Here is a 288,358-nt window from a genome sequence, read left to right as displayed (position 1 = left end):
TATGAGCATCGACTGATTGTTTACAGGATGCATGTACTGGCCAACAATTAGTCCATGTACTGAATGGATTGTGAAATAGGCTGTAATGAGTCTCTTCTCTGTTGTGTATGTCTCTGGCCCCTGCTTTTTCATAGTTGTTTGAGACAGGAAGAACAATTGCCTTGTGATTAATTTGAGAAGACTGGTACGTAAGAAAGTGTCCATTAGTGTTGATTACGATCTGAAATAATGACTACGTTGTAGGACTTTGTTTTTTGTGCCTACCAGGTGTCGTAGTGGTAGCGTTGTCGCCTTGGGGATTCGAACAGGAGGTTTCGGGTTCGATACCCGGTGGAGTCACATAGTGGTTCGGATCTCACTTTATCCTCTATTTTCTCTTTATATCATTTCGCTTTCCACCTTTACCACTTTCTCTTTTCTCTTGCTTCTTCTCTTGGCCTGTGTTGGGAATCTCTGGGGTGAGAGAACGAAAGCAAGTCTATGCGCAAGTAGTGACTGGAGAGGGACTGCAGTTACCAGCCGTTTGCAGCAGCGTGCACTGCTTCTCTCCGTCCAATCGCTTTCTCCCCTTCTCTGCCGTTATGCGCAGCCTTGCTCCAGAGATTCCCGGGATAGAGTAGAACCTTATCTTAATTTAATTCTTTCTCTGTCCCTCTTTGCTTTCTCTCTCTTATTCACGTGCTGCTATTTCGATAAGTATTATAATTAGAATTTGTTTCATATTCCAATATCCCTTGCAGAGTGCTGCAGGAAGAGGATTTAGTCCCAGCGCCAAATAGTTCCCACGGACGACGCTAGACAGCGTACGGAATCGCGATCATCTTCGCTCAAGCGATTAACGCTCGAACAGCCAAAACGAGGGGTACACGCTCGAAGCCCAGTAGTACACGTATAACCGTAATTTGTATGTGGTAGTGGGGCTTCAAATATATGGATCTGAAGTGAGAGACGCAGTGAAATTGAAACTTAAGGAAACATAGTCATCATCTCTATGTTGAACTGTAGTTTAGTCTATCTCACCAATACAGTGATATATGAAAATGAACAAGATGATTGTGGGCTGAAACTGCCAGGACGGATATTTTACACATATCGTCCACTGAGAATGTAAATGTTCTATGTCCAATTTTTTAATTTATCAGAAGAGCCCATTAAAGTTTGACATGATATATTTATTGCACCTTTCTCAACATTACACCGAAAGTTTCTATCATTGTAAAGTCTGATATATTGAAGCCTCTCTAAAAGGAAGTTGTTTCGTTAGGCATTTATGCTGTCATTGATTATTGAAATTTCAGATACAACAATTGCACAGAATACTAGCTTTGATTTGAGAGTGCCAATGTTCTATCCACCAGATAGAAGACTGCATTCTGGAAAAGAGATGGATATAAAACAATTTCATTATGAATTTGTCATTCGGTAGGAAAGTAAAATAAATAATTCACATTTTGGGAAATCAATCAACTACTTGGATTCCACTATTATTCAACATTTTTGTCTGTTAACAACAAAAGTAAGAACCGAAGCAGCTCCCACAAGCGACTGAGGTTAGAATGTAAGTGGTTTATCTCATACTCTGATAGTGCTTGTGGTTGGTTGAGGAAATTGTCGTAAGGTGTCATTGGCACTTGGAGTTTGCACTCTTGTGGCTGCTTCCAAATTCTGCACCTGGACCAAAAAGACTCTTAATATATCAATATTGGTTGTAGGTAGGCATCAGACGATAGCAGAGATGAAACAATTGAATCCTAAATAGACCACAGTCAAAATATCTCGATTTATTTACAATTTGGAGATAGAACATTTGCTTTATCAATGGACATTACAATTATATTACATTGTAAACGAGTATGACCGAGCGAATGTGGTACCATGCAGTACTCTAATCACTTGTATATTAGTTTAGCAAATTATTAAGGCCATCGTCTTTCGTTGTTTTTCAGGCATCACATCATCAGCAATGACATGCCCTGCTTCTGAAAGCCAGCAGGACTTGGTGGAAGTTTCCAGTCGATCATCGAGGTTAGTTGTCGACATATAAATTCGTTATTTGCACATTACATTTGAATTATTATTTGGTATTCATATCTTGTTCAGTTTCTCTATTTCACATGCATTAATCCTCTGAATTTGTACATTTTACGCTATAGAAATTAAACGGCTCTAGAAATACGAGTGGCAATTCACAGGATGGTCATATTTCTTCAGAGGGTAGAGCAATGTAATGAAACACTTGGATTTTTAAAATCAAAACATCTACATTTCGCCAAATTTCATGAAATTAATTTCGCTTTCAAAATTTTATCGTTTATAAACTTTAGATAACCGGAAGAATATAAAAGTGCAATAACCCTTCATAAAAGACACGTTGGCCCAGTGGACTGGTTAAGATTGGCGAGTATAGGGAAATCCGGGACAGAACGGGGTAACCTACTCTGTCTAAAACGTGTGGTACATGCAGCATTTTCTTCTGTTGCATTATGGGAAGTCCTGAATCACATTGTAGAGTCGTTCGTACACTAGGATCGTGCTTTTCACATCCTTTTTGTGATTTCTTTTATAATTTTGAAAAATATCTGCTTGCAGGTAAACCGAATTGTATTAATACTACAGTGCATTTCACGGTCTAGTCGTCCGTACAAGAGCCTTGTAATCAAGGAGTCCCGGGTTCGATACCGGAGGAGGCATAGTGCTTCGGATCCCACTTTAAACTGTAGGTCCAGTCCCGATTAGCCTTACTCTGTATAAAGTGGACTTAAAACACTAAATCAATCAATCAATCGTCCGTAGAACACTTATATTGTGTTCTACAAACATAAATAAAACACGGGATGCCTTCAAATATTTATTTTATTACAATTAATGATTACTGGTTGTGGGTATAATTTGTTTGCAAGAACATTTCCAGCAGAAAGTAACTTAGATATTAACTCACAGTTACTTCTTAAGTATCGGTAAATGCAACGAAGTTACTGTTCAAACGAGGTAACTGTATCTGAAACACAGTTACTTTTTGAACCAAGTAACTAACTGTAACTCAGTTACTTCTTGAACCAAGTATCTGCAACTCAGCTACTTTTTGAAACAAGTAACTGCAACTCAGCTACTTTTCGGACCAAGTAACTTACTGTAACTCAGTTACTTTTTGAACCAAGTAACTAACTGTAACTCAGTTACTTCTTGAACCAAGTATCTGCAACTCAGCTACTTTTTGAACCAAGTAACTGCAACTCAATTACTTTTTGAAGTAAGTAACTATCACTCTGCTACTACTTTAACCAAGTAACTATAACTCAGCTACTTTTTGAACCAAGTAACTAACTGTAACTCAGCTACTTTATGAACCAAGTAACTATAACTCGGCTACTTTTTCAACCAAGTAAGTTAGTGTAACTAAGCTACTTTTTCAACCAAGTAACTATAACTCAGCTACGTTTTGAACAAAGTAACTAACTGTAACTCACGTTACTTTATGAACCAAGTAACTATAACTCAGCTACTTTTTCAACCAAGTAACTTAATGTAACTCTGTTACTTTTTTAACTAAGTAACTAACTGTAACTCAGTTACTTTTTGAACAAAGTAACAATAACTCAGCTACTTTTTCAACCAAATAACTTACTGTAACTCAGTTACTTTTTGAACCAAGTAACTAACTGTAACTCAGTTACTTTTTAACACAGTAATTATAACTCAGTCGCTTTTTGAACCAAGTAACTTACTGTAAATCAGTTACTTTTTAAACCAAATAACTAACTGTAACTCAGTTACTTTTTAACAAAGTAACTATAATTCAGCTACTTATTGAACCAAGTAACTTACTGTAACTCTGTTACTTTTTGAACCAAGTAACTAACTGTAACTCAGTTACTTTTTAACAAAGTAACTATAATTCAGCTACTTATTGAACCAAGTAACTTACTGTAACTCAGTTACTTTTTGAACAAAGTAACTAACTGTAACTCAGTTACTTTTTAACAAAGTAACTATAACTCAGCTACTTTTTGAATGAAGTAACTGCAACTAAGCTACTTTTGAACCAAGTAACTATAACTCAGCTACTTTTGAACCAAGTAACTATAACTCAGCTACTTTTTGAACCAAGTAACTAACTGTAACTCAGTTATACTTTTTTAATCAAGTAACTAACTGTAACTCAGTTACTTTTTGAATCATGTAACTAACAGTAACTCAGCTACTCATTGAACCAAATAACTAACTTTTACTCATTCACTTTTAGAATCAATAACCGTAACTCAGTTACTTTCATAAAGTAACATTCCGGTTTCCAGGGGTTTTCGTGATATTTATCCTCATTTATCTTTTTTATTTCCTCAGGTACCGAATCAAGACATCGCTAGAACGGCGTTTGTTCATATCTCTGCTTGTTGTCTTCTTCGTCTGTTTGGTTCTTATCTTCACAGTAGTCACGCTTAGCATTTTGTGTAAGTACTTATTATTATTCCCTAAACTGCGATTGCACACGTACCGATATTTTGTCGGAGTTGATCTCGGAGACGACACCGACAACGAACACGGATTTTGCACACGCACAGACAAAATCGGACTTCTCGCTTGCATGGAATGGAAGGGTTTTTTCTTTTGGGTATGACGTAAATAGAACCGCGATAGATGGTAAAAGAGGTTACTGTGTGTGAGAGAGACGAGACGAGACAGACTAAGCCCCGCGACAGGTTAAGTTTGCAGCAGGTTTTATGTATTAATCCGCGTGAGAACGACGCTCACCATCTCCCGTGCCAATCTTGCCTCAACCGTCGTGCTGTTCATGTCACAGGCAGCGAGAAAAAATGCAGTATTGCAGCTGAACTATATCCTGCGCGCACGTTGGGATCTACATGTGTGAAATGTTGCTGCAAACTTAACTTGTCGCGGGGCCTAGTCTGTCTCGCCTCGTGGACGATCAAAAAGGCCATGAACAAAAATCCACAAATGGCAAAAATAGGCAGGGAAATAATGAACGGGCTATTCCAGAAGGAACTCTTCCCGGAAAAATGGGCGAAAACAATAATCTGCCCAATTTACAAAGGGAAAGAAGATGAAGGGAATCCAAACAGCTACAGGGGAGTATCATTGTTGTCGGTGATGAGTAAAGTATACTGCCAAATTCTGTACCGGCGTCTACACAATTGGTGTGAAATTTTTGATGTTCTTTCACCCATGCAAGCAGTATTCAGAAAGAATTTTCAAACCATTGATAATATGCTTCTGTTACAAACATTAATACAGCAAAAGCTGGGGGAAAAGAGGGGGAAATTATATTGTTGTTATGTAGATTTTGAAGAGGCGTTTGACACAGTTAACAGGAAAATGTTGTGGACCAAATTATGGGGGGATGGGGGTGTCTGCCAAAATGCTAAGGGCTCTCAAGGCCGCCTATGAAAAGGTAGAGTTTTGCGTTAAATGTGGGAATGGGGAAGTGACGGGATGAAATGAATCAGTACTGGGGATGAAACAGGGCTGCGTACTCTCCCCACTTTTATTCATTATTTTTATTAATGATATGGTAGGAGAACTATCACAGAAGGACACGCAACCTCCGTCGATCGCGGACACAAAAATACCACTATTACTGTACGCGGATGACCTTAGCACAATGAAAGGGCTACAGGAAGTGTTAGATGGGTTGCATATGTACTGCGAGAAATGGGCTCTCAGAGTTAATATTACGAAAACGAAAGTCATTGTGTTTAAGAATGGGTACGTATTCGGTAGAGACGAACAATGGGAATATGTTCTAGAGAGGGTAAAACAGTACGATTACTTGGATACGGTCATGACAATGTCGGATAAGTGGACGAGACAGGCACAAATAAGCAAAGCAAAAGCTATGTACGCGCTGGGTAAAACTGAAAAATTAAAGTACAAAGTTCCTAATATACCAACCAGAACACTCGAGGGAGTATACGAAGCTACAGTCAAGGTCACATTATTCTATGGTGTCGAACGGTGGGTCTGAGGGCAACAGAAATGGTAAACTGCGAACAAGCACACTTTCTAAAACAAGTTCTGAGGTAGGAAGGGGTACGGCAACGTGCGGGGTTCTTAGGGAAATGGGAAAGTATAGGGAGGAAGTAGATGCAAAAATGAGAGGCTTCAAATATTGGGCAAGACTGCTAAGTATGGAGGATGGAAATCTAAAAAAAACTCGCGATACAAGCACAGAACATTGACCTAAAGGAATGCCACTGGGTAATAATGATAAAGAAGGAACTGTACGCCATAGGGCTGGGGTGGATTGGGGAAGAAGGAGACGAGGGGAGGGCGGCCATGCAAGAAATGGGGATCATACGGGACAGCTTGGAGGACATCAGCAAACAAAACATTTTGGCAGAATGTGCGGGGAAAGTATCTTTAATTACGGCACAAATCGTGGATGGGGATAGGCAATGGGAAGGCGAAAATACATAGACGTGTGTGAAGCGAGTGACAGGACGGGTTTGGCATGGTTCAGGCTGGGGGTGGGCACAATTCAAGCGCGTGAGAGAGGACGGGAGTGTAGAATGTCCAATGTGTGGGGAAGTTGAGACGAAATTCCACATTCTCCTCCAGTGCAAAGAAACAGCAGAGGCTAGACGGAAGGGATATGAACGAATCAAAAATGGAGCGGCTTATGAAGGCCATTACGGGGAGGGAAATGGCTGGAAGGGACGAAACTCAAATATGGGAACTGGGAACTTTCCTACAATACGTCTGGTCAAAGAGAACGAATAAGTTGAGGTACGGGAGTGAAAGTGTCGGAGAGCGGTGTGCAGAAAGCTTATTTTTGACAATATAATAACTAGTGCTATAAGTGTAAAATTATGAGAAAAATCAAACAGGTTGATAGATTGTAGTGAGAGAAGAACGTACAATTAGTATGAAAGATAAAATTGAACATGTGAGGGCATAAAGAGAGGGGTTATGGGGGGGGGGAAGAAGAAGGGGGGAAAATCTTCATTGATGTCTGGAAATGTGTGTACAGTCGCAGAGACTCATACTGAAGTAAACCAATATTCTATTCTATTCAACCTTGAAGGTATTTACTAATAGGGAATGAGAACAATGCATTAAAATATTACTTACCCCTGCATGAACTCCAAAGCCTGTAGAAAATTACTATCTGTAAATAGAGTATAGGGACTTTCCATGCGAGATATTCCTCTCAAAGACAACCTTCCTTCATATCGTTGCCAAAGAGGGGTATTCAACATCCAACAGTGAAATCTAATTGTTGTAGAAGGAATTATAATTGTTTATGTGCTTGCTCCGTGGTCGACTTTCGATCTTGTCCACTATTTATTTATTGATAAAGCCCAACAGGCGTAGCCCAATTGTAGTAATCTAACTAATTACATAATATTATAACAATAGATTTACTGCAGTTTTTCCATTAATGTCTCTTAAGCTTGTATAAACTCATTGCAAAAATATCAATGATGTTATTTACACTTGAAATTGTGTTGAAAGAGTTGCACGCTCTCCACACCGGAGAGGTAGAAAGAATTGACGTTTTTGAAAGATTTTGTGTTTGGGATATGTTTTGAAAACGGGAACATTAAATGTTACGGCTGATAACATGTTGGAATCGCCTATTTTTACCTTTATTACTTTATACAGGAAGGGTAACTTGTCGTCGGAATGCTAGTTTGCTGAAGTTGTTCTCTGAAAGTATATTCTCGTATAGACAGAATGTTGGATATTCTCCACAGGCTTGAATTTGATGTATCTAAGGAACTTTGACTGAATACGTTCTAGTCTACGAATTAAATCTTCTTGAGTGGAATTCCAGATTACTAACGTATGCTCTAGTTTTGACCGTAGGAGCTGTTCTCCGGCTCGCGTTCCGGACTGGGAATACGTGTTTTCCGCGAGTGTTCATTCCTTAATTTCATCTAATCATCACTCATTCCCTTAGTCGCAATTAGCCAAAAGTTTCAGAAAACAATACATAACATACGTCGCTTTACTACTCGCTGGAGTTAATCGCGACAATGAGGATGAATTGATGGAATGATGACAGGATACTAACATGGATATCTATTCCTGGCTAAGATTCGAACCTGGCTCCTCCGGCTTCTTAGCACGTTACGCTAACCACTTTGCCACGGTGGACGACTTGATTAGATTAGATCACCGCAGAGAGAAATGAGCGAACAAACTTCAGAAACATGTTTGTGGCATCTGCGTTTATACTGCTATTATAATACATTTTCGCAATTCATAGTAATGATTTTATCGTTCATTTCAGATCAAGATGCTGCCGAACGCGGTGAAAGGGAATGTAAGATATGTGTGTCTACGGAATGCATTGACGCCAGTAAGTTTTTCCTTAATTCGCTTTCTTGATCGAATGAAAAGCTACGGAAAAATTGTATTTACTTGGATAACATGATTCAGTGTTTAATTTTCATCTTAAAGAGTAAATTAATATCAAACTTGAAGTTATTAGAGATTATTTATTTATTTATTTATTTATTTCCTTCAACAGAGAAATTTTCTCCTTTTACAGAAGGTAGCCAATAAAAATACAAATAAAAATAGAAATACATAAACAAGAGAAACACATAATATAATACAGTGAGACATAAGACAGGTAAAACACATACACAAATATAATGTAATATAAATTACTAAACTATACTATAGAATCATATAACACTCAATAACACTCAATTAGCAATTTAGAAGCGCTTCACCCAATATAATTTATGTTATAAACACTTGTCTTAATATTTTTTTGTACTCATTGATTGAGATACTAAAATCAAGATTAGACTGCAATATAGATATTTTGTTGTATGCAAAGGACATTCTAAATAATGGCGAATTCTTGAATCTTTCTGTTTTAGGAATATCATAAGACATCAATTGCCGCAGCCTTAAGCCACATTTCTTTCCATTGAAACATATCTTTTGGAGAAAAGTAGGGTTATCTATGATGCCAGTCATTGTTTTGTACAGAAATATTTGTTGTGTTATTTCCCTTCTATTAATAAGACTTTCATAATTAAAATCATTAAGTAGGTCATTGTATGATAAGTTATTATAGTATGATGGTACATTATACTTTTTGTAATACAAATATCCCAAAAATCGTTTTTGAATTCTTTCAATTACCAACTCCTGGGATTTATAATATGTAAACCAAACATTAGAACCATATTCAAGCTTACTTCTAACTAATGCATTATACAAGAGAGAAATACTGTCTACATTAGTTAGATTCCTCGTATTTCTTATAAGAAAACCTAATGATCTAAATGCATTGTTTACCATGTATGATACATGTTTGTTAAACATCATATTACGATCCATAATAATGCCTAGGTCCTTAATAAAATTTATTCTTTCAAGCTCTTCTCCACACATAAAATAGGAGATTTTAGAGGTATTTATTTTACTTGATAACTCCATAAAAGAACACTTCTTGATATTAAAATTAAGGTCATTGTTTATACTCCACTCATACACCATATCTAAATCTCTTTGAAGTTTCCTAATGTCTCCATCATTATTAATTTGTTTATAAATCTTTATGTCATCAGCATACATGAGACATTTAGAATATTCAATTTGTAATGGTAGGTCATTTATAAACAATACAAAAAGTAGTGGACCAAGATTCGATCCTTGTGGTACACCTGACTTCACAATATATTCAAACGACTTCGATTGTCTATAGGTTACATATTGTTTTCGACCATTAAGATATGAGGCCATGAGAGCCAGAAAATCACTAGTCAACCCGAAACTTGAAAGTTTGTGTAATAAAATATTGTGATTAATTGAATCAAAAGCCTTAGCAAAATCAAGATAGATCGTATGTATAGGTAATCGATTTTGAAATGCTGTATGAACATCTTGCACAAAATTAATTAAATTTGTTGTTGTTGACCTTCCAGGAATGAAACCATGTTGATTTTCATTTATGTAACATTTACTGTGATTCCAGATTCTTGTGTACAATACTTGCTCTAATATTTTGGCGGGCGCACAGAGAATTACTACAGGTCTATAATTTTCTATTTTACAGTTGTCTCCTGACTTAAAAATTGGGCAAACCCGAGTTGTTTTCCAGATATTCGGAAAAGTTTGATGTTTTAGAACTAAATTGTATATAAAACAGAGTGGCTTCTTTAGTATCTCTGCACATGCCTTTAATAAATAGGGTGGAATTTTATCAGGACCACTAGCTCTCTTAGGTTTCAATTTCTTTACAGCATCAAAATATTCTTTATCAGTAATTATATGATTTGATATAGAATATGATACATTCATTTTAACATCATCATGAATATCATATGAGCTTATACCTTTCGCATATACAGATTTGAAAAAAGACGCAAAACTATTTGCTACACTTTGACTTGTTTCCAATTTTCTATTTTCAAAAACCATAGTCTGTTTAGTACAGTTATATCTCCCTCTTTTATTTTGTATAAAGTTCCAGAAAGATCTTGTATTATTTTTAATATTTTCTTCGGTTTCTTTAACATACCTAGAATAAGCCCTTCGTACCATTGTTTTAACTATTTTTCTTGTTTCTTTATATAACATGTTATTTTCTTCAATGCATTTCATGGATTTCCCAGTGTCTTTCATACATTTCCTATAATACTCTTTTAATTTTAATGTTTCTATAATCTCTTTTGTAAACCAACAGGGATATTTATTATTCCTGTAAAATTTTCTTTTTGGTATAGTTAAGTCAAATACAAAATTTATTCTATTATAAAATAAATTAATAGCTGTTTCCACATCCTTTAATTTATATAGAGAATTCCAATCTGTATCGCGCAGCATTTCATACAATTTTGGGAAATTAGCCTTACAAAAATTATAATCCAATACCACTTCATTTTTTGTATTATTTCCTCTTTTTCTTAGATTTAATTTCATAATTAGAGCTGGATGGTGTAGATCTTCTTTAACAAGGGGTAGATCCTCTTTACTTACTACCATAGTACTATCATCATTAGTTAGTACTAAATCTAATGTTCTATTGTTAACATTTCGAACATCATTAATAGAGTGTAAGGAGTACAAATTCAAAAAATTTTCTAATGCTCTATAACAAGGCCCCCCTTTCTGAAGTTCGTATGAAGAATCAATTATTAATGGGAGATTGAAATCCCCAGCAATTATTACATTACTACCTTGCAATTCTTCGTTATTTTCAAAGAAATCGTAAAATGCTGTGTATTGATCAATACCACTGTTTGGTGTGAAATATACGGTAACTATATAATAAACTACATTTTTTAGATTTACTTTGACACATAAAGAATCAAAATTATCGTGCAGAATAATATTCTTAGACATAATATTTTGCTTAATTGCTATAAGTACTCCACCACCTCTATTCCTATCTAACCTATCATGACGATAAATTCTATAATTATCAGTAAATAACTCATTGCTATATACACCTTTATGTAGCCAAGTTTCAGTAATAATAATTATATCATATTCATTTGCAATGTTATTTACATAGAATTGTTGTATCTTTGTGTTGAGGCCCCTTACATTTTGATAGTAAATTGTGACATTCTCAGAATTCGCCATTACATTAACTTCTCCACGTCTTCAATTGTTTTCAGTAATATTATATTTTGATCATCTTGATTTTTCTTTAGTTTAATATTCCCTGCATAATCAACCCATAAATAAGCATAGTTCTTAGCATTTCTAATTTGTCTGGCCTGACTGAATATACGCTTTCTGTAGGGAGTTAAAGATTGATTAATATATACCATGTCATTACTTGAGTAACCCAAGTGAGAAGTATTTAAATTTCTTTTTACTTTTCTCTTCTGAATAAACATATCTTTGTCAATACGACGAACAAATTTGACAACTATCCCACTTGACTTTTGATGTGGGAATTTTTTTAGCCTGTGACAAACATCTATCATGTCCTTTGTAATATTTAGATCTAAGGCTGTCCCTACATTTGCTACAACGTCAAAGGTATTTTCATTTGGTTGTTCAGGAACACCTTGAATTTCTAGGGTATTTCGCCTTCCATACTGGTCCAGTTCATCCAGATCCATCTTGGTTTCTTGAAGTTGTTTCCTTAATGTGATATTTTCTTGTGTTAATTGTTCAATTTTAGAAACACACATATTAAGTTTCTCATCTTGTTTCTTCATTAATTCTAAGTTCTCGTCTAATTTCTGATGAACATTATCTAACGATTTACCAAGTTCGCGTTCGGTATCAATATTTGTTTTCTTTAAGTTCATAACTTCTTCCTTCAAATCTCGGATCAGTTTGTAAATATCGTCGAGAGTTGGCAAGTCTGTCTGCACAGTTTCTAGGTGTTGACTTCCTCTTCTTTTTTTGCTACAAGGTTTACAACGCCATGTTTGCCCTGTAGATTTCATGTATTCGACATCAGTTTCATTTAATTGAGCGCATTTTAAGTGACATAATTTCACACAGTCAATACATTGAACTTTCACTTCCTGTCTTGACACAGCTTTGGTACATTCGACACAGGAACTCATTGCGATATCTCGAACGACTAGTGACTTCGCTCCACGTAAATCTTTTTTTTTTTTTTTTGTGACTGGCAATACTGTTTGTTTACTTTCTGCGTATCTTACCGCAAGGCAAATATTAACTGAATTGCTGGCTTAACTCATCATTATAATGAATAATTTATATTCAGTGTGCATTAGTAATACTTACTGTTCTCCGTGTCTTACTTTTGTTGCCATCACTCACTTCAAACTAGATAAATTTACACAAAATGTCGGAGCACCAAAGCCACTTCACTTCACTCGTCCATCGCCACAGACTATTATTATAGAGAGTGTGTGTATGTATGTATGCACGTATGTATGTATATAGTAGTTAGAGAAGGCAATGAGTGGATATAATGTGGGGGTGCAGGAAACAATTTATACAAGTAATACAAATGCAATGAATACGGGGATGTGAATGGAGTAGATGAATATCGAAAACAATGCTAAGAGAAAATGCATGTAGAAAAATAAACTGAGGAAAATAAAAAAAATGGGCTGTACCATTAAGATTTGGGAAGGATGGTTGTGAATTGGAGGTCAAGGTCTGCAGTGCCAGAGAGAGAGAGAGAGAGAGAGAGAGAGAGAGAGAGAAAGAGAGAGAGAGAGAGAGAATGATAGAGAAAGAGAGAGAGAGAGAGAGAGAATGATAGAGAAAGAGAGAGAGAGAAAGAGAGGGAGAGAATGATAGAGAGAATGAGAGAGAGAAAGAGAGGGAGAGAATGATAGAGAGAGAGAATGATAGAGAAAGAGAGAGAGAGAGAAAGAGAGGGAGAGAATGATAGAGAGAGAGAGAGGGAGAGAATGATAGAGAGAGAGAATGATAGAGAGGGAGAGAATGATAGAGAGAGAGAATGATAGAGAGAGAGAATGATAGAGAGAGAGAATGATAGAGAGAGAGAATGATAGAGAGAGAGAATGATAGAGAAAGAGAGAGAGAGCGAAAGAGAGAGAGAATGGTAGAGAGAGAGAGAGAGGGAGAGAATGATAGAGAAAGAGAGAGAGAGAAAGAGAGGGAGAGAATGATAGAGAGAATGAGAGAGAGAATGTGAGAGAGAGAGAGAGAGAGAGAGAGGCCGATAGAAGACACATTGGGACAAAGGGACAAATTGATAGGCTAACCGAGACTGAACATACAGTTTGAAGTGAAATCTGGACCACTGTACAACGTGCCTACGTCGGGGATCGAACCCTGAATCCTTCGATTGCAAGACGACGACTTTTGCAATACGCCATCGAGACACTGGACAGAGAGAATGGAGTGAGGGGAGAGAGACGGTGGGAGAAAACCGAGAAGAGAGATAGAAGAACTTACAGGGAGAGAAGAAAAAGCTACGAAAAGAAAGAAAGATACAGAGAGGAGGAAAGAAATAAGAAAAAGAAATAAATAAGACAATAAGGAAAATGAGAGACGGAGAGGAAGGAGAGAATGAGGGAAAGGAATAAATATAGATAGAATAACTACTATAAGACATAAAACTTTCCTGTAATGACATTTCTTCCGGAATTTTTTTACAGTTTCGAATATTATGCAGTCTGTGGACCGAAGCGTTGACCCTTGCGACGATTTCTACAAGTTCGCTTGTGGTAACTGGAAGAGGCAGCATCCCATTGCCGACACAGATCTTAGCAACGACTGGTTCAGCGAAAGGAAGGTGCACGTGGAGAGGGAAATACGAGGTGAGACTCCAACATGGTGTACCATGTATAGGGGGAACCTGGGTATTGCCGAACACTTAAGCTTTGGTGGTGAATGATGGCATTACTTGAAAAACATTTTAGACACTGCAGGAAACCTTAATACCTTGTGTTCAAAATAAAACTGTTTTGCACAAGAAACTAAGAAAAAGACACAGCTGTCATGTTCGGTATTACCCGGATTTTTGGGGGGTAATCCCGAATATCGGGTTCACCATTACCCCTTATGAAAAAAATAGTTACTATAAAGAGTTTCAAGAGTCGAAGTCTAATATAAACGCAAGACACAATGGTTCTGATTTGTTTCTTGGATTTGTACAAAACAAACCGATATTAAATGATAAGTTAACATACTAGGCTAATGGTGTTCACCATTGCCCCTTTCTACATCTTGTTGTGGTCATTATCACCACACGTGCTGTATATATTATAGGAGCATTCCCGTGTGTTTCTAAGTTGCCTAAATAAATATACAATCTACAAGAGTAAACGAAATAAAAAATATCATAATAATTTCCATTTATCTCTAAGTAAATACATGACATAAATTAGAAGCAAAATTGAAGAACACAATCTTTGTCCGCTGACTTCGATGTGTCACAGAATAATGACGTCGTTAGGAGTTTAACGCATTGTCCGCGAGGCGCGCTAGGTGGCGGATTCATTTGGATCACTCTTATCAAGGAAGGAAAGCAAGAAACATGATGTTCGCCATTACCTCTGTGCTGTATATATTCGGGATTGCCTGGTTTCCTTTATTTTACTTCGCTTTTCTGAGACTTTGGCTGATCAAGAAGATGAGGGTGAGTGATGATATGATGAAATTAATAAACGGACACTCACATAGAACACCCATGCTGGATTCGAACCCATAACCCCTGGTGTCATAGCGCGTTGTGCTAACCCCTCCGCCACGGAGGTTGGCAACATAACCATCTAACATAACTTGGCCTAAAAATTGGAAATGAAATTCTATATAATATATTCTTAACTTCGGATCAACTGTGAAAACCATATATTTACTTGCTTCTTTTCTTATTTTGCTAGAATTTCTGGAACAAAACTCAACTGGAAATGAGCCAATGCCTGTTATCGATGCCAGGACTATGTACAGGACATGCATGAACACAGGTGAGATCTTTAATATAGTTATGGCTTATATTACATAATCACTGGGAGGTGAAGAGATATACTTGAATTGAGGACTAAAATTGGTAAACGCTGTAAGTGCCACAATAATTCAAACACCGTTTCCCACGTTAAACTGTGAAATGTGCCATGATTTATAATGTGGTAAACGTGAAATGTGGCTGGTAGCCCTCTAAGTAGTTCAAAGGGCGTGTAAAGAGGTCACCAGTGTGGACGTTCTTACGGGCTGATGTGCGGAACGATGCGATTTCCCAATACTTTCGCTTTTGGCACTTACAACGTTTACCACTTTTAGTCCTCAATTGTACAGGGTGTTTCAAAATGCTTTTCGAAGATTAAACTTCATGAAGCAAAGTGGATATATAAATACAGTAAAACCTCGTTAATGCGGGCTCCGATAAGCCGGACTTCACTTAATCCGGTTGGCAAAAGGCAAAAAAAGTGACGAAGAGCCAGGTCCGTCGGGCGCATCATCACAATATGGGTATCGCTTATGTACGTACTGCATTGTATCTACAGTATTGCTTTACATTTGACTGTACTGTATAGTGTATTTAGGCCTATGCCCTTTAAATACATCATAATAAACTTCTTTTGTTGCTATAAACGGAGTTTTAATGCATTTTCTACTGTTCTTTTAGGTTATTTCAGTTAATCTTAACTTTCGTTAAACCGGTCAACTTATCCACCCATTAGTCCGGATTAACGAGGTTTTACTATAAGTATATTTATTTAAACTTGTAGAAATTGTAGCGAAAAAAGCAGGCTCAACCAGGACACTAACCTGTATCTCTGGCATACCATGATGGTCTTATACGAACTGAGCTACTGAACCAGCCCTGGCTCCGCCTGATTTTTCGTTGTTGCTCTTTTAGCTATGTGGAATTCAAAGGCGACAGATCCTGTTGCCATAGCATTGGCAGAAACAATTCCACACAGGTAATACTTTATTGATTGATTTGCTTCATTTTACTTCACCTCTTGAGCCACTTTTTGGCTAATTTGCGAAGATGGGGATGAAATTGATGAATGGACACTCACAAACATCCATGCCCAGGCCGAGATTCGAACCCGGGATACCTGGCGTCGTAGCGCGATGTGCTAACCACTACGCCACGGGGGCCGGCCCACACAGGTAAAACAGCGACAATGTTAACACATTCAGTCAAGTACTTTCTGTCATTCCAGATGCTTTGGAGTCAGCAGGACTTGCTTACGTTTATGAGACCCTGAGCTTAGTTGGACTGCCGATGGAGCCGCCACTGTCGGAAGAAGAGACGTCACCAAACTTCGACTGGATCCGCACCGTGGCGCTGGCGAAGAAGTACTTGGCCATGGACTTAATGATAGGTTTCGGAATAACCAGCGACCCTAAGAACAACACTATAAATATCATTGGCGTAAGTTCTGCTTTGCTCTCTCTCTCTTTTTATTCTCTGTCGGTGGTGTTGCCAGAGAACTTGGTATAGTTGGGCTCAACGACGGAGGAACTCTTTCAGCAGGGTACTTCTTACTGGTTGCTTTCCACTTTCGTTATCCGTTTCAATATATCATGGGCATCGACCATTGGCGGATCTGGAATTTTTCGAGGGGGGGAAGAGCACAAAACATGCTGAAGGAATAAGATAAGTAAGGGCGTCCGCAAGTGGCCCCTGAGATATTTGAGAAGACACCTTAATTAGAGTTGTGAGATTTTTTTACAAATAATACTGTTTGTGTGATTTGCAAATTGTAAGTTATACTGAAGGATCTTTGTAGCTTTAATAAGTAAATTACTGTATGCTGTCGTCAGCACGTTACACTTAGCAAGCCAAGATTAATACATTTGTAGCAGTTGTTCAAAATGGCGCTCTCCGGCATCGATGCAGGAATGACAGCTTCGCAATAAGTTCTGCCACATCGGCTCTAACATCTCTGGAGTCGTTCTGAAGATGTCACATGCAGCAAGGATTCTTACCAGGAGTTTCTCTTCATTATCCGCAGGTGATGGTAACCATACCTTTTACGTAACACCACAAAAAATCAAGTGGAATCAGATCAGGCGAACGCGCTGCAAAGGAACATGATCCCTATCCATCTTTGAGATAAAGTATGATAGAAATATTCACAAGCACCAGCTACAACAATGCTTTTGGCTTCTAACTTCTGAACGAGGCGTTTCCGGACAGGGGGTTTCTCGTATCATATTGGTGCTTTTGTCCCCCTCCATCATTCTTAAAAGTTTGATACATGCTCACGGAAACACCCTGTATATTAAGATTACGCAAACTTCTCTTTTCAGTTCGGTGGTCCATCGCAGACCCTGCCTTTACCCAGCTACAGAGAAGTGGAGGAAGTGCAAAGAAAACACAAGAGAAACTTCAACGCAAAGAACGTTATTGAGACTCGCTTGGACTACATGGCGAGTGTAATGGAAGTCATCGCAGAAGATTTGGAAATGAAGGATTTCGATAAAGAGAAGTCCACTAAAGCCTCCTATAGGGTGCTTCAACTACAGGGTAAACTATATACAGTAAGTTTCACGCCAGTACTTACAGATTTCAAGAACAAGCTTATAAAGCAGCCAACTGAGTACTGTAGGTAAAGCCAGACAAACGAAAGAACCGGGAACAATTGGAAATGCAATCCCGGGATTTCGTTACCCTAATTCCGGGATCCCGTTATTTGTCATTTATCTCAACCTCTCTCATTCCAGTTCGATCATTACACGCGGCTGCAAAATATACGAGGGGAAGTTAGAAAGTAAGATTCAAGATCTGCTTCTTGGCTGAGGTGAAATTTCGATTTTCATTGGTAGATTGCAGCGGTTTCCAATGTGAGTTGAACTTGAATCTTGAAAAATACACATTCAAAATGACTAATACACTGTGAACAGAGCATTAGATATTAATTAGGAACCTTACTTTCTGACTTCCCCTCGTAGTTTATATGTGCCGATAGCTGCAATGCATAATGGATGGGAAGAAAGAAAAGAAAGGCGAAGGTTGACAGTCTTGACGCTACTCAACGTGCTTTGTCTTATTTTACTTCGCTTTTCTGCCACTCTTGGCTGATCGGAAAGATGAGGATAAAAGGAGATACGTTGAAAGGACGGTGAAAATTTGAACTATTTTTTTTTCATCAACATTTTCTTTCTCATGGTCTCCATACCCAAGTTTCACTCACCTCAATCCGATATTTTGAACGGGCTCCAGAGGGCTCTGAGTAAGGAATCTATTTCTAAGCGCCAAATTTCCAGCTGGTGGTCAATATTTGAACTATTTTATATCTCGTCAGAATTCGCTTTCCCATTGTCTCCACAGCCTCTATACCACGTTTTACCTCAATTCGATGCTTTGAACGGGCTCCAGGCGGCTCTGAGTAAGGGAACAATTTCTAAGCGCCAAATTTCCACCTGGTGGTGAATATTTGAACTATTTTATATCTCGTCAGAATTCGCTTTCCCATGGTCTCCATAGCCTCTACACCAAGTTTCACCTCAATCCGATGCTTTTAACCGGCTCCAGAGGTTTCTCAGTGGGAGGACTTTAATTATGGCCACCTGGTAGTAATAAGTCGAGTTTAGACTAGAGAAGAGACTAACTAACTAAGTCTCTAGCCTTCCTAAACCCGAAGGTTTATGTCTGCAGCAACATGAGCCTTCCATCTGTCCCTATTCTGGGCAAGATCAATCCAATCTCTTCCATCCTTCCCGATTTCCTTTAGGTCCATCTCAACGTTATCCCTCAATCTTCGTCTTAGCCTTCCTAGGTTATTAACCATCAGGTTTTCCAACAAGAATCCTGTATACTTTTCTTTCCTCTCTCACTCGTGCCACATGGCCTACTCACCTAAGACTTCTTGATTTGATCATTCTAATAAATTATGCAGTTCTAATTTTTCTAAGGATTTCATTTTCAAATACTTTATGTTACTCTCTTAATGTAACGGACCACGTTTCACATCCATATAATACTACAGGCAAAATTTCTGTATTGAATCTATAGTTTAACTTTTACTTTCTTAGATACGAGTAAAGTATTACACGAGACCAGAGAAGAAAGTAAGATAAAATTCATATTAATGAAGAAAGTAACAGCATGCAATATTGACTGGACACGATTCATTTTCTAGTGCTTGTAACTGTACTTATTACAACAATACTTTTTGAGAGAGCACTTTATTTTTTTCGATGGTGGGGATCGAAGCTACGACAGATCTGTGCTTTTACTAGAAGGTCTAAATATGGGCGAAGGTTTAAATATGGGTTTTGGAGTATCAGCGCTCCCGGGTGCTGCATCCTGGCAGAGGCTATTGGAACTGGTTATTTGTCAAGGACAAAGGTTGCGGCGCCAATTCGCAAGAGAAAGTGGTGGTTAGTTTCGGCCTTGGACGCTGTTATAGAATTGCGATCTCCGAGAACTTTTTGATGTATGTAACTCAGCGTCTTCTGAATTTTCTTCTGCTTTGTATAGGTTATGATATTAGCGGTAGATAAAACAAATGTGGGCTTTTATAATGCCATGATTTGTTTGTGAAATATGTACCACAGAGAGCGAAAATAAATTGAAGAAGAAAAATAGCGTGATGGTCTAAATATGGGCTATGACATGAGGTCTAATGTTGAGATCACATTTTCAACAAATATTTGGATGTTTTTCTTAATTTCGATTTTTCCCATTCCGCGTGATTTTCAAAACAACAGATTATTCATAAATATGAATTTTATAATGTTTTAGCGATAAATGACTGTTTTTTAAATCTTAATTGCTTTTTGTGATATTGCCACTAGTAGCCCATATTTAGACCACAATTTTGAAATACATCACTTTACCATTTTTTGGAAATTGCTTTTCTTTTAAAAAAAATAAATAAAATGGTGACCTTCTAAACTTTAGCATGCTATTACATTTAAGTATATATTTCATAGATATGCATTTTAAAGGCAGGTGCTTGATATATTATTTTTTTTCCTCCGAAAATGACAACATAAAAAGGGGAGGGCCCATATTTAGACCTTTTCCTCTACAAATCAGGCATCCCTCGGGCTTTGCTGCAAAGAAGAAATAACAATAAGAATGTTAGGTTACTAAGTTCTTCAACATTCCTTGCATAACAACGGTCATGTCATGATTTAAAACGCGTGTGTTTCTATTTTATTCCTTCTAAGGCTTACGAGTATTACTTGTCATCCAAAGAAGAAGACCAGGAGAGTCAGTATAGCTACCTGTTTCTGGACAACTTTCAGGACTACACGGATAACGCCACGGAGTTGGGAAATACGAGGGTAAGTCGAAAACTAAGGTTTCATAAATGATGTGTATTGTGTTCGAACGTCAATAGAGGTATGACAGATAGATAGATCCAGGTTGCTCTTACGGCAAGGTTGCCTGGTGTGTGCAACTCCTCAGCACTCTAGCAAAAAATCTCTTCTGGCATCTATTGGGTATACCAGGGAGAGATACAGTATAGGCATCACAGATAGGGAACCAACTCCCCAGTATATTCCGGGATCTCCCGTATTAGAGCTTCTTTTTTATCCCTCCGACTCCCGTATTGACATTCTATTTCTCCCGTATTGTTTATTAACAATCAAGGTAGCGAAATTTTAACTCATTCCGAGTTTGGTGAGTTATGAAAAACTTCAAGTTTGCAAGATCTTGCACGTTTAATTTTTGGTGGGCGGAAGTGGCGTAATATCTTACAGTAGTTGATTCATGCCTAGTTCTTCAGCAGTAGTGAACAAATACGTACCGGTTACGACTAAGAAACATGCAAATTTGTAAAGTTTTATTCCCTATTGTGATCTGCATATTATATCAAATATAAATTAATTCTCTTGTTTAATATTATCCATTCCATAAAAAATTGCTGGAGTGATGTCGCGCCTCTAGAAATGCACTAAATTTGTCGTGACTACAGCGTGTACACAAAAACATTCCGTGATTATAAACGACCACAAAATTTTAATTATGTATATTACGAAATTTATACCATTCGAAAGAATTTTAGCGGATGTGTAATTGTTGGTGTTAACTACAACAATAGATGGCATAACAATAAAAGAATGACAAAAAGGAAAAAAAATAGCCAAAAGTACGAGAAAAACACATTTTAGGATGTAAGAGAAAATTAATGAAAATAGTCATGGACAATTTGCACGGTAATACTCATGGGTCCCACTGTACAAACCTAAACATCCAGTAAACATCAACAGTAACACAATTTGCTTATATCAACAATGCCATTTACAATAACACATTAACAATCGAAAGATCTTTTGGTGCGTTCTCTCTTGTCCACGATTACGTTTCTTCTTATTATTATCATTTGAAGTTTCTTTGCAACACTCATTTACACAGCATTGTACAGTGGGATCCATGAGTACTACCGTCCAAATTGTCCATGAGTATTTTCATTAATTATTCTCTTACATCCTAAAATGTGTTTTTCTGCTACTTTTGGCTATTTTTTTCCTTTTTGTCATTCTTTTATTGTTATGTACTTTTGGCTAATTTTCCCTTCATTCCATTCTTTTATTGTTATGCCATCTATTGTCGTAGTTAACGCCAACAATTACACATCCGCTAAAATTCTTTGAGCTATTCTTTCGAATGGTATGGGTATAAATTTCGTAATATACATAATTGAAATTTTGTGGTCGTTTATAATTAGGGAATGCTTTTGTGGACACGCTGTAAAATCTCCCGTAACTTCAATGCCGAGAGTTGAAAATCTCCCTGAAATTCATGGCAGAGAGTTGGTTCCTTATTGACAGATTTCAAAGAAAGTATTCATCCTTGTGGCAACGAATGTTCAGTATTGTATCATTAAATAGTCCTACTGCGTTTTACATCATTTTTCAAGGGCAAGAGATGCATTTAAGTATAAACATAGTTTCAAGTGAGGCGAGAAAGGTTGCACGCCGTACGACAAGCATTTCTGGAACCTTTCACGTCTTAACTGGCCCTGACATGCATCCTAGTGTCAACAATCTATGTGACTACTTCAAGCAGAGTGCAGAAAGCCGACACAGACATCCGACTAATCCCGGTTAGGTGGAATATGACTTAATGTACTATTACAAAATTAATACATAGTTATTAATTAAGTTAATAAAATGTATAAATTTGTCTTTAAATTTTCACAATAATTTTGTACATCTCGAACTTCGTTGTAGTTTGACTGGAAGAAGTACCTGGATGTTATTTTTGAGGGAGTGGACGTCACACTGGACTACGACACAGAAATAATGTTGGTTGAAAGCGGCGATTATTACTGGACATTACAGTGGTATATAGCTGATGTATCACCAGCTACAATAGGTAAGTAAAAATGTGTTATTTTAATTATTGGCATATTTAAAATCACTTGTTCAACTATGACGTTAATTGTTATGACTAGAGCCCGGAAGTTCAGGCATTTATTTTCGTTAAAATAGGCAGGCAAAAAGGCATTTATAATGTGGAAAATAGGCACTAAAAATGAAATAAAAGGCAAAATAAACCGAAAAAAGGCACATTTGGAAGTCGCTTACTTTTATCTATAATTTCTGGCAAAATGTTAAGATCTACACTGGGAAGAGCATTTCAATTTTTCCGTCTTGATTGCACATAACTAACTACAAGGTGTTTTTTTAAGTTCTCAATGATTCTCATAATAGAAAATGATCTTTCTACTTCGACAGAAGTTATTGGAGCATACATAAAACAAGCTAATGTAGCTGGACTCATTTCGGTAACACCATTTTCACCTTTTAGAATATCACAAATTGTTTTTTAATTGTTTCAAGTCCTCATTTGCACTCACTACCCGTTTGTACTTTTCCGCAACATCTGACCCCTTTTCTCCTGGCACTTCCATCATCTGCTGCATAGATTCCTCGTAGATTTTCATGGATGCTATAATTGTAATTGTCTCTGGCAATGCACCATAATGTGCAAAAATAAACTTGAATAGCACAGGAGTTTTTTCACTTCACGAATTGAAGCCGCTTCATTTTCTGGAAGAGCATCTATCACCTCACTATTTTTTTCAAGGTTGTTAGCATAATATATAGCTTCTGATATAAAGGTTCCCCATCTGGTCAAGACTGGTTGCGGAGGTAAACTAAGCTCAGATGCAACTTCCTTAAATTTTCGGGTTCGAGAGGGAGATTTCAGAAATATCTTCTTTGTGTTCGAAATCAACCTGTCCACTTCAGCAGGCAATCATGCACAAGGAAATGTTAACCGAAAGGCAATATCCTAACTGAGCATGAAATACATTTTTCTCACACTTTTCTCCTTCAGCAATGTTGAAACATGCGTGAGTTCAATATTACTTAAATAAGGCGAAAATTATTCACATAATAAACGGAAGAAAAATAAATGCCAACAACGTCTTTTGGGAGAAAAATAATTTATATACACATTTTTTTTAAAAAAAAATGGTCAAATTTAATTGAAAAAGGCAAAAAAAGGCATTATAATTAAAAATAGGCAGTGGGGTCCCAAATAGGCAAAATAGGCAAAATGAAAAGGCTTCTAAAACATTCCAAACAACATAAAAAACGTATATCCGGAAAAAAATTATCAATATATGCAGTAGATAAAAAGAGGCATTTTGCGAAACTTCCGGGCTCTAGTTATGACTATATATTTCGACACAATTGATGTGCTCAGTGGGAAAGGAATACATTACACACATATTTGTTGCTTTTGCACGTATCCGACAACTCGTACCATCTGGCATCACTTTCTTTATCTTCCAACCTTGTGCTATAGTCTACATCACTACATAAGTATTTATTTATGTCCGTCTATTACCTTTTGCAGGAAACTGCTTTAAAATGATTTTCCTGTAGCAAAATTATGTTGTGTGTGTGTGTGTGTGTGTGACAAAAGGAAACTTCCCGAGAGCCAAATTGGTTCTACTCTAGATGTACATTCTAACGCAGTTCCCCGAACCAAGCTGTCAACGCGCATTCATTTTTAGTGACGTAATTATTCTAATAAGGGTTTACTGTGAACCTTGCCCTTCATATATTAACATTTAAACATATCAGGTATGATCAGTGGTGGCGATTGCCCTCCACTTTTTGCCACCGCATTATGCTAAATTTTATCAACCAAGGCAAAGTAACTGTCTCCCCCCCCCCCCTCCGAACTTTTGGAACCCAATCCCCGCCACTTGGTATGTTATAATTTGATGAAAGTTAATGTCCATTTTTAATGGCCATCTGTAGAGAGAGAGAGAGAGAGAGAGAGAGAGAGAGAGAGAGAGAGAGAGAGAGAGAGAGAGAGAGAGAGAGAGAGAGAGATAGAGAGAGAAGAAACCCACTTGCGGTTCATGTTATGAGTTACACCTTCCCCAGAATAAAGTAAATGTAAAAGTAACTTACAGTTACTTTTGAAAGTTAAATGTAACTTATAAAAAGGAATATCATTTCAAAACAAATAACTCTAACTGTAATTGAATTACTTTTTTGAGCAAAGCAAGTTGATTACATACAAATGTTGGTGTGAGTATGTGTGTGAGAACTTCATACATTGTTTATTTACAATTGTTCATTGCTTTTATTACAGAGAGTTACTTATGGTGGCAGGTAGTCGAGATGCTCATACCCCATACCAACCGTCGAATGAGAGACTTGCGGAATCGTTATGTGGAGGCAGTCACCGGACAGGTGCCAAAAAGCAGGTAAATATCGGAGTATTCATCAACTAAAAGAGAAACAAATTGCCTACCATGCTATCTTCTGTGTGTATGTGTGTGTGTATATATATATATATATATATATATATGTATATAAATGGATGTGTGTGTGTGTGTGTGTGTGTGTGTGTGTGTGTGGGTGTATATTTGTTTGTTCCGGCATAACTCTCGAACGCCTGGAGCAATTTCAATCAAACTTGGTACACTTATCTCTCCAAATCTGGAAATATATACTGTGGGGGTAAGACACCCCTGGCATCCCTAGGGTTGGGGTGGGGTGGGAAGGGGTGACATGTAAAAATAATCGAGAACCACCGATATTAAATTCCGCACAAACAGACATCCGTGACTCTATGCAATTCGCACAACGATAGTGTTTTTCGGGTTGTCTAACATTCAGGCTGTTTTGCAAATGGTATCCATAGTTTTCGTGACACTCCCAATGCAGATCAACTCCAGGTTCATCACCTATCGGCATGTGGGGTGAGATGGGGGTGAAGAATAAAATGCCACAAATGACCTAGATCAGTGTTGAATCCATAGTTTTCGGAGTCGCTAAGCTAATTGGTGACATTCACGTTCACATTTAAAATTAGTTACATTTTACACTATAGTTAGAATTCATTATTTTCCTGTCTAATACAAGATTGGGGTAAATAAATACCCGGGCAACGCCAGGCAATCAGCTAGTCTTAGATAATAACCACTTGGCGATTTTTTTTCATGTCGTATGCTTTCTTCCCTTTCTCGATATTAAGTGGTCAACATATTTACCACATCACATGTACAGTCACCGTCAATACAAATGAGACACATAAATCCTGATAAGTGGATTTTAAAAACAAATTTTCAATGGAAAGTTCTTCCACCGCCGTAGAGTTAGGCAACACATGCAACGTCATGCAGGGAAGCGAGTATTTCAGGATTTAGGTGTCCCATTTTTTATGCAGGTGACTGTACATACGCAAACACACTCGTGAATGTGTGTCTGAAGGGCAGCGTGCTATGGCGCCAAAGGACCTGGATTCTAATCCCAGCCTGGCAATGCGAGAGCGCCCCTTCATCAATATCATTGCTCATCCTCATCGTCGCGATTAGTCAAAAACAGAAAAGGAAGCTAAATAACGCAAAACAAACCTAATCAAATCCTCACAATCCTCCCCAAACACACACCACACCCTACCACACAATTTTCAACCCTGGCGAGAGAAGCATATTTTTCCGTACAGATTAAATCTCTGTCCTGGATCTGGCAACTTTGCAGGTCGAACATTCACTTCCGTTTCCGCCAACTACAACCGACGTTTCGGCCGCTGTTGAGAAAAATTTATATATGATTTTGATACGATAGATCTGTTCAAATCAAAAAGCCATTCGAAAATTTATTCAACCGTACTTAACTTTAACTTTTGTAAAAAGTTTAATTTCTCAAGATAATTTTAAAACTTTGATTTTTTTTTAAAACAGAAGATTTTTTTATGCAGCTTGCAACGTCCCCCGGTTGTACACCAGTCGTCAGAAAGTTAGTCCGCTACTCCTTCAGTCGGGAACATGAGAATCTTTGCAAATCATCAGGGATGCTGGGTAGAAAAGAAACACAACACAGTATTCGAAGTTAAACGCAGTTTTATAATCACTTATATTTCCTATCGTATGTGGACTTACAAGCAAGGCACAGATTTGCTTACGTTTCTGCCTGAAGAGGAACAATTCTATAGCATATTAAATCGCATCACAATCACTAAACACTCTTGCATATAGAATTAACGTTGGACAAAACAAACGTAAATACACGAAAGTTTCTGTACTTAATTATTATTTCGAGTATAGCCAGAATGAAACGAAAATAATTACCAATTACACTATTCGGGCATTCCATTAACCGTTACCACATATAAAATATTATCTAACATTCTTTTAACAAGACTAACCCCATATGCTAATGAATGCTAATAGGTGATTATCAATGTGGATTTAAACGTAACAGATCAACTACAGATCAAATTTTTCACATCAGACAGACACTTGAAAAAAGTGGGTATATAATCAAAATGTCCATCAGCTATTCATTGACTTCAAAAAAGCATATGATTCGGTCAAAAGAGATAAATTATATTAGTAGAGTTTGGAATACCTAAGAAGTTTGTTAGTATGATAAAAATATGCACCAGTGAAACAGAAAGTAAAATTCGTGTTGGTATTAATATGTCTGACAAATTGACAATTCATGATGGGTTAAAACAAGGAGATGCATTATCTCCATTGCTCTTTAATTTTGCCTTAGAATATGCTGTAAGGAAGGTAAAAGAAACTAAAGAAGGACTAAAATTAAATGGTGTGACTCAGTTGTTAACATATGCAGATGATATAGACTTACTGGGGGATGATGTGAATACAATTAACAATAATGCTAAAATATTTTTCAAAACTGCTAAAGAGATAGGTTTGGAAGTTAACAAAGAGAAAACTAAATATATGCTTATAGGCCGAAACCAAGTGTTAGGTAATAATCAAAATCTAATTATTGATAACAACTCGTTTGTACCAGTTTCCAAATTCAAATACTTAGGAGTAATATTAACAAATGAAAATTATATTAAAGAGGAAATAAAAAGTAGGCTTAATTCAGGAAATGCATGTTACTTCTCTCTTCATAAACTTTTGTCTTCTCGTTAAATATCTAAGAAACTAAAAGTTAAAATATACAAAACAGTAATTTTGCCTGTAGTATTATATGGATGTGAAACTTGGTCCCTTACATTGAAAGAGGAACACAAATTGAGAGTATTTGAAAATAAGATCCTTAGGAAAATCTTTGGACCTAAAAGGGATGAGGAGACAGGTGAGTGGAGAAGGTTACGTAATTTAGAACTACATAATTTGTATTCATGTCCAGATATTATTAGAATAATTAAATCAAGAAGACTTAGGTGGGCAGGTCATGTATCACGAATGGGAGAGGAAAGAGGAGTTTACAGGATTCTTGTTGGGAAACCTGATGGTAAGAGACCTGTAGGAAGGCCAAGACGAAGATGGAGGGACAACGTTGAGATGGACCTAAGGGAAATCGGTAGGGATGGAAAAGAGTATATAGATCTTGCTCAAGATAGGGAAAGATGGAAGGCCTGTGTTGCTGCAGCCATGAACCTTCGGGTTTAAGAAGGCTAGAGAGTTAGTTAGTTACCACGTTTCTGTTGATTTCTCACCTTCACCTGTTTTCTAACTGAGTCTGTCGTCAGGTGAAAAACATTCAGGTGGGTTCACTTCCTCTGCTGAGATGAGAAAGTGACGTCAACACGAACAGATTATGACGTATTTATAAACATATATACAAGTTCCAAGCACAACTGTATCAATCTAACTATAGTTGTCTGTGACAACTTGCACATTATTTGAAGTAACAAACATTTTAAAAATCTTAGCTTACAGTTTACCATTATATGATTGCAGCAAGCTTGTTAGCTTTGGCTAGAATGTACAATATAGAGAAAGTCTCCAATTTCGTTAATTTTCGGTATACTAACTAATTTTGGCCTCCTAATCACTAATCTGTTGTAAAAAACCGGGGGTCACGTCTGGAAATTGTACATTTTGATGAAAAATTGTTCGTTAGCACCAAAAACCATCCACGGGTAGCCCCACAAACCATTGACGTTAGCCCCAAAAACCATCCACGGGTAGCCCCACAAACCATTGACATTAGCCCCAAAAGCCATCCACGGGTAGCCCCACGAACCATTCACACGAGGTTAGGTTAGGCCTGTTAGGTTAGGTTCCATTAGCACTCATTTAACCCCTAAATTCATCGAATTAATAGGGATCGTACTAGAATTGAACATCATAAATCATTTTCTTGTAAAACAACGGCGTGGTTGGACACAATGACAGGATATTACATTTTTGTTCGTAAAACTACGCATATACACCTATATATATAAAAAATTCAATCGGCTTTTTTTTCAAATTTTCAGACGTGACCCCCGGTTTCTTTCAACAGATTCGTGATTAGGAGGTCAAAATTAGTTAGTATACCGAAAATTAACAAAATTGGAGACTTTCTCTATATTGTAAATTCGCTCCTTAGCTTTACATAAAAGATTGTTTCAAGGTTGAAGCAAACTTACTGTTATATCTGGGCTAAATTATCACAAATTCATGATTGCGCACTTACGCACTCGAAATAGTTCTTGAATTATCTATTTAGAGCAGGAAGAGCAATTACTATGTGGTTGTATTATGTAAGAAAAAATTTCATCGACTAAAATCGGCCCAATTTTTGTTCCCAGGTCAATATTTTGTACCAACGTTGTTAATGAAATCATGGGAATGGCAGTGAGCTATGTTTACGTGGACGAAGAAAGACAATTTGCTCAAACGAAGGAAAAGGTGAGTAAACTGTTCTAAATTTCTTTGCCACGCTTTAACGCCAACTTCCAGAATTATGTACAGTGGGATCCATGAGTATTACCGTGCAAATTGTCCATCATCATGTTCGGGCACTTTATTTGACCCAATAAGAGTTTCAAGAATTAAAAGAAATCTCAGAACAAGCTGTTGATAACTTCTGCACCAGAATACGTAAAAATCCATCTCTTAAAAACACACAGGATGTGAAAAGAAATTAATGAAAATAGTCATGGACAATTTGCACGGTAATACTCATGGATCCCACTGTACTACAGTGGATATATAGATATAGATGCACATATTAGGCTAATGTTGATTGGTTAGTTTTATTTTACTTCGCTTTTCTGCTACTTTTGCTTATCGCGAAGATGTGGGTCAATTGTGATAAGGTGAAATGGATGAAGGAATAATAATAATAATAATAAACACATTGACAGGGTCCCACATAGGATTATACTCGCTGTGAGTCCAGAGCCTCGTTAATATGTAAGATGCAGTTCAGGGATTTGCAGTAACGAAGAAAAACAGAAATAATATGTTGTTGATAGTCTGTTGTTCACTGCACTTGCTGTTGACTTTGTGAATCTCTCTATAAATTTTATTTTATGTTCCTTCATATAATGTACTTATATGTACACTGAGGTGAACTCCCACCACTTCGAATATACAATTTTCGGAGGCTTCAATGCATTCTGATGTCTATGATTATAAGCAGCTTGTTCTCCTTATTCTCCAATTCAAGGTGGAGAGTATGTTGCGAGATATAATAGAAGCATTTGGAGATCTTGTGCACGGTCTGAACTGGATGGACCCGAAAACGAAGGCAGCGACGCTAGAGAAAGCCAACGCCATGAAAACTCACGTTGCTTATCCGGAATGGTTCCTGGAGGAAGGAAAGCTGGAAGAATATTATGAAGGGGTAGGTACAACAGTCATCATCATGATATCATCAGCCTTCTTGCAATTGCTCTGTTAATATACCACCACCTTTTCTTCACTATAGTCCAATCATTCCTCTACATTTTCTACTTTCCTTCCTCTGCTATTCCACTTTATTTCAATCTACGCTATTGTTACACTTTCCACCTTCCATTGTTATTCCATTATTCTTCCTGATTTATTCTAAACCTGAACTCTTCTTCTCACTCTGCTATTCCCCAATTACTTCCATGGGCGTCCGGAAGGGAGGGCAGGGGGGGGGGTTAACCAAAAATTATGTATTTCACACATATAATTTCATTTTAGCCACAATAATATGTGTTAATTATTGCATGATCACCATAAATTCAAATTTAAGCAATGTTTTTTTAGGGAACAGCACTATTTTTGGAGAAAATGTGCCTTGTTTGCCCCCCTGGAAAAAATACCTTTCTTGCCCCTCCCTGGAAAAAATCCTGCGGACGTCCATGATTACTTCATAAGTTCCACTTGTCTTCTCTTTCTACTACATGGTGTGATTGGAAAGTTTTAAGACAGGTGGCGCCACTGCTCAATAAGGGGGGCTAGGTTTGCCCGCGGGTTTTGAAGGGGAAGCTTGTTTTGTACTTGAAACGTCTTGAAAAGATATCTTAGTAGTATAAAAGTATATAGGATGAGGACACTTATAGCGTAGAAAAGAAGAGCTCATATGATTAAACAGCCCGATTTGCCCACACTTAAAATTATGCCAAGATGCCTATAAGCCCCAATTCTTCAAGTGTGATATGCTCTTATTCCTAAGAATTTTGAATCCTAGTGTAGAAAAGAAGAACCCTCAATAGACAGATTTGCCCACACTTAAAATTATGTCAAGTACCCATATGATTTTATTGTTTATAGTGTGTTATTCTGTCAAAATCCCAAGAATCTTGAATTCTAGTGTAGAAATGAAGAACCCCCCTCAGACAGATTTGCCCATGTGTGTAAAAGCTACATCTCTCAGTTTGTTGTCCATAAACTTGTCAAAAATATGCCCCTCTTGATATTGTTTTGACTATACTTAAAACTAAGGCAAAAATGCTTATATTCTCATCCTCTACAACTTACAGACCAATACAATTGGACAAGGGCAGGCAAGCAAATTGGTTTCATGTTTCTTCTAATCTTTGATCAGTTTCATGTCCCGGCCAGCAATAAATTATACACGCCTGGGAGATTTTATATGCTTGCATGCATGAGATAAAATCTACACTGTGCCCTTTCAGGGAAAATTCCCCATACATGCCATCATGTCATTGACTCCAAGGGAAATTCTTAGTAAAAAGAACATTGGCCTCTTGCATGTTGTCATATATGCCTGAATTGGATTCAGGTTTTGCCTTGTTCTGATAATATATACCCGAGTGAGACTTACAGAATATTTATTGCACAGTTCAAAGTCCAACTTTGAATTGTATTTAGCTGATATAGAGCTCATAACTCCTGGGTTGTGATGCTCAATAGAATATGGACATAGTCCCATGGCTTATTGCCTTGTAAACAAGAGCTCTGGGTTTGAGGCCTGATAAAATGTGAGGTCTCCTCTGATAGCAAAGTGTTAATATTGTTGCCTTGTAAACAAGAGCTCTGGGTTTGAGCCCTGGTAAAATGTGAGGTCTCCTCTGATGGCAAAGTGTTAATATTGTTGCCTTGTAAACAAGAGCTCTGGGTTTGAGCCCTGGTAAAATGTGAGGTCTCCTCTGATGGCAAAGTGTTAATATTGTTGCCTTGTAAACAAGAGCTCTCGGTTTGAGCCCTGGTAAAATGTGAGGTCTCCTCTGATGGCAAAGTGTTAATATTGTTGCCTTGTAAACAAGAGCTCTGGGTTTGAGTCCTGATAAAATATGTAAGATTGAAATACATGTGGCAAAATAATATCTCCACACGTGAGATTTTGAGAATATTTACTGCTAGCTGATATACAGCTGAGGTTTGAAACCTGGTAAAGTGTGTTGTACAACAGCATAAAAGAGCAAAACTATTTTATATTGGGGATCACCAGAGCCTAGTTATTGCTGTTGTCTGGGTATAAAAGCACCAGTTCAGCCACTAATTGCTGTTATAATTGTTTTGGCATATTATCCATACTTCTGTTTTTTTTTTGGACCAGGAAATTTTATATAAATAAACAATAAAAATGCCAAATCAAAAATATTGCAATCAGTGTAATAAAAATATATCTAGTTCTAATTGGTCTAGGCATCGCCATATTTGTGACCCTAAGAAATGCAGAAAAGCCACAAAAATGTGTCCAAGATGCCATAAAATATTAAGCAAGGCTTATTACAAATGGCATAAGTGTACTTGTTATGTACAGTCATCAATATTGCCCTCACAACCATACACATCTGGTCTGAAAAGGAAGCATGAAGCACCTGTTAATGCTAGAGCAGCAAAACAGCCACGCTATGCACCACCTATCCATAGCAGTTTTGCTGGCCAATTAAGGGATCACTGTTTTAAATCAGAGCCAAAATGTGACATTAAGAATTTTTGGAACAGTATAAATTCTGATGTGCAGGCAATTCTAAATGCACAAAATGGCTCTTATAAGCTGTCCCTCAAATTGTTTACACAATATAAGAAGCCAAATGGCACAAAATTTACACAGCCCCACATAACAGAAACTGTAGCTGTATATTCAAATGCAAATTCAGACAAAATAATAAGCAGTTTGATAGATCAATTGAATATTAAACACTCTGAATTTGCTGGAAAAGAGTCTGGATGGAGCCTATGCGGATTTCCACACAAGCTCTATGTTAATATTTCTGAATTCAGCCCATTACAAGGATCTACATATTTGCCATTACCTGCCAATATTAAAAACAAACAAGCCGTGGTTAATATAAAAAATAATGATGAGAAATGCTTTTTGTGGTGTATTTTAGCTGCTTTGTATCCAGTTTCAAGGCATCCTGAGCGAATAAGTTATTATAAACAACATGAAAATGATTTTGATGAAGCAATGGAGGGTTTAGAATATCCAATGTCTGTTCAGAATATTGATAGATTTGAAAAAAAAAGGCCAGGAATATCAATGGTAAACATTATCTATTAATGTATTTCTTTGTTCTACTGGCCGTGGCAATTGCTTGATAGCACCTCTCAGAATCAGTACATTTGATGATGATTCTGCTGTTCCGATTGATCTGCTCTTAATTGAAGGGGATGATACACACCATTATACTCTGATACGCAGTCTTGAAGCTTTAGTCAGAAAACAACTAGACAAATCCAATACAATATTCAAGTTGTGCAGAAGATGTTTATCTGTATTTGATGGTAAAAAAATAATAAATGGGGTTTGTGAAGTGAATGCAGAAATTGCTAAAAACAAGTTAATTGAGCATCTGAAATACTGTGGCAACCATAAACCTGTTCATATGGTGATGCCTAATCCAAGTGAAAATGCCAAATTCAAAAAATTTGAAGCCTTGTTGGAACACTCAGCATATATAGTCTGTGATTTTGAATCAAATCTCAAACCTCTTGCATTCTGTAGCCCAGATCCTGAGGAACCTTCAATTACACCATACCAGTTACATGAACCTTCTAGTTTTTATTATGTTGTTGTACAGGATGGTGTTGTTAGTAAAGAATATTTATACATGGGAGCAGATGCCATCAAAGAATTTGCACATAGAATAGAAAATGAGTGCCATGACATAGCATCTAATATCTTATTGAAATCAAAACCCATGTTGCCTTTAACAGAGAAACAGATTGAAGATTTCAACAATGCAGAAAAATGCCCGGTATGTGATTCTGAATTTTCAGATACAAATATCAAGGTGAAACACCATTCTCATACAGATGGTAAATTCTTAATGGCCCTGTGTAATAGCTGTAATATTAATATCCAGAGACCAAAATTTGTCCCCATATTTTGCCAAGGTGCATCCAATTATGATTTTCATCATTTGATCAGGTACGAGGGGTTTGACAAGCAGAATTTAAATATTTTAGCTGAAAATAATGAGAAATATATTGCCATTAGCAAAATAATTAAAGTTAATGGTGTTCCTATTCACTTAAAATTTCTTGATTCATACAGAATTCTGTCTGCTAGCCTGGCTACACTGGCCACTCAATTATCTGATGATCAATTCAAAATCACATGTGCTTTGTTTCCAAATCAGGACCTGAAATTAATTAAGCGGAAGGGTGTATATCCATATGATTATGTTACAGATTTTTCTAAATTTGATGAGTGTTCTCTGCCACCACAACAAGAGTTTTACAGCAAAATTAGACCATCTGGAATTACTGATGATGATTATCACCATGCCCAGTTGATGTGGAACAATTTAAAATGCCAGACATTTGGTGATTATCACAAGGCATATTTAAAACTTGATGTGACCCTCTTAGCTGATATACTTCAGGCATTTAGAAAATCTTCCATGCAAAATTATAAGCTGGATCCAATGTATTTTTACAGTGCTCCGGGCCTAGCATGGGCTGCAATGTTTTTAAATACTAAAATGCAATTGGATCTGATCCAGGATCAAGATATGTATCTGTTTATGGAACAATGTATAAGAGGAGGCATGGTGCAATGTTCTCAGAGATATGCCAGAGCAAATAACAAATATATTCCCGATTATGATCCAGCACTGCCATCAAATTATATACTGTATGTAGATGCCAATAGCCTCTATGGTTATGCTATGATGAAAAAACTGCCATATGCAGGGCTTGAGTGGGTTGAAGATTTCAATATTGAAGATCTTAAGGATTTTGATGACAGTAAATATGGCCTGTTCTTAGAGGTTGATCTGACAATTCCTGATGATTTACACAACACATTTTCTGATCTGCCCCCAATTCCTGAGGTTAAGTGTTCACCTGGCTCTAAACAGAAGAAATTGATGATGACTCTAGAGCCAAAACAGTGTTATGTCTTATATTACAAAAACCTCCAGTTCCTAATAAATCATGGTGTCCAAGTGATCAAAGTTGGAAAAGTTTTGAGGTTCAGGCACTCAAGATGGTTGAAACCATATATTGATACAAACACAAAGCTTCGAACATCTGCAATGAGCCAATTTGATAAGACCTTGTTTAAATTGATGGTCAATTCTGTGTATGGCAAAACAATAAAAAATGTCAGAAAACATATTGATGTTAAAATAATTACTGACCCCAGCCGGAGCAAAAAATTGATTGCAAAGCCCAACTTCAATTACAGAAGAATTTATGATGAGAATATGGCACTTTTCAACATGAAAAAAACAAAAATTAAGTTTGATAAGCCTATTTATGTAGGGGCTGTGATATTGGAATTGGCCAAATTACACATGTTAAAATTGTTTTATAATGTGTTGAAGCCTTTTTATAAGGATCGTGTAAAACTGATGTACATGGACACAGATAGTTTTGTTCTTGATATTCAAACAGAAGATGTTTATCAAGATATAGCACAGCCTGAATTGTATAAATATTTTGATACCACTGAACATTCAAAAATTAAACACCGCAACAAAAAGGTGCCTGGCAAGTTAAAAGATGAGACACTTGGTGATGTTATTGTGGCATTTGCTGGGTTAAGGGCCAAGATGTACAATTTTGAAACATTTTGTGGTGCTGTTGCCAAAAAATCCAAGGGCATTGGCAGAGTGACTGTAGACAAACAGCTTGAATTTGAAGATTACAAAAATTGCCTCAAATTATGTAGCACAATCAGAACATCAGAATCCAGAATTCAGAGTGTAGATCACTTGTTGACTACAAATATTGTAAGAAAAGTGGCTCTGGATCCACATGATGATAAGAGATGCATTTTATCATGTGGCATACATACTCTACCATGGGGTCATTGTGATTTGAAAAGTGGTAATCAATGCCCAATTACAGAGCATGATTTGAAATAAATAAACATAAACTTATTTGGGTTCAAAAAACAGGCTATTATGGACCTGCCAACACCACAACCCTCTTCTGATATGATATCTAAACTAAGTGCTTTGTTAATTATTCATCTGAACAGCATACTTACAGATGTTGATGATGAAACAGGTAAAACATTGTACATATTTAACAATAATTTAAATCATTACCAATTACCTGTAGGTGGTCAATTGCAATTTATTACAACCCCTGAGGGTAATGTCAAGATTTCAGTAGGGAGAAATATTTATAGAATTAAGCACTCAAACATGATTTCTGGCACTGTATATACTGTTTCTGCTGGTGACTGCTTATATATTGAGGTCCCTGGATCCTATGACAAGCTTATACCTTTTTTTATAGAATTAAGAATTAGATATTCAATAATAAATAACCACTAAAACAAAAATGCCTAATGATATATTTGGCCATACAAGGCATGAAGATCACAGTGATGAGATTCTGATGCTTGATGTCAGAGTCAAGAAATTAAGAAGTGATTTACAAGCTTTACAAACCACACTCAATGCCAGTCTTCAACTAGAAATTACAAATTTGCAATCACAATGCATGGACCCTCTTCTTAAAATTGATTCTGAACTCAAATTGCTGCTTCAAAAATATACTGACTTGGCCACATTGGATAATTTTCAAAGTTTAGAAGAAGCTGTAGCACCTCTTCAAGCCAAATTTAAGACCCAGGCCACCAACTCTGAGCAATTAAAACAGCAATTGGAAGAGCAGATAAATAATGTCCAGACACAGCTCCAAACAATTGTCAAAAGCATAAAATCACAAGAAGATTTTGATCTAGTGATTTCCACTCTAAAGGAACAGATTCAATCACACCAGATACCTAATCTGGACCCCTTGAACAATGCCATAGCCGAGGTTAAAGAAAAAATTGAGACACTTGAAAATTTTATGAACAACTTGCCATCTTCTGATGCTTTGAGTGCAATAACTCGGAGTGTTGCCAACATTAAGCTGCAACTTGAAACATATGAAGATTTTGGAAAAATTCAAAGTACCATAACCCATCTTGAGGGTACAATAGCAGCAGTGCAAAGTGATTTGACAAATGTACAAGAATCTCTAGAATCCCGCCTGCCTGGTATTGTAGACACACTTGTCAGTGTCCAGCAACAGATCACAAAGCTTGAAAACCTCAACACTGAATCTGAGCTATCTCATTTTCATCACTTGATCGATGATATCCAAACAAAACATGAAATTTTACAACAATCAACACCCACTCAGGCAGATATAGCCCTGCTCCAAAATGCTATGCAAAATGTACCTGATGCTTCTGAATTAAATAATGTGAAATTGGCACTTGAATCTTTGCAAAATACTGTAACAAATCTGCCTACATCACAGGAACTTAAAAATATTAAGAGAGCAGTGAATCGCATATTGAAATCAGAAGATATCAAGAATATCCAGACAGAGATCAAACAACTTACTCAGACAGTGGCCACTCTACCAACTAATCAACATATTAATGAACTGCATGCCCTGTTTGAGGATATCAGAAGACAGGTCCATGATCTTACTGCTCAAAATTCAAAATTGGCAGTTATTGAAAATTTGCAACAAATTGTAGCTAATATCAAGCAACAGCTAGGGACCATGGAATCCAATCAAACAAATGCTCTGTCTGTTTTTGCCACCCAGATTCAAGAGATTGTGCAACAATACAAGAAACTTGTTGTGGACATAAAAATCAAGCCAGGCCATGATGATGTTGTTAGGACCATCAATGAGCACCTTGAATCTGTAACAAGCAGATTGCTTACAGCAGAAAAAGAAATAACAGGCATAATCGAGAATCCAAAACATACAGTAATTCTTGAATTGTACAGCATCCCCAACAAAGAATATGATTCACCATTTACACCAGGTGACAAAATATATATGCTGTCCCCTGCACAATTTTATTACCAGTTTTTTGTTGGGGGCACACTGAGACCAATCAAGATCAAATATTGACTTCAACCACAGGCACACCACTACCCTACTTTATCAATAACAAATGGTGACAACAAACCAAAAATCACCAGAGTAGAGTTAGAGGATTTTACAGATCCCAATACATTAGAAACATCTTATGCTGAAGATGATGGCTCTCTGGAATTTCATATACAAATAGGAGACAAATTATATTTAGAAAATCCTGTAGTATCAGCTGCTGAACACCCCATAGTTGCAATATTCTTGTATTCATATTATGTCTAGACAAATTATTGTTGATGAATTACACAGACAAGCCAGACATAATTATAAGAGACTGCCAGTAGTCACAAAAGGCATAGATGATTTATGGCAGAGCGACTTGATTGAGATGGCAAGTGGACAGCTGAAAAACTTAGACAAAATCAACAAGGGCTACAAGTATCTACTCACTGTAATAGACACATTTTCAAAATTTGCCTGGGCTGTGCCACTCAAATCCAAGACTGGAACATGTGTTACAGAAGCCTTCAGGACAATCATCAATCAGAGTGGAAGATCACCGCGCTATTTGCAAACAGATAATGGCAAAGAATTTTATAATTCTGTGTTCCAACAATTTATTAAAAGCCAGTCAATACAACATTATTCGAGTTACAGTGATCTCAAGGCCTCAATTGTAGAGAGATTCAACAAAACCCTAAAAAATCTTATGTATAAACAATTTACACTTCAAGGTAATTATAAATGGCTTAATATTCTTCCAGAACTTCTACATAAATATAACAACTCGGTCCATTCCACAATCAACATGAAACCCTCTGAAGTAACTTCATCTGATGAGCAAAAATTGATCAGGACTGTTTATTATCCTAGATACCAGCCAACAACAAGAAAAGCCAAATACAGGGTGGGTGATCAAGTAAGAATCAGCAAATATAAGCACTTATTCAAAAGAGGCTTTACAAGAAACTGGAGCACTGAAGTAGTATGAATGCTTCGTTCTGGGCCGGTCCTTTGACCTACTTTTTCGCCTTAATGGATTTCTCTCGTAAGGCATGAGCAGTGTTGCCAACTCCTCACTCGAAAAATCACCAAGGTTTTTGTTTTACGCACTAAACTAACCTACAATGAGAGAAAAATGGACAGATGAAAAGCTCTGGCATCACTTTTTAAGCTATTTTTTATGCTAACTCGTTTTTTGACCTACATTTGAAATGACTTACGATATTTTCCTATAAGGCTACTTCTCTTTACTGTAAGGCCCCCCCCCTCAGTGTAATCTACTATAACCTGCTAATAGGCTTTTGCTCTCAGCGTAATCCGTTTTACGCACTAAACTAACCTACAATGAGAGAAAATTAGACAGAAGAAAAGCTCTGGCATCAGTTTTTAAGCTATTTTTTTACCTTCTGCAAATCTTGCTTTTATGCTAATATTGTTGTTTGACCTACATTTGAAATGACTTACGATATTTTCCTATAAGGCTGCCTCTCTTTTACTGTAAGGCTCCCCCCCCTCCCCCCTCAGTGTAATCTACTACAACCTGCTAATAGGCTTTTGCTCTCAGCGTAATCCGTTTTACGGGCTAAACTAACCTACAATGAGAGAAAATTAGACAGAAGAGAAGCTCTGGCATCAGTTTTTTAAGCTATTTTTTTTTTTACCTTCTGTAAATTTTGCTAACATCGTTCTTTGACCTATATTTGAAATGACTTACGACATTTTCCTATAAGGCTGTCTTCTCTTACTGTAAGGTCCCTCAGTGTAATCTACCACGACCTTGCACTCTCAGCGTAATCTGCCACAATGTTTTGTTATTAAAACTCTCAGGTGTGATCTTCTACAATGTGTGTGTGTGATAATCAAAATTTTTATTTTTTGTTAAGGAAATCCCTGGCCCCCAAAAAAAGAAAATATCCCGCCAGGGGTGCGTGGTGCCCAACCAAAAAAGTAAAGGTTCTCTAACGGCTGCGTTTCCGTACGGCCTTCGAACGTAAAATTGGTTCATCTGACCGTACATGCTGTTCATCATCAACTTCGCTGTGTTTTGTTTTGCGTCTATTTCGAGCAGTTTGCCCGGCGGCAAGGTCTTCTTCTCCTTGCAATTCTTGACTTTTTTTGATTTTTTTTTACGAAAGGCCATGATCTTGCGGATGCACGTGGCATTGAGCGTGCTCCGTGAGAAATATATGTGAAGATCAGCTTCCGTACAACTGGTTGGATTCGTAATGCCGCGATAAACATCAACTTCCGTGCCGGGCGGAACGTCCGCACGCGATTATACAACCGTTTTGTGTGTGTTAAATTGCTAGCAGCTTTTTGTAGGTAAGTTTTGTTTTTTTTTGTTATTTTTTTGCATGTGTGTGTGTGTTAATAATAATTGCGAGTTGTGTTAGTGAAGAGGAAGTGGTGTTTTGATTAAACATCGAAATTTACGCTAAACAAAAAAAAATATGAGCATACATAACGTGCGCTTGAAAAAAACTATTCTTCATCGCGAATAATATAAAAGCGAGGTAACAATCGGAGGAAGGGGAGGGATGATGATCATGATCATGTTAGTTTACTCATGGTGGATGGTATTGACGTGTGTACTCTGGGTTGGATTTGTTGTTTTAAGTCTATTTTATGCACAGTAATGTTAATCGAAACTGGACCTACAGTAAAATCCGCCGGGTATCGAACTTGGTGTTTTAAATTATACAAGTACATAGGGGGAAACTTTATTTTTTGAATGTGTTGATACTCTAAATTGGATTTGTTTTTTTTATGTCTACTTTATGCACAGTAAGGCTAATCGAAACTGGACCTACAGTCACCAAAAAAATCGACAAGGGGTCGATAACTCTCTCACTGTTTCCAACGTACTTAGGTTTTTTTTTGATAGACGACAACAACGGAGTCATCAATGAGTAAACATCTGTGAACTCGGTGAACAAGTCAACTTTTTTTTTCAGTACGTCAATATTTTTTTTCTTATTTCTTAGTGAATAGGTTATGGATGACTTGCAACGACGAAGGTCTTCTAGCAACACGTACTTAGCTTATGTCTCTTCCACCGAACAATCAACACAAGAGGGCTGTGTTAAATATACAGAACAGCGATAACAAGTGTTTGTTTTTTTTGGTGTATATTGGCTGCACTGCATCCTGTTTATTGCAAAAATAATCCACAGTGGGTTGGATATTACAAACAATACGAGTCCGAGTTTTGAAAGTGTAATGTCTGGCATCGAATACCCGGTGACTATTTCTGATACATCAAAATTCGAAACACGAGCACGAGATGCAGAAGGAAAACGCTTAATGATCAACGTGTATTCCTATACGTTGGATAAACATGTCGTGCATCCCGTCAGGATAAGCGATGTCGACGATGATGATGCTCGTGTGATTAATCTTCTTCTAATTTCAAACGTCAGTGTTCACTATTACTGTCTCAGGAATGTTATGCTCTTCCTTTTTTCTCTATAAAAGAAGAGATTTGTGTTGATTGTTTGGTTAAAAAGAATTTCCTAATTATTTGTTTTTTTGTCACAAGAATTGTTTGAATTTCAAACATTCCTAAGTGTTTGCTTAAAGATTGATGCATTAACCTGTTAAGAATGTCACATTAATAATACTGGCTCGGAAATGTCATGTCCTCTTCCTCTATAGAAGGTCATATAAATGTGCTAATTGGTTGGTTAGGGGGGATTTTTTGATTAGTAAATTGAGGTTATAAATACGTACGTATAAAGGTTTTGCTAATATGGAATGCTAAAGCTTAGTACTTGGCTCTCTCAGAGATTCGAATTCTATTAGGTTAAACAGCATAGAAATTTCACAGCAAGAATTCTCATATTTACTGACGATATTCTTAACAACCTGTGTTTTGATTCCACTACAAAAACTGTATACAAAATATGCAGTCCCTAGAATGAGATGGATGAGGCTTATGAACCTCGACCTATACAGTTGTACAATCTGGCAATGAATAGATGTTGTTTTTTTATTAAGCATAGCAGAGTGTTTTTGCTTATTTTAATATTAGGCAACAATGTTAGAAAGTGGCCCCAAGAATAAAATTTAAAATCACTAATGTGATATGAACTTTTTTACTTGTGTGTATTTGAATATGAAAGTAAGGTATTTTGAATAATTGAGGGGGACAATCACAAGTAAGCTTGCAATGGTATTGGGAGGTGTCACGAGTTCAAATTTTAGACGATTTCTGTTAATCTGCTAAGACGATATCAGCACGAAAAAATTTGTAAAAAAGAAGAGGCTAATGGCAACGATGAGGATGAATAATGATAATTATGATGAAATTGATGTGTGGCACTTAGAAAACAAAAACTTCAAAGTGTATTGCACCAACAGCTACAATTGCCCCCCCCCCCAAAATACAAGACAGTTAACAGAGGTGTGTATATTTGTTGGTTTACGAGTCTGAGGGCTTAAGTTAGTATATTCACTATAGCTATACATATTAAAAAAATGAAATGACCTGAGCAATAAAATATAACAATACCGATTCTGGCTTTTTGTCGGATGACGTAGTGGTAACGTTTGTTGCAATCACACCTCTGATGGTGTATAAAACTTAAATGTTTTGCATAACATGAAATATTGTTAATGGGAATGTGTTGTTTCTAATGTTAAATATAGAAAGCAGATAACAAGAAAAAAGAAGAAAAGAAATAATGTTGCAGGTAGATACGGAGCCTCAGCCCAAACACATATATGATCAGACAGGATGTCAACGATGCATTCATAACTAACATGTGATTATTCAAAAATTGAAATAGTACAGTGGGAAACAACTAACTAACTAACTCTCTATGTTTTTTTTTTAAACCGGCACGAATGAGAAAGGAATAAAGGAGATTTTTACAGGAATCTTGTTGGGAAACCTGATGGTAAAGGACCAAAACGAACGTGGAGATGAATCTAAAAGAAATCTGTAAAGATTGGAATAGAATATATATAAATTTTGCTCAGGATAAGTACAAATTGAACTGTAACTACGAATTTTCAGAATCAAGAGTGCTAGAGAATTAATTAATTAATTAATATTTAATATAATGAAGGTAGTAATATAGTATTCTTATTGAGAAGAGAATTTCTACAAAACTTATTTTTCCTCGTACGTTTACTAATAACAGTTACATTTGACATGTTTGACTAATCGCGAATCAACGTACGGAAGCCGTTGGAAGCAGTTTGAAGACTGAAATGGCTATGGAAGGACACTTATTATAATGTTAATATCTTAGTATAATGTTTTGAGAATTGCTTCTCGATAATGTTTGGTATATAATTTAATCTGTTGTTAGATAAAATACATAATTATCAGAATTTAAGGATGGAAAATATGAAGAGCGAATGAATGATACGTTTGACTAATCGTGAAGATAAGTATCACAGTACGTTTTATCGTTTCTTATATAAACGTTGAAACGTTTAAGAACGTATAAGAACGTTAACTGAAACGTTTCAACAACGTTGAAAGAAAGTAGCTAAAAATGAGTAAATAAAAAAAATATTACGTGGCAGAGTGGTTAGCACAGCGCGCTACGAGCTCTTTGAGTGTCCCTTCATCAGTTTCAGCATTCGTCGCTCTGAACCACCAGATTACCATTTCAGGTGTACAGCACGTGGCGTAGCGTATCGCGTCCGAATTCGAGGAACAGGCAGCTTACGGTTACCTGACCAAGTAGCGTTTCGTCCAAGGGCTACCATCCTAATAGTGTTTAATGAAGCAAACTCTTGCTAACACTCTTAAATGCTCCATCCAAGAATTTTTTTTGTTGTTTTAATATTTATTTCCCTCTGGAAATTGCAAATCTCACCTTCATACTTGTCAGATAGTAAGAAAGTGTTGCCATCTGCCATGACTAAATAGATCCAAGTTCACTTCCTCTCGACGATTTGTTTTTATTTGATTTGATTTGTTGTTTTAAGTCCACTTTATGCACATTAAGGCTAATCAGGAATGGACCTACAGTTTAAAGTTGGATCCGAACCACTTGTGCCTCTACCGGGTATCGAACCCGGGACCTCTCTCTCGACAATTTGTCTCAGTCTGCACTCCCTGCGCTGCACTCCGCTGTCTATGCAATGTAGTTTTAAAAGTTGTAAACAGAGGTATCCTTGTCACCAATTCCACCGCTGCCACCGGTTAGTCAAGGTGTGACTCATCATTTGACATGTTTGACTAATCGCGAATCAACGTACGGAAGCCGTTGAAAGCAGTTTGAAGGCTGAAATGGCTATGGAAGGACACTTATTATAATGTTAATATCTTAGTATAATGTTTTGAGAATTGCTTCTCGATAATGTTTGGTATATAATTTAATCTGTTGTTAGATAAAATACATAATTATCAGAATTTAAGGATGGAAAATATGAAGAGCGAATGAATGATACGTTTGACTAATCGTGAAGATAAGTATCACAGTATGTTGAGTGTCAGTTTCCAGAAAGCCCCGCACTACATTGGCTAACTGGGTGAACTCCACCCTGGCCCGAATTATCCTAAATGCGTCGGTTCCCGCACGGTGTCTGGTTAAGTAACAGACGCACAAAGACGATATATACATACATTTAATGTCTATAATACACATATTCCTAGCTTCCATTGCTGTGGAGGGGTAGATTCTTTCAACAACATCAGATCTCCTATCTGTAGATTTTCCTTCTTCTCCATCCACTTGGGCCGCTGCTGGAGTCTGGACAAGTACTCTGTTGCCCACCGTTTCCAAAAATGTTGCGTCATTTTTTGGATCAAATGCCACTTAGACAAACAATTCGACGTGGATGTTGTAAAGTCTGCTTGAGGTACAGCCAGTAACGAATCACCGGTTAAGAAGTGTTCTGGCGTGAGTGCCGTTAGGTCATTTGGATCACTACTCAACTCCGTTAATGGCCTCGAGTTAAGACACGCCTCTATTTGTGTCAATAACGTGATGAATTGCTCATAAGTGAGTAATGTTGAGCCCATAACTCTTTTCAAGTGATATTTCACTGCCTTCACTGAAATTTCCCATACACCACCCCAATGAGCAGCTCCCGGTGGATTGAAATTCCATTGTATGCCTTGCGAGGCCGTAACATCTGACATCGATTGGACGTGCTCTTTTTGTCGCATGAATTGAAGTAGCTTTTTCAATTCTCTGTTTGCCCCTACGAAGTTCGTTCTGCAATCGCTGAAGATCTGGTTAGGTTTACCACGTCTGGCCACAAACCTACGTAATGCAGCAATGAATGTAGGCGTTGATGCATCATTTACCGCTTCCAAGTGAATTGCTTTGGTTGCAAGACACACGAAAAGAGCGACGTATCCTTTGGTGATTTTTGAAGACCTGAGTTGGCAACTCTTTATTGAAAATGTGCCGCAGTAATCTACACCTGTATTTGCAAATACTCGGCCTGGATTGACGCGAGGGGCTGGCAAACTACCCATGAGTTGAGTTGCTGTCAACTGTTTTTCCTTAAAACATTCTTTGCACTTAAACACAATTTTTCGAATTAAGTCCCTCCCTCGTATAATCCAAAAACGTTGCTGTAGGACAGCGAGAAGTAATTGTGGTCACGCATGCAAATGTTTCAAATGTTCATGTTTCACGATAAGCTCTGTAAGTTTATGTTCACGAGGTAACAGAATGGGATGTTTCTTATCAATTGTTATTTGTGCATTGTGTAAACGTCCACCTACTCTCAGAATTCCCTCCTGGTCCAGGAAAGGAGTCAAATTGAGTAATGGGTTGTTTGAAGGCAAAGGATTCCCTTTTTTCAAATGCTTTATTTCTGTAGGGAATGCTGTAATTTGTGCTTGTTTCACTAACACAAGCAACGTGTGATTAAGTTCGCGTGCTGATAGGGGTCCAAACTGACGTTCATTAGCACTTCGCTTGGTGTTATGCATAAATCTGAAGCACCAAGCCGCTACTCGTTGGAGCTTTGATAAGTTTGAATACTTGTTTACTAATAACTCCTCCACCTCGACCAAAGACTGTAATACGAGAAGACCCTTTTTTCTCTCTCTCTCAACCTCAGCTGTTGCTGCTGCGTTGACCGCGCGTGTAGGATTGAAGGACTGATTACGTAACCACTGTGGGCCGAAGAACCAAATATCACGTTCGAACAGGGTTGAGGGAGAAATTCCTCTTGTCGCCAAATCAGCTGGATTCTCTTCACTGCACACGTGGAACCAATTCTCTGCAGGGAGAACGTCGTGTATTTTAGCAACTCTGTTGGCAATAAATGTACGCCAATTAGAAGGAGAAGAGTTTATCCAACACAAAACTATTGTAGAGTCAGTAAATGCACGGATCTCTGTAATGTTCAAATGAAGAGCTTTTTTTATTGTCTGCAGCAAACGTATGAGTAACACTGCAGCACAAAGTTCGAGTCTCGGGAGAGTCACTTTCTTCAGAGGCGCGACTCTCGTTTTGCTTGCTACAAGATGCACTTCAATACTGCCGTCGCTGTATGTAGAACGTAAATAGGCAGTGGCCGCATAGGCCCGCTCGGAACTGTCACAAAAGCCTATCAGTTCGCACGTTAGCGGTTTTGAAGACACGATGCGCCTAGGCATCTTAACATCCTGCAACTTATGCAACTCCGCCCCGAAAACTTCGCCATGCAATTTCTAGTTCTGGTGGAAGTACATCGTCCCAGTCAAGTTTAACTTGCCAAAGTGTTTGCATGAATATTTTTGCTTTGACAGTTACTGGAGATATCCACCCTAGGGGGTCAAATATTTTCGCGATGTCTGATAACAAAAAGCGCTTGGTCAACTGCTCACGAATTGCGGGTTGCGTCACTGATATCGCGAATTCGTCACTCGCTGGATGCCATTCGATCCCGAGTGCTTTTATACGTTCATTTATGCTCACATCCAATGCAAAGTTCGTTTCTCGCAAATGTACCGGGATTTCATTCAGTACTCGTGTATTGTTCGAGCACCATTTCCGCAATTCGAAACACCTTCCAGCGTTGGTGAAGCTGACTTGTTTTCAATCCGAGTAACTTCCCGTTTGAGGACTGTTTTTGACGCCTGTAACTGCTCCATGTTGACTCGTCGTACAAGAGACGCTAAACGCATATGGCGGACCGAGGGTGTGGCACGTTGACTCTTCTTCTGGCTCGTTGATTTCCCGACGACAAACTACCGGAATACGGCACGAACTAGTACAATGTCTACAGCCACCGTGGGCGTGAGGGATAGACATAACAACGTTCGGCATTTTCGTGCACTCTTAGATACGGGCTCCGAGTGTACATTTGTCACGGAAGACTGTAGTCAGCAATTAGGCCTTCGAAAGAAACACATCAGTGTTGCCATATCCGGGATTTCGGCAACCGGTATCGGTACTTCTCGTTCCATGGTGGACCTACAGTTTAGGTCAAAAGCGGGCAACGAAACGTACACCACCAAAGCCATCGTTGTGAAGAAGATTACAAATAATTTGCCCAAGCAGCAATTCATTTTTGATCAACAGTGGACTCACCTACATAACTTTGATCTTGCCGACCCGTCCTTCAACAAACCAGGGAAAATAGACATTTTATTTGGTGCAGATATTGTCCTCTTACTTTTAAGACCTGAGAAAGTCGCAGGTCCAGTAGGTACACCAATGGCCATAAGTACTTCACTTGGGTGGATTCTTATGGGCAGAATTAACGTTCCGCGCAATAAACGCGCAGTGTCATCACATCATGCGTCATGTAGTGATCTGGACGCTACCCTACAGCGCTTCTGGGAAATAGAGACTGTGCCATCGGTAAAACTGTACAACGATACAATAACTAAACAATATACACGAAGGACTGTCTGTTTTGCTGTAGAATGTCTCTACAGCGCACTTGTGACCGCGCGCGTGTGACACGGTTCTTCTCACGATGACTCTCTCATGTCGACTGTTCTTTTCTCGTGGCAACGCCCAAGCTAAGAGCCCGGCTCACCTCTCGGGACGTTCCCGAATTTACTTGTGGGTGTATAAGTTCCCGAAATCAAGTATGCGGGAGGTTCCGCAGTTTCTCACTCCCACACACTTCACATGAATAACTCACACATATACACAAAAATGGAAAACAAGATTAAAAACACTAATTATATGCATTGTTCACCGAACACAGTACGTTTTATCGTTTCTTATATAAACGTTGAAACGTTTAAGAACGTATAAGAACGTTTACTGAACGTCTTAATCGTTTGGGGCAATTTTGTCCCCGGCACTTGCGCCGCGGCATGTTGCAGACAGTTTCCATTTCAACAAATGCTTGGCACATGCAGCGTCGCATGCGCGCGTCATGTTGCGCGGCAAATTTGTGGTAATGGAAACGGGGCTTTACATAGTTTTTTACCGGTCAACTACAGTGCGGGGAAGGAACAATTGATGCTACTTCCTGACTACATTTGTTACCAGTAGCTGCATTGCTCCCTGGCTGAAGTACGAGAAAAATGAGTAACAAAAACAAAAATACAACATTTGACGAATGGCAGCTATTTATTTTTACCGTACCTAACCAAAGGGTGCAGGTACAGGGAAATTGAAAATGTTAAGTATATGTAAGTGTACCGTGGGTGACGCAATAAAACGTAATGAAAAGGAAAATGAGGTAGATTCCGTATCTCAGAAAATTCAACCAACAGAAATAGGAGAACGAAATGAACGAGCTTCAGTATAAAAAATCAAGACCCTTTCCTCATCCCCACCCCCTTTCCAAACCAAGGGCTCCGGAAGCAGCTGTGCAACTTGGAGTAGGCACTGGGACAGCTGTACGGTTCGGTAGCGTTTCGTCCGAGTTGTAGTTTGTCCGAAAGCGAAATTCGTAGAAACATGCTACAGTTCGTCCGCGACGGTTTAATGAGTTGCGTTTCGTCCGAGCCTGGCTGATGATGAGTCACACCTTGACTAACCGGTGGCAGCGGTGGAATTGGTGACAAGGATACCTCTGTTTACAACTTTTAAAACTACATTGCATAGACAGCGGAGTGCAGCGCAGGGAGTGCAGACTGAGACAAATTGTCGAGAGAGAGGTCCCGGGTTCGATACCCGGTAGAGGCACAAGTGGTTCGGATCCAACTTTAAACTGTAGGTCCATTCCTGATTAGCCTTAATGTGCATAAAGTGGACTTAAAACAACAAATCAAATCAAATAAAAACAAATCGTCGAGAGGAAGTGAACTTGGATCTATTTAGTCATGGCAGATGGCAACACTTTCTTACTATCTGACAAGTATGAAGGTGAGATTTGCAATTTCCAGAGGGAAATAAATATTAAAACAACAAAAAAAAATTCTTGGATGGAGCATTTAAGAGTGTTAGCAAGAGTTTGCTTCATTAAACACTATTAGGATGGTAGCCCTTGGACGAAACGCTACTTGGTCAGGTAACCGTAAGCTGCCTGTTCCTCGAATTCGGACGCGATACGCTACGCCACGTGCTGTACACCTGAAATGGTAATCTGGTGGTTCAGAGCGACGAATGCTGAAACTGATGAAGGGACACTCAAAGAGCTCGTAGCGCGCTGTGCTAACCACTCTGCCACGTAATATTTTTTTTATTTACTCATTTTTAGCTACTTTCTTTCAACGTTGTTGAAACGTTTCAGTTAACGTTCTTATACGTTCTTAAACGTTTCAACGTTTATATAAGAAACGATAAAACGTACTGTGATACTTATCTTCACGATTAGTCAAACGTATCATTCATTCGCTCTTCATATTTTCCATCCTTAAATTCTGATAATTATGTATTTTATCTAACAACAGATTAAATTATATACCAAACATTATCGAGAAGCAATTCTCAAAACATTATACTAAGATATTAACATTATAATAAGTGTCCTTCCATAGCCATTTCAGTCTTCAAACTGCTTCCAACGGCTTCCGTACGTTGATTCGCGATTAGTCAAACATGTCAAATGTAACTGTTATTAGTAAACGTACGAGGAAAAATAAGTTTTGTAGAAATTCTCTTCTCAATAAGAATACTATATTACTACCTTCATTATATTAAATATTAATTAATTAATTAATTCTCTAGCACTCTTGATTCTGAAAATTCGTAGTTACAGTTCAATTTGTACTTATCCTGAGCAAAATTTATATATATTCTATTCCAATCTTTACAGATTTCTTTTAGATTCATCTCCACGTTCGTTTTGGTCCTTTACCATCAGGTTTCCCAACAAGATTCCTGTAAAAATCTCCTTTATTCCTTTCTCATTCGTGCCGGTTTAAAAAAAAAACATAGAGAGTTAGTTAGTTAGTTGTTTCCCACTGTACTATTTCAATTTTTGAATAATCACATGTTAGTTATGAATGCATCGTTGACATCCTGTCTGATCATATATGTGTTTGGGCTGAGGCTCCGTATCTACCTGCAACATTATTTCTTTTCTTCTTTTTTCTTGTTATCTGCTTTCTATATTTAACATTAGAAACAACACATTCCCATTAACAATATTTCATGTTATGCAAAACATTTAAGTTTTATACACCATCAGAGGTGTGATTGCAACAAACGTTACCACTACGTCATCCGACAAAAAGCCAGAATCGGTATTGTTATATTTTATTGCTCAGGTCATTTCATTTTTTTAATATGTATAGCTATAGTGAATATACTAACTTAAGCCCTCAGACTCGTAAACCAACAAATATACACACCTCTGTTAACTGTCTTGTATTTTGGGGGGGGGGGCAATTGTAGCTGTTGGTGCAATACACTTTGAAGTTTTTGTTTTCTAAGTGCCACACATCAATTTCAACATAATTATCATTATTCATCCTCATCGTTGCCATTAGCCTCTTCTTTTTTACAAATTTTTTCGTACTGATATCGTCTTAGCAGATTAACAGAAATCGTCTAAAATTTGAACTCGTGACACCTCCCAATACCATTGCAAGCTTACTTGTGATTGTCCCCCTCAATTATTCAAAATACCTTACTTTCATATTCAAATACACACAAGTAAAAAAGTTCATATCACATTAGTGATTTTAAATTTTATTCTTGGGGCCACTTTCTAACATTGTTGCCTAATATTAAAATAAGCAAAAACACTCTGCTATGCTTAATAAAAAAACAACATCTATTCATTGCCAGATTGTACAACTGTATAGGTCGAGGTTCATAAGCCTCATCCATCTCATTCTAGGGACTGCATATTTTGTATACAGTTTTTGTAGTGGAATCAAAACACAGGTTGTTAAGAATATCGTCAGTAAATATGAGAATTCTTGCTGTGAAATTTCTATGCTGTTTAACCTAATAGAATTCGAATCTCTGAGAGAGCCAAGTACTAAGCTTTAGCATTCCATATTAGCAAAACCTTTATACGTACGTATTTATAACCTCAATTTACTAATCAAAAAATCCCCCCTAACCAACCAATTAGCACATTTATATGACCTTCTATAGAGGAAGAGGACATGACATTTCCGAGCCAGTATTATTAATGTGACATTCTTAACAGGTTAATGCATCAATCTTTAAGCAAACACTTAGGAATGTTTGAAATTCAAACAATTCTTGTGACAAAAAAACAAATAATTAGGAAATTCTTTTTAACCAAACAATCAACACAAATCTCTTCTTTTATAGAGAAAAAAGGAAGAGCATAACATTCCTGAGACAGTAATAGTGAACACTGACGTTTGAAATTAGAAGAAGATTAATCACACGAGCATCATCATCGTCGACATCGCTTATCCTGACGGGATGCACGACATGTTTATCCAACGTATAGGAATACACGTTGATCATTAAGCGTTTTCCTTCTGCATCTCGTGCTCGTGTTTCGAATTTTGATGTATCAGAAATAGTCACCGGGTATTCGATGCCAGACATTACACTTTCAAAACTCGGACTCGTATTGTTTGTAATATCCAACCCACTGTGGATTATTTTTGCAATAAACAGGATGCAGTGCAGCCAATATACACCAAAAAAAAAACCACTTGTTATCGCTGTTCTGTATATTTAACACAGCCCTCTTGTGTTGATTGTTCGGTGGAAGAGACATAAGCTAAGTACGTGTTGCTAGAAGACCTTCGTCGTTGCAAGTCATCCATAACCTATTCACTAAGAAATAAGAAAAAAAATATTGACGTACTGAAAAAAAAAGTTGACTTGTTCACCGAGTTCACAGATGTTTACTCATTGATGACTCCGTTGTTGTCGTCTATCAAAAAAAAACCTAAGTACGTTGGAAACAGTGAGAGAGTTATCGACCCCTTGTCGATTTTTTTGGTGACTGTAGGTCCAGTTTCGATTAGCCTTACTGTGCATAAAGTAGACATAAAAAAAAAACAAATCCAATTCAGAGTATCAACACATTCAAAAAATAAAGTTTCCCCCTATGTACTTGTATAATTTAAAACACCAAGTTCGATACCCGGCGGATTTTACTGTAGGTCCAGTTTCGATTAACATTACTGTGCATAAAATAGATTTAAAACAACAAATCCAACCCAGAGTACACACGTCAATACCATCCACCATGAGTAAACTAACATGATCATGATCATCATCCCTCCCCTTCCTCCGATTGTTACCTCGCTTTTATATTATTCGCGATGAAGAATAGTTTTTTTCAAGCGCACGTTATGTATGCTCATATTTTTTTTGTTTAGCGTAAATTTCGATGTTTAATCAAAACACCACTTCCTCTTCACTAACACAACTCGCAATTATTATTAACACACACACACATGCAAAAAAATAACAAAAAAAACAAAACTTACCTACAAAAAGCTGCTAGCAATTTAACACACACAAAACGGTTGTATAATCGCGTGCGGACGTTCCTCCCGGCACGGAAGTTGATGTTTATCGCGGCATTACGAATCCAACCAGTTGTACGGAAGCTGATCTTCACATATATTTCTCACGGGGCACGCTCAATGCCACGTGCATCCGCAAGATCATGGCCTTGCGTAAAAAAAAATCAAAAAAAGTCAAGAATTGCAAGGAGAAGAAGACCTTGCCGCCGGGCAAACTGCTCGAAATAGACGCAAAACAAAACACAGCGAAGTTGATGATGAACAGCATGTACGGTCAGATGAACCAATTTTACGTTCGAAGGCCGTACGGAAACGCAGCCGTTAGAGAACCTTTACTTTTTTGGTTGGGCACCACGCACCCCTGGCGGGATATTTTCTTTTTTTGGGGGCCAGGGATTTCCTTAACAAAAAATAAAAATTTTGATTATCACACACACACATTGTAGAAGATCACACCTGAGAGTTTTAATAACAAAACATTGTGGCAGATTACGCTGAGAGTGCAAGGTCGTGGTAGATTACACTGAGGGACCTTACAGTAAGAGGAGACAGCCTTATAGGAAAATGTCGTAAGTCATTTCAAATATAGGTCAAAGAACGATGTTAGCAAAATTTACAGAAGGTAAAAAAAAAATAGCTTAAAAAACTGATGCCAGAGCTTCTCTTCTGTCTAATTTTCTCTCATTGTAGGTTAGTTTAGCCCGTAAAACGGATTACGCTGAGAGCAAAAGCCTATTAGCAGGTTGTAGTAGATTACACTGAGGGGGGAGGGGGGGAGCCTTACAGTAAAAGAGAGGCAGCCTTATAGGAAAATATCGTAAGTCATTTCAAATGTAGGTCAAACAACAATATTAGCATAAAAGCAAGATTTGCAGAAGGTAAAAAAATAGCTTAAAAACTGATGCCAGAGCTTTTCTTCTGTCTAATTTTCTCTCATTGTAGGTTAGTTTAGTGCGTAAAACGGATTACGCTGAGAGCAAAAGCCTATTAGCAGGTTATAGTAGATTACACTGAGGGGGGGGGGGCCTTACAGTAAAGAGAAGTAGCCTTATAGGAAAATATCGTAAGTCATTTCAAATGTAGGTCAAAAAACGAGTTAGCATAAAAAATAGCTTAAAAAGTGATGCCAGAGCTTTTCATCTGTCCATTTTTCTCTCATTGTAGGTTAGTTTAGTGCGTAAAACAAAAACCTTGGTGATTTTTCGAGTGAGGAGTTGGCAACACTGCTCATGCCTTACGAGAGAAATCCATTAAGGCGAGAAAGTAGGTCAAAGGACCGGCCCAGAACGAAGCATTCATACTACTCACTGAATTATTTACAGTGTTTCAAGTTAAACCTGGGACCCTTAACACATATATAATAAAAGACCACCGAGGAGAAATTCTCAAAGGCCGGTTCTATGAAGAAGAACTCAACAAAACTAAACAGCCTGACACATATCTCATAGAAAAAATCATCCGCAGAAAAGGCAACAAGTTATTTGTCAAATGGCTAGAACTTCCAGAACACAGCTGGATCGATGCAGACAAAGTGATAATATGAGCACCTGGGATGTTATAAAAAGGCTGCCAGAACCTGAACAGCAGATTAAGAGAAATGGCAAGTTGCTGCCTGATAATATTAGATGTCTTATTCTTGGGCCATCAGCTTGTGGTAAAACTACACTAATGATTGATAATTTTTTATTGGCACCCAACTGGTTAGACTGGAAAAACAGGCACTTGTATGTTTTCTCTAAGAGCTTGGAACAATTAAAATATCAGCAGCTGATGAAGCTATATGATGGACTGGATATTGGCACTTTTGAATCAGATGTTAAGCCACTTCATGAATGTCTCGATAATTCTGTTGTTGTGTTTGATGACATTATACTGGATAATCAAAACAAGGTTAGAAATTTCTTTACACAGGGCCGACACAAAAACATTGATTGCTTCTACCTGGCACAGACTTTTTCTAAAATTCCGAAGCAGCTGATCCGAGACAACAGCAATTTTATGTGTGTTTCATCAAGATCATACCAACCTCAAACACATACATGATGAATATGTAGGTGGGGACTTGAGCTACAATGATTTTTCCAAGTTTTGCAGTAGGTGCTGGAACCAGGACAGTTATGGGTTTGTCACAATTGATATGACAAGAAAACCCAATAGTGGCAAATACAGAAATAAAATCAACAATTTTCTAGACATTGAAACATATATAAATAACCATGAAATGGCCAATTATTGATGATCTTAACTTAAGAGATTATCTTGTAAAAAGATTTAAGGGATGGAAATCAGAGAACCGAGGAATTTATGAACAACACAAAGAAACAGAACAGCCTATTATTGATGCTATTAGTGAATTAGGTAAAAATATCAAAACTGTTACAGAGCAAAATCAAAATTTGATAACAGAGCTTGTACCTGTAGCTGCAAGGAACATATTAGATTATCCAATCACCCCACTTTCCAGTATTCATACACCTAGTCCTGTTGCTCCTCGAAGAATTGAAGCTAGTCAGGATCCTATTGAATTGGGTCTTCTTGCTCAAAAATATTTAAGCACACCTAAAGACAACAAAGATGAGGTTTTTGGCCTATATGCTGACACAGAGCGTGATGGTAGCATCATACATAGAATTGGCAATTTCAGAGTAACATTTATGGGAGATGATCTAATTGTATATTCAGAATCTCATCTTGGAGAAAAAGGTGGTTTTGTTAAATATCCCGGCACACCTGGATTGTGGGAACTGATGACTAGGAAAAGGCCTGGCAGCTATACAGATCAAGATTATGAGCATTACAAAGAAATATTAATAAAATCAGATGCTCTATACCAGAACAATGATCCCACACAAAAAAGAGTCAAGTCTAGCAGTGGAGCAAAATACAACAATTTAATCAAGCCCATATGGTCACAAATTAAGACAGGCAGTGGAATCAAACAATACAACACCCTGCCTAAAGAATTTGTGTGGGTTGATGATGTCAGGAAACTTGTAGATAGGTTATTGGTGATAGCTGGGGAGGAAAATGCTGGCAACCACAATTTTTACAATGAAAAGGTTGGAATTATGGACATGATAAGCACAAAATTGTCTAATTTTATAGTGAATGACACTAAGGGGATTGGATATCTTATAAAAATTATTAATACTCTACCACCTAAATTTTGGAATATTTCTGAGGGTCGGGGGTTGGTTAATGACGTTATAAACAAGCTGCCATTTGAACTACACATTCCAGGCTATCAGTATTGTGGTCCAGGCACAAGATTTGAGCATAGATTAAACAGAGGTGATCCTGGTGTTAATCCCCTAGATGCTGCTTGTAGAGACCATGACATAGCATACAACACACATTCTGATCTTGACAAGAGACATGTTGCAGACAAAAAATTAGAAGAGGCTGCATTTGGTAGATTTGTAAGCAAAGATGCTTCTTTAAGTGAGAGAATAGCAGCATTGGGGACCACCATAGCTATGAACACCAAACAAAAACTGGGGTGGGGGCTGTGAATATATATATATAATAAACCTAGAATGAAGGCCAAGGGTGTTATGTATCAAATACCTTATGCAGGTCTTAAATCTCTTAAAACTATTGATAGTCTTTTAACCAAAAAGCAGCGCAAGAAAAAAAATTCTTGTATTGCCAAGGGCCATGGTATGAAATTGTTGCTTAGTACCCCCCAATTAAAAAAATTACAACAATCTAGAAAAAATCACATGTGGGGTGTTTCATATTTACTATCCCGGCCATCTTAGCAGCACTTGGGGCTGTTGGGAGCTTGGCTGGGGGATCAGCTGCCATAGCAAAAACAGTAATAGATGCCAAGAAGAATAAGGCAGAATTAGATGAATTGAAGCGCCATAACCTGGCCATGGAGAAACAAGGCAAAGGTGTTAAGAGAGCCATGAATAAGTTTAAAAAAACAAGAGCCGCTTACAAACCAAGATATTGAAGCTTTAATCAAGCCACTGGGCATCAAAAATTTTAGAGGTGTGTACATGTCTGATTCTTTACCAGAACAACCACTCAACAAAGAGTGTGGCATTGTTAATTTGGATAAGTACAAAAATCAGGGCACTCACTGGATCTGTTATCTTAAATATTTAAAAAATGAGGCATTTGTGTTTGATTCATTTGGAGGTGTTCCACCTGAAAATTTAGTAAAATATCTAAAATCAACTAATCTTTATTACAATAATGCCCGTGTTCAAAACTTCAAAGATGTTAATTGTGGACATTTGTGTTTATCTGTTCTTAGATATATGTCTCAAATAAATAAACCATCAATTGAAAATTTTCAAAAGGCCCTGTGGTATTTAAAACATCATGGGGGTATTCCATCTCACCAGCCAAAATTCAATATTGAAACTCAAATTACATGATGATATAGTGTATACCAAAACAATAGCTCTCAGAGCATTTTATGGCATGTACTTGATCCCTAATATTACACACCACAACAACAAAATTGCAGTTGGGGATCAAAAAATTGTCATCACTCCAGGGCAATATAATCTGTCCACTCTAAATGCTCAGTTACCCAGAGGTATAGTTTTAACTCAAAATTCTGTCACTCACAGAGTAGAGATTGTATCTGCTATAGAGACAGTGGATCTGGGTACTATAGGAGAGCTGTTAGGCTTTGAGAACAACACAAAACTTGAACCAGCCATCAAACACACTGCTATTAATATACCTAAATTCTTAGCCATAGAGACTCTGAATATTCACTGTAATGTGGCCGAGGGTATGATCACCAAATCAAATGGCATAGGCACTCACAAACAAACTGGCATCATTGCAACATTTAAACCTAATTCTGAATTTATGGAGCCAATCATCTACACTCCATCCCCAACATTATATTTTCCTGTGTTGCATAGTAGAATATATTATATTGAATTGATGGTCACTAATGAAAAAGAAGAATTAGTTGATTTTGCTGGAGCCACAACAACTGCTATCATAGAGATTAATATTTAAATAAAAATACATACAAAAAAAATGGAAAATATTGAGAGTTATGAGCTACAATCATTCCCTCCAAACAGGAGGACATTTGCAAATTTAAATCAACCCAACACAGAAATTGAGGTTGATCTTGATGTAGGGGATGGCTTTATACACCCCCACAGAGCAGATCTATACATCAAATTTGATGTTGTAAAGCTCGATGGTACAGATTATCCGGCAAATTCAAATATAAGATTGGTGGACAATTTTGTGCCACATCTGTTCTCTGAAATTGAGATCAGAAAACATGGTGTTGTTATAAACAGAGTAGATTATCCCGGCATTACCTCCACAGTTTTGGCTACACTAAAATTATCCAAAACCGAGGCTTCTTACTACAAAATAGGTGGATTTGAGGCTGGTGATAAAATATTATCCAAGAGCCACACAGTGCTGTTTCCAATGCGCCTGTTGCCAGGATTCTTCTCAGATTACAAAGATATTATGTGGAAGGGTGGTTTAAGAATCACATTTAGAAGAGCTGCCAATGATAATAATGCTTTGATGAGGTACAGCACATTAAACTCTACAGGGGAAGCTCTGCCCAATACCCTACCTGATGAAGGCAAATGCATTATTCAGACTATGGAGCTAAGAATCCCAGTTGTTGAATATGAAGCCAGTTATGCTCTTAAATACAAAGCAGATATAATAAAAAATCCACAAGTACCTTTACAATTTTATACATATCAATGTGTACAGAAGCCTGCCACTGGTACTTATTATGAGTTTGATGCTACAAATTCATTCTCCAGTATACAATATGACATGCCAGATTTGTGGTGGTATTGTTTCAGACTGGAAGACACAATAATCAGGAAAAAAATTCAAGTAAATTTGATAGCTGCAACATCAAGAACATATATCTTAAAAATGGCAGAAATGAGGTGTTTCCTAGAGAAAATTATAATTTAGACATGTCCAAGGATGATTTCCTCAAATTATATGAAGCATTTACAGCATACAAAAGAGTCACCACTGGCAATACCGACATGTATTACACACCAGATGAATTCAAAGCACAGAGACCCATGTTTGTCATCAACACTTCAAAAAGAAAACAAGTTGTGGTTAATGACAGGACAAACATTAAAATTATCTGTGAATTCCACGATACACTCCCTGATGATACCATATGTAGTGTTATTCTCATAGGTGAAAAATCATATGTTTATGATGTAAGAAATGAGAGAGTCACAGAACAATTCTAGAAGATTTTTGCATATTACCGGACCGGAAGTAAATATAAATGGGTGTGGGTGGGTGAGAGTGGCTTTTTGCCTTAATTTTAAGTGTAGCCAAAACAAAATCAAGGGGGGGCATATTTTTGACAAGTTTATGGACAACAAATTGAGAGATGTAGCTTTTACACACATGGGCAAATCTGTCTGAGGGGGGTTCTTCATTTCTACACTAGAATTCAGGATTTTTGGGATTTTGACAGAATAACACACTATAAACAATAAAATCATATGGGTACTTGACATAATTTTAAGTGTGGGCAAATCTGTCTATTGAGGGTTCTTCTTTTCTACACTAGGATTCAAAATTCTTAGGATTAAGAGCATATCACACTTGAAGAATTGGGGCTTATAGGCATCTTGGCATAATTTTAAGTGTGGGCAAATCGGGCTGTTTAATCATATGAGCTCTTCTTTTCTACGCTATAAGTGTCCTCATCCTATATACTTTTATACTACTTATCTTTGTTCAGTAGAGAGTGGAATCCTGGTGAGTGTGTTGTCGGTTCTCGACGGATTATTGATGTCGCAAAATGGATGGAAAAACGGAACAAAGCGTTTGTGTCAAATTTTGTTACAAAACCGGGAAATCAGCTTTGGAGACCTATATACTGTTAAAAACAGCTTTCGGGGATAAATATTTGAGCCAGTTAAATGTTTTTATCTGGTTTTCAAACGATTCAAAGATGGCCGCAAAGCAGTCGAAGATGACCTCCGATCCGGCAGGCTTTCCACTTCAAAAACCAATGGAAACATTGTGAAAAGTTCGCCATTTAGTGCGCTCTGACCGTAGACTTACAATTAAGGAGATGGCTGATGAACTGAATTTAAGTTTCTACGCGGTGCCGTCAACTTTAACTGAAGATTTGAACATGCGTGGAGTGTCTACGAAATTCATTCCAAAATTGTTGTCAAATCAGCAGAAACAACACCGACTTGAACTGTCCTAAGAACTGATTAATCGAGCCGAAACTGACCCAGATATGTTAAATATGGAAATTACAGGCGACAAATCATGGGTTTATGGGTATGACCCAGAAACAAAGGCACAATCATCGCAGTGGAAGGGTCCAAGTTCGCCACGACCGAAAAAGCTCGACAAAGTCAGTCGAATGTGAAGATAATGTTGGTAGTTTTACTTATTCTACGGGTATTGTGCATCACGAATTTACCCCTAGGGGACAGACAATCAACCAGGAATACGATAAAAGTGTCCTTCAGCGTTTGCGCGAAAATGTGCGTAAAAAAAGATCTGCACTCTGGCACGAGAAGAATTGGGTCCTCCACCACGACAACCCACTGGCTCATCGTGCGTTCTCGATTACGGAATTTTTGGCCAAATTCCTGTGCTTCCGCAACCCCCTCCCCTATTCTCCTGATATAGCCCCTGCCGATTTCTGCCTCTTTCCTAAATTGAAATTCTCGCTGAAAGGGAACAGATTTGACTCAATTGAAGACATCCAGGCAAATACGGAGACGGTTCTTAACACTCTTACGAAAGGAAATTTCCAGGACTGCTTCCAAAATTGGAACGTTGAAGTCGGTGTGTTCAGTCAGAAGGGGACTACTTTAAAGGAGATCCATCACAATAGCCTGTACTAGCTGCCATTCTGAAATTACACGCTCAGTCTTAAAACTTTCCAATCACACCACGTATGTTCCAAAACCTGTTATCTTTTATAGCCATAACCTTCACCTACTTCTTCACAACTTCTCTCCATCTGCTTTGTTCCACACCTACTCTCTTCTTTCTACTCTATACTCTTCTCTACCATCTTCTCAAATTCCACTTCTCCATGTATTGTGTTTCAAACCTGTACTCTTCAATTTGCCCACTGTCACATTCTCCACCTGCTTTGTCTTTTCATCACTCCTCTCATTCTGCTTTGTATCTGCACTCATCTTCTCACACTATACCCTTCTCCAGATTCTTCAGACGTTCTCTTTCTACTGTTACAAATCTTCAATCTGCCTTATGGTCACACTTTCCACCGCCCCTTGTTGTTCCATCACTCTTCTCTTCCTGCATTGTTCCAGACCTGCACTCTTCTTCTCACACTCAACTCTTTTTGAACATCTTCTAAAGTTCCACTACTCTTCTATCTCTACTATTTTCAAAATTTCCCCTCTTCAATCTGCTCTATTGTCAATCGTTGTTCCATCACTTCTCTCTTTGTTCCACACCTGCACTCTTTTTTTTTCAACTTCTGAAGTTCCACTACTCTTCCAAACCTGCTCTCTTCAGTCTGCACGCTACCATTCAACTACTTAAAAAAATTACCATGGCTGTTTTTCAAGTATCAACAGCTATTACATACCTTACGTAATTAATATAATTTGAATGATTTTATCTTTAAAAATATATGTATGGTCCCTACAACCACAATTATTAATTATAACCTATGTGCATACAAGATAAATACTCAAATTAACATTTGCTGTACTATAGGTCTACATGTGAGTGTTTATTCGTATCTAATATACCAAGCGGTTAAATCGCCATGTTTGCTTTGCATTCTAGCCACAGCACAGAGAAGTGACGTCATGAATGATCCTGAACTGTTGTGTTTTTGTAAATTAACAGCAGAAGAGTCAACAGTTTGTTGAATTATTTTCAAATGTTTCAATTCAAGTATGTACATTGTGACTTACGAGAATATACAATACAAACATTATCTCTTGTGCCTTAGCTACATAACATGTTATTTCTTGTTTCAGATGGTTATTAACGAGACTTATTACCTGGTAACAATGTTAGATTACCTGGAATTGGCCATGTTAGAAAGCTTGGAAAACTTGAGAGGTAACACCTCTGTTGACAGGTATGGTGCATCTTATTAACCCATGAAAGTTTAGAGAAATAAAATTTGACATAATACCGTCACATGTTATGGTGCTAGTAACTTTATTGCGGTAATATATGGCAATATGTCAAAAATATACAATGTGAGAAGTTTATTGAGAACTTTTTGACACAGAAAATACCCCTAAGGGGTATTGGTTGCTTCTAATTACAAATTAAAATATGTTGGCAGCGCACACTGGCGTACGCAGTGGGGCAGCTGATGAGGCTACAGCCCCTACAGACATTTTGAGGAATTTAACATTTTCAAATTAAAGCAGCAAAGAACTTGGGAAAAGGAATGCGCCAAATACAAATACAAAAAATGGCTCCCACTTACCACTTATGTCTTCGAACAACTTTTAAAAAGAAGGTAAAAATGGTATTTACGAAATATTTAAAGTGCATCCCACCTCTACCTAGAACGCAGCTACGTGATATCAACTTTGGTAATTCCAGTTCCCTTCGAAAAAAAAATCTGCGTACGCTAGTGGTAGCGTAGGGCACATAATATGCAGGAATTAGACTTTTTTGATACAGTTATATTGCAATGATATGATATAAAGCTAATGTAAAGACATGCAATTAAGGAAATAAGATAAGAACTTTCACAACTAGCTCATTTGGGAGAATAACTAAATTATGTAAATTAACAAATCATTGGAGGCGACTTTAGAAATTTTTTTACTGGATTTAAAGAAAACAGTAGTTTTATTATATAGAGGCTAATCGAAAATGAGCCTACAGCTGGGAAATGACCACCGCGGCTAAAATACAAGCACAGCACTTTCTGTATAAATATAGTGCTATTTTCTATGATTATTATTGTTATTATTTTAAATACTCTTGAGAACCATCAGGGTTCAGAAGAAAGTAAGGAGCTGAGAACAGAAGTTTCTTCCGCACCTTTCGCACCCCTGTGGCGCTTCATACTGTATCTTGATTTACCTCATCGTGTGTATGTGTCCAAAGCCATGCTGATGATCAATTTGTAGAGATGCAAGAGATGTAAATGGCGAAACCATTCGGATCTTGCGAATTTCTGATTGAAACTATTTCTATATATTCCATTATGGAGTGTTACAATTTTTATAATTATATTTTATTAGTATTCTGATAGGAGGTACTTTTGTTGTCGCCTATAAGACGCACTACCCTTTTTGGTACACATTTTTTTTTAAAGGAAAAAGCTTTATCACTGAATATTATAATTAATTCCCAGTATTTCTAAAGTAATGTGTAGGTCTACTTTCAACAAATCACTTACGTAATCTAACTAGGAAAGAAAGAGATCGTCTAACTCAGAATAGATAACATTTCCAGAAAGAAGGTAATGGAAAACTGAGTATCAGCGTACAAGACGCATCCTGTTTTTCAGACCTGTTTGTAAGAGAAAAAAGTGCGTCTAATACACCCGAAAATACGGTATTTATCTACTTTAGTATACAGCTTTGAATATTTATACTTGTTACGGAAAAACAATATGTTAAACGTTTCGTTGTTCTTTTTGCAGTTGGGCCACCGTACCTACAGATGTTAATGCATTCCACACTTTCCAAGCAAATGTAATAAGTAAGTGCATCCCACTCATTTACGTTCTTGTAAACAGGTTTCAATTGAAATGTATTAATTTGAAATATTCTAATTGCCTCACATTGACGGGAAAAAAATAATTGCCTCATTAATTTGATTCTCACTCGATTAGTCTATGTACACAAAGATATTAAAATACTTAATTGTAAGAAACACTTATTCATATGTGTTATTTATGTTCATTTCAGCTATTCCAGCAGCGATCATTCAATTTCCCTTCTACGGACTAGGATTGGAGTAAGTACAAACTGTTAGAAAATCATAAAATTTCAATGATGCATCACCATCTACCAAAAAGTATTTTCTTTGATTTTATGACATGTGTGTCTAATATCTGTATGACAAGCAACCTTTGTCTATACCCTATCTATATTAAAACTTGAATAAACCACATATTTAAAGCCTTATAAGAATTCAATTAGATTAGGTGATCATTTTTCAGAGAACAACATATTTTTTAAAATCTCTCTTTATTAGAATTGCTACAGTGCAAAATGCCACGAAACGCATTTGATAAATAAGAAGGACCACAATGTGGTTAAGTTACGTCTTAGCTCCGTAACGCTACAAATATACGTATAACGACTTTATGTATTGTACAGGTACAAACGTATCATCTGAAGTTTCAGTTGTAGAAGAAATGCATTTCTAAGAAGAGATTTATGTTCAAAGTCGAGTCTACGTGTGGAAGGGTAAGAGGGGGCAATAATTGAATCACAATTCATTAGTCACGAGTTTAAAAACCCAATAAAAGGATTGCAATTTAATAAGTTAATGAACTAACAATAGGTTACAATCGACTACACTAAATGTCTAGTATTACGTTAGATAATCACAGATTTCGATGAAAGTTTTTTTAAAATTTGTGTACATAAAGAAACATTTGAGAAAATAATTCTAACCATATTACAAGTTGAATAAACCGTAGCCTATATTTAATGGCTTTACAAGAATAGAGTTTGTGTTCTTTACAGCCTGTCCTATTCATAATAGTCTTATATTTTAACATGAACTTTTGTACGTACACAAAGTATTTTATATTTCGATGGGCCTTCCCGATGGCGTACTGGTAATGTCGTCGCCTTGTAATCAAGGAGTCCCTGGTTCAATATCCGGTGGAGGCGCATAGTGGTTCGAATTCCACTTTAAACTGTCCAGTCCTGATTAGCATCTCTGTACATAAAGTGGACTTAAAATCAATAAATCAACAACAAATATTTTATATTTCGGTCAAGTGCAATAAATTTTAGAATAAATTAACTTTAACGAAAACAAGACTTATCAAAGAAACATAAAATATTCTTGCCATATTGCATTTTAGTTACTTTACGTCGCTTCTCTGGCATTTTTGGCCAATGGCGTGTATAAAGATGAGTGTATGAAATTGTTAAAGGGACAATCGCAAAGATCGCCCATACACAGGGCGCGACTAAAACCCTGGATTTATAGTGAAATATTCTTGTATGTGTATTTATGGAGGAACTATTGAAATAAATATCACATGTGTTTTTTGTGTTTCTTTTTTCAGATCCTTAAATTATGGCGCAATAGGCACAATACTTGGACACGAACTCACTCACGGGTTTGACGATGCTGGTAAGTCCGTACTTAGTAATGATTAGTTCAGACTAAGTGCACTATTATATTTTCTGTATAAATGTGATAAATTATTCTTACTAGATTCTTCTTGGTTTTGTTTCTTTAAAGTCTGGTGCATTATTTCTAGTAGTATCAAATTAAAATAGGTTTGCGGTTTTACCCAAATAACAATATACACAAGATATGTGAACTTTGGAAAGCCAAGATTTCTACTCGACTGGTATATCTGTAGGTACGAGTTGCAGGGGCGTAACTAGGTTGGGGCAGCCGGGGCGGTGCCCCCAAGGCAAAGGGCCCCGAAAGGCCAAAAGATTGCAATGAAATTTGTGACTTATATTTTTGTTAGACTGGCACTGCAATCAGATTACAGTAACGTGTGAGGTAATTTTGTATAAGTGAACGTCTCACAATAATTACTGTGTTAAGCAAAGAATGATAGCTGGGTAAAAACATGAAAGTTTTGACACAGTTAAGCTAGGGTTGCAACGCTGTTCGAAAAATCGGTGTACGTTCAAAAAATAACCCATTATTAGCTTATTACGTACATTGCGCTAGTCATAATTTAAATTTCGTTCTTAAAAACAAGCCGGACCCAAAACATAGGCAGGAAGATAAGAAGATGTGTATGTCCTCAAAGAGAAGTTTTATGATGTTTTGAAACTTTTTTACATAATATTAACAAGCAGAAAGCTAAATTATAGAATTTAGGCTACTGGCCTTAAGGGAAAAATTGAATATTTCAGTTTAACTGTTCATCGTAAAGTCTTATAACAGATAAATATCACTTCCAAGTCGTTGGAGTTATGATCTCTTTGAAATGACTGAGCTTTGGGGACCATTTGAATCACTTGTGGAAGTGATGAAAATATGTGGTAAGTGTTAAATTTCAAGCGATTTTTATGACAAAAGAATCAAAAAGATAAAGAAGCACTTTGTCGAACTCTGGCAGAAACGAAGACCAACTGAGAGAGCTGGTTCAAAGTGTCAAAAGGTTATCCTATTGTAGACACAATTTGCTCACAACTTGATAATCGTTTTAAAACAACTGGAAGGAGTTATAGACACAGAAAGATATTTGATTTGATTTTTAGTTTTGTTATGTAGCGTCGATTTTCTTCCTGTATTGGCTAATCGTGACGATGAGGATGAGTGATGATATATGGAAGTGATGAAGGGACACTCACAAAGAACATCCATGCCCAGGCCGGCATTCGTTGTAGCGCACTGTGATAAACCACTCCTTCACGGAGGTCGTCCCATAGAATGTAATACAACCTATAGACACTGAGCTTCGCAAAGAACCTGAAATAAATTGAACAAACATTTCCAAACCTTTATTTCAGTCACAAATATTAGAAATTCCTTCAATCACAAGATAAAGGACGTGAATGAATTGAAAGAGGGTGCTGATACAACATAGTTCATTGACTTTCAGTTATTCTTATGTGTGCACGGCTTATTTCATGTTCCTTATTGTCCATGTCACAGTATCAAAGGTAGGGAGATTTTCTAAACTGAAAATTAAAATAACCTATTTACGCAGTACTAGGAACAAGTCAGGAAAACTTTAGTGGCTTGGTTTTAATTTCGATTGAAAATGACAGAACCAAAGAAATCAATTTTAACAAAGTTATCGATGCTTTTGCAAAACACAAAAAAAGAACATTTTAATCCTAAAATTACGCATTTTTTGTATTCGCAGATCGGGCCACTACCATATCAGTAACTTGGGGCCCCACTTGAGTAGACTGCCCAGGGGCCCCCATGGGTCTCTGTACGCCCCTGACGAGTTGTTTTGTATCTCTAAAATAAGTCCAGGATAAAATGCATGTACAATACATTTTGACATCAAATGTTTCTACAAAGCTACATAACACAGTATCATTCGTTCTTGTTTAGGATTTAAGTTTTCATTTTGCTAAACATTTCGATATTCACAAAAGAGATGTCTGAAGAAGTACATTTAAAGTATGCAAATCTTCTCATAATATCTAGGGGATTGAAATAAACTTTTCAAACAAATATTTTTTAATCACTACCAAACGAACATTAATGTTTGTGTTGCAAATATTGGAATTTTTCTTCTGTAGTTGAGATGTAATTTTACGAGGAAGTTCTCAATTTGTCGTTTAAGATTTCAAGTGGTGACTAAGTTTAATGCATTAGCACGAATGGCACCTAAGTGTTAAGGTCCAGTTTCGAACACGCTGATATGCACATATATAGGCTACAGGGTAATTCAAAATGAATGGTGCAACTTTTCATAGTTATTATGACGTTAGTATTTATGATAGAAAATCAGACAAGGCATCAATATAAAGAGGAACTCTGGAAGTTTTACTCACATGACTCACATTATAAAGATTCAACATTGGAACCACGTGTAACGTGAAAAAAGTCCAAACGAGACAGCAAGTAGTTGTCAATGATTTCGAAGGCACTAACAATTCACAGTTGTAACTTTGGCAAATCTTTCGGAAGGGTGAAAACATTCTACTACCGAAACGCATGCGGAAATGTCTTTGCACCATCGTGATTGAATCAGTTCTCGATAGCTCAAACGCACAATACGCCTTCAAAATCACAGATAAGTGGGAGTAATGTGAGGCAATGGGTAGCAAAAATAAAGACGGAATTATACAGTATAGGGCTGGGATGGGTGTGGGAAGAGGGAATAGAGGGGAGAATTCATATGCAGATGCTAGGGGCCATACGTGCCACACTGGAATACATTAACAAACAGAAAATTTTGGCAGAATGCGACGCAAAAATATCGTTAACATCAGCGAGAATAGTGGATACGGATCGAGAATTGGGAAAGAGGAACTACGTGGATTTGTGTGGGGCAAAAGAAAGGCCAGGATTGGCCTGGTTCAGACTGGGGGGATGGGCACAAGTTAAACTAAAACGGGAGAACGGGAGCGTAGAATGCCCGCTATGGGGGGAAGTCGAGACGAAATTTCACATTCTTCTCCAGTGCAAAGAAACAGGGGAGGCAAGACAAAAATTTATCAGGGAAACAAATGAAGCTAACATTGAGAATATAATGACAAGCGTTATTAGGAGGGAGAGACCGAGAAGGGGGAATCTGGGAACTTTCCTACACTACGCCTGGGTAAAGAGAGCAAAGAAGCTCAGTGGTGATAGCGAACATGCGTGAAAGGGAGGGGGGCTACTAAATAAATAAATAAATAAATAAATAAATGTGAGAAAATTTAGGAATTACTCAGGTATCAGTGCAAGTGTAGTCGTATCATATCCGTTCGATTAAGAAATATTGACCCTGGCAGACCTTGTCAGCTCCTGCTCAAGAAATGTGTTGGGTAAGCCTTTCACAGGAAATGGTAAGAACACTGGCCTTTGGCAAGAGGTGACGAGAGGCCAAGCGAGCGTTTAAATAGGTGCGCATGAGAGCGACACGAGGTATTTTAATCTGGAATCATCGGAGAAGCAGGAGCTACTGGTCTTATTTCTAAACCGAACAGGGTAAGCTAGTCTACACCCTTATCTGCCATTCGCATTGCTCACTTCAGTCTAAACCGAATCATGAGTTTATTTTAATGGTAAGTTAGATATTTGTACCTGCCCTTTCAGGGCTGTCTCTACCATCAATAGTACTAATCGGGAGGGGCAAGTTACATCCCTATTTAAGATCCCCGCGTTCATGTTGGAACGCTACGTAGTGAAAGAGTTGAAATGAAATACTGTTTGTGAACTCCCAAGCAGTGTGAATGTGGAAGTAGACTGAGAGGAGGAAGGGTGTAGGAAAATTATACTAAAAAAAATCATCCTTGTATGGTATGTACAGCTGTAAAGGTTCGTACTGGAAATAAATTCTATTCTATTCTACTGGTCATTAGCCATTTTGTGACACTGGCGATCCTGGTGGAGCATCGGCTAAGCAGAATAAGCCCACTAAGTGGGAATAAAACTTCCAGAGTTTTTCTTCATACTGATGCCTTGTCTGATTTTCTATCATAAATAGTAACGTCATAATAACTGCGTAAAGTTGCACCATTCATTTTGAATTATCCTGTATATGTACTGTATATACAGTCACCAACAATAAAAATGTTCAATTTTTTTCCGGTGACTGTACATGGTCTCTGTCTGCAGGTCGTCAGTACGACAAGGATGGTAACCTGCGACAGTGGTGGAGCAATAAGACGGTGGAAGAGTACAAAAATCGCACAGAGTGCTTCGTCAACCAGTACAACGGGTACATCATACCGGAGATTGACACTGCAGTAAGTTAGCGCTTCATATCACTTTTGCTCATGCTCTTTTGCACATAATTTTTTGCATTGCAGATTTTTCCTTTGTTATTTTTGCTTGTGATTATATTTACTTAATTACTGTGCTGATATCATCTCTTGACATTGTCAGGGGTCATTGTCCAAAGAGGTAGATGCCATTTTGCAACAAATAAAATGGTGTGATCCTTGATAAAAATGCCCAAATTACAACAATTACCTCTCTTCAACGTACACAGAAAACTAAATGAATCAAATCTATTTGATGCAACAGAAACGCGCCGATTGATGCACTTAGTGTGTTATTTGACCTTTGCCAAGAGTCAGGTTAATAGTTTAATGCATTTTTGTATATCATTTGTGAAGGTAACGACAAAGTTAATTAAATTTTGAGTTTTTACATGCACATTCCGATATCTTTCTCAATGATACACTTGAAGACTGGGTCTGAGCTACAGACTTTATGCATTTTTGTTTGAGCTGATGCATTTACTTTTCTGTGTAGGACACCTGGACTGCATTTTGCAGTCCCTGGCGCCTGAACTCACAGCCAGTATAATCCTCTGAGGGGATTGTAATGTGCCCTGTTCATATTTGTTTTTGATTGCCCTTTCATCAGTGTCATTTTATCACATTTCATCTTCGGAATTAGTCAACAGTTGCAGAAAAGCGAAGTAAAATAAATAAAATCAAAATTTTAAAATGAACGATTAAAATTCACCTTCCATAATTAAGAATTAAAACGCATCCTCGAAAGTTTCAGCATGTTTCCTTGAATTCTCCTCAAAATGTGAGGATTCAGAGGAGCCTTTGCAATAGTTATCCTCTTTTGGAGATGATAGAGATCCATGCTTTCCGCAGCATACACTCTATATTTCAAAAGTCCCTATGTATTAAGGTCCATGGAGTTGAGCTCAGGTGATCGTGATGGCCATTCCCTTTCTTCGCCAATACCATTATTTCCAGAAGTTCACCCTGAAGATTTCAGCACTGAAAAACGATTCGTTCAAAGGTGGTACCAGTGGCGCCAACTTTGAAACACATTGGTTGGGTTGGACTGAGAGATTTGTTGCAAACATTTGTAAACCCTGGCTTACTTTCACAATAATGAAAATAATGTAGAACACTATTAAACTGGAGGTATAACTAGCAATAAGTAAGTTGTGAGAATTCTTTAAGTGTATAATTACGGAATCGTTTGTTTTGCTAAAAGCTGGGACTTTATTTCTGAAATATAATAACAATACAACGCAAATTATTGGGTGGGCTCGAGCCCCACAAGTCCAGATACTACCTAGGTATTATTTTTATAATACAGTGTGTCTTTAGCAAGAGTTTCACCATAATTTTTTAATTCATTAATGCAATACAATCACTGCTTCTTTGAAACAGTAGCTATGTCAGGCAGTGCTTTGGTTTAACTATAGTATCTTGATTCATATCTTTAACGACAGATAAGATCATATTTTATCCAGAGTGCACAAAATTCAGAATTTTGCAGTTATTATTGCTATTTCTAGGTGGATGGGAGTTTGACTCTCGGGGAGAACATTGCCGACAACGGTGGCCTTAGGGAAGCATTCAGAGCTTACAAGAAGTTCAGGAGAAAACATGGCGACGAACCCAAACTTCCAGGCTTGGAGGAATTCACACATGAGCAGCTCTTCTTCCTAAGCTTTTCCAATGTGAGTAATGTATATATGTAAAATAGGACATTTATAATGTGCGTGCCGATGTCGACCAACAAGGCTAGAAACCATAGGCGTCATTGAGGACCTAACTTTGGAGGGAAGGCAGAATCAAATTACGCCTATGATAGAAACCTTACGAAAATTTCAATGTGTCACAATATTGCACGTTCAACTGTGTCAATTGACACAATCAAACGTGTATTTTTGGTGTCTGATCTGTTCAATTCGTGCATTTTAGTGCATCATACACGGCAGCTGATAAAAGTTCCCTTTAATGCATCGAAAGTGCATCCTTAGCAGTTTATGCGCTTTAAAGTGTTACTTGAGCCAGAATTCATACATATTGATGTCAAATGAGACATTTTGGGTTCTACGTGTATGCATTCCTCTGGGTAGTGCATGTACATTTAAATGCATATTGTCTCATTTTACTGTGCTTACATCGATATTCTGTACTAATGCTTCGATAGGTTATTGTTGTACACAAACACCTATTTTTAGTGACCACATTTCCAATTTTACTACCTACATTTCCTACATTTAATGCCTACAGTAAAATTTACGATACTCTGCAGTCAAAATTTACAGTCTGGCTGTTAATTTACACAAATTGGATGCAACCGGTTTTAATTTCAATTTGATTATGAATGGCAGATACGTACGAGCACCATAATTATGTTTTAAGAAACGGAATTATCAAAGTTATTGAATTACGTTATATAATGGCTGTAAATACTTAAAATATGTCATTTTTCGGAAGTTACATATCAATAAAAACTGACTGTTTGCAGTGTATCTACAATTTATGCATGTAGTTCTTCTAAACATACTTTTTTTTCTGTGCACATACATGCTTGTAATACCCATTCACTATTTATGGATGGTGAGGCATGATGATAATTTTTTCTATATTTCTTTCAGCTGTGGTGTGAGCACTCGACTCCCCTGGTCATGGAGAATGACCTCATGGACGAGCACAGCCCCAACATGGTCAGGGTGTGGGGTTCCCTCTCTAACTCTCCGGAATTTGCCAAAGCATGGAAGTGCCCTGTTGGAAAGTTCATGAACCCGCAAAAGAAGTGCCAAATATGGTGAAAAAATGGAGTACCAGCAGCACAATTCTCAGAATCGAACTACGTACTGTATATATTATGTAGTTCACAACTACGTAATATATAGTTCATATTTATTTCAGCTATTCACACCATATACTAGTCATTATTTCCGATTCTCACAACTGCAGTTGTGCCTTAAGCCATGTGATAATGCATGCAATGCAGTCACCCATTGGCTGTGCTAGCTTAACAATGATCTCAATTAATCGATTATAGTGACAATCAACAATCAAACATGATACATTATAATTCATGTACACTTTTCAATGTCAATTTGAAAATTTTTACTACAAACAGTAGTTGTGTGTTACTGTTGTTATTTATGTACTTTATGCCAGAGAAGTATTTATGTAATTTACCTCATATAACCACGGCAATATCATAAGAATAAGAATATTTATTTCCGTTGGGTTAAAATGTCAGTTTACTTTGGATAGTTCATTGTAAAAATTAAGGCATATCTCCAATACATACAATTATGACCACACGCGGCCGTATATGAGGGGGGTTTAACAGGTACAAACATTTTCCATTGGTTTAGTAAACATTTTGTACTAATTGTGTGATCAAATAGACAACATCTCAAAATTGGTCAAAATACCGTATTATATTGGTAGAAAAGATTTTGAAAGCTATATTAACATCACACACACGCACAAACACAAAAGTAAAGTTAAATGTAATAAGAAAATTATAATGGTTAATATAATTAATGTACGCCTATTTGTATCCAAAATTTTTAAAGAGGAAATTTTATTGGTTATAACTTCCAATAGTTTGTTCAGAATAATAAATGTTAATAATTAAATTCCTAACTATCAAAACTACTAAGTTGAACCCTTATAATTATCTCTCTCTCTGTCTCTGTGTGTGTGTGTTCGTGTGCATGTATGTATGTGTGTGTGTATATATATTCAACGATTTTCAATGAGATTATCATGCAGAAAGATACGTCAGTTGTAAAATTTAAAAAATTAACAAGGTAAAATTACAACAATACAATAAGTGAATATGTGATAGACCATATGCTCTTCCAAGATATTTAAACACAAATTAAATTTAGCAGATGCACTAAATTATCAACCAGTAAAAAATAGAATTTTTCTTGAACACAAATTCGAACCTACTGAATTGTCACTGAACGAAGACAAATGTTTAAGTAAAAGAGTGAATACCTTTGCAATAGCAAGAGAATGTAAATATTACCGTGCATTCTCTCTTTATTTATTTATTTATTTATTTATTTATTTATTACTAAACACAACAGGCGAATGCCCAATTACAGTGTTCTACATTTCTTATTTATCTTTACACTCAGTACATCAGATCTTTACCACCATGTACAATATATATAAGATACAGATATAATATATTATAAATTACATAAAATATGGAAATAAAATAAACAAGGATAAATCAAGGATAGAAGTTATTTACATTAAAGAAATATATTAATTATGTGTGTAATAAATTACCCGTAAATAATTGACACACTAGAAAGTACGTACATATATGTAATTGAGTATAAAGTACGAAAGAAATATATATTTACAAATATTGCGTTCATGTTTACATTGTTGACATTTATTCTTCCATTCCTTGAATAACATTTTTGAATGTCCCAATAGGCATGTGAAATATGTCTAATTTTGGTTCCCTTTCGGAACATCTGTTGTACAGTTCACACATTCTCCTGATAGGTGATTTATTTATAATGTTCGATCTTCTGTTACTACAGTAAAAGAGGCCCCCTTTGGATCGTGTCTTGGAGATAGGAACACGTATGTGTATTTGTTCTAGAAGATGTTGCACTTGAATATTATTGTTCATGATTTTGTATAAGAAACAGAGCAATTGCATCTTCCTTCTTATGCTGAGAGAAGGCAGGTTGTGGTGTTTACAGAGGGAAGTGTATGATTCGTATCGGGGATATATGCCTGTTTCTTTATAAGTGGCGTACCTTACGAATTTAGACTGCAGCATTTCTATTTTATGCGTGTACTTTTTGTCCTGAGGAGCCCATATTTCTGCTGCATATTCTACTTTGCTTCGGACTAAAGCGTTAAATATTATTTTCATTATTTCTTTGTTCATAAACTCTTTACTCATTCTAATTGCGTACCCTAGGTTCCTGTGTGCCTCATTTACAACCCTTTCAACATGTGTTGCAAATGTAAGTTTTGAATCAAATGTAACTCCTAGATCTCTCATCTCGTTAACCCTTTTAATTTTTGTGTTATTTATTTTGTAATCGAATTCAATTTGCTTTCTGTTGCGCGAGTATGTCATCGTGCAGCATTTTGCTATGTTCAGATTAAGATCATTTATTTCGCACCACTTTGTTACTGTATTGATTTCACTTTGTAAGGATTTGCAGTCATCAATATTACAGATAGTCTTACCGAATTTCAAGTCATCGGCGTATAAGAGTCTGAATGAGTCACACAGGTACTTTGGTAAGTCATTGATTAGAATTAAAAATAACAGAGGTCCGAGATTCGAACCCTGGGGGACTCCTGAGAAAACTGCGAACTCTTCTGTTAAAATTCCATAATAAGATACGTTCTGCTTACGGTCTTTTAGATAAGAAGCAAAGAAATTTAGTGCTGGTTTGGAGAGGTCGTAACACGAGAGTTGGGGAATACAATGTTCAATGTGAGCCAAACAATTAGAAATGGATTGAACCTTTTTTTTTTTTTTTTTAATATTTTGTATTAAGTGCATTATCCTTCATCAAAATCCACATGATTTAAACATGTAAATTTACTTTATTGTATTTAGATCAAACATTATTCCTAAAACTGTCTCTAGAGATTACTATTTACAACAACAACTTATCACTGTTGTAGAACACTGAAGATATATTTCAGTTTGAAACATCGTTTTCTATATAAGAAAATTCTCATACTTTTTCCGCGCACATATCTAGTCATTTTCAGTAGCATAACTTTCCTATGCATTGTATATGCACATGAACCTCTTGTATTGTGAAATATTGTTTCGTAACCTTAAGTCTGTTTTTGTAATATTTTATGATTTATCATTATCCAAAAATGTTTGAAGCAAACAGTAATGGTGCTAATCATTGCATAACCGCACAAATTGGAAATATATCATAATTTTTAATGTTGTACATATTATTAATCCATCCAAGTGTACGAACAGCACACGACTATTTCATACAGCGAAAGTTAATTTTATGTAGTTACAGAATGGATCAACTCTAGTCTACTGAAAGAAACAGTAATTTATGTAATGAAGAAGGGACCAAAAAAAAGATATATTTGTATTTTATCATGTTGAATATTAATATTTCATGTATATAACGAAGTCATATGTCAATAAAGATGTATATTTTAGTTTATGATTGCATTTTAATTATTTTTTATTTATTTTATTTAATCACCTGTTCAAAAATACAGATTTTTCATGCACTAACTATTCCTGTTAAGATATAAATATTTAAGAAGCAGGCATAATATGTACTCACGTTTTGAAAAACAATGCTTTAGCCATAAGTCGAATCTAGGACCTGTAGAGCGTTGTGCTAAACACTGCACCACGGAGGCTGCTGATATTTCTTAATGGAACCAGACGCATCAATATACCAGTAAGTGCCTTTCTTACGGGCGTAACTTGGGACCTAACTTTGAGGGGCAGAATCGAACTTGGGGTCTTAACTTTGGGGGAGGGAGGGGGGGCGTAATTCAAAAGGTTTTCTATCCATTAAACATAGCGTCTGAAAATAATGGGAAGGCCAAGTACCCCTTGCCCCCTCCAAGTTACGCTTTCACATCAATAACACTGAAAGCAATTAACTTTCAGTGTTATCTCAACGTTAACTGCCATTGGTATCCCGTGCGACAGTAATGCCGTTTGAAATTTTTAATGGAAGTCGCTTCTTGCGTCTTAGGTGGTTGGTAGAATTGTTCCACCCTTCTCTGCGCCCTAAAACCAAGCATACTGAAGATCATTCCAAACAGGAGGATATTATTGTAAACAAGGGGCTGTTGGAGTATTATACTCAAGTGCCAGAAATCATTGGATACCTACCTAATGTCATGTGGGACCTCCTTTAGCTCGGCGAAGTGCAGCAACTCGACGTGGCATGGACCCTACCAGTCGGCGGAAGTCGCCTGAAGAGATGTTCAGCCATGCAGTCGCTATAGTTGTGTGGTTGTTGCAGGTGCAGGATCATCTCTACGAATGGATGTTTCGAACCTATTCCAAATGTGTTCCACATGGTTCATACCGGGCGATATAGGTGGCCAAATTCGTTGGAATTGTCCAGAATGCTCCTCAAACCAATTGCAAACAATCGTGGTTCGGTGACATAGCGCATTGTCATCCTGGAAAATCTCATTGTTGTTAGGGTACATGAAGTTCATGAAGGGCTGCAAATGGTCACCAAGCATTTTCGGTCAATGACTCGTTCAATTTGACCAGAGGACCCAAACCATGCCATGTAAACACGCCCCACACCATTATGGAGGCACCACCAGCTTGCACAGTGCCTTGTTGACAACTTGGTCCATGGCCACATATGGTCTGCGCCACACCCGAACCCTACCATCAGCTCGGACCAACTAGAATCGCGACACAATCATCTAGGATAAAATTAATTTGTGCATGAGTCCAAGTAAGACGCTGCTTCCGATGGGGTGCTAATAGTAAAGGCACTCTAACTCTAGTCGGTCTTCTGCTGCTATATCCCATCAACGCCAAATTTGGCTGAACTGACCTCACAGACACTTGTCTCATACGCCTCTCATTTACTGTTGATGTGATTTCCCGCAGTGTCGCTTGTCTGTTAGCACGGACGACTCTGCTCAGACGTCGCTGGTGGGAGGTACTCTGCCTGCAATGAAGTACTCTCGGTATACCCTTGACACTGTGGATCGGAGAACGTTGAATGCACGAACAACTTTAGAAATGGAATGTTCCATGCGATTAGCCTCCACTATTATTCCGCGTTCAAACTCTGATAATTCTCGCCGTGTAGCTATAATCACGTTAGAAGACATCTCAAGACTGACAAGAGTACAACTGAAAGCACTGGTAACGCTCTACCTATATACACCTGTTACGCGATGCTAGCGCCACGTGAATATTTGCATACTGTTATCCCATGACTTTTGGCACTTGAGTGTATATGTAACCACTTATGCTACATGGTAATATTACAGCTAGAGCTAAACGCACAATTATAGAGTTGCAACATTATGATCCAAAGTAACAAAAAAAAATTAACTTACCGATACAAACCCCCGCCCCCATTCAGCCCAACAATCAGCCACATAGTCGCTTACAAACAAAGTCTGTCACATGGTGTACAGCTTAGTAATTATTGTTTACAATCAATTCTCAGAAGTATTCGAATAGTTGTGTGTTCAGTAAATTAACAATGTTTTCAAATTTCCTTTAAATATACCAGAAAAGAAAAGAAAATAATATATTTATGAATTAAATTATAAGTGTTAGCAATTATTATTATTATAATAAAGAACTCTAAATTTTAGTTAATAAAAAAAGATACATATTTGTCTGGTAGCCAGTAGCGGTGGCAATTGGGTACTTTCTCTTGGTAGACAAGGCCAATATTCTACAGAAGGTCGTTCGGGATCTCTGAGGACAATGTTGGAAGGGTGATAAGTTCATGAAAACTCATGTCGCCACCAACGATCATGCTCAATTGGAAAACCAGCATTCCGCGCTATAGGCCAACAACGTAATTTCCATTGCAACAGACTTTTCCGAAGAGTTATCATGTCCAACTTTTCCCACTCCTCCTCACAGGCTTTCCAGAGGCCATTGAGAGTGTGTGGACGTCTCTTTCCTAAGGCCCGTTTTAGGAGTCCAAATGCACAGAAGTCCATGGGTGACCCATCTGGCGCCTTGACCGGAATGTCGCTGTAAGGAATTGCACGGATGCCAGTTTCCACCTCCATTCGCTGTAAGAACAGACGAGTCGAACGGGAGGTATGGCTGGATGCTTTATCTTGGTGCACCCAGACCTGGTTTTTGCCCCCCCCCCCCATACAGTGCCGGGATATCTATGTTATAAATGGGTGTTAAAACCTCATCCTGATAGTACGTGGAGTTCACCTTCACAATATTAGCTACACGGCGAATTGCTAGCTTGCCATTATAGCAGTATCCAGCGATGATCATGAAACCCCGTGGAAAACTTTCCTGGCATTCTCGATACAATGTTTGATGATTGTTTTTGTCGCGAGGGCGGTAGTAAATCGCGCGGGGTTTGTGACAGTCACTAAGGTAGACATATGCTTCGTCTAATGTCACCACATTTTTCCATCTCTCCCCTGCAAGATAGGTCTCGTAGAGCTTTCTAGCGTTCGTGCGACGTTCCACAATGTGACGAGGCAACAGCTTGTGAACTCGCCGCTTATGCCGCATTTCTAGTTGCAGGTCCTTCTTGATTATGGTGTTCACTGTTGACACAGACATTCCCAACTTACGTGCGATACTCCTTTGGGGGGCAGGGTTACCACCCGACACAAGGGCCTTCACTTTTCTCACTATGTCCGGTGTACGACTCGTAGCTGCTCGTGGATTTGCCTGTTTCTTCCCCTGTGGAATTAGGCCCAGTCGGCCTTTGCCTTTTTTGTTCAATACCGCACCGATCCCGTTCTTCGATATCACAAAACCACGCTTCTTGCACATTCCTTTGATTGCCGAATTCCTATATATAGCATCGGAAAGGGCTGTTATGTAGCCCTCCCAGTATGGTTCAATTTTCTTCGGCATCGTTGTAGGTAAATGGCACAACACTCTGCACACGCTTTCTCGGTACTGACGTGACTCAGCATGCACCGTTTGGACGGACTGACGTTGATAACAGCGCCGCCAGCGGCTTTCAAAATCGTCACCAGAGATCCCGAACAACCTTCTGTAATTGATAAAAGAAGGCATACTAGCATAATTAACGTTCGTTCACATAGAGGTGCTGACTATGCCAATGACCATTATTTAGTCATTGCTAAATTAAGAGAAAGACTCTCAGTGGTAAATCATAAGCAACATAAACAACAAAGGATAATTTGCTGATGAAAGAATTAAGAAAGATTGCTAAATTAAACTGTAAACAGATTTGATATTTTGCAAAATATAAATGATGATGAAAACATAAATGAAAAAGACGCAAATGAGAATTGGGAGCATATACGTAATGCAATTGAATCAGTAGCTAAATAAAATATAGGATACCATTAATGCAGAAAAAGTAATCCATGGTTTGATAATGAATGTCATAATCTAACAGAAATTAGAAATCAGGCTAGACTAAAGTGATTAAATAACTCTGATGATGCGAATTTAAACAATTATAATACAATAAAGCGAGAAGTTTAGAAGCAAAACAAGAGATTACTTGAAAAGCAAAATTAACGAAATTGAAACAAACAGCAAAAACAAAAATATGAGAGATTCATATAAAGGTGTAATTGAATTTAGAAAGGGGTGGCAACCTAAAGTAAACTTGATAAAATATAAAAACTGAATTTTTGACTGACCCAAGCGATATTTTTAATAGATGAAAGAATTGTTTTAATGACCCTTTAAATGCTCATGTAGAAGATAAATCAGAAGTAAATGATCTTTAGTACCAGTACATAACTCGATTGAAATTTAAGATGCTATTAAAAGGCTAAGAATAACAAAGCACTTGGCATTGATTTCATACCAGCTGAGGAGAAGGATGAAACCTCCCCCCCTGCGCTTTCAAACCCCTACACTTCCTGTTCAGTTTGGGACTGGAAACAATAACTCGTGCTTTGTTTCAGACAAATTACCAATTCAGAGAGTCCCAAGTGGTGTCGTCCTAGTTAGGGACTCCCAAAACTGACAGATGCTGCTAGTCCTTTGGGAACTTCGTCTTCGTGGAAGTCGTCCAAGACAAATTATACTGACAGCAGGACATCCCATTCCAGGGAAGCAGAAGAAAATGGAACATATTAATCTTCGATCTTTCCAAGTTCAACGAGCCACATGTTGTGCGAGCCCTTTAACTTTTTATGCATAACACCCTGTAACACGATTTTTGTTCCTGTGTAGTGAGTTTTATTTCCTAAAGGCTTCTGACCGGAAACCATAGAAAATGCCTATTATTCCCCTCAAACTTTGTTTTTGTGACCAGGACAGTGTTATTTTTTAATTTTACCTATTTTCAATGAGAAAATATACGAATTCGTGTTTTTCAATTACATAAAGAAAAAAAAACAAACACATATACATCAAAAGTGACATATATTTGCACTCTAGTTGTGAACAAAATTATTGCAAAATATTTAAAAATGAGTAGTTTTCCGGGATTTACGATTATACTGTACATTACTTTCACGAATCAGCCCCCAAATATAGTCTCCCATCATGTTCTCGTTATACTGGCCTTGGTAGCGACGTTCGAAGTCCAATATATCTTGATGGAAACGCTCGCCTTGCTCCTCCGAGTACGCTCCCATGTTATCCTTAAATGCATGAAGGTGAGCATCGAGGACATAAATTTTCAGGGACATCCTGCAGCCCATTTTGCCGTAGTTCTTCACCAGAGTCTCAACCAGGTCCACATAGCTCTCGGATTTATGATTGCACAAAAAGCCCTTAACCACTAAGACAAAGCTGTTCCAAGCCGCTTTTTCATTCTCACTGAGCTTCTTGGGAAATTCTTCGCACGCCAAAAGCTTCTTTATCTGTGGGCCGACGAATACATCGGCTTTGATCTTTGCATCAGACAGCTTAGGAAAGAAGTCTTGAAGGTACTTGAAGGCTGCTGACTCCTTATCTAAAGCTTTGACAAATTGTTTGATCAGGCCCAATTTAATATGGAGTGGAGGCATTAGCACCTTGTGGGGGTCTACCAGTGGCTCCCACTTGACGTTGTTTTTTCCCACAGAGAACTCGGTCCTCTGTGGCCAGTACCTCTTGTTGTAGTGCTCTTTGGTGTCTCTGCTCTCCCATAGGCAAATATAACAAGGAAACTTGGTAAAACCGCCTTGGAGACCCATTAGAAATCCTATGATTTTGAAGTCTCCGATGACTTCCCATCCATACTCATCATATTTCAAGGTATCTAGCAATCGCTTTATGCTGTTGTAATCCTCTTTGAGGTGGACTGATTTTGCTAGTGGAAGAGACGGGTATGTATTTCCATTATGAAGAAGCACGGCTTTAAGACTTCTGGACGAACTGTCAATAAAGAGGCGCCACTCATTTGGACTGAAGTCAATTCCAATTGCTTCAAACAGACCGGTGACATTGTGGCAGAAGCAGAGTCCATCTTGACTTATGAAAAAGCTGGAAAAACTTTGATGACGCTTCCTCTTATCTGTTATTTGCACACTTTCATCTAATAAATTCCACTGCTTAAGCCTGGACGTCAAGGGTTCTGCATTGGACTTGGTGAGACCAAGATCTCTTATTACGTCGTTAAGATCTTTTTGATTGGGGTAGTACGGGTTTCTCTCCTCGGCTCGAAAATTGTAAGTATCAAGATAAATGTCTTCCTCGCTCTCTGACTTACTACTCTCGTCTGAAGAGGGCAGCTTTTTCTCCGGAGGAGTGGGCACGGGAAACTCAGGGCAATGTGGCACAGGGGCGATGGACAAGGTATATCCGGATATATAATAGCTTGCGCATTCTTTCCAGCCCGACGTTTGGAAGGATCCACCATGCAAAAGTAGCAATTACTTGAGTGGTCAGTGGGTTCCCGCCAAATTCTTGGGATAGCAAACTTCATGGCTCTCTTTTCTCCTCTGTACCATCCTGCAAAAGACAAAAGACAAAAATAAACTAATGTGTATTTTCACAACATAGAGATATGTAGATATATATTTAATATGCACAAAATTATATACTTTTATTAACTTTGTCAATCAGGTGCACAACTGCACCAGAACCGTGTGATTTAGGTGCATTGCTATTGATTAGGTGCACAAGCAACTTACAAAACAGGATGTACAATTCAACATTAATGTGGGTAAAAATAAAGTATATAGCAGTTTATTAAATGTTAAACATGTAAGGTGTTAGTAAAAGTAATTTTTCAAAATACATTTGAAATAAACAAAAAATTCTAGGCCTCTTCAAGAAAACCCTCAATATTTAATATATAATTGAAATTATTAAAATTTTACATTTTAATTTTCCGTCTTACCTTCCAGAGTTTTTTTGCCGTTCTCGCAGATGAAATGAGGTGCCCAGGTTTTGTCTTGTTCCCCTAGAGACATGCCGAAATATGCTCTGTATTCTTCACACATTTTAGCAGATGCTTTCAGAGAGTACTTATTTCCTCTTTTCTTTATAAAATGGCCACAGACATAACAAAATTCGTCTGCCATATACTTGCAGCCTCTTGATGCCATTGTAAACGTGTATCTAATTAGGCAGCTAGGACGACAATGAACCGCTTCAAACTGCACGATTTGCACTATTGTTGCTGGCAGAATGCCAAGACCTGTCCATTTCAGTTATAGGAGAGACCAGTATATTGCTACAGCGCGCAATATGACACGTTATTTATCTTCTTTATTCGTAATGAGAAAAAACGTGTACTGGTAAAGGGTAAATCTCAAAACATCATTGTCCTGGCTGCAAAAACAAAGTTTATGAGGAATATTAGCCATTTTCTATACTTTTGGAACACAAGGCATTAGGAAATAACAATTATTACCCAGGAACAGAAAAAATATATTTTTTTTGTTACAAATCAATAAAAGAGTTGTTGTGAGCATTGGTTCACCTGCCAAATTCTACTCCTGAATGAAAAGACGAACTCAGAGCTTTACTAGAGTGCACGTTATTATGTCAAATTCATAAATTAATTTGTTTAATATGGAATAAAGAAGAAATTCCTCAACAGTGAAAAAAATCCATCATTGTTCCTGTGTTTAAAAAAGGTGATAAAATGAACTGAAATAATTACCGTGGAATTTCTCTCCTCTCAACATCATATAAAATATTATCTAACATGCTTTTAACAAGACTAACCCCTTATGCTAATGAAATTATAGGTGATTATCAATGTGGATTTGAACGTAACAGATCAACTATAGATCACATTTTTCACATCAGACAGACACTTGAGAAAAGTGGGAATATAATGAAAATGTACATCTATTTATAGATATTAAAAAGCATATGATTCTGATAAAAAGAGATAAATTATATATTTGTCGAATTTAGAATACCTAAGAAGCTTGTTAATATGATAAAAGTATGCAAGAATGAGACAGAAAGTAAAATTCTGATGGGTACTAACACAGATAAAGATATATATAAGATATTAATTAATGTGTGTGACGGATTAAGACAGGGAGATGTATTAGATAAGATAAGATAAGATAAGATAAGATAAGATAAGATAAGATTTATTTCCATCCACTTAATCATATGAGTACAAATAGCACTATGATATGAGATAGGTCAATTACATGTATAATTTTGAGTACAAAGGAATTAACATTTACTTAAGCAGCCTTATAATATGCTGCTAAGAAGGTAAAAGAAACTAATGAAGGACTAAAATTAAATGGTCTGACTCAACTAGCTATATATAGAAACACTAGAGAGGCAACGACGCAGCCATCTTGGAAACAATATGAGCGGGGAGCAGGTAGCTCGCAAGTGGTCAGGCAGGCTGAACAGCTGACAGTGGCGCAGACGTTAACAAGCCGTAACCCACGCATTACAGCTAACTTGAAACACTTAACAAGGAACACTTACGCATTATAAAAGATTTCTACTATCGTACAGATGAGTTGTTTACCTTTTCTAGCGAAAGGTTAGAGCTGCATAACGTGCTAATACAAAATTTGCACGCATATTGCCTCGCGGAACGTTCCTCTTTTGCACAGAAAGATAGCCCTTCGAGACACAAAATAACTTGGAGAATTAAATACTTTCTTCGTTTGTGCGCCTTCATGGCGTGGTGCTAAGCACAGGGGAGCACTTTACCTTTTTTTTTTTTTTACCTTTACCTTCGTTTGTGCTTATTCCACAAGGCTCCGATAAATATGTAACTGCAGTATATTATCATAGCCGGCCCTAGGGAGAGGCAACTCCGGCCCCGTGCCAAATAAATTAACTGTTTCCATCCAGTTTTTACGAGTTTATAGGACGCTGCTGCTTCCAATTAAGCAACTAATCTCATTTTCTTGACTTCACAGATTCCTTTGACAGATTTAAATACCAGGCTGTCCCAGAAGTCCTGCACCATCAGCACACTGAGCTCCAAGAGGCATGGCCGTAGGCAGGAAAAAAATTCGGGGGGGGTTCATTCATAATTGTTCCCAAGGGCGTCGCCAGAAATTTGAATAATAGAAATAATAACAATAATTGTACAATAAATTAAAATTTCATAATAATAAAACAATTTTATTCCATAATAATAATACTAATAATTATTATTATTATATTATTGTTATATCCTTGAGGGGCTTACTCAATCCAGCAGATCAGTGAATATCCAGCACAAGTTTCTTTTTTTTTTTTTTTACGTTTCATGCAGTGTGTACTGAAATGCACAATTATTATACTTCGTCATTAAACTTTAGATACCTTCAAGAGAAAAGCTTTAAAAGTTAGATGGAAATTTTAGTCATAAAGTTTTTGTTGTTTGACTTTAAAATTAAATTTTTGGAATTTTGAAAAGTGTGGAACCAGTTATTCTTTTTGAAAACTTAGCGTGGTGCATGGATTGTAACCTCAATCGCGAATGTAATGTGCTACAAAACTGGAGATCCTAGGTTTGAACTCCTATCAAGGGGGATTTTCGACTTTATCGGACAGGGAATTTAAAAGCTTGAAAGGGAATTTTGGGACAATCATAAGGGAATCTTCAGTCTATATTCCTTGTGACGCAGGAACAACACTGGAAAGATAACAGCAGAAGTGAAAATGGAGGGGTCGCGAGTGGGCTACGATTCTGAGAATAAATCCTGTTTCAATCAAGTTTCAGAATTCCAAATGTATGAAAATTCTAGATCGATCATTTCAACATTGTCTCCTTGTATTTTTGTGATGTTTCGAAAAAAAAATTGAAAATTAGTTACAGATTTTTGTTTCTGAACTTCCATTAATCCAACATGTCAGAAGTTTCGGGGGGGGTTTGAACCCTAGAAACCCCCCCTCTAAATACGGCCATGCCAAGAGGTGAGGTTTGCGAGGGTAGGTGGTGCCACCGGTGAAAGGCTGTTGGCAGGCATAGAGGACAGGTTCGTGGGATCAAGGGAAGGCACGCACAGCATGTGTAGCGAGTGTTCCCGTGAAGTTAAAGTGGGCACGATGAGTGAGGACCAAATTGCACTTCGTGCAGTGCTACGTTTTTTTATGGAAAAAACGACTAACAGCAGAAGCGTCAGTGGAGGAAATTTGTCGTGTGGAGAACGAAGAAGTGGTGAATCGGTCGACAGCTTCCCTTTGGTTTAAAAAAATTGCTTCAGGTGATCTACGCCTCGCGGACAAGCCCCGCACGGGGTGACCTCCGATGGACATTGACGAGCCTCTGCAGGATGCTGTGAATGCTACACCACAATCCAGCACACGTGTGCTAGCAAGAGTGGTTGGGGCACCCAAATCGACAGTAAACCGTCGCTTGCATGACATGGATTACACCAATAAAGAGCCCCGACAAAGTCCGCACGAGATGACAGAGGTGCAGGCCCAGCGCAGAGTTGCAATTTGCCAGACATTGCTACAAAACCCGCATGATCTTCGTTTTTGGAGGAGAATTGTGACAGGAGACGAGAAGTGGGTGTTTCTGAAAACCCCGATACACGTAAACAGTGGGTGAAAAGAAGACAGGAGGCCATCGCCCATGTGAAACAGGACAGGTTTGGGAAAAAGCTCATGCTGAATGTGTGGTGGAATATTGACGAGATTGTCCATTACGAGTTTGTTCCAGAAGGTCATGCTGTAACAGGTGAACTGTATTCTGAACAATTACGCCGAGTGTATGCCATTCTGAACGGGAAATACCCGGCATTAACGAGGAGGAAGAGGTTACTGCTGCAAAATGACAATGCTCCCAGTCACCGGTCTCTTAGAGTTACCAACACACTACGGAGCTAGACGGATTTGAGTTGTTACCTCATCCCGCCTATAGTCTGGAAGTTGCACCATCGGATTACGGTTTGTTTCGCTCTCTCACACATTTCCTGTGTGGTCGGCACTTCAATTCATATGATGAGGTATATTCTGCCTGGCGTGAGTTTTTCAATTCTAAACCTGCCACCTGGTATCGCCATCAGATTGAACTGTTGTCGCAGAGATGGGTGAAGGTAATTGAACATGGAGGCCTGTACTTTGCCGAATAAAGTCTGTCTTTGTTTCTGATATTCTGTGTTTCGTTTTCGCCCTTGTATGGTGCAGGACGTCTGGGACAGCCTGGTATATCCAAAATTACTGAAATCATATTCCAAACAAAGAACTCCATAAGATTCGTGTTCAAATATTTTTTTTATAAAGTTGTTAATGTGTACTATTCGTTTAATTATAGAATGAAACCATGAAGTGAGATTATTATTTTACATGAAAGAGAATTTCACAACAGCGTCAAAATTCAACGCAAAGTAAACAAAAGGGAATTATGAAAAACTGTTATTGGTTATGATAAAAAAATTGCCACTTTGTAGACAATGTTACCTGCAAGAAAAGGAATGTGAAATGCTGTCTTGAACGACACCTATTCTTTTAACAATGCCAACTTCCGTGGCGGCCCTGAGATTTGCGAAGTCCCAAACCTTATAACATTTTTCTATTTCATTATTCATATTCATACTCTGCCATAAAACACCAAACCTCATGTACAGTCACGGACACTTCTGGGTTGTAACAGCCCCATATACTTTCAATAGGATTGCTACAACCCAGAAGTATCCGTGACTGTAGTTTGTTTGAAGTTCATTTTCAGTCATGGTGGAAAGAAATATATTCTACTCATTTATCAAAAATAAGTACCTATATATTATCGATTTTGCGAGGCCCCTGTAAGAGTAGGCTCTAGGCGACTCCTTGTCCGCCTATATACAGGGTCTTCTCTGACCAACCTGTATCGAGGTGAAAAGAAGTCAGAATTTTCGCGAGTATAAACTTTTGGTGAAAACGAAATTTTTAGTAAATACAGGTTGCATTCATGCGACAAACGTTGTCTGCTTTCAGTATGTGACACTTAACAAGATGTTCGTATCCCGCACGTATTCAACAAGTCAAAACCAAAGATAATTAATTTAATTCTGCTTCCAAAAAAAACCCTGTTCTTTTAGCCTTCCTTGGACGCCGAGTAGTTTACAGTATTACATAGATTACATTGTCTAAATGCATTCCATATGTATAGTCACATCAGAGCCGGCCATAGGTGGGTGTGGGGTCTGGGGCATACAATATACGCTGGACCTCTATTTTTTTTATTTTTTTTTAGAGATCTGAAAAAATCAGACTTTTGTTAATTAGTCTGAAGTACAGATGCTCTACATTATCACAAAAACAAAAAAATTATAATGAATAAACAATTAATTTATGTACTTATGTACATATTTCGTATTATTACATGAAGGAATAAGATGAACACGTTGAAGATTAAAATTAAGAATTATGGGATGCTGAGTTTCTAAATTAGTCTTTCTCTTCATTTCAATATCAAACTAATAATTTACGCATAAAAATTCCAATTTTAATCATATCCAATAACATTCTCTATGATAATAATTCTCGTTTGCTTTCTTTTCATTGAATTTTAAGTCTGAAGTGAATTTACATGGTTTCATATAAATAATATTTCAACTCCATGAATTCACGAATAGTACATATTATTTTTGATTGACATGTTTGGATCCGATTATTATGTAGTACTTTCATTATAATATGGTGTCAGTAATTTTGATATTTTAAAGAATGTAAAAAGAATCCATGATGTCAGAAAAAAATCAGAATACCGGCGTCCCACAAACTCGTAATAAACCTCCAAATAATTTTATCTGCTGTGGGCTCCCCTGAAACACGGAGCCTCGGGGTTGCCGCCCCTTCCCCTCCTCCCCCGCTCTTGGGCCGGCTCTGATCTACATTTGCTTGATTTACATTGTCTACGCGTAGACGTGAGACGCTGCTTATGATATAAGGATGGGCATAAGAAATCAGAAATTTCCCTCTCTGGTTGTGCGAATTCTGCTTGCTATACTTCAAAATATAATAAATAACAGTAATACAATAATTATTTACGAAATATATGGCGATCATTTTGTTTTATCACTTGTATTTGTGCAGTTACAAGGTGAGCACACCTTCGGTATCTTGCGCTTGCTTCGTAAACACCCAATGTTTTGATCACTCAGGATGTGGCTGCCGGTTCTTCAAATGGTCACAGCTTGGCCGCGTGAAAACCGGTTTAGGTCCTCTCTAGTGTTCGTTGGTCTCACTCAGTTGTTAGCATATGCGGATGATGTAGACTTACTAAGGGATGATATAAATACAATTTAGAATAATGCTAAAATATTTTTAGCAGCAGCTAAAGAGAGAGGTTTGGAGATGCTTACAGGCCGAAACCAAGTGTTATACAGGGTGAGTCAAAATTATGTGAACACTATTTGAGAGAAAGTATTTACTCAGAGTTTTCGTTATACAGAGTCTCAACCTGACCACCAGCACGATTAATGCATTCAAACCAACGTTCAACAGTACAATTTAGTGCCAGAACAGACATTTCGGGGGAAATATTGGATATCCCACCTTTTAATCTGTCCTTGAGTTCTTCGAGGTCTCTCACTTTTGTACTATACACACGCTCCTTTATCATACCCCATAACCAGAAGTCACAGGGTGTGAGATCCGGAGAGTGGGGAGGCCATGACAACTGTCCGCAGCGACCAATTCAACGCCTTGGGAACTTTTGATCAATATAAGCGCGAACGGTACAAGCAAAATGGGGCGGTGCACCATCTTGTTGAAAATACCCTTCTTGTCTAAGTTGTAGGGACATGTTATCAATGGCAAACTCTTTCAGCATTTGCAAGTAGTCATCTGCATTCACCGTTTGGGTTGTAAAGAAATACGGACCAAGTACAGTCAGAGAAAGAATTACCTGGGCCACGGGACCTAGCATTTTGTAACGTCTTAAAGCCTGTTGTTTATGCAACCCAAATAACAAATTATTCGCTTAAGTTTGTCTGGTGGATCTGAGTTCTCGGGAAGGATTGAGCATTGATAGCATGAATCACATGACTCATGCCCCAGCAACAACAAACAATAGCTGGGTGCTACGTGGCCTCAAGAAGAACATTTGAGCAACTGGTTTCTTAACAAGATCTACTCGTAAGAAAATATTTTTCGAGTGATACTGGTCATTGTCAAGAAGGTTCACTGAAATGATGGTTCTCATCACAGGCCACATGCCACACGCTAATGGTTTAATTCCAGTTTATGCACTGGACCTACAGATTAAAGTGGGATCCGAACCAAATGTTCCTCTATCTGGTATTGAATTTGGAAGCCTTTGATTACATGTCGAAGACCTTACCACTACGCCATCGGATAGGCAATGGAACGCCTTGAGAAAGAGACGAGTGAAACCATATTTGACGTAAATTTTAAAAATAACACAATATTTTGTGGTCACAGTTTCGAACCGTAGGAGAGGCATATATATTTTTTGTCCCATCGTCCATTTCACGAGTTTATAATTCTTCCTCACCGACACGATTAACACGCGTGGTAGAAGATAAGAGAAGTAAAATAACTGAAACAGAAATAAAAGGAAGAAGCGAAACAAATTTTATCCATAATATTCTGCAGTCACTTCAGTCGTGTTCAAGGAATCCTACCTTTAAAGAGAGCCGTGGTCTCTAACTTGTCTTTTCCCCTTCCTTTGTGCTCTCGATTCCCTCTGTCACGATTGGTCTAAAACTAATTAATGCGACGTTAATTAAACAATCCAAACAACGAAACAATGCACAATCAACTGCTCAACATTCCAATTTTTTTCGAATCGGAAAACAATTGAGATGCAGGAAAATGAAGCAAGAAGCAGTAATAAACTGGGAATTTGGTACGATATACAATTAAATCGGTGAAGATGTTCCATTTGATTGGATTATTGTTATTTAGTGTCGCTATTCTTTCACTTTTGGCAAATAGCGACGATGAAGATGACTAATGAGTGATGATATGATGACATTGATTAACGGACACTCACCAAGAACACCCATGGCCAAGCCGAGATTCGAACCAGGGGCCCATGCTGTCGTAGCGCGCTGTGCTAATCACTCCGCCACGGAGGTTGGTTAGGAGTGGACATTATACCATATTTTGTGTACGCAATTGGGATCAATCAATGGAATGACTAGGCATAGTATATTATTAATATATTCATATAATAATATCACGTCATATTATTCGGCACGAAGTAACATCATAGACATTCAATCTTTCATTATTGCTTTCACCTATTTCTTCGACTTCAGGTTAATAACATCAATAAGATAAATTATGAAACAAATGATAATGAATGTTGGATATTGACAGTTATTTCGAATTACCTGACACAAGCAACATTAAGCAGACTCGGTGGGCAAGCTCATTAAGTGGTCAACCTTCCATCTCGTCACCAAAGTTCCCGGATTTGAGTATCGTCCTTGTCACAGGTGTTTGAGAATTTCGTCAGTAATTTCATGTAATGGTCACTCGTCCGCGAGTAGGAAGAAAAGTGATGTTACGTAACAAAACTAATAAAAATAAACATGATCGAAGAGTATCTCTCACGAAATCTCCTATAAAACCGGGATATATGAAATATATGTATCTTCACATACTTTTTCGATTTCTATATTTAACTAGCCGAGACCGAGAACGGGAGAGCAATTTTCAATTCGAGAAACCGAGAGACGGAGACACTGTAAAGTCTTGTTTCTTTCTTGACATCTTCCTAATTGAGTTGTTGTTCTGTTCGTTATTGGCTTTGTATTGGCAATTATTGTCATTATTCTTCCCCTGTAGGTAAACCATAACGACGATTTATGATGAAATAGAGCAGATAAAAGGGCAAGAACAAGAAAGTCATGCCTGCCCGGGACTTCAACCCAGAACCTTACGTAACGAGATTTGAAATTCTGGAGAAGGCATCTGTGTTTCGCTTGGCTTTCTCTTTCCTCAACTTCTGTTATTTTATCATGCACGTATAATTAAAATGGATCTGAGAAAATACGTTGCGATCCATAATTGTGTTGGTTAGATGCTATAAATGTGAACTCCAACATGGAATAAATTATTCCCTTTTGTATGTGGTTGAACATGAAATTTTCTTACACTGTGACAATTTCTTTTTTAGTTTTTCTGCACAGATAAGCTAATCTGGACTGGACCTTCAGTTTAAAATAACATACAAACTACTACGTGCATCCACCGTGTATCGAACCCGAGATCCCTAGATTATAAGGTGACGACGTTATCATTACGCCATCGAGGAGGCCCCGTGAGAAAATATTATTCACTCGATCTATACAATAATTTATTTAAACATTTACATTTTCGTTTTCTTCTTTTTTTTTGTTAAGTACTCTTCTACGACTCCTATTTTGTCTTGGAATTTCTTCTTGTTTCAGGAAAAAAATAATACATGCAGGCTGTATACTCCCCCCCCCATACAAATAGATAGAAAGCTCACTCTCGAGAATTAATTTATAAATAACGTAACCATTAGGAAACAATTCGAACGTTAACTGACCTAACTGCAGATGAAACAATACTTACAGACGCTAACGAAATATCTATTCCTGTATAAGCTCACAGGCAACAGGTATCTGGTGAGTCATTCACTCTTGCTAACTACGAGCGAAGGTCACTGAACCAAAGGGTGGCAAACAGGCGTCTGCTCTACGAAACTAGGGTTAGCAGACGAGGCCCGTGTTCCTGTTATCAATGACGTACGAAATAAGGAGGAACACAGCTTTCATATCAAACTAACCTGTGTTTTGGTCCCGCCATTGCATGTAAAACACTTTCTCGTCGTGTCCTTGAAGGCCTACGTAAAGGCTTCTCTGCAAGAAAGATATCTTACCATTGAGGGGAGGAAAAGTGTGTGTGTGTGTATCGAGGTCCTTCAACTTTCGTATTCTTCTTCATTACAGAACGCGTGCTGTATCGACGATTTAATCTAATCTAGCCGTTCTAGGTTCTGTTTCTGTTCGGTAATTTCACATTGTCTTCCTGCTTATGTTATTCGCGACGAAGCTTCTGCTGGTTTCGATAATCTGGACGATAACGGGATTGTGTTGGTTGGTTGATTTGGTGTCTTAAATCCACTTTATGCACAGTAAGACTAATCGGGAATGCACCTACAGTTTAAAATGGTATCCGAACCACTATGTGCCTACACATTACTTTGCTGCTAGATATTTGCATGATAAGATGTAGGAAGTGCAACATTTTCAGTGTATGGAATTAAGATTTATTTCTGATACGAAGAATCGGAGAATGGTGTAGTGAGAAAAGTATCACCTCACATGTTTGAATTATAGCCCCCCCCCCCACACACAGGATATCGGCCGTGGTTTTTATAACGAAATATAACATGGATGAATTGTGTCAAGAAAAACTGGAGCCTATTCACATCCCTACGGAACTTGGAAGAAAGTCCACGTAGAAATTGGAAATTTCTGTTCCGACAAAATCGGGACGTATAAAAAATGAAAAAGCAAAGTGCTACCTTGTGCTTTACAGCAAGCCATGAAGGCGTGTAGGGGGTGCGGAGTTAGGGTCCCACACTTTCTTGTTACGGCCGAAGGTGGGGATAATGTGATCAGCACCACGTCCCTGGCCGCCTTTACCCCCCCCTCCCCAAGTTTCCTGGAGGTACCCACTTTATACGACGCTGGGTGGGCGCCGGAGCAACTTGAACAGGTGGACAAAAATTCCAATTCTTCCCAGTCGGAGATCGAACTCAGATCTCTCGCATGGTAATCAAACTCCCAAACGACCGAGCTACCGCGGCACATATAGTATAGTAGCCTTTGTAATTAAGGCAAGAATTATTTTAGCGTTTCGTTAAACGGTTTTAGGGGAATCATTTTCGGACATCGGCTATAACTCTTGTCGGTTCTGCGACCTGGCTTGAGAAAAGTCGATTTTATGACGAACAACATTCCACCTGATGTCACGTGACTTTCCTTCATTTCCTGTGTCTGTTTGCTATTGCATGAAAGACGAGTTGCTCCTTGAGACAGACAGAATCACCCGATCACCTAAAGGTGCAATGTGTGTTGCCTACCTTTCCGGCATTATTTACTGCCATTAAAGTCTTATGGGGAAGAACTTTTTTCCACCACTGTACACCAGTAGCGGTCACGGCACACCACGCATTGACCTTCGGGGATGCACGTTCATGCTCACGAACGATCCGTGGATTTTCAGTACCCCAGAAAAATGACGATTAACATGACCACTGGTATGAAAGGTAGCTTCATCACTGAAAATCATTTGACTAACAATGCCCGGCTGCATCCATGACATTTCTGCCAGAATCTCACAGCAGTCTACTCGTACCTTTTCCTGCCGAGCAGTCAAAGCATGAACGATTTGTAAGTGATATGGTCGCATGCCAAGGTCCTTGGATAGAATTCGGTTCACTGTCCTCTGTGGGATCCCTGTTTCTAGACTGCAACGTCTCGTCGATTTTGATGCACTCCGTAGTATGGCCTCCTGCACTGCAGCAATGTTTACTTCACTTCTGCCAGTTCTAGGTCGCCCCGCATTTCCGTGATAATTGTCTGCTACTGATCCAGTTGCTACAAACTTCTGGTAAATGCGATATATTGTTAAACGAGTTGGTGGTTGTCTATTTGGAAATCGTTCTGCAAACCTTCGACGCACTTCTGTTGCCGACTGCACAACTTCCATTAAGCTTGCAACCACCCTTCTCTCCTCCAATGTCAGTCTGTCAGCCATGGGTACTAACAACCTGGAATAGAAAAGAAAACAGATTGTTCACATAATATTGACTCACTCAAATAGTGTTCACATAATTTTGACTCACAAATAGTGTTCACATAATTTTGACTCACAAATAGTGTTCACATAATTTTGACTCACCCTGTATAATAATCGAAATTTAAATATTCATAAAAACTGTTTCAAAATTCAAATACTTACAAGTAATACTAGCAAATAAAAATGTAATTAAAGAGGAAAAAAGGCAGACTTAATTCAGGAAATACGTGTTACTTCTCTCTTCATAAACTTTTTATCTTCTCGTGTAATATCTAAGAAAGTAAAAGTTAAAATATACAAAACAGTAATTTTGCCTGTAGTTTTACATGGATATGAAACTTAGCCCCTTACATTAAAAGAGGAACATAAATTAAGAGTATTTGAAAATAAAACCCTTAGAAAAATATTTGGACATAAAAGGGATAAGGAGACAGGTGAGTGGAGAAGGTGGTTACATAATTTAGAAGTACAAAATTTGTATTCATGTCCAGATATTATTAGAATAATTAAATCATGAAGACTTAGGTGGGCAGGCCATGTGGCACGAATGGGAGAGGAAAGAAGAGTTTACAGGATTCTTGTTGGGAAACCTGATGGTAAGAAACCAGTAGGCACGCAAAGACGAAGATGGAGGGAAAACGAAACGTTGAAATAGACCTAAAGGAAATCGGCAAGGATGGAAAAAATTGGATTGATCTTGCTCAGGATAGGAACACATGGAAGGTTTGTGTTGCTGCAACCATAAACTTTCGGGTTTGAGAAGGCGAGGGAGTTAGTTAGTTGGTAGAGAAGGCTTAGCAGTTTGAGAGCACGGTGCAGAGGCAAAAGTGGTCTGGCCCTCCACACCTATTTAATCGACGTCACTGCTGGTAACCTTGCATCAATGGTTATGAAACTAAAATTACCCAATATTGCAGGCTGCAGTTATAAAGCCTCTCTAGACAAAAACATTAATTTATGCAAGGTCCCATGGGTAGGGGCCGCCTGACAAGGGGGCACAAGGAAGGGAAGGCGAGAGAAGAAAACAAAAGAATGTTCACTTTAGTTCGTGAGTTTCCATGGGGGTCTTCTCATCTTGGTAAAGCTGTATTCACGCATATGGTTAACATAAGCTTTCCTTGTGGTCGGTTTTTCAGATTGCGGCTTTCCGGCTGTTGTTCAAGGAAAATATGGAAAAACAAAGACAACAAGGAAGGAAATGGTTGGGTAAGGAAACCCTCGGAAGTCCAGCTTCTTGATGTATGGAGATTATCATGCAAGTCCGGATGTGCAAGTGACATGTGAAGGTGGATCGTTTGACTGTTGCATTCGTTCGCTGTCACACATTCGATCCACTTCCAGAGCTTGGTGAGGTAAGTTATTCATATATTGCCCTGGAAATTAGCTTCTGAAAGTAACTTGTTACTTTATGGAGTAACTGGACCTCTGTTACCAGGCTCGTATACCCACGATTTGGTGGGGGGCACAGTAGCGTACGCAGGATTTCATCAAGGGGGGTTATTTCTAAAACATTCTCCAAATTCACATTACCAGTGAATTACACATTTTATTACACATTAATGAATTAATTATTAATACTTATAATTAATTCATTAGTGTAATTAATACCAACAATACTACTAATGCAGCTGCGGTTACTAGTAATACCACTGCTACTATTAAGTTGTAAAGATCTACATAGATATATTTATAAAAGCAATAGAACGAAATTATTTTCTAGTCATTCAATTTTTAATGAAATCTTGGAGAATGTCAACTTTGTTACGAAATAATTGTGTAGTCAACTGTTAATTGTATATGATAGGTGAGACATTTTAAGTGTGAAGAAAATCCATAAGAACAAGCCAATATATTAAAATAAATGGAAATAATCAAAGTACGGAACTCATCCAAGGAACCGCGGTGCGGTAGGGCGTCTGACAACCACTCCGGGTTCGATTCCTGCGGTGTGTGATCTAAGGTCGTAATTTTTCCGGCCTTGTCACCGCATTAAGCGGCTTTGGGGCTCACCCAGCCTCAAATCAATGGGTATCTGAGAGGAACCCTGGGGTGTACAGGCGGCCGGAGCGGGGTGCTGATCACATCATCTCCAAAAATGACCGAGATCGAGAATGTGTGAGGCCCCACCCCTACATGTGCCTTCATGCTATATACATGGGGAAATTTACATTACCTTTAACTATGAAACTCACCCGGGATGATGATGAGGCGCGATGCTGGTAAATTCCACTGATACTATTTTTGCGTTCAAAAGTCAGTATAAAAACATTGCAACATATTTATCGCTTCTAGGTGATTCACAAAGCTCTTCTTCAATATTATTTAGTGACGTGAATGTAGATTCAGCATCACTTGAGAGTTCACAAGGGGATACGAAATCAGTACCGGGAAGAACGTTCGCAATAACGTCGATACCGCTCTCAAAATCAATCATGCACATGCACGATAATTCACATCTGGATTGTCTCGCTGTTCTTATTATACCAACAAACGCCTCAAAATAGTTAGGTTTATTGTGGTTCGAATTCAGAAACATTTTACTTTCAAAAATTCGTGTTTATTTTCAAGGCATTCACTCTTAAAGACGCAGGTGCTTGGAATACTGTGCTTTTCTCCGTGATGCATGGGAATAATAATAATCCAAATTATTATTATTATTATTATTATTATTATTATTATTATTGCTGTCGCAGAACTTTGATTGTGATATTTTTTTCCACAACATTTTCCATATTATTTCAAAAGTTCAAGGAAGGGGTTAACCCAGTAACCCCTCTTGCGTACGCCACTGGAAGGAGGCAGATCCATAGGCGAACTAGAAATTTTCTCTGAAGGGGTACAGCATCTGTTGTAACGATGTAAACAGATTTATGCAGTGCTTTTCACGGTCAAGCCGTTCGTGGAGCGTTGGCTAGCGCGATGGACAGTGAGAACGCTGCTGCCGGCAAACTGGATGCAACATGCGCGTAACTGGAACTGCTTGCTATGTAATGAAATAAGCTTGTTCAATTCCATTGACAGCTGCAATTAAAATGAGCACGTACCTTGTTACAAGAGATGTTGGAAATGTCCTTCTGCATCCTAACATTTACGGTATTACCAACACGTATCAGTTCCTCTTTCGAAATTGCTTCAATTTCTCTCGTGATATTTTTCTTCTATTCTTCCAATGCATGGCTTCAGGTTTAAAAGTTTGGTAGCTCGCCACGCAGACGTTATGGAAATGTTTGTTTCTTGAGCAAGGCGACGGAGGGCTCCAACGACGTCCACTTTCTCCTCAGTAAGTACACGCCGTTTCACCCTTCGCTTCTTATCAAGAACAGGCCCTGTTTACCTAAATTCCTTCGCAAGTTTTCGAACACTGTCTCTGTGTGAAACAGGAACCTCTGGGAATTCTCCTGCAAAATGTATTCTAACTTCCCTACAAGAATTTGTAATGACGTAAGAGTCGTACGTAAAAATTCGTTGCTTTAAATTGTACGAACAGCGTGTCATTATTAGACAGCAGAAAAGCACCAGTAATACTAAAACTAAAACTCTTGTTAATACCTTAACACTTCACAAACACGTGCAAACTGGACACCAGCTATCTGGATACTGAACAGTGTTGCCAACCACTTTTCGGCAATGTCCCTGCAGACGTAGTCAAAATGTCCCTACAACTGACCAAATGTCCCTACGGCAAGTGAAGCGAGTAAGAAAAACTAAATGAATGAATGAATCAATCAAAACCCTAAAAGTTGTATCTTTTGTACCCTATATTTTAAGATAATTCACGTTTCTCGTGATTTAACGTTGATATTTTTCAATAGACAAGAAATGTTTTGGGATAAAATTGGAATTGTAAAATTGTCCATTCATCCATTTCGTCTTTCACTATTAGGCCTAATTCCCATCGTTGCGATTAGCTAAAAGTTGTGCACTTGTGCTGCTCGAAGGTCCCTTCGTCCATAACGTGAGCAATGGCTGCCTCTGAAGTTGAGATACACGTTTCTTGTGAATATCACGACAATTCACTACGGCCAGCACATAATTTCACATCACACGATGCCTTAAAAGGGCACCAGGTACAGGCGCCACACACCTTTTGAACACGTCTTCTTCAAGCCATGCGTCTCGGAACCGTTGCTTTCTTGATTGCTGTTTTATCGAGTTCACCACGAACTTCGTCTTTTCTTTTTAGGTGTAGATGCCATGCTGCAACTTACAGCTATGAACTTTAGAAGCTAGAAACACGCCCAGAAAAAAAACGTCACCAAATAACGATTGTACAGTATTCGCACACACGCGTTACGTAGTTATCGTACCGACCAAACTGCAGTCTGCAACTGCAATGTAAGATGTGTCAATGTTGCGCAATAATCATACACAAAGGGAAACTGAGCGCGAAGGAAGTGCAACTGACCGGCGAGTAAGCTTTGCACCTTTGCACAATAAAATGTTATTTTCCAACATTGAAAAAGTCCCTATGTTTTCCTTCATTTGTCAAAATCTGTCCCTACGTCCCTAAGCGGGTAAAATATAGTGAAAAATCCCTATGCGTAGGGACATGTCCCTACGGTTGGCATCACTGAATTACTGAAGCACTGACGAGTTCAGTGCCAAGGTGGCCAAGGCCAGCGTAAAGTGGCGGATTCAAATGCCGGCAGATGCGCTCTCACTGCCCGGCGCGCTAGCACCCGCTCCACGGACGACTTAACCGTGAAAAGCACTGTATATTAATGAATATACATATGCTAGGGTGTGTAGAGAAATTGCTGGAGCCATATTGATATTATGTAATATTTTGTTGACTTCTTCACATTAATATACAATATTCACGTAACTATATAACGTTTTGCTCATTTCGATGATACTAATTTTTTAACAACAACGTTTTCTAATCATGAATACGTATGCAACCACTTGACAAATGTTCAAGTTGACAATGATACGGATAGACTACAGGAATCCTGTGGATTGTAAATACCTCTTACAAAACTTACGATTTCTTAAACGTCAACTAATCAATAAGCAACATAAAGTGTGTTGTAATAGAGGAGGGTTTACGCCCATTTTATAAATTAAGTCCCTGAGTTTCAAGACTACTATATAGTAAGTTAAGTTGCTAATAAATAAGAGTTACATTTCAACTTTGTAAGTTAATCAAATGAATCAAGTTTGTAGAATATTTTTTTTAAAACAAAAATGAAAGACAATATACAACAACGCTTTTACATGTAATATTATACCCAAAAGAAAATTGTTGGGAAGGAAGAACGAAATGTGTTTTCGGTTACCAATCCTCCCAAGCAAAAATATTTTAATTTCCCCTGACTTTCCCAGGTTTTGAACGCTTTTTTTTTAAAAAAAAAAAAATCTGTTCTCAATGGCCTTTTCATTCCTAGCCTGGTTTTCCTGCCTTCTCCAGGTATCCTAGGATTTTCAGGTCAGTGTGATCTGAAGGGAACGGTTATGACTTTTACATGGCAGTGTCTCCGCTGGCATAATATTATTTCCAATATTATTTTCGCTTTTAGAATCTTATTCGACATTAGAAATGAATGCGGGTGACAACCAAAAAGCTATTAAATAGGGTTGCATACATATACCAGTCTACTTTTCTCCCCAGGCAGCAGTACAATCTCGATGCGTTCCTCACGCGTTAGGAGCATTGTGGCACTGTTTTCTCACACCTGGAAAATGAGACATTTGTTACAATCATGCAGTCGTAACGTTTTCCTGATTAAAGATAAGTCGAAAAAAAAACCTTCGCCATTGAATTTCTCGTGAAATTCCAGCCCGTTTTGATATATCACATTACCTCTTTCCCACTTAAAGTTGAATTCAAAATGGCGGCTACCAATATGGCGGACGTCCGATTGGAACACACCATCACGGTTCCCCTTAGACCTAATATGTTTCTATTATGACCAATTGTACCCAACCTAACTCCTTTTTAGTTTATAGCGTGTGTTAAGGGACTTCTGAATCACCTTGTTGCCCAGTTTCTCGTCTGACAACTCATCATTTATGTATGAACATCTACAAAAAGTTTACAAAGTGTATGTACTGGCAAACAATTAGTCTACGAACTGAAATTATTGTGCAATTCGATGTACTGAGTCTCTTTGCTGTTGTGTGTGACCCTGGCTTTTCTTTCCTTGTGCCTCCCGTGAGAATTTTGAACCAGGAAGAACAATATATTTGAAACTGATTTACTACCGCTTGGTTTTTCTAGCATTAATGCCAATATATGTATCATTTACATGTAGCTTACTGCTCCATATGCAGCTCATTATATGAGTAACACTACATTGACAAGGGTTACGTGGCAGAACAGCCCTACCCTGAACCTCGCCCACTTAATAAATTTATTATTATTATTAATATAATGAAAACCTATAATATGAATTTATGATGATGTATAAGATTGTAGGATCAACTTATTATTTTATAATTATGTATTCAATTCTGTAATTTTGATGACCAATTTTAACATACCTGGTTGTCGGATCGTGCTCTACACTTAAATGAAAATATTATTATTATTGTTATGCCTCTGTTTTGCAAATAATAAGTGTTATAATTTAGAATTTGTCTGATATTCCAATATCTCTTGTATATTCTAACATGTAAACTGTTACGTGCGTCAACTTTTTGTTGTTTTTCAGGCATTACGTCATCAGCAATGTCGTGGCCTGACTCTGAGAGACTGGTGGACCTGGCTGAAGTTTCCAGCCAATCCCCGAGGTTAGTTGACCACATCTAAATTTGTTATTTGCATATTACATTTGCATTGTTATGTGGTATTTTGGTGTTTGTATCCTTGTTCAGTTTCTATTTCACAAGCTTTAATCCTCTGAATTTGTTTATTTTGAGCTAGAAAATAAAGAGGTTCTAGCAATATGAGTGGTAATGCATAGGATGGCCATATTTCCTCAGAAGTTTGGAGTTTGGAAGTGCAATAACCCTTCATTTAAAAAAAAAAAAAACACCTATACTCCGTCTCACCTAACTGTGGAGCAGGCAAACGAAAACAAGTCTCTGCGCAAGTAGCGACGCGAGACGGCTCCACCAATGAACACGTAAGAGGAACGGAATTGCGTGGAGAGGGGGAAAGCGACTACAGTTACCAGCCTTCCTAGCAGAGTGCACTGCTTCTCTCTGGCCAATAGATTTCCCTCGTTTCTCTGGCACTATGCGCGGCCTCGCTCCACAGTTATCTGGGACAGGGTATATGTGTATTCTCTGCATGCTAAGGTGAAAAGATTATCGTGAAAGCTATGCTTCGTTGTACAATAAATTTATAACAGCCACGCTTTATTGTAACTCATTTCTAATTGGGTGAAAATACCTCAATGTTTCATTTCTAACCCGATGTTGAAGTACAAATAAAATTAATGATCATTCAAGCAAAGATGACTACTTGTTCTGTATCATTATTTAATGTAATAATACAAATTGCATGAAGAATTATGTTATTTACCAGAAACATAAATAAAGCAGGCGAAATCTTCATGTATTCATTCAATGATTACCGGTTGTGTGTGATTTGTTTGGAAGAAAATTTCCAGCAGAAAATAACCGAAAAAGTAACTTATACTTACTTCTCAAGTATTACTAACTGTAACTAAGTATATTTCATAAAGTAACTTTGTGAATACTTATAAATAGCTATTCCGGTTACCAGGTGTTCTTGTAATTTTTCCTCATTTTTATTTTTATTTCCTCAGGTACCAAATCAAGGCATCGCGAGAACGGCGTCTGTTCATCTCTCTCCTTCTTCTCTTCTTCGTCTGTTTCGTTCTCTTCTTCACAGTAGTCACACTTGGCATTTTGTGTAAGTACTTCTTATTATTCCCTAATTCTGACAAGCGGCACGTTCTTGAAGCCAACTCCATCTCTCGGCTGAGATTCGAAGCGTCAGTCACGACATAGAAGAGATGTTGACAATTGGGTGTCTCAAGAAGAGGGTCACCCCCTTACACACCTATAAGTCGAATAGTGTTAAATAAGTTTGGTTATCAAATTCATACATTATAGTTTACCCGAGTGTCGAAAACCAAGCGTCGTTTCGTCTCAGTTTTTCAGAGATCTGTCTCCTTCTTGGTCAACAAGTCTTGTTCTTGCGAGATCTTTGTGTTTTTGTGAGCGTCTCAACAATTTCGTCATCACAATTAGCCAAAAGTTGCAGAAAACAATACAAACGTACGTCACTTTAATACCCCTTGGAGCTAATCGTGACTATGAGGATGAAATGATGGGTGATGTGACTTAGACATTCGTGCCTTGCCAGGGTTCGAACCTCGAACCTTCGACTTCGTAGTATGTTGACGCTGACCGCCATGGAGACGGTTCGGTTAGAATGGAACAGCGCAGAGAGAAATGAGCGAACAAAGTTCACAAAACTTATTTTTAAACAGTTTTTGTTGCATCTGTGTTTATACTGTCTTTATATAAATGTTTGCAATCCATAGTAATGTTTTTTAATGGTTCATTTCAGACAACGAGGCTCCTGATCGTGGTGAAAAAGAACTGAAGAAATGCGAGTCTACGCAATGTATTAATGCCAGTAAGTTGTGACTTAATTAGCTATCTAGATCGGAAGAACAATACACAAAAACTGTTGTTGTTTGGATAAAAAACTTACTTACTTAATTTTCATCTTAGAAGCTCAATTAATATCAAACTTAATTATCTCAATACAATCACGAAGTTATTTGAGCTCATTAATGAATATGTATAAAGTAACTGGAGAAGGCAAGGACTGAATATAGTGTGGAGATGTAAAGACAATTCATGTACAGAATATACAGCGTGTATCATAACATAATAAACAACTTATTCATTCCATCATTTTGGACCTAACAGCTTTTATGTCGTCTTTTGTCCATTACAATATATAAACAAATTATCACATTTATTATTAAAATAATAACTTAAACACAACAATGAGGTTTGTTGTATAACAATGAAAAATTTTCAAGTTTTGTTTTCATGCAAGACTTTTGTAAACACAGTCATTGTGGCGACTTTCACAGGTGAAGAAAAAGCAGGCTGCGTCTTAAGGTTCCCAGACCTTACACCACTAGACATCTTCATTTGGGCTTTGTGGAAGACAAAGTCTATGTGCCACCTATGCCTAAGAATGTGCAACAGCTAAAGGAGAGAATAAGAAACTCCCTTGCTTTAATGGAGTAGGAGTTCTTGGGAAAATCGCGGCAAGAACTGGTGGAAGCCACATTCAACATTTGTAGCCATTCATAGAAACTTGAAGTCTTACTGATTGCTACACAACAAATATCCTTGTTGCATTCTACACAGTTTAATCGAAATACATTCTTAAAGTTGTTTACTCTATTATGATACACCATGTACATAATAGCACTACGAGGAAAGACAAGATTGGAGTGAATATTGAAGATTTGTGGACGAAGAAGGAGGATTGCAAATAGAAAAAGATTGGAGGACAAGGTCTGTAGTGCGAAAGGGGAGGGGGGAAGCTGGAGTGGGAGAGAGGAGAGACTATTGTTATTTCTCTTTTGGTTATTTTACTTGGGACTTCTCCTCTTAGGTTATTATTTATTTTGTGTTTAGTCAACATTTTGCATAGATAGGCTAATTGGGACTGGACCTACAGTTTAAAGTTGGATCAGAACCACTATGTGTCTCCACCGGGTATTTTGGATTAATATAATTATAATTGTTTAACAGGAGAAAGTCAAAAGAAAATATGAAAGAAAGACAAGAATAGGAGAGAGAGAGAGAGAGAGAGAGAGAGAGAGAGAGAAGATGACAGAAGAAACATTGAGACAAACCGAACGAAAGAGAGGGACAGATAAATATTATATATGCCTAGGTACGTACGTGTGTGGGGTGTGTGTGTGTGTGTGTGTGTGTGGGTGTGTGTGTGTGTGTGTGTGTGTGTGTGTGTGTGTGTGTGTGTGTGTGTGTGTGTGCGTGTGCGTACAATGTCTATTTCATGCTTAGATAAAGCAACCGAGACTTGAATATACAGTTCAAAGTTGGTGGAACTTGAACAACTGCGAAATGTGAGTACATCGGAGATCGAATCCAAAACCCTTTGATTACAAGACGGCGGAGTTTCCACTATGCCCTCTGGAAGTCCTGACAGGAAGAATGGAGAGGGGAGAAGACAAACAGTGGAAGAAAGAGAGAGAATATTTACAGAGAGAGAAAGATATGATATATATAGAGAAGAGAGTTACAGAGAGAGACAGAGACAGAGAAGGGAATTAAGGAGAGAAGAAAAATCTCACAGAGAGAGAAAAGAGTATCAGTGAAAGAGAGACAGATAGAGAAAAAGAGACCGGCAGACAGACAGAAAAACAGAGAGACACAGAGAGAGAGAGAGAGAGAGAGAGACAGACAGACAGACAGACAGACAGATAAGAGACTTACAGAGAAAGGAAGAGACAAGCAGAGAAAAAAAGCGAGAGATACAGTAGTTCTTTCAATGTCCATTAGTACTGTTAAACTTTAATTAAATTTAAATTTTTTTTACCACTACACGTTTTTTTTTTTTGCATTGTCATTTTCTCAAGTGGCATTATTGTTCTTTTCCAGTATCCAATATTTTGCAGTCCTTGGATCGAACCGTGAATCCTTGCGACGACTTCTACCAATTCGCCTGTGGCAACTGGAAGAGGCAGCATCCCATTGCAGACACACACATCAGCAATGACTGGTTCACGGAGAGGGAATCGCACGTGCTGAGGGAAATACGAGGTGAGAAGTGCGACTACGTGTTCTATGTATAGCTTAAGTCTTCATTGGAACGCCAGTTCGGTATCTTTGACATAGCTCGAGAGGAAACCGACCGGACCTGTATCTGGTTTTGGCCAGAATCTGTATTTCTAAGTGCTGTTGTCACTTTTGCCTGCAGTGTTTAGACATCGAACACAAACTACGATGACAGAACACTCCCAAGATCTCCACACTGGACTACAATAAAGCAGCACAACACAATAACACAACCTGCACTGTGTACGCTTTTAGAAGGAACATGAGTTCAGCCAATACGCAGCCAGTGATACTTATTTTTTTAAATATAATAACAATTCACATGAATTACAAAAAATAGGTATTTTTTTCTTCTAGACTACAAAACTGGACTTACTTTTTTGAAAGAATTTAAAATGTAATGACAAATTACATGAATTACAAAAAAACGGGTATTTATCTTCTTCTAAACTACAAAACTGGACTTATTTTTTTTTTTAAAAGAATTTAAAATATAATGACAATTCACATGATTACAAAAGAAACAGGTATTGTTGTGAAACATACCTTTCTACGAACGTTGACTCCTGTTCTTCTGCTCAGCAAATTTTGTTATTACTTTTTCGTTGAAGCCCTCTATGTTTGAAATGTATTCTTTCTCTATTGTAAGCAAGTGCCAAGGCACTTGGTCTGTCTTGTCCCATTGCATTTCTTAAGCAGGTTTTAATACGCTTCAATGTGCTGAAACATAGTTCAGATTCAGCTGTTGCCACTGGAATTGTTAAAACTATGTTTGTCATTTTTACTGTTTCTGAAAAGGTACCCTCTAAATAATTTTAAATAAAAAGTGAATGCAATCTACTGATAGAGTTTATGTTTTTCAACTCTTCACTACAATAAAGAACACGAAGTTCCCTCTTTAGTTTTCCCTCTTCTATGAAGGGATCTTAAATCTGGGAAGATGCCTCTGTTTAAAGATTGTTCTCTTTCATTATGTCCTCGTAGAGCAAGTTCATGTCGACCACAGCATTTTAAGCAATCGATAATTCTATTTAATATATGCCTATTTTCCCGGACAAATTCATTGTGTCTTGCAATTGACAGCCTATGTCCTTCATCAATTTGTGTTCGAACATCAACCCTGCCAAACTCACTCAAACATAGAGAATGAAAGCCACCAAAACACTACAGAACAACACGCGAGATCGAACGCGACTCAACGGAAGTAGCCCCGAATCAGCACTCAAATCCATTGCACTCTCCCCCCCTCTCTGCTAGCATGTGACCTTCACTGTAGCGTAGGTGGGTGTAGGCCACGCCTTCCTTTGCGATGTGCCCCGGAAGACGATAATTGACATCAATGCCGCTAGGAGCGCTGTCGTATCCATTGCAACAGACGATGAATTTACGTGGGTAAAAAATCGCCTTTTAAAAGACTGTGTGATAGTTATGCGGTATGGTGATTGATAATTACGTGAATACGTCCGTTTTTCTTTAGGGGCTAAGCCCCGGAAGCCCCAAGGGACGAGACGCCACTGTACTGCGCTGTTGCCAAACTAACTGCTAACCAAAGGGAAACACAGATAATACGCTGTCCAATATTCAACTATTTTATTTACAATGCATTACACAGTATATATGACTACAGTGAAGTAATATAGTGAGTATTTCTACACAGGATTATAATATCATACAATGCAGCATATAAGAAATAAAACTGACTCAGACTCCTCGCAATGTTCGAGAACGCCTACGACAATGAAGGGTCATTGTGTATATTGAGATCAATTTAACACCCATTGTTTTCCCAAGACACAAAAACTCAGCTGTGTCAACGAAAAAAAACAGACGGAAGAAATATGGAAGGGTAATTGTCTGAGTGTGTTGAGACGTGTTGTTTCCCAGTGTTTCTTCGAGAAACGATAACACCGGCTATAGGCGACGGAAATGTATGGGACTTCCCGTCAGACTCAATATGTTTTGCTCCATCTTATGATGAACTTTAAAGTGGCGAGTTTTATGATCCTGGGTTCGAATCCCGTCTGGGGCCGTGTCCGGATTGGCAAGCGCTCCGTCCCGTTCTCTCCCGTTGCTCACGCGTGCCACCGAAGTCACGTCCAAGTCGTTCGAATCTACATGTCCCCTTGTAGTAAGGTTGTCACTCTTCCCGCCAGGTGTCAGCCCGAACTTCACCCACCGCGCTTTGAGTGGCAGGCGCACCGTACGGAAACAGAGGACAGACGCCAAACAAACATCACAATGATTTCCACCTATTTACTATTCATATTAGAAATGTAACATGCTATTTCATCATTTACAATTTTTCTACATTCAGTATTAACGATAAAATGTTGAAGTATCATAGAGTTTTACATCGTCTAATCAGTAAATGTTGTCTGTACAAAGTGAAAGTTGGAATATGGCTGCCAAGCGCAGGGTCACAGCGAGTTCAAGCGCGCATATGTCGCGCCTCTCAGCTCTCCCCTCCGAATCCACGTCTGCCGCGAATTCGGAAAAGGGAGGTTGGCTGAGTCCCCGGATGGAACGGTGCTCTAGGTGACATCTGCTGCCGATTCGGACGCGACCTGGGCATGGATGTTTATGAGTGTCCACTCATCAATATCATCCTATCATCACTCATCCACATCTTCGCAAATTAGCTAAAAGTGGCACAAAAAGCGAAGTAAAATAAAGCAAACCAATCAATCGATTGAAAAGTGTCACAAAGTGTGACTTGAGATATTGTAAAAAATACAAGTAACCATCTACAGCCATGTCATTGTATCTCCCGGTGTCCAGTCACAGCGCAGGACGGCAATTTTGACAAGATCATGTTTCCCTGCTAGCTGCTTCGGGGTGGAGGGTTTCAAAGGTTGCCGCTTGTTCCCCAAACGGGGGTGGGGGCTGTTTGACCGCTAGTTCCTTCGTAGGTAAACGCGGCAACATAAGGTCACTGCCATAAAGGAGGGTTTCCGCGCCGATTATAAGATCGGCGAGACTGTATTCTGTATCTTAACTTGGCCTAAAATGTCAGGCGAACTCTGAAAACTAAATATTTACTTGTACTTTTTTTATTTGTCTAGAATTTCTGGAACAAAACCATACGGGAGAAGAGCCAATGCCTGTTATTGATGCCAGGGCTATGTACAGGACATGCATGGACACAGGTGAGATCTTTGATGTTGTCATGGCTTATACCATGCGTTCATTTCCTTGCGAGGCCGAGAGATCGTGAGAAGTGTGACGGGCGGCGATAGCGGAGATGTAGACATTTTCGACCAGTAACGTCACGCTTAAATTTACCCTCGAAAGCGTTTTGCTTCGCTCGGAATCGTTTGGAGATTTTGAATGTGCAACACTGTATCGAAATTACTATGCAGACTAAACCGTTAAAAGTCAATGGTTTTCGTGAGCATCGTTTGCAATCTGAAAGCTCCGAGCTTGAGTTGTGCTTTCTTTCGCGACTACAGGTGCCCTGGACAGAGCTGCGAATGCTGCGAGGAACAGACCTTGAACCAAGAGTGTGTTAATTTCGTACTGTGTGAAAGAGTGTGGTTTTTTGTTAGGCAGTGTCTGCTGCCACGTTCTTTTTCTGCTGGAACCTCAAAAAAGATGCGCGTGGCAGCAGACTCGGTCTGCTTTTTGTCTTATCGTGATTTCATCCTGCTATGTATGTAATTACGTCTGTAACACATACTGTGAAGTTGTAGCGATTACTTTCACAATTTTTTTTAAGATTATGTCCCTTAGCATTCTTCTAATATAAACCTAAATGCTCTCTTAGTTAGGTTAGGTTCTGTTACCATTAAAATAATATCGCTAAATGCTTTCTAAAGAAAAAGGGTCTAAATTACCTGTACATTCATTCCCACTAATCATAAACTTGCATTTCTCCCGTCTCAATCTGTTCTTAAAATTTGTAGCATCCTCTTAGCAGACGAATTACGTGGCAGGAGCAAATCTGAAGCTTATTTTTACTGCTGACACGTGCGTGGCAGCAGACTCGGCCTTTTTGTTACTTGCCGTGCTACTTCTTTGTGTAATTAGAGTGTGTGTGTGTGTGTGTGTTGTGTGTAAGTGAGGCGATTGAAATGTCAGCCGCAAAGTTCACGTTAGAACAAAGAATTTTTATGTATGACACTTACGTCAAAACAGACTCGTGTCGAGACAAGTGCAGGCAATATGCACAGACATTCCCCGGCGTTTCACCTCCAGGTAGAGAGACGGTTAGACGTCTTGTCCTTACATTACGAGAAACTGGATCGTTAAATTTTAGAACGCAAGAGGAGCTTTCGCGTGTGAATCAAAATTTCATCAAACGATGCCAGGAATGTGTGAATGTAGGTGGACATCACTTTGAACAACTCTTATAACACAGGTTAGTGCTCGTTTTGCATTATTCATATAAATATCTTCATGCTAAAGATATGTTCATAAAAATAAGCAGGACGTTACTGGTCGAAAATGTCGGCATTTCCGCTAGCGCCGCCCGCCACACTTCTCCCGATCTAGCGGCCTCGCATGGAAATGGCCGCACTGTATAAGGTGACCAGACGTTTAAAACAACAAAACAGACATTTATTATATTTTCCTGAAGGAAAAACAGCACAGAACGGGACACAAACATGTACATATATTAATAAAAAGCTGTTTGTCACAACATAGCTATGTTTGAAAACTAAATAAATATATACTGTGCAAATAACTTACATAATATGGTGATATGCACTTCACTCTTACCAAGATCATTCATTGACATTTCTCTAATGCCTGGATCTTCTTCAACCCATCCTTCTTTACAAATAACAGTTAGTAAAAGTTTACACACGTGTGATTAAAGCTGATCTCATTAATCAACATAGCTTTCAAAGTTTGTACTGAAAAAGCGTTCTTGTAACTTGTCCCCAAATTGTTCAGTTGTGGCATTAATTCCAAGTAAACCTAGGGGAAACTCTAATAGTTTAAGAAGAATGGAATATGATTTGATTTGATTTGCTTTATTTTACTTCGCTTTTTGTGCCACTTTTGGCTAATTTGAAGAGATGGGGATGAGTGATGATATGGTGAAATTGATGACTGGACACTCACAAATATCCATGCCCAGGCCAGGATTCGAACCCGGGACCACTGGCGTCGTAGCGCAATGTGCTAAGCACTCCGCCACAGGGGCCGGCAAGAATGTAATATGGCACATTGTTGACATTGAAATGTGAAATAATTTCTATCCAACAACGCTGTAGTTCATGGTAACAGCAGAGATGTATTGTTACAGTAATTGTATGCACAAAAAAGGGACAGTTTCGGGTAATGTCTGGTCACAGGCTTGTATTAGATAATAACCAGAAGGTGAAGATATTAACTTGATACATACATGGTGTTCTAAATTATCTTAGATGTGTTTGTGACCAGATTTAACTTCATGAAAGTGGAAATGTAAATAACTATAGTAGTATAAAAGGGGTAAAATAGCCCCCCCCACACAAATGCACTTGTAAATAGTGATATAATAGACAAAAACTATTGTTTTTCAACATCAGAAGCCCAAAACAGCCTTTTTAGCTGTCTCTACGAGCCTAACAAGTCATTTTTAGAAAATCGTCAAGTTCGATTCAGCTGGATATCTTGTGGTTAACTTTCGATGTTGAAATCGCGTTCAGGTATGTTTCACCTAAGATTAGGCATGACTGACTGGTGACGACTCGAGCGAGCGAACACAAACATATTGTTTGAACATGCCTTCACCCCGTCGGACAGGTCGAACCCAACATTAGACATCCCATGTTTTCCTTGTAGCCTGAAACGGGTGATCACCGATGACATTCGCGGTGCCCTCCAGCAGCACTCCATCAAAATATATTTAATTCTATCGGCGGTCTACACAAACCCTTTCGAGGAATTACAAAAGAATCACCACCAAACCAGTGTCAAGGTCCTCCATCAAAACGATGTCTCGCGAATAGATGAGATTTACAGGGATGTTATCCGAGCAGGGTGGTCCCTCTCCGGCAACGGTCATGAGCTCTGTGTCAAAATAGCAAAATACGTATGTTGTGATCAACTAAAAAGCTGACATCTCGTCTCTGACAATCTTAACACATTCAGTCAAGTACTTTCTGTCATTCCAGATGCTTTAGAGTCAGCAGGACTTGCTTACGTCTATGAAGCCCTGAGTTTAGTTGGACTGCCGAAGGAGCCGCCACTGTCGGAAAATGAGACGTCACCAAACTTCGACTGGATCCGCACCGTGGCGCTGGCGAAGAAATACCTGGCTATGGACTTAATGATAGGCTTCGGTATTAACAGCGACCCTAAGAACAACACACTAAATATCATTTATGTAAGTTATTTTTCGATTAATGTGTAATGTATACTACCATTCTACAGGGTACTATGACAATTTTGTTTTCTTAATCGTCATGGCGTCAGCATGCTTCCTATACACCAAGGCGTGTCTTTAACAAATTTCATTACATTATGACTAGAGACTGGATTTTAAAGGAAAAATTTTACTCTAAAAAGGACAAAAAAGGGAAAATTATTGCCAAAGAAGAGAATGAAAAAGGATTATAGTTTATTTTTGCACTCCACTAAAAATATTATTTTAAATGAAAGCACAATATATACCATTCATTTATAAAAAGGGGATACATTAAATTTCGTATGAAGTAAAGTAAAAAATGCAAGAAATTTAATGTATCCCTTCTTATACATGAATGGTATAGGTTGATACGTCTTGTATATTTTTAATATGTATATGCTTCATTTGTTTGTTTATTTTCACATTAATCTGTCCTTATTGGTTTGTGTTATCAAATTATAGTTTTTAATTTATGAGTGATTAAAGGGATAACGATAGCGGAAGTCATTTTCGGTTTCTAGACATTTGTGAACTGTCCAATCCTTTATTGAATCGGTACAATGGCAATTTTTCTAATAGCACGTCTGGAGAATGTTCAGTGTAGCAATACTGTAAAGGAAAGTCACATAACTCTGCCGGACAGGGAGATTGGGTATCTACCGTGACGTGGTAATCCAGTGTCGTGCACCTAAGTGAATGTCACAAGATATACATTATGCCTTTATTTAAAATAAGATTTTTAGTGGAGTGCAAAAACAAAGTATAGTCCTTTTAATTTCCTTTTTTTGAAGATAAAGTACAGCGAATAATATTACCATTCATTTCTATGAAATCTATCTTGCAACAGCTTAACACATTCCATAGCTTGCTACCACTTGTAGGTGGCTTCGCCATTCCACTGACAGTCAATACTGTCGTCACTGTCATACGGTGAAGTTAAAACTATTCTAAAAAAACTTCACAATGAAAGTCTAAATCTAGCAGATAAGTACACTTTCAACTCAACAGGCGTGCCACGTACAGTGGGATCCATGAGTATTACCGTGCGTTCGTGCACTTTATTTGACGCAATAAGAGCTTCAAGAATTCAAAGAAAACTCAAAACAAGCTGTTGACAACTTCTGCACCAGTATACAAAAAAATTCATCGCTTAAAAACACAAGATGCAAGACAAGTCATGGACAATTTGCACGGTAATATTCATGGATACCACTGTACAATGCATTTGTTACTGCATTGTTGCAACAATCGTTGCAATGTACTCCCAACACTCCTAGAGGGAAGCTAAGGTAGTAGGTGCTTGTTCTTTCTTTCCTCTAAGCTAAAACGAATAAACCATTGTTGAATGTTTCGTTCAGGGAAAAACAATCGTACAAAATATTTGATATCTTTTCAATAAAGGGACCAAGGAAGAATTTTAAAAAAGAAGGGAGGAATGTAGGCTGAAGAACTAGTCAACAAAAGGACCACAAAGGAAACACTGTTAAGCCTTGTTTCCAAATTAATAAAACATTCAATTATTGTGAATCTTTGTCTGAAGAAGACCCTGATAGAGGGTGGAAACATTACGCTTTTACTGTATATTTCTTTACACAACAAAGTTTACTTTGGTAAGCATTTGAATGTATTATCACAGAGGAAAATGTTTAAAAGAGGGAATAAAAGGGAATGTGGGCTGACAAAGGGGAAAAAAATTGTCAAAACCATGTAATCTTGTTGGTGGAAGATAATTATCAACTCTGTTATTATTTATCCGTGTTGAAAAAAAAGGTATTCCCTTTAAAATCCGATCACTAATTATGACCGATCGTTTCATATTTATAAGCGAATATCATTGGCCGAGAGTGAGTGAAACACCCTGTACTGAGATAAAGGAAACCTCTCTTTTCAGTTCAGTGATCCATCGCAGACGCTGCCTTTGCCCAGCTACAGAGAAGTGGAAGAATTACTAAGGAAACGCAAGAAAAACTCCCAAGCAGAGAAAATTATTGAGACTCGCTTGGTCTACATGTCGAGTGTGATGGAAGTCATCGCGGAAGATCTGGGAATGAAAGATTTCCAGGCAGAGAAATCCATCAACGCTTCCTTCAGGGCGCTTAAACTACAGGGTAAACTATATGAAGTAAGTTGTGCATCGTTATTTACAGACACTGGCGTAGCAACATATCGGGAGGCCCTGGGTGAGATTAGAATGTAGGGGGGGGGGAGGGGTTGCTCATCCGTTCTTTAAATTTGAAATCTCAATGTGAATTGATGCAAAATCTCCACACATTCATCAGCAGAAGTATTATCGAATTCAAATAATAATAATAAAATTACTGATTAAAGTGGTATTTAATAATTTCACTCGCCATTTTCCTGGAGTTGAATTCGTTCACGAATTCTGAATAGTCCAGGCGTGAGCCGATGATCTCTATGGAAAATATTGTCACCCCTGACAATCGTTATTGTGATATAGTTGTTCGGAAATAGTTTTTCTCTATTACCTGGCTTAGCTTCTTTCATTCTTCCACGTGCAGTGTGTATTGTTGCCTAGTGAAAGTGCAAAGACGTTCATTCAAATTGTAACATTTAATTAGAATTTGTAGCTTAATAGGACGCGAGGCCCCTTCAGGTTAGAGGCCCCTTGTGGTCGTTACCCTACGTAACGGCTTCGTTTACAGATTTTAAATACAATGTTAACAAATCAACCAAGTGAGAAGATACTGTAGGTATTAGCAGGCACGGCGAAAGAATCAAGAAAACGTCGAGACTAGGATTCTAATTCCGGTATCCAGATCTATGATGCTGACAAGTCAATTACCCCCTCCTCCTTCGCTTTCGATCATTCCACGCGATTGCAAAATATACGAGGGAAAGTCAGACAGTAAGGTTCACTGGTTAATATCTAATGTTCTATTCCAGTCGATCTGCTACTTGGCTAAGATATTTTTTTAGTAGGTAGCGGTTTCCAGTGTCAGCTCCACTTGAATCTTGAAAAATACACATTCAAAATTACTAATTCAGAGTATTAGATAAGAATTAGGAACCTTACTTTTCGACTTACTCTCGTACTTGATATGTTCCGAAAACCGCAATGCATAACGGATGTACAGGCAGTCATGAAAGAGAATGGAAATAAATAAATGAAACCAACGTCTACAATAATATTTTTTATTACAAATACATCTTCTTTTTCCATTGTAATTGAAATACAAATTATATGTCGTAAGCAATAATTGTATACCTTGCTCAACTATTACTCGTGTCTGGACTACTTAAAGCGTTCATAGTGGGCGCATTGTTCTCCTGCATTTGTAATGCTGCTGTAGTAGCAATAAACATCGAATTATCGAGACTGTACTGTACGACTAAATTGCACCATGAAAATACAGTTAAGCCTTAAAAAGTATAAAAATGCAATAAAAACTACAAAAATTGAAAAAAAATACCAATAACCGAAAAAGTCCCAAGAAAAGCAAACTAAAAATAATGATTTCTAGTTTTAACTGAAAGGAAACATAACATTGTATTCAAGCCCCCCCCCCTCTCCACCGAAAAAAAACAACTAGATTGAATTGCATCAACTTCCATTCCCTGGTTTGTCCTTGTTACATTTTAAAAATAGCTTTCTCTGCAAAGAGGATCAGTGGCGTCGACTGGGTGACAAAACTGAGTTGGGATGGGGGCAAGGACAACATGCAGGTGCAATGGGGGGCAACTGCTACCCTCCCCAGATACCCGCCATTGCTGAGGATATAATATAAAATAAGATTAATAATACTAGTAATAGTAATAGTCTCTGTATAACAATGTTTTTTTTTTTATTTCAAACACATGTGTTTCTCGTTTATTCATTCTAAAGGCTTACGAGTACTACTTATCGAAAGAAAGAGACGGGAAGAGCTACTACGTGCTCTTGGACGAGTTTCAGAAGTACACCGACAACGCTACGGGGCTGGGGAATACAACGGTAAGTGGAAAAGTCAAATTTCATAAATAATGTGCATAAGAATGTCAATAGAGGTATAAGCTGGGTGCGAATTAACGGGGGGAGGGATGACGGAGATTTCCCCACACAAAAATTATTATCAACGACAGCAGAATTTGTTTTTATTCCCTGCCAAGGATGCTTCTCTCCTCCTCAAAGCATATATAGTCGACGCGCTAGCTACGTTAACGACCAGCTGGCTTTGAAATCCACGGAGCGCGCCCACCAGCTGCAACAATCACATTCAAGGCAAAGTTTTGCCACACAGCTACTCTACGCCACCTTGTCCCTCCGCCATCTCACGGTCACCACATTGAAGTTGCAAAGTACGGCAACAGCGTATCCGCAGTCATGTGACTGAGACTCCACGTGGAGTAGACGAGCAGAATGACAACTGCGCACATCGGCTGAAGGTTGAGTGTGATTGGAGGGAAACAACTCACCCGCTGTTTATCCCCACCCACGTTTGTGGCGGCGGCTTTCTTCAGTTCTTCCACGTTAAAGCAGTAAACGCGTGGACTAATCAGTATATAATTTCTTAACAATGGAACAAGCACCATTTAAAAATCATTCTGGAACAGTTATTTAACATTTAAAACAATTGTATCTACTTCTAACCGAAGTTCTATTTTTAAACAGCCCACGTTCTGCCGTCGCGTTCACATGTTTTAGAAAAGCTTCGGAGACTACCCGTTGCTCTGCCCATTTTAAAATTGATTGATTGACTTGCTTTATTGTACCTCGCCTTCTTGTGCGACTTTTGGCTAATTTGCGAAGATGGGGATGAGTTATGATATGATGAAATATAGATGAACGGACGCTCACAAACATCCATGCCCAGGCCAGGATTCGAACCCGGTACCCCTGGTTGCGATGTGCTAGCCACTCCTTCACGGGGGCCGGCACCATTTTTAAATAAACTAGGAAAACCTGAAGTAGAATCAGTGGCGCAGGAACGTTTTTCATTTCGGGGGTACAAAATTCAACCTCCACACTTAACACACAAAAACACACACTATATATACGTGTGTGGGGGAGGGGGCATTCCATTGTCACGTGTGCGACACTCGGACTACAGCCAGCGTGATTTCCTGAAACCAAACTTTATCCTATTCCATCATTTCACACTCTTTTTAAACATTTTCCATCCCCTTAAAAAAGTTTACAAGAGCACAAATAAAGCGAACTAGTACCACAATGTAGTAGAATACGTTTACATTAGTTTTAATTACAGTAAAACCTCGTTAATCCGGACTAATGGGGGGGGGCATAAGTTGACCGGTTTAACGAAAGTCCGGATTAACTGAAATAACCTAAAAGAACAGTAGAAGTGCATCAAAACTCCGTTTATAGCAACAAAACACGTTTATTATGGTGTATTTAAAGGGCATGGCCCTAAATACACTATACAGTACAGTACAAAGTCTGCGGGAAACAGAATTTCATCAGTGGTTGACTGCCATTTAAAACCTTGCACTCTACTATTTTGTTCCGTTTGCCTGTCCAGATTAAACGAAGTCCGGCTAATCGGGATCCGGAATAACTAGGTTTTACTGTATATTGCAAAGGGCGATAATGTGTGTAATAAATATAATATTTTTGTGTTGAGCTATTAGAAAGTAGGTTATTTGGCAGTAGCGCCCTCCGTCAACGGAAATGTACTGTTTCTGAATTACATGTAAATGTTATCATGAGGTTTAATGTCCTAGGTCAGAACCGCTGTTCAATAGAACTCACAACTGCAAAGGAATCATTTACTTCCGTAACTGGTATCAGGGCCGGATTAAGACGAAATTGGGCCTGATGCTTGAAATCTTCGGTGAACAAAAAAACACAACGACGTTATAGTTACGTCACAGCGCAAAGAATAATAGTAACTGTATAATAAGTAACGCTGTGTCTAGGCGTCCGAAATTGGGGCTCCAAATTTCATTCTAGGATTTATTTTCAGATTAATATAGCAAAAGAAAACTGTTCAGGTTTCGGAAAATTCTCGTCTGTTTTCATCTGGATTTCAGGAATGGGCCTAATGCTGCAGCATCAATAGCACCCACCTTAATCCGGACCTGACTGGTACCATATACAAATTTTCATACCCAGAAGAAACTCCCCCCGCAATGAAATTACAAATTCGCCACCGAGTGGGCATCTTCCCCAACAGTAAAAAGCTTCATTCGCACACTGGGTATGAGAGATCGGTACTGGTTGTTCTTATGGCAAGGTTACCTGGTGTGTGCAACTCAGTACTCTAGGAGCACTATCACTGGGATCCCTAGTGACATCTACTGGGTCTCCAATGAGATACTAGGGAAAGTTATATGCATCATAGCTGTCAAATATGCACTTGTATTCGTCGTACATTACCCAGAATGCACAATATTGTATCATTATAACGTAGGCTATTGCTGCTAATTCTTGGTCAGTGCCAGTGGCGGCGCCAGGATTAATCATGCGATGTTGAAAATAAAGAAAGCGTGAAATATGCATCATGTTTTAGCAGAGGCGCAACCATGAATTTTTGCCTGGGAGGGAGGGGAGGTGGGGCAAGTATCAGGATAAACGTGGCAATAATAATAATAATAATAATAATAATAATAATGGCATTATTATTAGCATTAATAGTAGTTTATTAGTAGTATGAGCAGAAGTAATTGTATAAAAGACGTTATTATCCCCGTAAACCACTCAAAAAGTGAGACTTGGAGAAAAGAGGAACAAGTAGATGGACAATAAAACCGTTTAACAACAATGCCAAAAAAAACTAAGCGAGCTGTATATAGGCAAATGTCGAAAAACATAAACAAGCCACTCAAAACAAAAGAAGAAACAATTCTTAACAACAATACTGACGAAAGAAAAGACAACGGCCCCTGATCTTTATAGAGGCTACCGACAGTACAGTAAAATACTTTCGGCTTTTCTTTCAATGCTTGGCTGTTGTGTACAATAACAGCGGTCTCACTACAATACCTAACCTTCGGGCGCTCAATGTGACTACGACATATGACACCGTAAGAGTTAATGTTTTCAACATAGGTTTTGAATAGGGGGTGCGGAAGAAAATTAGGGGGTGCGCAAGCATTTGGTGGAAAATGACTCAACTTATTCTATATCAAAATGAATACATAGTAATTTTGAACATCTCTAACCTCGTTGTAGATTGATTGGAAGAAGTACCTGGATGCTATGTTTGAGGGAGTGAACGTCACACTGGACTACGAAACAGAAAGATTGTTGGTTGAAAGGATCATTTATTTCTGGGCATTACAGTGGTATATAGCTGATGTATCACCAGCTACAATAGGTAAGTAAAGTGTGTTATTTTAATTGTTGGCATATTTAAAATCAATTGTTTAAGTATTGAATTTATTTTTCAACACAATTGATGTGCTCAGTGCAAAAGGAATACATTTAAGGCCACGGCGGATTTGCTGTTTTTGCACGTACCCTGCAACTAGTGCCATCTAGTTTCAGTTCCTTCAACTTTCAACCTTGTGGTATTTTTGAGTTCTTGCTCTAAGCGCACTTTGTTCGCAGATAGGCTAATCGAGACTGGACCTACAGTTTGAAGTGGGATCCGGACCACTATATGTGCCTCCATCGGGTATCGAACCCGTGACCCTTGCTTACAAGGCCCTTGTGGCACGGGTCTATCTCTCAACAGGGCAAACTTTGATCAGGGAATCTGGAGCGAACGAAAGAAAACAAATCTCTGCCCAAGTACCGACACGATTCTTTTGATTTGGTTTATTTCCCTTCGCTTTTCTGCCACTTTTGGCAAATAGCGAGGTGGTAGGGACTCGACAGAGCTCGATCAATGAACTCGTGAGAGGGAAAGCGAGTGGTAGCTACCAGCCGTTTCCAGCAGCGCGCACTGCTTTCCCCCCTTCTCTTCCGCTAAGCGCGGCCTTGTTCCACAGATCACAGAGACAGAGTCTACAAATGCCCGTTTATTATCTTTTGTAGGAAACACATTTCCTTAAGAATGCTTTTCCTGTGTTTTAACGACATATGTTCCCCAGAGCCGATTTGTTTTCCCCCGGACGTAATTTTTCCAATGATAAGTGTTAACATTATACTATTTTGCCTCTATATTATCATATTTAAACATATCAGATTTGAAAAATTAAATATGCTGACCAAGGCAGTAATTTATTTTATTAAAAACATAAACTAAACGTAACGTTTCAACTTTCTAGCAAGGTCTTCTTCAGACTCTGTATCAAGTACAAATGTACTTGTACTTGTACAAGTAAATTACTGCCTTGGTCATCATATTTAGTTTTTCATATCATGGAAACAAGGCTTAATGGTGTTATATCAGATTTGTTAAAATTTGATGACAATTAATGTCAATTTAGATGGTCATCTGTTAAAAAGAATGAATTGCTTGCGAGCATGGATTCCCAACATTTTTATACGTTCACGGCACCCTTGTTTGAATAATTTTCAATTTTTAATCTTAAATTTAAGTGGAATATGTTATCAGGAGGAAGTTAAACCTATTATCAAATAAATACCTACTCCAGAACGAATATTATTAATTTGTTGAAATATAACATAAGGAACAAACATCAGAATGGAACACAGTTTTTATTAATGTGAGACTTGAGACTGGTGCTTAGAGCTCAAATGTTTGATATCAGGCCTTACAGTTGACAACGAAACACGCATTACTGCATTGGATCACTTTCACTCGCTCAAACTCGATCGAATCTCCCACGCTCGAGCGTGATTCGCTCGAATATATAAAACATCAAATATCAGTTCAATGTGACAATAATCGTACATATGTAAAATTGGTGCTGGAAGTTTCAGCCCATAATCATCTATTCATTTTCATATATTGCTATGTATTGGTAACATGGACTAAATTACATTTTAACATGGAGATGATGACTATGTTCCCTGCGTCTTTCACTTTACGAAGCATATTTGAAGGTCCAGACAAATTACGGTTGTTCGTGAACTACTGGGCTTGGAGCGTATAACGATCGTTTGCCTGTTCGAGCGTTATTCGCTCGAGCGAAGAATCTGTCGATTCGGTAAGCCATCTAGCTTAATCCGTGCGAACTATTAGACGATCGAGTAAAAAAGGCTCGATGCAGCACTCTAACGCAGCAAGGTCATCGGTCTATTTCTTGTTTTAGATTTTATTGTCGCCATAGCAGTGAGAAAATATGAAGTTGAAAGGGCAAAAGTACGTCCATTGTTGTCTTCACTAGTTAGGATACTCCTCTGACAGTCCACAGATACTTCACTCTTGGTGATCTTTACTTTGAGTGTGGAATCAGCGCAGAGATCAATGAATTCATCTCGTTCGCAAGCTGTGAAATCTATTTCCTTCTCACTGCAAAATCAAAGGGTGACATAATTCAATCGAGACTCACGGTGGAGAGAGTTGGAAAGTACATATCTACTGCAATGTTCATAAGTTTTATCACTTTATCAGCAGTGCGGTATTTCAGCTTTCCTAGATCTTTAGCCGCGGTAGCTCAGTCGAAGTCTCGCATGGAACGCGTGAGTGAGCAGACGTCGTGCGCGATGCTCCTGCATAAGCGGCTACTCTCCATTCGCGTGGCAACTTTTGTGTCCTGTTCAATAGAACCAGTTAGTAGAATGGTGCTTCGGTGAATTAATACCCTGAAATTAAACTTTCGAAATGTTGCAACAGAACCTTCGACCTTACACTTACATCGTTGGATTAACGACACGTTGCATCTAACGCCAGAACAAGTAGTGCGTATAGAAATTGATTTGTTTCATAAGTGTGTGTTCCTGAAATTAACTTCACGAGTGCTTGGTGAACGTTTGATACAGAACTCAAATGGCTGTGTTAAATATCACGACGATACCGATGAATATAGTGTTGACATGACGTAGGCAGATATGGATTATGTGACGGTCCGGATACACGTTGTACCCGAGGAACTCAAAGATGACGACATACGTTCAGTTTTGAGCCAATATGGCAAAATTATCGACAAAATTCTGGACGAAGTGTACACGGGAGAATATTTATAAAGTTCTAATAGGACGAAAAATCCTGAAAATGCCATTACATCACCCGATTCCCTCATATGTTACAATATGTGGACAACGGTTTTGGGTGACGTATCTTGGTCAGGAACGCACCTGTGCTATCTGCGATTTGGGGGGCACGTGGCTGGGAAGTGCCCCCAACGACGTCCTGCTGGGCCTGTGAAGAACGCCACCCTGTATGCCAATGTCGTCAGATTTGGGCCCAATCAGATCGATGGCACTGAACCAGTGATGCCGGCAACCTTTACGAACCTATCTGCGCAGCACACGGAGACCGACACCAATAATTTGGATCACGCTTTGACCTCGAACTCCCCCCAACAACAGACAGAACAGCTAAGTTGAGCCCCTGAGTGCGGACGTCGACGCAGGTGAAATGGAGGTGATAATGGAGAAGCCGACAGACCAGAACCAGAATGCAGAAGACACCCCAATATTGGAACCAGTGTACATGGATCTCGAGCAGCATGACGACACGTCGGTCGATTCGTCCGACGGCACGCCGGAGCCAGATCAGGGGATATCCACCCCCGAGATGATGGATGCTACATTGAAGATGGAAGGTGCGAACAGTGAGATGCCTATGTCCATAGATGCCGGAACTTTGAAGTCCTCACAGGCTAAGGAAGCGGAATGGCAACTTCAGCGCCATCGCCAAGATACCTTTGAGCATCGCCAGAAGAAACGCAGTACGTCGATATCGCGTCGAAGCGATCTCACCCAAAACGAAATAAGGCAAGGAAACCAGCAGTAAATACGACAGTGGACACAGGTACCGGTGATAGTACACAGACTAACAAGTAACTTTCACAAAGTATATAGATAATAGTAGTAGACCTAGTGGCCCGGTACTGAATAATCATTTGAGGCTCGAATCATCATTTGAGGCTCGTCGTAGCCTTAATGGATTTCTCTCGTAAGGCATGATCTCCACTTGATGGCGCAGTGTTGCCAACTCCTTACCCGAAAAAATCACCAAGGGTTTTGGTCTAACCTAACCTAAAGCAAGGAGCTGGCAACCTTTTTCTCGCAGTGTTGCCGGGTACTGAATAATCATTTGAGGCTCGAATCATCATTTGAGGCTCGTCGTAGCCTTTTATGATGTATATTTTGAGGGGTAGAGTTGGCAACACTGTGGGTTTTTACTGTAGCCTTTTATGAGGGGGGTCTATTGCCCTCTGTTTACATCTGGTAACACTGCCGTAGTTTGACAGTGTTGTTAACCTACTGGTTTTTTTTCACTGAGGCTCGAATCATCATTTGAGGCTCGTCGTAGCCTTTTATGATGTATATTTTGAGGGCACAGAGTTGGCAACACTGTGGGTTTTTACTGTAGCCTTTTATGAGGGGGGGGTCTATTGCCCTCTGTTTACATCTGGCAACACTACCGTAGATTTTTTGACAGTGTTGTTAACCTACTGGGTTTTTTTCACTGTAAATTTTTATTAAAGGACCTGAGGGGTCCATGTATTTTTTATGTCTGGCAACACTGTTGGGGGCCTAGTGTTGGCGACACTGTGGGTTTTTACTGTAGCCTTTTATGAGGGGGGTCTATTGCCCTCTGTTTACATCTGGCAACACTACCGTAGATTTTTTGACAGTGTTGTTAAACCTACTGGGTTTTTTTTTCACTGAGGCTCGAATCATCATTTGAGGCTCGTCGTAGCCTTTTATGATGTATATTTTGAGGGGCACAGAGTTGGCAACACTGTGGGTTTTTACTGTAGCCTTTTATGAGGGGGGTCTATTGCCCTCTGTTTACATCTGGCAACACTACCGTAGATTTTTTGACAGTGTTGTTAACCTACTGGGTTTTTCACTGTAAATTTTCATCAAAGGGTCTGAGGGGTCCATGTATTTTTTATGTCTGGCAATACTGTTGGGGGCCTAGTGTTGGCGACACTGTGGGTTTTTACTGTAGCCTTTTATGAGGGGTACCTATTGTCCTCTTTTTACATCTGTCAACTCTATTGGATGTTTTGTTTGAGGCTTGGGTTTTACCAACCCATCCGAAGAAAATTCCACTATGTGATCTTTTACTGGCTAAGCTAACCTACAAATAGAAATTGGCAACACCGACGAGTCTTGAATTATCATTTGAGGCTCGTCGGTGTTGCGTACCCACTCTACAAAAATTCTACTATATGATTTTTCACAGGTTAAGCTAACCTACAAATAGGAGTTGGCAGCACTGACTTATAAACCCACTGGGTCCTCTTGGCATGTTTTTTCATGATGTGTTGCTAGGCTATTGAGCATCTTGGCGTATACAATGTATATATTTTGAGAGGGGGGTTATAGCTTTTTATGCTGTACGAATACTGGAAGCTTGACAGTGACAACCAACAGAGTAGGTAAACCTACATCCAGGAACTGGCAACACTAGTTTCTGACAGTGAATTTGAAATAAAATATTAAACAAAATACATGAGTAAGCACTGTGATTACAAATAGTACCAGTGTTGTGCCCCCAACTCCAACTGGGCAACTGGGGGGAAATAATTGTACAACAATTTGTACCTAATTGTACAATACTTGTACCTAATTGTACAACATATACACAGACATAAAAGAGAGAGCCTTCCCGCAACTTACTTCATGTACAATTTATATGATTTTACAACTGTGAAAAGAAAGCATATGTGTTCTGTATGCACACATTTATTCTTATTTTTCGAAGTTGAATGAAAGCACATGTTTTTACGCTCTCGTAATACTAACCTTGCTCCACTGATTTTAAATTGCTTCCATCCGCTTTTTTTTCTGTGTTATTTCCGTATGCACGCAACATTCGCTTTCAATAGACAGAAGGAGTATTAGTATAGCAGGCTCCGAGTTTTACAATTTATTAAATTAAACAATAATTTATGTAAGAATATACTTGTACTTACCGAACACAAAATAATAAAAAGCACATGTGAATGTTTGCGTGTGTTCATGTTATATGACGACTGAGTAAAAAAATAATGTTGACTCCCCGAAAGATAAAAGTTCCTAGTTCGACATCAGATGCATGCAAATTTTATGTTTTGCTCTCCAAAATCTTGATTTTTATGTTTGTGCTATTTGTCATACAGCAGAGGAGGAGGAGGAGGGAGAGGGAGGGGAGGGGGGTGATTTTCGTTTTCTGTGGAAGCTTCTGTAAAGAAGAGTAATGTTTTTTTCTTGCAACTGCACGCGATTATACAACTGTTTTGTGTGTGTTAAATTGCTAGCAGCTTTTTGTAGGTAAGTTTTTTTTTTTTTTGTTATTTTTTTTTGCATGTGTGTGTAATAATTGCGAGTTGCGTTAGTGAACAGGAAGTGGTGTTTTGATTAAACATCGAAATTTACGCTAAACAAAAAAATATGAGCATACATAACGTGCGCTTGAAAAAAACTATTTTTTATTGCGAATAACATAAAAGCGAGGTAACAATCGGAGGGAGGGGAAGGGGACGATGATCATGATCATGTTAGTTTACTCATAGTGGATGGTATTGACGCGTGTACTCTGGGTTGGATTTGTTGTTTTAAGTCTACTTTATGCACAGTAATGTTAATCGAAACTGGACCTACAGTGGGATCCGCCGGGTATCGAACTTGGTGTTTTAAATTATACAAGTATACAGGGGGAAATTTTTTTTTTTTTAATTTGTTGATACTCTGGTTTGGATTTGTTTTTTTATGTTTATTTTATGCACAGTAAGGCTAATCGAAACTGGACCTACAGTCACCAAAAAAAAATCGACAAGGGGGGAGATTTTTCGATAACTCTCTCACTGTTTCCAACGTACTTAGGTTTTTTGATAGACGACAACGACGGAGTCATCAATGAGTAAACATCTGTGAACTCGGTGAACAAGTCAACTTTTTTTTTTCAGTACGTCAATATTTTTTTTCTTATTTCTTAGTGAATGGGTTATGGATGACTTGCAACGACGAAGGCCTTCTAGCAACACGTACTTAGCTTATGCCTCTTCCACCGAACATTCAACACAAGAGGGCTGTGTTAAATATACAGAACAGCGATAACAAGTGTTTGTTTTTTTTGGTGTATATTGGCTGCACTGCATCCTGTTTATTGCAAAAATAATCCACAGTGGGTTGGATATTACAAACAATACGAGTCCGAGTTTTGAAAGTGTAATGTCTGGCATCGAATACCCGGTGACTATTTCTGATACATCAAAATTCGAAACACGAGCACGAGATGCAGAAGGAAAACGCTTAATCATCAACGTGTATTCCTATACGTTGGATAAACATGTCGTGCATCCCGTCAGGATAAGCGATGTCGACGATGATGATGCTCGTGTGATTAATCTTCTTCTAATTTCAAACGACAGTGTTCACTATTACTGTCTCAGGAATGTTATGCTCTTCCTTTTTTCTCTATAAAAAAGAGAGATTTGTGTTGATTGTTTGGTTAAAAAGAATTTCCTAATTATTTGTTTTTTGTCACAAGAATTGTTTGAATTTCAAACATTCCTAAGTGTTTGCTTAAAGATTGATGCATTAACCTGTTAAGAATGTCACATTAATAATACCGGCTCGGAAATGTCATGTCCTCTTCCTCTATAGAAGGTCATATAAATGTGCTAATTGGTTGGTTAGGGGGGATTTTTTGATTAGTAAATTGAGGTTATAAATACGTACGTATAAAGGTTTTGCTAATATGGAATGCTAAAGCTTAGTACTTGGCTCTCTCAGAGATTCGAATTCTATTAGGTTAAACAGCATGGAAATTTCACAGCAAAAATTCTCATATTTACTGACGATATTCTTAACAACCTGTGTTTTGATTCCACTACAAAAACTGTATACAAAATATGCAGTCCCTAGAATGAGATGGATGAGGCTTATGAACCTTGACTTATACAGTTGTACAATCTGGCAATGAATAGATGTTGTTTTTTATTAAGCATAGCAGAGTGTTTTCGCTTATTTTAATATCAGGCAACAATGTTAGAAAGTGGCCCCAAGAATAAAATTTAAAATCACTAATGTGATATGAACTTTTTTACTTGTGTGTATTTGAATATGAAAGTGAGGTATTTTGAATAATTGAGGGGGACAATCACAAGTAAGCTTGCAATGGTATTGGGAGGTGTCACGAGTTCAAATTTTAGACGATTTCTGTTAATCTGCTAAGGCGATATCAGTACGAAAAAATTTGTAAAAAAGGAGAGGCTAATGGCAACGATGAGGATGAATAATGATAATTATGATGAAATTGATGTGTGGCACTTAGAAAACAAAAAACTTCAAAGTGTATTGCACCAACAGGTACAATTGTCCCCCTCTCCCCAAAATACAAGGCAGTTAACAGAGGTGTGTATATTTGTTGGTTTACGAGTCTGAGGGCTTAAGTTAGTATATTCACTATAGCTATACATATTAAAAAAATGAAATGACCTGAGCAATAAAATATAACAATACCGATTCTAACTTTTTTGTCGGATGACGTAGTGGTAACGTTTGTTGCAATCACACCTCTGATGGTGTATAAAACTTAAATGTTTTGCATAACATGAAATATTGTTAATGGGAATGTGTTGTTTCTAATGTTAAATATAGAAAGTAGATAACAAGAAAAAAAAAGAAAGAAAATAATGTTGCAGGTAGATACGGAGCCTCAACCCAAACACATATATGATCAGACAGGATGTCAACGATGCATTCATAACTAACATGTGATTATTCAAAAATTGAAATAGTACAGTGGGAAACAACTAACTAACTAACTCTCTATGTTTTTTTTTAAACCGGCACGAATGAGAAAGGAATAAAGGAGATTTTTACAGGAATCTTGTTGGGAAACCTGATGGTAAAGGACCAAAACGAACATGGAGATGAATCTAAAAGAAATCTGTAAAGATTGGAATAGAATATATATAAATTTTGCTCAGGATAAGTACAAATTGAACTGTAACTACGAATTTTCAGAATCAAGAGTGCTAGAGAATTAATTAATTAATTAATATTTAATATAATAAAGGTAGTAATATAGTATTCTTATTGAGAAGAGAATTTCTAAAAAACTTATTTTTCCTCGTACGTTTACTAATAGCAGTTACATTTGACATGTTTGACTAATCGCGAATCAACGTACGGAAGCTGTTGGAAGCAGTTTGAAGACTGAAATGGCTATGGAAGGACACTTATTATAATGTTAATATCTTAGTATAATGTTTTGAGAATTGCTTCTCGATAATGTTTGGTATATAATTTAATCTGTTGTTAGATAAAATACATAATTATCAGAATTTAAGGATGGAAAATATGAAGAGCGAATGAATGATACGTTTGACTAATCGTGAAGATAAGTATCACAGTACGTTTTATCGTTTCTTATATAAACGTTGAAACGTTTAAGAACGTATAAGAACGTTTACTGAAACGTTTCAACGACAATGATACTGACATAATTGATGAATGTGTACTGACAAAAAAAAAACAAAAAAAACATGATGTAGCGCGCTGTGCCCCGATAACATAGTGCTAACAACGTCGCCTTGTAATGAAGGGGCACTGGGATCGATACCCGGTGTAGGGACATAGTGGTAGGGTTTAAACTGTAGGTTTATTTTCGATAGCGTATTGTTGAGTCTTAAATTCACCAAAAGTCCATAACAAAAGGCATTGTTTCAACCTATGTTGAATGTATAATTGCAATTAATTGTGATAAATTAATCCTTGAGTAAATATAAATTTGTAATTCTGTTTAACAATAAGATACTTCACTTTACTTTACATCTATTCACTAGAGCATAAAAATAAAACTTGAAAATTCATTTCCAAATGACCAATCTCTTATTCATATCTTTTAAGTATGTGAGTGTGTGTGTTTTCTGAAATCTGGCAAAGTAGGACTAATACGAGGGTCACTATTTATATCTTGAGCCTAACAAAAGCAGTTTTTCCAATCTTCTTGAGACACCTACATAATATGGTTTTTGAACGCATCAACGAAAATCGACGAACGCCGACGAAAATCGTTGCCCACCCAATTTATTCTTGACATTCGGAAACAAGAAGAAGTCATCGGGTGCCAAATCAGGACTGTACGGCGGATGACCCATCAATTCGATTTTTTGACTGTTCATAAAGTCGGTCGTTAGACGAGATGTGTGACAGCTGGCATTGTCTTGATGAAGAATGATCTGACGGCGTTTGTTTGTTTTCCGTATTTGACTGAATACCTCTGGCAAACAAATTGTTGTGTACCATTCAGAGTTGACCGTTCTACGTTCCTCTAAAGGCACAGTTGCCACATGACCAGTTTTCCCAAAAAAAAAAAACAGGCGACCATTTGTTTCGATGTGCTTCGAGCGCGAACAACTTTTGTTGGATTGGGTTCATCTTGAAACACCCATACAGTCGACTACTGTTTACGTTCCGGCTCATATGCATATATCTATGATTCGTCACCTGTTACAATCTTATATACGTTTTTTGAAGCACCACGATTGTATTTATTGAACATATGTTTGCACCAATTGACGCGAGCGTCTTTTTGAGTTTTTGTCAAATTGTGTGGGATCCAACGAGAACATACCTTTCTCACAACTAAATGATCATGTAATATTTTATATATGCTGGTGGAACTAATGCCTATGGTTGCCTCAATCTCACAGTATGTCACATGACGATCTTGCAGTATTAGGTTTTGCACAGCATCAATGTTTTCTTGAACAACAACTGATTTTGGACGACCTTCGCGAATCTCGTCGGTGAGCGAATGGCGGCCATGATTAAATTCGTTATACCAGCGTTTCACAATGGCAAAGGATACGGCTTCATCGCCAAATGTGGAAGTAAGTTGATCGATGCACTCTTGTCTTGATAATCCACGTCGAAAATCGTAAAAAATCATCGCAAGAAAATGTTCTCGAGTTAATTCCATTTTATTGTTGTCGCGTAATTTCCAAGGCAACATAAACAACACAAATCAAGCTATTGAAAAAACATTTGAAGTACGTTATGGTCAATAATGCCAGACGATTCCGTGCAAACATCAAATCGGGCCTAACTTCAATCAGTGTTGCTAAGGCTCAAAATATAAATAGTGGCCCTCGTAATGTATTCACTTCATAAGTGTCTATTACATAACAGAAAGCATCATTGGGTATTCAATATCAGACGAATAGCGAATTCCATGGGAATTTTTCTGCGAGTTCGTGGATGTGAGTTCAGCTCTCAACGACAAATGGTTTTGGTTTGACCCGCGTTAATGTCATTGGTGTTTCCTTTGTGTTTGTTTCTATATCACAGTATATTTTTTCCTATAGTTTCGGTGTCCTATTTTTTTACCAACTTATGTAAGATTTGTTTAAAATTAAGGATCATGATAAATATACGATGAAAGGCAAGGCAAAGTTAATAACCCGGAAAAGACAAATTGAAACTTATACTGTACTTAGTTGAAAGGACAATTGGTCATTCTTTATTACAATTATAGAAATAACTTGATCGAAATACTTGGTTTTCTTTTACATACATTTTTGTAATTCTTTTTGTGCACCTTTCCATTCCTACGTGAACAGGTAGCCTAAAAATAAAAACTCGGCATGATTTCCTTCAATTCATTATTACAGTATATATCTTCCATGATTCTCGTGGCTTATGATGCATAGAACTAACAATTAAGGATTTTTCTTTGTTGTTCTTGTATATTGATTTAACAAATCTAGTCACCTTATAATTCCATTAACTGAGACTGGTTGGAATGATTTCTCCATTCGCATGGACGTCCGGAAGGGAGGGGCCAAGCGGGGCCACGCCACCCGGAAATGAAAGTCAATGAAAAAGTACATATTTCACGCATATAATTTCATTTCAGTCTTAGTAATATATGTTAATTATTGTAAGGGCGTTGCAGGAACATGATAACGTGAAACTGAATAATTTTTTTAAAGGGAGTAATACTATTTTTTTGGGGTGTTTCTGCCTCATTGTTGTAGTCCCCCCTCGCTTAGAAAAATGCCATGCTCGTCCCTTCCTGGAAAAAATCGTGAAGACGTCCATGTATCAGCGGCGTTAAAAAAAAAATCATTAAATGTCCATATATCACCGTTGACCAGTGGCGTACGGCGCTAAATCAGGCAGGGGAACAGGTGACCTGCACTTGCCCATCCTTCCCATACCTGTCGTAATAAAATACAGTAGACCAAGTATAATTCAACCCTTACTAAAATGAACCAAATAAATATACGATACATATGTTACAAAATTGTCAGAAGTGACATACATGAAGCACGTTAAAATTATGACAATAACGTTGTTAAAGCAAATATGATATAATGTAAACAAAATTTTAAAACAAAATTCTTGATGCACAACAATAAAAAAATAATGGAAGCAATTTATGAGTGATCAGAGGGAAAGAAATGTTTTGTCGAAACCTGTTTCATCTCTCTATTTGTAGATTAAGTTGACATTTTTTTTTGTAGAGTTGAGTATTCTTGTAATTCAAACGTCCTCAATGCAATAATAACATTCAGACGGCCGAGTTTTTTCATGCTAGATTTGTAGAAATTGTGATAAAACCCGAACTGTTCCAAACTCCCTTTTCAGGAACAAACAAGGCAACAACAATTTGCCGCTGGAAGAGAATCCAGTTAATCATTTTACAGAGTTCTAGTAAATTGTTTAAAAATGCCTTGTGTATGATTTCGTTTTAGTTTTTAATCCAGTTAGGATAAGTGTTGGTTTGCTGTCTTGTGTCTTTTCTGTAAAGTTCAATGAACTAAAAGCTTTCCTCTTCAGCCGGTCGATCATTCAACTAGAAGAGGTGAGACAAGAAACTCTCTCACCCGTGTGCTGGGTCGGAAACGCCCCATAAAACACGACCTCGCCGAAAAATCAAGAGTGATATAGACGAGTTCGATAAGTGTGTTGTTAGGCGTGTTGTGCACGAATTTCACATTACGGATGGAGAAAGGCCAACGTTAGAAGGTATCCGAAGGGTTTTGAAACAAAGAATAGGGTTCGAAGGCAGTGTCTGGTGTGTGCGCAAGATAATACGTGATCTAGGGTTTAAGTGGAAAAAAGCAGAAAATAATAGACAACTGCTTATAGAAAAGGACGAAATAAGAAGTTTACGTTCATCTTACCTCAAAGCCATAAAAATCTTTCGTCGACAAGGGCGACCCATTGTTTACGTTGACGAGACTCATTTTCACAGCTCGACAACAAAGAAAGAAGCTTGGATGGAACCGCGGCTGGCGTCAAAGCACCGGTGTCTAAAGGGCAACGTGTAATTGTTGTCCATGCTGGCGGCGAAGAGGGTTTTGTTCCAGGTGCACTGTTAACGTTCAAATCTGGAAAGTCTTCTGGCGATTACCACCATGATATGAATGCCCAAAATTTTGAAAAGTGGCTACGAGAGAAGTTGATCCCAAATTTGACACCAAACAGTGTGGTTGTTGTTGACAACGCCTCATACCATAACGTACAAATAAATCCTGCACCTTCTTCCTCCTCCCGAAAAGATACTATGATTCAGTGGCTAGTTCAAAACAACATCCCCTTTGACGCACACATGTTCAAATCAGAATTGTATTCGTTGGTGAAACTTAACAAACCCCGTTTGAAGATGTTCAAAATTGATTCCATCTTAGCAGAATACGGTCATTCTGTTGTACGTTTACCGCCATACCACCCAGATCTTAACCCGATAGAACTGATATGGACAGACATGAAACAATACATTTCGAAAAAGAACGTGAAGTTTACTGTGGAATCAGCTACTAATTTGTGCACAGAATTTGTAGCCACGTTACCACTTTCAGCGTGGGAAAAAGTGTCAAATCACGTTAAAAATATTGAGGATGAATATCTCAAGGCAGAACCGTTAATCGATAGTGCAACAGAGAGACTCATTAGTAGATAGTATTTGTACCTTTGAGCACAGCTTTGATTTCTTGACCAAACGACCACAAAAAGTTGAAAAACTCACTTTCTCTCCCTGTTCCGCGCCTTATTTATTGCGCTGACGATGTTTCACGGCGCAGAAAAGCAGTGATGAGTGAAAGATGAGCTCTCATCCTCTCATCCTCTCATCTTCTCATCTTCTCATCTTCTCATCTTCTCATCTTCTCATCTTCTCATCTTCTCATCCTCCAAAATGTTTGTAGATCGTGACCTTTGTAAACCTCTCTCTCGAGAACGATGTGCCACACACACACATACACACACACACACATACACACATACACTCATTTTCTCTCCACGTTCCGTGCCTTATTTATTACGCTGGCGATGTTTCAGGGCGCAGAAAAGCAGTGATGAGTGAAAGATGAGCTCTCATCTTCTCATCTTCTTATTCTCTTATTTTTGAAGGACCAAATGTTTGTAGATCGTGACCTTTGTAAACCTCTCTCTCGGGAACGATGTGGCACACACATACACACGCGCGCGCGTGTATCATTTTCTCTCCCTGTTCCGCGCTTCATTATTGCGCTGACGATGTTTCACGGGCGCAGAAAAGCAGTGATGAGTGAAAGATGAGCTCTCATCCTCTCATCCTCTCATCTTCTCATCCTCTCATCCTCTCATCCTCTCATCTTCTTATTCTCTCCACCTTCAGAATATTGTCGTCAACATTAGAGATGAAGTTGGAGTGCTGGAATCAACGGGAACAAATATTTATATATCGTGACCTTCGTAAACCTCTCTCTTGGGGGAAGGATGTGGCATATACACACGTGTGCGCGTGCGCGTATGCCTTTTATTATTTCCGTATTGTAACACAAACAAACAAACAAAATAATAATTGTTGTTTTTTTTAGGATACCTGGCCCCTATAACCTCGCCAGGGTGCGTGGTGCCCAACCAAAAAGTAAAAAAAGGTTCTCTAACGGCTGCGGTTATAGATTACCGCACCTCTGTAGAGTTTCACGTGTTTTTTTTTTTCCCCCAAACTTCCATGAAACCCTACAGAGGACCTCCGTAATGCATGCAACGTGTACTAACGACTCTAGTGTTATTTTGATGTTGTGATATTTTTGGATATAGAGTTTTATTGTGAGATATAGATAAAAATAATTATGTTTATTATTAATATTTTCTTGATGAAGATGGAGAATGTATGTGTATGTGTTACAAATAAAGTTGCATGCTTTTTCTAGTGTGTGTGTATGTGTTTTTGATGTTTCGACAGCATCTGAAACGATAAAAAAAAGAAATTTTATTGTTAATTTTCTTGTGTAAAAACAACAACAATTTTTTTGTGCAAATTTTCTGATTGTCTCGTGCTATAGTGCAAAAAAAGATATTGTAACTGATAACTAATGAAATTGACATTTGTAACTGATCTGAACTAGTGAAATTCGTATTGTGCCATTGTAACTGATTGTGCTAGTACAAAAAATTTCTTATTGTGCAAGAAAAGATGTTAAAAACTTGTTAAAACTGCTCTGTGACCCTCTCGTTCTTCAGGTCTCTGCAATCAGGATGACGCTACACAGGGTGTCCTCGGGCAAGGCATCGTGGAACTCGCAGACGATCTTGATGTTGGTTCGATCGTTGACCACCACCTGCTTTCTTTTTGTGGTGTTGATGACGAACATGGGCCTGCGGATTTTGAATTCGCTGGGCGTGTAGTACATGTCCACACTTCCCTCGGTCACGCGTTTGTAAGCCGAAAACGCTTCGTAAAGTTTGAGATAATCGTTTTTGGTCATGTCGAGGTTGTAATTCTCGCGCGGGAACACTTCGTTCCTGCCGTTCTTGAGATAAATGTTCTTGATCTTGCAGTCGTCGAATTTGCTGGAATCTTTTTCCTGATTGTTATTGCGCCCGGTCTGAAAGAGCACTACAACGAAATCTGGCATATCGAACTGTATGTTGTTGAACTGCGTCGTCACGTCGAATTCCATGTGACTTCCGGACGCCATCTTCTGTACGCACTGGTAACCGTGAAAGTGAATCGGCACCTGCGGACTTTTCAAGATCTCCGCTTTGTACTTGAGGGCGTAATTCGTTTCGTATTCCACCACCGGCATTCTCAATTCCATGCTCCGGATGACGCATTTCGCTGCTTCGGGTAAAGTGTTGGCTATCGGCGTGGTGGCGTCCGGACCCAAAGTAGCGTATCGCATCAGTGCGTCGTTGTCGTTGGCCGCTCTTCGAAACGTGACTCTCAGTCCTCCCTTCCACATGATCTCCTTGTAATCGGAGAAGAAACCAGGCAGCAGACGAATGGGAAAGAGCACTGTGTGACTTCTCGTCGATATTTTGGTCCCCGCTTCGAATCCCCCGGCCTGGTAGTACGCTGCGTCTGTTTTGGATAATTTCAAAGTTCCCACTGCCGTCGACGTGATGCCTGGATAATCTATTCTGTCGATGACGGTGTTGTGTTTCCTCACCTCCACCTGCGAGAACAGGTGAGGCACGAAGTTGTCCACGAGTATCAAGTTTGCTGCTGCGGGAAACGCGTCTCCGCTTTCTTTCTTCACTACGTCGAATTGAAGGTAGAGGTCCGCTCTGTGAGGATGAATGAACCCGTCGCCTACGTCCACGTCGTATTCGATCTCCCTGTTCGCTTGGTTCAGATTGGCAAACGTGCGACGGTTGGGAGGGAAAGATTGCAATTCGTAACTTTCGATTTGCTCCATTTTACATGTATGGTTATTTATTATAGGTTGATCTCCACGATGGCAGTAGTTGTTGCAGCTGCGAAATCCACCACGTCTGCTTTCTCGTTCGTCACCACCAACTCTATGTCGTCTATGCGGTTGCGACATACTGGAAAATAGATCGGCGAAGAGGGCGTGTAGATGATCGGTTCCATGAATTCGGAACTTGGTTTGAAAGTGGCTATGATTCCCGTCTGCTTGTGACTTCCTAATCCGTCCGAAGATTTCGTGATCATACCTTCCGCCACGTTGCAGTGTACGTTCAGAGTCTCTATGGCCAAAAATTTAGGAATGTTGGTTGCTACGTGCTTGATGCCAGCTTCGAGTTTTGTGTTGTTCTCGAAACCTAAAAGTTCTCCTATGGTGCCCAGGTCCACGGTCTCCGTCGCCGACAGGATTTCCACTCTGTGCGTGACCGAATTTTGAGAAAGGTACGTGCCTTTGGGTAACTGAGATTGCAAAGTGGAAAGATTGTATTGTCCTGGCGTGACGACGATATGTTCGCTTCCGACGCTAATTTTGTTGTTGTGCTGCGTGACGTTAGGTATGAGGTACATGCTGTAGAATGCACGCAGAGCCATGGATTTAGGATAGACGATGTCGTCGTGCAGCGTGAGTTTCAAGATTGAAGATTCGCTCGTGAGATGGAACACGCCCATCCTAGTGATGCTGTTTGAGGTTCCACAATGCTTTCTGGAAATCCTCGATCGTAGGGTTATTTATTTTAGAGAGAAACGCGAGCACGGAGAGGCAGAGATAACCGCAGTTCACGTCTCCGAAATTTTGAATGCGTTCGTCGTTGTAGTATATAGAGGTTTTGTTCGTTTTCAGATAATGAATTAAATTTGTAGGTGGAACACCTCCGAAAGAATCGAAAACGAATGCTTTATCATTGTCGTTTTTGTGGTAACATATCCAATGCGTGCCTGGATTTTCTTGACCGTCCAAGTTGACTACTCCGCATTCTCTTCTTTTAACGCTTGAAGGTAACGAGTCGGACATGAAAACTCCTCTGAAGTGTTTGATTTGTAACGGTTCGATCAGAGATTCAATGTCTCGGTTGGTGAGTGCTTCTGTTTCTTTTTTTTAAACTTTTTCATCACGCCCTCCCCCTTTTTCTTCTCCATGGCCAGGTTGTGACGTTTCTGTTCTTCCAACTCGGCCTTGTTCTTCTTCGAGTCGATGACGGTTTTCGCGATGGCGGCACTTCCGCCGGCCAAACTTCCAACGGCCCCCAATGCCGCCAGGATGGCGGGGATGCTGAATATGAAACCTCCGATCTTTTGCTGTTTCCGCGAACGCTGCAATCTTTTCAATTGAGGTGTGCTGAGCAGTAATTTCATTCCGTGCCCTTTCGACAAGCAAGAACGTTTCTTCTCGCGTTGTTTCTTGGTGAGTAACCCATCGAGGGCACCTAGATTTTTTAGATTGGAGTATGGTATCTGGTACACGACACCCTTGGGCTTCATGTTGATGCTCTATGTGTTATTTTCACGGTATGTTATTTATATATATATTCTGAGATTTTTTCTTGTGTAGTTTTTTTACGGTATGTTATTTATATATTTTCAAGGCCTCGCAGTCGTTACACAAATTCTATTACGTGCTTCGTTTTCTTGCCAAGAAGTTCCTTTGTCCCCTTGTACACGATTCGAGTTTTGTTCTCGATTAAAATAGATAGCTTCTCGTCGGATAACATGTTAGCGTATCGATCTGGTAAAAATAGACTGTATTGTGCGTTGAGCAACAGGCATACCTTGGGACCATACTGGGTAGAAACGATTGAACCGGAAGTTATCGTGTAAGGTTTGTCGACTTCCAATTCCTGAATTTTTACATACTCGACTGACAAATTTAGCATTTGTTTTAATGCTTGGAGATCACTCATTTTTTCAGTCGTCATATCAAAGAAAAATTTCAGAGTGTTAGAGAGAAATTTATTTTTTTCACGATGTGTGTTATTTATATATACTTTTTTCATGAGATTTTTGTATCGAAGATTTTTGTGTGTGTTAGAGGAAGAAAGTCATGGTCATGGGATTCTGCTCTCTATCTACAGGCTGAGATTCAAGAGGTTAAAGAGTTTGCAATTAAAGAACACATTTAGTGTAGATATGTGTTTATTTAACACCTACAGAATGATAACAAAATAAAAGTAATTTCTTACCTTAAATTGCTAAATGATTTTGCAAGAAACATTAAGTTTTGCAGCAGTAATTTCAATAATTTCAATAAATCTTGTCCAAAATGATCAAAATCAGTTAAAGACAAATATAATCTAATCTAATCAGAAAAAATATTTTGGTGACACTCAAAGTGGTGTCAGGATTTGGTGCACACATGGGTAATGTCTTAGGTGGTTCCCGAATCACCTAAATCCTAACCTATCTTTGCATATTTGTTTACCTTTTTTCATATGATTTTGTAGAAGAATAATTTAAGTACATGACAAGAAAATCTATTAAAAAGTGTCACCACTTGTGAGCTACTATACAATGCAGAAATTGAAAATATATATACAGGGTGTCGCAAAACAAAAATTCTGATTAGGTATAATCGTTAAAGAGAACCGTATGAAATCTTAATAGATACCTATATTAACAACCAATAATTTGTGTTAATTATGTTATGTCTTAATAATGATTTATGTGTGTGTGTATGTGTATGTATGTGTGTGTGGTGTTTATATTGTGTGGTAGTTGTGGTGTGTTTGTGTTTATATTGTGTTATAGTTGTGATGTGTTTGTGTGTGTCTTGTGTAGTAGTTATGCTGTCTAATGTGTTTGTGTTCGTCTTGTGTAGTAATTGTGCTGTCTAATATGTTTGTGTTTGTCTTGTGTAGTAGTTCCTCCATTCATATTGGGGGTTAGGCGTAGAGCTGACAACTCTGCACTGTAAAAAGACATGTCAAGAAACAGAAATATAAGGCCATGGATGTTCCCAAGGTAAAATATTCCGGAGGTAAAATAGTCCCCCGTTCGGATCTCCGGGTGGGGACTACTTTGGGAGGTCCCTGGACTAAGGATAAGATCTACGTTAGGAATAAGGATATTAAATTAGGCACCTGGAATGTTCTGAGCCTTTACCGGCCTGGAGCATTTCAGTGTACAGTTAATGAGATAGGGAAGTATAAATTAGATGTAGTAGCTGTCCAGGAAGTTAGGTGGCCAGGAGAAGGGAATTGTAAAACTAAAAATTATACTTTTTTCTATGGTGGTACTGAAAATCATAATTTTGGAACAGGCTTTTTCATAAATAATAGAATTATCTCGGCTCTTAAAACAGTAGAATTTATTAATGATAGGATATCATATGCAGTTTTACAAGGTAGGTGGTGTAAAATTATTTTAATAAACATACATGCACCAACGGAAGATAAAGATGATAATACTAAAGATGATTTTTATGCAGAGTTAGAACAGGTCTTTGATAAATTTTCTCAGTATGATATGAAAATTCTGTTAGGTGACTGTAATGCACATATTGGCAAAGAAGAGACATTTAAACCCACGATTGGTAAAGAAAGTCTTCATGAATTAAGTAATGATAATGGTATAAGATTGATTACTTTTGCAACCTCAAAGAATTTAATTGTGAAAAGTACCACTTTTAAACATAAAAATATCCATAAATATACCTGGTCTTCTCCAGATGGTAAAACTCATAATCAGATAGATCATGTTCTCATTGATAAGAGAAGGCATACTAGTATAATTGATGTTCGTACACATAGAGGTGCTGACTGTGCCAGTGACCATTATTTAGTAATTGCTAAATTAAGAGAAAGACTCTCAGTGATAAATCATAAGCAACAAAATCTAAAAGTTATAAAATTTGATACAGGAAAGTTTGCTGATGAAAGAATTAAGAAAGATTACCAAATTAAACTGTCAAATAGATTTGATGTTTTGCAGGATTTAAATGATGATGAAAATATAAATGAAACAGACGTAAATAAGAATTGGGAGCACATACGTAATGCAATAGAATCAGCAGCTAAAGAAAGTATAGGATACCATAAACCAAGAAAAAGTAAGCCATGGTTTGATAATGAATGTCATAATCTAATAGAAATAAGAAATCAGGCTAGACTTAGGTGGTTAAATAACTCTGATGATACAAATCTAAGCAATTATAATAGAATAAAGCGAGAAGTTAACCGCACGTTTAGAAGTAAAAAAAGAGATTACTTGAAAAGCAAAATTAACGAAATTGAAACAAACAGCAAAAATAAAAATATCAGAGATCTATATAAAGGTGTAAATGAGTTTAGAAAGGGGTGGCAACCTAAAGTAAACTTGATAAAAGATAAAGACGGTGATTTTCTAGCTGACCCAAGCGATATTCTAAATAGATGGAAGAACTACTTTAATGACCTTTTAAATGTCCATGTAGTAGATAAATCAGAAGTAAATGAAGTCTACACAGCAGAACCTTTAGTTCCAGAACCTAACTTGATTGAAGTTAAGGATGCTATTAAAAGGCTAAAGAATAACAAAGCACCTGGCATTGATTTAATACCAGCTGAGTTAATTAAATATGGTGGAAATTCATTAATATGTCAAATTCATAAATTAATTTGTTTAATATGGAATAAAGAAGAAATCCCTCAACAGTGGAAAGAATCCATAATTGTTCCTGTGTTTAAAAAAGGTGATAAAATGAACTGCAATAATTACCGTGGAATTTCTCTACTCTCAACAACATACAAAATATTGTCTAACATTCTTTTAACAAGACTAACCCCATATGCTAATGAAATTATAGGTGATTATCAATGTGGATTTAAACGTAACCGATCAACTACAGATCAAATTTTTCACATCAGACAGACACTTGAAAAAAAGTGGGAATATAATCAAAATGTCCATCAGCTATTCATTGATTTCAAAAAAGCATATGATTCGGTCAAAAGAGATAAATTATATAATATATTAGTAGAGTTTGGAATACCTAAGAAGCTTGTTAGTATGATAAAAATATGCACCAGTGAAACAGAAAGTAAAATTCGTGTGGGTAATAATGTGTCTGACAAATTTACAATTCATGATGGGTTAAAACAAGGAGATGCATTATCTCCATTGCTCTTTAATTTTGCCTTAGAATATGCTGTAAGGAAGGTAAGAGAAACTAAAGAAGGACTAAAATTAAATGGTGTGACTCAGTTGTTAGCATATGCAGATGATGTAGACTTACTGGGGGATGATATAAATACAATTAAGAATAATGCTAAAATATTTTTCAAAACTGCTAAAGAGATAGGTTTGGAAGTTAACAAAGAGAAAACTAAATATATGCTTACAGGCCGAAACCAAGTGTTAGGTAATAATCAAAATCTAATTATTGATAGCAACTCGTTTGAACCAGTTTCCAAATTCAAATACTTAGGAGTAATATTAACAAATGAAAATTATATTAAAGAGGAAATAAAAAGTAGACTTAATTCAGGAAATGCATGTTACTTCTCTCTTCATAAACTTTTGTCTTCTCGTTTAATATCTAAGAAACTAAAAGTTAAAATATACAAAACAGTAATTTTGCCTGTAGTATTTTATGGGTGTGAGACTTGGTCTCTTACATTGAAAGAGGAACATAAATTGAGAGTATTTGAAAATAAGATCCTTAGGAAAATATTTGGACCTAAAAGGGATGAGGAGACAGGTGAGTGGAGAAGGTTACATAATTTAGAACTACATAATTTGTACTCGTGTCCAGATATTATTAGAATAATTAAATCAAGAAGACTTAGGTGGGCAGGCCATGTGGCACGAATGGGAGAGGAGAGAGGAGTTTACAGGATTCTTGTTGGGAAACCAGATGGTAAGAGACCTGTAGGAAGGCCAAGACGAAGATGGAGGGACAACGTTGAGATGGACCTAAGGGAAATCGGTAGGGATGGGAAAGAGTATATAGATCTTGCTCAAGATAGGGACAGATGGAAGGCCTGTGTTGCTGCAGCCATGAACCTTCGGGTTTAAGAAGGCTAGAGAGTTAGTTAGTTAGAGGAAGAAAGTCCGTGCTTCCGAAAACGCAATGATGAGCGTAATGATATCTTCCCTCTCCTGCATAGACTTGTACCAATCATCAGTATACCGTCTTCTTCCCTGCCTTGCCTCGTGCAATTCATCTAACCTATTGTTTAATTTTTCCCCTGCGGCCAAAAGCAGAATGTTGAGATCACCGCACCTCAGGCCGCTGATCTCCCGAAGATGGTCCTTGAGAACTATTTCGCATCCCATGTGAAATGCCGGCGTCGTTTTAGCTATGATCACAAGTTTATTAACATCTCCGTTAACTACCTTTTTGAATATTTTAGATAGTAGTTCGTGCGGCAAATCAGTTATGCAAGCCATGTTGTTTTTTTTACTGTATGTTATTTATATACCCCACCCCAATTTTTGTTTCGTGTTCATGGCGATGGTGGTACCCAGTGCGGCGACCCGTTCACCCAGCGATGCGTCTCTGCTCACGAACCTTTCGAAAGCTACATGTTCCAATTTTTTGTCTGCTTTGTGACGTGCGTCCAGATCCGTCTGCGTGGTGTTGTAAGCGATGTCGTGATCTTTGCATGCGGCGTCCAACGGATTCACACCCTTGTCTCCTCTCTCCAATCTTTTCTCGAGTTTGGTTCCCGGTCCGCAGTACTGGTAGCCAGGTAGATGCATCTCGAAAGGTAACTTGTTGATGATGTCGTTCACAAGTCCCTTTCCTTTGGCCACGTTCCAAAATTTCGGAGGCAGTGTGTTGATGATTTTGATTAGGTAACCTATGCCCTTGTCGTCGTTAACGATGAAGTTGGAAAGTTTCGTGCTGATCATGTCCACGATGCCAACCTTCTCGTTGTAGAAATTACGGTTGCCTGCATTCTCTTCGCCGGCTATCACCAACAATCGGTCCACGAGTTTCCTCACGTCGTCCACCCAAACGAATTCTTTGGGTAACGTGTTGTAGCGTTTGACGCCGCTGCCTGTTTTGACCTGGTTCCAAATCGGTTTGATGAGATTCCTGTACTTCTCGCCGCTGCTCGATTTCACCCTATTCTGCGAGGCGTCGTTGTTCTGGTACAAGGCATCCGTCATGATCAGAATTTCCTTGTAACTTTGGTAATCTTCGTCGGTGTAATCTTTCGGCTGCTTTTTGGCGACGAGTTCCCACAGTCCCACCGTACCCGGATACCTGGTCCAACTATCCTTGTCGCCTAAATTAACTTTAATGTCGTTGCCTTCGAAGGTCACCTTCGATTTCCCAATCTTCCACACCACACCGCCGCCTTCGCTGGTTTCCATGCTGGGATACAATCCGAACACTTCATCCTTGTCGAATTTCCCTGTACTCAGGTAGTCTCGTGCCAAAGGTCCCAACTCGATTTTATCCGAAGACGACGACGTGCTGCCTATGGCTCGACGTCGCGCCGGTGCATCCTTCAGTTCGAACGGCGTCGAAGGAATGCTTGAAATGGGCGTGGGTATGGCGTAACTTTTAGCTGCGAGCGGTACGAGTTCATTAATCAAATTTTTATTTTGTTCCGTGACACTTTTAATTTCTTTATCTAGACCGCTGATGGCATCGATCACAGGTTGATCCTGACGTTTCTTCTCTTCGTAGAATCCGCGATTCTCGGATATCCAACCTTTGAAGCGTTTCGCGAGGTAATCGCGAAGCTTGAGATTTTCGTCTTCAATTTTTCGTTTCGTCATGACGTTATTTATACACGTCGTTTCTCACAACGTTGCAACGTTTAGAAAGTCGTTGATTTTGTTTCTCTATTTTCCATCGTTGGGTTTCCTCGTCATGTCGATCGTCGCGAATCCGAAATCGTCACCGTTCGAGCAAGTAGAGCAGCAGCATTCCAAAAATTGATTGTAGTTCATGTCTCCGCCTACGTAGTCATCGTACGCGTGCTTGAGGTTGGTGTGATCTTGACGAAACAAACATATGAAATTAGCGTTGTCGCGTACTAACTGTTTTGGAATTTTGGAAAACGTTTGAGCTAGGTAAAAGCAATCCATTCCTTTGTGACGACCTTGCGTGAAAAAGTTGCGAATTTCATTTTGATTTTCCAGGATGACATCGTCGAACACAACGACCGAATTTTCACGACAATCGTCGAGTGGTTTTATTTCCGAGGCGAACGTTGCAATGTCCAGACCATCGTACAGTTTCATCAGTTGCTGGTATTTGGATTGCTCCAAACTTTTCGAGAACACGTACAGATGCCTGTTCTTCCAATCTAGCCAATTTGGTGCGAGGAGAAAATTGTCCACGAGCAGTGTCGTTTTCCCACACCCCGAAGGACCTACGATCAGACAGCGGATGTTGTCGGGGAGCAACTCGCCGTTCTTTTTCTTCGTTTGACTTTCCGAATCAGGTAAACGTTTCACCACGTTCCACGTACTCATAGAATCACTTCGTTTGAATCGATCCAACTTGTTTCCGGAAGTCCCAGCCATTTCACCAAAAGTTTGTTGCCTCTCTTGCGCAAAACTTTTTCGATAAGGTACGTGTCGGGGTATTTAGTTTTAGAGAGTTCCTCCTCGTAGAAGCGCCCCAATAAAATTTCACCGCCACTGTCCTTTATTATATACGTGTGACGGTTCCCGGGTAGAACTCGAACCACGGTAAAAAGTTCAGTGCTCCAGTTTCGTGTGAAACCCCTGTCGAACGTTCGCTTCAATTTACTAACCCTCACCTGTTCTCCAATTTTGTATTTAGCTTTTTTTGTCGTGGGCGTGTACTTTGGACAGTAAACGCTAGAAATTAAACATTGCTCGTCAGACTTGGTAACGTCAGCTGGCTTCATGCCTATCGTTCCGTGCCGTGTGTGATTATAGTCGTTAACGAGTTCCGGAAGAATAGTGACCCACTTGTAGCTTCCCTGAAGCGTGAAGCGTGACCACATGCGCGATTTCAGAGTGCGATTGAATCTTTCCACGATGCTGGCCTTGACGTCACTGAAGGTCGAGTAATGTTGAACGTTGTGTTTCCGAATAAACTTTTGGAATACGGCGTTGTAAAATTCCTTCCCTTTGTCCGTGTGCAGAAACCGAGGTTGTCTGCCGCCGCTTTCGCGAAAAATTGTCTTGAATGCTTCCGTGACGCACGTTCCTGTTTTCGCCTTCAAAGGTAGAGCCCATGCGAATTTCGAAAATGTGTCTATGACGGTGAGGAGGTACTTGTTGCCCTTGTTCAATTTATGTACGTTTTTTAACTTGCCGCTACTCATTTCGACGAGGTCGCTTTCCCAGAGGTCGTCGATTCCCTTGGTTACCACAGCCAAACGTTCGTAGTTACGGCGTGCAGGTTTATGCAATTCTTGGACGATGGCTTGCCTTGACATTTTTTCTTAGAGATTACGTTTCAAGAGAAGCACAAGCGTGATGGGATTCAAAGAGGGTGGCACTTCGCTCGTGTTTTGAACGATCAGCTTATCGCCGGCACTCACGTCGAAAACGGTGAGATCTTCGTCTTCGTGTATTTCATATATGTTGCGCGTTTCGTTCCAACGCGCCAGAGGAATGTTTCCTGCTTTCTGGACACCACGATTCGATATCAAAGTCATGGTGGGAACGCTAGCTTTTCTGCCGTGAGAACAGTACGAAAATTCGTTTATCTGAATCGTGCCATCGAGGAGAAACTTGTAGTACGGATGATAAGGATGCAGCATGTACAGTTTGTTACCTTCGACGAAGGTGGAGATTCTCTGTTGATTGGGAACGCTGTTGATTTCGATGGCTTGCAGAGAATGCAGTTTAGCGAATTTAGTATCGACGCTAACGAGGTTGCTGTGAAGCTGACCCAGTGTGTTTTGTACGGGCACCAAATGCTCGACTATGGTATCCGTTACGGTAGAAAATGACGGTTTGATTTTCACTTCCACGTTCAACTGCTTGTAGCTTTCGTTGAGTTCTTGCAACTTGGCACCGAAAGAGGCCAGCGTCTATTCCTGCGTTGATTCCAGCACTCCAACTTGATCTCTGATGTTGACGACAATGTTCTGAAGGTTCTCGATTTGATTCAATTTCGAGCTCTTTTCGGTAAGATCGTTCACGATGATTCGCATCTCTGTAAACTGCGTGTGAAGGTCGGCAACGCTCTGCGGAGTGGGCAGCGTCGACACCAGCGAAGCAAGTTCGTCTCGAATCTGTTCCACGTTCGCTGTTTCCGTTTCTAGTCGTTTCAGCATACGTGATATGTTCCTTTTCAAAGCGTGTAATTCTTTGGAGGTGGGGAGATTGGCCACTTTACTCTCGAGATCGCTCAACGAACTTTTGATGTCACTCGAATCGGATAGTGCCGTCACCGCCGTTTTCAATTTTTCCAAATCTTCGCTTGAAGGCACGCTCGTTCGTAACGATTCCAAGTCACCCTGTATGTTGTCCAGTACGTGATGAAAATGAGTAAGATTGGATTCGACGTTCAAATTTTCCAAATATTGGATCTTCTGCTGAACCGTGCTTAACGTGTCTTGAATGCTCGTCAACGCTCTCGCTTCAGCGTGAATATTTTTAATTTCTTCGTTGATCAATTCCAAGGACGCCTGAAGCGTAGCGATGGTGGTTTGAATGTGTTCGAAATCTTGATAGGCCTCCAATTGAATTTTTATGTTCGCGACGCTTTTACCGATGACCTGCAGTTCGTCCGACGATGGTAGGTTCGTCATTGTATCTTCCAAAGTCTGCAACTTGGATTTAATTTCTTCCAACGTGCTGGTGAATTCTTCTTGTAATTTGGAAACGACGACATGCAAGCGTTCTGCGTCTATATCGTTCACCACGGTTTGAAGTTCAGAGAAATTCTTTTCTATTGCGGAAGTTCGTTCTTCGATTTCGAGTTTCAATTTTTCCAAATCTTCATTTTTCGATTGAAATTGCTGTAATTTGGCCAAATCATTTTGAAGCGAATCCACGCTCAACTGTATATTTTGAACGCTGTCGTAAGAAGGTACGTCGACATAATTTTTTATTAGCGTTTTCAGTTCGGAATCGATTTTCAGAATAGGGTCGAGACATTGCGTTTGGAGCGTAGCGATTTCCGACTCTAAACTTTTGTTTAAGGTTTCCTGCAAAGCGATCAAATCGGTCCTCAACTTCTTAACTCGAATGTCCAACATGAGAATCTCTTCTGCGTGGTCCACACGCTTGGTGTTGCCGAAAATGTCGTTAGGCATTTTTGGTTAACGGTTATTTATAATAGGATAGACGATTCGTAATTCTACGAAGAGAGGAATAAGTTTGTCGTAATCTCCGAGGAGTTCCATGTAAAGATAATCTCCTGCGGACACATCGTACGTAATGTTAGAAAGCATCTTGTCGTGCTTGATTCGAAAAATGTTCTTGCCGGTAGAAATTTTGATTTCGCCTGCGTTTTCCGGATTCACGGTGATTTGAAGTTTCCCGTCGATCGGAATTTCGTAGAAATGTAAATTGTTATTAGTAGGTGTATAAGGCCGGTTCTGCGCCCGAAAATGGGGCTCGGTGGGGCTCGCAGTGTTGCCAGCTGCTTATTCGAAAAAATCACCAAGGTTTTTGGTCTAACCTAACCTAAAACAGCAAGGGGTTGGCAATCTTGCTTGAGAGTTCACAAACCGGAAGTGGGGCTCGGTGGGGCTCGCAGTGTTGCCAACTTCTTACTCGAAAAAATCACCAAGGTTTTTTTTGGTCTAACCTAACCTAAAGCAAAGGAGCTGGCAATCTTGCTTTAGAGTTCTGCAACCGGAAGTGGGGCTTGCAGTGTTGCCAACACCTACTCGAAAAAAAATCACCAAGGTTTTTGTCTTGGTCTAACCTAACCTAAAGCAAGGAGCTGGCAATCTTGCTTGAGGCTTGCGTTACAGCGCATAAAGCAAGGTTGCCAACCTACTGGTACTTTTGCCATAGCCTTTTACAAAAAAGAGAGAGAGGAGAGAGAGAGAGAGGAGAGAGAGAGGGAAGAGTTAAACAACCGACAGCTGCCAACACCCACTCTAACCTAACCTAACCTAACCTAACCTAACCTAACCCAACCTAACCTAACCAGGTCTAACCTAGCCTAAAGCAAGGAGCTGGCAAGTTTACTTAAGACTTGCCTTAGTGCATAAAGCAAAATTGGCAACCTACTGGTATTTTTGCCATAGTTTTTTACAAAAAAGAGAGAGAGAGGGAAGAGTTAAACAACCGACAGCCCACCTACAGCTTTTTTTGTCTAACCTAGCCTAAAGCAAGGGGCTGGCAATTTTGCTTGAGGTTTGCTTTACAGTGCATAAAGCAATTTTTGCCAACCTGCATATACTAAACAAAGAGAGCTGGCACTGCCGTAAAAGAGAAAGATGGATGGATGGGAACACTACACGGGTTCAACGTCATCAAATAAAAATCGCCTTAATGGTTTTTTCTTGTAAGGCATGATCTCTATTTTCTCGCAGTGTTACCAACTCCTACCTACACTTTTTTTAGTTGGCAAGGGCTAGAGAGAGAGAAAAACTTATAGCTGGGAACAGTAATGAGCGAATGCGCCATATCGTAATTTTCCAACTCCGTATATCGTGACTTTTGTAAATCTCTCTCGGGGGAACGATGTGTCACACACACACACACACACACACACGCGTGCGCGTGTACTGTGACGCAAGCAAACAGACAAAATAATAATAATTGTTGTTTTTAGGATTCCTGCCCCCCCCCCTGGCGTGGTGCCCAACCAAAAACGTAAAGGTTTTCCCGTACGGCCTTCGAACGTAGAATTGATTGACGTGCGGGCGAATCTCTTCTGGAATGTTTTTCAATTCGTACATCTGACCATACATGCTATTCATCATCAATTTAGCCGTGTTCTGTTTGGCGTCTATTTCGAGCAGTTTGCCCGGCGGTAAAGTCTTATTGTTTTTAAATTTTTTGATTTTTTACGCAAGGCCATGATCTTACGGATGTACGTGACATTTAGCGTGTCTCGTGAAAAATACACGTGAAGATCAGCTTCCGTACAGCCGGCTGGATTTGTAACGCCGCGATAAACATTAACTTCCGTACCGGGCAGAATGCCTGTTCCGGCGTGGAATTTGCGCCACTCCCAAGTTCACGTTGAAAGGGGAGAGGCCAGCTGCTATTTTGGCCATGCACATGCCCCCTTAACTTGCCCCGTAGGACATGTTCTGTTCTTTTACGAGAATTAATATAGTTTGTCATAGAACCCTCCAATTCATGACTTAGCAAAAAATCTGTTTGTAGGTGTATAAGGCCGGTTCTGCGCCCGAAAATGGGGCTCGGTGGGGCTCGCAGTGTTGCCAGCTGCTTATTCGAAAAAATCACCAAGGTTTTTGGTCTAACCTAACCTAAAACAGCAAGGGGTTGGCAATCTTGCTTGAGAGTTCACAAACCGGAAGTGGGGCTCGGTGGGGCTCGCAGTGTTGCCAACTTCTTACTCGAAAAAATCACCAAGGTTTTTTTTGGTCTAACCTAACCTAAAGCAAGGAGCTGGCAATCTTGCTTGAGAGTTCTGCAACCGGAAGTGGGGCTTGCAGTGTTGCCAACACCTACTCGAAAAAAAATCACCAAGGTTTTTGTCTTGGTCTAACCTAACCTAAAGCAAGGAGCTGGCAATCTTGCTTGAGGCTTGCGTTACAGCGCATAAAGCAAGGTTGCCAACCTACTGGTACTTTTGCCATAGCCTTTTACAAAAAAGAGAGAGAGGAGAGAGAGAGAGAGGAGAGAGAGAGGGAAGAGTTAAACAACCGACAGCTGCCAACACCCACTCTAACCTAACCTAACCTAACCTAACCTAACCTAACCCAACCTAACCTAACCAGGTCTAACCTAGCCTAAAGCAAGGAGCTGGCAAGTTTACTTAAGACTTGCCTTAGTGCATAAAGCAAAATTGGCAACCTACTGGTATTTTTGCCATAGTTTTTTACAAAAAAGAGAGAGAGAGGGAAGAGTTAAACAACCGACAGCCCACCTACAGCTTTTTTTGTCTAACCTAGCCTAAAGCAAGGGGCTGGCAATTTTGCTTGAGGTTTGCTTTACAGTGCATAAAGCAATTTTTGCCAACCTGCATATACTAAACAAAGAGAGCTGGCACGGCCGTAAAAGAGAAAGATGGATGGATGGGAACACTACACGGGTTCAACGTCATCAAATAAAAATCGCCTTAATGGTTTTTTCTTGTAAGGCATGATCTCTATTTTCTCGCAGTGTTACCAACTCCTACCTACACTTTTTTTAGTTGGCAAGGGCTAGAGAGAGAGAAAAACTTATAGCTGGGAACAGTAATGAGCGAATGTGCCATATCGTAATTTTCCAACTCCGTATATCGTGACTTTTGTAAATCTCTCTCGGGGGAACGATGTGTCACACACACACACACACACACACACGCGTGCGCGTGTACTGTGACGCAAGCAAACAGACAAAATAATAATAATTGTTGTTTTTAGGATTCCTGCCCCCCCCCCCCCCCTGGCGTGGTGCCCAACCAAAAACGTAAAGGTTTTCCCGTACGGCCTTCGAACGTAGAATTGATTGACGTGCGGGCGAATCTCTTCTGGAATGTTTTTCAATTCGTACATCTGACCATACATGCTATTCATCATCAATTTAGCCGTGTTCTGTTTGGCGTCTATTTCGAGCAGTTTGCCCGGCGGTAAAGTCTTATTGTTTTTAAATTTTTTGATTTTTTACGCAAGGCCATGATCTTACGGATGTACGTGACATTTAGCGTGTCTCGTGAAAAATACACGTGAAGATCAGCTTCCGTACAGCCGGCTGGATTTGTAACGGCGCGATAAACATTAACTTCCGTACCGGGCAGAATGCCTGTTCCGGCGTGGAATTTGCGCCACTCCCAAGTTCACGTTGAAAGGGGAGAGGCCAGCTGCTATTTTGGCCATGCACATGCCCCCTTAACTTGCCCCGTAGGACATGTTCTGTTCTTTTACGAGAATTAATATAGTTTGTCATAGAACCCTCCAATTCATGACTTAGCAAAAAATCTGTTTGCGGATTTGTCATGTACACCTATATGTGAGAAAAAGTATGAATAGAACCTATGCTCGGAAATCCAAAATGGCGACCAGAAGTGGCGTTATCTTGGAAACGGTAAGACTTAGGAAAAATCTGTTTGCGGATTCGTCACGAACGCCTATACGTGAGAAAAAGTATGAATAGAACCTATGTTCGGAAATCCAAAATGGCGACCGGAAGTGGCGTTATCTTGGAAACGGTAAGACTTAGGAGAAATCTGTTTGGAGATTCATCATGTACACCTATATGTGAGAAAAAGTATGAATAGAACCTATGTTCGGAAATCCAAAATGGCGACCGGAAGTGGCGTTATCTTGGAAACGGTAAGACTTAGGAGAAATCTGTTTGCGGATTCATCACGTACGCCTATATGTGAGAAAAAGTATGAATAGAACCTATGCTTGGAAATCCAAAATGGCGACCGGAAGTGGCGTTATCTTGGAAACGGTAAGACTTAGGAAAATTTTGTTTGCGGATTCATCACGTATGCCTATATGTGAGAAAAAGTATGAATAGAACCTATGCTCGGAAATCCAAAATGGCAAACGGAAGTGGGATTATCTTGGAAACGGTAAGACTTAGGAGAAATCTGTTTGCAGATTCGTCACGTACGCCTATATGTGAGTAAAATATGAATAGAACCTATGCTCGGAAATCGAAAATGGCGAGCGGAAGTGGGGTTATTTTGGAAACGGTAAGACTTAGAAAAAATATGTTTGCTGATTCATCATGTACGTCTATACATGAGTAAAAATATGAATAGAACCTATGTTTGGAAATTTGAACGAAGCGAACAGGGAGATCGAATACGACGTGGACGTAGGGGATGGGTTCGTTCATCCGCACAGAGCGGACCTCTACCTTCAATTCGACGTGGTGAAGAAGGAAAGCGGAGACGCGTTTCCCGCAGCAGCAAACTTGATACTCGTGGACAACTTCGTGCCTCACCTGTTCTCGCAGGTGGAGGTGAGGAAACACAACACCGTCATCGACAGAATAGATTATCCAGGCATCACGTCGACGGCAGTGGGAACTTTGAAATTATCCAAAACGGACGCAGCGTACTACCAGGCCGGGGGATTCGAAGCCGGGACCAAAATATCGACGAAAAGTCACACGGTGCTCTTTCCTATGCGTTTGCTTCCGGGATTCTTCTCGGACTACAAGGAGATCATGTGGAAGAGAGGACTGCGCGTTACGTTTCGAAGAGCTGCCAACAACAACGACGCACCGATGCACTGATGCGACGCAGTTCAACAACATACAGTTCGACATGCCAGATTTCATCGTAGTGCTTTTTCAGACTGGGAGGGACAAAAATCAGGAAAAAGATTCCAGGAAGTTCGACGACTGCAAGATCAAGAATGTTTATCTGAAGAACAGTAGAAACGAAGTGTTTCCGCACGAGAATTACAACCTCGACGTGACCAAAAACGATTACCTCAAATTTTACGAAGCGTTCTTGGCTTACAAACGCGTGACCGAGGGAAGCGTGGACATGTACTACACGCCCAGCGAATTCAAAGCATGGAGACCCATGACCGTCATCAACACATCTAAGAGAAAGAAGGTTGTGGTCAACGATCGAACCAACATCAAGATCGTCTGCGAGTTTCACGATGCCTTGCCCGAGGATATCCTATGTAGTGGAACGTGGAGAGAAATCTTGGTGATTTTTTCGAGTAAGATGTTGGCAACACTGCGAGAAAATAAGGCTTATGCCTTACAAGAGCAAACTATTAAGGCGAGCCTCACCGAGCCTCATTTTCGGTCGCAGAATTCTCCATTTGGGTCTACTAATGTTGCCAACTCACTAGGCCGTATCAATATTGCGCGCTCAAGCATGATTTAATTTTATTATATTTTCAGATTCACCACAAAACAAGGTGTTGACAGGCAGTGCGTATATATATTGTAAGAAGATGTTTTATTATCAACCTCTACTTCTTGCAGTACATCCTGGACACAGCGTTGCAGGTTAACAAAGGATTTTTGGTTAGTATATATTTTTTTTCTTAAAACTGTTCGGTTACTCGCTCGTTCCTGGCATCATACACAAAAGTTTTCTCCGCGATGAGGATGACGCTACACAGAGTGTCGGCAGGCAAGGCATCGTGGAACTCGCACACAATCTTGATGTTGGTGCGATCGTTAACAACCACCTGCTTTCTTTTAGATGTGTTGATGAGGAACATGGGTCTGCGAGCTATGAACTCGTTTGGATTGTAGTACACGTCCACGTTACCGGAAGTCACTCGTTTGTAAGCTGTGTACGCCTCGTACAGTTTCAGGTAGTCCTCTTCTGCGATGTTTAGGTTGTAGTTCTCACGTGGGAAAACTTCGTTCCTGCCATTTTTGAGGTAAATGTTTTTAATCTTGCAGTTGTCGAACTGGCTTGAATTTTTCTCCTGATTGTTACCTCTTCCTGTCTGGAAGAGTACGACTGCAAACTCGGGCATGTCGTACCGAATGTTGTTGAATTGCGTGGTTACGTCAAATTCGAAATGATTGCCGGAAGCAGGTTTTTGCACACACTGGTAGCCATAAAACTGAATGGACACTTGAGGATTTTTCAGGATGTCGGCTTTGTACTTGAGAGCATAGTTTGATTCGTATTCTACCACTGGCACGCGCAGCTCCATGGATTTTACAATACACTTGGCAGCGTCGGGTAGTGTGTTGGGAAGCAAGGTAGTCCCGTCCGGGCCCAAAGTGCTGTATCGCATCAGTGCGTCGTTGTCGTTGGCAGCTCTGCGAAAAGTAACACGCAAACCACCCTTCCACATGATCTCCTTGTAGTCCGAGAAGAAACCGGGCAGCAGACGCATGGGAAACAGTACTGTGTGACTTTGAGTTTTGATTTTTGTACCTGCTTCGAATCCCCCTGCCTGGTAGTATGCTGCATCGGTCTTGGAGAGTTTCAGTGTTCCCACGGCAGTCGAGGTAATCCCGGGGTAGTCAACCCTATCGATGACGGTGCCATGCTTTCTAACTTCCACCTGCGAGAATAGGTACGGCACAAAATTATCTACGAGTCTTAGGTTTGTGAGAAACGTTTCTCACAACGTTGCAACGTTTAGAAAGTCGTTAATTTTGTTTCTGTATTTTCCGTCGTTGGGTTTCCTCGTCATGTCTCACAACGTTGCAACGTTTAGAAAGTCGTTGATTTTGTTATTGTATTTTCCGTCGTTGGGTTTCCTCGTCATGTCGATCGTCGCGAATTTGAAATCGTCACTGTTCCAGCAAGAAGAGCAACGTTCCGAAAATTGATTGATCAACAGGTCGTTGAGTTTAGTTCGAGAAAAACGAGGTTTTCGGATTGTACCCAACCATGGAACTCAACGAGGGCGTGGTTTGGAAAATCGGAAAATCGAAAGTCACGTTCGAGGGTGACAACGTGAAAGTCAATTTGGGTGAGAAAAACAGCTGGAACAGGTATCCCGGTACGGTTGGACTGTGGGAACTCATCACCAAAAAAGCAACCAAGAGATTACACAGACGAAGATTACCAAAGTTACAAGGAAATTTTGATCATGACGGATGCCTTGTACCAAAACAACGACGCTACGCAGAATCGCGTCAAATCTAGCAGCGGCGAAAAATACAAGAACCTCATCAAGCCGATATGGAACCAGGTCAAAACAGGCAGCGGCGTCAAACTCTACAACAACCTGCCCAAAGAGTTTGTGTGGGTTGACGACGTGCGCAAGCTCATAGACAGGTTGTTGGTTATTGCAGGAGAGGAGAATGCAGGCAACAGCAACTTTCGCAACGAGAAGATAGGAATTGTGGACATGGTTAGCTCCAAGCTTGCCAACTTCATTGTGAATGACGACAAAAGCATAGGGTACCTCATCAAAATCATCAACACCCTACCTCCGAAATTTTGGAACGTGGCCGAAGGTCGAGGTCTCGTGAACGACAACATCAACAAGCTACCCTTCAAGATGCACTTGCCAGGTTACCAGTACCGCGGCCCCGGTACCAAACTCGAACAGCGACTAAAAAGAGGCGACAAGGGTGTGAATCCCCTGGATGCTGCATGCAAGGATCACAATATTGCCTACAATACCAATACCGATCTCGATGTACGTCATGATGCTGACAGAAAGTTAGAGCACGCAGCTTTCGGGAGACTCGTCAGCAGAGACGTCTCGCTGGGCGAGCGGGTCGCCGCATTAGGTACGACCATCGCCATGAACACAAAACAAAAAAAATTGGGGGTGGGGTTATAAATAACAACCTACCCGAACTGCTCTGTAAAAAAATGATCAAGATATGATCACCAAATCCTCTGACGGCATCCCAGGGAGTCACAAGCAGACAGGTATTATCGCTACGTTCAAACCAAACTCTAAATTCATGGAGCCAATTATCTACACACCCTCCCCACCGATATACTTTCCTGTATCTCGTAATCGCATAGACAACATAGAATTAGCAGTGACAGACAAGAAGAGGGGGGTGGTTGATTTTGCAGGAGCCGCGACCACTGCCGTCGTGGAGATTAACATATAATAAATAGCCATCATGGAACAAATCGAAAGTTACGAGTTGCAGTCCTTCCCTCCCAACCATCGCACGTTTGCCAACCTTAACGAAGCGAATCGAGAGATAGAATACGATGTGGACGTCGGGGATGGATTCATTCACCCTCACAGAGCTGATTTGTACGTCAAGTTTGATGTAGTGAAGAGAGACAACGGCGAAGCATTTCTTGCCAACGCAAACCTAAGACTCGTAGATAATTTTGTGCCGTACCTATTCTCGCAGGTGGAAGTTAGAAAGCATGGCACCGTCATCGATAGGGTTGACTACCCCGGGATTACCTCGACTGCCGTGGGAACACTGAAACTCTCCAAGACCGATGCAGCATACTACCAGGCAGGGGGATTCGAAGCAGGTACAAAAATCAAAACTCAAAGTCACACAGTACTGTTTCCCATGCGTCTGCTGCCCGGTTTCTTCTCGGACTACAAGGAGATCATGTGGAAGGGTGGTTTGCGTGTTACTTTTCGCAGAGCTGCCAACGACAACGACGCACTGATGCGATACAGCACTTTGGGCCCGGACGGGACTACCTTGCTTCCCAACACACTACCCGACGCTGCCAAGTGTATTGTAAAATCCATGGAGCTGCGCGTGCCAGTGGTAGAATACGAATCAAACTATGCTCTCAAGTACAAAGCCGACATCCTGAAAAATCCTCAAGTGTCCATTCAGTTTTATGGCTACCAGTGTGTGCAAAAACCTGCTTCCGGCAATCATTTCGAATTTGACGTAACCACGCAATTCAACAACATTCGGTACGACATGCCCGAGTTTGCAGTCGTACTCTTCCAGACAGGAAGAGGTAACAATCAGGAGAAAAATTCAAGCCAGTTCGACAACTGCAAGATTAAGAACAATTACCTCAAAAATGGCAGGAACGAAGTTTTCCCACGTGAGAACTACAACCTAAACATCGCAGAAGAGGACTACCTGAAACTGTACGAGGCGTACACAGCTTACAAACGAGTGACTTCCGGTAACGTGGACGTGTACTACAATCCAAACGAGTTCATAGCTCGCAGACCCATGTTCCTCATCAACACATCTAAAAAAAAGCAGGTGGTTGTTAACGATCGCACCAACATCAAGATTGTGTGCGAGTTCCACGATGCCTTGCCTGCCGACACTCTGTGTAGCGTCATCCTCATCGCGGAGAAAACTTTTGTGTATGATGCCAGGAACGAGCGAGTAACCGAACAGTTTTAAGAAAAAAAATATATACTGACCAAAAATCCTTTGTTAACCTGCAACGCTGTGTCCAGGATGTACTGCAAGAAGTAGAGGTTGATAATAAAACATCTTCTTACAATATATATACACACTGCCTGTCAACACCTTGTTTTGTGGTGAATCTGAAAATATAATAAAATTAAATCATGCTTGAGCGCGCAATATTGATACGGCCTAGTGAGTTGGCAACATTAGTAGACCCAAATGGAGAATTCTGCGACCGAAAATGAGGCTCGGTGAGGCTCGCCTTAATAGTTTGCTCTTGTAAGGCATAAGCCTTATTTTCTCGCAGTGTTGCCAACATCTTACTCGAAAAAATCACCAAGATTTCTCTCCACATTCCACTACATAGGATATCCTCGGGCAAGGCATCATGAAACTCGCAGACGATCTTGATGTTGGTTCGATCGTTGACCACAACCTTCTTTCTCTTAGATGTGTTGATGACGGTCATGGGTCTCCGTGCTTTGAATTCGCTGGGCGTGTAGTACATGTCCACGCTTCCCTCGGTCACGCGTTTGTAAGCCAAGAACGCTTCGTAAAATTTGAGGTAATCGTTTTTGGTCACGTCGAGGTTGTAATTCTCGTGCGGAAACACTTCGTTTCTACTGTTCTTGAGATAAACATTCTTGATCTTGCAGTCGTCAAACTTGCTGGAATCTTTTTCCTGATTTTTGTCCCTCCCAGTCTGAAAAAACACTACGATGAAATCTGGCATGTCGAACTGTATGTTGTTGAACTGCGTCGCATCAGTGCATCGGTGCGTCGTTGTTGTTGGCAGCTCTTCGAAACGTAACGCGCAGTCCTCTCTTCCACATGATCTCCTTGTAGTCCGAGAAGAATCCCGGAAGCAAACGCATGGGAAAGAGCACCGTGTGACTTTTCGTCGATATTTTGGTCCCGGCTTCGAATCCCCCGGCCTGGTAGTACGCTGCGTCCGTTTTGGATAATTTCAAAGTTCCCACTGCCGTCGACGTGATGCCTGGATAATCTATTCTGTCGATGACGGTGTTGTGTTTCCTCACCTCCACCTGCGAGAACAGGTGAGGCACGAAGTTGTCCACGAGTATCAAGTTTGCTGCTGCGGGAAACGCGTCTCCGCTTTCCTTCTTCACCACGTCGAATTGAAGGTAGAGGTCCGCTCTGTGCGGATGAACGAACCCATCCCCTACGTCCACGTCGTATTCGATCTCCCTGTTCGCTTCGTTCAAATTTCCAAACATAGGTTCTATTCATATTTTTACTCATGTATAGACGTACATGATGAATCAGCAAACATATTTTTTCTAAGTCTTACCGTTTCCAAAATAACCCCACTTCCGCTCGCCATTTTCGATTTCCGAGCATATGTTCTATTCATATTTTACTCACATATAGGCGTACGTGACGAATCTGCAAACAGATTTCTCCTAAGTCTTACCGTTTCCAAGATAATCCCACTTCCGGTCGCCATTTTGGATTTCCGAGCATAGGTTCTATTCATACTTTTTCTCACATATAGGCATACGTGATGAATCCGCAAACAAAATTTTCCTAAGTCTTACCGTTTCCAAGATAACGCCACTTCCGGTCGCCATTTTGGATTTCCAAGCATAGGTTCTATTCATACTTTTTCTCACATATAGGCGTACGTGATGAATCCGCAAACAGATTTCTCCTAAGTCTTACCGTTTCCAAGATAACGCCACTTCCGGTCGCCATTTTGGATTTCCGAACATAGGTTCTATTCATACTTTTTCTCACATATAGGTGTACATGATGAATCTCCAAACAGATTTCTCCTAAGTCTTACCGTTTCCAAGATAACGCCACTTCCGGTCGCCATTTTGGATTTCCGAACATAGGTTCTATTCATACTTTTTCTCACGTATAGGCGTTCGTGACGAATCCGCAAACAGATTTTTCCTAAGTCTTACCGTTTCCAAGATAACGCCACTTCTGGTCGCCATTTTGGATTTCCGAGCATAGGTTCTATTCATACTTTTTCTCACATATAGGTGTACATGACAAATCCGCAAACAGATTTTTTGCTAAGTCATGAATTGGAGGGTTCTATGACAAACTATATTAATTCTCGTAAAAGAACAGAACATGTCCTACGGGGCAAGTTAAGGGGGCATGTGCATGGCCAAAATAGCAGCTGGCCTCTCCCCTTTCAACGTGAACTTGGGAGTGGCGCAAATTCCACGCCGGAACAGGCATTCTGCCCGGTACGGAAGTTAATGTTTATCGCGGCGTTACAAATCCAGCCGGCTGTACGGAAGCTGATCTTCACGTGTATTTTTCACGAGACACGCTAAATGTCACGTACATCCGTAAGATCATGGCCTTGCGTAAAAAATCAAAAAATTTAAAAACAATAAGACTTTACCGCCGGGCAAACTGCTCGAAATAGACGCCAAACAGAACACGGCTAAATTGATGATGAATAGCATGTATGGTCAGATGTACGAATTGAAAAACATTCCAGAAGAGATTCGCCCGCACGTCAATCAATTCTACGTTCGAAGGCCGTACGGGAAAACCTTTACGTTTTTGGTTGGGCACCACGCCAGGGGGGGGGGGGCAGGAATCCTAAAAACAACAATTATTATTATTTTGTCTGTTTGCTTGCGTCACAATACACGCGCACGCGTGTGTGTGTGTGTGTGTGTGTGTGACACATCGTTCCCCCGCGAGAGATTTACAAAAGTCACGATATACGGAGTTGGAAAATTACGATATGGCGCATTCGCTCATTACTGTTCCCAGCTATAAGTTTTTCTCTCTCTCTAGCCCTTGCCAACTAAAAAAAAGTGTAGGTAGGAGTTGGTAACACTGCGAGAAAATAGAGATCATGCCTTACAAGAAAACCATTAAGGCGATTTTTATTTGATGACGTTGAACCCGTGTAGTGTTCCCATCCATCCATCTTTCTCTTTTACGGCAGTGCCAGCTCTCTTTGTTTAGTATATGCAGGTTGGCAAAAATTGCTTTATGCACTGTAAAGCAAACCTCAAGCAAAATTGCCAGCCCCTTGCTTTAGGCTAGGTTAGACAAAAAAAGCTGTAGGTGGCCTGTCGGTTGTTTAACTCTTCCCTCTCTCTCTCTTTTTTGTAAAAAACTATGGCAAAAATACCAGTAGGTTGCCAATTTTGCTTTATGCACTAAGGCAAGTCTTAAGTAAACTTGCCAGCTCCTTGCTTTAGGCTAGGTTAGACCTGGTTAGGTTAGGTTGGGTTAGGTTAGGTTAGGTTAGGTTAGGTTAGGTTAGAGTGGGTGTTGGCAGCTGTCGGTTGTTTAACTCTTCCCTCTCTCTCTCCTCTCTCTCTCTCTCCTCTCTCTCTTTTTTGTAAAAGGCTATGGCAAAAGTACCAGTAGGTTGGCAACCTTGCTTTATGCGCTGTAACGCAAGCCTCAAGCAAGATTGCCAGCTCCTTGCTTTAGGTTAGGTTAGACCAAGACAAAAACCTTGGTGATTTTTTTTCGAGTAGGTGTTGGCAACACTGCAAGCCCCACTTCCGGTTGCAGAACTCTCAAGCAAGATTGCCAGCTCCTTGCTTTAGGTTAGGTTAGACCAAAAAAAACCTTGGTGATTTTTTCGAGTAAGAAGTTGGCAACACTGCGAGCCCCACCGAGCCCCACTTCCGGTTTGTGAACTCTCAAGCAAGATTGCCAACCCCTTGCTGTTTTAGGTTAGGTTAGACCAAAAACCTTGGTGATTTTTTCGAATAAGCAGCTGGCAACACTGCGAGCCCCACCGAGCCCCATTTTCGGGCGCAGAACCGGCCTTATACACCTACTGTTATTAAAAACATAAAACATCTTGCCCACATCGTCATTCATTTTCGTCCATATACTATTAAGATGTACAATTAGTAGACCATTGAGTTTAGATAACACGGAAGGTAAGAGGTTATTGAAATTTGGTGATGCAGTGTCCATGTTGCTTTGTTTGCGAAAACCAAAAAGATTCATTGTCCTTGTTAGTTATTTAACACGTTGTGCATTTGCCATTCTTCAAAAAACAGATGGAGAAAAAGAGGAGCCCTTGGGCGATGAAAAATAAGAGTTGAATTTAATGAGCCTCGTTTTGGAGCGGGCTTAACAACATAATAACAGCTTGCAACTTTTCATCGCCCGAGGGCCCCTCTTTTCCTCCATCTGTTTTTTTGAAGAATGGCAAAAAGACACAGCGGACTTCATGGCTATGGGGTTACAGTTAACACACGTCACATTTATCGCTTCCATTGCAGTGGCCCCACTCTCTCGTGTGGATTTTACAATCGAGAACACGTAACTTGTTGTCTGTTGCATCCAATGCTACTTTGGTTACGCGCGTCGTGTACAAATCATGCAATTTACTTGTAATGCGATGATCGGCGCTGAGTTGCCTTTTACTATGAAAAAGGCATTCCTTGTAGTCTTGCATGCTAAATTTGCTGGTACTTATTTTTCCCACACCCTTCGCTTTCTTGATCTCTTTTTCTTCTGCAATCTTTACACAGTACATTTTGGCACGAAGCCCCGCAAATTCGCTGATGTACTTCCCACCAACTTCATCTTTGAACTTTCCTATGGTCATTTTGTTTTCTGCCGAATGTAAGTGATGGCCTGATGGTAAGTTGCTAAAATCAAACAGATACTTCATCTTAGTCAGATCACGTTCGAGGTTTGGTGTGTTTTGGATTAGAAAAATGAAGCTATCCGTGTCAATGTAACATATTTGGATGTTATCTCCATAAAAAGGTTGAAACTGATCGTAGTACGATTGGTACATGTGCAATTTTGATAGTTCAAGGACAGTGGCACCTATGGCAATCGGCTTGTTGAGCATCACTTGCTTCTTGTTCTTCTCGACGAATACTAGATTCTCGTCGAAAATGGTGAAGTTTTTGAAGTAGGGGGACGCGACGATCTTCTCAAATTTCTTTTCGTCCGTGACCAACGTTGCGTCGATGTAATTACGCACGTTTTCCATCGTCTTGCCGCAGATGGCGTTGTTAAACAGTTTGTACAGATCCTTGTCTGCAGGCGATGTCGATTGCGCTCTGCGGCGCGTGTTCTCGGCTATGTAGGGTTCCAGCCATTTGCTCTGTCGGAACTTCAATCCTCTATGAACTTTCTTCAACTGCAAGCCGTGACTTATGTAAAATTGGAGGAGTCGGTAGTGCAGAATGTAATTCCGCTTGTTCCCCATACTTAGTATTAGTTTTGGCTCCGATGATCCTCCAGGTGGCTTCTCTTTGGTGGGGGCCAGGGCCAATCCGTGATGTTTCTCGTGAAGCCTTTCGGGATAATCGAGATCGACTTCCAAGAAACAGCCCCATTCATTATCTTCGCTCCAGTTGAGAAAATCTTCGCAGGAGAGTTCCTCTTCGGTCATCCACGCGTAGTCGCTGATGGGAAGACACTGGGACATGGAGTGGCCGTACAGGTTGTTGACATCCCAGTAGACAATATAGGTGTTGGGCTTCGATGCATCGTAACCAGGCGTATGAGGATTGTTTGCCCGAGCATGGCGTCGGGGGCATTGGACGATGCCACCGCGTATCGCACTCTCCATGAAAGCATACTGTTCCTTCTCTGCGATGAGTCCCAGTTCCACGTTGGTATATTTCATCATCGATTCCCAAGTCAACCCCGGCGTCGTGAAGAAATACGCAGGATCCAACTTGTATATTGCGATGCATCTCTTACGAAACGATTCGAAAATATCCATGAGGAGAGTCACGTCCAATTTCAGATAGAGATCGTGATAATCGCGAAAAGTTTGGCAATTGAATGCCGTCCATACACTACGAGCGTGTTCGTAGTCCTCTTCGGAACAGACGTCCTCCGTGAGATGAGAATAAAATGCCTCCCGGGGTGGGAGTTCCGTCTCGTCAAATTTCTCGAAATCGTTGACGTACTCGTAGGGGTAGACGCCCTTGCGACGCAACAGATTCAAATTCTCATCTCTCCCCGAAAAACATTTTTGCTTGGTGGCCACAAGATCTTCGTCGCCAAGTTGAGATGCAAGGCTTGCGAGGCTGGAGGACAGGAAATTGTAAGAGTCCAGGATTCGCACTTCCACACTTCCTCCTTCTTGGAGAGGGATCCACACTCTCACCGCGATGTACTTCTCACTCGTTCTCGGAATGATGCTGATTCGAGAAGTTATGTTGTAGAGCTCTTTAACAAAGAGATGCGTATCGTACTTCTCCGTGTAGTGCAGAAACACGGCAACAAAATGCGACTCCTTAATCTTGAGATTGCACAAATTACAGATGGTGCTCAGAAATAATCCATTCTGGTGGTCATGGTGGACGACCTTGTAATTTTCGGCGGTGAAAGCCTGGTTACACTCCGCGCATCTTGTTGCCGCGTCATGTCCCCGTTGTTGTTCCGTCGTGAGAGCAGGTGGAGAAACGTAAGAGCCTTTCAGGCTGGGTGCAAGTTCTCTCGCGCATTCCGCCATCTTCTTAACAAAATGTTTTGCCGCATCGGGTCCGCAATACAGGATGACATCATTCAATTTTTCTCCGTAGATGGAGAAACTGCAAGGCTCGTGGTGAAAAATTTGGATTGTGCTTGAGGTAGAGGGATCAGGGTCGCAAGACGTCATGGGAACTTGGAAGCTTTCAAAGTCGGCATAAAGGACAGCGGGATGGTGGAGAAGAGCCTGGTGTTTCTGAAATTTCATCTTGGTTCCGGGTTCCGGCATGACATCTTCGGGTTCTGCATTCACGGAGCCAAAACACTTGTGCTGTTCTTTCATCTTCTTTCCCTCACGAAAAATTCTCAAGCATCGATCGCAAATTTCGATCTTATCGTGATGCTTGGTGATCTGTCTTCCTACTAATCGTGAGAAATTCCCTATCAAACTGTAACGGCCATCTACAAGCAAGAGTCGAATTACATTATTCTGGCTTCTAGCAGGTCTTAACACACGAATATTGTCGCAATCGTCAACCCCAAACACAGAAATATTGATATCTTCTCCTTTTTTCTCTCTATAGTTTTTTTCAAATTGATTGATCTTATTCAGAGGCACAGGATAGGAAATTCCTCTCATCATATTCTCGTATCTTCCCTCATATCCTCTGTAATTGGACAGGCGTTGGGGGTTATTATTTGCTGGGTGTAATGCGGCGATGACAGACCACAGGAAACTCTTCGCATCGTTACTTTGTATGTTCAACACTGCATTTTGCTTTTTTTTTTGCTTGTTTTTTTGAGCGCTGCGTAATGGTTTGAAATTGCAGACTCGAAGTTCTAACGCGTGATTCTCACCGCAAAGAGTCCACCCACTTCCTCTACCTTCAAAGTCTTCTTGTTTTTCTCCCAAGTGCTCGAATAGCCGTGTCACAATTTCCTCCAGATCCTCGTTATTGTCATCGTGTAAGCATTCGCACCCTACGTAAAAACTAAAAGTGCTTGACTCGGACGAGACAACTTTCTCATACAGCAGGGTCAAGACGAGATGAATTTTAATTGCAACATTGACGAGGCAATCACGTAATTGATCAACTACCCGCGATTTCACTTTGTCGAGGAAGATGCTCGAGTCACACTTTTCACTTCCAGATTTATAGGTCATGATGCGTGCACTTTTATTCAAAGCACCGCCTTCATGCCCATCAATGCGAGATTTCTTTGCCGGCGGGACTACGACATCATGATCCAGTAGACGACATTTTTTCAAATGCCTAGCAATGTTAGGTTTAGAAATTAATGTTCCACAGTTGCGACATGCCACTTTCCCGCAAAGACCGGAGGGACCTGGTTGCGATTCCATTTTTTTCCCTCTGTTATTTATATATATATATATACAGAGAAATTTTTTGGGGGGGGTTGTGGTGATGGTGGTGGTGGTGGTAGGGGAAAGCGCACTGAAACAGAAGGAAAAAAAGTTGAAAAATATTAAACATTTTTTTTTCCTTCCACAAGTACATATATATATTAGACGCGAACAGTGCACACACTGTTGTAGGAGGTGTGTGTGTCAATTTTTATGATTCCTCTGAATATGTGTGTGTGTGTGTGTCAGACGCAAAACAAAATAAATATATATATATCATGAAAAAGAACTTACCTTTCAAGAGAGATAGAGAGACTTCAAAAAACTTGTAGCTCACTAAAACTTCCACGATGATATATATGTATACTGTCAGACAAACAAATTAAAGAATACTGAACTGCCACGATTGACGTTCACTATGATAATGATGTACAAAAGGAGAAACTGGTGTGTTATATAGGAACCCCACCCACTCGACCCCCTTTGGTTAAAACACAGTATCCTAGCAATGAACCCCGTTGACCGATTCACTCATGCGTGTGGTACAAACGAACAATTCTATACTTTTTTCAACAAAGACTTTTGTGATGCACACAATATCCTGTGGGGGACAAATAACAATAAACGGGCGTTGACAGTTCCACCCATGCATGTATTGTCGACCTCTATATTCCACGCCCCGTCAGGGTGTAGTATGTGAAACGGGCGATCCCCCCAGCACAAAACTCAACCATGCCTGAAAACAAAGCATCCACTTGTTTCGTGCTTGTGATTCCACGTGCAGCAATGCAGCTTGTGAATCGCTCTAATATGCGGGCACGGATCAAAAAAAAAAATAGGTGAGGTTTCGAAGCCACGATGAACGTTCAAACACACCTGTCGTCGTTTTTCAAAATTGCATTATTTTATGATGTCAGTTTTTTGGAAATGCTTGCAATATATACTTTGCACGTTACGTGAAAACAATAATTTCACCTCGGACGAAACAATTATTTCTCGCTGTGCAAGCTCCGGGATGGCAGCTAACGTTTTGAGTTGATGCTGCTCTCAACGAATCGAAAATTGATTTCAATATTTTTCCAAACCACTGTCGAATGATATTCGGTAATTTTGAATTTGCGCAAATGCTTCTGGGTCGGTTCGTAAAATAGTTTGGTCCGTGATGACATTGAGCGATGAAACACAATTTCTCCACGGGGACGGGAAAAGTTCTACCGAGCGTCGCTATCCACGCGAACATTAGAAATTGCCTGAATGCTTTGGGGGCTTTGCATAGGATTATCGATTTTCGTTTTAGAGAATAATCTATGTAAGATTCTAGCATTGAGAATCAACAACGTTGATTGAATTTTTGACAACATTCGCAGTACAAATCTAAATGGGTGATGATTTCGCCGCCGTCGCGCACCCTGGCGAGGTTATAGGGGCCAGGTATCCTAAAAAAACAACAATTATTATTTTGTTTGTTTGTTTGTGTTACAATACGGAAATAATAAAAGGCATACGCGCACGCGCACACGTGTGTATATGCCACATCCTTCCCCCAAGAGAGAGGTTTACGAAGGTCACGATATATAAATATTTGTTCCCGTTGATTCCAGCACTCCAACTTCATCTCTAATGTTGACGACAATATTCTGAAGGTGGAGAGAATAAGAAGATGAGAGGATGAGAGGATGAGAGGATGAGAAGATGAGAGGATGAGAGGATGAGAGCTCATCTTTCACTCATCACTGCTTTTCTGCGCCCGTGAAACATCGTCAGCGCAATAATGAGGCGCGGAACAGGGAGAGAAAATGATACACGCGCGCGCGTGTGTATGTGTGTGCCACATCGTTCCCGAGAGAGAGGTTTACAAAGGTCACGATCTACAAACATTTGGTCCTTCAAAAATAAGAGAATAAGAAGATGAGAAGATGAGAGCTCATCTTTCACTCATCACTGCTTTTCTGCGCCCTGAAACATCGCCAGCGTAATAAATAAGGCACGGAACGTGGAGAGAAAATGAGTGTATGTGTGTATGTGTGTGTGTGTGTATGTGTGTGTGTGGCACATCGTTCTCGAGAGAGAGGTTTACAAAGGTCACGATCTACAAACATTTTGGAGGATGAGAAGATGAGAAGATGAGAAGATGAGAAGATGAGAGGATGAGAGGATGAGAGCTCATCTTTCACTCATCACTGCTTTTCTGCGCCATGAAACATCGTCAGCGCAATAAATAAGGCGCGGAACAGGGAGAGAAAGTGAGTTTTTCAACTTTTTGTGGTCGTTTGGTCAAGAAATCAAAGCTGTGCTCAAAGGTACAAATACTATCTACTCTCATTATCAATATTGCCGACGACAGTGATTCTGACGTTGATAGTCCCTTGGATGATGATAGCTCCTTGGAAGATCATCCCATCAACGAGGATGACATGAGTGGCATAGAAGACATAACCGATAGCGACTAAACTTTATAGTGCAGGTATGCTCTATCTTAATTCACTATCTTAACATCTCACTTCTTGTGTATTTTTTTTATTGTAAAAACCTATTTTTTTGATGAACTTCAATTTCTTGCTTACTTTTCTTCTTGTTCTGCGTAGACAGTTTGGCCCGTATGCACTGCCAACCCTGCTTCCGTGCATCCCTCCCCTACGTATGGCTTGGGCGTGAGGTCGCGAGGAGTTTTTTATTTTTTTTTTGTCAGTACACATTCATCAATTATGTCAGTATCATTGTCGTTGAAACGTTTCAGTAAACGTTCTTATACGTTCTTAAACGTTTCAACGTTTATATAAGAAACGATAAAACGTACTGTGATACTTATCTTCACGATTAGTCAAACGTATCATTCATTCGCTCTTCATATTTTCCATCCTTAAATTCTGATAATTATGTATTTTATCTAACAACAGATTAAATTATATACCAAACATTATCGAGAAGCAATTCTCAAAACATTATACTAAGATATTAACATTATAATAAGTGTCCTTCCATAGCCATTTCAGTCTTCAAACTGCTTCCAACAGCTTCCGTACGTTGATTCGCGATTAGTCAAACATGTCAAATGTAACTGCTATTAGTAAACGTACGAGGAAAAATAAGTTTTTTAGAAATTCTCTTCTCAATAAGAATACTATATTACTACCTTTATTATATTAAATATTAATTAATTAATTAATTCTCTAGCACTCTTGATTCTGAAAATTCGTAGTTACAGTTCAATTTGTACTTATCCTGAGCAAAATTTATATATATTCTATTCCAATCTTTACAGATTTCTTTTAGATTCATCTCCATGTTCGTTTTGGTCCTTTACCATCAGGTTTCCCAACAAGATTCCTGTAAAAATCTCCTTTATTCCTTTCTCATTCGTGCCGGTTTAAAAAAAAACATAGAGAGTTAGTTAGTTAGTTGTTTCCCACTGTACTATTTCAATTTTTGAATAATCACATGTTAGTTATGAATGCATCGTTGACATCCTGTCTGATCATATATGTGTTTGGGTTGAGGCTCCGTATCTACCTGCAACATTATTTTCTTTCTTTTTTTTTCTTGTTATCTACTTTCTATATTTAACATTAGAAACAACACATTCCCATTAACAATATTTCATGTTATGCAAAACATTTAAGTTTTATACACCATCAGAGGTGTGATTGCAACAAACGTTACCACTACGTCATCCGACAAAAAAGTTAGAATCGGTATTGTTATATTTTATTGCTCAGGTCATTTCATTTTTTTAATATGTATAGCTATAGTGAATATACTAACTTAAGCCCTCAGACTCGTAAACCAACAAATATACACACCTCTGTTAACTGCCTTGTATTTTGGGGAGAGGGGGACAATTGTAGCTGTTGGTGCAATACACTTTGAAGTTTTTTGTTTTCTAAGTGCCACACATCAATTTCATCATAATTATCATTATTCATCCTCATCGTTGCCATTAGCCTCTCCTTTTTTACAAATTTTTTCGTACTGATATCGCCTTAGCAGATTAACAGAAATCGTCTAAAATTTGAACTCGTGACACCTCCCAATACCATTGCAAGCTTACTTGTGATTGTCCCCCTCAATTATTCAAAATACCTCACTTTCATATTCAAATACACACAAGTAAAAAAGTTCATATCACATTAGTGATTTTAAATTTTATTCTTGGGGCCACTTTCTAACATTGTTGCCTGATATTAAAATAAGCGAAAACACTCTGCTATGCTTAATAAAAAACAACATCTATTCATTGCCAGATTGTACAACTGTATAAGTCAAGGTTCATAAGCCTCATCCATCTCATTCTAGGGACTGCATATTTTGTATACAGTTTTTGTAGTGGAATCAAAACACAGGTTGTTAAGAATATCGTCAGTAAATATGAGAATTTTTGCTGTGAAATTTCCATGCTGTTTAATCTAATAGAATTCGAATCTCTGAGAGAGCCAAGTACTAAGCTTTAGCATTCCATATTAGCAAAACCTTTATACGTACGTATTTATAACCTCAATTTACTAATCAAAAAATCCCCCCTAACCAACCAATTAGCACATTTATATGACCTTCTATAGAGGAAGAGGACATGACATTTCCGAGCCGGTATTATTAATGTGATATTTTTAACAGGTTAATGCATCAATCTTTAAGCAAACACTTAGGAATGTTTGAAATTCAAACAATTCTTGTGACAAAAAACAAATAATTAGGAAATTCTTTTTAACCAAACAATCAACACAAATCTCTCTTTTTTATAGAGAAAAGAGGAAGCGCATAACATTCCTGAGACAGTAATAGTGAACACTGTCGTTTGAAATTAGAAGAAGATTAATCACACGAGCATCATCATCGTCGACATCGCTTATCCTGACGGGATGCACGACATGTTTATCCAACGTATAGGAATACACGTTGATGATTAAGCGTTTTTCTTCTGCATCTCGTGCTCGTGTTTCGAATTTTGATGTATCAGAAATAGTCACCGGGTATTCGATGCCAGACATTACACTTTCAAAACTCGGACTCGTATTGTTTGTAATATCCAACCCACTGTGGATTATTTTTGCAATAAACAGGATGCAGTGCAGCCAATATACACCAAAAAAAACAAACACTTGTTATCGCTGTTCTGTATATTTAACACAGCCCTCTTGTGTTGAATGTTCGGTGGAAGAGGCATAAGCTAAGTACGTGTTGCTAGAAGGCCTTCGTCGTTGCAAGTCATCCATAACCCATTCACTAAGAAATAAGAAAAAAAATATTGACGTACTGAAAAAAAAAAGTTGACTTGTTCACCGAGTTCACAGATGTTTACTCATTGATGACTCCGTCGTTGTCGTCTATCAAAAAACCTAAGTACGTTGGAAACAGTGAGAGAGTTATCGAAAAATCTCCCCCCTTGTCGATTTTTTTTTGGTGACTGTAGGTCCAGTTTCGATTAGCCTTACTGTGCATAAAATAAACATAAAAAAACAAATCCAAACCAGAGTATCAACAAATTAAAAAAAAAAAATTTCCCCCTGTATACTTGTATAATTTAAAACACCAAGTTCGATACCCGGCGGATCCCACTGTAGGTCCAGTTTCGATTAACATTACTGTGCATAAAGTAGACTTAAAACAACAAATCCAACCCAGAGTACACGCGTCAATACCATCCACCATGAGTAAACTAACATGATCATGATCATCGTCCCCTTCCCCTCCCTCCGATTGTTACCTCGCTTTTATGTTATTCGCAATAAAAAATAGTTTTTTTCAAGCGCACGTTATGTATGCTCATATTTTTTTTGTTTAGCGTAAATTTCGATGTTTAATCAAAACACCACTTCCTGTTCACTAACGCAACTCGCAATTATTACACACACATGCAAAAAAAAATAACAAAAAAAAAAAACAACTTACCTACAAAAAGCTGCTAGCAATTTAACACACACAAAACAGTTGTATAATCGCGTGCAGTTGCAAGAAAAAAACATTACTCTTCTTTACAGAAGCTTCCACAGAAAACGAAAATCACCCCCCTCCCCTCCCTCTCCCTCCTCCTCCTCCTCTGCTGTATGACAAATAGCACAAACATAAAAATCAAGATTTTGGAGAGCAAAACATAAAATTTGCATGCATCTGATGTCGAACTAGGAACTTTTATCTTTCGGGGAGTCAACATTATTTTTTTACTCAGTCGTCATATAACATGAACACACGCAAATATTCACATGTGCTTTTTATTATTTTGTGTTCGGTAAGTACAAGTATATTCTTACATAAATTATTGTTTAATTTAATAAATTGTAAACTCGGAGCCTGCTATACTAATACTCCTTCTGTCTATTGAAAGTGAATGTTGCGTGCATGCGGAAATAACACAGAAAAAAAAAGCGGATGGAAGCAATTTAAAATCAGTGGAGCAAGGTTAGTATTACGAGAGCGTAAAAACATGTGCTTTCATTCAACTTCGAAAAATAAGAATAAATGTGTTCATACAGAACACATATGCTTTCTTTTCACAGTTGTAAAATCATATAAATTGTACATGAAGTAAGTTACGGGAAGGCTCTCTCTTTTATGTCTGTGTATATGTTGTACAATTAGGTACAAGTATTGTACAATTAGGTACAAATTGTTGTACAATTATTTTCCCCCCAGTTGTCCAGTTGGAGTTGGGGGCATAACACTGGTACTATTTGTAATCACAGAGTGCTTACTCATGTATTTTGTTTAATATTTTATTTCAAATTCACTGTCAGAAACTAGTGTTGCCAGTTCCTGGATGTAGGTTTACCTACTCTGTTGGTTGTCACTGTCAAGCTTCCAGTATTCGTACAGCATAAAAAGCTATAACCCCCCTCTCAAAATATATACATTGTATACGCCAAGATGCCCAATAGCCTAGCAACACATCATGAAAAAACATGCCAAGAGGACCCAGTGGGTTTATAAGTCAGTGCTGCCAACTCCTATTTGTAGGTTAGCTTAACCTGTAAAAAATCATATAGTAGAATTTTTGTAGAGTGGGTACGCAACACCGACGAGCCTCAAATGATAATTCAAGACTCGTCGGTGTTGCCAATTTCTATTTGTAGGTTAGCTTAGCCAGTAAAAGATCATATAGTGGAATTTTCTTCGGATGGGTTGGTAAAACCCAAGCCTCAAAAAAAAAACATCCAATAGAGTTGCCAAATGTAAAAAGAGGACAATAGGTACCCCTCATAAAAGGCTACAGTAAAAACCCACAGTGTCGCCAACACTAGGCCCCCAACAGTATTGCCAGACATAAAAAATACATGGACCCCTCAGACCCTTTGATAAAAATTTACAGTGAAAAACCCAGTAGGTTAACAACACTGTCAAAAAATCTACGGTAGTGTTGCCAGATGTAAACAGAGGGCAATAGACCCCCCTCATAAAAGGCTACAGTAAAAACCCACAGTGTTGCCAACTCTGTGCCCCTCAAAATATACATCATAAAAGGCTACGACGAGCCTCAAATGATGATTCGAGCCTCAGTGAAAAAAAAAACCCAGTAGGTTTAACAACACTGTCAAAAAATCTACGGTAGTGTTGCCAGATGTAAACAGAGGGCAATAGACCCCCCTCATAAAAGGCTACAGTAAAAACCCACAGTGTCGCCAACACTAGGCCCCCAACAGTATTGCCAGACATAAAAAATACATGGACCCCTCAGACCCTTTGATAAAAATTTACAGTGAAAAACCCAGTAGGTTAACAACACTGTCAAAAAATCTACGGTAGTGTTGCCAGATGTAAACAGAGGGCAATAGACCCCCCCCCCTCATAAAAGGCTACAGTAAAAACCCACAGTGTTGCCAACTCTGTGCCCTCAAAATATACATCATAAAAGGCTACGACGAGCCTCAAATGATGATTCGAGCCTCAGTGAAAAAAAACCAGTAGGTTAACAACACTGTCAAAAAATCTACGGTAGTGTTGCCAGATGTAAACAGAGGGCAATAGACCCCCCTCATAAAAGGCTACAGTAAAAACCCACAGTGTTGCCAACTCTGTGCCCCTCAAAATATACATCATAAAAGGCTACGACGAGCCTCAAATGATGATTCGAGCCTCAGTGAAAAAAACCCAGTAGGTTAACAACACTGTCAAAAAATCTACGGTAGTGTTGCCAGATGTAAACAGAGGGCAATAGACCCCCCTCATAAAAGGCTACAGTAAAAACCCACAGTGTTGCCAACTCTGTGCCCCTCAAAATATACATCATAAAAGGCTACGACGAGCCTCAAATGATGATTCGAGCCTCAGTGAAAAAAAAAACCCAGTAGGTTTAACAACACTGTCAAAAAATCTACGGTAGTGTTGCCAGATGTAAACAGAGGGCAATAGACCCCCCTCATAAAAGGCTACAGTAAAAACCCACAGTGTCGCCAACACTAGGCCCCCAACAGTATTGCCAGACATAAAAAATACATGGACCCCTCAGACCCTTTGATAAAAATTTACAGTGAAAAACCCAGTAGGTTAACAACACTGTCAAAAAATCTACGGTAGTGTTGCCAGATGTAAACAGAGGGCAATAGACCCCCCCCTCATAAAAGGCTACAGTAAAAACCCACAGTGTTGCCAACTCTGTGCCCTCAAAATATACATCATAAAAGGCTACGACGAGCCTCAAATGATGATTCGAGCCTCAGTGAAAAAAACCCAGTAGGTTAACAACACTCTCAAACTACGGCAGTGTTGCCAGATGTAAACAGAGGGCAATAGACCCCCTCATAAAAGGCTACAGTAAAAACCCACAGTGTTGCCAACTCTACCCCTCAAAATATACATCATAAAAGGCTACGACGAGCCTCAAATAATGATTCGAGCCTCAAATGATTATTCAGTACCGGGCAACACTGCGAGAAAAAGGTTGCCAGCTCCTTGCTTTAGGTTAGGTTAGACCAAAAACCTTGGTGATTTTTTCGGGTAAGGAGTTGGCAACACTGCGCCATCAAGTGGAGATCATGCCTTACTAGAGAAATCCATTAAGGCTACGACGAGCCTCAAATGATGATTCGAGCCTCAAATGATTATTCAGTACCGGGCCACTAGGTCTACTAATAGTAATGGTAGCAGTGTCTGTTCTACGGTGTTTATTTCTAATATCTGTAACCAATAACTTAAGTTCTGACAACTCAAGCGAATGTTATAAAACATTCATTCAAAGCAAGCATATGGAACAGAAAATAATTTACCACGTGGCTACAATAAACATCAACAAACTTTCATCTGAACTTAAACGGAAAGCTCTCATAGACTATATACGTTCTTATAATTTAGATATTGTTTGTATTCAAGAACCAGGTATAGAAAATCTTGATATTGGGTTTGATTATGTAGTATATAATAATAGTAATCATAACTCAACGGGAACGGCAATTATAGTTAGAAATAGTATTACAGTCTCAAATGTACTATACCATCCATCAGGTACAATAATTTGTGTACATGTGGGTGACGTGTGGATATGCAATATTTATGCTTCTTCTGGTAGTGACGCACGAAAAGGGAGAGATGAATTTTTCAATACTCAAGTAGCTACGGCCCTAGGCGGAAATAGACAACATAATTGTGCACGGGAGACTTTAACTGTACGTTAAGACGAGAGGATCAAACCCCTGGGTTTAATACTTCACCAAGTTTAAAGACTTTAGTGTCTGGGTTTGACCTAATAGATGTGTGCAAAGAAAACACCCTAGCGAGAAAGGATATACATACATTAGAACAAATACGGCTAGTAGACTTGATAGGTTTCATGTAACAAAAGAACTGTTCTCGCATTCCACAAAAATAGAGGTACTTACAAACTGTTTCAGTGATCATACAGGTGTCCATTTAGATATAGCTTTAAATATTTCACACGTTTGGAAAGGAAGAGGTTATTGGCGATTAAACCTTCAACTACTTCAAGATGAAGCCTTTCGTAAGGAATTTGAGAAACAATAGGTAAAATGGGGAGCCATGAGTCATAGACAGGCGGACTTCATACAATGGTGGGACTCCTATCTAAAACCCTCAATTAAATACTTTAGCATACAATATAGTAAAGAAAGAATGGCGGATTTTTATAATTAGTATAACTGTTATCATGCAGTTCTGAGAGAATTAGCAAACAAACTTAAAACAGATCAATCAGATCTGACTGAATATAAGAAAATACAAGCGGTCGTTCTGAGAATGTACAACCAAAAAATGCAGGGATATAATTATCGAAGCAAATTAGTAATGTTCGATCCCAAAGAACAACCTTCGCTGGCACAAGTCCTAGGAGAAAGACGCAGAGAACAACGAAATTTGATAACAGAGATCGACGATGAAGAAGGAGTAAAACTTACAAACACGAAGGACATTCAAAGACATTTAGTAGATTACTTTTCCATTAAATTTAGTGACACAAGTGCTGATAAGCAACAAGATTATTCCGTTATTGAAAACTATGTACCAAGAGTAACAGAGGAAGAAAGGGAGTTCCTCTCCTTTTACAAGAGAGGAAGTGGAACTAGCTGTAATGGCCGGCAAAGGCAATCGAGCTGGAGGCATCGATGGCTTACCTAATGAATTATTCCAAACATTTTGGCCAGTGGTACAGACCATGCTGACGCGATGGGTAAATGAAGTTTTCCGACAACAGCGCATGGGACAAACGAGCCTGTTAGGAGTGATGGTACTCGTGCCGAAACCAGGACGTCTCATCTCGGCAAAGAACTTTCGCTCGATAATACTCTTGTGTGAGGACTATAAAATATACACACGACTAATTACAAAACGACTGCAACAATTGGCGGAGAAATTAATAGGACCACAACAATTCATCTTTCGAGCGCATGGTGCAATTTTTGAACTGTTAAATACATTAAGAGACGTTGTGGCACTTCAACAACAGAAAGTTGGATCAAAAGCAGCAATCCTGGCCTTGGACTTTGCAAACGCGTTCGACACAATCAAGCACGATTATTTCTTTACGTTGTTAAGAAAAGTAGGATTAGGAGAAAAAGTTGTATCAGCTATTCAGTTGCTTTACAACTGAGTACGCCTTAATGTTAACGGGACACTGTCAACGTCTTTCCCACTGAAGCGATCATTAAGACAATGGTGTCCATTATCACTCTTTGCATTTGGCTTAGCAATTACACCCATTGTACGGTGGATGCAAGAACAGGTGCGGGGAGTGGAAGTCTACAGAAAATCGTTTAGAACATTCGCGTATGCAGATGACGTAACTGTTCTGATAAATGATGACAACGACTTGCAGAAGTTGCAGGCTATCTTAAAAACAACGCAAGAATTAACAGGGTTAAAAGTAAACGATAAAAAATCCAAAATTTTGCAGCTAGGAAAAAACCCAATAAACTGCTACCAAGATTCACCTTATGATATTGCGAATGAAGTGACAATCTTGGTAGTAGTGTTTTGTTCAACGATACAAGAAATGAAAAATAGAACATATAGTATAGTGATATGAAGACTAAGACATGCAGTGTTTTGCGATAAGCGAAGTAATATATCCATAATCTCTAGAGTGACTTGTAGCAAAGTGTATCTTTTTTCAAAAGTATGGTATGTTGCTCAAGTATTACCACTACCACCAGCAAGTGCAGCAGAAATACGACGGCTGGTCACACAGTTTATATGGCAGTCCCATATACTTAGAGTGGCGTATATAACTTTGTGTTTACCATTAAGAACAGGCGGACTAAATCTAACGAATATTGAAATACAAGCACAGGCTCTTCTCAATCATAGAAATATTCAACTAGCGCTAAACGATACGCCGAGCTTGACCGGACATATACTCCATGCCTATTTAAGAGACAGAACTTACAGCACCTGTATTTATGCCAAACTTTGACAGTGACACAAGTTACTTCCGATCAACGGCATTAGAATTAGTGTATCTTCTGATAACTAGTCCACAAATACAGACTGAAGCAATTACAGTGCAATTATTGTATCGTCAACAGTGTCACAGGCTTAAGGTTAAACCCAGAATAGTGAACCAGAAACCTAACATTAACTGGTCGAACGTATGGCGCAACATAACAGCAAAACATATTCCAGCCTCAGTGCGCTCGCTATGGTAATTACTTGGTGATACTGTACATGATACAATATTAACTAAAGAAAGAGCATATCGGATTAATCTAGAGGCAGAACCTAATTGCATAAATTGTGATCAAGAAGATACCCTCAGACATAGATTAACAACTTGTACTAAAATGACAGACAATTGGAAATTCCTCTGCCGCTGCCTAGGCAATATATGTAGGAAACCTCCTGCATATTTTACAGTGGAACATCTCCTCTTCCCAAATTTTATGCTTTTCCCGTTAAGAAAATTGCAAGCAATACAGTGGCCATTAGCACACTACACCTATTATGCATGTCTACCAAAATACATCATGTGTAAGCAAACATTGTGCGAATATTTCCAATCAGTTTACTTACAAATTGAGGGCAATGTCCGTACATATTTATATGCAAAATATTTTTTAAAAAGTTTTGTTCATAGGAATGTAAAACAGGGAAAGTTAGGTAAAAATGTAAGGAAAAAATACAGGTATTTCTGTAAAATTGTGGATTGTGAAGAACAAATAGAAGTAACTCTGTAAAAAGTAAAAAAAAAACGTCGTTAGGGCGCCTGACTACCATGCAAGACACCCGGGTTCGATACCCGGGCGGAGGAGAACCGGGACTTTTTCCACCTGTTCAAGCGGCTCCGGCGTACACCCAGCATCGTATGAAGTGGGTACCTGGAGAAAACTCTGGGGGGGGGGGTAAAGGCAACCAGGGGTGTGGTGCTGATCACATCACCCCCACCTTCGACCGTGATCAAGAAAGTGTAGGGCCCTAACTCTACACCCCCTGTACGCATTCATGGCGTGGTGCAAAGCACAGGGGAGCACTTTATATACTTTACAGATCTTTACCTCCTGCCATAAAAAGATAAAATATCTCGCGGCTCCCCGGTTGGGAAACACAGAGTTACAGCTCACTTAGAATAGAGTAACTGAAAAATAACTTAGTTACTTTTTTAAAGTTAACGGTAACCAAGAGAATTTCAGTTAAAGAAAATAACCGCCATTGTAATTGAATTTCTTTCTTGAGCAAAGTACTAGTTAATATAATGAAGTAACTTTACAAATACTGTTGCCAGTGTGTGCGTGTGTATGTGTGCATTCCATACTCGTTTATTACAATTACTTCCTTGTCTTTATTACAGAGACTTACTTATGGTGGCAGGTGGTCGAGATGCTCATACCTCATACCAACCGTCGAATGAGAGACTTGCGTAATGGCTATGTGGAGGCAGTTACTGGACGGGTTCCACAAAGCAGGTAAATATTAAAGTAGCGATGTCTTTTCCCACTGAAATAAACACAAATTCCCTACCGTACTATCTTAGATAATAACCACTGGATGACGTTTCCTTTGCCGCACGCTTTGTCGCCTGTTTCCACATAAAGTGGTCAACATATTTTCCCCATGTTGCATGTGTAGCACTCGCGCACACACACACATACATTTTATGCTTTTGGAAGTAACTACTTACTTGTAACGCAGTTTGATGTATCAGTTACTTTTCTGAGGAATTTTAAAAGTAAGGTAGTAGTAACTGTACTTACCTTTTGCAATGGAATTAACGCTATCAGCACTTGCTTTATGACACTTAAATTGGTAACTTGAAAGCTATATTGGACAACGCTTGTTTCCAACCACATGTCTTCTGTGGATGCTATGGTGAAAGGATTTTCGCAGAATCGCCTAAGCCAAGAAAGCTAGGCTTAGAACATCCACTCTTTCTTGCAATTCATAATTTTAAATTAAGCGCGAAGACATCGGTGTTTTTGGTGGATTGCTGCATTCATTTGGAACATGGTAGTCCAGCTAGAAAGAAGTAATTGTCGAGAGAGTGATTCTTATTTAGCATAATTTAACGTATCCTCTTTGTTATTTGTTGTACAATCAATAGAAATATACATTTGAATGGCTTATTGCAGAAAGGGACCTGAGTCACATTTTTGAGGTATCGGAGTCACAACTTTTTCATCTCCTCTGTCTCTAGCAGCATACTGCAGGAGGGCGCATTGAGGGTTGCAAAATTAACTATTCATTATGCTAAAAATTTGAGCCAACAACAGCACATTTCTTTCTTACACTCTCAATATTATACGATTTTTCTTGTTTTTCTCAGAATTGTGCAAAAGTGACTCAGGTCCTTTTCTGCAATAAGCCCTTCATTTATTTCATTACAATTAATGATCATTGATTGTAATTTGTTTGGAATAAAATTTCCAGCAGAAAGTAACACAGTTACTTTTCAAGTATCAGTAACTATAACCGAGTTACTTTCAGTAGTGGGGTTTACGGTACGGACAGGACCACTTACAAGTGTAGAAAAGGCGAGGCTATTTGATTGAACAATCAGATTTGCTTATACTTAAAACAAAGCCAAGAGAGGCCTATACCCCAATTTTTCAGGTGTGATATGCTCTGATTTTTAAGAAATTCTGAATTTCTAGTGTAGAAAAGGCGAGGGCTCAACAGATAGATTTACCCATACTTAAGACAATGCCAAGAGGGGCCTATACCCCAATTCTTCCAGTGTGATATGCTCTTAATTTTAAGAATTTTGAATTCTAGTGTAGAAAGGGTGAAAGCCTCTCAGACAGATTTGCTTATACTTAAAATTAAGCCAAGTTCCCATATGATCTTATTGCTTATAGTGTGTTTTTCTGTCAAAATCCCAGGAATTGAATTTTAGTGTAGCTCAGATTGATTCTGCCATGTATATTAATATAAAGCTTATAGTTACTGGGTTCTGAGGCCCAGTGGAGTGTGGTGCATGGTTTTTATTGCCTTGCCATCAGGAGGCCTCTGGGTTTGAGTCCTGATAAAATGTGAAGCCTCTCCTGATGGCAAAATGTTAATATTGTTGCTTTGTAAGCAAAAGGCTCGGGTTTGAGTCCTGATAAAATGTAAAGCCTCTCCTGATGGCAAAATGTTAATATTGTTGTCTTGTAAACAAGGGGCTTTGGGTTCGAGTCCTGATAGATTGAAATATATACAACTGCCCACACATAAGATATTCACTGCTAGCTGATAATACAGTTGAGGTTTGTATGTTGTACAACAGGATAATAGAACAAATATCTTCTAGAATTGCTCCGTGACTCTCTCATTTCTTACATCATAAACATATGATTTTTCACCTATGAGAATAACACTACAAACGGTGTCATCAGGTAATGCCTCATGGAATTCACAGATAATTTTAATGTTTGTCCTGTCATTAACCACAACCTGTTTTCTTTTTGAAGTGTTGATTACAAACATGGGTCTCTGTGTCTTGAATTCATCTGGTGAATAATACATGTCAGTACTGCCTGTAGTGACTCTCTTGAAAGCCGAAAATGCCTCATATAATTTAAGAAAATCATCCTTGGACATGTCTAAATTATAATTTTCTCTAGGAAATACCTCATTTCTGCCATTTTTAAGATATATGTTCTTGATGTTGCAGTTATCAAATCTACTTGAATTTTTTTCCTGATTGTTGTGTCTTCCAGTCTGAAACAGTACCACTACAAAATCAGGCATGTCGTATTGTATGCTGGAGAATGAATTTGTAGCATCAAATTCATAATATGTACCAGATGCGGGCTTCTGTACGCATTGATATGTATAAAATTGCAGAGGAATCTGTGGATTTTTTATTATATCAGCTTTGTATTTAAGAGCATAACTGGCCTCATATTCAACAACTGGAATTCTTAGCTCCATAGTCTGAATAATGCATTTGCCTGCATCTGGTAAGGTATTAGGCAGAGCTTCTCCTGTAGGGTTTAATGTACTGTACCTCATCAAAGCATTATTATCATTTGCAGCTCTTCTAAATGTAATTCTTAACCCCCCCTTCCACATAATTTCTTTGTAATCTGAGAAGAATCCTGGCAACAGGCGCATGGGGAACAGCACTGTGTGATTTTTAGATAATATCTTATCACCAGCTTCAAATCCCCCTATTTTGTAGTATGGAGCCTCGGTCTTGGATAATTTTAGAGTGGCCAAAGCCGTGGAGGTAATGCCGGGATAATCCACTCTGTTTATAACAACGCCATGCTTTCTGATCTCAATTTCAGAGAACAGATGTGGCACAAAATTGTCTACCAATCTTATGTTTGAATTTGCCGGGTAATCTGTACCATCGAGCTTTACAACATCAAATTTGATGTACAGATCTGCTCTGTGGGGGTGTATAAATCCATCCCCTACATCAAGATCAACCTCAATCTCTGTGTTGGGTTGATTTAAATTTGCAAATGTCCTCCTGTTTGGGGGGAATGATTGTAGCTCATAACTCTCAATATTTTCCATTGTATGTATTTTTATTTAAATGTTAATCTCTATGATAGCAGTTGTTGTGGCTCCAGCAAAATCAACTAATTCTTCTTTTTCATTAGTGACCATCAATTCAATGTAATCTATTCTATTATGGCACACAGGAAAATATAATGTTGGGGATGGATTGTAGATGATGGGCTCCATGAATTCGGAATTAGGCTTGAATGTTGCAATGATGCCGGTTTGTTTGTGAGTGCCTATGCCATTTGATTTGGTGATCATACCCTCGGCCACATTACAGTGAATATTCAGAGTCTCTATGGCTAAGAATTTAGGTATATTCATAGCAGTGTGTTTGATGGCTGCTTCAAGTTTTGTGTTGTTCTCAAAGCCTAACAGCTCTCCTATAGTACCCAGATGCACTGTTTCTGTAGCAGATACAATCTCTACTCTGTGAGTGACAGAATTTTGACTTAACACTACACCTCTGGGTAATTGAGCATTTAGAGTGGACAGATTATACTGCCCTGGAGTGATGACAATTTTTTGATCCCCTACTGCAATTGTATTGTTGTGGTGTGTAATATTAGGGATCAAGTACATGCCGTAAAATGCTCTGAGAGCTATTGTTTTGGGATACACAATGTCATCATGCAATTTGAGTTTCAATATTGAATTTTGGCTGGTGAGATGGAATACCCCCATGATGTTTCAAATACCACAAGGCTTTTTGAAAATTTTCAATTGATGGTTTATTTATTTGAGACATATATCTGAGAACAGATAAACACAAATGTCCGCAATTAACATCTTTGAAGTTTTGAAGACGGGCATTATTGTAATAAAGATTAGCTGATTTTAGATATTTTACTAAATTTTCAGGAGGATCACCTCCAAATGAATCAAACACAAATGCCTCATTGTTTAAATATTTAAGATAACAGATCCAGTGAGTGCCCTGATTTTTGTACTCATCCAAATTAACAATGCCACACTCTTTGTTGAGTGGTTGTTCTGGTAAAGAATCAGACATGTACACACCTCTAAAATGTTTGATGCCCAGTGGCTTGATCAAAGCTTCAATATCTTGGTTTGTAAGCGGCTCTTGTTTTTTTTAAACTTATTCATGGCTCTCTTAACACCTTTGCCTTTTTTCTCCATTGCCAGGTTATGGCGCCTCTGTTCATCTAATTCTGCCCTATTTTTCTTGGCATCTATTACTGTTTTTGCTATGGCAGCTGATCCCCCAGCCAAGCTCCCAACAGCCCCAAGTGCTGCTAAGATGGCGGGGATGGTAAATATGAAACCCCCCACATGTGATTTTTTTCTTGATTGCTGTAATTTTTTTAATTGGGGGGTACTAAGCAACAATTTCATACCATGTCCCTTTGCAAGACAAGAGCTTTTTTTCTTGCGCTGCTTTTTGGTCAAAAGACTGTCAATAGTTTTAAGAGATTTGAGACCTGCATAAGGTATTTGATACATAACACCCTTGGCCTTCATTGTAGGTTTATTATATATATATTCACAACCCCCACCCCAGTTTTTGTTTGGTGCTCATAGCTATGGTGGTTCCCAATGCTGCTATTTTTTCACTCAAAGAAGCATCTTTGCTTACAAATCTGCCAAATGCAGCCTCTTCTAATTTCTTGTCTGCAACATGTCTCTTGTCAAGATCAGAATGTGTGTTGTATGCTATGTCATGGTCTCTACAAGCAGCATCTAGGGGATTTACACCAGGATCCCCTCTGTTTAATCTATGATCCAATTTTGTACCGGGACCACAATACTGATAGCCTGGAATGTGTAGTTCAAATGGCAACTTGTTTATAATGTCATTAACCAAGCCCCGACCCTCAGAAATATTCCAAAATTTAGGGGGTAGAGTATTAATAATTTTTATGAGATATCCAATCCCTTTAGGGTCATTCACTATAAAATTAGACAATTTTGTGCTTATCATGTCCATAATTCCAACCTTTTCATTGTAAAAATTGTGGTTCCCAGCATTTTCCTCCCCAGCTATCACCAGCAACCTATCTACAAGTTTCCTGACATCATCAACCCACACAAATTCTTTAGGCAGGGAGTTGTATTGTTTGATTCCACTACCTGTCTTGATCTGTGACCATATGGGCTTGATTAAGTTGTTATACTTTGCCCCACTGCTAGACTTGACTCTTTTTTGTGTGGGATCATTGTTCTGGTATAGAGCATCTGATTTTATTAATATTTCTTTGTAATGTTCATAATCTTGATCTGTATAGCTGCCAGGCCTTTTCCTAGTCATCAGTTCCCACAATCCAGGTGTTCCGGGGTACTTAACAAAACCACCTTTTTCTCCGAGACGAGATTCTGAATATACAATCAGATCATCTCCCATAAATGTTACTCTGAAATTGCCAATTCTATGAATGATGCTACCGTCAAGCTCTGTGTCAGCATATAAGCCAAACACCTCATCTTTGTTGTCTTTAGGTGTAGTTAAATATTTTTGAGCAAGAAGACCCAATTCAATAGGATCCTGAGTAGCTTCAATTCTTCTAGGAGCAATAGGACTAGGTGTATGAATACTGGAAAGTGGGGTGAATGGATAATCTAATATGTTCCTTGCAGCTACAGGTACGAGCTCTGTGATCAAATCTTGATTTTGCTCTGTAACAGTTTTGATATTCTTACCTAAATTATTAATAGCATCAATTACAGGCTGTTCTGTTTGTTTGTGTTTTTCATAAATTCCTCGGTTCTCTGATTTCCATCCCTTGAATCTTTTTACAAGATAATCTCTTAACTTAAGATCATCAATGACTGGTCGTTTCATGGTTGTTTATTTATGTCTCAACGTCTAGAAAATCGTTGATTTTACTTCTGTATTTGCCGCTACTGGGTGTTCTTGTCATATCAATTGTGACAAACCCATAACTGTCCTGGTTCCAGCACCTGCTGCAAAACTTGGAAAAATCATTGTAACTCAAGTCCCCACCTACATATTCATCATGTATGTGTTTGAGGTTGGTATGATCCTGATGAAACACACATATAAAATTGCTGTTGTCTCGGATCAGCTGCTTCGGTATTTTTGAAAAAGTCTGTGCCAGGTAGAAGCAATCAATGTTTTTGTGTCGCCCCTGTGTAAAGAAATTTCTAACCTTGTTTTGATTATCCAGTATAACGTCATCAAACACAACAACAGAATTATCGAGACATTCGTGAAGTGGCTTAACATCTGGTTCAAAAGTAGCAATATCCAATCCATCATATAGCTTCATCAGCTGCTGATATTTTAATTGTTCCAAGCTCTTAGAGAAAACATACAAGTGCCTGTTTTTCCAGTCTAACCAGTTGGGTGCCAATAAAAAATTATCAACCATTAGTGTAGTTTTGCCACAAGCAGATGGCCCAACAATAAGACATCTAATATTATCAGGCAGCAAGTTGCCATTTCTCTTATTCTGCTGTTCAGGTTCTGGCAGCCTTTTTATAACATCCCAGGTGCTCATATTATTATTTTGTCTGCATCGATCCAGCTGTTTTCCGGATGACCCAGCCATTTGACAAGTAACTTGTTGCCTTTTCTGCGGATGATTTTTTCTATGAGATATGTGTCAGGCTGTTTAGTTTTGCTGAGCTCTTGTTCATAGAACCTGCCTTTGAGAATTTCTCCTCGGTGATCTTTTATTATATATGTGTTAAGGGTCCCAGGTTTAACTTGAACTACTGTAAATAATTCTGTGCTCCAGTTTCTTGTAAAGCCTCTTTTGAATAAGTGCTTATATTTGCTGATTCTTACTTGATCACCCACCCTGTATTTGGCCTTTCTTGTTGTTGGCTGGTATCTAGGATAATAAACAGTCCTGATCAATTTTTGCTCATCAGATGAAGTTACTTCAGAGGGTTTCATGTTGATTGTGGAATGGATAGAATTGTTATATTTATGTAGAAGTTCTGGAAGAATATTAATCCATTTATAATTACCTTGAAGTGTAAATTGTTTATACATAAGATTTTTTAGGGTTTTGTTGAATCTCTCTACAATTGAGGCCTTGAGATCACTGTAACTCGAATAATGTTTTATTGCCTGGCTTTTAATAAATTGTTGAAACACTGAATTATAAAATTCTTTGCCATTATCTGTTTGCAAATAGCGCGGTGATCTTCCTGAATGATTGATGATTGTCCTGAAGGCTTCTGTAACACATGTTCCAGTCTTGGATTTGAGTGGCACAGCCCAGGCAAATTTTGAAAATGTATCTATGACAGTAAGTAGATACTTGTAGCCCTTGTTGATTTTGTCTAGGTTTTTCAACTGCCCAGTTGCCATCTCAATCAAGTCGCTCTGCCATAAATCATCTATGCCCTTTGTGACTACTGGTAGTCTCTTATAATTATGTCGGGCTTGTCTGTGTAATTCATCAACTATAATTTGTCTAGACATAATATGTAAACAGGAATATTGCAACTATAGGGTGTTCAGCAGCTGATACTGCAGGATTTTCTAAATATAATTTGTCCCCTATTTGTATTTTAAATTCCAGAGATCCATCATCTTCAACATAGGCTGTTTCTAATGTGTTGGGATCTGTAAAATCCTCTAATTCTACACTGGTGATTTTCACTTTGTTGTCAGCATTTGTTATTGATAAGGTGGGGTAGTGGTGTGCCTGTGGTTGAAGCCAATATTTGATCTTGATTGGTCTCAATGTGCCCCCAACAAAAAATTGATAATAAAATTGTGCAGGGGATAGCATATATATTTTGCCACCTGGTGTAAATGGTGAATCATATTCTTTGTTGGGGATGCTGTACAATTCAAGAATTACTGTATGTTTTGGATTCTCGATTATGCCTGTTATTTCTTTTTCTGCTGTAAGCAATCTGCTTGTTACAGATTCAAGGTGCTCATTGATGGTCCTAACAACATCATCGTGGCCTGGCTTGATCTTTATGTCCACAGCAAGTCTCTTGTATTGTTGCACAATCTCTTGAAGCTGGGTGGCAAAAACAGACAGGGCATTTGCTTGATTGGATTCCATGGTCCCTAGCTGCTGCTTGATATTGGCTACAATTTGTTGCAAATTTTCAACAACTGCCAATTTTGAATTTTGAGCAGTAAGATCATGGACCTGTCTTCTGATATCCTCAAATAGGGCATGCAGTTCATTAATATGTTGATTGGTTGGTAGAGTGGCCACTGTCTGAGTGAGTTGTTTGATCTCTGTCTGGATATTCTTGATATCTTCTGATTTCAATATCCTATTCACTGCCCTCTTAATATTTTTAAGTTCCTGTGATGTAGGCAGATTTGAAACAGTATTCTGCAAAAATTCAAGTGCCAATTTCACATTGTTTAATTCAGAAGCATCAGCCACATTTTGCATAGCATTTTGGAGCAGGGCTATATCTGCCTGAGAGGGTGTTGAATGTTGTAAAATTTCAAGCTTTGTTTGGATATCATCTATCAAATGATGAAAATGAGATAGTTCAGATTCAGTGTTGAGGTTTTCAAGCTTTGTGATTTGTTGCTGGATACTGACAAGTGTATCTACAATCCCAGGCAGGCGAGTTTCTTGTACATTTGCCAAATCACTTTGCACTGCTGCTATGGTACCTTCAAGATGGGTTATGGTACTTTGAATTTTTCCAAAATCTTCATATGTTTCAAGTTGCAGCTTAATGTTTGCTACACTCCGAGTTATTGCATTCAAAGCATCAGAAGATGGCAAGTTGTTCATAAAATTTTCAAGTGTCTCAATTTTTTCTTTAACCTCGGCTATGGCATTGTGCAGAGGATCCAGATTAGGTATCTGGAGTGACTGAATCTGTTCTTTCAGAGTGGAAATGACTAGATCAAAATCTTCTTCTGATTTTATGCTTTTGACAATTGTTTGGAGCTGTGCCTGGACATTATTTATCTGCTCTTCCAATTGTTGCTTCAATTGCTCAGAGTTGTTAGCCTGGGTCTTAAATTTGGCTTGAAGAGCTGCTACAGCTTCTTCTAAACTTTGAAAATTATCTAATGTTGCCAAATCAGTATATTTCTGAAGCAGCACTTTGAGTTCAGAATCAATTTTAAGAAGAGGGTCCATGCATTGTGATTGTAAATTTGTAATTTCTAATTGAAGACTGGCATTGAGTGTGGTTTGTAAAGCTTGTAAATCACTTCTTAATTTCTTGACTCTGACATCAAGCATCAGAATCTCATCACTGTGATCTTCATGTCTTGTGTGGCCAAATATATCATTAGGCATTTTCTTTTAGTGGTTATTTATTATAGAGTATCTGATTCTTAATTCTATAAAAAAGGGTATAAGCTTGTCATAAGATCCAGGGACCTCAATATATAAGCAGTCACCAGCAGAAACAGTATATACAGTGCCAGAAATCATGTTTGAGTGCTTAATTCTATAAATATTTCTCCCTACTGAAATCTTGACATCACCCTCAGGGGTTGTAATAAATTGCAATTGCCCACCTACAGGTAATTGGTAGTGATTTAAATTATTGTTAAATATGTACAATGTTTTACCTGTTTCATCATCAACATCTGTAAGTATGCTGTTCAGATGAATAATTAACAAGCCACTTAGTTTAGACAGCATATCAGGAGAGGGTTGTGGTGTGGGCAGGTCCATAATAGCCTGTTTTTTGAACCCAAATAAGTTCATAGGCATGTTTATTTATTTCAAATCATGCTCTGGAATTGGGCATTGATTTCCACTTTTCAAATCACAATGCCCCCAAGGCAAAGTATGTGTGCCACATGATAAAATGCATCTCTTATCATCATGTGGGTCCAGGGCCACTTTTGTTACAATATTTGAAGTCAGCAAGTGATTCTCACTCTGAATTCTATTTTCTGATGTTCTAATTGAATTCTGTGATTTGATGCAATTTTTATAATCTTCAAATACAAGCTCTTTTTCCACAGTAACTCTGCCAATGCCCTTGGCCTTTTTGACAACAGCACTACATGTTTTAAAACTGTACATCTTGGCACTTAACCCAGCAAATTCCACAATAACATCGCCAAGTGTCTCATCTTTTAACTTGCCAGGCACCTTTTTGTTGTGGTGTTGTTGAATCTTTGTATGTTCAGTGGTATCAAAATATTTAAACAATTCAGGCTGTGACATATCTTGATAAACATCTTCTGTTTGAATTTCAAGAATAAAACTATCCGTGTCCATGTACAATAATTTTACACGATCACCATAAAAAGGTTTCAGCACATCATAATATAATATTAACATATGTAATTTGGACAATTCCAATATCACAGCCCCTACATAAATAGGTTTATCAAACTTAATCTTTGTTTTCATCATGTTGAAAAGTGCCATGTGCTCATCATAAATTTTTCTGTAATTGAAATTAGGCTTTGCAACCAATTTTTTGCTCCGGCTGGGGTCAGTAATTATTTTAACATCGGTATGTTTTCTGACATTTTCAATAGTTTTGCCATAGACAGAATTCACCATCAATTTAAACAAGGCCTTATCAAATTGGCTCTTTGCAGATGTTCGAAGCTCCGTGTTTGTATCAATGTATGGTTTCAGCCATTCTGAGTGCCTGAGCCTCAAAACTTTGCCAACTTTGGTCACTTGAACACCATGTTTCATCAGGAACTGGAGGTTTTTGTAATATATGACATAACCCTGTTTCGGCTCCAGGGTCATCATGAGCTTCTTCTGTTTAGAACCAGGTGGACACTGAACCTCGGGAATTGGGGGCAGATCAGAAAATTTATTGTGCAAATCATCAGGAATTATCAGATCAGTTTCTAAGAAGAGGCTATAGTCACTGTCATCAAAATCTTTAAGATCTTCAATATTGAAATTTTTAACCCACTCAAGCCCTGCATATGGCAGTTTTTGCATCATGGCGTGACCATAGAGGTTGTTTGCATCCACATAAAGTATATAATTTGATGGCCGTGCTGGATCATAATCAGGCATATGCTTGTTATTTGCTCTGGCATATCTCTGGGAACATTGCACCATCCCTCCTCTTATACATTCCTCCATAAACAGATACTTATCTTGATCGTGGATCAGATCCAATTGCATTTTGGTGTTGAAAAACGTTGCAGCCCATGCTAGACCAGGGGCACTGTAAAAATACACTGGGTCCAGTCCATAATTTTGCATGGAAGATTTTCTGAATGTTTGCAATATATCAGCTAAGAGAGCGACATCAAGTTTCAAATAAGCCATGTGATAATCACCAAATGTCTTGCATTTAAAACTTTTCCACATCAATTTGGCATGGTGATAATCTTCATCAGTAATTCCAGATCCTCTGATTTTGCTATAAAATGCTTCTTGTGGTGGCAGGGAACACTCATCAAATTTAGAAAATTCTGTAACATAGTCATATGGATATACACCCTTCCGCCTAATTAATTTCAGGTCCTGATTTGGAAACAATGCACGTGTGATTTTCAAGTCATCATCAGATAATTGACTGGCCAATGTAGCCAGGCTAGCAGATAAAAATCTGTAAGAATCAAGAAATCTTAATTGAATGGAAACACCATCAACTTTAATTATCTTGCTAATAGATATATATTTCTCATCATTTTCAGCTAAAATATTTAAATTCTGCTTCTCAAACCCCTCGTACCTGATCAGATGATGGAAATCATAATTGGATGCTCCATGGCAAAATATGGGGATAAATCTTGGTCTCTTGATCTTAATATTACAGCTATTACACAGGGCCTGTTTATATCGACCATCTGTATGAGAATGGTGATGTACCTTGATATTTGTATCTGAAAATTCAGAATCACATACCGGGCATTTTTCTGCTTTGTTGAAATCCTCAATCTGTTCCTCTGTTAAAGGCAACATGGGCTTTGATTTTAATAAGATGTTAGATGCTATGTCACGGCACACATTTTCTATTCTATGTGCAAATATTTTGATGGCATTTGGTCCCTTGTATGAATATTCTTTAATAACAACACCATCCTGTACAACCACATAACAAAAGCTGGAAGGTTCATGTAGCTGGTATGGTGTAATTGAGGATTCTTCTGGATCTGGGCTACAGAATGCAAGAGATTTGAGATTCGATTCGAAATCATAGACAATATATGCTGGGTGTTCCAACAAGGCTTCATACTTTTTGAATTTGCAATTTTCACTTGGATTAGGCATCACCATATGAACAGGTTTATGGTTGCCACAGTATTTCAGATGCTCAATTAACTTGTTTTTAGCAATTTCTGCACTCTCTTCACGAACCCCTTTCACCATTTTCTGACCATCAAATACAGTTAAGCATCTTCTGCACAACTTGAATATTGTATGAGTTTTGTCTAGTTGTGTTCTCACTAAAGCTTCAAGATTATGTATTAGAGTGTAATGGCGTGTATCATCCCCTTCAATCAAGAGCAGATCAATCGGAATTGCAGATTCATCATCAATTGTACTGATTCTGAGAGGTGCTATCGGACAATTGCCAGTGGAACAAATAAATACATTAATAGATAATTGTTTGCCGTTGATGTGCCTGGCCCTTTTTTCAAATTTATCAATATTCTGAACAGACATTGGATATTCCAAACCCTCCATTGCATCGTCAAAAAAATGTTCATGTTGTTTGTAATAAGTTATTCTCTCAGGATGCCTTGAAACTGGATACAAAGCAGCTAAAATACACCACAAAAAGCATTTCTGGTCGGTGTTTTTTATATTGACCACGGCTCTTTTGTTTTTGATATTGGCAGGTAATGGCAAATATGTAGATCCTTGTAATGGGCTGAATTCAGAAATATGAACATATAACTTGTGTGATGAACCGCATAGGCTCCATCCGGACTCTTTTGCTGCAAATTCAGAGTGTTTGATATTTAATTGATCTATCAAATTGCCTATTATTGTGTCTGAATTTGAATTTGAATATACAGGTACAGTTTCTGTTATGTGGGGCTGTGTAAATTTTGTGCCATTTGGTTTCTTATATTGTACAAACAATTTGAGGGACAGCTTATAAGAGCCATTTTGTGCATTAAGAATTGCCTGGAGATTAGGATTTATACTGTTCAAGAAATTCTCAATGCCGCATCTTGGCTCTGATACAAACCGGTAATCCCTAAGTTGGGCATTAAAACTGCTATGTATGGGTGCATAGCGTAGCTGCTTTGCAGGTGAAGCATTAACAGGTGCTTCGTGCCTTCTTTTCAGACCAGATGTAGATGGTTGTGGGGGCAATGCTGATGACTGTACATAAGAATTACACTTATGCCATTTGTAATATGCCTTGCTTAATATTTTATGGCATCTTGGACATATTTTCATGGCCTTTCTGCATTTCCTAGAGTTACAAATACGGCAATGCCTAGCTCAATGAGAACTAGATATATTTTTATTACACTGATTGCAATATTTTTGTTTTGGCATTTTTTCTTGTTGTTTATTATATAAGATTTTCTGGGCTTCAATTCCAAACTTTATACTTAATAAAAATATCAGTTGGGTTCAGCAGTTAATGGCTGAGCTGGTGCTTTTATACCCAAACAACAGCAGTAACTAGGTTTTGGTGATAGTTTTGCTGATGTACAACATACAAACCTCAACTGTTTATCAGCTAGCAGTGAATATCTTATGTGTGGGCAGTTGCATATATTTCAATCTTATATCAGGACTCGAACCCAAAGCCTCTGATTACAATGCCACAATATTAACACGTCTCCAAATGGAATATGCCCACATTTTACTGCGTTCTGAGACCCTTATGCAGACAAAATTGGATTTTGAACTGCCATAATATTTTCTAAGTCTTTGCCTAGGCTCATATTATCAGAATAGAATTGCTTTTAGCACGAGGGGGGTACAGTTCATTGCCACTGTGTGAAAATATGTATCTTTATCTCAATAATCTTTGTTACATTTTCCTTGTTACGGACATGTTACACGCACAGAAAGATTAATGACCTCTTCAGTGAATCATACAGAAAAATCATTAATGCTCCCTTCTAGCGTCTCTTGCCGGCACGCAAAGCACGCAAACAATTAACTATGCTTACCCGCTCTTCTCCTATTGTATGGCTGAGCGAGTGGTTATAAAACATGAAAAAATAAGAAAATTCAGTTTTTTGTACAATATATTATTGTAAAACACTTTTTACCAGGTTTTCAGATCTGGGAGTTGTATATCAACTATTCTCAAAATCTCACTTGTGGACATATTATTTTGCCACATGTTTTCAATCTTAAATATTTTATGAGGACTCGAACCCAAAGCCCCTTGTTTACAAGACAACAATATTAACATTTTGCCATCAGGAGAGGCTTTACATTTTATCAGGACTCAAACCCGAGCCTTTTGCTTACAAAGCAACAATATTAACATTTTGCCATCAGGAGAGGCTTCACATTTTATCAGGATTCAAACCCGAGCCTCCTGATGGCAAGGCAATAAAAACCATGCACCACACTCCACTGGGCCTCAGAACCCAGTAACTATAAGCTTTATATTAATATACATGGCAGAATCAATCTGAGCTACACTAAAATTCAATTCCTGGGATTTTGACAGAAAAACACACTATAAGCAATAAGATCATATGGGAACTTGGCTTAATTTTAAGTATAAGCAAATCTGTCTGAGAGGCTTTCACCCTTTCTACACTAGAATTCAAAATTCTTAAAATTAAGAGCATATCACACTGGAAGAATTGGGGTATAGGCCCCTCTTGGCATTGTCTTAAGTACGGGTAAATCTATCTGTTGAGCCCTCGCCTTTTCTACACTAGAAATTCAGAATTTCTTAAAAATCAGAGCATATCACACCTGAAAAATTGGGGTATAGGCCTCTCTTGGCTTTGTTTTAAGTATAAGCAAATCTGATTGTTCAATCAAATAGCCTCGCCTTTTCTACACTTGTAAGTGGTCCTGTCCGTACCGTAAACCCCACTATGAGTAACTGCAACTCAGTTATTCTGAAAAAGTAACAATTAGAACGCTGCATATACACACACACATACATACACACACACTCAAGAAACAGGAGAGGGCCTACATATCAGCCATAACTGCAAACACACTCAACTTCCCAACCATATTCTCTTTTCCTCAAGATCCCTCCCCTCCTACAAACACACACACACACGCACCATCCTAGCACTCACAATTTTCAACCCTGACGGGAGAACCATATATTTCCGTACTGACTCTATCTTCTCTTTGGACCTGGCAACTTTGCACGTCGAACACTCACTTCCGTTTACACAATATTTTATGTACAACTGAAGGAGCGGTCACGAACATTTGAGTATGGTTTTGGTACGATAGATTAGTTCAAATCAAGAAGATAATCAAAGTTGTATGTTACCGGACTTAGCTTATAACTGATGTAAAAATGTTAAATCATCAAGATATTTTCAAAACATATTTTTTTTAACAGAAAGGAAGCTCTACTAGGACTAACATTACAAATTTTATAAATATCATTATTACAGTTACAAAATTACCACAAATTTATGATTGTCCACTTACACACTCCAAATAGTTCTCAAATTATCTATTTAGAACGTGAGGAACAATTGCTATAGGAATGTATTCTGAGTATGTTTTCATTGACTAAATAGGCCAAATTTTTATTCTCAGGTCAATGTTTTGTACCAACGCTGTTAATGAAATCATGGGAATGGCAGTGGGCTATGTTTATGTGGACGAAGAAAGACAATTTGCTCAAAAGAAGGAAAAGGTGAGTATACTATTCTTATTTCTGTTACAAGCTAAAACGGCAATTTTTAGAATGATCTCTTACAGTGGATATATTAGGCTATGTTGTATGATTTCTTTTATTTTACTTCGCTTTTCGTTTACTTTTGCCTATCGCGAAGGTGTGAGTCAATTGTGATAATATGATGGAAGAATCAAAAACACAAATTGACAGGACATAACACAAGGTCTACAGAGGGTTTATTCTTGGTTATACTGGCTGCGAGTCCAGACAACAAAGCTTCGTTAGTCTGTGGTAATGTGACGTAGCAGGAACGAAGAAGAAGAACAGAAATAATATGCTGTCCATAGTTTGTTCACTGCAATTGGTGTTGAGTTTGCGAATGCCTCAGTGAACCATATTTTATGTTCCATTATACAGTCCATTTATATGCACACTGAAATGAACCCTTACCACTTCAAGTATTCAATTTTCTGAGCATTTTTCATTCTTGAATACATTCTGGTGTCTATGATTATAAGCAGCTTGTTCTTCTTATTCTCGAACTCAAGGTGGAGAGTATGGTGCGAGATATAGTAGAGGCCTTTGGAGATCTTGTGCATGATCTGAACTGGATGGACACGAAAACGAAGGAAGTGACGCTGGAGAAAGCCAAGGAAATGAAAACGCACGTTGCTTATCCAGAATGGTTCCTGGAGGAAGGAAAACTGGAAGAGTATTATAAAGGGGTATGTCATCAACTTCATATTTCACTAAAGTGAATCCTTTTCTAATTCCTCTGTTAATCTGCCAGTCTCTCATTCCCTCTTCCTTTCACATTCTCTACTCTTTCGATCCTCTCGCAACATTACTGTCTTCCTACTCTATTTCTATATGCACTATTATCACACTCTCAACTTTACTATGTTGTTCAATAACTCCTCTCTTTCTGCTTTGTTCCACACCTGCACTCTTCTTCCCTCGCTCTACTCCAGTAGCAGGTCCTGCGCACCCCACACCCCGCAACTTTTGTTTAAAGAAAGCTTTCCTTTCTAAGATATTAATTAAAGCCTACATTTATGAAAATGCATACATGTAATTTGAATCAGTGAAAAAACTGGTACGAAAGGTTTACAACAAACTGTATTAACTGAAGGTTTTCTACTAATCTGGTAATTCATTTTCTACTTTTCTAATGATTAACATTTTCTGTTTGTAGTTGTAGGGGCATAAAAATATATATATTTTTTTATAATATATTTTATAATATATTTTAACGCCGAAAGGAAAACTTTTGTGAACTATCTATCATAATGCGCTCCTGAAGCTCGTGCGCCACCCCGCACCGCGAGGGCTGCGGGGGTGTTATTTACGCCACTTTTCTCTAGATTCTTCAGAAGTTCCACTTGTCTTTTCTTTCTATCATGTTCCAAATCTTAAATCTGCAATATTGTCACACTCTCCACCTTCTTTTGTTGTTCCATCACCGCCCTCTTTATGACTTGTTCCACACCTGCACGCTTGTTCTCACACTAAACTCTTCTTGAACTTCCTCTGTACTTACACTACTCTTCTCTTTACCCTACTATCAAAACCTGCTATGTTCAATCTGCCCTATTGTCGCAATCTTCACCTTCTTTGTTGTTCCATCACTTCTCCCTTTCTGCTTTCTTGCACTCTTCTTCTCACACTCTACTCTCCTCCAACTTCTTCTCAAATTCCACTACTCCTTCTACTGTGTTCCAAACTTGTCCTCTTCAATTTGCCCTCTTACCACCCCCACCATATTTTGTTCCATAACCTCTCTCTTTTTGCTTTGTTCCACACCTGCACTACTCATCACACACTCAATTCTGCTTCAATCTCTGCAGAAGTTCCAGTACTCTTGTCGTTCTATCATGTTCCAAACCTGCTCTCTTCAGTCTGCACGCTACCATTCAACTACTTAAAAAAAATATCATGCCGTTCTTAAAGTATCAACTGCTATTACATAGTTGATTGATTGATTGATTTTTTGTTTTAAGTCCACTTGATGCACATTAAGGCTAATCGGGACTGGACCTTATAACGGAAAATCACGTCTAGCAGATTAACAAATCTGATTAAAATAATTATAGATCAAATTAATCCAATTAACAAACGTATTCAATATAATTCTACACTTAATATAATTTAAACTAAGGCAAGGTGCAAGTGGATGATGTTTAATGTTGCATTTGGCCACAAAGAATCGTCCGGGAAATATCAGTTGTATATGATCTTATGGACATTAACGAAAAGGAACTTTTGACTAGTGGGCCGATTGAGCAGAAATTCAAGACCATGGTAAAACACATTCTAAAAGTCAAGATTCCGAAGTTTAATAGAAATCGAGTGAAGGATAATGCCGTAATTGAGGATCAAAATCACGGAAAATAACAAAACGACACTTGAGAAGGTAGCTTTCCCGCTGAGCAGTGCTACTTCTCCGTCCTGATGGACAAAGAACGGGTCAATCACCTAATCTCGTCAAGGGTGCATTTCAACAATACAAGGGTAGATGGTGGATAACAAGTTTTTCTGGAGAGAAAGTAGAAAAAGGACTTAATCATAGAGGCTAGACACGGGCAATATAGTCTCGCGAGGCTGAAAGAAACACAGTGCTAGTTGAATATTCGTTCGGAGCGCATCCGCGCTAGTTGATAATGCGAAAGTGTCTTTGTTAGTTTTCGACAAGTTGACAGCCACAGTATGGGCGAGTAGAACGCTAAACAGCCGCAAGGGTTTTTTCCCCCTTCCGATGGCTCCTACGTCTGCTACAAAAATCCATCTGTCGTCGCAAGAATTTGATTACCGCAGTGATAAATTATAGCCCGATAATTGCATAACATCTTAGAAACGCCGCCCGAACTTTTTGAAGCTAACCGCCGCATTCGTAACCCTGTGAACTCTGATTCAATGTGTGAGATATCGTGAACAGTGGAAGTGTAACTTTGATCCGTAATAGTAGCCTGAAATCAAACTGCATTCAAGTGTTGTTTTAAAGTAAAAAATTACCGCATACGAGACTGTTGCAGAAGTCTGAACAACCTAAAGAAAACGAGCGATCTGGTGTTACCCAAGACCTGAATCATTGTTGAGATGCCAATCCATTGCTGAGATGCCAATCCATTGTTGAGATGCCGATCCATTGTTGAGATGCCAATCCATTGTTGAGATGCCTATCAATTGTTGAGATGCCAATCCATTGTTGTGCGAACGGAAGATCCTGACTTCAATTAAGATTACACCAGAGAAAGGAAGAATGAAAGGAATGCTGGTTGACAACGGTACGTTAATTTCTGGAAGTGAAAGTGATCCCATTACTCGAATGTTCGTCGGAGATGACATCCCAGGTAGCAATGACCCAAGTCCAGCCGTAAGGTACGAACGTCGGTGATCGATCCAGAATATCGGCGCGTGGTTCTAAATATTGGATTACACAATATTCCGTAGCCAAATACAGAGGTTGATTCATGTATAGTGAACCGAATTCAATGTGCAACTGTACCGCGCATGCGCAAAACATCGCCGTGAGATTGCCACGAGGGAAGCAACAGTATGTCTTTAGTCTCGCAGTAGAGCAGTGTGGTCGAGCTTAGTCTGATGCCTCCGAAACTGAACAGATTCTGGGAGGGGTACATTGTTGCCCTTTCCGACAGGACGTTCACGGCATCGCGCATCGTAGAAATGTGTAACGTGCGTAATTGTCGTGTAGGTCATGCCACAATGATTCGTCTTATACGGAAATATGCGGCACAGAGTCCTGGGCCCACCACACCGGTGCGAGTAGCTAGAAACCGGCCTCCCGTGAAGAGGACCCTGCCGCTATTGCGTGTTGTTCGGTGTATGGCGACATGCGAAAATCATCCCACACAGCGTGCGATGGCCAGCAAATGCCACACATTGCAGGCGACAATCGACCGTGCCATTCACGGGGATTTACGCCTCAAGGTCGTTTGCAAAAGCAGTGTGCACGCACGCCCGGAAACCTGTCATGTAGCTGAGCGAAAAAGGAACTGCAGGAGCGGACAAGACGTGAACCAGGCTGAACTGCACCAAGGCAAGGCATCCAGCCACAAGGCGAAAACATCGCTTGAATTATATCGCCGTATGGAACAGGAAACTGGAATTTCTGCAATTCCCTTCTCGGACATCCCTGTCAAGAGTCCAGATGCTAGCCCAATGGACTATTGTGCTTTCGAACTCCTCAAGCGGCACCTGTCCCATCGTCGGGTCCGCACAGTTTCCGGCCTGTGGAAAGCCTGTAACGAGGAGTGGGATGCAATACCCATGGTCCAGCTGCAACGCAGTCTCCTGCAATGGAAACTCCGATGCCGGGCAATAGTCGGTAGTGGTGGCCTGCAGACCGAACCCAACTGGTGGTGGAAACACGGCATTTCCTAGGTACGTGGCACATTCGAATTTGGCTCAAAATAAATAATCAACATCTGTAGACATAAACATTCTCTACTTCGCATACTAACATTTCGCCGTAATGATTCATTTGTGAACTGAGGAAGTAATTTTATAATAGATCCAAACCCTAAATAACTAATAATCATTTGAGTAATTGTAAATGTAATCATCAGTCTTTAAAAATCACATTGCTTTGAGTAAGAAAAGTTGCTGACCACAGTATTTTTTTTTTATTTTGATTTTGATTTAGTTTATTTTACTTCGCGTTTTGTGCCTCTTGGCTAATTTGCGAAGATGGGGATGATTGATGAAATGATGAAATTGATGAATGGACATTCACAAACAACCAAGCCCGACCAGGATTCGAACCCGGGACCCTTGGCGTCGCAGCGCGATGTGCTAACCACTCGGCCACAGGGTCGGGCACCACAGTATTTAACTGAAAGCTAAACAATAATATTATTACAGGAGAGTAAAATTATTTTAGTAGGATTAGTATTGTGGTATCTGCCGATGAATGTGTGTGTGAGTGTGTGGTTTGTGTGTGAGAGGGCAGCTTGTATAACGTGAATTGATTTTATTTAATTATATAGATATCAAACCTATTTTCTTGTGTTACGTAATTTACAGGATTGAATAACAGTATAAACCTCGCTTTAAAGTCCAACTGCATAAACACGATCCCTGAGACAATATTTATTGTGATATTATTATTATTCCTTATGGCTTGAGTGCAGTCATCCTTGACATTAATTAATTACTTAATTAGTGTGCATTTTACTTTAATTGCTTCCCACTGAACCCGGCGGTTTACAACCTACAGTTTAAAGTGGGATCCGAACCACTGTGCCAAGTGTCTCCACCGGGTATCGAACCCGGGACCCGGCTATTACATAGCTCACCGTAATTAACATCATTTGAATGGTTTAATTTTAAAAAAATATATGTATAGTACATACAACCGCAATTTATAATTATTACATATCTTTATGGAAGATAAATTAAAATTGGGTATACTGTAAGTGTATATGTGAGTGCAGGCGTTTACAGTCGCCATCTTTACTTCTCATTCTTGCCACAGCACAGAGAAGTGACGTCATGAATGATCCTGAGCTGATGAAAATAACTGTTGCGTTTTCGTAATTTAACGGCAAAAGTGTCAACAGTGTGTTGAATTATTTTAAAATGTATAACTTTAAGAATATACCTTCTGAATTAACGAGAATGTCCAATACAAATATTATCTTTTGTGGCTTATCTACATAACATGTTGTTTCCTTCCTGTTTCAGATGGTTATTAACAACTATTACTACCTGGTCACAATGTTAGATTACCTCAAATTGACCATGTTAGCAAGCTTGGAAAACTTGAGAGGTAACACCTCAGTTCACAGGTATGCTGCATCTTATCAACCCATGGAAGTTTGCAGATAAATAAAATTTGGCCTAATACCGTCACACTGTTATACCATAGCATGTATGCACTTTAATGACAGCAAAAGCTGAAAACTTACCCTTATGTGATGGTACTTTCTGTTCGTCCGAGGCAACTTATCTGATTTCATGTTTGCTTTAAGAATACCAGTCGAAACTTTGTTTGTTTACGAAGTTTGACTATAATGCTGGATCAATTTTTTGATCAGAGAGCTTGGAATTTCATCTGAGCCCGAAGATCGTTGACTGTTTAGTGTTTTTATAACATTTAAAATGTCAAACTTTATCACTGGTGTGAGGAACATTGTGTTATTGCTAGTATACAAGTTAACATTTATTTTTGTTGCACGTGAGTTTGTACTTTGGACTGTAGTAGAACTCTAGGTTGCAAAAGTACGAGTTAAAAATTTTGGAAAACTGAAGGTATTATTTATCTTCTTGCCATTAGAGATGGTTTCTATGTTCTTATTAATATCCTTGTCTGCACTACCCGTTTTCCTTTGTAGAATTTCCTATGGATGTTTTGTTTTCTTTGTGGCCGTTTCTAATTATTTGCTGTTCACAGCTATTTTGCAGTAACTTTTCTTAAGATATTTGTGCATCTGTTACAGTGGTCTTTGACCTTGGGATCATTATTGATTGAATGATTGATTTAGTTTATTTTACTTCGAGTTTTGTGCCTCTTGGCTAATTTGCGAAGATGGGGATGAGTGATGAAATGATGAAATTGATGAATGGACATTCACAAACAACCAAGTCCGAGCGGGATTCGAACCCGGGACCCTTGGCGTCGCAGCGCGATGTGATAACCACTCTGCCACAGGGTCTGGCTTGGGATCACTATTATATTGTGTTTAACTGATAAGTGAAAGATGATATCCCCCCTCTCGTCTGGGGCAGTAATGCAATAACATTAAAAGCAGTATGGAAATTAACAAAAAAATTATCCCCTACGAAAAAAATAATACCTTTTCATGGCTAAGTGCTGATATTTTACACGTATTAAAGTGTCAATAAGTAGGCTACCTTGTAGCTAGGTTAGATGGACAATAAGTTTGAACTTTGGTAATTAAATTTGGTAAAATTTTCAGCGATAGGCCTTCTATAGCTCTTCTTTTATATATAAGTTTGGGTTTCCTTAGAATGGAAATATACTGTTTCTAGACACAAATAGGACAATGAGTGGACATCTCGCTCAAACCAATAAGAATTTCTGATTGTAACTACAGGGTGTTTCATAAAGGACTTTACAACTTTGTAATTATATATAAATTTATTCACAAGACTCACATAGCTGGTTTTGGTGTCATTTTGTAGCAAAATACATGAAGTTTTGACTCACATAGAAGCTTAGTTCCGAATCACAGCACCGCTAGTGCTAGCGACAGTTGTACCAAAATCGCTGCCTTCACTGGTTTCCAGCGAGTGTTTGCAGAGTTTGCAGATTCACTTCCAGAAAGACGGCGCACCGCCACACTACCTCAACAACGTCTGGGATTTCCTCAGTAACCAAATCAGTAGATAGGTCGAGGTGTGCCAATTGCATGGCCACCTCGTTCACCAGACCTGACATCTCTTGATTTTTCTGGGGATTTATCGAAGATAAAGTTTTCAGACCACCCCTACCTGCTACACTCGCTGATCTCAGAGCAAGAATCTGTGCTGCAGTTGAGGAAGTTACGCCTGACATGCTGCAGCGGGTTTGGCAAGAAATCGACTTCAGATGGGATGTCTTCCAAATTACCAATGGAAGTCAGATTGAACCTTACTAACTTATAGGGTGAAAACTTGATGTATTTTGCTACAAAATGACACCAAAACCAGCTCTGTAAGTCGTGTGAATGAATTTATATATAGGTAATTACAAAGTTGTAAAGTCCTTTATGAAACACCCTGTATATTCCGTTAATTTTTAAATTACATTTTATTCGTATTTTGATAAGAAAAAAACTTTTGCCCTCGTTCGCAATTTTAATTATTATTCTACTCTATTTTACAAATCTGAATATTTACACTATACTTGTTACGGAAAAACAACGTCTTAATTTTTCTTCTTGCAGTTGGGCCACCACACCTACAGATGTTAATGCATTTTACACTTCAAACGAAAATGCAATAAGTAAGTGCATCGCAATCATTACTTTCTTGTAGACTTGTGTCAATTGAAAGGTGTTAATTTTAAATATTCTAGATTCCTCAGATTGAACGGGAAATGTTAATTTTCTCATTAATTTGATTCTCACTCGATTTGTCTTTGGACGCAAAAAAATAAAAATAGGCTATATAAATTTTAGAAACTTTTATTCATATGTGTTATTTATGTTCATTTCAGATATTCCAGCAGCGATCATTCAATTTCCATTCTACGAACTAGGATTGGAGTAAGTACAAACATACTGCTCTACTAGCTGATAAGAAATCGCATAATTTCACGAGGCATCACCAGCCGTCAAAAAATTTATTTCATTTTTAATTTTATAAATCTAAACATTTAAATGTAATATCCGTACGACAAGCAACATTTGAGAAAGTACACCCTATCGATATTAGAACTTGAATAAACCTTATGTCTAAAGCCTAATAGGAATTGAATTAGATTAGATGATCATATTTTCAGAGAATGACATAGTTTTAAAATCTCTCTTTCTTAGAATTGCCAAGGTATCGTACACCATGAAATAGCAACTGCTAAATAAGGATTACAATGCAATCAATGAACGATATTCAACTTGACGTCATCACGCAGTGCACTTCGGGAAGAAATACGCGTGAACTCCGGCAAACAAATTCGCACATGTTAAGGAAAGCGTATCCTTCTTACAGCGAGAAAAAATTGCGATATTTTACACGTACGCATTCTTTATATGATCACGATAACCATACCTCGAATCACTTCGGCAAAGATCATACGCACAATGCTTACCCGGCATGTTTTCAACGCAGAGATCTGATCTGTTTGCTTAAAATATGGCGGCGTGATTTCGCGCAGTGAATTGTGGGGAATGTTGTTCGCTGAATCGTCCTTTGTTGCTTATTTTCCAGATATATGGACATGGGCGCCCGCAGGGGTGGGAGACAATGGGGGCAAGTGCTTTCCCCTGATATTTCTGGAAAGAGTTAATGTAATTCAAATGGTGAAATTGTAGAGATATTTTATAACAAAAAAGAGTAGTGTAAAATACAATATAACCAGCACCACTTACAAGTGTACAAATGATGAGCTCATATAATTAAACAGCCCGATTTGCCCACACTTAAAATTATGCCAAGATGCCCTTATTCCCCAATTCTTCAAGTGTGATATGCTCTTAATTCTAAGAATTTTGAATCCTAGTGTACAAATGATGAGCCCCCTCAGATTGATTTGCCTACACTTATAAAAGGCACTTCTGTGAGATTGTTGTCCATAAACCTGTCAAAAATATGCCCCTCTTGATATTTTTTTTTGCCCACACCTAAAACTAAGCCCCCCTCACCCACACCCACCCACACCCACCCACACACACACACACACACACACACACACACACACACACACACACACACACAAACAAACACACATATTTACTTCCGGTTTAAGTTCAATTGGATACCAGGTTCAATTTGTTTATCTAATATTAAAACAATGTAAATCTTCTAGAATTGTTCTGTGACTCTCTCATTTCTTACATCATAAACATATGATTTTTCACCTATGAGAATAACACTACATATGGTGTCATCAGGGAGTGTATTGTGAAATTCACAGATAATTTTAATGTTTGTCCTGTCATTAACCACAACTTGTTTTCTTTTTGAAGTGTTGATGACAAACATGGGTCTCTGTGCTTTGAATTCATCTGGTGTGTAATACATGTCAGTATTGCCAGTAGTGACCCTTTTGTATGCTGTAAATGCTTCATATAATTTAAGGAAATCATCCTTGGAAATGTCTAAATTATAATTTTCTCTAGGAAATACCTCATTTCTGCCATTTTTAAGATATATGTTCTTGATGTTGCAGTTATCAAATCCACTTGAATTTTTTTCCTGATTATTGTGTCTTCCAGTCTGAAACAATACCACCACAAAATCCGGCATGTCATATTGTATACTGGAGAATGAATTTGTAGCATCAAACTCATAATAGGTACCAGCGGCAGGTTTTTGTACACATTGATATGTATAAAATTGTAAAGGTACTTGTGGATTTTTTATTATATCTGCTTTGTATTTAAGAGCATAACTGGCTTCATATTCAACAACTGGGATTCTTAGCTCCATAGTCTGAATAATGCATTTGCCCTCATCAGGTAGGGTATTAGGCAAAGCTTCCCCTGTAGAGTTTAATGTGCTGTACCTCATCAAAGCATTATTATCATTGGCAGCTCTTCTAAATGTAATTCTTAAACCACCCTTCCACATAATATCTTTGTAATCTGAGAAGAATCCTGGCAACAGGCGCATGGGGAACAGCACTGTGTGGTTCTTGGTTAATATTTTATCACCAGCCTCAAATCCACCTATTTTGTAGTAAGAAGCCTCGGTTTTGGATAATTTTAGTGTGGCCAAAGCTGTGGAGGTAATGCCGGGATAATCCACTCTGTTTATAACAACACCATGCTTTCTGATCTCAATTTCAGAGAACAGATGCGGCACAAAATTATCTACCAATCTTATATTTGAATTTGCCGGATAATCTGTTCCATCGAGCTTTACAACATCAAATTTGATGTATAGATCTGCTCTGTGGGGGTGTATAAAGCCATCCCCTACATCAAGATCAACCTCAATTTCTGTGTTGGGTTGATTTAAATTTGCAAATGTCCTCCTGTTTGGGGGGAATGATTGTAGCTCATAACTCTCAATATTCTCCATTTTTTTTGTATGTATTTTTATTTAAATATTAATCTCTATGATTGCAGTTGTTGTGGCTCCAGCAAAATCAACTAATTCTTCTTTTTCATTAGTGACCATCAATTCAATGTTATCTATTCTATTATGGCACACAGGAAAATATAATGTTGGGGATGGAGTGTAGATGATTGGCTCCATAAATTCAGAATTAGGTTTGAATGTTGCAATGATGCCAGTTTGTTTGTGAGTGCCTATGCCATTTGATTTGGTGATCATACCCTCGGCCACATTACAGTGAATATTCAGAGTCTCTATGGCTAAGAATTTAGGTATATTAATAGCAGTGTGTTTGATGGCCGGTTCAAGTTTTGTGTTGTTCTCAAATCCTAACAGCTCTCCTATAGTACCCAGATCCACTGTTTCTGTAGCAGATACAATCTCTACTCTGTGAGTGACAGAATTTTGAGGTAATACTATACCTCTGGGTAATTGAGTATTTAGAGTGGACAGATTATATTGCCCTGGAGTGATGACAATTTTTTGATCCCCTACTGCAATTGTGTTGTTGTGGTGTGTAATATTAGGGATCAAGTACATGCCATAAAATGCTCTGAGAGCTATTGTTTTGGGATACACTATATCATCATGTAATTTGAGTTTCAATATTGAATTTTGGCTGGTGAGATGGAATACCCCCATGATGTTTTAAATACCACAAGGCTTTTTGAAAATTTTCAATTGATGGTTTATTTATTTGTGACATATATCTGAGAACAGATAAACACAAATGTCCACAATTAACATCTTTGAAATTTTGAACACGGGCATTATTGTAATAAAGATTAGCTGATTTTAGATATTTTATTAAATTTTCAGGTGGAACACCTCCAAATGAATCAAACACAAATGCCTCATCTTTTAAATATTTAAGATAACAAATCCAGTGAGTGCCCTGATTTTTGTACTTATCCAAATTAACAATGCCACACTCTTTGTTGAGTGGTTGTTCTGGTAAAGAATCAGACATGTACACACCTCTAAAATTTTTGATGCCCAGTGGCTTGATTAAAGCTTCAATATCTTGGTTTGTAAGCGGCTCTTGTTTTTTTTAAACTTATTTATGGCTCTCTTAACACCTTTGCCTTGTTTCTCCATGGCCAGGTTATGGCGCTTCAATTCATCTAATTCTGCCCTATTTTTCTTGGCATCTATTACTGTTTTTGCTATGGCAGCTGATCCCCCAGCCAAGCTCCCAACAGCCCCAAGTGCTGCTAAGATGGCCGGGATAGTAAATATGAAACCCCCCACATGTGATTTTTTCCTGGATTGTTGTAATTTTTTTAATTGGGGGGTACTAAGCAACAATTTCATACCATGGCCCTTTGCAAGACAAAATTTTTTTTTCTTGCGCTACTTTTTGGTTAAAAGACTATCAATAGTTTTAAGAGATTTAAGACCTGCATAAGGTATTTGATACATAACACCCTTGGCCTTCATTGTAGGTTTATTATATACATATTCACAGCCCCCACCCCAGTTTTTGTTTGGTGTTCATAGCTATGGTGGTCCCCAATGCTGCTATTTTTTCACTCAAAGAAGCATCTTTGCTTACAAATCTACCAAATGCAGCCTCTTCTAATTTCTTGTCTGCAACATGTCTCTTGTCAAGATCAGAATGTGTGTTGTATGCTATGTCATGGTCTCTACAAGCAGCATCTAGGGGATTAACACCAGGATCACCTCTGTTTAATCTATGGTCCAATTTTGTACCGGGACCACAATACTGATAGCCTGGAATATGTAGTTCAAATGGCAGCTTGTTTATAATGTCATTAACCAACCCCCGACCCTCAGAAATATTCCAAAATTTAGGTGGTAGAGTATTAATAATTTTTATAAGATATCCAATCCCCTTAGTGTCATTCACTATAAAATTAGACAATTTTGTGCTTATCATGTCCATAATTCCAACCTTTTCGTTGTAAAAATTGTGGTTGCCAGCATTTTCCTCCCCAGCTATCACCAATAACCTATCTACAAGTTTCCTGACATCATCAACCCACACAAATTCTTTAGGCAGGGTGTTGTATTGTTTGATTCCACTGCCAGTCTTAATTTGTGACCATATGGGCTTGATTAAATTGTTGTATTTTGCTCCACTGCTAGACTTGACTCTTTTTTGTGTGGGATCATTGTTCTGGTATAGAGCATCTGATTTTATTAATATTTCTTTGTAGTGCTCATAGTCTTGATCTGTATAGCTGCCAGGCCTTTTCCTAGTCATCAGTTCCCACAATCCAGGTGTGCCGGGATATTTAACAAAACCACCTCTTTCTCCAAGATGAGATTCTGAATATACAATTATATCATCTCCCATAAATGTTACTCTGAAATTGCCAATTCTATGTATGATGCTACCATCACGCTCTGTGTCAGCATATAAGCCAAAGACCTCATCTTTGTTGTCTTTAGGTGTGCTTAAATATTTTTGAGCAAGAAGACCCAATTCAATAGGATCCTGAGTAGCTTCAATTCTTCGAGGAGCAACAGGACTAGGTGTATGAATACTGGAAAGTGGGGTGATTGGATAATCTAATATGTTCCTTGCAGCTACAGGTACAAGCTCTGTGATCAAATTTTGATTTTGCTCTGTAACAGTTTTGATATTTTTACCTAATTCACTAATAGCATCAATAATAGGCTGTTCTGTTTCTTTGTGTTGTTCATAAATTCCTCGGTTCTGTGATTTCCATCCCTTAAATCTTTTTACAAGATAATCTCTTAATTTAAGATCATCAATGATTGGCCTTTTCATGGTTATTTATATATGTTTCAATGTCTAGAAAATTGTTGATTTTATTTCTGTATTTGCCACTATTGGGTTTTCTTGTCATATCAATTGTGACAAACCCATAACTGTCCTGGTTCCAGCACCTACTGCAAAACTGGGAAAAATCATTGTAGCTCAAGTCCCCACCTAAATATTCATCATGTATGTGTTTGAGGTTGGTATGATCTTGATGAAACACACATATAAAATTGCTGTTGTCTCGGATCAGCTGCTTCGGAATTTTAGAAAAAGTCTGTGCCAGGTAGAAGCAATCAATGTTTTTGTGTCGGCCCTGTGTAAAGAAATTTCTAACCTTGTTTTGATTATCCAGTATAATGTCATCAAACACAACAACAGAATTATCGAAACATTCATGGAGTGGCTTAACATCTGGTTCAAAAGTGGCAATATCCAATCCATCATATAGCTTCATCAGCTGCTGATATTTTAATTGTTCCAAGCTCTTAGAGAAGACATACAAGTGCCTGTTTTTCCAGTCTAACCAGTTGGGTGCCAATAAAAAATTATCAATCATTAGTGTAGTTTTACCACAAGCCGATGGCCCAACAATAAGACATCTAATATTTTCAGGCAGCAACTTGCCATTTCTCTTAATCTGCTGTTCAGGTTCTGGCAGCCTTTTTATAACATCCCAGGTGCTCATATTATCACTTTGTCTGCATCGATCCAGCTGTGTTCTGGAAGTCCTAGCCATTTGACAAATAACTTGTTGCCTTTTCTGCGGATGATTTTTTCTATGAGATATGTGTCAGGCTGTTTAGTTTTGCTGAGTTCTTCTTCATAGAATCTGCCTTTGAGAATTTCTCCTCGGTGATCTTTTATTATATATGTGTTAAGGGTCCCAGGTTTAACTTGAACCACTGTAAATAATTCAGTGCTCCAGTTTCTTGTAAAGCCTCTTTTGAATAAGTGCTTATATTTGCTGATTCTTACTTGATCACCCACCTTGTATTTGGCCTTTCTTGTTGTTGGCTGGTATCTAGGATAATAAACAGTCCTGATCAATTTTTGCTCATCAGATGAAGTTACTTGAGAGGGTTTCATGTTGATTGTGGAATGGACCGAGTTGTTATATTTATGTAGAAGTTCTGGAAGAATATTAAGCCATTTATAATTACCTTGAAGTGTAAATTGTTTATACATAAGATTTTTTCGGGTTTTGTTGAATCTCTCTACAATTGAGGCTTTGAGATCACTGTAACTCCAATAATGTTTTATTGACTGGCTTTTAATAAATTGTTGGAACACAGAATTATAAAATTCTTTGCCATTATCTGTTTGCAAATAGCGCGGTGATCTTCCACTCTGATTGATGATTGTCCTGAAGGCTTCTGTAACACATTTTCCAGTCTTGGATTTGAGTGGCACAGTCCAGGCAAATTTTGAAAATGTGTCTATTACAGTAAGTAGATACTTGTAGCCCTTGTTGATTTTGTCTAAGTTTTTCAGCTGTCCACTTGCCATCTCAATCAAGTCCCCTTGCCATAAATCATCTATGCCTTTTGTGACTACTGGCAGTCTCTTATAATTATGTCTGGCTTGTCTGTGTAATTCATCAACAATAATTTGTCTAGACGTAATATGAAAACAAGAATATTGCAACTATGGGGTGTTCCGCAGCTGATACTGCAGGATTTTCTAAATATAATTTGTCCCCTATTTGTATATTAAATTCCAGAGAGCCATCATCTTCAACATAGGCTGTTTCTAATGTATTGGGATCTGCAAAATCCTCTAACTCTACACTGGTGATTTTTGGTTTGTTGTCAGCATTTGTTATTGATAAGGTGGGGTAGTGGTGTGCCTGTGGTTGAAGCCAATATTTGATCTTGATTGGTCTCAATGTGCCCCCAACAAAAAACTGGTAATAAAATTGTGCAGGGGACAGCATATATATTTTGCCAACTGGTGTAAATGGTGAATCATATTCTTTGTTGGGGATGCTGTACAATTCAAGAATTACTGTATGTTTTGGATTCTCAATTATGCCTGTTATTTCTTTTTCTGCTGTAAGCAATCTGCTTGTTACAGATTCAAGGTGCTCATTGATGGTCCTAACAACATCATCATGGCCTGGCTTGATTTTTATGTCCACAATAAGTTTCTTGTATTGTTGCACAATCTCTTGAAGCTGGGTGCCAAAAACAGACAGAGCATTTGCTTGATTGGATTCCATGGTCCCTAGCTGTTGCTTGATATTAGCTACAATTTGTTGCAAATTTTCAATAACTGCCAATTTTGAATTTTGAGCAGTAAGATCATGGACTTGTCTTCTGATATCCTCAAACAGGGCATGCAGTTCATTAATATGTTGATTAGTTGGTAGAGTGGCCACTGTCTGAGTAAGTTGTTTGATCTCTGTCTGGATATTCTTGATATCTTCTGATTTCAATATGCGATTCACTGCCCTCTTAATATTTTTAAGTTCCTGTGATGTAGGCAGATTTGTTACAGTATTTTGCAAAGATTCAAGTGCCAATTTCACATTATTTAATTCAGAAGCATCAGCCACATTTTGCATAGCATTTTGGAGCAGGGCTATATCTGCCTGAGTGGGTGTTGATTGCTGTAAAATTTCAAGTTTTGTTTGGATATCATCGATCAAGTGATGAAAATGTGATAGTTCAGATTCAGTGTTGAGGTTTTCAAGCTTTGTGATCTGTTCCTGGACACTGACAAGTGTGTCTACAATACCAGGCAGGCGGGATTCTTGTATATTTGTCAAATCACTTTGCACTGCTGCTATTGTACCCTCAAGATGGGTTATGGTACTTTGAATTTTTCCAAAATCTTCATATGTTTCAAGTTGCAGCTTAATGTTGGCAACACTCCGAGTTATTGCACTCAAAGCATCAGAAGATGGCAAGTTGTTCATAAAATTTTCAAGTGTCTCAATTTTTTCTTTAACCTCGGCTATGGCATTGTTCAAGGGGCCCAGATTAGGTATTTGGAGTGATTGAATCTGTTCTTTTAGAGTGGAAATCACTAGATCAAAATCTTCTTGTTATTTTATGCTTTTGACAATTGTTTGGAGCTGTGCCTGGACATTATTAATCTGCTCTTCCAATTGCTGTTTCAATTGGTCAGAGTTGGTGGCCTGGGTCTTAAATTTGGCTTGAAGAGCTGCTACAGCTTCTTCTAAACTTTGAAAATTATCTAATGTGGCCAAATCAGTATATTTCTGAAGCAATAATTTGAGTTCTGAGTCAATTTTAAGAAGAGGGTCCATGCATTGTGATTGTAAATTTGTAATTTCTAATTGAAGACTGGCATTGAGTGTGGTTTGTAAAGCTTGTAAATCACTTCTTAATTTCTTGACTCTGACATCAAGCATCAGAATCTCATCACTGTGATCTTCATGCCTTGTATGACCAAAAATATCATTAGGCATTTTTGTTTTAGTGGTTATTTATTATTGAATATCTGATTCTTAATTCTATAAAAAAAGGTATAAGCTTGTCATATGACCCAGGGACCTCAATATATAAGCAGTCACCAGCAGAAACAGTATATACAGTGCCAGAAATCATGTTTGAGTGCTTAATTCTATAAATATTTCTCCCTACTGAAATCTTGACATCACCCTCAGGGGTTGTAATAAATTGCAATTGCCCACCTACAGGTAATTGGTAATGATTTAAATTATTGTTAAATATGTACAATATTTTACCTGTTTCATCATCAACATCTATAAGTATGCTGTTCAGATGAATAATTAACAAAGCACTTAGTTTAGATATTATATCAGAAGAGGGTTGTGCTGTTGGCAGGTCCATAATAGCCTGTTTTTTGAACCCAAATAAGTTCATAGGCATGTTTATTTATTTCAAATCATGCTCTGTAATTGGGCATTGTTTGCCACTTTTCAAATCACAATGACCCCATGGTAGAGTATGTATGCCACATGACAAAATGCATCTCTTATCATCATGTGGGTCCAGAGCCCCTTTTCTTACAATATTGCTAGTCAACAAGTGATCCACACTCTGAATTCTATTTTCTGATGTTCTGATTGTGCTACATGATTTGAGGCAATTTTTGTAATCCTCAAATTCAAGCTCTTTGTCCACAGTTACTCTGCCAATGCCCTTGGCCTTTTTGGCAACAACACCACTACATGTTTCAAAACTGTACATCTTGGCCCTTAACCCAGCAAATGCCACAATAACATCACCAAGTGTCTCATCTTTTAACTTGCCAGGCACCTTTTTGTTGTGGTGTTTAATTTTTGTATGTTCACTGGTATCAAAATATTTAAACAATTCAGGCTGTGCCATATCTTGATAAACATCTTCTGTTTGAATATCAAGAACAAAACTATCTGTATCCATGTACATCAATTTTACACGATCCTTATAAAAAGGTTTCAACACATCATAATACAATTTTAACATGTGTAATTTGGCCAATTCCAATATCACAGCCCCTACATAAACAGGCTTATCAAATTTAATATTTGTTTTTTTCATGTTGAAAAGTGCCATATTTTCATCATAAATTCTTCTGTAATTGAAGTTGGGCTTTGCAATCAATTTTTTGCTCCGGCTGGGGTCAGTAATTATTTTAACATCAATATGTTTTCTGACATTTTCAATTGTTTTGCCATACACTGAATTGACCATCAATTTAAACAAGGTCTTATCAAATTGGCTCAATGCAGATGTTCGAAGCTCTGTGTTTGTATCAGTATATGTCTTCAACCATCTTGAGTGCCTGAACCTCAAAACCTTTCCAACTTTGCTCACTTGAACACCATGATTCATCAGGAACTGGAGGTTTTTGTAATATATGACATAATCCTGTTTCGGCCCTAGAGTCATCATCAATTTCTTCTGTTTAGAGCCAGGTGAGCACTTAACCTCAGGAATTGGGGGCAGATCAGAAAATGTGTTGTGTAAATTATCAGGAATTGTCATATCAACCTCTAAGAACAGGCCATAGTGACTGTCATCAAAGTCCTGAAGATCCTCAATATTGAAATCTTCAACCTATTCAAGCCCTGAATATGGCAATTTATCCATCATGGCATAACCATAGAGGCTGTTTGCATCTACATACAGTATATAATTTGATGGCAGTGCTGGATCATAATCAGGAATATATTTGTTATTTGCTCTGGCATATCTCTGAGAACATTGCACCATGCCTCCTCTTATACATTGTTCCATAAACAGATACATATCTTGATCTTGGATCAGATCCAATTGCATTTTAGTGTTTAAAAACATTGCAGACCATGCTAGGCCCGGAGCACTGTAAAAATACATTGGATCCAGCTTATAATTTTGCATGGAAGATTTTCTGAATGCCTGCAATATATCAGCTAAGAGAGTGACATCAAGTTTTAAATAAGCCTTGTGATAATCACCAAATGTCCGGCATTTTAAATTGTTCCACATCAATTGGGCATGGTGATAATCTTCATCAGTGATTCCAGATGCTCTGATTTTGCTGTAAAACTCTTGTTGTGGTGGCAGAGAACACTCATCAAATTTAGAAAAATCTGTAACATAATCATATGGATATACACCCTTCCGCCTAATTAATTTCAGGTCCTGATTTGGAAACAAAGCACATGTGATTTTGAATTGATCATCAGATAATTGAGTGGCCAGTGTAGCCAGGCTAGCCGATAAAATTCTGTATGAATCAAGAAATCTTAAGTGAATAGAAACACCATTAACTTTAATTATTTTGCTAATAGCTATATATTTCTCATCATTTTCTGCTAAAATATTTAAATTCTGCTTGTTAAACCCCTCGTACCTGATCAAATGATGAAAATCATAATTGGATGCACCATGGCAAAATATAGGGACAAATTTTGGTCTCTGGATCTTAATATTGCAGCTATTACACAGGGCCATTAAGAATTTACCATCTGTATGAGAATGGTGTTTCACCTTGATATTTGCATCTGAAAATTCAGAATCACATACCGGGCATTTTTCTGCATTATTGAAATCTTCAATCTGTTTCTCTGTTAAAGGCAACATGGGTTTTGATTTTAATAAGACATTAGATGCTATGTCATGGCACTCATTTTCTATTCTATCTGCAAATTCTTTGATGGCATCTGCTCCCATGTATAAATATTCTTTACTAACAACACCATCCTGTACAATCACATAATAAAAACTAGAAGGTTCATGTAACTGGTATGGTGTAATTGAAGATTCCTCAGGATCTGGGCTGCAGAATGCAAGAGGTTTGAGGTTTGATTCAAAATCACAGACTATATATGCTGGGTGTTCCAACAAGGCTTCAAACTTTTTGAATTTTGCATTTTCACTTGGCATTGGCATCACCATATGAACAGGTTTATGATTGCCACAGTATTTCAGATGCTCAATTAACTTGTTTTTAGCAATTTCTGCATTCACTTCCCGAACCCCTTTTATTATTTTTTGACCATCAAATACAGACAAACATCTTCTGCACAACTTGAATATTCTATGAGTTTTGTCTAGTTGTGTTCTGACTAAAGCTTTAAGATTATGTATCAGAGTGTAATGATTTGTGCCATCCTTTTCAATTAAAGCAGATCAATCGGAATAGCAGATTCATCATCAAGTGTACTGATTCTGAGAGGATCTATCAAGCAATTTTCACGGCCAGTAGAACAAGTAAATACATTAATAGATAATTGTTTGCCATTGATGTGCCTGGCTTTTTTTTCAAATTTATCAATATTCTGAACAGACATTGGATATTCTAAACCCTCCATTGACTCATCAAAATCATTTTCATGCTGTTTATAATAACTTATTCTCTGAGGATTCCTTGAAACTGGATACAAAGCAGCTAAAATACACCACAAAAAGCATTTCTGGTCATTATTTTTTATATTAACCACGGCTGTTTTGTTTTTGATATTGGCAGGTAATGGCACATAAGTGGAACCTTGTAATGGGCTGAATTCAGAAATATCAACATATAACTTGTGTGGAGATCCGCATAGGCTCCATCCAGACTCTTTTGCTGCAAATTCAGAGTGTTTAATATTCAATTGATCTATCAAACTGCTTATTATTTTGTCTGAATTTGTATTTGAGTATACAGGTACAGTTTCTGTTATGTGGGGCTGTGTAAATTTTGTGCCATTTGGCTTCTTATATTGTGAAAACAATTTGAGGGACAGCTTATAAGAGCCATTTTGTGCATTTAGAATTGCCTGCACATCAGGATTTATACTGTTCAAAAAAGTCTTAATACCGCATCTTGGCTCTGATACAAACCGGTGATCCCTTAATTGGCCATTAAAACTGCTATGGATGGTTTCATAGCGTGGCTGTTTTGCCGGTCCAGCATTAACAGGTGTTTCATGCTTCCTTTTCAGACCAGATGTAGATGGTTGTGGGGGCAATGTTGATAACTGTGCAGAACAAGAGCCCACATGTCTATTGAAATATGCCTTGCTAAATATTTTGTGGCATTTAGGACATATTTTAGTGGGAGTTCTATATTTGCCTGGGTCACAATTCTTTTGGTGTCTGGCCCAATTGGGGCTGGATATATTTTTATTACACTGATTGCAATATTTTTGATTTGGCATTTTTGTTGTTGGTTTATTATATAAGATTTCCTGGGGTTCAATTCAAAATTTTGTACTTAATATATATATATTTTGTTCAGCTGTGTGCTTTGTTTATTTCTTGTGTATATTTAATATGTTAATATTGTTAATTTTTATTCTCAGTTTATTATATAAAATTTTTTGGGTTATAAACCAAAACTCTATGCTTATTATGACAGGTTGTAAAGCTAATAGCCTACAAGTGGAAAAAGAGAATAAATATTGATCTACACTGACCTAGCACAAATTCCTGCACAGACATGCATGTCCTAGAAAGGCAATGACCTTACACTGTGTTATGTATTGATATTTGTATAACAGGCTGGGACAGATATAAGCCTAACTCTAAATAAGAGTGGATTACAACAAACAAGCTGGATGTAACAAATATCAGATTTTTTATACAAAATATAAGCCCTTTTTGTTCAATATACCAGAAATATATTTAATATGAATAATAAGAATTAAACCAAACAGGCCTGTAAGTATGAAAAGCACTGTAACAACACATCTGTTCTCCTCAACAACTCTCACAATACTGGCTGAGGAGTAATGCAAAATCTCTTTATATACCCTAAGCCGGTCCGAGAAGAAAAAAACGGGAAATTCCCGAGGGGTCATAATTTTTCACGGGAATTTCCCGAGAGTTTTTATTAAAATTATCTGTGAATTTCACAATACACTCCCTGATGACACCATATGTAGTGTTATTCTCATAGGTGAAAAATCATATGTTTATGATGTAAGAAATGAGAGAGTCACAGAACAATTCTAGAAGATTTACATTGTTTTAATATTAGATAAACAAATTGAACCTGGTATCCAATTGAACTTAAACCGGAAGTAAATATGTGTGTTTGTGTGTGTGTGTGTGTATGTGTGTGTGCGTTGGTATACCCGTCATTACGAGGAACAAGATCAGAAAAATTACCAGCATTAAGAGGGACTTTTTCATTGCGAGGTAATTTTGGTGGTTCCTCGGAACGAGAAAGCACATTATTTAATATTATGGCCGAACCGGCAAAGGAAAATTTAATGTCGTGGAATTAATCGACGAAGGGGACCAAGATCTATATTTTGATAAAAGGTAGAACAATGTCCGACAATTGTACTCGGAGTTATGCTACAAAACAGTGCATTTTTCTGGTTCCTCTTTTCGGGGCATTGTGCCTGTACGTGTGTATCAGGTGTTTATCGGTTCCTCTCAACGGGGCTCTGTGCTTATCACCTACACACAACGTGTGTGTCGTTTGTGCGACGCCAGAGACATCTGCAGTGTGTGAAAAATTGCGGAACTACATCAGCGGTGACGTCAAGGCGGAGCGAGGAAGATCGTAGGGGGTGGGGCCTGCGGTTGCAGAGAACAGCGTTGTCGGATCTCCGCCTCAACTTACATGACTCAGCATTTTTCACTGACGGCTCTGAACGTTGCATTGTTCGCAGTGCTGCATAAGTTGCAACGCTGGAGAATGCAGCGTTGCTACATCATTGCCTACATGGGAAATGTTAACGGCGCTTCACGATTGCGTTCTGAGAGGGTTCGTTGTGTGATAGTAGCCGTATTTAATATAACGGTTTGAGCTTGGGCAATTATGTCTCGTATTTCTCGGAAAATATATATATCAACGAAGAATTGTAGCAATCTGCCGGAGGGCGCGTGTGAGCGAGCAAAGAATATTGTAGGAAATGCTTGTGTATTTCCTCATCAATAATGCAAACTAGTAGGATTTCTTCTTGTATTAATTAACAAAATATTCAACCAGAGTTCCTATGCTAGAATACTGGAAATGATTGCGCTTAATCTAACTAAAGCACAAAAGCCAGATACAGGACAATATAGTACAAAAACAACATACATATTTACGTTCTTAATTGTGGTCTAACTATTCGTTTTCTCCGTCTACTCAACTCGTTAAAAATTTGCTCCTCCTCTGTGGTGACAGTGGCGTATTTAAGAGTACGACTTCAATCTCCTTCCCGAAATACCTTCCACCCTTAAAATGTTTCTTTCGTCACTAAAATGCAGATGCATATGTTCAAAAATGGCAAAATACGTAGTTAAACATTAATAAGAATAGGTTCTTCACTAACATTTCAATATTTTTCGTAATACATGTCTCTAAAGTAAGGTAGAATTCACACCGAACTTACAGGCGACACGTGTTGCTTGAGGATTTCACCAATCCAACGCAAGTTTCTGAGACCTATTATGCCTGCCGCTACGTTATGAAACGTTGCTGCGGATTGACGCGTTTCCAATCGACATATGTCATTTGCACTTGCTGTTTGGAGTGAAATCCACGTGTTACTTGACGTTTCGGTCTGAAAGTTACAGGCGACAAGCAACACGGAGATGCCAAGCAGCTTTCAGACCAAAGCGACACACAATACATGTCGCTTCGGAACTAGTCAATCAATATCAACGTTTCACACCTTACCAGTAGCCCCAGAAGACTGAGTTCGACTGGTGAGATTCTCAAGCACCACATGTCTCTTCAATGTGAAATCTCTCAATGAGAGAAGAGCCCAGTTCGAGCGACATGCAAAAGCTCACTAAAGCAACACATACACCGCACACAATTGAACAGACCAAGTCAATTTTATGCATGGCCCGAGCGACATGGTGATTTCACACCCAAGCGACAAGCGACAAGCGACACGAGACCCTTCAATCTAATGCAAAAGATTCATTGCGTATGCGGGAACAACAGAAACAGGTGACACGATGCACCGTATTGAGAACATAGTCCAGTCCAAGCTATAAATGCAGCTTGTGTCGCTTCAGTTCAAAATTTTTGTTTTCAAGAGAAGCACGTTACATGGGGATTTCACACTGAAACGACACGACACGCATGATTTTGTGCGAGCAATAAAGGTTTCTATTTCCTATGGGGCATAGCACCTTGCACTGGCGTACGCAGGGGGCGCTGATGGGGCTACTACTGCCCTCCAGAAATTTTAAGAAAATCCAAATTTTAAAAGAAAATATGTAAGAACTCACAGAAAGGAAAGATGTAAACGCAAACCTCTCTTAAAGTTAAAATGACACCCGATAACCATTTCTGTCTTCGAGTACAATTTTAAGAGTGAAAAGTTCAAAATGTACGATAGCCTATATATTTTATTCGGTATCCCACAATTCTAGAACAAAGCTATATACTATACACCTTTACAATTTCAGCCCCTCCAGAACAAAAATCCTGCTTACGCCAGTGGCACCGTGAGAACAATTGGAGCAGACTATGATATCGAAAACCAGAAAACTACGGCGACTCAATTGTATTTAACTTAGTATATGGCACATGTTTTCCCTCTTCTCGAGTGGCAGCAACGAATCGTCCCCTACGTATGGTCAGTGCATCGCCCACTGGCATATACATGAGGGAGGGATGAAAGATAGGCCTGCGGCAAGGAGTAGCAAGTCTCCATTTTGACTTCACAGCCTAACAAAGAAAACTAAAGGTGGCCAGGAGGGGAAATTTCCTTTGGGCTCAGGATCGTGGTGTGTGTTGCAAGGCGTGCTGTCTACAGTGGCGGCGATTGGGTTCCAAAACTGGGTTGCGCAAAGGAACTTTACTTTTCCTTTATAGATAAGCTTTAGCATAGTGTCGGAACAAAAGTGGCTAAAAGTGAGGGACACTGCCGCCCTACGCTCCCTCAGTCAGTAATGATTATTCGACTGTAAAATCAGTTGAAATATTGGAATCAGATTCTTTCCTCATTCATCCATAAACATTCTATTTCATTTCGCTTTGTAATAAAAATAAGCACTTTATAAATTTAAAAAAAATATATTTTTAAAATTATTCTTATAATCAACGTAATTAAACAGAATTATGGCTGACAGATTTTAAGAAAGAAGTTACAGTCCGTGAATTACTTTTTCACAGTGTTCAATAATTTTATTAGGAGGCGCTTTTCTGCCATTTTATTTAACCACGACGGTGCGGATGTGTGGTGATTAGAAGAAATTTAGGAAGGGACACTCATGCCCAGGCTGGGATTCAAACCCGGAAACCCTGGCGTCGTATTACACTGAACTAACTTCTCCCCCAGATTTTGGAGGACAGAAAGTAAGTTATTCATATAATATATAAGATGTAATATATAATATATTACATATTATATAATATAATATTCGAACCAGTGTATAGTGCACCTCCACTGCATATCGCCAGTTTACAAGGCGATTTTCATATTCTGTATACTCTGTACTATTCACAGTTACAATACTAGTGTTTACCCATTGAGAAACCTAAGTTTGCCATTTTAGAATCTCTCTCTCCAGGACGTAGTGTAATCAAGAGGTCCAGACTTCGTTACCCGGTTGAGGCACTTTGTGGTTCCGATCCCACTTTAAACTGTAGGTTCAATCCCGATTACCCTTTCTAGGAATAAAGTGTACTTAAAAAGAATCTTACGTTGAACTTGATTGAAATTACGTTTTTGCTTGCAAGTTTGAATATGTATATTAATATTAATAATAATAATATTAACTACTTTAATTAATAGAGTATGAGATTTGATCAAATTGTCCTTTGCTTGTAGAGATGTTACTGACGCAAGTATTGATGGAATGAACTGCAATGAGTATTTTGCTACCCTTGAAAAAAAAACGAACCAAAGGAAAACGCCGCCCCCCGCCCGCCTCCCCCCTCCCTGTCCTGTTTAAGTGGGGGGAGAGTGGTCAGACGTTCAGACCAGACGCTTGGCAATTCTGAACTACCCTTTCTTTGTCAGTGCCAAGGGGTAGGTGCGAAGAAGTGTTTGCGCACCCTTTAATTTTCTTCCTCGCCCATTTTTCAACGAATAACACCAACTCTTATAGAGTGCCATACCCGGTGGAGGCACATAGTGCTTCGGATCCCACTTTAAACTGTAGGTCCAGTCCCGATTAGCGTTACTATGCATAAAGTGGACTTAAAACACCAACTCAACAACAACAACTCTTAGAGTGCCATGCTGTCTCATGTCATATTCAGCGCCGAATGTTACGTTCTAAAGTGAGACCGCTGTTATTGTTTACATCAGGCAAACACTGATCCCCGATTTCTTTCCTGTACTGTCTGCAGTTTAAAAAGGCAAGCCGCCATTGTCTTTCTTTCGTCAGCATTGTTGTTAAGAATTGTTTCTTCTTATGTTTCAAGTAGTCTGTGTTTGTCGATAAATGCCTATAGCTCAGTGTCAGGTGCTTTGTGTTATCCTTTGCATTGTTGATACACCGTTTTTGTTGTCTGCCTACTATCGGATCAAAAGCTATGTATACTCGAGTTTTGGACTCCAATTAAAAAAAATCAGTAGACCTAAATAAAAACGAATTACATCAAAATTTGACTGTTTCAATTCTGTGTTAAGCTATAGTAACCAATTATTTTCGATTTTTAGTCGTCTTGAGAATAAAAAACTGCCGTTTTTTTTGCTTTTTCCAAACAAGAAATCAAAAAAATTTTAAAAAATCGTCCGATCGTGATCAAATTTAAATATGCAGGTAGAAAGGTTGTAAATATAATTCTTAATTTTCAATTTTTTTATGGGCTTAAAAGTCAAATGTGTCTTATCAATTTTCTGAAACATATTCCCTCCCATCCTGTGGGAAAATACCTTGCTTGCCTTTCCTTGGAAAAAATCTTCCAATTTTTCATGTGTCATTGGCCTCCCATCAACAAGCTGTTCTTTTCAAATTTTTGGCCTCTCCGATGGCGCAGTGGTAGCATCGTCGCCTTGTAATCAAGGGGTTCCGGGTTCGATTCCCGGTGGAGGCATATAGTGGTTCGGATCCCACTTTAAACTGTAGGTCCAGTCACGATTAGCCTTCCTGTGCACAAAGTGTACTTAAACACCAACTCAATCAATCAAATTTCTAAACATGTCTTGTACTAAAACCGAGCAAGAGTGAAGCAGTTGGAGTTTTAAAGTCCGCTTTATGCACAGTAAGTCTGGACCTATAGTTTAAAGTGGGATCCAAACCACTGTGTGCCTCCATCGGGTATCGAACCCGGGACACCTTTCGCTAGTTTTATCCACTTTCATTGGCATATTATTGGAATTTCAATTAGTGGCTAAAACATTCATGCATGATTCGTGTTTTATTTTCAACACCGCGCCCCTTAATTTCATTCCACACCATCTCAGCACTTCTACAGAGCATTCATTCCCCGACATTCGCTACGAGACTCGGCGTCAAGCGGCCCGGCGTCAGCGCTTGTCTTTCCCAGTGAACGAGTCCGCGACAGTCGCACGCTACAGTCTGTTTTTTTCGCTCTCCCTGCCTTCGCTCTCCTTCCCTTTCTGTTGACGTTGCAGACTGACGCCAGTATAATCTTCCCTCGGAAGTTGTGTTGTGTCGTGTGCGTGTGTTGAAGATTGTGGCTTAATATGGCACAACAAAATTTACGTTGTCGAGTGTTACTTCGGAAAGAGGAATTGTGGAGAAGTGCAACGACGTTTTGCAACGAAATTTCCTGGTGTTCCCCTTCCACATAGGACCACTATATTAAACCTCGTAAAAAAGTTTAGAGTAACAGTGTTAGTTCTGAATAAAAGTGGAAAGAAAAATTGGGAAATCTAAAAAATAAAGTATACAAAGACAATCCGCACACCATCCGTGCGTTAAAAGAGAGTATTGTACGAGAAATCGGGAGAATTACAGTAGTAAACGAACTTGCACGTGTAAATGCCAATTTCTTTCGGAGATGCCAGGAATGTGTTGTAGCAGAGGGACATCATTTTCAACACCTTCTGTAGTCAAGGTTAGTACACAATATGAAAACTGTAATTTTAATAGCCGACTCGAGCGACTGTCGCGGACCCCGTTCACAGGCAAAGACAAACGCTGCTACCGGGCCGCTTGCCGCCGAGTCTCGTAGCGAATGTAAGGGAATGCTCTGTATATAATTAATTCTGGCAACGCACCAAGATTTACGATTGTGGTTTTCTCTCCGTTGGAGACAACGAGGACGTTTAAGTAAGCAAATAAATAAAATAATAATAATAATAATAATAAACAGTTGTGTTTATATACGTATGTATACGTATATAATTTATATCCCCTCCTCCACATTCACCTGAAAGTGGCAATTGTTGTGATTCGTGGGACCGTCTGCTCAGTTGATATCTATGTTTTGGCATTTTGAGTGTGTGCAGTATTCCCCTAGGCCCTCTTCTCTTGTTGTTGCTGTGCAGAAACACAATAATCCTGAAATGGCTTGTATGGCTAGGAATTAAGTACAATGTAAGTGACAGCGTTGAAGAGATTAGAGGGAAGAAATGATATGGCAATGAGTGAAGTTGCCAAACGAAGAATGTGTGTATGAGAAATTACTATTGTTTTTGCATGCATAGTTCGTCATTAACTTCTTTCCTTTTGTTGCAACATATGATTTTTACTTCAAGACTTATAATAGGTCTGTGTGGGCCTCCCTGATGGTGCAGTGGCAGCGTGGTCACCTTGTAATCGCTGGTCCAGGGTTCGATACCCTGTGGAAACACATAGTTGTTCGGATTCCACTTTAAAATGTAGTTCCAGTCCCGATTAGTCTTTCTGTGCATAAAGTCGACTTAAAACAACAATTCAATTCAATTATAACGAACGCTTTCATTATACTTTAATAATCCTAATTATTATGCATTGAAATATATATTGATACAATCAACTCCATAAAATTCTGAAAATTGATATTGGAAATATTAATAGATTGAAGATTCCCCTTTTGTTATTTAGTGTCTAGTGGAGTGACCTACTAATTCTGACAGCAAATTCAATGAGTCATGATATTCATCTTGGTCAGGGTGTGGCTGCCTTTAGATTGTGTTTCTTTTATCACATATATAATAGTTCATCCTCATCGCCGCAATTAACCAGTATACATATAATTTTGACCATAAATAGCAAAATGCAAGTTAAAACTTCTTGATGTTTACGATTTTCTTCATTAGCTGAATATTTCAACCTCCGATTATTATACCCTAGTACTTAAACCGGACAGAAACGTCGTCGCCTTGTAATCAAGGGGTTCCGGGTTCGATACCTGGTGAAGGCACACAGTGGTTCGGATCCCACTTTAAACTGTAGGTTCAGTCCCGATTAGCCTTACTGTGCATAAAGTGGACTTAAAACACCAAATCAATCAATTAAACCGGACAGAAAAGAGAGATTTTGGTTATGCTACTCCTCTATTTTAGACGCTGTTTATTGTGTTGGTTGGTTTCTTGTGTTTATTAGCTGTTTACCAATAGGTTCGATAAACACTTTAATGGTGCTTGGTGTAAAGGTAAAATTAATGATTGGATAGGTTTAAGTAAAAAAGAAATCAAACACCAAACCGATATCACATGGTATATTTGGTGTTGCGATATTTTCGAAACTATTAGTTACAAGTACGAAATTTGGTGATTTGAATTAACTATTAATTATCAAGTTGATACAATATGATATCCTATTCTACATCAGCCTGTTTGTTTGGGTGTTTTACTCTGCCCAACAATCGAACCCAATCTGAACGTAGCGTCACGATCCACATTCCTTCATACGTAACTCAGTTCTGCGTAATTCGGTTTTATACGTGAATTACTGTAGGTCTCGGGAAAATATAATTTTAAAACGAGTTAATTAACCTTTACTTGTACGTAATGCATTTATAGGTAATTCTGTGTTATACCTATAACATAAAATACAGTTGATTTGTACGTAACCAAGCTACAACAATGTCACACAAAAACACAAATACGCAACAGGATAGGTGGATACGGCGGCGGTCGGTCTGGAATTGCGAGAAAGGGGAGTGCGGCCGGCGGTGTCACAGAGAAGACAACAAACAGAGGCGGCACGCGGCATGAAATCAGAGGAGATTTGACGCAGTTGTTCAGAACAAGATACCAGTCATGCTGCTTATATGTTTCCTGAAATATTACATAATTCTCTTTAATCTATTTTCCTTTTGATTTTATTTGATTTTTGTTATTTAACACCGTCTTATTGTCACTTTTGGCTAATTGCAACAATGAATATGAATGATGATATGATTAAATTCATGAGAGAGGAAAAGTTGCATGCTTCACCAGAAAGTAAGTTGTATACGGGAAGTGGACGCTAATCGACATAAAACTATTAAAGTGGCGAATGTAATGTACTTAAGAATCAAACTGTTAACTTTTAAATTCGTTAATTTAGCACTTTATGACAGAAATGACCTGTATTATACTGTATGTTGTAACTCAAAATATATGCACTTATTTTAATAATGGCGTGTTAAGTAAATCTGATTTGAAAGTAATTCTCAGTTATACGCAGGGGCTCTGATCACTGAAAAAAATTAATGAATGACTCACTTTCTCCCTTTTTTAACTTTTGGCCTCAGCTTTCGGAATCTCGTAAAAGCTAGGGGTGTGCGGGATCCCGATAAGTCGGGACCGGGATCGGGGAAAAAATGTCTCGTCCCGATCCCGAGCAGTCGGGAAATACCGAATGCTCATTTTAAAATGTCGTTATTTCTCGACGTTTTCTGCATTGTCAATTTCTGGAACTTATCGTAAATTGTTAGTATTTAATCCACAAATCACTTAAAGTGAAAATGACGTGTAGAATTCGAGATTTTCAGAGCTTCCGGAAATTTCGAACATTTCCTGTCCCGATCCCGTCCCGCACACCCCTAATAAAAGCCCATGAATTCCTCAAAAATATCATTTTTTTGCAGAATATTAATATACCACGGATGGACATGTCACAAGTTTCGTCAACCATAATAGCAAAATATTCCCGACTTTTAATATCTGCTACCACGGAGCGCAAAACAGACCTCCCTAATATATCAATGACCTCGTTCAGAATGTCATGTGAGCCATTTGTAGCCCGAACGTCCCATCCACTACCCTAGTTCATGCACCTCGTCTTTTGAAACTCTTTTTAGTAAACATTTTAACAATACTCAGACTGTCTCTGGTCATAGCCTCCCCAGAGTTGATGGTTTAGCGGTCTCAGCCCCCCCAAAGTTGATGGTCTAGAAAATTTTAAATGTTTATTTAAAGTTAAGTTCATGTGGCACAATTCAGAGTAAACTTTACAAGAGAAGCAAAATAATACATTAAATCATCTTAAGCAAAATTATTTGGGGGCTCTGCCCTACATAGTTAATATTGGGGGTCTTAAAGCCCCCCCCAAGCCCTATGGAGTCGGCGCCTATGGTTATACGTATTATTTTCTCTTTACCTTGACATACATATAACTCAGGTTTAACTGCATAACCATTTTGTTTTTCAACTCCTGTCATTAGTGACATCATGTATCTGTTGGGATCAGATTCAATGGTAAACCATATTGTCATAAACCATAGGGTCATAAGATTGGGGGGGCGCTAGTTGTCGTGGTGGGTTCATTCTTGTGTAATGTTCGCTTATTTACAATTTTTAAAAAGTAACCTCAAGAAAGGTACCAAACTGGAATGTGTGATTTCACGTGGGGATAGATGGCATTTCTTGCTTACATTTAACTTTAATTTTATTATATTTTTTACACTATAAAAGAGGAAAGAGGAGTTTATTGGATTCTTGTTGGGAAACCTGATGGTAAGAGACCTGTAGGAAGGCCAAGACGAAGATGGAGTTGCTGTTTTAAGTCCACTTTATGCACAGTAAGGCTAATCGGGACTGGACCTACAGTTTAAAGTGGGATCCGAACCACTTGTGCCTCCACCAGGTATCGAACCCGGGACCCCTTGATTACAAGGCAAAGACGCTACCACTGCGCCATGGGGGAGGCCCGACGAAGATGGAGGGAGAACGTTGAGATAGACCTAAAGGAAATCGGTAGGGATGGAAAAGAGTATATAGATCTTGCTCAAGATGAGGACAGATGGAAGGCCTGTGTTGCTGCAGCCATGAACCTTCGGGTTTAAGAAGGCTAGAGAGTTAGTTAGTTAGTTTACACTATAAGGCAGAAGTGTTTGAAATTTGCAACGGGAAGGTGAAGATTAGACTATGTACGTAAGTAAATAGTGGAGATGGGTCAGTGCTTCAAAGTAATTCGTTACTTCTAATGCCGCCGTTTGCAACTAATACTTACATTCATCGAGTACCTAACTGTAACGAAGTTACCTTCCAAAGGGAATAACTGCAACTCTGTTACTTTTAGGTACGTAAATGTAACAGGTTTATTATTTACTTCTAAAGTTGTTTTTCCCGGTAATTATATGCTAACTTTGCGAACAATAGGACGAAAGAGAAAACCATGACAACTCTCTTTTCTCTTCTCTCATTTCTATGCTCAATTTAGAAGCATAACGTACGAGTATCGTAAGTAGTATAAATAAAATACAACAAAAAATGGGAGATGCATAATTATCTACATCTGAATTTAGAACTGTAGATTCGGATCTGGTATGAAAATAAAAATCGGGTATTCGGAACCGAAAATCAGAACCGGATATCAGGATCCAGTTGAAATTAAAAGACACAAGAAAGAAAAGGCACGGCTCACTTTCATGTTTGCTAACATAAAACGTACAAAACTGCTGAGTCTCACTGCCATTGTTAGTTTGTTTGCTTCACTAACCTTGTATTAATGAGAACAGCATTTCCCCCACCCTTCCAAACCGATTCTAAAGGCATAAGAGGGGGTGTTTCATTTCTATCCCATCGCCGTGATCACCCACAGGTAGGTAGAAAAACTGTACATAATAACAACCATAACTAAAAATCAATAACAAGTGAATCAAACGAAACTATCCGCACATTTTTGTGTGAAGATATGTATAATTGGTAGCTAAACTATAGAATCTTGTCCCCCTAAATATCCCCATGACTCAGGAACGCCATGAATCTTCCTTGTGAGCACTCCTGGGCCCCGATCAGAAAAGAATTCGGCGCCACACATCAATTTTAGGAAGAAAAATCTTCTAGTTCTGTCGGAATTAGTTTTAAGAGAAGAAACATTTGATTGATTTATTGAGTTGGTGTTTTAAGTCCACTTTATACCAGTATGGCTAATCGGGACTGGACCTACAGCTTGAAGTGGGATTCGAGCCATTTTATGCCTCCACCGCGTATCAAACCCGAGACCCCAAGCAGAAACATTTGATGATGTCTAAAAGAACGATTTTTTCTTTTGGCAAATTTGTTTATTTGCAAACCAAAAACAACATTAGTTTGATAATGCGCCAATATTTTCAAAGTAATAGGCCTAAGTATAAACTTGGTATGATCCTTCTGGAAACATTCGTATTGCGAGTGTAGTGAGCAAAAAAAAAAAAAAATGATCTCTCAAACATTTCCCACATTTTTATTTTTTCGTTCATGGATTTAGGGATGCTGCAATAACATCAGCCCCTTGCGTCTGTCTCTGTCTCCTACAAATATGACATGCGAAATTAGGAAGTATTCCGTCATATCGCGAAATATATCAGAAAGGATGGTTTTAGTGCAGAGGCAACACAACATTCAAATTAATCTTAACTGACGCGCCACCACAGCTATACCTCCTCGGTGCGGTGGCACCGTTTGCACCGCCCTAAAGCCGACCCTGCCTAGCGATCTAGCTCGAATGGTATAGCATAAGGAGAAAAAGCGTTCCAAATGCAGCAGTCTGCCAGTGACGTAACCGATAATATGGCCCATTGAGTTAGTTCGTTAGTTAGCAGGATCTTAGAAACTGCCTGGATAAATTTAACCCAACGCATGCTCACACGTTTCAGTTTGGTGTTTCAACATGTTATTTTTTTCTCGTTTTTATCAATTGTGTGATTCCATTCAAATGTTCAAAATTAATAAAATTAAATTAATCAATAAAGGTATTACTAAGTACAAGCTTTAAAACAATTAAAATTACACAGCGTGCGTCCTGCCAGGTTAAAAATTGCAAGCAGAACAAATACGTCTCGATTCTCCATAGAGGCACACAGTGGTTGGGATGGCACTTTAAACTGTAACCCCGTCTCGAATAACCTATTTGAGCATATAGCGGACGCATTGACGTGGAGATCGCCCACCTTGGAAATCAAATCCGTGTGCCCCGCGTGACAGCGTAACAGCCTCCCGATTGGTCCACCACGAGTACATAAGATTAAGCTATGATTTAAATAAGCAATCATTATTTGTCCATAATTCACTCGTTTCATAACATACAAATCGTGTATAAATGGTACTGTGAATTTATTTTTATGAAGATACGTCAACCTTTCCAATAGTAGATTTGCCGCTTCTGGTGGAGAAGTATTTTCAGTAATCAACTCACGACCTATTACACAGGAGTCTAGTACTAATTCCGGCATGCCTCATCATAAATTCCATCCAATCATCGCTATTCAACTAAAAAAGGGAAAACAGCAACTCAGAAGAATACAAATTACAACAATCAAGCATAAACCACCCAGCAATATACGTGCTTCTGTCTGAATATAAATAACTTCACTTTGGAATCAAATGTACATGTATCTCGACCCCCACCCCCCTTGCATTTTCTTTAAAGCAATTCACGGGTTTGCTTGTGAAACTTTTTCTGTACTCCATACAGTGGTATGTCAAGGATTTTCATAACGGAGGATGATGCCTTCATTTTAAAGGAATGCTGTGGCAAAGGGATGAGAGGTATGGATGGGCCAACCAACACCTGCTCTGGCACACTAATGACACTAGAAGATTAAAAGCATTCTTTCTTGTAGATGGAATTGGGAAATAATGTGAAAATGAAAAGAAGAAGAGCATTGATCCGTGCAGTGCTTTTGTAAGGGGTCTGTGAGAGAAGCTACCTCTGGATAGGTGACCCCAGTGTCATTGAGGTAACTTCTCGATAAATATGATATGAAAGAATAGATGAAAAAAAAGTTTCTATATTTCCAGGACTTTTTACTACATTACCATGAATTTTGAGTAGCTGATTTTATTTCCTTTGAACGTACATGTACGAAAATTTGTCTTGTAGTGGAGTGTTGCTCGTACGTAAGAACATCAAATAGGTGAAAAATCTTCAACGGAATTGCCCAGGTACGATTTATCTCAGTGGCGCCAACTGTGGAGCTCAAGACCACTCAGCAATTTGTCTCGTATTGATATTATATTTTAGAAATAAAGTCCCAGCATTTAACAAAACAAAGATTTTCATAATTACAGCATACCCTTAAAGAATTCTCACAACTTAATTACTGCTCATAATAATCTATTAGATTTTCAATTTGATACTTGTCAGTGTTCTATATTATTAACACTGCTCGTGGTCATATCGTCATTATGAAAATAAGGGAGAACAAGAGCTTAGGGCATGTGTTATGTGTAGGGTCCAGGACTTTACGTCCTATAATACTGTAAAATATGTATGTAATTATGTCATAAAAAATGTAAAATGTTAGAAAATGCAGAAATATTCCCTGTAAAACTAAATATATGCACAACAGTACTTTCAAATTTCTCATTATTCGGGGAAGATGGATTAAGGTGGGGTATTAAATAAAGACAGAATTCCTTTAACCGAAGAATGTGGTGGGAAAATATAGGAAATATCGTGAGGATCACTGCAATTATTCTAAGCAAGGACAGAGTATACACCAGTGACGTGTACTGAGGTGTAGCTAGTCTAGCAGAGATAGATCAATCAATCTCACGTCTCTAATTATTTTCAAATCACAATATTTATTATCTTGAAGCCTCAGTTCATATGCAACACTTCTTTACACGCGCTTCTAGTCCCTCGATGTGATCAGCTGGCAAGGCTGGATACCCTAGCTGGCTCTTCTTCCGCCTTACCAGATCCAGGTATAGACAACCGGCCGAAGGGAAAGAGAAGATTTCTGCCTGTACCTCCCTTGCCGCCTCGCCGCCCTCTCCAATGGTTGAAAGTCCGTGGTTTCAGGTCCTCTAGTCTATCTCCTATAGGACAGATAGGGGATTGGTTTCCCTTCGATTCCTTTGCAAACCCTCTAAAGAACTCAGGGGAAAATTTTCTGCAGTACTTATGTTCTCTGTATTTACACAACCTTTTAAACGTTGTTCAATATGTATTATTAGAGGCACATATTTTTGGTAAATAAAAAAGCAAAATATCGGTACAAAAACTGAGTCAATTTCAGGTTCAAAAGCGGTAAATGAAATAAAATATCGGTGTTATAGCGGTGAAAAATTGGATGAAAAGTGGTATGTAAAAAGACATTTAGGTTTTAAAATTGCGAATATAATCCTAAATTTGATTTAAAAACTACACTTATTCCACAGAATTAACATTTCACTTCTAATAGCACATTTATGTAGTTATCAGAGTATTAAGTTTATTTCTGTGTAAAGGAGTCCATTTTTGCTTCTCCTATATTAACAGCAGAATTAATCAATTTTCCGGTAATTTGCATAACTCTCATAATAATTCAGACCTCAGAAGGTGTCGCGTCGGTGAATAAACCCTAAATTTCGTGTTTAAGAGTTAATTTCCCTTTTTGCAGTTCATTTCGCATTATTTTGTGACAAAACATGGTCACAAAATGCATCTTACACCTTTCAAAAACATGAAAAATTAACACTACAATGTGTTTTTTCAAATTTCGTTTTTTCGTCAAAAACGAAATATGCATGCCCCTATGTATTATGTATATATGGGATGTACGTAGTTTTATTTGTATATGAATGGGAACGTACTTGTATTATGTGAAGACAAAAGTGTTATGGTTTCTTTTCTTTTTTTCAAATATGGAATATATAATGATTAAATAACAAATATTTGCTCACGCTCTCTCTCGCTCTCGTTTTAGTAGAGTTTTATTTAAATATACAAATAATTTGGCCTACAATAAAAAATGGTTAAGCTAAACAATCATAAATACGAATGTATTAATTTGGGCAAGTAAACTCGCGTTCTAATTGTTGTTGTTGGTTTGGTTTATTTTACTTCACCTTTCTGCAACATTTCGTTATCGCGAAAATGAGGATGAGTGATGATATAATGAAATTGATGAAGGGACCTAACAAAGAACAATTCAGGCCGGGATTCGAACCCGTGACGAGCGCGCATTCTTGTTCGTAGGTGTTGTACTCTGCAGTGAATACTGAAATAATTTGGAATGAAAAATGTATCCCAGAACTAAAAAAGACAAATGAATATTTTTGAAGAAACTACAAAAAAGTATGTTTTGTTAACTGTTCATCCCCTCTAATATATTTATTTTTTGCCACCTTCCATCATTTTTTCTAGCTGTATAGATTTAATGGCGATTAGTAGCTAACGAGCTTATGGAAGTGATTGCACGAGGGACAATCATAAACAGAGAACTCTGGACTCCTGATTTCACAGTGCCCTGCAGATGCACTGGGAGGAAATTATCTGTATTTTCTTTTCCTTTCTTTAGCGTTGCTTTTCCATCACTTTACCTAACTTATACCATGAAGATGAACGTTGATTAAATTAAACGGATGAGAAGTTGTTACAAAGGAACACTCATGCACAGGCCAGGGCTCGAGCCCGGATCCTTCAGTGACGAGATCGTGAGATGGAGAAATTAGGGAAATCAAACAATGCAATTTTTTTTGGAAAAACGTTAATCATATACAAATACGGTGTTTCAAAAATCCAATTGAAATTTACGTACCACTGAGTAAATATACAGTTTGCTTTACCGATACCCAAGTATCCGAATAGTTAGAGCTTTCCACTCATCCTTGTTGTCGGCGGACCTCCGTGGAGGAGTGCAAGTGCCCCGGATCGGTACCAGGTGGAGGAACATAGTAGTTCGGATCCCACTTTAAACTGTGGGTCCAGTCCCGATTAGCTTTTATGTACATAAAGTGGACTTAAACACCAAATCAACCAACCGCGGGGGAGTGATTATCACTGCACGCTATGACACCAGGAGTGGCGGGTTCGAACCCATACATCGGCATGTGTGTTTTCTGTGTTTGTCTCTTCATTAATTGTATTGTACCATCTTCGCGATTAACCAAATGTGACAGCCACGCTAAGTAGCATAAATCAAATCATTGATTGATTGTTTAATTTGGTTTGTTTTACTTCGCTTTTCCTACACTTTTGGCTAATCGTCAAGATGGTACGATAAAATTGATGAAGGAACAAACACAAATAACACCCATGGCAAAGTAAGGGTTCGAACCCGGGATCTCTGGCTTAATAGTCAAATCAACATGTTGTGGATTTTCGAAAGTGGGTGGGATTAACACGCGCTTCTTTTCAATAGTCCTTCCTCATTTTGCAATCCTTTCCTTTCTTTGACGTTCTAGTTTTAGGAATACTGGACCCTAAAGGGGGAAGGGGGATTATGACCCACAACAACCTCCCTGGGCACGCCACTGATTGCTACCCCAAGTGTCGATATAACCGAAGGACACTGGTATACACACTGGCTCCAACGAAAAATATCTTGAAATTTCTGTATTCGATTGCCGATAGAGAAGGGGCTGTAATGTACAGAATGCTATTTTCGCTTTTGACTGATTGTTGTGAGAAGCGAGAAAAAGGTAAACAAAACACACTTGTTTACTGTGAGTCTTGTGCATGCACAACAATGACAGAGTACATTCTTTCCTCAATAATGTTCGCACTGCTATCAACTGCCGCGGGATAAAAAAAAATCGGGGGTGGGGGTATTATTGTTCTGTATTAGTTGGAAAGAAAAAACCGCATTTTCTTTTAATTTATTTGTCCTTAATTTAATTATACTTCCATCGATAATATAAACTATCCGTTGCGTTAAAGGTACGAAGAATAAATTATAAAATAACCGATTATGTGCAAGACAATTACGAAATTATACAGAAATATGTCTTCTTATGAGAAAATTGAAGAAATACGTTGTAAAGACGCGAAATTGGTAAAATATGTTAAAATATGCCTTGTCAAGTTTGTCTATTTCGGCTGATTTTCATCAGATAAGCGTAGATGAGTATTCCATTCGATGCCAAATAAAAAATATGTTATAACTAGAGGGCGGATTTTGCATATTTGCATATTTTATTCCGGTCCTCTAATTAATATGCAACCCGGTTCTAAAGTTCTTTCAGAGCATTCCGAACCGAAGTAGGGGGTTTTTAAAGTGCATATAAATGCATATTTAAGGTGTTCGTGCATATTTACTGCGTAAGCGCATATAAATGCATATTACGTGAAAAAATCATTAAATTGATAGTTTTTTTTTTAAATATATTTGTTTACTTGGTTAATGTTTCGTCTGTGGAGTGTTTCTGAGAGTAAAATTTTGAAGCACAGGTGTTCGAAAACCCCTGTTTATGGGCTGCAGGGCAGACTGTCCCCCCTCCCTCGCGCATACCTGGCAAATGACACAGAGAACACATGCATTTCCTCCCCCGGCCTTCTTCAATGGCCTATATAAGGCAACGGAGATTTTTGCTTGTAAACAGTCTGTACTACCTTGAATTAGTGTAGTTTGCATTGTGTGAAGATGCGGAAGGAAAAATCATTCAAGATTGTTTTACTAAAACAGTGGATTATAGGAGAGTGAAAGTTCTGCTACAAGGTGAATTAACAGAACTATTACAAGATCTCACGCCAGAGGACATAGCTGCATTGAAATATTGTCCAGTGACAAGTTGTAGTGTGGAGCGCACCTTTTCTTCATACAAGGATATACTAACTGATAAACGGAAAAAAAATCACTAAAATTTAGAGATATGTTGTAGTGCACGGCAATTTACATCAATTCAAAACTACTTAACGATTTTCGTTATATTGTGTTTAACAACTGGAAATAGTAAATTCAATTCAATACAAGATTTTGCAACCGTACTTGACATGGAAGCTGTTGTTAATTCGTCTATACCTTCAATGGTCACTACGTGTGTGGTACTTTAAAAAATAAATGTATTTCGAGGAATTTTTTTGTGCCTATATTTTTCCTTTAGTGCATAATTTGCATACTTGAGTGCATATTTTACTTGTTTTTAGTGCATAGATGCATGCATATTTTCCACTTTTTTAGTGCATATTGATCCGCACACTAGTTATAACAATAAAGTCACGGGCCCTAGTTATGTGTTGTATAAATTTTGTAAAACAAATATCAAGAATACAGCCCACCATAGGAGTGGGCAAAAGGGGGGGGGGGCAGTTGTCCCTTAATACTGCCGATTATAAATTTAGTGTAGAGGAATCTTATCGACAATATCGACAATATTATACTACTAAAGAAAAATGAAATATCTTCATGTCAATGAGAGTTCCAAGCAATTACGTTATTTACTATGTAATTGGACTTTCCCACTTTATCCTCTAACAAATTTATTGTCATTAACATTCCGGAAAATTTCTTGTTTTTAGCACTCCTTCATACTTAGGTGGTTGAATGATTCTGATACTACGTAAAATGCGACATGTACATTTTATTTCTAAAATTCTGCAGATCAGTGGCAACGATTCGTGGACAAGGGGGCAGTTGCCCCTCTACTTTTTGCACCCGGAACATTGCCTCTTGGAGCTAAGCCTTGTCTACTAAGAAAAAGTAAACTTTCCTTGCACCCCCAAGTTTTGGCATCCAATCACCGGCACCATTGACGTCCGGAAGGAGGAGCAAGGCAGGCCAACGCCCCACTGTAAAATGAATGTCCACCTTAAATTATATGTATTTCACACATAATTTCATTCAGACACACTAATTTTTGTTAATTATTATAAGGGCATTGAAGAATCATTGCTAATGAGCATAATTAAATTTATAAATATATTATTATCAAAACCTAGAATTATCATGGTTGTTCAATGGTGCTGATGTAAGAAAATTAATGGAAAATTGAAAACACAGTTTGCGGAGGAACGTACTATATGAATACTTCTGAGAATTGAGTGCAAAAATAATCACTCAGTTGTACGCTGTGTGACAGACTTTGAATGTGAGCGACTGTGCTGTTTATTGTCAGGTTGGGAGAGGGGGGTTTCTATCGATGACTTAATTTTTTCCCGTTACTTTGGATCATAATTGCAACTCTACAATTATATATCTCCTTGCAATACCACCATAGAATTGCTGGTCACATCTAATACTCCAACAGCTTTTCGCCTACCACCGTGGCAGAGTGGCTAGCGTATCACGCTCTGACGCCAGGTTCGAATCCCGGTCTGGACATGAGTGTTCTTTGTAAGTGTTTTTCATCAATCATCCGCATCGTCACGATTACAAGATTAGCCAAAAGTGGCTGAAAAGTGACGTAAAATAATCCAACTGCATTTTCGGCCCTTCTCTTTGTTCCACATTTTAGGATCTCCCCCAGCCCTAAAAAAACCTGGGTATGGGCCCTTGATATAGAATGAGGTTTTAATTTCCCCGACTGGATTTTCATCAAGGCTTTTGTCCCCCCCTCCCCCTTAATCGGAGTGTCTGCGCACTCCTATGCAGCCCACAGACGAAGTACCCGTAACGAAAAACAAACACCGCTTCAAATGCCCTGGCTGTAGCTTGATCAGATAAAACAAGGGAGGGGGACTTTCAGACGGCAAGGCTTTGATCAAAGGTGAGAAGCCGCGATGGAAACAACCAGCCAAACTCTTCAATAACAGTATAGGTGGGGGGTTATGTTACGATTGTTGTGTGGCAGCTACTGTCTCCGAGAAATCTAGTTACAAAGGAAGCCTGCCGATTTACTTTGTCAGTAATCCATGAATCATTGTCACTGTAGTGCGATGCAAATGTTTGCGTCTTTCTATTTCATGCAATATCTCAAAACCCAGAGTATTTGAGTAGTGCAAAAGGTGTGACGAAGTTTAGCATTAATATGGCAGTTAATTAATTAAGAAGAGGACGTTTCACGAAAAAACACCTTGCGACGCCAAGGAGTTCACATTTAAGCTGATTTTATGCATCTGTTGGGAAGGCGGGGGGGGGGGGGGTGGCTAGTGCTGCATTCATAACTCTTCCGAGTTTAACTCCACGAGTACATATAATTTGTCCACTTAATTTTTCCTGGAAATAGTTTCTTTGTTTAAGTGTGATTTTAAGCCCACTTTAAGTAAAAACTATTGAAATTAAGAAATTAATGTATTTTCACCAAAAGTGATTCTAATATCCACAAATTACTTATGTGCATTATTGTATATTTCTTTTATTTTAAAACTGACATGAAACACTGATTTTTGTCAATCACACAATTTAAATAAATCAAACTGATTTATACAACCTTGAAATTTTGTAAGCATATAATGCAATTAGTCATGTAAAGGCGTTCTCAAAATTGTAAATGACTATTTACGTTAATGGTTTTTATATTTTTCTTCACGAGTAGCTTGGAGAGAGAAAAGGAAACATTGGGAACTTCTCTGTACTTGCATTTAAATTGCGCACATAGGCATGGACATGAAAACTTGAAAGAGAGAATGCTTCCTTTACCAAGGAATCTTTCGAATTTTAAGCCAAGACCTCTCCCCGATGGCGCAGTGGTAATCGTCACCTTGTAATCAGGGGGTTCTGAGTTCGATACATGCTGTTTCGGATACAACTTTAAACTGTAAGACTAGACCTGATTAGAATTTCTGTGCATAAAGTGGACTGAAAACAAAAACTCAAACTCATTTTAAGCTGATAACCGCGATGATGGGAACACGAGCAATCGGATTTCATTACATTATTAATCACGGAACTCCGTAAATTGTTACTTAGAAAACAAACAAATGTTTGAAAAAGTGGAAAGTATAATTTCCCTTTGCATTATGAAAAATTTCCATTTATCCAAGGAAAAACTAAAACACCATCACAAAACTTTATGAAGAAAATACGGTTTTCCCAAGTAAGAACTTTGAAATATGTAATTATGAAAAACTGATAATTCATGCCTCCATTCAGCTTGATTTTAATATGCAACGACTGTATCTTCAAATATCTCTGCAGTTTCGATCCCTTTTCACCAACGGCGGTGCCAGAATGATTCATCTAGGGGTGCTGAAGGGTTGCAGAAATAAAGTTAGGGGGTGCGATTCTGAAAATAAGGAAAACATGAAACACGCATGCAACCTGTCAAAACTGAGGGAGCCCGGTGCCAATACTGTGGGGAGAGGGGAGGGATAAGGACAGTTTACTTTCCCTTGGTAGATAAAGGTTTAGCACAGTTCAGGGGCAAAAATAGCAAAAAGCGGAGGGCAACTGCATCCCTAATCGCCGCTACTGATTAACATAAATTACTGAGTGAAATTAAAATATATGTGTGAAGTATATAACTTAAGACTGACATTCATTTTCCAGGGATGCTACCCCCCACCCTGTGCCCTCCCCCTGGACGTCCATGATGATATGTATTAAGTCTTCTACTCCAAGAAAGTGGTCATACCATGCAGTGTAAACATTCAGATACACGTTGAACAAAGTAGTGAAATACAAAATAAATCCATCCTGCCCTTAAAAAGACAATTTTTGAACCTTCTCAATGTAACCAATCAAGGCACCGTCTGCCACAAGACAAAACGCGAAGGGCACAGGAACTGTGTCATCTTTAAAATCCTTTCTGCAGCACTATCCCCAACAACGAACTGTAAAATTTCTTCGTGAACATTGGGCATCTTCTTAACAGTCTTTGAAAAAGCTTGAAATGGTACGTTTACTGGACATTTTTCGTGGAACAAATACATAGAACGTATTAAGAAGAAAACTACCCTTCATGTTACAACTCGCATTAAATAATTTCCAGAGCACGACCTGGTGAGGTGATATTTTAAAAGCACCTGAATTTTTTGCTCCAGTGGAAGGAAGAACAAGTAGGCGGAAAACAAACCGTTTATGAACAATGCAAAAAAGAAAAAAACATAACTCACATTAAGCTATAGGCAATTATCAAAAACCACGAACAGACCACTTAAGAAACAAAAGAAGAAAAAATTTATAACAACAATGCTGACGAAAGAAGAAAAACGACCGCTGATCTTTACAAATTCTGCCGCAAGTACAGAAAAGTATTGGTACCTCTTTCAGTGCTTGCCTGTTGCATACAATAATAACCTATCATTCGGCGCTCAATATGACACAGTGGAGTACGCAAGGGGGGGTTACCGGGTTTAACCCCCCCCCCTTGAGCTTTTGAAATATTATGGAATATGCTGTAGAAAAAAATAAAAATGGCTAATTTATCACAGTCAAAGATCTGCGACAGTAGTAGTAGTAGTAATAATAATAATAATAAAAATAATAATAATAATAATAATAATAATAATAATAATAATTTGAATTATTATTCCCATGCAGCATGAAGAAAAAAACAACATTCCAAACACAATCTAAGCGGTCGCAAAGTTCAATTTTGCAATTTCTTTTGCAAAAAGGCGCGCAGTGACTCTCGCGAGAATTGTGAAAATTCCTTGCTTCGTCGCAGTGTGCCGACCTTATTGCAAACGTCTTCTCTGAACTGATTTCGCATCCCCTTGTGAACTCTCAAGTGATGCTGAGTCTACATCCACATCATTAAATAATGTTGAAGAAGTGCTTTGTGAATCACCTAGAAGTGATAAATGTGTTGGAATGTCTATTAACTTACTTTTCAACGAAAACATAGACTCAGTGGAATTTAGCAACATGTATTCTCGCGCTTCATCATCATCCTGGGCGAATTCCATAGGTAAAGGTAATGTAAATTCCCCCGTGCATATAGCACCGTGCCATGAAGGCACACGTAGTGGTGTGGTGGGCCCCAAAGATTCTCGATCTAGAACTATTTTGCAGGTGATGTGATCAGCACCATGCTTCGGCAGCCTTCATCCCCCAGGGTCCCAGGGTTGCTCTCAGGTACCCATTGCTATGAGGCTGGGTGCGGAGACAAGGCTGGATAAATTCCAACCGATTCCGGGAATCGAACCCGGATATCCCACGAAGTTGTCAGACTAGACCAGCGCGGCTCCTTGAATGAGTTTCATATTTCGATTATTTCAATAAATTTAATATATTTGCTTGTTCTTATGGATTTTCTTCACATTTTAAATGTCTGACTTATCATATACAAATAACCGTTGACTAGCCAATTATTTTGTAACAAAGAAACAAAAGAAATGTAATTTTGTTCTATTTCTTTCATAAATAGCATCTGCATTAGTAATAACTATTATTAGTAATTAAATTAATTAATTAATTATAATAATAATTTATTAATTTATTATTATTATTAATTAATTAAATAAAGTATAATAAAACAATGGTAATGTGAATTTGTAGAAAGTTTTCGAAATAACACCCCCCCTTGATGAAATCCTGCGTACGCTACTGATATGACATGACATAATATTACATATTAATGTTAGTGTTATCAGTTGAACGTAGGGTGTGCTGAAGGGGGTGCGGAAGAAAATTAAGGGGTGCGCAAGCACTCACTCGCGCACCCCTGGCGCCGCCCCCTTTTCACCTAAAATCTTGTCTGAATTCTTCTGCCCTGAGGGAAGTTTGCCTTCGCATAGCAACACTAAACTGCAACAATGATATATACCAGTAGGATGGGTGAAAGAAAACATTGCTTAAATGCTCATCTCTTTCCTGGCGACAGGAACCTACCTTTAAACGTGAAAGTTTAAACCCCCTCGCCACACTGTAATGGACGTATCCTGAAAGGCTGGCCTTCGTGGCGGATGATGATTAGCACAGCACGCTACGTCGCCAGGGGTCTCGGCGTTCGAATCCCGCGGCCTCGTCATGGGTGTGAGGAGTGTCCCTTCATCAATTTAATTGTATCGCCACTCATCCTGGCACAAGAGCGAAGGGAAATAAACAAAATCACGAATCCTGAAAGTTCGAATTGCTTTGTAATTTTGTGTGCATACTTCTTTCCAACGGTAAGGGACTAAGGGTATAAAATATATAGGATCACAGTTAGTCCAGTGGCTAGTGAGAAAACTCTAGGAAGGAATCTCTTCACTTACGCCAACAGCAGTTACAGCATGCCATCACAGGTCGGACAACCCTAAGCCTGCGTTCGATTGGTTTTATTTTTAGAAAACAAGTGTTTAACAATTAACAATATTGATCTTTTTAGGTTGCACCGTGTCCTCAACGATTGTAAAGGTCGAAACTTCTCGACACTCACTCTCTTTTTCTTCAGTTATTTTCGTTGTTTTTTATCTCTTGGGGTGACGATGAGAATGCATTTACGAGTGTACAATGGGACAAACACAACTACGTATACACTCTCATGCCTCGCACAAAATAAAAAATAAAATTAAAGGGATTCTTCTTTCGCGCCAATAAGTGCTCCTTGATAGCTTTGTAACGACTGGGGCATCCAAGGAGACTAACTTTCCATTTTAGACCGTCAATTTAGGTTTTAATCTTGCAAAAATTGTGTGAATCTGAAAATTTATACATCTGTTCTATTTGATGTCAAAACAACATATCAACAGTCCTGAAGCCCATCCTGAAATTCCAGGCGGTGGTCAACTTGGGATGCTGAATGCTGGAGAAGTGTAAGTTATCACTGGAATGGATGTTACGTGCAAGCAGCTAAACCCACGGATTTGAAATAGGGCTCCACCGAAAGAGAAATAAGCGGGCTTTAACTATGACTACACATATTGTCTTCCTGGACCGCACAAAAGGAACAAAAACTACCAAAGTCGATTTTTTTTTCTATTTATCATTCTTGACGCTTTGATATCGCAGATGTCGAGAAGACACTCCTATAAAAGGTTTTCATCAAGCATTAAACTTTCCGTTGACATCTTTGTAGACCATGTGCAGAATTGTTACGCCACGAGATGTATTAAGCTCGTGTATTATTCTGGAAAAAAAATCAAGAGGCTACTTCTCTGATATATGCAGCAATTATGCTAGTGAAATAAAAATCAGGTGCAGAGAAACAAGAGGGAATATTCTTTTCTGGGTATTACGTCGCATTAAAACAGTGAAATTAATTTAATTAACATTTTTGTTGTGCCTATTTGTGGCGCGGTGGCTCAGTCGGTAACGCGTCTGACAACCATGCTAAAGGTCCCGGGTTCGATCCCCGGCCGGTTCAAATCAGGGAACTTTTCTAACGATGGAAGCAGCCCCGGCGCCCACCCAGCGTCGAATAATATGGGTACCTGGGGGAAACCCTGGGGGGTAAAGGCGGTCAGGGGCGTAATGCTGATCACATCACCCCCACTCACGACCGGATCAAGAAAGTGTGGGGCGTTACCCCCACACCCCCTATACGCCTTCATGGCGTGGTGCTAAGCACAGGGGAGCACTTTACCTTTTTACTTTTTTTGCCTTTTTGTGGCGAAGAGTATTTGACAGCAGGGAATCTAAATTGTGAACACTTCATGCAAAATATAAATGAATTGTCAATAATTCAGGCATTTATATACATCGATAATACAGCCTGTAATTCTTGTTTACAAAGAAAGTTACTTCATCATTGTTTGAACAACTAATTTTTTAGGTATTCATGAATTCTAAATGAGTGATATTACACTTTACTAAAGCTGACGCCAATTATAGTCTAGTCAAGGACACTCGCTTTCGGAGTTTCCCCTTGCCTCCTCCACACCCCTGGCCCTGTAGGGTTGCCTCGCTTGTTCTAAGATGTTCAGTTGACACTTTGCACCTTGTACAGTCAGGGACACTTCTGGATTATAACAATACCATTGACTTTCAAATAAATCATTACAACCTACAAGTGTCCGTGACCGTACTTTTGCGGTTGGTTTCATTTTCGATGTTGTTTGTGAAAGGGCTATTTGGTTATCTATTTAGTATTAGTACAGTAGCTGCGATTAGGAGGTGGCGAGGGGGGGCTGTTGCCCCCTCACTTCTCGCCACTCTTGCCCTCACACTATGCTAAATCTTATCTACAAAGGAAAATATACTGTTTTTGCCCCCCCCCCCCCCAGTTTTGGTATCTTGCCCCTTGGTTTTGGAACCCAATCGTCGCCATTGAGTATTGAGGATTGAGGAGCAGCATCTTACGTGTGGAACATTAGCCGGTGGAAGTGAAGCGTCCCGAAAGGACACTAGGAAGCAAAATAAAATAATCATTGCAAAGGTTAATAAGATTTTGAAGGATCTTGCAGACAACGAAAAATTTAGAAAGCTACATTTGCTTCAATGCGGTCTCTACAAAGATCAGCGGCTGCTGTATCTTTTCCGTCAGCATTGTTGTTAAGAATTGTTTCTTCTTTTTTGTCGCTTTCGATAATTACCTGTAGCTTCATGCATTCTATATTTTTAACATCGTACTCCATACATTTCATTCCGTATCCCTTCATCCCTAGATGACTAATCGTCTGCCGCCGTTGTTACAGAGATAGAGAGAGAGTGAGTGCATTGATTCTTACTGTGGAAGAGACGAATATAATGTTTTGTAGAATTACGGGAAATATTTGCATCCGCAGTAAGTAAATGAAGCCTGGCAAAAGCCACAAGTAGCGAGCGCGCAAGATCAATGCGCAGCAAAATTCGTTCAAATGAACCATAAAATATAGCTGACATCTTACGCTAATAACGTTGTAGCCTATTTGTTTTCAAAATTAATTTGAATATTTTATTACAAACTTTTGTCATTGAAAGTGTATAGGTGATCAATTAGAATGCAAGTTATAGTTCTTGTCTAATGTTACGGCGGGCGCTCTACATTCTGCCAAGAGAAGTGGGGATCGGGGAAGCGACCAACCCAGCGCGATAAGAAACGCAGCAGCAGTCTTGTCAACTCTAGCGAGAAGTCGCTAAACTGGCGGATTTGTAATGCTAGTTGGCGACAAAAGACGTGAAAAAGTGACGAGCGACTTTTCTGGCTACTTCGTGTGCTCTTTAGCAACTAATCTGGAGAATTCGCAAAATATATGCGTAGGTACGTCTAAATACCGTTTCATAGTTATTAAATAAGTAAACACCCTCGCAATTCGCTTCTGATGAGCAAAGAGAAATCGAAGCAAAGCGTATCCCCTTTTCCAGTAAGGTTTGTGATGTTTGTAAACATCACTGCTCACAGCTCATTGTTATCCGATACTCCTCCTGGCTCCGTTGCGGCTGAGTTATTATAAAACAGAACGTTTGACTTCGCGGTCGCGTCGTGCGTGGGTTCAGATTGTAGTTTTTTGTGTAGTGTGTGGTGACAAAGGAAGTGCTAGTGTAAATTATGAAGTTTGTGTGTGGATTTGTGCGCAGGCCAGGACAGGGCAGTGTCCAGTATGGGAAAACCGCAATACAAGCAACATTGCTGGAAAGAGTGGGGAAAACTCTACAAATGGTTGGCCCCTGTCGATAGTGACACGGCGAAAGCGTACTGTAAGTACTCCAAAGTAGAACTATCTGTATGCCAAAGCTACTGATCTGGAAAAAAAACTTTCGGAAACACAGAAACATAAAGTCAGATTTGGTTACTTCTGTTCTGCAAAACAGCAGAAAAACAGTTCAAACCGGAAAATTTAAATACTTCTGGTGCTGAAGCTGGTTTAGCTTTATTCGTTGCCGAACACTGTTCTTTGCTAACCGTGAATCACTTGTCCGAATTATGTATGAAAAGGTTTGGTGACAGCTGCAGTGCAGCATGCATTCGTCTGCATAAAACCAAGTGCACAGAAATAATAAACAACGTTCTTGCAATGCATTTCCTCGTTGATGTAGTATCTGACATCGGTAATCAGTGTGAAGTGCAGCGTTCAGAGGAAGAGGGAAGTAACGAGGAAATATTTTTATAGGCAAGTACTAGATTTTTTCACCTTTTTGCTATTTTTTAAAAGTACATTTGATTTAGCGACTTTTTCTAGAGCATTTACATTTCATTTAGCTACTTTCTAGTGGATTTTCTAAGGACTTTTAGCGACTTTTACGTTCAAGTTGTTGGCAACACTGCGCAGCAGCCTTGTGTTAGTAAGCTGCTGTAGTATGAGGTGCGTGAAGCACCTCCTCCCGCGACGTCGTAAGTCTAGGCGCATACGCTGTGGTCGGGTTGGTCTGCTGAATTTTCCTCGCTTCCCACCTTTCTTGCCAGCATATAGATCGTTTGCCGTAAGAGTAGACAACAGCTATAATCTACGTTCTATTTGATCGCGTATAAATCTTTCAGTTGAAATTGTTGCTTATTAAAAAAACTGTAGGTAGATGGTGTGACCTTGACTGGATTATTTTGGTGGCGTCGGCTTTAGGAGAATGTTTTACTTTTATTAATTTCATCATATCATCACTCATCCCTATCTTCTCAAATGAGCCAAAAGTGGCACAAAAAACGAGGTAAAATAAAGCAAATCAATCAATCAGTGTGTCGAGACCACCTCTCCATCGTTCGACAAGAGTTTGTGTAACACCCAGACACAGGGCGATACTGTCTCGAACCCTTGAAAATATTGCTCACATGCACAGGTTCGGATTCAAAAACTATCTTGAATCAAATCGCTCTAAGTGGCAGCTTACAAATGGTTAGTGGTTATGCAGAAAAAGATAAATTCGAAATTAGGTTTCTGTCCGAAATCAGGATTCTCCTGGGCCGAGACCGAGTGGAACACCCTGTATTTCATATATACATTTCATTCATTCTCTCATCTGATCATCTTCTAGGTCAACGTGACGGTACACATATTTTATGTTAAATAAATCAATATAAGTAAATATCAACATGACTTAACGGTGTTCCAATGTAAGTGAAGAAAATTCAACCATGGCTTAAATGTCCAGAATTAAGATATATTTTAAAACAGTTTTATCTAGACATCCCAACTGACAATACTAACAGCGATCAGCCTCCAACGCATCACAATATCCATCGAAATAATAGTATCTGATGCCATGCAATGGTGGTGGTAGATGCACATTGCAAGGTGGTTCGATTTCCACTTTAAACTGTAGGTCCAGTCCCGATTAGCCTTTCTGTGCATAAAGCGGTGTTAAGAACTAACCCAAACAAGTAACAAGTCCATGTGATGAAAATTCAAATATATTATTTTTATAAAAATAATTTTTCATTCTACCACAATTTAGTCTATCTCCCTAAGATACAACTCCCCATTTATTTCCTTTTATTTCCCACACACCTCATTAAATCACAAAATCAATAAGTGTCTTTGTTATGTTTCTAGAGTAATACAGGATATAATTGTAAAGATTAGTGAGAATACCAGGTAGGAATGTGTTCTGTACATTTCGCAGGGGGAGCAGTTGCCCCCCTGCCCCCCCTCTAGCTACGGGCCTGCATTTATTTCCTTTCACCTTACGTCGACTAATTGCGCGAGGTATAAAATGGCCACCGTACGTTCCTCGCCTGTCGTACCGCTTGCACCGTTACTAAGCCATCCGAAACCAGCTTGTTCCACCCCTTTTGGCGCGGAGACGCTCTCGTACATTGTTGCAACATTTATTCCCATATGATTTGGTATGGAGGGCGGTGCTTGGGTTGCGGCGTGATCGACGGCAGATTACTGACAGCTGGCGCAGCCAATGGGGGCCGAGTTATGACCGTCAAACACAGCGCGCGCTTCGAATGAACTGCCAATCATCATGTAGTTCCTCTCTACTCACGTTTTACGAACACTATTGTGTTTAGTTGGTTCCTCGCTTCGGGGTTTGGTGCTTGTGGCTTCCTCTTACATAACGTTTCGTCAACGCAGTGTGTGACCTAAGAAATAACAAATGAATAACGATTCCTCGCAATACTCTTAAGTTTGCACCTTCCTCTCTTGGGGGTGCTGTGCTTGTCCGCACATTCTTTGTCAATATCTCAACTTCCATGGAGTGTATAGCAGCCACACCCAGATTCCCGCTATCCTCGGGAGTAGCTCTATTACGTGTAAAAATCTCAGTCCAATCAGAGCACTTTTAAAACTTCCTCGCTTTGGCGTGAAAAGTCCAGCTTCCTCTTAATGGAGGGTGGGAAAACAGGGGTGTGTGTGTGTGTGTGTGTGTGTGGGTGGGTGTGGGTGGGTGTGGGTGAGGGGGGCTTAGTTTTAGGTGTGGGCAAGAAAAAATATCAAGAGGGGCATATTTTTAACAAATTTATGGACAACAATCTCACAGAAGTGCCATTTATAAGTGTAGGCAAATCAATCTGAGGGGGCTCATCATTTGTACACTAGGATTCAAAATTCTTAGAATTAAGAGCATATCACACTTGAAGAATTGGGGAATAAGGGCATCTTGGCATAATTTTAAGTGTGGGCAAATCGGGCTGTTTAATTATATGAGCTCATCATTCGTACACTTGTAAGTGGTGCTGGTTATATTGTATTTTACACTACTAAAAAGTATTGTTTTCTGTGAATTACAGGCCGTAAGTTACAGCAACTATTATTATCATTATTATTACTATTATTTGAAATAGGAGAGATACGGTACATTCAAGCTTACCATCCATTTTACACTGATTATCTAACTATAAAAAACAATTTTTTGTTCTACATGAATTAATGTGAAGTATACAGTTATGCAAGTTGTATATAGATATAGAGAATATGGAAATTACAAATGTATGTAATTTAAAAAAACAGAAGTAGTAGCAATAATAATGTAATAATAATAATAATAATAACAAAAATATAAACAATAATAGCAATATTATAATTATTATTAATAATAATAATAATAATGATAATAATAAAAGTTTCTGAGACTGCCCCCTGAGAAAAAAATCTTGCTGGCGCCCTTGTATATGAACGTTACATTCTATTTCCGGAACGCTATAGCCATTCTTTAACATTCTAAAAACATACGCTCGTGGGTATGTTGCCATTTTCTGCTGTCAGAAAATGGCTGTCAGTTGATGTTTTACCAACCTTGCCAACACTCCAAATAGAATGAAGATGAATATGGTGTTTATGTACATTTAATTTTCGCTGTTTTGGATGATAATTTTCTCGTTACATAAACTTTCTTTAACAAATTTCAAGGAATATTTAGAGAACCATGAGTTGAGTAATTAGCAACTTAGAAAAACTTGACGTTGAACATTCGCAGTGTCGTAGCTAGGTTGATCAGTTTGGTGGGGACAAAATGTCAGAATTTTCTCTATCAAACCATTAAGAAAATTAACAAAAAACAACGTCACTTATAAGTATACACACACACACACATATATATATATATATATATATATATATATATATATATATATATATATATATACAGGGTGTATCAAAAAGACCCCTCCATGTAGGACTGCCTTGACGGGGCGAAGGGGCTTAGTAGAGAGGCCATTTTCATCTCATCATTTCACCCATTTTTCGCATCCATATCTCACGTTTTCACCATTCCATCACGTCATTCATCTCCATATCTTTGACCTCCGTATAACTAAGATAGGGAGGCCATTTCCATCTCATCATTTCACTCATTCTTCACATCCATATCTCACGTTTTCACCATTCTATCACGTCATTCATCTCCATATCTTTGACCTCCCTATAACTAAGGGTCCTGCTAGAGGAGACAACCTCGATAAAAAAACCCTATCCCAAGGTGTGAGTTGCACGTGCCGATGGGACAGTGTTGGCTGCAGGGGTAGGTGCAGTCGAACGTGACCTCGGGGATTTCGGTTTGGTCCTCGAGTAGCCTCCATTTTTGGGGGTAGGCCTTCCTCGGCATAGAGGGCATGTCGAGGCGACAATTTATGGACCCTCCACTTAAAATCATTTTTGTATATGGGTACAAAAAACAACTCAAACGGGGGGAAACTCCCAAAACGAGCGCGGCCTTCGAGCCCGCTTCAATTGTTGGAAAAGGCAAGTAACGTGCCACGTTATCTTGTAATTAGTATTATGCAGAAGACCGAGAGTACCGATGAATCTGCAACAACCAAGAAACATGGATCTGCTACATTAAAGGACTTGTCACCGTTTCTGATCAAGAAACAGCTAGACTACGCCGCTGGTTCAGACGTACCAGAAATAAAAAAGCTGCGAAACGGGAGTCTACTTATCCAGACCAGCACAGATCGCCAGACCAACAACCTTTTAAAGTTAAGATCTTTGGGCGACTTACCTGTTAATGTTGAACCGCATCGTCAACTTAACAGTAGTAAAGGTGTGATTCGCCACTGGGATCTGCTAAATGCTGAGGAGGAAGAGATTCTTGAAGCACTCTCAGACCAACATGTCACCGCAGTGCAGCGAATCAAGACACGAAAGTCCGGAGAACTTGTTCCAACTGCTTCCATTATTTTGACCTTCCAAACGACCACTCTCCCAGATAGGGTACGGGCTGGATATTTGAGACTGAAAGTCCGGCCGTACATCCCTAATCCGATGCGGTGTTTCAAATGCCAGCACTTTGGGCACACTCAGCCTTCCTGCAAGGCCACTACCGCCCTTTGTGGTAAGTGTAGTCTGCCTGATCATGGGACCGAACCTTGTTCTTCAGGTCCCAAATGCATTAACTTTCAAGGCGAGCACCCAGTCTGGCATCGTGACTGCCCCTCTTTCCAACAAGAGAAGAAAATCAGAGAGTTGGTCGTCACAGAGAAAATCTCTGTTGGTGAAGCAAAACAACGTCTCCGTGAAAGCATACGCACCAGTTTACCTGTGCCATTCGCTACAGTTGCTGCAGCTGCTCTTACCCATCGCAGTGTAGGTGTACAAACCAGCGGCGTGTCCACGCAAACAACAACGCTTCCCGTAGTAGCTCGACTTGCTTCAAGGAAACCAGCAACCACTCCTCGCTCCACAGAAAAGAAGTTCAAGCAGGTACACAGTAAAGAATACTTTCTGATGTCCAGTAGCTCTCCAGTCAGGGCGGCATCGACCACCCTGAGACTTAAAGCGCAGCTGAAAGCTGCCCGGCGGGCGCTAAAAGCACCTGCCCCCACTCCCCCTTCGCCCTCTGTGTCCTTGCCCGAGGACATGATACAGGACGAAGCCGCGGATGAAGAATTTATCAAGGTGACAGGGCCTAGAAATAGAGTACGCCTTAAAAGGTAACAATCTTACCTACAGCTATGGCTTATTGTCTCCAATGGAACCTTAACTGTTTCCGTGCGCATCTCGAGGAACTGTAAATTCTAATATCTGAATTTGACCCTGCCATCATATGTCTCCAAGAGACACATTCTCGTCCAAATGAATCAGTGATTCTCAACGGATACACGCTTTACCGCACCGACAAGCTTCCTGAGGGTCGTCGTGCACACGGTGGTGTTGCAATCGGTGTTCGAGATAACATCCACTCAACGCCAATCTTTCTCACCACCCCCCTACTAGCTGTCGCCGTGCGGGTCCATCTACCACAGCCAATATCTGTGTGCTGTGTCTACATCACAAGGGAGGAGCGATTCTCTCTTGAGGACCTCCTTTCTATATTCGAACAACTTCCGCCTCCTGTAGTTCTTTTGGGCGATTTTAATTCCTACCATCGTTTGTGGGGCTCCGTTCGTACAGAGCCCCGGGGTCAAATTGTAGATCAATTCCGTGAGGCATCAGCTATAACGTTGCTGAATGATGGGACTCCCACATATTTCAGTCCTTCCTCAGGCACACACTCTGCGTTGGACTTGTCCTTCTGCAGTCCCAGCCTTGCTCCTACCACATCTTGGAGCGTTCACCCTGATCTCTGTGGGAGTGATCACTTCCCACTCTTTCTTACTCTGGAACATCTTCAGCACTCACGTGAACAACACCCTCACTGGCATCTCAGTCGGGCCGACTGGGGTGCCTTCGAGTGTGCAGTGGACCTTGAAGTCGATCTTGCGTCGACTTTACCACCAATCGACGCCTTAGATATCTTTGTGTCACGAGTGCATGATGCTGCACGCACCTCCATTCCACATCCCAGTGGAACTGCGAGGCGACGCCCAGTCCCCTGGTGGACTGCGGAGATCAGTGCAGCCATCAAGGACCGCAATCATGCCCTAGATCGATTTAATAGGAACCACACTGCCGCAAACCTCGAGCAGTTCCGCATTAAGAGTGCCCGTGCCCGTCGGCTCATTTGAGCCAGTAAGAAGGCGTGCTGGGTCCAATACGTGTCTTCTCTGACGAAGCAGGCTTCGTCGAAAGCCGTTTGGACTAAAGTACGTCGCATCCAGGGGGGTGCATCTACTCCTCTGAGCGCTCTGGAGCACGATGGTACGTTATACACCGATTCCGGAGACATAGCTAATATCTTGGCCACGCAGTTTTCTGATGCGTCTAGCTCGGAAAATTATGAACCACGTTTCCGCCGTGAGAAGGACCGTCAGGAACGACGCCCTCTAGTGTTTCGAAGTCATAACACCGAGCCATACAACTCTCGATTCACTGAACGGGAGTTCGATCAGGCGCTTCGAGATTCTAAGAATACAGCTCCTGGAGTGGACAAGATCCACTATGAGATGCTTCGACATTTGCCCATTGGAGCAAAAAATTTCCTTTTGGCGGTATTCAACAGGCTTTGGTTGGAGGACTCTTTCCCTACCTCCTGGAAAGAAGCAATTATCGTTCCCATCCTGAAATCAGGTAAACAACGCACCGCAGCCTCGAGTTATAGGCCTATTGCCTTAACTAGCTGTGTGTGCAGGTTGATGGAACGCATGATCAACAAGCGTCTTACCTGGTTTTTGGAGGAAAACTGCTTGATAAGTAATTTTCAATGTGGTTTTCGCTCCAACCGTTCCACACTGGACCATCTGGTTCAGCTGGAAACACATATTCAGGACGCATTCCTCAACAAGGAACATTTAGTTGCAGTTTTCTTTGACCTCCAAAAGGCATATGATACAACGTGGCGCTTTGGCATCATAAAGCAGCTCCATTCTTGGGGCGTCCGTGGTCATATGGCGTACTTTATTCAAAACTTTTTGTCAGATCGTTTTTTCCGCGTACGTGTTGGGAACTCCTTTTCGGATCTTCACGAGCAAGAGAACGGTGTCCCGCAGAGCAGCGTTTTAAGTGTGACTCTGTTTGCCATAGCAGTGAACAGTGTTATGGCAAGCATTGTTTCTCCTGTACATGGTCTTCTGTATGTAGACGACCTCACGATCTTTTGTCGCTCACGGAATCTCGCGTCAGCTTCTCGTCAACTCCAACTGACGATAAACCGTTTGGTTGAGTGGTCCTCCCAAACAGGTTTCACCTTCTCATCCGAGAAATCCGTGTGTGTTCACTTTTGTCGTCAGCGTACATGTCATTTCGATCCTGACCTGTACATGGGGAAATCTCCCCTGTGCTTCGTGAATGAGGTCCGATTCCTGGGCCTCATTTTCGATAAGAAATTAACATGGCTACCTCACCTTCGCCAGTTAAAGTTCTCTTGTCTTCGAGTTCTCAACCTTTTACGTGTTTTATCTCATACTTCTTGGGGTGCTGATAGGACGGTACTGCTTCGACTGTACCGTGCACTCATCAGGTCGAAACTTGATTATGGATGTGTTGTGTATTCTTCTGCCCGCCCATCTAGACTTCGCATCCTAGACACCGTCCACCATGCTGGTATACGTGTGTGCTCTGGTGCCTTTCGAACCAGTCCAGTCGCCAGTTTGTACGTAGAGGCATCTGAGCCGTCGCTGTCTCTGCGAAGACAGCGGCTGGTAATGAACTACTTCCTCCATCTTCGCTCGATGCCTTCACATCCTTCATTTCACACCATCTCAGACGAGGGTAGGCTGGCAAGGTATCGGCTCCACCCTAGTGTCACCAGACCATTTGGTGTTCGTGCAGACGAGATCCTGTCAGCACTTGGTGTTGACAGTGATCTTCCTGGCGTCTCTCCACTCATTCCGCCTCTCCCGACCTGGGAGTTTCCTGCACCTTCCATCGATTTTTCTCTGACTGCCTTTCCAAAAGCAGAAACACCAATGGTTGTATACCAGCAACGGTTTTTAGAACTTCGTGCTAAGCACCCCAATTTTAATGTGTTTTACACGGATGGGTCCAAGACAATCGAATCAGTTGGTTGCGCCTTCGTCCTAGACTCTCAAAGTTCCAGTTACTCGCTACATCCTGCCTGTTCCATCTATACAGAAGAGTTGTACGCCATTCTAAAGGCACTGGACTTTGCAGACGTCAATGGTCTGAAGAAAGTCCTTGTGTGCAGTGATTCGACCAGCGTGCTGCAGACTCTGGATTCGCCGTATTCCCGGCATCCGGTAGCGCAACGCATATTCAGACGGCTTGTGTCCTTATCTGCCAATGCCGATGTACACTTCTGTTGGGTCCCTAGCCACGTGGGCATTCATGGGAACGAAACAGCTGACGCTGCCGCAAAGTCTGCTGATGCAGACGGCGATGTTCTCGTCCACCTTTTGCCAGCTAGCGACCTGCAGAACGTGTTCCGTTGTCGCCTTCTTGACATTTGGCAGGCCGAGTGGGATACGGAAATGGGGAACAAGCTTCACGCTATTAAGCCCACCACAGTGCTTGGTGTTCCTCGTCCCGCCCCTCTCGGCGAGAAGAAGTCATTCTAACCCGCATGCGTCTAGGACACAGCCGTCTTACGCATAGTCACTTGCTACAAGGGCTGGACCCTCCGTTATGTCGTGTTTGTAATGTTATTTTAAGCATTCGACACATTCTCGTTGAATGTGTCGATCTTGCTTACCTCCGGCAGGCTTTTAACCTTTCCGGCTGTTTGTCATCCCTCTTGGGTGATGACAGCAGCATTTTATCAAATGTTTTTAGTTTTTTACGAAGAGCTGGACTCTTCCACCGTCTGTAAGGAGGCTTTTAGTTTGTTTGTTCTGACTTTTTAATATGTTGTGTTTGTCTCGTGCAGGTCTTTTTACAACCTTGCACTTTTAGTTTTTCCCAAGGGGCTATTTACATCCCTTTTTAAGTTTCCAGTCAGAATTTTAGATAAGGGGCTATTTCACCGTATACATAGAAGGGTGCAAAATGGCCTTAAGTGCCGACGCAACCAAACAATTTTAAATCAATCAATCATGTATCAAAAAGAATCATCCAATTTGGCAAGTCTATATATCTGAAACAAATAAACATATACAAATATTTTTTTTTGCCCATGAAAGTGAAACTCAAAAAGTTTTTGTTGCCTCTTCATAGGTGTTCAATATGCCCCCCGTGAGATACACGGCATATGTCCATACGGTATTCAAATTGTTCCCAAACTGCAGCTAGCATGTCTTCAGTTACAGCTTCCACAGCTGCTGTTATGCGATGTCTCAGTTCATTCATTGTTCTTGGTAACGGAGGCACATAAACGGAGTCTTTTAGAAACCCTCACAAGAAATAATCACAGAAAGTCAGGTCAGGTGACCTTGGAGGCCAGTAATGTAACGCTGCATCATTTGGTCCAGTGCGACCGATCCATCGTTGTGGAATTTTTCGATTTAAAAATCCGCGCACTTCCCGATGCCAGCGTGGCGGTGCCCCATCCTGTTGGTAGATGAAGTCATTCGAATCAGTCTCCAACTGTGGGAAAAGATAGTACTCAAGCATATCAAGGTAGGTTATTCCCGTCACAGTGTTCTCTGCCATGAAAAATGGACCGTACACCTTGGTTCGGGAAACTGCACAAAACATATTCAATTTTGGAGAGTCCCTCTCATGTTGTACAACTTCATGTGGTTGTTCCGTTCCCCATATTCTCACATTATGGCGGTTGACCTTTCCACTCAAATGGAAGGTTGCCTCGTCACTAAACACTAAGCGTTGAACAAAACTGTCATCGTCTTCAATCTTGCCAAGAATGAAATTACAAAACTCCATAAGTAGTTCCTTGTCGCCTTCACAAAGAGCTTGTAGTAGCTGAATTATGTATGGTTTCATGTGTAAACGACGACGCAACACACGCCAGGCGGACATCGGGGACATGTTGAGCTGTCGACCTGCACGACGAACGGATTTCTGCGGACTGCGTGTAAAACATTGACGGACGCGCTCGACGTCTGCGTCGGACACTCGGGGGCGGCCCGGTGATTTTCCGTCTAATGCTCTGTGCAGTAGGAGGGTCCACACCATACCTAGTACGAAAGTCACGCTGAACAGTTATCACTGACTCGCACTGCGCGAAACGTAGTACACAAAACGCTTTCTGTTGTCCAGATGCCATTTTCACCAGAACTGAAGTGGGCGTTCACCGTGTAAAACTTGAGATATTCTTCTTTCCGACGGTACGTTGTTCACTCGCATATCTGAAAAGACAGAAAAGATATTATTGTTTAAAATCGGATGATTCTTTTTGGTACACCCTGTATATATATACATATACGCACAATGCATATATATATATATATATATATATATATATATATATATATATATATATATACGAGGGTCGTTCAAGTCAATCGGGGACTTTTTTTTAAAACAAATAGAAGAACAAATTTCAAAGTGTGGTAACTGGATTTATTTTTCCACATAACCTCCTGCTACAGTTATACACTTATCCCAGCGTTTAACTAACGCCTGGAATGCTTCGGCATAGAAAGATTTATCATTACGTCGGAACCATTGTAGGACAGCATTCTTCACTTCATCATCAGTGTTGAAATGTTTTCCTCCAAGGAATTTCTTCAGGGGTCCAAACAGGTGAAAATCACTTGGCGCTAAGTCAGGACTATATGGGGGTGTGGTAATATCTCCCAGCCGTTTTCCTGGAATGTTTGGAATGTGCGTTGAGCGGTATGCTGTCGTGCATTGTCTTGCAAAAAGAGAACACCCTTTATGATGAAACCCGGACATTTCTTCCATAAACTCTTATGCACATCACGCAGAACACTGCAGTAATACTCACTGTTGATAGTATAGTATTGATGCTTGCAATTTCACGACAGGTTATGCGACGATTGTCCAGGATCAGCTGCTCCACGCGCTGAATGTTCCCAGGAATGACTGGCGTGGGCTGTGATCCACCACAACCGGGATCGTCAGTAATAAAGATACGGCCATCTTTGAAGCGCTTACACAATTCAAATGTCTTACTGCGACAGAGTGTCTCATTACCGTACTGAGCCTGAAGTCTTCTGTAAATTTCAGCAGGTTTTCTGTCCTCGTTCACTAAAAAACTTCATCGCCACACGCTGTTCCATGTAGACGTCCACACTGTTGTCCGCCATCTTGAATAACGGTCTATGCAGAAGCGCGGGAAATAAGCGCCGCCTACCAGTAATAGCACACAGTTGCCAGTTCCTACTGCATACGAAACCTCCAGCCTAGGCGTCTATTTAAACCTGGAAAAAAAATAAGTCCCCGATTGACTTGAACGCCCCTCGTATATATATATATAAATATATATGTGTGTGTGTGTGTGTGTGTGTGTGTGTGTGTTTTTCTGTGTATGTATGTATGACCGTCGGAGGCAAACCGACCCGCCGCCAGGCGCCCAAGGGCTGCGAAACCCACTACATCCAGGACCTTTTCATCTGTGAAGTATTTCAATTGGTCATGGAACATTTTTCCGGATGAATTTAAATAGGGTCCAGGAACCTTTTTTCCGCTTGAATTTATATACGGTCCGGGAACCTTTTTTCTAGCTGAGTTTAAAAAGGATCCATGAACCTTTTTCCGGATCAGTTTAAAGATTGTATCAATTCCGTATTTATATATAGCCATGTGTTTCAGCAGTTGCCGCCCTGGCGCCGCGAGCTGTTTAGAAACTAAAGTGAATTCATTTCCAAGCTAGTGGTTTCCATAGCGGAGATATCACACGCGATTCGACGGGAGTTGCCGTCGCAGTATGAGAGAGAGAGAGAGAGAGAGAGAGAGAGAGAGAGAGACAGACAGACGGACGGACGCTAAACTTAAATTTAAAGAGAACTTACATTCACGCCACTGACCAATGAGGGGTGAATTATTCTTCATTATAGCCATGTCTTAGCGGCAGCCTTTCTCCCCTCCCCTGAAGTTCTACCATACAACTTGTATCACACGCACCACACTATAACTGTCTCCGTAATCTGAGACAGGAACGAAAACCGATTCCAAAGATTTCCGGAAAGAGTGATTTCCATCCCGAGGGACATCTGTTACCACTTATCAGTCAATCGGGCCGAATTTTGACCTGGTAGGAGGGAAAGTGCATTTTCGAAAGACTTCCAAGTTCCCTTAACGGGACGGGCAATAAATACCATTAACCGGAGCTCCAGCCCTTGCATCTGTTTTCGACAGGCAAGAAGTAGGAATATGAAAATAAGGATAAGAAAGACAAGGTTTGCTTTGGGGTTCATGCCGCGTAAAATTTAAGAACATTGTTTCAAACTACTATAAGCAAAATTTACTGAATAACAATTTTGCAATATTTGCCATCAAAGTATTAACACATTTGACGGGGCCACGTAGACGTTTGCTGGGGCCAGTGCCCCCCTCCCCCGCCCCCCTAACGACGTCCCTGAACATTCGACTATGCATAAGAAGCGTATACATCTCAAGACATAATATAGTAACCACAGCATGTGTCAAAACATCATTATGAAATTCACTTCGTCCCTCATTTCTTGATATATATTTCATTACTTCGGTAACTGATCATCATAATAAATAAATGTTTCCTTCAAGTTAGTAACAAATAAATAAAAGTACTTACCAAATACACCACCCAACACAGTCAAGATATGGTTGTAATTTCCTGAAAATAGAAAATATTATGTATAATCTTTGTATGTTAAAACAATTACAAATACCAAAATATCACAGAAAATTGTTATTCTTGTGTAACGTTATGACTTTATACATAGTACAGCTATAAAGAGATCACCTTCATGAGTCTCAGTTGAAAAAGAAGTACAGTTCTAAACCAGAGAAAGTTTAGAATCGATTCTGTGTGTGGGAGGGAACAATAATTGGATCTCAACTCATTAGACATAAGTTTTCAAGACCAATAAAAGTATTACAATGTAATAATCGTTTACGTATTGAACTAATAATAGGTTGCAATAGACATAGACTATATAAAAAATGTTGATAATTGCATTGGAACATGAAAGTATTTACACAGAAAATACACCACACTATATCATAACGTGAACAAACAATATGTTCGATGACTTTGTAGGAATACAGCTAGTTTTCATTACAGTCAATATGTTCAAACATTCTTATATTTTAACATGAACTTATGAACGTACACGAAGTATTTTATATTTCTGTCAATAAATTTTATAATAAATGAACTTGAGCAACATCAATGATTCAAGTGACAAGACATGTTATTGCCGTACTGCATTTTGATTACTTTACGTCGCTTTTCTGCCATTTCTGGCAAATCGCGAAGATGAAGATGAGTGGTGATTGGATGAAATTGTTAAAGGAACGCTCACTAAAACCTTGGACTTCCAGTGAAATATTCTAGTTGCAGATATTAAAATATAAATATGTATTGACAGAGGAAGTACTGAAATGAATACATGTGCTTTTATTTCATTTCATTTCTTTACTTGTCCATCACAGGACCGAAGACCCATTTATGCTGAACATAAAGTACACAAAGATAGTGTTAATAATATACACAAATGTTTACAATAATGTTAATGTTAATACATAAAATAATGTTTGACAGTGTCACAACGTATTGTACAGTTAAAACTAATTTACAGTCAAATGTAGCAATGGCTGATTTTTTCTTTCAGAGCCTTGAATTATGGCGCAATAGGTACAGTACTTGGTCATGAACTCACCCATGGGTTTGACAATAATGGTAAGTCCATATTCATTTACTCTTGATTGGTTCAGACTAAGTGATCTATTGTTTTCAATAAATGTGATAAATTGTTCTCACTAGATGTTTCTTCTTTTAAAACTCCAGGTGCATTATTTCTAGTAGTGTCAATATAAAATAAGTGTGCGTTTTACCCAAATAACAATATAAATAAGATATGTGAACTTTGGGAAGTCAAGCAGTTCTACTCGACTTGTATCTGTAGGTATGAGTTGTATTATATCTCTATAATAAATGTAGGATAAAATGCATGCACAATAAATTTTGTCATGAAATATTTCTATAAAGCTAAATAACATAGTATCACTTGTACCTTTTGAGAATTTAAATTTTACTAAAACCTTTTGATATTCATAAAAGAGGTGTTGACGAAGTATGCATTTAAAATATGCACTCTTCCTACTTTTTGTACTGGTTTGTAATAAACATTTTGTAATAAGTCATTGTTAATCCCTACCAAAGCGAAAATTAATATTTGTGTTTCACATATTGGAGTTTTTTCTTCTGTAATTTAGCGAATAAGTTTTCAGTTTGGCGCCTAATTTTTAAGTTACGACTAGATTTAATTCATTAGGAGCCAAATGGTCATTGGCGAATTTACCTGTAGGAGCACAGGATCACGTGCCTCTCCCAAACGGAAGGAGTAATAATATCGTTATGTCCCAATAAACAAAAATATATGCTCGAGGAACACAATATGGAATCGTCCCATGATTTCCTTCCAGGTATTCGAAGAATAAAACAAAGTTTAGCACAAAAAAGCTAACCGGAACCGGAAAGTGTGCCACCGGAAATGGCATCTACGATGTTTTTATTACAATCAATCACTACGCTATTGGGGAGGCCTTCAAAAAGGGGCGAGAGAGAATATACTTAAGTTTACTGTAATTGAGACAAGGCAGACATATCTATGTCTTTGAGATGTTTATGACAGTTTTACCCCAGAAAGTAAATTCTCAGCTTCCACTCTTTGCTGAATATGCTCTCCGCACATTCTCGTATTTGTCATGTTCGTATTTCTTCTGTTCGGAATCTCTACAAATCCTTCATGGAATCTGTCTGCAGGGCCGAATGAAGGTGGGTGCTATTGATGCTGCAGCATTAGGCCCATTCCTGAAATAGGCCCACATGAAAACAGGCGAGAATTTTCCGAAAGCTAAACAGTTTTCTTTTGCTATATTAACCCGAAAATAAATCTTAGAATGAAATTTGGAGCCCCAATTTCGGACGCCTAGACACAGCGTTACTTATTATACAGTTTGACACGTTCATTAGTCAAAAGAACATGATTTAACTACCAGAGCAAATAATAAGTTCACATGAAAGACTCGAAAGCATACACGTGATGCCTCTCAGGGTATGGGGTAATATCTCTCTTCGTTGTTCAAACCAAATGAAAATCAAAGTTAAGTTTGCACTAAGAAAAAGGAAGTCTTTGCAAACTAATACTTATATTTCTAACATATTATCCATGTCACTCAAATAAATTAAACTTCTTATAAATATTTATTGTTATTAATTATCTTTTCTCTTGTGCAAATGTTTATTGTTCTTCAATATTAATTTCTGTAATTTACCTATCACTGATAATGTCAGGATAGTGACTAACATGTATATACTTATCTTGTTAAGAGCTGTTGCCATGGCAATTACGAGTGTCTTTTGTCTTGACTTGGAAGTTCGGGCTCGGTTTTTGAAATAGAGTGATCAAGTTGAATTATAAGAAGTTTAATTTATTTGAGTGACATGGATTAATTTCGGACGCCTAGACACAGCGTTACTTATTATACAGTTACTATTATTCTTTGCGCTGTGACGTATCTATAACGTCGTCGTGTTTATTGTTCACCAAAGATTTCAAGCATCAGGCCCAATTTAGTCTTAATCCGGTTCTGTCTGTCTGATCCGTTTTACGGATTCTCGGCATATTTTTTAAATGTTTAACTCTTTGGCCAAGAACAGACATCCGTAAGTTCAGTATAAATGCACAAAAGCTTTGTGCCGTAAAAAAAAAAAAAAGTAAATGAGGTACAGTTTAGACCTATAACATTCTCAGTTTGGTGTCCCGATCCGTTATTTGGTAATTATTTCATTTCCTTAATTTTAGAAAACATTCTTATCAGAATAACTTACTGAACTTGAAGTAGTAAATAGCGATCACGATCAGAATACACAGATTACCTGAATAGGAATAACCGTATTGGTCTCATATCCGGGTTTCCGAATTATTCGGATTGTACGGATATCCGTATTATCCGTTGCATCCGAAACGGATCGGATAATTTGAAATCCGGATCTTCAGGCCATCTACTTTAAAATGAAAGTCCATTTTCTTAACGGAAAGCGAGTCTCTCACCAACTTTGTCAATGTTATATACTAATTCTGGTCTTCTGCATACTCTGTACCTCTCCCAGAAAATAATTCTGGATCCGCCTATGCAAATGGCGCCTAAGTGTTAAGGTTAGGTTCCGAATACTGATATGCATGTAATATATACATACACTCACCAGCAATAAAAATGTTCCATTTTCTTAGCTGATGACTGTACATTGTCTCTGTTTGCAGGTCGTCTGTACGACATGCATGGTAACGTGCGACAATGGTGGAGCAACAAAACGATTGAAGAGTACAAAAGTCGGACAGAGTGTTTCGTCAAGCAGTACAACGAGTACATCGTGCCGGTGATTGACACTGCAGTAAGTTAGCGTTTCATACACTTTTGCACATATTTTTTTTACGTTGCAGATTATTTCCCTCAACTTATTTTTGCAGGTGACTATATTTACTTAATTCCTGTGAAACAAAACATTGATTACATTATATCTTCCCATTGTCAGGGTCAGTCCAAAGAGGCAGATATCATTTTTCAACAAATAAAAGGTGTGTATGGGGTGAGGCTTTCTACATACCAAATTTCAACCTCCCTTCCACGTACACAGAACACTACTATCGGATTAAAAATTATAGATACTCGAGTTTAGACTCCACTTAAAAATTAACCAGTACACCTACATAAAAACGAGTTAATCAAAATTTAGCTTCTTCAATTTTGCGTTAAATCTATGCTAGCCCTTTTTTCGATTATGCTTTCTATTGTATATCGTCGTGAGAACAAAAAATGGGCCTTTTTTTAGTTTTGCAAAGGATCGCCATCTTTGAAATTCTGTAAATAAAAGTTTGGTTATCCAATCGTTATGAAATTTTAGTAGTATGCAGGCAGAAAGGTTTTTAACACAATTATTAATTTTCAGGTTTTCAAAATTTCTAAAAAAACAACAACCTTATTTTCAATCTTGCCAAACAACTTTGTCTTGGTTTTGGGTAGTCCTACAAATACAATATTGGTTTTGTTTTGAAGCTCTTTGCATCTGTTTTTAAAATGCATTATCACTGTCAATTCACATTGCGAAACCGATTTTATACAGATTTTTATTCAGCTCTTCTCGCTACCTGGCAACACGGCACACAGCGATGTCCGTTGAATGGCGGAAACTGCCGGTGGGCGCTGCGACTCAATGCTAGAATTTTTAGTAAATGCATCAAATCTATTTGATGCACCAGAAACGTATGTTTTGATGTATTAAAGTGCACTGACCTTTGCAAGAATCAGGTTTACAGTTTGATGCATTTTTGTGTATCCCTTGTAAAGGTAACGCCAAACTGCATCACATGAAAGTTAGTATTTCTTTCTATGTTGAGATGCACTTTACTGCATCATTTGATGTGTTTCTACATGCACCTTCGTACATCTTCTCGATGATGAACTTAAATATTTAGTCGGAGCTACAGACATTATGCATTTCATTGTTTTCTGGGATCCACGACTTTTGCGACACCGTCGTATGCGACACTAGCATTTCTGCCATCATCTGCGACACTGTATGGAAAATATATTCCATGACAGTTGCGACACCGTCATCTGCGACACAAAGTGTAAATAGCTTCCCGTCACACTTTATCCAGCCTTAGGACTGGCAGCATCGTGGAAGCTGGTGTGTTTTTGAAAACCTTTATTAGTTTTCCTTCACACTGGCATCATGGAAGCTGGGTGTTTAAAAGCTGGATGTATTTATCCTTTGTCAATGACGGATTTTTTAGATCCCTTGTCAGTATAGGAGCAGCCTGCAATCCCTTGTCAATGTAGACATGTAGAATGCGTCGTTTCTCTTGTAGTTGAACCAATATCTTACTATTTTCATTCTAATTTCTTAACGTTCTCCATTCTCCTCAAAAAGCGCTTAAGATCTCTGGCATTTCATTGTCGGCAAACGCTCTTTGTATTCGTCTTTACCCAGAAAGCGTTTAAAAACTACCAAACATATTCTAAACCTCTACGTATGATAACAATATTCATTGTTTTCATTTATAAATACAGGGTGGTCAGAAATAAAAATCTCCTACGCAGAGCCCTATGGAGTCCGTTTGAAGCAACGGATTAAGATAAAATTTTGTACAGAGGTTATGGACACAATGGGGAAGCGAATGGTGATGAAAATAAGTTCACATTTTCACCACCAGGTGGAAATGTGGCGCCGAAATAACAAGGTGAAGTGGGATGTGCAAAAAACTTTACCTTTTATTTATGTCAGTACAGCAGTGTTCAATATGCGCACTGTCAACGAGAACGACCCTGCGGAAGCGTAAGACAGCGTGGTCAATGATTCAGCAGCAGGATGTTGTTCACTGTACACAAGATTTCAGCGCCACATTTCCTGCTGTTGGTGAAAAATTGAACTATTTTCATTACCGTCAGCTTTCGCTTCCCCATTGTCTTCATCAGCACCGGCCCGTATCCAAGGTTACGCTTCACGTTTTTGTGTGCTATGATGTGTTAGCGGTAAAGTGAACGCATCACATGAATGTGAAGCCACGTCAAGCGACGGAACGACAGGACAAATATTAAACACCCGTTCCAGAAAAATCTCTAGGTAAGCATGTTTACCACAGCCTGTGGAAAAGAAGATACGGTAGCCACCAGCGCCTTCAAACGGTTGAACGGAAACTTGAAGTTACAAAGCCATACACTGCGGGACAAGAAATTCATAGAGTGATTTACTAAACTTCATCAAATTGCATTGTAATAATTTTATTACATTTGGTGTTTATATTGTGACATAATGGAACAGAAAAAAAATATTATTGCTCGTTTTAAACATCAGGCAATAGTTTTTACTGCACGTTATGTACAATAGGCTATGTAGCTACTCGTTAGTATATATTCATTTTATCTGAAGCGCGAAACTGAACATGGGTTTATTGCTTGTAAAGGAGAAAGGATCTTACTTCGGGAAATGCTCATTCGTGCAGTCGGTTTCGTGGTTTCAGTTTCTGGTATATTTTCCCAACTGTATATTGCAACACTAGCGCACAGATTTGAAATTTATTTCGATGGCTACATTCACCTCTTACCGTCGTTACGTCATCACCGCAATCCATTATTTAGAACGGATTCCATAGGGCTCTGAGTAAGTGAACTTGCCATAAAACCACCAGTTACAAAGCGGCCACAATCTTCGCAAAGTGATTTGACTTGACTGCAGTATCTTGACTCACACAACTAAAGATAAGATCATATATATATATATATATACACACACACACACATACACACACACTTCTCACAAAATGTTTGGAATATTGTTATATTAAGCAATGGATGTAATCGGGACGGTGCCAAAGGTTGACGAAAACACGAGAATGGCAGCAGACAGATATATAGCATGCGTAGTTGCATTCCAAGGCAACTGACGTTCTTCTGGCCGTGCACCCGTGCCATTGACTCAGTCGGTAAAGAGAGGTGTCTATGGAGCAGTGAAAGAGTCTAATGACGAACAATCTTTCACAATGTCCATTTCTCAGTTTGATCGAACCAGAATAGTGGCATTACTGCAGGGAGGTCGTACACAGGCGGAGGTAGCGCGCCTTTTTGGGGTTATGCAAGGGGCAGTCTTCAAAATGTGGAAACGGTTCAGGGAGACCAACAGCGTGTGTGACCTACGGAGGAGTGGCCGCCCAAGAGTGACAACACCACGGCAGGACCAGCATCATATCCACATAACGGCACGTAGGCGACCTACGGCGACTGCTCGTGAAGTACGAAGTGAGCTCGTGCGAGCATCTCGCATCCACGTATTGAGCCAAACAGTTAGCAATCGGCTGCATAGTGTACACTTAGGGTCTTACAGGCCTGTGCGATGTGTGCCCCTATAGAATCGCCATCGGGGGGAGAGACGAAGATGTGCCCTCCAGCATCTCAGATGGGGTTTGCAAGAATGACGTCATGTGATGTTTACCGACAAAACACGGATAGCACTGCACCCTGATACACGACAAACACGGGTTTGGAGACAAAAACAACGTGGCGGGAAGTACCAGCATGTGCAGGAAGTCCATGCATTTGGCGGTTGTGGAGTCATGTTTTGGGCAGGCATCATGTATAGTCGTCGGATACCGCTCATTTCTATACGAGGGAGGACGTCATTCGCCACTTCGTGAAACCATTTCGTGCCCAGTATGGCAATGGATTTGTGTTGGTGGACGATAATGTACGCCCACATCGCGGAGCACCGGTACCGAACGTTCTGCGCGAGGCTGATATTCACCGCATGAACTGGCCACCTATGATATGAACCGCATCGAACATGTGTAGAAGTTGTTGAGAACTGCCATTTGTCGTCATCCACAGCCTCCCGAAAGACTGCAGGACCTCATTCACATTGCCCAGATGAAATGGGACCTTCTTTCCCAGGATGCCATTCATGCACTCATAGCAGGGATGCCTCAACGTGTCAGGGTACTTCACAATGCACGTAGAGGTCATACACGTTACTAAGTCACTGTGAACCAGTGAGTTGGAACACCCTGTTGTACGGAAACATCATCAGTCGTTTCCACCTGGACACATGTACACTTGTTTGTTCTTGTTTGCTAATGGACGTCCGCACCTGTTTTCAGTTTCTATCACTGTATGTACTAAGGCTGAATTATGTGTGGTAGAATAAAGGCTGTAAGTCCGTATATATATATACAGTGCTCGAAAAATTTACCTCAAAGCTAGGCGCCAGCTCTGAAAATCAGGCGCCAGGAAACCACCTACTAGCAATTGTGCATACTACAGTATGTTTCAAAAGTCGCGCAATCCAAACTTTGAAAATCTGCATCAGAAATCGTTAAGAGATATTTTCACCGGGTTTTCTGCACTAAACTAATCCTGTAGGCTATCACTGGGTTCATAAATTTATGTTAGCATTTATCTACATAAAAGCAATTACATTATTTTAAATAAAAACATTGTTAATTTGCTGAAAACATGTGAGAACTGATTTTCAACAATAAATACCAACTCTTGAAAAAATTTGAAGGGATCATTTGTTGGTGTTTGACTGGATGTAAAACAGTTGCTTTGTGAGGTACAGCAGAAGCAGGGCATTTTTATTGGAAAACCTCTTGCACATGAGTGTAAGAATGAGTAGTAAAATACTCTTCAGCAATGCACACGCACTGCTCCAATGAATATGCCATGCTGAATCAATTAATAACACAGGCACAGTAGCGGTGAAAGTGAGTGAAGAGAATTCAATGTAACCAGGAGCAGCCTAGGATTCTCTCAAGAGTCCAATTTCGGCACAAAATCTTGATTTACGATTTTTCACGTAAATATATAGACACATGCTGCATGCAACTGTTGGCAATATTTCGACCTGCTAGTGTTGCCATATACGGAGATATGTCCTAAAAATGGCACTTTTCACTCAACCCATAAAATCGCCAGTCAAAAATTCATGAAATGTTGCACATGACCAATATTGGTCGCAAATGACAGACTGACATAGCATCAGTTATCAAATGTCTAATTATGACCCTTCGATGATTTCTTACATATTTTTCTTACTCAGAAGTTCATTTCTGGAAAAAATTGAATGCTGCTTTCCGTCAGTTATTAATTTATATAATTTTCTGTACGGAGTGAATTGATAATTTTAAGCATTGACAAATATATCAATGGATGAGGCTTTATAATGCAGAAAACCCGGTGAAATTTTTTCTTACGGTTTTCATGATATATATTTCCAAAGTTTGGGTTGTGGACTTTTGAAACACACTGTATAAGATGCTGAGCATCACGGTATTCAAAACATCGCTAAATTAATTGAGAAAGCAGGAAATAGAAAACAAAGGGTAAGAAATTGTTACTGACTATGGAATGTTCACAACGTTGATAAAAGAAAATTAATTTGCTAACTGCAATTGAACTTAGAATCATCAAAATTTCATACATATTACAGCAAAAGATCACAGTCGCCAGGCTGAAATTTTTAGTCGCCATGGCGAACTGGCGACCGGGATTTTTCGAGCCCTGTATATATATTGTTTTTGCAGAGAACAGAAAATTAAAAATAATAATAATAATGCAATTATTGTATTGTACAGGTGGACGGGAGTTTGACTCTCGGGGAGAACATTGCCGACAACGGCGGACTGCGAGAAGCATTCAGAGCTTACAAGAAGTTCAGGGGAAGAAATGGTGAGGAACTCAAACTTCCAGGCTTGGAGGAATTCACACATGAGCAGCTCTTCTTTCTCAGCTTCTCCAATGTGAGTAATGTAAGGTGCCTGAACCCAATGTGGCTTACCTAAGGTTTGCGATCGTTGTTAGTGGTGTACAAAGTCAGAAAGATAAAACTAGTGGCAAGATTCAAAAGGGGGGAACATTTTTGGGCTTTTACTGAAAATTGGAGTCAATTCCAAATAATAACATGGGTCCAGGGAAGATTTTATGAAAAAGTTACGTTTAGGCCATATATTTTATATTTCACATCAAAATATGCAACAGAAATTGCAAGTATGTTGTTTTTATGGTAGATAAGTATATTGATACACTTACATTTTTATTTACATAATGCCGTATGAGATTTGCACAAAGAAATAACATTGTTTACAAACCAATAAACAAGGGAGTGACATGTGACAATTTGTTGCCAGAAGACCATGGATTAGCACATCACAGTCTGCGCAAATCCTTAGTGAGTTCCACACACACTACGTGAACATAAGAGGAACAAATGTCACATTTGCACATGTCTTTCACGATATACTCCTATGTAGGCCATATTGAGTACACCTTATACAGTGTTCTATTCGTTACAAACTGTATTTTAGATTAAGATTAAATTCTAAACTAAGTACATTATTGTTAAGTACAAATTATGAGCTATCATGTTCTAGAGATATGAACACCTATCATTTGGAAGATGTAGTAAATAATAACTCGACTATGCAATATTAGAACACGTAGAACACAATCACGAGGTTCAACTATTTCGCTTCATTGTCTTCAAGTTGCTGTACTACACCTACAGCCAACAGGTTCAATCACGTCATTTGGACAGTCTAAAAGACATATTAATGTCATTTGTTGAATAACCATGTAACTACTTGGGAACAGCAAATAGGCCATATTGGGTTCTAGGCCATATTGGGTTCAGGTACCTTATATAAAATAGAGCGTAATGTAATGTACCGATATCGACCAAGAATACTAGTAAATGTTAATACACAGTTAACAACTGTCTGGAATAACAAAAATTTAAAAATGCATCAAATCATTACATGCACATTTGGCACAACAATTGACACGGTTAAACGTGATATTTTGATGTCTGGTCTGTTCAAATGATGCATTTTAGTGCATCACACGGAACGGAAGTTGATGAAAGTATATCTTATGATGCATTTCTGAGTATTTTGATGCACCGAAAGTGCACTTCAATGTGGTACTTTGTCCAAGAATTATACACACTTGTGTCAAATGACACATTTTGGGCTCTCTGTAGTTCGTACGTCTATTAATGTTAGTGCATATTGTTTCATTTTGTGGTGTCTATATTAATATCCTAAGTACTTCCAATGTTTCGATACGTTATTTTTGTACTCAAACACTTAATTTTAATGTCCACATTTTCTGCATTTAATGCCTACCGCAAAATTTACGACTTACTCATTTTGACATCATATTCTGCCTTTGACCTTTTTTTATGAATACTGGTCCAAAGGATGGAAGGGGGGTTATGAACCCCACGCACCCCCACTTGGGCACGCCACTGACTCTACTGTTAACTTTTAACAGTCTGCCTGTTAATTTGCAAACGCACAGGACAAACACAACGCATTAAAAGGGTAAGGAGATACATGGGCGTAACTTCAGTCCTAACTTTAGGGGGTAAAATCGACCTGGAAACTTAACTTTTAGGGGAGGAGCAGAATCAATCTTGGAAGTTAATTTTCGGGGGTAGAATCAATCTTGGAACTTAACTTGGGGGGTAGAATCAATCTTGGAACTTAACTTTGGGAGGTAGAATGAAGCTTGGAACTTAACTTTTGAGGAGGGGGGTAGAATCAATCTTGGAACTTAACTTTGGGAGGTAGAATGAAGCTTTGAACTTAATTTTGGGGGATAGAATCAAGCTTGGAACTTAACTTTGGGGTGTAGAATCAATCTTGGAACTTAACTTTGGGAGGTAGAATGAAGCTTGGAACTTAACTTTGGGGTGTAGAATGAAGCTTTGAACTTAATTTTGGGGGATAGAGTCAATCTTGGAACTTAACTGGGGGGTAGAATCAAGCTTGGAACTTAACTTTGGGAGGTAGAATGAAGCTTGCAACTTAATTTTTTGTAGGGTAGAATCAATCTTGGAACTTAATTTTTTGGAGGGTAGAATCAATCTTGGAACTTAACTGGGGGGTAGAATCAATCTTGGAACTTAACTTTGGGAGGTAGAATCAATCTTGGAACTTAACTTGGGGGGTAGAATCAATCTTGGAACTTAACTTTGGGAGGTAGAATGAAGCTTGGAACTTAACTTTTGAGGAGGGGGGTAGAATCAATCTTGGAACTTAACTTTGGGAGGTAGAATCAATCTTGGAACTTAATTTTTTGGAGGGTAGAATCAATCTTGGAACTTAACTGGGGGGTAGAATCAATCTTGGAACTTAACTTTGGGAGGTAGAATGAAGCTTGGAACTTAACTTTGGGGGGTAGAATCAATCTTGGAACTTAACTTTGAGAGGTAGAATCAAGCTCGGAACTTAACTTTGGGGGTAGAATCAAACCTGGGACTAACTTGTAGGGTTAGAATCAAACTTGGGCCTTAACTTCAGGAGCCAGAATTGATAAGTTTTCCATCCCACAAAAATAACGTCCAGATGTATTTTGTTAAATAGCTTACATTTGTGAAATAATAAAAATATACTCTTCAATACTTTTCCCCCAGGTTCCAGGTGGTTAACAAAAGTATCGTAAACTTAAAAATGTAAAATTTGGGGGCAAGTGCTCCCCTTGTCCCGCCAAGTTACGCCTACGAGGAGACACTAATAACGTCCTCACAGACAGTGGGACAAACCCGCTCTTCTCAAAAAGAAATATTATTTAAAGCCCTGCCATCATCTCCCAACATGGATGACAAGGAGTGTGGAAATCTGCACTTTCCATAAGGATGTACCGAACACTTAAAACAACGCTACAGACACGGCACCGCGGAAGGTCCAGCCCTTGCAGAAACTGACGTGTGAGACGAGTGAGCCCAATGCGGAGACGAGTTAAAATTACCTCTTCTCCAAGACTGTACTAGGAACGGCTAGCATCATCATTGGTGGACCTGATAGTGCGAATTGCTATGTTTATGCGTGTGTGTGTCTTTACCACGCATTTACCTGCTTTCAATGCAATTTCACATCTTTTTATTATAAGCTTGTGATACCACTGCCCTGTTTATGACTTCTAAATTACGATGTTTATTTTTTTGTATGTTTCCTTCAGCTGTGGTGTGAGCACTCGACTCCCCTAGTCCTGAAGGATGATCTAAAAGACGAGCACAGCCCCAACATGGTCAGGGTGTGGGGGGCACTCTCCAACTCTCCGGAATTCGCCGAGGCATGGAAGTGCCCTGTTGGGAAATTCATGAACCCGCACAAGAAGTGCCAAATATGGTGAAACCAGCAACACAATTCTCTCAAGCGAACACTCTATCCTTCTCTCTCTTTCTCTTTCTATATCTCTCTCTCTCTTTGTGTGTGTGTGTGTGTGTTGGGCTGGATATGCAGTCAGCTTGTGGATCGAATAGATTGAATAAATAAATAATTATAATAAATTCGAATAAAATTTGTTTATTTAATTACTTTAGTAATTAGTTATTGTATAATAACATTTATAACAGTTGTAATTATTATTATTATTATTTCTATTATTCTACTTTCATTAATGGCCTCTACCCCTTACAAAACTTTCTGAAAACGCTCTCTAAGCCATATGATAAAATTAAAGCGACTGTGTTTGAAAGACCCGGGTTCGATCCCCGGCGGGAGAGAACCGGGACTTTTTCCACCTGTTCAATCGGGTCCGGCGTCCACCCAGAGTCGTATAAAATGGGTACCTGGAGGAAACTCTGTGGGGTAAAGGCGGCCAAGGGCGTGGTGCTGATCACATCACCCCCAGCTTCAGCCGAGATCAAGAAAATATGGGGCCCTAACTCGACACCCCCATTACGCCTTCATGGCGTGGTAAAAAGCTTTACTTTACTTTACTTTTACTGTTGTAAAATTGAAGTATTTCAATGTTTATAATTTATGTAAGCTTTATTTCAACCTGCAGAAGTCTTAACACGAAACTGTTGGTAGAAGATCAACATTGTCTTGGAAAATATTAGTATTGTCCCTTATTTTTTACACATCCTTCTGTTTTTTCTCTATCGCTTTCAAATTTCAAGCGATCCAGTCTGAATGCGATCGTTTGTAACAAAATAAGGTCGAAGATAATTTGTATCCCACTTGTTTACATTTGGAATTTGGTCAAACCGGAAGTTTAACTTTTTTGTATATGTTTTTACTTTGCTCGTCAGTCTCAGGATGTTATCAAAAGTACCATTAACTTTTAAGTTTTATTAAACCCGAAAATTTTGTGTGGGCAAATGTCTCCCTTGTCCCCGCCAAGTTACAGCTATGCCTTCTCATCAATAATAATGTTGAAATAAATTTTCATTAACTGCCTTTGCTGTTCCGTGTGACAATAATGTTTGAGATTTTGAAGGGTGGCAACTTCCACCGCACTAGCTGGTTGCCAGGATCGTCCACCCTTCTCTGCACCCTAAAAAACCGGGAATACTGAAGATAATCCCAAACTGGAGGTAATATTGTAAAGAAGGTGCTACCAAACACTTCCGCTTACGAGTTGTTCTTGTAGTTTGCGCGGCTCATAATAGATGGAAGCACTTTACATTCCCTGGCACCAGGCATCAGAAATCCGTAAAGAAATCTAGCACACAATGCAGCAGTACAGAGCCAACGAAGTTAGTAGTGTTTTATACAGCGTATATTGCAAAGGCGTGGCGTAACTTTTTCAAAAGTGTTACCAGCTATCAGTACGACAATTATGCCTGCTAGACGTTATCACCCCCCATCCGTTAAAGAAAACATGTCTTCGAGCTAGATATTTGTTAATTTCGTTCTTGTTTTGCAATCAGCACAGTGATCTAGCAACAAACACTCCTAGAAAGAACTACCACTCATGAGGCAGTTACCACGAAAATCCAATGAATAGTGGTAAACCCTTGTCAATTCTTCATCTGTCTCAGTTTCTTTGCAATGAGCTGCGAAGGGGAAGAAGAAGAACGACACTTTTCTCGGGTCAGTTTGACGTTTGTGTGGTGAGCACTGAGCAGACGACAGAACTCCGCTCCTTCGTGGAAGGGAAACCCAGCTGTACGTACCACTGTTGCCAGCTTAGTATTTTGGAGCAAGGTTTGTCCAAATCACGAATCACACCAAGGAACTATATTTTCGTCTATTACCTAACTGGTCTCAGTTGTAGTTCAATCCAGCCTTGGCTCTGCAGTCTACCTCTAGTTGCTTCACAGAAATTGTATTCCTATTTTAGGCGGGATTTAGCTCTTTTCTGCCAATCCGATGTGACAACACTGGCTGCTCCGGTGGGTCTGAACGGCAACAGGGCCCCTTAACAGGTATATGAATAACCCCATAAAGTCCTTCCCCGCTCTTTCCTTGCATTGGCGTCCTCTTCTCCCTTGTTGCCTCTTCAGGGTAGCGGAACGGCCTCCCTCTTCGCTTCTGTCGGCTGCAGAAGAAATGTCCTAGTCAATATCTACTCGACGGCAACGGTGTTCATTAACGTATTTAAGAATGTTGTTGTTTTATTGAAACAACTTTTAAAATCTTTAAATTTTGCTGCTACCTGCGGTAACACCGGCTACTTGCACGCCACGCCTCTGGTACATTGATACACGTGTAGATTGAATTGTATCTTCTGCAAATATGCTGTATAAAGAAACAAACTGCCGGAGTACTCGTTGAGGCCAGTGTACTATAAGCGACATTTGTTGATGAAATGTTTGTAAAGGATAAATAATGATAAAAGTAATGACTTCCATTCCACTCCAAAATTGTTAGTGCATTTTAAAGAGCATAGTTTGCCCTTCATTCCATATGAAGATGTACTGTAGCAGTGGCGGCGATTAGGGGGACAATTGCCCCCCACTTTTTGCCACTTTTGCCCCCGCACTATGCTAAACTTTATCTACCAAGAGAAAGTAAACTGTCCTTGCTCCCCCCCCCCCCCCAGTTTTGGCACCTAATCACCAACACTGTACTGTAGTAATAAGTATGATTGTTTGGGAGGGAGGGAGAGAGGGGCATAAGCCCGATGACTCTTCTCTGGGGGGAAAAAATTATAACTGAAGAAAATTTTTGTTGGTAGCTAATCTCGATTATGGGGATGGGTGGTGATATGATGAAATTGACGAAGGGACACTCGAAAGGAACATCCATGCGAAGGCCGGAATTCGAACCCGGGACTCCTGACGACGTTGTGCAATTAATGTATACATTTCGTATTGTTACCCAAGAACAATAAGCAGAACATGTTGAAGGTTAAAACCAAGAATTATGGAGGGCTAATTTAAGTATCTAAATTAGTGTTTCTTTTCATTTCAGATACGCCACTGGTACTTTCATTTTATTTAATTACAAATCAAACTATTATTTTACATGTCAAAGTGGCAGTTTTAAATTTTTCAATTAACATTTTCTATCTCAATCTTCCTTTGTTTACTCTATTAAAATTGCATCGTTTTGTATAAAATAATATTTCCACTTCATCATTTCATTATACCGGGTGATCCGTTTGAGATGTCAGAAAAGTAAACTGTTGTGTACAATAGGTTAATGTACGTATCTCTGAGCAGTTTGTTGTAATATATGCAGAAAGGATGTAAGTTTTGAGTGAGTGCAGGTTGCAGACTTCAGCCATGTGGCTGTACTAATCTGCATAAAACACTCGAAAATTTCACATCGCATACGATACATACGTAGTGCACTGTTGTGGCATGACCACTATCTTTCTCTACCATGAACGCTAGCGCCACGCGGCTGAAGTATGTAAACCTGTACTCACTCAAAACTTACTTCCTTTCTGCATATATTACAAGAAACTGCTCAGAGATACGTACATTAACCTATTGTACAGTCACGAACAGTTCTGGGTTGTAATGAATGCATTGACTTTCAATGGAGTCATTACAACCCAGCAGTGTCCGTGACTGTACACAACGATTTACTTTTCTGACATCTCAAACGGATCACCCGATATAGATGAAAAATTCTCATAGTCTATAAACTCATAAAAACTTTAAGTAATGCATAAAAACTATTTTTGATTGAAATATTTGAACACGATGTTTATGTAGTGTTTAGAATATGATTTCACTAATTTTGGATATGTTTAAACATGTCAAAATAATCCATGCGGTCAAGAGAAATCAGATTAGTTGCTTCATTGGAAGCAACAGCGTCTTATAAACTCGTAATAAACCGTACACAAACAATGGATGATATTGAATATGACGTCAGTGGCGTAGAGCATGATGGGAAATGTGGCCAAATCCGCACGTGGTTCGGCATCAGTCCAGCAAAGCGTGAAGCGAAGCAAATGCTGCGTGCATGAAAATGACTCAATGTTTAACATTTTTAATTGTATTATTGCAGATGTTCAAATGAAGGTTCCTTTTGGTGAATTAATAAGTTGTGTGTATGCGATTGTTTATGTATTAATTGTGAGAGAACATCATACCTTTAGACAGTTTCGTCGGCGATTAAGATGGCGTGATTTTTCCAAACCGGTGTAAAATATGAATCGTATTTTAAAGGCAAATAACTGTGCTTATAGCTAGCGTTATACAACTTTTGTGTTACTCTTTACGTCCGCATGCTTTGCAACGCTCGTGGTTGCTGAAAGATCTCTAATAACGTTAAAAAAAATTGTGCTTATCAATCAGCGGATGCGTTCGCAGTATGCGTATAGTGTTTGTATATACTTTTCAGCATATCTTCTATGCCTGTCTCAATACACATACGAAAAGTGATAATCATACGTTACGGCCTTAAAAAATATAGTACACAATTTTGTACTTCGGAACACTTCTATAAATTATCATTTTCACGAGACAAAGTTTAACTTTTTTAATATATATATATATATATTTTTAATTCCTCTCCACCGGGAATCGAATTTTGGATCCTTCGATTACAAGGGAATAGCATTAGCCACTGCACTATCGGATAGTGAAAAACGTGCTCCATAGTCCTGTATTTTTTTCGTATGTTAGGTAGCTTTATAGAACGTTGTTTTGTGGCAAATAGCAGCTTTTTAGATACTCTGGTCATTATTACGAGACTTAGTAAAATGTGATGTGAAAGACTACACTTGGCATCAGCGGCGGCCCAAAGGGTAGAGCCGCCGTGCCATGGCACTACCCTCAGAAGAAACGCATACCTCGCCAAGTATTGTTAAATGAATACATTGATAGTTTACAGACAAGGAGATTCGAATCTTGCAATCGGTCAAGCTGACGTGACGACCGCCCGAACCTCCTCACTGCATCGCCAGCTGTTTCGTTCGTACCCTCGCGAGGCAACAGTCCGTGCCGCCCAAGAGCTGGCCTAACCCATGGATAACCAAGTTGATACACGTGCAGAGGGTTGAAGAAGTCTCCGCGAGGAACATTTCCACCATGAGCCGAGAACAAAGTGGCAGGGGGCGGGGTTAGCCCATAAGAAACCGTGCCCGTCTTCGCCTGGCACGGCGAGGGGAATTTTCGCAGTGTTGAAACGACACAGTTGCCACCTTCAGAAAAAAATCGCTAAATACGACTGGTTTGTAAGACCCGCTGGAGAATTCATTTCTGCCTACTTTTGGAGAAACGAACCTAATATTTTTCCAAAGTTAAATGAACATTTTTGATAATAGATAGATGCACCAAGAGGGCCATCCAGACTTTTTAAAAAATATAAAAGTAAAAAATCCTATGATGATGCGGGTTTCCTTTGGAATTTCGACAATTTCTTTTCATAACAAAGATATTTTCGACATCCAGTTAGAATACGTGTGCATGGAGGAGGAGAAGGTGATAGGATTTGTTTTTCCTTTCCTCTTGTAATTGTTATATTTTTAGAGAAGTGTCCTGTAGTGTATAAAGATAGGTTAGTGAGTGAAGATGAATCGGATTAGTACGTTATTACTTAAACACACGTTGTTTTCCACGTTACCAAACGAGGATAAACATCTTGACCAGTGGCGCAACCTCAAGGAGGGGGCGGGAGGGGGCATTGCGGAGGTTTTTTTTTTTCAATTTCATGATCACGTTGGCACTACCCATCATAGTTGCCGCCGGCCGCCACTGCTTGGCATATAATCGTTATATTTGTACCTTGAATCACTGCCACAAAAGTTGTAAGCGCAATACTTATCAAACATGTTTCCAACACGCTCCGAAACATTTGCCGGAATCATGGCAGCGGGCGTGCCGCAATGAATTGTGGGGGAAGTAGTTCGCTGAATATCATCCATTATTTTTACCTGGTGCGCGACCTCGGACGAGTGCCAGCCATAGGCGTCTCGTGAACGCATGCGGTGCATGCTGCGCATGCGTCAATTGTGGGAAAAGGGACAGCTTGCTGCAACGACATTCATGAGCGTTTCTACATTCTAATTTCTTCATATAGGAGAAGTATTTATTTTACACGAGAGCGCTGAAGTAAGCTTATATTACATTTCTTGGGTCTGAGGTGACGCATGCATCAATTGTGGGAAAATAATTATTACTTTCTTTCACTTCAGATCCAAGAAATGTAATATAAGCTTAGTTCAGCGCTCTCGTGTAAAATAAATACTTCTCCTATATGAAGAAATTAGAATGTAGAAATGCTCATGAATGTCGTCGCAGAGCAAGCTGTCCTTTTTCCCACAATTGACGCATGCGCAGCATTCACCGCATGCGTTCACGAGACGCCTCTCGTGCCAGCCCTGACTGGGGAATCCCGGCTTCTCTTTGTTTTTCGACGAGCTAATCTTGCCGGTAAAGCTACTCTAGAAACCACTCCTATTTACACGGTGAAAGTAGTTTCATGGGGCGATGAAGTTGGCTGCATTGTGAGCCTTATACCTGGTAACAGTGAGATTCGTGGGATACTGTACGCCGCGAGAAGGAATTTTGCCGAGGCCCCAACAATAACGAAAATTAAGGTTATCACACCTTCCATTGTTGTGGAAATAAGGATGAGACGAATAATGGGGCAGTAACTGTCGCTTTCCTTTGTGGGTGCGGAGAGAGAGTTCGTTGCTTTGGGTTCTTCCATGAAGTCACAAGCATCACTGCAGTGCCTTCAAATATATTGTAACTAACACCTAATATGCGAGAAGTTAGGTGTCGCTGGACCTAAGAACACCCCACAGGGCCATTCCTTATCGAGTCAACAAGGTCCTCAACCTTACATTTTTTGATTCATTTGAAATTTGGCGTACTGAAAAGTTGCAGATCCATATATTTTGTATTTCCGAAATTGCAGTGTTGCAAACTGTGCAATTTTGACAATTTTTTCCAACATCTTGTTAACTTTAAATTTCATTATTTCGGCAACCAGGGCTCCTATAGAAGTGACTCAGAAGGCGTTGGAAAGGTCTTGAAGGGCTCTTTCACACGAGATATAGCATACATTTGTCAGGGGAAAAGAAAGAGAAAATAAAAAAAATTGAAGGATGTGTCAAGCAAATTTTGGTAGACATTTTCTTAAAAACGTGTGTTTTCCTTTTCTCTAAAAAAAATATATATGCCACACATACACTATTACTCAATAAGCGTACAAAATATAACATTTTGAAATGAAATGTCAATGGGGATCCGGAGTTATGGTCGCTTTAGGGTCAGGCAAGGGTAGGATAGGTAATGCATATTTTGATAGACAAATTAATATAATTGAAAGGTAAAAGTATAACAACGGAACAATATTTTTGAATTAACGTCCATGAAGCTGATATTTGTATTCCCAGTTCTTAGAAATATAGGGTGATTCAAAAGTCTCCTCCAATAGGCAACTACGTTAATAGTGCACATAGCTAAGCATGGAATGAATAATGAAATTATGTCTGTGAAATATATAATTTTCGGTTTACTTTCATTTTCCATGGGGGTGGTGGAGGGCGTGACGCGCTGTTGCCTCCCCTTCCTGACGTCGATGTCTGTTTTGATTATTCGGTAATTATTTTATTTGTCTGCATGCAATTATTACTGCTAATACAGGGTGTCCCATGACGATGGGACACATTTTGATTTTAAGTTACAACAGATTGGGCACTCGCCCATCTTTAAAATGTATTGTATTTCTTGTCTGACTTTGGAGCTAATGTTGGTCTCCTCTTAAGTCAATGATCCTTCATGATGTTGCCGTGGACGCCAACAGATATTCCATATGTTATGGAAGCATCGTCACAGGACAAAGGCGATTCGGACAGCATTTCCAGAAGCGTACGTCAGCGGAAGTGTTCGGAAACACCACATAGCTCTGCAACTCAAAGAGAGCATCTGGGATGAGATAGAGGTCATCTTAGCTGATGTGCTACTCCACGCCATAGCGACAGTGTTCTCGCTGAGGTGGGGATCATCTAAGGGACGTGATATTCAAAACTTGAACAGGGAAAGAAACTCCTGTACCTTTATTCCTAATTACGCATTATCCTTAATAAATGTGATACTTCCGGTCCTATATAATTACTATTAAAATGTTCTCCCATCATTATGGGACACCCTGTACTTTCCGCTAGATGAAGTTTGAATCCTGGATCCAATATCTGAAAGTGGAATCCTGGTTTCGATAACCGAATCAGGAATTGGTGGTCTCCATTGCGGCACCATGAGTTAAGAACAGAATACTCGGCAGTTATGGTCTTATTGACTAACCCTAGCCGTGATTTACAAACATATCCTTCGTAATTACAAGGAAACAATCCTCCCCCATACATTTTCTGCACATTAATTCCGCATTTCTTTACGTTTTTTTTAAAAAAGAAATGAAAAAATTAGTACCTTTCAGCAAACGACTTCCTCTGCAACGCCATTTCCTTCCATGACGTATGACGCAGAAGAAACATGGACAAGAAAGCTTCTTGCCCCCAAAGTGCAGATCCAGAAAACCTCATCTTACGAAAGAGTCGAAGCCCAAGGTCACAAAGGTCGTTTGTTCAAAGGACAAAGCATCCTTCTCCACGAGGAGCATAGCAAAGTATAACCGCGCATGAGGAGGAGGGGTAGTTTAAGGAAACCTCGTCACGGAAGAAGGAAGAAACAGGAATACCAAATACTGACGATGCAAAGGTATATAAGAAATTCCCATATGAGTCTCGAAGGAGAAGTCCCAATCTCCCTTTATTCTCGAAATTGTAGATGTCAAATTCAATATACAAGGATCTTTACAAACTATCATCCTGATTTACAAGATTATACTACTAATATAACGTCTAATGAGTTGGATTCAGTGACGGCGATTAGGCAACTGCACCTCTACGCCCCCCCCCCACTTTTTGCCACTCTTGACCACGCTGTCATTGCCCTCCAGCTTTGGAACCCAATCTGAGCAACTGGTTGGCTTGATTGATTTGCTTTATTTTAATTCGATTTTTGTGCCACTTTTGCCTAATTTGCGAAGATGAGGATGAGTGATGATATGATGAAATTGAATGGACACTTACAAACATCCATGACCAGGCCGGGATTCGAACCCGGGACTCCCTGACGTCGTAGCGCGATGTTCTAACCACTCCCCCACGGTGGCTGGCGTTTGGATTGATTGATTTTGACTATGGGTACATCAGCACATAGGCTATATCTTTATCCATCATGCTATACCGGGATAAGTTCCTTAACTAGAAAACAATTGAGGATAGGCCCTAAGAAGAAACGTCTCTGTTAACACTTTCTTACTTATTTTCTTTAAAACGAATTCATCCATTCATTACTTAACAAGAACTACAACTATACTGTTTCCGAGGATAGAATCCACTGTCCTATTAAAAGTTGAGGCTGTTAAGCGCCGCAACCGAATTGCGCACACTTTAGATCCAGGATTGCGCACAAATGTCACTGACCTGTTTTGCGCACAGATTTTGATCGAACGTTGCCACTTTGATAGCGTTAAAGTCTGTGCGCAAAACTGTTTTTTTTTTCGTTAGACAAGAAGAGAGAGAGAGAAATTAGAAATAAAATAGTAAATCATACCAATTTACTCAACTAAAAAGTTAGGTTAGGTTAGGTTAGGTTAATGACTGCAAAAACACGTGTAAGTCCACACACACACACACACAAACAAACCCAAGAGAAGTGAGAACGGCTTGAGAACATTTTACATCTGACAACATCGCCTCATTTGTTCGTGTGCAATCCTGTACATTGTGACAGCTTGTCAACGGCTTATCACTGATAAAACCGGAAAAGTGTGCGCACTCCGGCTGTAGCCCAAAGACGTGCACCCAGCACACACAAGGACAAGCAAGAACAACACGACCCCACAGAGGTCGCTGATCCTGGCGCCATAGCCTTGTTAGTCTGCAAGGAGCAGTTACCAGTGTATACGTGGAAGTTGGGCTTAATGAACTAGATTTGAATTTAAAATTTTGGATGCGTCAGCACTCAGGCTTTTTTGCACCCGTCACGTTAATACAGTATTGATTCCATTCAATATAACCGTAATGTAAAATAATATCACTGTAATATATCTGAAATATCACAATGCCTTACGGAAATGTATCTGTACTGTTACACTGACATGTTTCTGTAACATTACGAATGTTATGTTAGATTCGCGGACATTTTTACATTGCTGAAACATACCTGAAACATCACTAATGTTTTGCAATGTTACAATGTTTCACGAGTTACGTATCCGTAATATATCTGAAACCGTGTTGTGCTGTATGGGAATAATGTGAAATAATATCACTGTAATGTAACTGAAATATCACACAACCTGTATCTGTAATGTTCCCCTGACATGTTTCTGCAATGTTACATTGACACGTTTCTGTAATGTTGCACTGACATGTTTCTGTAACATTACGAATGTTATGTTAGATTCGCAGACATTTTTACATTGCTGAAACATACCTGAAACATCACAGTAATGTTTCGCAATGTTGCTGCAATGTTACAATGTTTCACGAGTTACGTATCCATAACATATCTGAAACCATGTGCAGTATGGGTTATACGGGGTCCAGCCCCTTACCATAACAAATAACATAACTGTAATGTCGCATAACTAAAATGTTAAAACATGCTGATTCAGCTTAAAAGCTGAGACTGTAAAGGGGCTGCACACGCAAGGACAAAAAACAGGATAACACACAGAATTATACTGGTCATAGGGCCAGTCGCCAGAGCCTCGTTAGTCTGCAGTCCAGGGTGTACTACGTGGAAGTGAGGTTGACAATTGCGTAAACTGCGTGGAAAGTCAGCCCTTACACCCCTTCTGGAGCACGGATATACCGGGTGTCCCACAAGTCTTTCCCTGATTACAAACTTTATTCATATCCGCTATATACAATGTAGAGATGTGAAAGTGGTGCCAAAATGTTGGAAAACAAACCAAGTTTATTTGTTGCAGGTTTCAGTAATGTGGCTGTAGTGTAGCAGTGTCAGTGCCAAGGAATCCGGAATTAATGCTCTTGACATCGGGTGGCATCTTTCCATACAATGTTTCTTGGACTTGATAGGATTTGGGAATGAAGATAAATTCCATTTCTTAAATACCAACTTATTGATGGCAGATATTCTAGACGAAAGAATTCTGTACATTTGAAAGTTCCTCTGCACTGTTATTGGTGACCGGGTCTCGTTATACAAGAGGACGTGGTGAGCTTTTTCCTGATTTGTGAACATTTCCGGTTTTCTGGACACTGACACTGATGTACTACAGCCACGTTACTCAAACCTGCAACAAATAAACTTGGTTAGTTTTCCAACACTTTGGCACCACTTTCACATCTCTACTTTGCATATAGCGGATATGAATAAAGTTTGTAATCAGGGAAAGACTTCTGGGACACCCGGTATAGCTTTAGATACCTAATCTCCAGGAAAGTATCAACTCGGGGCAAGCTCCGCATCTACCGACCTGTTGGGTCAGAATGAGTCAAGGCAAGGACTTAATAAACCTGCTCCCCCCCCCAAAATAAGCAATAGTTAGACTCGAGAGTAAAATGAACTAACCGTTCTCTAACTACACACTGGTGCACGGATATATAGCTTATAACAACTGTTAAGTTTCATGGAGAAAATTACAGGTGCTCTATGTGACAACACGACGCACGTCCCAACTGTAATCAATTTAAGCCCAGGTCTTAGAAAGCATATCTCTGTTGACCTTCAAAACCGCATCTGGAATACTGGTTGTTAGTTCTATGCTCCTTGGCATGGGAAGATATAAATAAACAGTATCTTTGAAAATGTGCCTGCGGTGGCTCAGTCGGAGTCTCGCGCCTAGCGCGGAACAGGTAGGTCGTGCTGTACGAGCTCTGTGCTTTGAGGAAAAGTGAAAGTTCAGCGCGATATCGGTACGTACGTGTGGGAGAGGGTGTGCTGTTGAACTGTGCTAGTGAAGAATTGGACAAAAGTAAAATATAGAATGGATCGCGAAAATACGATAGAAATCAGTTTTGAAAGGGGAACTTTGAAACCTAGTCCTTTGGAAGTACATGAATTTATTCATGATAAATTCAAAGTGAGTGTGGATGAAATTGCAGCCATACAAATTCCCACGACGATTAAATGTGTATTTTTGAAATTAGTGCGTCCGGGAAAAATGAGAAAAATATTAGAAGAAAATACTGGTGAAGTGAATTTTTATTATAGTAGTGGAGCTGTGACACAAGTGAAACTGAGTGATGCGAATCGAATTGTGAAGCCGGTTCGAGCGTTTAATCTTCCTTTGGAAGTGCCAGAACGACAAATTCGTGAAAAACTGAGTGAATATGGGACAATCGATTAATTGAAAGCAGAAACTTGGAGTGACAAATTTAGATACAAAGTGTATAATGGGGTGCGTCAGGTTTTGATGGCAATTAAGAAGCCAATTCCCTCCTTTGTGAAAATAGGCCAATATACGGCACATGTAGTATATAATGGTCAAATCCCGACTTGTGAATGGTGTGGTAGTAGTGATCACATGCGGTTTAATTATAACTTACGGAAACCAACAGTGTTCAAAGTCATGGGTCGTGCAGTTCGGTCCTATAGCGAAGCAATTGCACCGTCTACATCTACACACGAAGATATAAATGTGAGTCAAGAATCAGCACAACTGACTGTGATAGAAGGGCTTCAACAGGAAAAACATATACAGGAAGAGAAAAATATTCACAAGAATGATCAACAAACTTTGACCAAGGAAGGAACTGAAGAAAATATGCAAGAGCAACCAAAAGAACCTGTGTTAAATGTTCAACTTACGCGACAAAGTGAAGAAATGTCCCTGGATACTATGGAGCAGAAGAAGGGTGGACCACTAAGACGACAAGAAGACATAACTAAAGTGCAAGAGGAATCGAGTGATGAAGTGCTACAGAGCAACAAGGAGAGGAAGCAGAATCAGACCAAGCAAAAGGACTTCAGACAAGAAGCTGAACAGGAAAAAGATTCGGAAACGGATAGTGAAAGTGGAAGTGTCCAAAGTAGTACGGGTCGTTCGGTTTCCGGCTCCCAAAAACGACCAAAGAGTATAAGGAAAGCGTCAGGCAGCATTCGGACGAAAAGACGATCATTGCGACATGTAAAAACAAATGTCCAAGACATGGTTATTGATCCGAGTCCGATAGGCCATGAAAGTTTGTGAATACTGGATACAGGTAATCACTTTAAGATTAGAAAATAGTATTATTTGGAATGAATATTTTTATATTGACTGTCAGAAAGTTAATGATATTGTATTGTGTGGTGATAGATATTTATGGATTAAGCTATACAAAGGGAAGGGGTATTTCCTCCCCCCTACTAAAATAATATTGTTAGTGTGTTTGTTAATTTTTGGTGTATAACATTAGGGGCATATAAAAATAGTGTAAGAACTATTACTCTTAGATGGGGCAAAGGTGGAAGTATAAGTATTGGGAATACCCAATCCCAAAAATTTTGTTCATAGTATTTATGATGACGACCTTTCGTTTTGCTACAATAAATATAAACAAAATGAAATCCCTTACAAAACAGGCGGCGTTAGAGGACTTTATTATACAAGCATCATTAGATATTGTCTTTCTCCAAGAATGTGGACAAATGAATTTCAATTTTTCCCCAACGATAAGAGTTCATAATAATGCAAATTTCCAATCGACAGGAACAGCTTTGTTAACACGTAATACGGTTCCCCTCACAAATGTGGTATGTCATCCTAATAATAGAATCATATCAGCAAAAGTTGCAAATGTATGGATATATAACATATATGCTCCATCCGGGTCACAGTGTAGAAAACAAAGGGATGAGTTTTTTGCGCAGGAAGTTGCTGTTGAAATGCAGGGTAGGAGAGAACACATAATATGTGGGGGAGATTTCAATTGTGTATTGTATCCGCAGGATCAAAGACCTGGATTTAACACGTCGAATTCATTGCAAAAATTAGTAACTGGCTTTAACTTCACAGATGTCTGGAGTGACAAATGTTTTGGGCAGAGGGGTTTCACGTATATACGTGACAATTGTGCATCCCGTTTGGATAGATTTTATGTCACACCCACATTACGTCAGAACGTAAAGTCCATCAGTATAACACCTACATGTTTTTCAGATCACAGTGCTGTCATTATGATGATAAATGTGGACATTCCAATAGTCCCAAGAGGGTACGGTTGTTGGAAATTAAATGCTTCAATTCTTAATGAGAAAAATTTCCAACAAGCATTTAATGACCAATGGTCGAGATGGATAACACACCGTCTGAGGAGGATAGATATAATCCGCTGGTGGGAGGAGATTCTCAAACCGGGTATAAAAAGATTTTGTATCAGTTACTGTAAGGAACGGTCGAGAGAGTGGACAAATAAATATAATTTTTACTACAGGGTATTGCGTGAACAAATTCAGCAAGCAACAGACGGGAAAAAAGTGCAAACTGAAGTCAAACGTATACAAGCTGTATTGTTAAAAATGACTGCAGAAAGGCGTCAAGGGGTCAAAATTCGTAGTAGACTTCCTCATTTTGACAACGATGAGGTCGCCTCTATCAGCCATGTAATTCATGAAAGAAAAAATGCTAAAAGACAATGTATTAGTGAAATATTTGATAATGGGGGAACAAAGATCAATTCAGCCCCTGAAATACGTAATTGCATTTATAATTATTTTGAGCAACAATATTCCCAACCAGCGTCACATAATGGAGCTTTAATGGATGAATTGGCATCCGAATCAGAGGTTTTTACAGATGAACAAAGTGAAAACTTAAACAAAGAATATACAAGTGAGGAAGTGTTTCGAGCGGTTAAGGTAGGGCAATAATTTTCAGCTCCTGGTTGGGATGGGATACCCAATAAGTTTTATCAAACCTTTTGGAAATTGATGAGTCAAACAATAACGGATTGGATAAATGCAGTGTTTAGCAAGTATCAAATGGGTAAATCTTCCAATACGGGTATTATAATTCTAATCCCAAAATGTCCAAAACCAAGCGAAGCTGGTCATTATAGACCCATCACCCTCCTTTGTACGGATTATAAAATATTGGCGCGATGTATGCTTGGTAGACTTATGCCTTATGTCGACAAATTAGTAGGAGAGGATCAATATGTTTTTGGTTTAAATAAGAAAATCACAAATGTTTTACAAACGATGCGTGAAATAATTACATGTTATAGACTACAGAACAAAAACTCTGAAAATGCTATATTAGCATTAGACTTTGAACGTGCTTTTGACTCGATAAATCATGAATATCTATTTAACGTTTTGCAGGGCTACGGTATACGTGGACATTTTCTTTCAGTATTTAAAAGTCTTTATAGTCATGCAACAGCAAAAATTCAAATAAATGGTTTTCTGACGAAAGAACTCTATATTTATAAAGGTGTTGTCGATGTTAGCGTCTTGTATTGCACTGAGACCCATTCTGTCTGAAATAGGCCGAAAAGTTCAAGGAATTAACATACACTCTACTACCATTAAGGTGTTAGCGTATGCTGACGATGTTACTGTATTAATAAATGAACAGTCTGATATTGATGAAACATGTCAAGTATTACAGAAATTTGGAAAATGGTCGGGATTAAAAATAAACCAAGAAAAATCGTCAATTTTGAATTTAAATTTGGTTCATTCTCACTCGCAGCGAGGTAATTTTAAGGTTGTACAAATGATACGTATACTAGGTATAATATATACGCACTCTATCCAAATTATGATCCAATTAAATTATGATAGAGTATTATCTGGGGTTAAAGCGATATTACAAACAAATAAATTTCGCAGCCTTAGTTTACAGTCAAGGGTGACCTTTGTACATGTCTATGCACTGTCAAAGGTATGGTACATGGCAAAAATCCTCCCACTACGGAAGTTAGATATAAATAAACTTAAGAGTGCAGTAAATTGGTTTATTTGGAATGGTCAGATATTGAGGGTGAAACATGTATTACTTTGTTTGCCTTTTGCCGAGGGAGGAATGAATCTTGTGAATATAGAACTCAAATGCCAGGCCTTACGTATTCAAGCTGACACGCAGACATTGATTCAGCATCCACTCAGCCTCACAAGTAAAGTTTTGAGAAGCGCTTTGGACTATATTTCACTAGAGGCTCCTATTGATATTACTAGACTGGTAGACACTTTATGGTATTTTAAGTCAACAATAGTGGATATTAGTTATGCCCTATTACAATCTCCGATATTAACAATACCAGTGACATCGGAAATATATCGCAGACTATGTAAATTAGAACAACCAACATGTAAAATTATTGAGCAAAATCCCAGAATGAAGTGGAGAGAAATATGGAATAATATTCAGGCTCACCATCTTACATCACGAATCCGATCAGCATGGTACATAATTGTCCACCAAAAATTAATCACTGGAGAGAGACTCTGTGATCTTAAATTAATAAATACGCCAATGTGTGCCAAATGTAATGTATCTGATAGTTTAGTCCATAGACTGAGTGAATGCCAAATAATAGAAACATCATGGCTTTATATAAGGAAACTTGTGAGTACTATTTGTCGAACATCAGTGTATAACATCTCTGTAGATATTCTTTTATATCCAGCTTTTGAATATTACCCAAAAACAAAACGTAAAAGTGTACAATGGCTCCTAGGACACTATGCCTATTTCCTATCGACATATCGGCAACCAGATTTTAATATACAATTTGTAAATTACCTCCATCAAGAATACCACAAGATACCTGACTGTAAAAGAAATAGATTGTATGCTAATTTTCTTACTGTAATGTTTACTTGCCCAATGAGTTGAAATGTAAATTGCAAATGTAATGTAATAAATTGCAAAATGTAATAAAAAAAAAGTCGGTAACGCGTCTGACTACCATGCTAAAGGTCCCGGGTTCGATCCCCGGCCGGTTCAAATCCGGGAACTTTTCTAACGATGGAAGCGGCCCCGGCGCCCACCCAGCGTCGAATAACATGGATACCTGGGGGAAACCCTGGGGGGGTAAAGGCGGTCAGGGGCGTGATGCTGATCACATCACCCCCACTCACGACCGGATCAAGAAAGTGTGGGGCGTTACCCCCACACCCCCTATAAGCCTTCATGGCGTGGTGCTATTCACAGAGGAGCACTTTACCTTTTAGTATCTTTAAAAAATCTCCCACATGAAGAAAAACTTACGGTGGCAGGAGGGTAACTTGCAGAATAGCATCGTTCTCTGCATGGTCCCCGGATCTTCCACCCTGTTGCCACATGGCGGTAAAATATAAAAATACTACACAAACTTGAAGTAAGGGGTGATGTTTGAGTGGAAGAACACACTACATTATGCTACTTGAAAATCAGGGAGGAAATTTATAAAAACCCTGTACATACATGGTGGAGAACAACTTCAACAGTCGTTGAATAGAGGTAAATATCATAAGAATATGTAACTTTTCCTGATAAACATTAACGCGAAGGTGCAGAATTCACGCACTATAAGCGCTTTATATTATGCTGTACGTATGCAACCCAACATGGCACTGATCTAACTTCCAACAGCAGTTGGCAGGGTTGCCAATAGCGTCCATCTTTAAAACAGCAGAGTAGGAGCCTTAAAGCAATAGCCAAACGAACAACGATGCTTCCGAAGATAGTAAAGTTTATAAAAGTGTGTGGAAGTTTACTTTAAAGTACACCCTGTCCCTGGAATATCTGGGGCAAGGCCGCGCATAACGGCCGAGAAGGGGAGAAAGCGAGTGGGTGGAGCAAAGCAGTGCGCGCTGCTGCAAACGGCCGGTAGCTGCAGACGCATTCCTTCACTTCCCTTCTAACGCGTTCATTGGTCAAGCCCTCTAGAGTCACCACTTGCGCAAGGTACTTGTTTTCGTAGGCTCGCTCCATAGATACCGGGGACAGAGTGTAGGATAGGTTAATGGGAAATTGCTCGTGCCACATCTGTTGCTGAGGCTTTACATGGCCACTATTGAGCTGCAGAACCTGTGACTGACGGCGGGCATTATACCCAGTAATCATCTGCAATGTCACATTCCGTTGATCTTCATGGCTAAGGAAGGCCATTATGTAAAATGATGATTATGGCACGTACTTACGGAGCGGTGACCTTAAACGCTTGCCATTGGCAATCTTGCACTTTTTAAATATACAGAGTGTCCCACAAAGGGGTTTACACTATTTGAATGTTAATAACAGAGAAAGTATTACAGATAACCTGATGGAACTTTTTGTATCTGGATCTGTGATGATTAGTGCTTGTTGCCATTCATTTGTTTTTCTTTAATTTCAGTTCAGTTGTCAGTAGTGACAAGTAATTGACAAGATGGCTGGGAACCTTTCCGTTGAGCAACGGAAGTGGATTTTAAAGTGTTTTTGGAAATGTAAAAAAAAAGGTAAAGTGCTCCCATGTGCTTAGCACTACGCCATGAAGGCGTATAGGGGGTGTGAGGGTAACGCCCCACATTTTCTTGATCCGGTCGTGAGTGGGGGTGATGTGATCACCATCACGCCCCTGACCGCCTTTACCCCTCAGGGTTTCCCCCAGGTACCCATGTCATTCGACGCTGGGTGGGCGCCGGAGCCGCTTCCAACGTTAGAAAAGTTCCCGGATTAGAACCGGCCGGGGATCGAACCCGGGACCTTTATGTGACACGTTCGAAATACAATAAACATTAAACAAAAGATATACATTACAAACAAGGTTCATTATTACATATAATAACAAAGAAATTACGCTTTCTTTTACAAAGATAAATACATTAGTGACATATCTTCTACTGGTGACGTAAAAATATGGATCATATCATATGTATGGTCTCCTTGGGGGATCTTGTGAAAGTTTGTACCACTGCTTCGTCTGATACTGATTTCTTCCTGCCACACCGTCCCAGATCACACACAGTTCCTTCCCTCTCAAACTTGTCGCGTAATTTCGTAATTGTTGCACGTGACGGTGGCGCAGTATCAAATTCTGCCCGCCATCGTCTCTGCACTTCTTTCAGTTCTCACCTTTCCAAACACACTAAAATCCACTTCCGTTGCTCAACGGAAAGGTTCTCAGCCATCTTGTCAATTACTTGTCACTACTGGCAACTGAACTGAAATTAAAGAAAAACAAATGAATGGCAACAAGCACTAATCATGACAGATCTAGATACAAAAAGTTCCATCAGGTTATCTGTAATACTTTCTCTGTTATTAACATTCAAATAGTGTAAACCCCTTTGTGGGACACTCTGTATAAAGTTGAAATTATGCCAGCTCAAAAGTACGGAGTGTTTGAAAAGTAACGCAACGGAGACTTTGAACGTACGGAAAGTTAGCTAGGATAGGTTTTTGCACGATAAATTTCAAATCCTTTATTTCATCTGGGCATTGATTCAACAACATAACGAGATGTCGGCCACAACTGGTACTGCTCTCTAGCACGACCAATGCTACCATTACACCTTGTAATTTCGGAAAAACATACTTCTTTTTAAGAATATGCCACCACTAATCCCATAAATGCGTCTGTAATGCATAAAGTGCGTAAAAATTATTGTTCTTTGGCCATTTCGATAAGTATTCATCGAAAGTGTTGCAGGTGTATCCATCTGTCTTTTATCCACACTCTTCTTTCCTTCTTGCAAACACTTTTTTACGCCTTAGTAACTTTTGCCGTGTACTGAACGTTCATGTAGAGCATGGATATCTTGTTTAATGTTTTAAAAATATCCACATGGACAAAATTAATACCCAGTGTAAGTTCCATGTCCCCATCGCTTTTTGTACAAAAGTTACGTACGTTCAAAATCTCGGTTGCGTGACTTTTCGGACACCCTGTGTGACGAAAGTCTTTACATAGGGTGTAACGAACCTGAGAGTTTAAGATTTTATATTTGTAAGAAGTTAAGATTTTTAAAATGTTTGTTACTTCATATGATGTGCAAGTCACAGACAATTATAGTTAGACTGATAGAGTTGTAGTTGGAACTTTTATATATGTTTATAAATACGTCACAATCTGTTTGTGTTGACGTCACTTTCTCATCTCAGCCGAGGAAGTGAACCCACCTGAATGTTCCTCACCTGACGACAGACTGAG

General features: G+C 39.0%; 2 protein-coding genes across 2 annotated transcripts in view; both read left to right on the top strand.

Moving 5' to 3' along the window:
- Nucleotides 1–73,270, top strand: part of LOC145978953 (neprilysin-like) — a 104,167-nt gene extending 30,897 nt beyond the window's left edge. The window contains exons 2-20 of the mRNA XM_083111965.1: nucleotides 1,947–2,025; nucleotides 4,342–4,448; nucleotides 8,252–8,320; nucleotides 14,049–14,210; nucleotides 15,276–15,359; nucleotides 16,566–16,777; nucleotides 17,659–17,889; nucleotides 20,527–20,643; nucleotides 22,537–22,681; nucleotides 24,923–25,037; nucleotides 29,339–29,438; nucleotides 30,202–30,378; nucleotides 62,028–62,131; nucleotides 63,665–63,723; nucleotides 63,933–63,981; nucleotides 65,273–65,340; nucleotides 69,460–69,590; nucleotides 71,117–71,281; nucleotides 72,209–73,270. Of these exons, the coding sequence (XP_082968091.1) occupies nucleotides 1,964–2,025; nucleotides 4,342–4,448; nucleotides 8,252–8,320; nucleotides 14,049–14,210; nucleotides 15,276–15,359; nucleotides 16,566–16,777; nucleotides 17,659–17,889; nucleotides 20,527–20,643; nucleotides 22,537–22,681; nucleotides 24,923–25,037; nucleotides 29,339–29,438; nucleotides 30,202–30,378; nucleotides 62,028–62,131; nucleotides 63,665–63,723; nucleotides 63,933–63,981; nucleotides 65,273–65,340; nucleotides 69,460–69,590; nucleotides 71,117–71,281; nucleotides 72,209–72,382 (2,331 nt within the window). The 5' untranslated portion in view covers nucleotides 1,947–1,963 and the 3' untranslated portion in view covers nucleotides 72,383–73,270. The remainder of the gene's footprint in view (nucleotides 1–1,946; nucleotides 2,026–4,341; nucleotides 4,449–8,251; nucleotides 8,321–14,048; nucleotides 14,211–15,275; nucleotides 15,360–16,565; nucleotides 16,778–17,658; nucleotides 17,890–20,526; nucleotides 20,644–22,536; nucleotides 22,682–24,922; nucleotides 25,038–29,338; nucleotides 29,439–30,201; nucleotides 30,379–62,027; nucleotides 62,132–63,664; nucleotides 63,724–63,932; nucleotides 63,982–65,272; nucleotides 65,341–69,459; nucleotides 69,591–71,116; nucleotides 71,282–72,208) is intronic.
- Nucleotides 73,271–95,682: 22,412 nt separating this feature from the next.
- LOC145978540 (endothelin-converting enzyme homolog) lies at nucleotides 95,683–268,322 on the top strand. Its single transcript, XM_083111199.1, has 20 exons — nucleotides 95,683–95,741; nucleotides 101,043–101,121; nucleotides 102,105–102,211; nucleotides 102,875–102,943; nucleotides 104,959–105,120; nucleotides 108,198–108,281; nucleotides 111,240–111,451; nucleotides 113,364–113,594; nucleotides 115,317–115,424; nucleotides 118,602–118,746; nucleotides 176,862–176,976; nucleotides 192,598–192,697; nucleotides 193,228–193,404; nucleotides 198,383–198,486; nucleotides 200,587–200,645; nucleotides 200,859–200,907; nucleotides 256,135–256,202; nucleotides 258,790–258,920; nucleotides 264,655–264,819; nucleotides 268,040–268,322. Exons 2-20 carry the CDS (start codon nucleotides 101,060–101,062, stop codon nucleotides 268,211–268,213), a joined length of 2,322 nt encoding a protein of 773 aa, XP_082967325.1. The 5' UTR covers nucleotides 95,683–95,741; nucleotides 101,043–101,059; the 3' UTR covers nucleotides 268,214–268,322.
- Nucleotides 268,323–288,358: the final 20,036 nt, after the last annotated feature.

Source organism: Lepisma saccharinum, chromosome 25, assembly GCF_977018435.1.
Source record: "Lepisma saccharinum chromosome 25, izLepSacc3.1, whole genome shotgun sequence".
Classification (NCBI taxonomy): domain Eukaryota; kingdom Metazoa; phylum Arthropoda; class Insecta; order Zygentoma; family Lepismatidae; genus Lepisma; species Lepisma saccharinum.
Note: the sequence above shows the minus strand (reverse complement) of the source record. Positions and strands in the feature narration are given on the sequence as shown.

Bases quoted from the DNA above. Each gene is read 5' to 3' on its own strand.
- LOC145978540 (XM_083111199.1), top strand. From the start codon at position 101,060: ATGTCGTGGCCTGACTCTGAGAGACTGGTGGACCTGGCTGAAGTTTCC. The intron at 200,646-200,858 runs GTAAGTGCATCG...TGTTCATTTCAG, and splicing joins TTCAAACGAAAATGCAATAA to ATATTCCAGCAGCGATCATT. The intron at 258,921-264,654 runs GTAAGTTAGCGT...TGTATTGTACAG, and splicing joins TGCCGGTGATTGACACTGCA to GTGGACGGGAGTTTGACTCT.